This window comes from Megalobrama amblycephala, linkage group LG21 (assembly GCF_018812025.1).
Source record: "Megalobrama amblycephala isolate DHTTF-2021 linkage group LG21, ASM1881202v1, whole genome shotgun sequence".
NCBI classification, from domain to species: Eukaryota; Metazoa; Chordata; class Actinopteri; order Cypriniformes; family Xenocyprididae; genus Megalobrama; species Megalobrama amblycephala.
In genome coordinates, this window is record NC_063064.1 from 23,298,167 (window position 1) to 23,586,524 (window position 288,358).

General features: G+C 37.1%; 17 protein-coding genes, 2 long non-coding RNA genes and 1 pseudogene across 48 annotated transcripts in view; 11 read left to right on the forward strand and 9 right to left on the reverse strand.

Moving 5' to 3' along the window:
• Window positions 1-1,416: 1,416 nt before the first annotated feature.
• LOC125256827 (muscarinic toxin 38-like) lies at window positions 1,417-6,298 on the reverse strand. 2 transcript variants are annotated; one of them, XM_048173053.1, is made up of 4 exons: window positions 5,987-6,274; window positions 5,790-5,912; window positions 5,507-5,614; window positions 1,417-1,653 (listed from the first exon to the last, which is right to left on the reverse strand). In XM_048173053.1, exons 1-4 carry the CDS (start codon window positions 6,033-6,035, stop codon window positions 1,586-1,588), a joined length of 348 nt encoding a protein of 115 aa, XP_048029010.1. In that variant the 5' UTR covers window positions 6,036-6,274; the 3' UTR covers window positions 1,417-1,585. The 2 variants fall into 2 exon arrangements, with proteins under 2 accessions (XP_048029010.1, XP_048029011.1); XM_048173054.1 differs by lacking the exon at window positions 5,507-5,614 and having other exon boundaries at window positions 5,987-6,298.
• An 8,021-nt stretch (window positions 6,299-14,319) lies between these two features.
• Window positions 14,320-16,765, reverse strand: LOC125257008 (protein Z-dependent protease inhibitor-like). The gene is made up of 3 exons (XM_048173412.1): window positions 16,425-16,765; window positions 15,176-15,323; window positions 14,320-14,736 (listed from the first exon to the last, which is right to left on the reverse strand). The coding sequence occupies exons 1-3, from the start codon at window positions 16,748-16,750 to the stop codon at window positions 14,545-14,547; spliced, it is 666 nt and encodes a 221-aa protein (XP_048029369.1). The 5' UTR covers window positions 16,751-16,765; the 3' UTR covers window positions 14,320-14,544.
• A 10,036-nt stretch (window positions 16,766-26,801) lies between these two features.
• Window positions 26,802-27,925, forward strand: LOC125257129 (UDP-glucuronosyltransferase 1-6-like). The gene has a single exon (XM_048173586.1). The coding sequence runs from the start codon at window positions 27,009-27,011 to the stop codon at window positions 27,900-27,902; it is 894 nt and encodes a 297-aa protein (XP_048029543.1). The 5' UTR covers window positions 26,802-27,008; the 3' UTR covers window positions 27,903-27,925.
• A 933-nt stretch (window positions 27,926-28,858) lies between these two features.
• On the forward strand, window positions 28,859-32,383 carry LOC125257128 (UDP-glucuronosyltransferase 1A1-like). The gene has a single exon (XM_048173585.1). It carries the CDS (start codon window positions 28,866-28,868, stop codon window positions 29,775-29,777), a length of 912 nt encoding a protein of 303 aa, XP_048029542.1. The 5' UTR covers window positions 28,859-28,865; the 3' UTR covers window positions 29,778-32,383.
• Window positions 32,384-34,532: 2,149 nt separating this feature from the next.
• Window positions 34,533-37,350, forward strand: LOC125256688 (UDP-glucuronosyltransferase 1A1-like). The gene has a single exon (XM_048172880.1). It carries the CDS (start codon window positions 36,287-36,289, stop codon window positions 37,175-37,177), a length of 891 nt encoding a protein of 296 aa, XP_048028837.1. The 5' UTR covers window positions 34,533-36,286; the 3' UTR covers window positions 37,178-37,350.
• Window positions 37,351-38,600: 1,250 nt separating this feature from the next.
• On the forward strand, window positions 38,601-40,317 carry LOC125257043 (UDP-glucuronosyltransferase 1-2-like). The gene has a single exon (XM_048173459.1). The coding sequence runs from the start codon at window positions 39,351-39,353 to the stop codon at window positions 39,909-39,911; it is 561 nt and encodes a 186-aa protein (XP_048029416.1). The 5' UTR covers window positions 38,601-39,350; the 3' UTR covers window positions 39,912-40,317.
• Window positions 40,318-46,467: 6,150 nt separating this feature from the next.
• Window positions 46,468-71,182, forward strand: LOC125257038 (UDP-glucuronosyltransferase-like). Of its 3 annotated transcripts, XM_048173450.1 has the most exons (6): window positions 58,404-59,085; window positions 59,187-60,227; window positions 65,356-65,487; window positions 66,324-66,411; window positions 69,884-70,103; window positions 70,182-71,182. In XM_048173450.1, the coding sequence occupies exons 1-6, from the start codon at window positions 59,038-59,040 to the stop codon at window positions 70,459-70,461; spliced, it is 1,809 nt and encodes a 602-aa protein (XP_048029407.1). In that variant the 5' UTR covers window positions 58,404-59,037; the 3' UTR covers window positions 70,462-71,182. The 3 variants fall into 3 exon arrangements, with proteins under 3 accessions (XP_048029408.1, XP_048029407.1, XP_048029409.1); XM_048173451.1 differs by lacking the exons at window positions 58,404-59,085; window positions 59,187-60,227 and adding an exon at window positions 46,468-47,352; XM_048173452.1 differs by lacking the exons at window positions 58,404-59,085; window positions 59,187-60,227 and adding an exon at window positions 63,136-64,655.
• On the forward strand, window positions 49,802-53,816 carry LOC125257041 (annotated as a pseudogene).
• Window positions 71,183-73,295: 2,113 nt separating the features above from the next.
• On the reverse strand, window positions 73,296-79,109 carry cflara (CASP8 and FADD-like apoptosis regulator a). Of its 3 annotated transcripts, XM_048173455.1 has the most exons (12): window positions 78,863-79,109; window positions 78,005-78,078; window positions 77,862-77,916; window positions 77,330-77,717; window positions 77,020-77,125; window positions 76,722-76,857; window positions 75,260-75,306; window positions 75,090-75,153; window positions 74,948-75,000; window positions 74,750-74,828; window positions 73,918-74,413; window positions 73,296-73,704 (listed from the first exon to the last, which is right to left on the reverse strand). In XM_048173455.1, exons 4-12 carry the CDS (start codon window positions 77,683-77,685, stop codon window positions 73,578-73,580), a joined length of 1,464 nt encoding a protein of 487 aa, XP_048029412.1. In that variant the 5' UTR covers window positions 77,686-77,717; window positions 77,862-77,916; window positions 78,005-78,078; window positions 78,863-79,109; the 3' UTR covers window positions 73,296-73,577. The 3 variants fall into 3 exon arrangements, with proteins under 3 accessions (XP_048029412.1, XP_048029410.1, XP_048029411.1); XM_048173453.1 differs by having other exon boundaries at window positions 77,330-77,916; window positions 78,863-79,108; XM_048173454.1 differs by lacking the exon at window positions 78,863-79,109 and adding an exon at window positions 78,410-78,805 and having other exon boundaries at window positions 77,330-77,916.
• Window positions 79,110-81,891: 2,782 nt separating this feature from the next.
• Window positions 81,892-85,015, reverse strand: tmem169a (transmembrane protein 169a). Of its 2 annotated transcripts, none has more exons than XM_048173457.1 (3): window positions 84,793-85,015; window positions 84,283-84,612; window positions 81,892-83,220 (listed from the first exon to the last, which is right to left on the reverse strand). In XM_048173457.1, the coding sequence occupies exons 2-3, from the start codon at window positions 84,521-84,523 to the stop codon at window positions 82,586-82,588; spliced, it is 876 nt and encodes a 291-aa protein (XP_048029414.1). In that variant the 5' UTR covers window positions 84,524-84,612; window positions 84,793-85,015; the 3' UTR covers window positions 81,892-82,585. The 2 variants fall into 2 exon arrangements, with proteins under 2 accessions (XP_048029414.1, XP_048029413.1); XM_048173456.1 differs by having other exon boundaries at window positions 84,283-84,615; window positions 84,793-85,013.
• A 2,107-nt stretch (window positions 85,016-87,122) lies between these two features.
• On the reverse strand, window positions 87,123-92,422 carry pecr (peroxisomal trans-2-enoyl-CoA reductase). The gene is made up of 8 exons (XM_048173134.1): window positions 92,269-92,422; window positions 91,244-91,377; window positions 89,191-89,356; window positions 88,947-89,028; window positions 88,706-88,802; window positions 88,008-88,118; window positions 87,676-87,787; window positions 87,123-87,546 (listed from the first exon to the last, which is right to left on the reverse strand). The coding sequence occupies exons 1-8, from the start codon at window positions 92,378-92,380 to the stop codon at window positions 87,461-87,463; spliced, it is 900 nt and encodes a 299-aa protein (XP_048029091.1). The 5' UTR covers window positions 92,381-92,422; the 3' UTR covers window positions 87,123-87,460.
• Window positions 92,423-92,609: 187 nt separating this feature from the next.
• Window positions 92,610-174,380, reverse strand: map4k3a (mitogen-activated protein kinase kinase kinase kinase 3a). Of its 8 annotated transcripts, none has more exons than XM_048173128.1 (35): window positions 174,046-174,380; window positions 158,894-158,951; window positions 136,169-136,259; window positions 134,394-134,458; window positions 129,856-129,911; window positions 129,614-129,661; window positions 128,242-128,284; window positions 127,880-127,952; window positions 127,494-127,625; window positions 126,127-126,189; window positions 125,660-125,741; window positions 125,200-125,316; window positions 124,600-124,674; window positions 121,420-121,498; window positions 120,971-121,029; window positions 117,494-117,556; window positions 110,583-110,641; window positions 106,986-107,024; window positions 104,544-104,618; window positions 103,297-103,348; window positions 102,354-102,519; window positions 101,607-101,704; window positions 99,695-99,733; window positions 99,268-99,352; window positions 99,024-99,103; window positions 98,768-98,828; window positions 98,384-98,501; window positions 98,243-98,301; window positions 97,935-98,038; window positions 97,497-97,665; window positions 97,145-97,213; window positions 96,955-97,047; window positions 96,669-96,739; window positions 94,994-95,049; window positions 92,610-93,963 (listed from the first exon to the last, which is right to left on the reverse strand). In XM_048173128.1, exons 1-35 carry the CDS (start codon window positions 174,139-174,141, stop codon window positions 93,876-93,878), a joined length of 2,781 nt encoding a protein of 926 aa, XP_048029085.1. In that variant the 5' UTR covers window positions 174,142-174,380; the 3' UTR covers window positions 92,610-93,875. The 8 variants fall into 8 exon arrangements, with proteins under 8 accessions (XP_048029085.1, XP_048029084.1, XP_048029083.1 ...); XM_048173127.1 differs by having other exon boundaries at window positions 99,695-99,736; window positions 174,046-174,379; XM_048173126.1 differs by lacking the exon at window positions 124,600-124,674 and having other exon boundaries at window positions 99,695-99,736; window positions 102,225-102,519.
• Window positions 174,381-180,032: 5,652 nt separating this feature from the next.
• Window positions 180,033-189,800, forward strand: tmem178a (transmembrane protein 178a). 3 transcript variants are annotated; one of them, XM_048173217.1, is made up of 4 exons: window positions 180,033-181,039; window positions 184,316-184,429; window positions 186,435-186,572; window positions 188,469-189,800. In XM_048173217.1, exons 1-4 carry the CDS (start codon window positions 180,628-180,630, stop codon window positions 188,708-188,710), a joined length of 906 nt encoding a protein of 301 aa, XP_048029174.1. In that variant the 5' UTR covers window positions 180,033-180,627; the 3' UTR covers window positions 188,711-189,800. The 3 variants fall into 3 exon arrangements, with proteins under 3 accessions (XP_048029174.1, XP_048029176.1, XP_048029175.1); XM_048173219.1 differs by having other exon boundaries at window positions 180,038-180,438; XM_048173218.1 differs by lacking the exon at window positions 180,033-181,039 and adding an exon at window positions 183,499-184,246.
• A 1,281-nt stretch (window positions 189,801-191,081) lies between these two features.
• On the forward strand, window positions 191,082-226,870 carry LOC125256378. Its single transcript, XR_007182102.1, has 3 exons — window positions 191,082-191,122; window positions 205,723-205,810; window positions 226,484-226,870. It is a non-coding gene; the product is annotated as an uncharacterized LOC125256378 (long non-coding RNA).
• Window positions 191,567-251,244, reverse strand: slc8a1a (solute carrier family 8 member 1a). Of its 12 annotated transcripts, none has more exons than XM_048172324.1 (11): window positions 250,799-251,244; window positions 242,519-244,376; window positions 212,569-212,675; window positions 210,268-210,288; window positions 209,779-209,796; window positions 209,631-209,645; window positions 206,993-207,061; window positions 205,619-205,746; window positions 201,293-201,392; window positions 195,076-195,348; window positions 191,567-193,848 (listed from the first exon to the last, which is right to left on the reverse strand). In XM_048172324.1, exons 2-11 carry the CDS (start codon window positions 244,336-244,338, stop codon window positions 193,472-193,474), a joined length of 2,928 nt encoding a protein of 975 aa, XP_048028281.1. In that variant the 5' UTR covers window positions 244,339-244,376; window positions 250,799-251,244; the 3' UTR covers window positions 191,567-193,471. The 12 variants fall into 12 exon arrangements, with proteins under 12 accessions (XP_048028281.1, XP_048028280.1, XP_048028276.1 ...); XM_048172323.1 differs by lacking the exon at window positions 250,799-251,244 and adding an exon at window positions 245,770-247,254; XM_048172319.1 differs by lacking the exons at window positions 212,569-212,675; window positions 250,799-251,244 and adding exons at window positions 211,893-211,996; window positions 244,517-245,744.
• A 2,356-nt stretch (window positions 251,245-253,600) lies between these two features.
• Window positions 253,601-256,755, reverse strand: LOC125256377. The gene is made up of 2 exons (XR_007182101.1): window positions 256,540-256,755; window positions 253,601-256,404 (listed from the first exon to the last, which is right to left on the reverse strand). It is a non-coding gene; the product is annotated as an uncharacterized LOC125256377 (long non-coding RNA).
• Window positions 256,756-265,240: 8,485 nt separating this feature from the next.
• Window positions 265,241-269,386, reverse strand: mala.2 (mal, T cell differentiation protein a, tandem duplicate 2). The gene is made up of 5 exons (XM_048173587.1): window positions 269,368-269,386; window positions 266,943-267,068; window positions 266,138-266,305; window positions 265,900-266,025; window positions 265,241-265,574 (listed from the first exon to the last, which is right to left on the reverse strand). Exons 2-5 carry the CDS (start codon window positions 267,030-267,032, stop codon window positions 265,500-265,502), a joined length of 459 nt encoding a protein of 152 aa, XP_048029544.1. The 5' UTR covers window positions 267,033-267,068; window positions 269,368-269,386; the 3' UTR covers window positions 265,241-265,499.
• A 330-nt stretch (window positions 269,387-269,716) lies between these two features.
• Window positions 269,717-273,029, forward strand: pgap4 (post-GPI attachment to proteins GalNAc transferase 4). Of its 3 annotated transcripts, none has more exons than XM_048171925.1 (2): window positions 269,717-270,045; window positions 270,532-273,029. In XM_048171925.1, exon 2 carries the CDS (start codon window positions 270,707-270,709, stop codon window positions 271,892-271,894), a length of 1,188 nt encoding a protein of 395 aa, XP_048027882.1. In that variant the 5' UTR covers window positions 269,717-270,045; window positions 270,532-270,706; the 3' UTR covers window positions 271,895-273,029. The 3 variants fall into 3 exon arrangements, with proteins under 3 accessions (XP_048027882.1, XP_048027881.1, XP_048027883.1); XM_048171924.1 differs by having other exon boundaries at window positions 269,717-269,965; XM_048171926.1 differs by having other exon boundaries at window positions 270,035-270,151.
• Window positions 273,030-273,602: 573 nt separating this feature from the next.
• Window positions 273,603-288,178, forward strand: tpcn3 (two pore segment channel 3). The gene is made up of 19 exons (XM_048171922.1): window positions 273,603-273,884; window positions 274,615-274,697; window positions 274,783-274,897; window positions 276,061-276,189; window positions 276,552-276,668; window positions 277,134-277,252; window positions 277,387-277,488; window positions 277,676-277,802; window positions 278,584-278,791; window positions 278,886-279,030; window positions 283,347-283,532; window positions 283,634-283,698; window positions 283,898-283,985; window positions 284,092-284,161; window positions 286,212-286,431; window positions 286,550-286,640; window positions 286,726-286,839; window positions 286,973-287,085; window positions 287,710-288,178. The coding sequence occupies exons 1-19, from the start codon at window positions 273,780-273,782 to the stop codon at window positions 287,832-287,834; spliced, it is 2,322 nt and encodes a 773-aa protein (XP_048027879.1). The 5' UTR covers window positions 273,603-273,779; the 3' UTR covers window positions 287,835-288,178.
• A 116-nt stretch (window positions 288,179-288,294) lies between these two features.
• Window positions 288,295-288,358, forward strand: part of ttbk1a (tau tubulin kinase 1a) — a 35,910-nt gene continuing 35,846 nt past the window's right edge. For both annotated transcript variants that reach the window (XM_048171918.1, XM_048171921.1), the window contains exon 1: window positions 288,295-288,358. This exon is cut by the window's right edge and continues 115 nt beyond it. The gene's annotated coding sequence lies outside the window, so the exon portion shown is untranslated.

Genomic DNA, 288,358 nt, shown 5'->3' on the forward strand with positions numbered 1-288,358 from the left:
TCTATGGTAAGCCTATACTAATTATTTGTTATTTAAAGCTGTCTGGAATGATTTCCCAGGAATCTGCACTTTCATCATTAGTCTGTTTACATCAAATTCATAATTAAACGAAAGGTCAGGCTACTACTTGGTGATATGCAGTAACTTTTACGAAAGGCCTCTTTTAGGCTCAGCTTGGGCAGTTGGCCGTAGGGAATGCTGTCACTGACAGCCTTGGAGAGTTGCTCCCGGTTTTTCCCTGGAACTGCCGGACGTTTGTCCAGACATTTTGGGCATGCACTCTCCTCTGGCATGGCGGTGTGGGTATATCGTTCCCCATAACGCAATCAGCGCAGAGTTGAGTTCCCTTTCGAAAGGGAACGTCTCAGGTTACGTATGTAACCATGGTTCCCTGAGAACAGGGAACGAGACTCTGCGCTTTCCTGCCATGCTTCGGGATGCCTGCGGAACAGTCCCTCAAAGACGAGAAAGTGTTGACTGCTTCCTCAGGCTCCCTTTATACGTCATGGTTCACACCATTCGACGTCATAGGCTGTCGCCGGCCAATAGGATTGTAGTGTTGTGATTCTTGGCATTTCGAACACCTGTCACAAGTGACGGTTCCCCATAGCGCAGTCAGCGCAGAGTCTCGTTCCCTGTTCTCAGGGAACCATGGTTACATACGTAACCGGAGACGTTTTGTAATGCCATGAACTGTTAATATTTTGACAGTCATTGCACTATGATTGACTATGTGTTCATGTTGGATAGAAAACTAGTGCTATGTTTTGACAGAACGACTCTATTTTGAATGTGTAGAAAAAGGTTTTTTAGCATTTTGAAATGTAGGGTTTGTTTATTTTACAAAATATGGTTTTGGGCAGAAAATGGACTATTTGGCTAATTGTGTGATGTAGGTGTGTTGCTTTCTTAAGAGTTTAGAAAAAGTACTTTAAGTATTGGTAAAGGCTTGTTAGCAATTGTAAAAAAAAAACTGTAATTGTGATTTGTTGTTTCAGATGGACTTAAACTGGAGTCTGTGGACTGATTATCTGATTGCTTCAATTTTGATCATGATCACTTGAAGATTTGTAGTGCATTTTCTATATTATTATTGAGAGTGAGTGAAATTGTTACACTGACGAAGGCGAAGAGTCAAAACATTTGTCATCTTATCTCCTGTGTACCATGATTGAAGTCTGAAGTGCTTCAGACCTTTTTTGTATTCTTATATTGATATATAGGTCTCAGCACCTAATTAGCTGGAAGAGCGTGGTGAATGCTTTGATTGATACATGTTTCCAAATGGAAAAACACATCTTACATACTCTTACTCATCATAAAGTATTTGTTTTTCTGTGTATGAAAGAAATGTTTGTATTTTGATTCTTGTATGGAGAATTATTTGGCTATAAAGACAATAATGTTGATGCAGTATTGTTTCATATTTGTTTATTAAAATGCATATTTTTGAGTTCTTCGATTCATGATACAAAGAACAGCAGAGCAACAAACAAGCTTTATTCAGTAAAGATATAGTAATGCATCAGAATGTGTCTCATATTCACTGGTTTTTGCTGTAGAATCTGAAGTCTTGAATCTGGACTCACTGAAACAGGAAGTAGAAGAGCAGAGGAGAGAAGAGCAGGAGGAAGCTTCCCTTATACACTCCATCTAATCAAGAAGATAAAGAAATTAGTATTATACTAATAATAATAATAATAATAGTGAATTAAAATGGCATGTTCATTGTTGATCAATTTTGTCTCAATTTTCTAAAACAATAAAAACTCTCAGAAAGCACTAGAATTCAATATATTCAATAGCAATACTAATTCAAAAACTCTTTTTCACACTATTCTGCTTTACACTATTCTTGACTACACTTGAAATTTGAATTCATTCTTCTGCTGCCATTGCCTTGAACCGAGCCTGAGCGCGATTGTCCCTCCTCCCCACTCCCCCAATGGCCTGCACTCATATTGCACTTCTTTTTTTTTTTTAATTTACATTTACATTTAGCAGATGCTTTTATCCAAAGCGACTTACAAATGAGAATAGTAGAATCAATCAAATCAACATGAGAACAACAGTATGTAAGTGCTGTGTGAAGTCACAGTTATGACAGTAACGTGCTCGTAGCAAGTAAAATATTTTACTTTTTTTTAAGTAAAATACACGAATAGATGGAAGGAAAATAGAAATCAAGGTAAGTGCTACTATTACTGGGTCAAGTGCTGGCAAAAAAGATACGTCTTTAGCATTTTTTTGAAAGTGGCTAAAGATTCAGCTGCTCGGATAGAGCGTGGCAGGTCATTCCACCAGCCAGGAACAGACCTGGAGAAGGTCCGTGAGAGCGATTTTGTGCCTCTTTGTGATGGCACCACAAGGCGCCATTCACTTGCAGAACGCAAGTTTCTGGAGGGCGCATAAGTCTGAAGTAGTGAGTTAAGATATAGCGGGGCAGAGCCAGCGGTCGTTCTGTAGGCAAACATCAGAGCCTTGAATTGGATGCGAGCAGCTACTGGCAGCCAATGCAGACTGATGAAGAGAGGAGTGACATGCGCTCTCTTCGGTTCGTTGAAGACCAGTCTTGCTGCAGCGTTCTGGATCAGTTGTAGAGTCTTGACAGTGCATGCTGGAAGTCCAGCCAAGAGAGCATTACAGTAGTCCAGTCTGGATAGAACAAGAGCTTGGACAAGAATTTGTGTGGAATGCTCCGATAGGAAGGGTCTAATCATCCTGATGTTGTACAAGGCAAATCTGCAGGACCGGGCCGTTGTCGCAACATGATCTGTGAAGCTTAAAGAATCATCCATCACCACTCCAAGGTTCCTGGCTGTCCTGGAAGGAGTTATGGTTGATGACCCAAGTTGAATTGAAAGGTTATGATGAAGTGTTGAGTTGGCACCGACCACAAGCAGTTCTGTTTTTGCTAGGTTGAGTTGAAGGTGGTGGTCCTTCATCCAGGCAGAAATGGCTGTCAGGCAACCTGCAATACGACCAGCAACCGTTGAATCATCTGGTTGGAATGAGAGGTAGAGTTGTGTGTCATCAGCGTAACCATGATAGGCGAAACCATGCTCCTGAATGACAGATCCTAATGATGACATGTAGATGGAGAAGAGAAGTGGTCCAAGCACTGAGCCCTGAGGTACCCCAGTAGCAAGATGATGTGACTTGGACACCTCACCTCTCCAAGATACCTTGATGGACCTACCTGAGAGGTAAGATTCAAACCACTGGAGTGCGGTTCCCGAGATGCCCTTCGACATGAGTGTTGACAGGAGGATCTGGTGGTTGACTGTGTCAAAAGCAGCAGACAGATCCAGCAAGATGAGTACTGATGATTTTGAAGTCGCTCGTGCCAGTCTCAGGGCTTCAGTGACAGTCTCAGTTGAGTGGCTACTCTTGAAGCCAGATTGGTTGTTGTCAAGGAGGTTGTTCTGTGTGAGATAAGTAGACAGTTGGTTGAATACAACTCTCTCAAGTGTCTTAGCAATGAAAGGAAGAAGGGATACTGGTCTGTAGTTTTCCAAAAGTGCTGGACTCAGAGTGGGTTTTTTAAGCAGTGGGGTAATCCTAGCCTGCTTAAAAGCTGTGGGAAATGTTCCAGTGTGAAGGGAAGAATTGATAATGTGAGTGAGTGCAGGTAGAATTGAGGAGGAGTTGGCCTGAAGAAGATGAGTGGGGATAGGGTCTAGCGGACAGGTAGTGGGGTGATTGGAAAGGATGAGTTTTGAATTTAATTGAATGAATTTGAATTTAATTAATATTACACATTTGCTTACAAAGTACGAAAGTGAGAAATAGCCAAGAGAAAAGAGCCAGGGGTTCAGGGACGGGCAAACATGACAGCACATTGAAAATGAGAAAGGAAAATAAATAATTAATAATAATAAATTAAATAAATAAATAAATGGGGAAATATCAGTTAAACAGATCACATAAACATAATCCTCCCCACACAACAAAATAAAGATTATACGAAGACACCAAAAAGTGAGCATACATTCAGAGTTTTAGTAGCCTTTTTGTTACAGGAGGTAGATAAGGATTTAATATAGATCTTAAAATCTTCTTGAAAGTGACAAAAATGGGGGGTCACTTTCATAGTTTTACATTTGTGGATAAAGTATTTTGCAAGTAATATAGTTACGCTGGAAACAAAAAAGACATTTTCGTGCTGCTTCTCAAAAATAACAAATCCAAACAAAACATCCTTGAAATAAAACTCAAAGTCTTTATATATATAGTCTACAATGAACTGGCAAATGTCTTGCCAAAGTTTTCTTGTATAATCACAATGCTAGAAAAGATGCAAGAGAGTTTCTGGTTGTGAATCACAGAAAGTACAGTTCACGCCTCCATGTCAGTAGCCAATTCTTTCTTCTTTGTCGCAAAATTCTTCTGTTTCTTATCAGTTGACATTTTTTCTTAAACGTGAGCAGACCGTAGCAGACGATTATCACTTAAAATCTTGCGCGCTCCTGTTAGTTCTCCTCATATTGCACTCAATATTCCGGGCCGGAGCATGCTTAAGTCATATACGATGCAACTTTTTGAATGGAAGAAAACAGGAAGAAATGCACTTTCGCTAAGATATCGTAGATATCTAAGATAGATTTATCATTTATGTTGCACAGCGATTTTCACTTGCACGTATCAGAGGATTATTATGAAGGCAGCTGACGTTCATGGAGGAATTTGCAGCTTTACTCGCAAACTACAATTCCTGTTCATCAATAAGGTGAAAATCAGACCTGTTATAAACCCAAATACACTCAGATTAATTACATAAATTGATAAGTGTACTAGTAATAGCCTAAAGATGTCTGATGTCGTAATGATGACAGTAGAACCAAAGTCCCTTTAAGACAAGTAATTTCACTCGGTGACCATCTTTAAAAATGCCTCTCGGGCATCCAAGGGCAGCTCCTATCTCTTTGCATGGGGAAACATCAAATTCTCCAAAGCTGTTCGCCAAGCTTTCGATTAAATTTCACATTTGAAATCGCCAATAAAATCTGACATGAATCTGAATCTACATGTTCACTTTTCATAATCAAGTAAATGAATTTAAAACATAACATAGGACTATTTAAACATAAATATGAAACTACATTTTCTTTAATGGCTACCAACACGTATTGTACAGTACAGAGAAATTTCATAAGCAAGAGCGGATCATGAGTCACGAGTCGGATCAAGAATAATTTATTCTTAGACTTATATTTAATATTGGGGGCATTCAAGTTATTTGAAATATTAAAAAAAAAAAATTAAGTAACGCAATAGTTACTTTCCCTGGTAATTAGTTACTTTTATAATGATGTAACTCAGTTACTAACTCCGTTACTATTTGTGAGAAGTAACTAGTAACTATAACTAATTACTTTTTTAAAGTAACGTGCCCAACACTGCCTATGAACAATCACTTTGAAGAATTATAATAGTGGTTATAGAAAAAGGCAACTGCTAGATGAATAAATAATGTAAATTAGCACAGTCAAATAAAGGCCAATACCTGCTGCATTGCAGAGATCAGTGTCACAGCAGTGGACAACAGTCACTCCTGGCGCCTTGTTACATTGAGCTACACACGATTTAGTTGTATAGGTACTCTTAGAGCAATCTGCAAAAGGACAAACTTCCTATATAATAGGCTAAAGAAGCAATTTCAGAAATCATGTTCCTCTTGCAATAGACAAATAATTGCAATTATGTGATGAGATTAACATATATTTCTACTTCATATTATCACTTTCAGTAAACTACGACAGTAAATTTCCACATCACACTGAACTTACCAGTTGTACATATTTCCGCTGTACGGGTTTCACATTTAGAAAATCCATCTGAACATGTTTTCTCATTTGCGTTACAGTGACCCATTGAATCAGAGTGGCACGTGTAACACCTCAGAGAATATCCTTAAAGACAGAGAGAGATATTCAGTGACATCTGTGGACTAAATAATACATTCAATACTTGCTGTTTTTTGTACCTCCAGTGAGAAAAATGAAAAGAACGACAGAGACTCGCAGATCCATCATGTGTCAGGAAGAGAATGAAATCACAATGTTTCTGTTCCATTTATGTCTGTTCATAAAGGGGTGGGTTCAACGAGGAAACTTTGTGAAGTCCTACACACACTTGACACATTCAGACAACCATGTTTTCTCCTCCAAAATACCTAATGATCAGTTTTAATTAATGTATTATAGTAATGTATTGTAAGTTAATGATTTTAAATGAAAACTAGAAAAGCTCCTCATGACAAAAGTTGCCTGTTGCTATGCTGTTCTAGCTGGTTGCTACCCCAGCCAGCACAGCTATGTGGGGCCCAGCCGGTTTTGTCCACAGTTTCCATGGAGGCCCCACATGGGTTAGCCCAGTTGAAATGAACACTGCTCGGTGTGCACACTACAGGCACTTAAATGTAACACAGAAATGTGTTACATTTATATGTAAAAAAGGAACAAATGTGTAACACAGAAATTTGTGCACTTAAATGTAACACAGAAACATGCTGGAGTTAATGAGATAATTAGGTGATGATCAGTCCCTCCAGGATTTCGCGATATTTTTTTGTGATTTTTGCGATCAAAATGACTGATTTTGTGGTGGTAATTTCCAGAAATTTGCGAAAAAAGTTGCAATGTTTTTTTAATTAGAATACAACATTTACCATGTATTATGTTAGATGCTCAGTGGTCATACGTGTCAATAGAACAAACAAAATGCACAAATCGTGTTTATTGTGGTGTCTTGCTAAAAAAAAAAAAAAGTACACCACTGGCTAGTCCAGTGGTGTACTAGGCTATCTAGCTTTAATAACATGATCACTTACGGTCGGAAATGTGACCCAAATCTTACAGGTAAGCCACAGCAATAAGCAAATGAAAAAATAAGCTAATTATAAAAAGTTCTCAAGTAATTAAGAATCAAGTAAACAGTCAGCAATGAAATAAGAATAAACAACTACAATAGGGCAAATAAATACAACATAAAGATACAGGTAAAAACAGAGCTATAAGTTTTAGCACTGTTTGTTTTCCCCTGTTGTTATTGTTTGATTAATATTAACGACACAGACAGGAGCGGGTGGGATTAGGTTTCTTTCACTTTAAAACCTACTGTAATGAGCGGATCCAACACTGGCACACGTCCCAGATTTGTTCACTCAAGACACAAGCACCAAGATGAAAAAATATGTGCGTATTTTACCGTTTAAGGCCAATAAGCCAAGAAATATAACACATTTCGGTATATATGCGCGAGCACTGACAGGCGGCAAACGCATGCACAGAATCCGCAGCCGGTCGGTCAGTATGTCAGAGCCGAACTGAGTTTGTGTAGCCTATACAGCGCTTTTAACAAATCTTTTCTAGTGTTATCAGGCATACAATACTTTTTATTTGTCATTCATCCATGTCGCGTAATCGCTTCACTCGCTTCTTGGCACGGATGTGAGACGACAGATGAGAAATATTCGCTTTCACAGACTACGCACAGACCTATGCCTACTGTGCATGCACATTGCACAACGCTCTCTAGGCTATCTTCGTGAAAATAATGTTATCAAAATGAGATGATTTGAGGAAAAAAATGTGTTATTGTTCGTGATCCTTATTATTAATCAAACCATGTGTTAATGAAAATAATACGAGAACAATATAAAAAAAATGCATTTTTTTGAAAAATATGAAAGTTGTAATATTACAGTAATATATTTTTAATGACTGTTAATCATTGCTGTTTGAGCTGCGCACGCTTAAGCTGAAGAAATCAAAACCCGTAAACTAAAGGTTAAAGGGATAGTTCACCCAAAAATGAAAATTCTGTCAGTAATTACTCACCCTCATGTTGATACAACCATGTAAGTCTTTCTTTCATCTTCGGATCACAAATTAATATTTTTGTGATTAAATATGAGCGGTGGAATACTCCTCCATTGGCTTTAAGGGGGCCCAAACTTGTCCGTCCAGAAAGTCAGTGAAGAAAATGTTTAAATAGTCCATGCCACTACAGTGGCTCAACCGTACGTTTCTCAAGCGACGATAATACTTTTCGTGCGAAAAAAACAAACAAAAGAACGACTTTATTCAACTATTCATTTTCTCTCTTGTAGGCCTCTGACGTTAGTTCAGGAGAGCTCCATGACGCATGCGCGAGAACTAAACTGACGACGGTCTTCTTCTACTACTACTTGTTACTGGCTGCTCACTCCTTAGGAGTATTACCGCCACCTAGTGTTCAAGATGAAGTGCTGGCATAGCCGGAAGCGCTAAACTTTGTTTACAAGCAAGTGAACGCGCGCGCTGTATGTAAGCTATTGAATTCGACATTGATCGTGCTTTTGGTCTCGCTCTAAGTAATTGTTTACAATGGTTAGAAAGTGTGCATTTCCTGGATGTCCGAATCGTGAAAAACTAACGAGTAAACGTAAAGGTGCCTCAACATTGCCACAAAATGAACGGCTTACCTTTCACAGTTTCCCATCAAATGATCGTGAGCGACTGAATCTATGGCTGCTGGCTGTTCAACGGGATGTTAATTTACCGATTAATTTCGTCAAGCACATGAAGTTGTGCAGTGAACATTTCTCTCCAGACGACTTCAAATCAGTTCAACAAAAAAAGATTACTGAAATCAACAGCTGTGCCCAACTTGTTTATACAGACCAACAAGGTAAGTGGAAGCAGTATGTGGTAATTGTTAAAGTCATGATACACTCATTTAGTTTTGTCTTTATTTGTATATGGCTATATATTAAATAAAAAAAAAACATAATACATGATACAGTGAATTAAAGCCAAAGAATTTCAATGTCTGTGTATTCAGGTTCGAATAAGTAAGGTTGGTTAAAAAAATTCAAGTCTTCATCTACGTCAAAATCTGCCGACATATTTACACATAATGGTTTTTACATACAGCGCGTACGTTCACCTGCTTGTAAACAAAGTTTAGCGCTTCCGGCTATGCCAGCACTTCATCTTGAACACTAGGTGGCGGTAATACTCCTAAGGAGTGAGCAGCCAGTAACAAGTAGTAGTAGAAGAAGACCGTCGTCAGTTTAGTTCTCGCGCATGCGTCATGGAGCTCTCCTGAACTAACGTCAGAGGCCTACAAGAGAGAAAATGAATAGTTGAATAAAGTCGTTCTTTTGTTTGTTTTTTTCGCACAAAAAGTATTATCGTCGCTTGAGAAACGTACGGTTGAGCCACTGTAGTGGCATGGACTATTTAAACATTTTCTTCACTGACTTTCTGGACGGACAAGTTTGGGCCCCCTTAAAGCCAATGGAGGAGTATTCCACCGCTCATATTTAATCACAAAAATATTAATTTGTGATCCGAAGATGAAAGAAAGACTTACATGGTTGTATCAACATGAGGGTGAGTAATTACTGACAGAATTTTCATTTTTGGGTGAACTATCCCTTTAATTGACTCGGAACACATCCTATATAAGATAATTCAGATATTTATACAAAATAAAAATATTACAACTAGTATTTGCACACTCACGCACAGATGAACTTGAATAAGTAACGTAGTCAATAATGCAGCTCCTGTTGTGGATGCGTTCTTCCTGTAACTCCGAAACACAGCAACTAAGCCCAAGGAATACACAACCTTAAATTACAAGTATATGATTATAATATCACAAAGTTGCCATCTGGGTAATGCTTGTGTAGGTGTTCAATTTCAACTAATTGTTTTGATAGTATTTGATTTTTTTGATTCAGAATATAATTCATTAAAATATTACTGTAGAAAATCAACATATTTCTGTCTTATTCAGTTTCGTATTATGTTATTGTTTTGAAATGAAGTTTAACAGTTTTGTACAATATGTAAGCATGTGCAAATTGGCCTGTAGATATACAGAGTTTTGGTAGTGGTTGTGTCGAAGTGAGAAAATAATTCATGTAATTTGAAAGATGTAGTTATTGAATGCATTTTGTGCCAAAGCAATGATAAATGATCCACAGTTTAGCCCACATATATTTCTGTTGTGCTCACTGTGTGAAGAGTTTTGAAAAAGTGACCCAAGTGTTGAGAAATGTATCAGCGATTATAAAAAAAAACTGTACACACATTTCTTGAAATTGTGCCTCCTTTTCTCGTAAACTCTAAACACAAATCCACAACTTCTTACCCCATTGCCCATATTTCCTATTTTCAGGTCAAAGGTCTCCACTCAAACTTGCAGAAAAACCAAACTCTGCCCTCAAAAACACACACTTCAACATAGTCATACACAATAGTGAGATCAATGCAAAACACTGTTACAAAAACCTCCTTTTGGCAATCAAGTGTCATTTTACAGCTCAATGTCTATTACAGTATACATAAATAGAGATGTGCAAGATAATTCAACAATAAGCTATAAGAAATGTTTATATTCATCATTACACTAGTGTAAAGAGATTTTGCAGATACTAGAAAAGAAAAGTTGAAATACCAAAGAATTGACCATGAATTTGCAGTATAATACAGTATACTGTCACAGAGTACAGTAAAATAAATAAATTCAGCATCCTCGGCCAAATTGCATTACAGTCTTCTGACAAAAGACTTTCTCACCCTCCCCTAAGCAGTTCGTTGTCTCTCAGTTCTACAAACATACAAAATGTAAGGAGGACTTATGGCTACAAATCAATTTGACAATTAAGTTAATCACATTTTGCTCATATAAAGCTCAGTCATTAAATCAGTGAATTAAGCCACTAAATTATGATTACGTTCTTATCATCTAGCAGCTGACCACATGTCTCTTGTTTTTCTTGTCATAACAAACAGCTAAAGCAGCCAGAGAAACACTACCACTAAAGCAGTCAAGAGTCAAACTGCCTAACTGAAGTAAGCACTGACCTCGAGCACGGTGACATCAAACCAAACTTATTTTCAACAAATCATCAACATCTAAACCTCTGGTAATTCTCAATAACAACTTCTGTAGATGTATGTCAGAAATAAAGTCAGTCTGGTTAGTAATAAGTGAAGCTGGTAATGCTGTTTGTGGAGATGTTTAATCAGATCTTCAGAGATTTAATGTCTTTTATCTTCAGTTGATTTCATTGAAGGCTGTGGCTGAAGTTGTAGTTCTTGTTGTTTCTCTGTCCTTTGGTGATTCTGCTCGTTATCATCTTATTATCTCATTAACTCCAGCATATTTCTGTGTTACATTTAACAGCCTGTAGTGTGCACACTGAGCAGTGTTCAGTTCATCTGGGCTAACCCATGTGGGGCCTCCATGGAAACCGTGGACAAAAATGTCCGGGCCCCAGTTAGACAGCCCAGGTGACACCCATCTGGGCCCCACATAGCTGTGCTGGCTGGGATGTTGAAGTGTGTGTTTTTGAGGGCTTGTGTGTCATGTCTGAGGGCATAGTTTATTTTTTGAATGGTTTTGGACTGAATGGTTTTGAGTGGAGACCTTTGACCTGAAAATAGGAAATATGGGGAATGGGGTAAGAAGTTGTGGATTTGTATTTAGAGTTTATTAGTGTTAACAAATAAAAATAAAAAAGTGTATTTTAACTAATGTTAACAAAGACTAATATATAATGTAACAAATTCAGATTTTTGACTTGATATTTCAATACCGGTATATAATATTGAATCATTACTCATCAGATCCTCAGTACTGTTATGATGATCTCAGGCACAAAGTTGCAACTTTAATTTTACTGAGATAAAAACCAGCTCACTCAGATCATTATTTCAAGTCATTTTGATTCAACTGGGCTCAAGGAGGCATTAGAGATGATGTCGCTCCCTGAAACAGTATCTAAACAATATTTATCACACCTCACACGCATGTGCGATTTCTCAGGACACATATTTCTGTCATGACAGGTTTGGTCTATATGTGAGATGTGTGTCTGTGGTTGTGTGAGTGTCACTGAGTAAGAAAATGAATGTGTTAATCTGGCAAGTCTCTCTGGACAAATGTATGTTTAAAGGCTTACAGTTTTTCTCGATTGCTTAAACACTATAACTAAGCTTTTGAACTAAATCAAAACCATAACGCCTTTTATCAAAAAGCACACCCATTTGCCTGTTTTGACACATGAATCAGATTTGTTGAACTGTCACTGCAAATCTCTTCATTTCTCATTGCCTACACCATGTGGTCATTTAGAAAGCACTAGCATTCAATATTGTTCACTCAAATCAGCATAGCTTGAGCTCAATTAGCACACAGTTATCCACATGGAAAACACTAAAAGTCAAAATTTATCACACACCAATCAGAACCTTCAACAGAGAGATAAAATTGCCCGAGTCACTTCATTCAGTTTTGGAACAATGGATCCAGAGAGACGTGATTAAAAAGGTTGAAGACACCAGAGAGGAGGAAGAGGGGGAAGAGGATGAGTAAGAACAGTAAAGAGTGGAGGAAGAGGATGAGGGACAAGGAGTCTCAGATGAAATTCATGCCACTAGTTGACCATGGCCCATGCTATGACTATGAGGGAGGCTGGGCAATGAGTTCAGCCCAACTTAAGTTGCTTCACCATCACCTCGATCATAAGAACCTTCAGGGAGGAAAACAGGTAGGTGCTTGAAGCCACAATAGCTGAACCTCGAACCGAAAAGAGTTTGTAAACAAAGAGGGAAAGCAAAAGGTTCCACAATAAAACACAAATCAACATGGTGTGCATGGCGTCACATTTGCTGTGCAATCGAGTGGGTTCTGCTTTACGCCAACTCCATTTTCAGCGCAGATGAATCACATTGGAAAATGTGATTCGTCCGACTCGTATCTGGTTTTTTTTCTTTTTCTTCATAACAGTGTGAACAGCACAAACCACATGGAATGAGGAGGCCTCATTTATAAAATGTTGCCCAGAAACCATCCTAAATGTGATCTTACGATCATTTCTCAGATGTGCGTACGTGTGATTCATAGAATGAACGTACACAGAAAACGAGCATTCGCCTCTCTTTCAGATGTGAAATCTGTAAAACACAAATGATCCTGAACTTGTGCGCAGCTGAATGGTTTCAGTTCTCTGCGTTTTAAACAACACCCAATGGACTATATGCACGGAGTGTTCTTAAGAACTTCCGCAATAATCAAAGCCAGCTCGAAAACTTCCGGTGAGAGTCATTTGCTGGTGTGTTGAGCATCAGTAGTGTAATACTGAGTTTATAATCAGATTATAGTCGCTTAAATAGTCAGGCATAGCATTAATTTAGTTATTCAAACGTAAGACAGCATAGAAAAAAATAAAGAAGTACCTCATTGTTCGTTCTCAGCTAAATTTAATTTGACCATCAATTTTCACACATTTATGTGAAAAAAAGCTTCAAAAATTAAATATGTATTGTGCACCTTAGATTAATTGAATAAAATGTGTGTTTTCACAAGTGTGCTGAAATCATGATCTTGCCCTGCACTGACTGACATCTGCTGTGATTATAAAGGGAGAGTGCGGCGCTCGCTTTCTGTGTCATTCATTCACAAGAAAAGTTATTGTTTTTCATGAGATTTTTTGAGTACTGCATACTTAACATTGACAAAATGTATGTTTAAACCTAGTTATTTTATAATGTTTAATATTTAGTCAAAAACGAAGTGAAAAACGATTAGAGGAAATGGCTGATATATGCTCATAATCTCAGAAGGATGAACAATAATGTTTGTGGTCATCACATTAAAAATAACATTTGAAGTGCTGGAAAATAATGCGTGTGTCTAATTACAGACACTGTGTTTTTAAACAGTCCCAATAGCTTCGTCTTTATTGCAATCAATAAAACTGGTTTATTGGCGAATTAGGTAAATGTGTAACTGCATTAAAATATTAATACAACATTAAAAAGTAATTTGTGTCGATGTACAGCGAGTACCGAATGAACAGCTAACAGTTCACCGGAAATTAACAACAACCAGGAAGTAACCGTGCATATAACCCATTAATGTCATTTACATATAAAAGATCAACAGTCATCGTCCACATCCTTGGCGAGCTGCACGAATAGCTTAGATTTCCAAAAACCTGCAGTAATCTGACCAGAAAAAGTGTATGTCTGTTCAGACCCTGACGTGGCTCTAAGCACTTTTCCATGTCAAAGACCGTTTTTATAAATATGAGCGTTAGCGTGGATTTAAGCGTACTCTCTCACTTCGGGCCACTTTTGCCAGCAGTCTGAATGCAGAGGTGATTGTTCAGTTTGCTGATGACGGCGCTGTCGGAAGGTTTCTGTTCTTACACTACACTGCTGTTGAATCTCAAACACTAAAGAGTTGAATGAACTTTAGTAAAGGTGTGTGAACCTGTGACCGTCAGTGGAAAGGAAGTAGAGAGGGAAAACTGCACAATTTTCTCACTTTATTTCTCAGAATATGTTCACTGTGTTCATCCACACACTGTTCATCTGCTCTGTCAGTCTGACATGATTATAGACGAGTGCAATATTTGTGCGATTTTAATTTGATAATGTTTATATGTGAAGTATTGCTTCATTAGAAACAACTTCCAAAGGTCAAACACACACTATGTTTAAGAGGGAACATCTCCAGTGGCAGCCAGTGTTTGATTTCTCAGTTCTTTGTGGGGTTGATCACTCTCCCCATGAACAACAGGCTAGAAGTGGCTTCATGGTACAGAAAGAAGAAGAAGGGCCTGTTGACAATGAAAGTGGCTGGCAGAGAATAAGCCGTGATTCCCACTGATGTGGCGGAGGCTGCGGTGGTGCCTTTCTCGTCAACCTCGATGACGGCTTTATGCAGCACCTGCACAACACAAACACACGGAATAAAGTGATATTAGCTGTTTCCATCCAAAGTTGCAAATTTAACTTAACTACACAAAATTGGAATAAGGCATAAAACATTTGAGAATAAAGCAGCGTTTCCATCACGTGTTCAAAATCATCACTTTCTGGGAAACTGGTGTTGCAATCTTTCTTTTCTTTTCTCCATCATAAATGAGTCTCAGAGCGGCAGACGAAATGCAATCAATGGGATTTATTTGGTAAATGTGCTTCCATCATAGTTTGTGCCCTTGTCTTATTATTGAATAAAAAATAAAATTACCGTATAAGCTTTTATGCACATTTTTAGGATATCTGCATATCTTGGCATTTCTATCCAGCATTATTTATGCAATTACCCAAAATTCACATAAAAATAAGTAGACCGCTAATGTCAGTATGTGTGAGGCTACAGTAACCTGTGAGATTTTCAGATGCCCCTCTTTGCTTAAACCCGTCAGGTTGGCTGAATCGAGGAAAACGCTGTCGATGCCCAGATGTGGAAGAATTTCATGCATGTTGTAAGACTGCTCCATCTTGAACTTGGGCAGATGAACCTCCAGTCTCCTAAACGAGAGTCAGAGAGGTATAAAAGTCAATTATGATGGTTAAAATAGCTTAAATAAAGAGTTCCACCAAATATGAGAATTCATTTACACTCCTGTATGGCTTTTCCACACAGATATTGATAGTGATCATGTTTTGTCAGTCATGCACTACAGTCTTACTATGCTTTGAGAAGATCTTATTTCATGAATTTAATTTACTGTTATGATGAAAAGGGTCTTTGTTTTGTGTTTATCAGGGATGTGGAAGAGCACAAGGCAGTGTTATTTTCCTATTTTTGAGATGCTGTAATAGTTTTCATTAATATTTTGAATTACTTACATTTTTATATTTTCTGTTTTCATTTTGAATTTAAAGTTTTAGTGTATACACTCATACAGTAGTGGCGTGTCTAGTGGTGTCTAGAAAAGGTAAATTGACATCACACTTTATTCAAATATTACTAAAAATGTGTTTTTAGGATTCATATGCGTAGTTGTGATTGTTTTATTTGTGATAATGCCATGAAACATGCCAAATTAGTTTGAAATGTAGTTTCACTGCAGTTTGCCTGTTTTTGCCAAATAATTTTGTCAGATAAATACCTTAACCAATTTTAGTGTTTTGTTCTTTCCTTATATTTAAAGTATTTTAAAAATGTTTAAAAATATTTTCCTGATATATTGATGGTTTAATCAAACTTGAGTCATCAATATTTCAAATATTATTTCATTATTTTACATTAAGTAACAATTTTTTTATTTTTTTTTCAGTTAAATATAATTTTTTTTTTGTTAAATATAATTAACCCTGATAAATGGTGACACGCTAATAGTGCACAAAGTGAAAAGCAGCTCTGCACTGTAAAAGGTGTCATTCAAACAGAATGCATTTTTTGTGGTCAAAACTGAAAAAAAGGCAAGGTCTTGAGACGTTTTTTTTAAAAAGTACTTTTAACATGAGCAGCAGATTTTTGTAGTATTGTGCAAGATGCTCAAAAAACATGAGTGCAACAGTCAAACACAACCATCTAGCACATTTACATAGAAAAACAATGGAAAAGTAGTGCAGTGGAATGCAAAAACACATTCTGTGTGAACAGCCCCCAATTCTGCCCCTTACGTTCGCCTCATGTTTTTGATCCAGCCGAAGAATCGCTTGGCGTTGATCTCGTCATCTATGACGGTGTAATCAGCAGTGGCGTCGGGCAGGACAATGAGCAGTGCCGCTCCGCCGCGGTATGGAAGACGCAGCACTCGAGCGCGCAGCTCACTGTCTTCAGCCGTAGAGAATTTATCCTCCTTAAACATCATGGGAACTTGAACGATGTTGTACTTGTCAATATAAAAGCGACTCATTTGCGTGCTGTTGGGGTCGAACGGATGGTCCCATTCACCTTGAAAACAAAGAGTTTTAGATGAAATGGCAATTGTTTTAAAGAAGTTCATTGCTGTTTCCACACTGCAAGAAATGATTTCCTTCCTCAGTATTTTTGTCTTGTTTTCCAGTACAAATATCTAAACAATCTTAAATCAAGAGAATCAAAATTACTTGAGATATTAAGTCTTGTTTTCTGAAAAAATATATAAAAAAAATGAACTGAAGGAATTTTCCGGCAATCCATGTTTTCACTGTTATATGGTAGGGGGCATTATTACGCATGTTCTTGAAAGTGAACAGAATCGCCAGATCAAAACACAGGCGATGAAGCAGAAACAAGCGATAGAAGCATTGCTGATGCACATGTAAAATAATGTGATCATCGAATATCAAACCGCACATAAATAAAAATTCCTTAACGTTACTGAATGAAATGTCGAACCCATTAAGAGGAAACATCTGTGAAGCTTTGGAGGTGTTGATGGACTCGATCTACTCCATCTATGTTTTAATCATCGTTCTGAATCCCATCCGGACAAAGTCTTTGACAAAAATGTGATTTTCTCAACTTTTTGTTGAAAATGTCAAATTTTTTTAATGAAACTTACCCACATTCAAATGTTGATAAAAAAGAATGCATGAAGCTAGAATAAAGTTTTAATTTAATTTTTTTAAAGCAGAGGCTCTCTTTTGATATACTGCATATTCACATATTAATAAAACAAAATATTCTGGAGGACATGAAAGTTTTGAGAAGATCAAAAATGCTGGCATCTTAATAAAAGCAAAGAAAAAGTTAAGTGTGTTTTTGCTTAAAATAAGAACAAATATCTGCAGCCCACCTCTGCCACGTGGATGGATAAACTAAATGGGGTCCGGATCCTGAGTCCTTTAGGAAATTTCACGAGTTCACACTTAAAATAATTAGAATACAAGAGTATGCGTATTTGGCGTGCTCTCCGGGGGAGGGCTCCGAATGTGGCCCGAACCCAGAGTAATCCCCAAAAAAGCCAAAGAACTTGGGGCAGTAGCCAAGAATTTATTGACCCCCAAAAATGTGTGCTATGAAGTTGGCAGAGTGGAATTTGCGGGGAGGAGCCTGGTCGCTTGACTAGGAGGGCTCACTCAGCATCCGACGGGAGCCTGCAGCTCACGGTATCAAACAGGCTAACCCTGCCTGTGGCCTGATGGGCATACAGGATTTTAACCACCTGGCAGACAGGGTCCGTGCAGTATCCGCGGGGAAACTGCAGCTCACAGCAATCGGACAGATGAGCCCTGTCGGACAGTTGAAACTTGGGTGCGAGCAATTTCAACCGCCCGACTGGGAGGGTTCACACAGCATCCAATGGGAGCCTGCAGCTCACAGGATTGGATGGGTAAGTCTCACTAGCTGAATGGGGAAGAGAGGGATTCCAGCCGCCAAACCAGGAGGGCCCACACAGCATTTGAATGGAGCCTGCAGCTCGCAGCGTCAGACGGGTGATCTCCACCATCCAGTCAAACGGGGGTGAAAGCAATCACAATCTCTCAACCAGGAAATCCCATATGGCAACCGATGGGAGCCTGCAGCTCACGGCATTGGATGGGTGGGTTTGCCAGCAGTCGGTAGGTGTTACACAGGTAAGCCCTGCCATTCAGTCGAACAGGTTGTATGTGATCCCAACGCCTGAACGGGAAGGTCCAGCACATCCAACAGGAGCCTGCAGCTCATGGAATCGGATGGGTAAGCCCCAATGGCAGGAAAACTGGATGAATGTGATTCTAACCATCTGTCCGGGAGGGCCTGTACAGCATTCAACGCAAGCCTGCAGCTCACAGCATTGGATGGTCAAGCCCTACCGGCCATCCAAATGGGCATAACCAAGTTTGTTTCCCGACCAGGAGGGCCCACACAGCTACCAACGGGAGCCTGCAGCTCACAGCATCGGATGGGTGAGCCCCGCCGCCAGGTGAACAGAGTGTGCATCGATCCATCCGTTGCTGTAAGCTGCAAGCTGCAGGCTCCCGTTGGTAGCTGTGTGGGCTCTCCCGGTCAGGAATCAAACTTGCTTATTCCTGTTCAGATGGCCAGTAGGGCTCGGCCGTCCTGCTGTGCCAGCCGAATGGGAGTGAAAGTGTTTCCGACCACGCAGCCGGGAGAGCCTAAGCAGCATCCGATGTGAGTATGCAGCTCTCAGCATCGAATGGACTGGCCCCACCAGCGGCCGGAAGATCACGAGACTCCAACTACCCTACTGAAAGGCCTACACATATTTGATGGGAGCCTGCATCTCACAGCACTGGATAAGAGAGCCACGCTGGCCAAAAGGCGAGAATTCTCATGTCCTCCCAAATTGGAGGGCCCACACAGTATCCAATGGGAGCCTGCAGCTCACAGCATTGAATGGGTGAGCCCCACCATTGGGAAAACAGTGTGTATGAGGTTGCTGGCTGAAGGGGCACAAATATGCTTTTCCCCTGATCAAGATCATGCCAGAGTTAATAGATCTCCTGGTAGCTCCCCGTGGCCAATTCCATTACACATGGACCTGCTCTCTCAGGCGATGGGCACAATATGGCACCCCAGCATATGTCTGGCAGGTCAGTGTGATGGCCAGACTCTGACCATATCACAGTGAGTTTTGAACATGAGCACAAGAGCACCTTCGTCCAGGCATCTCTATGGTTTAATGTGGAAGGTTTTCATGTCTTGGGATGAAAGATGAAGACACGGAGAGTTTTCTGTGTCTGTCATTTTATCTTTTGACTGTCTGGATAAAGGGTGTACACCAGGTGTTTGTGGCTGCCATTTCAGCTTTCCATTCATACGTTGATCATTGCTCAGTGGGGAGGCATGTATTAGTGTTGAGATTTCTTTGGGGAGCGGGGCGGCCTCATCCTTCTCGCCCTAACTGGATTCCTGTCTGGGATTTGTCTCTAGTGCTTAGTGCAGTTTCCGAGCCACCTTTTGAACCACTGCAGTTAAAGGTGCTCTCTCTCAAGGTGCTACTTTTACTCGCTTTGGTGTGTAGTAAAAGAGTAGGAGACCTGCAAGCACTGTCTATGAGCACTGCGTGTTTGGAGTTTAGTAGGAATGACTGTATGGTCAGGCTGACGCCCAGACGTGGTTATGTGCCCAAAGTGCTGTCTATGTCATTCAGGGCACAAGTTATAACACTGTAGGCGTTTGCCCCTCTGGAGGTTGCATCTTTCATGCAACCTGTTCATGCCCTTTTCGAGTTTATGTGGTCACCGTAAAGGGCTGCTGGTCTCGAAGCAGCATTTTTTTTCATTGGATTGTAGAAGCTATAGCTTTAGCATCCTTCTAACAACTCCTTTTGGAATCCATGCATTCTACTAGGAGGATGGCTTCTTTGTGGGCTTGGGCAAAAGGAATGTCGATTCAGGACATCTGTCTGATTGCAGGTTGGTCTGGTCAGAACACCTAAATTTTACTACCTTGAGATTTCCTCTATTGCAACACGTGTTGTCTGTGCAAAGAACGTAACGGAGACGTTTTCCCTTTAAGTTTTTATTTCTGACATTGACTGATATTTAGGGCCCAAGCGAAAATTCGCGCAGGGCCCTCTTGTTCTTCTAAGGATTATTAGGGCCCAAGCGAAAATTCGCGCAGGGCCCTCTTGTTCTTCTAAGGATTATTATTAGGGCCCAAGCGAAAATTCGCGCAGGGCCCTCTTGTTTTTCTAAGGATTATTAGGGCCCAAGCGAAAATTCGCGCAGGGCCCTCTTGTTTTTCTAAGGATTATTATTATTATTTTTTAGGGCCCAAGCGAAAATTCGCGCAGGGCCCTCTTGTTCTTCTAAGGATTATTATTATTTTTTTTTTTTTTTTTTTTTTTATTTTTTTTCCGTCTTCCGGGGCTTTTTGGGGGCCTTAACATGCTCAAAAACTCTTGAAAATTGGCACACACATTGGAATCCGCGGCCATTAGGACGCCGGAGAGGCTGGTACCCGGGCGTGGCAGGGGGGCTCGACAGCGCCCCCTTGAAAAAAGTCTGAAAATTTGGTCCATATATTAAACACGCTTGCACGTATTAGTATGAAACTCAGTACACATATAGACCTCATCGGGCCGAACAACTTTCGTGCTCTAAGTTAAACACCACGCCAACAGGAAGTCAGCTATTAAGGGTTGTTTGAAAAACGCATGCTCTGGAATTTGATATACTCCTCCTAGACGATTAATCCGATCGCCACCAAACTCGGTCAGCATGAAGTCAAGACACTGATGATTAAAAATTGCCAGGGGATTTTTGATATCTCGAACGGTTTGGCCGTGGCGAGGCAACGAATTTATGGCGAGAAAAAGGAAACAGGAAATGTGTTATAACGTCTGCATACATATATTGATCTTTATGAAACTTCACGAGTGTGTTCGTTATAGGAGTCTGATCACATGGATGTGACTATTGTGAGTCAAAGTTATAGCGCCACCAACTGGCAGCAGGAAGTGTATCACTTTTTGAAATGTTTTGAGATCACCCTCTTATTTTTACCTGATTTGCTTCAAACTTCATCAGTGTAATGTCAATACACAGCAGATGTAGACCTATGACAGGATTTTTGATATTTGAAATATTGTTGCCATGGCAACAGGTCAAACTGTAATAATATTCTTGAGTGTTTTTGAGGCTCTTAACATGCTTCAAATTGCATGAAACTCGACACACACATCAATATTGTCAACCAGTAGACATGGACAAAGCCATAGAAATGGGCGTGGTGGAGGGGCTCAGTAGCGCCACCTTTTGACAAAAGTGGGGGGGTTAGTTTTTCCTACAATCACCAAACTCGGTACACATATTGTTCTCATCAAGCCGGACAATTTTCTAATTTACATTCATTAGCTCCGACCAACAGGAAGTCAGCTATTTTGGTTTGAATGTTAATTTTTTGAAAAAACAGGCTATGAATTTTATACTACTGCTCCTACAGGGTTTATCCAATTTACACCAAACTTTTTTTAACTTGTTGCTAACACATTGAAGTTGTTTAATTGCAAACGGATTTTGGATATCTCAAACGGTTTGGCCGTGGCGAGGCAACGAATTTATGGCAAGAAAAGGGAAACAAAGTGTTATAACTTCTGCATACATTAATTGATTTTGATGAAACTTCGGCTTAGTCTTCGTTGTACAAGGCTGATCACATGGATGTGACTATTGTGATTCAAAGTAATAGCGCCACCAACTGGAAGCAGAAAATGTGTCACTTTCAGCATACATTGAGATCACCCTCTTATTTTTACCTGATTTGCTTCAAAATTCATCAGAATAATGTTAAAACTTGGCACATGTAATCCTTTGAAAATGGGCAGGGAGGAGGGGCTCTATAGTGGCACCTTGTAGTGCAGTAAATGTGGAGTGAATTTGACATAGTCCTTTGATGTTTAACCGTTTTAAGTGCCTATTGCCCGCTGTGCACAGTTGCCCTGAAGCCACCGGGGTGGCGGTGCCACCGGGCTTGGGCCCGCCATCGCTGCTCGCAGCTATATTTTTATTTTTTTTTTTTTATTTTTATTTTTTTTTTCCGTCTTCCGGGGCTTTTTGGGGGCCTTAACATGCTCAAAAACTCTTGAAAATTGGCACACACATTGGAATCCGCGCCAACAGGGCCGGGCAGAAGCTGGTACCCGGGCGTGGCAGGGGGGCTCAACAGCGCCCCTTGAAAAAGGTCTGAAAATTTGGTCCATATATTAAACACGCTTGCACGTATTAGTCTGAAACTCGGTACACATATAGACCTCATCGGGCCGAACAACTTTCGTGCTCTAAGTTAAACGTCACGCCAACAGGAAGTCAGCTATTAAGGGTTGTTTGAAAAACGCATGCTCTGGAATTTGATATACTCCTCCTAGACGATTAATCCGATCGCCACCAAACTCGGTCAGCATGAAGTCAAGACACTGATGATTAAAAATTGCCAGGGGATTTTTGATATCTCGAACGGTTTGTCCGTGGCGAGGCAACGAATTTATGGCGAGAAAAAGGAAACAGGAAATGTGTTATAACGTCTGCATACATATATTGATCTTTATGAAACTTCACAAGTGTGTTCGTTATAGGAGTCTGATCACATGTATGTGACTATTGTGAGTCAAAGTTATAGCGCCACCAACTGGCAGCAGGAAGTGTATCACTTTTTGAAATGTTTTGAGATCACCCTCTTATTTTTACCTGATTTGCTTCAAACTTCATCAGTGTAATGTCAATACACAGCAGATGTAGACCTATGACAGGATTTTTGATATTTGAAATATTGTTGCCATGGCAACAGGTCAAACTGTAATAATATTCTTGAGTGTTTTTGAGGCTCTTAACATGCTTCAAATTGCATGAAACTCGACACACACATCAATATTGTCAACCAGTAGACATGGACAAAGCCATAGAAATGGGCGTGGTGGAGGGGCTCAGTAGCGCCACCTTTTGACAAAAGTGGGGGGGTTTGTTTTTCCTACAGTCACCAAAACTTGGTACACATATTGTTCTCATCAAGCCGGACAATTTTCTAATTTACATTCATTAGCTCCGACCAACAGGAAGTCAGCTATTTTGGTTTGAATGTTAATTTTTTGAAAAAACAGGCTATGAATTTTATACTACTACTCCTACAGGGTTTATCCAATTTACACCAAGCTTTTTTTTAACTTGTTGCTAAACACATTGAAGTTGTTTAATTGCAAACGGATTTTGGATATCTCAAACGGTTTGGCCGTGGCGAGGCAACGAATTTATGGCAAGAAAAGGGAAACAAAGTGTTATAACTTCTGCATACATTAATTGATTTTGATGAAACTTCGGCTTAGTCTTCGTTGTACAAGGCTGATCACATGGATGTGACTATTGTGATTCAAAGTCATAGCGCCACCAACTGGAAGCAGAAAATGTGTCACTTTCAGCATACATTGAGATGACCCTCTTATTAGGGCCCAAGCGAATTAAGCGCGCAGGGCCCTCTTGTTCTTCTAAGGATTATTAGGGCCCAAGCGAAAATTCGCGCAGGGCCCTCTTGTTCTTCTAAGGATTATTAGGGCCCAAGCGAAAATTCGCGCAGGGCCCTCTTGTTTTTCTAAGGATTATTAGGGCCCAAGCGAAAATTCGCGCAGGCCCTCTTGTTTTTCTAAGGATTATTATTATTATTTTTTTTTTTTTATTTATTTTTTTTTTTTTTTTTCCGTCTTCCGGGGCTTTTGGGGGCCTTAACATGCTCAAAAACTCTTGAAAATTGGCACACACATTGGAATCCGCGGCCAACAGGGCCGGGCAGAAGCTGGTACCCGGGCGTGGCAGGGGGGCTCAACAGCGCCCCCTTGAAAAAGGTCTGAAAATTTGGTCCATATATTAAACACGCTTGCACGTATTAGTCTGAAACTCGGTACACATATAGACCTCATCGGGCCCGAACAACTTTCGTGCTCTAAGTTAAACGTCACGCCAACAGGAAGTCAGCTATTAAGGGTTGTTTGAAAAACGCATGCTCTGGAATTTGATATACTCCTCCTAGACGATTAATCCGATCGCCACCAAACTCGGTCAGCATGAAGTCAAGACACTGATGATTAAAAATTGCCAGGGGATTTTTGATATCTCGAACGGTTTGTCCGTGGCGAGGCAACGAATTTATGGCGAGAAAAAGGAAACAGGAAATGTGTTATAACGTCTGCATACATATATTGATCTTTATGAAACTTCACAAGTGTGTTCGTTATAGGAGTCTGATCACATGTATGTGACTATTGTGAGTCAAAGTTATAGCGCCACCAACTGGCAGCAGGAAGTGTATCACTTTTTTGAAATGTTTTGAGATCACCCTCTTATTTTTACCTGATTTGCTTCAAACTTCATCAGTGTAATGTCAATACACAGCAGATGTAGACCTATGACAGGATTTTTGATATTTGAAATATTGTTGCCATGGCAACAGGTCAAACTGTAATAATATTCTTGAGTGTTTTTGAGGCTCTTAACATGCTTCAAATTGCATGAAACTCGACACACACATCAATATTGTCAACCAGTAGACATGGACAAAGCCATAGAAATGGGCGTGGTGGAGGGGCTCAGTAGCGCCACCTTTTGACAAAAGTGGGGGGGTTTGTTTTTCCTACAGTCACCAAACTTGGTACACATATTGTTCTCATCAAGCCGGACAATTTTCTAATTTACATTCATTAGCTCCGACCAACAGGAAGTCAGCTATTTTGGTTTGAATGTTAATTTTTTGAAAAAACAGGCTATGAATTTTATACTACTACTCCTACAGGGTTTATCCAATTTACACCAAGCTTTTTTTAACTTGTTGCTAACACATTGAAGTTGTTTAATTGCAAACGGATTTTGGATATCTCAAACGGTTTGGCCGTGGCGAGGCAACGAATTTATGGCAAGAAAAGGGAAACAAAGTGTTATAACTTCTACATACATTAATTGATTTTGATGAAACTTTGGCTTAGTCTTCGTTGTACAAGGCTGATCACATGGATGTGACTATTGTGATTCAAAGTCATAGCGCCACCAACTGGAAGCAGAAAATGTGTCACTTTCAGCATACATTGAGATCACCCTCTTATTTTTACATGATTTGCTTCAAAATTCATCAGAATAATGTTAAAACTTGGCACATGTAATCCTTTGAAAATGGGCAGGGAGGAGGGGCTCTATAGCGGCACCTTGTAGTGCAGTAAATGTGGAGTGAATTTGACATAGTCCTTTGATGTTTAGCCGTTTTAAATGCCTATTGCCCGCTGTGCACAGTTGCCCTGAAGCCACCGGGGTGGCGGTGCCACCGGGCTTGGGCCCGCCATCGCTGCTCGCAGCTATATTTTATCATCTTATTGTTCCACAGAAGAAAAAAGGTCGTACAGTTCTGAAAAAAACATGAAAGTGAGTAAATGATGACAGAAGTTTCAGTTTTAGGTGAACTGTCCCTTTAAGGGTTGCTTTTAAGATTCAATTTAAGGTTTTGATGTTAACATTGAGGTGCTCTTTGGGCTTAATCAGAGGGAACAAAGAGTATCCTTTGGATTGAGAAGCTTTTGAATGCTTAGAATGACAAACAGGCTCTATAAGAGATAGGTTTTAATTAACTTTCTTATACATACTGTTTGTTATTCTGTACAATGACAAGATAACTGATGCATCATGATGTGTGGAGGTTTGGTTGTAACTTTGTTCAGGTAATCAACAGTTTAGCACTGTCAATAATGAAGTTTATAATGGCATTATAGTAATCATTTACCCAGAAACTGTGTGCAATGGGCAGACTCGGTAAGATATTAAGTTAAGCTTTCTGGGTTTTGTTGCATAAAGACACTTGTTTTTTTTCTTGTGCTTACTTGTCAGTGGATTTTGTTGTGTATAAATACCATAAAGACACTAACAAGCTAAAATGCAATCTACTTGTGCTCTTTGAATTATTGTAAATACGAGTTTCCCAAGTGAAATATTAGACATGAACACCCTCCCATTTCAAAACTTGAATGCGATGAGTTAGCAATCACGACTTCAGAAGTGTGAATCATCAAATTTCCTATAGTACGCGAAGGCAGCGTTAATATCTAGCTGATAGTCGACTAGCACACAGTTACAACAAACCATTTGCATGAGTGGAGGTGTGTGCGCGTCTGTGATTATGCCTCTGCGTACCAGAAGGTTGCTGATTACTGCATTATTCTCATTGTTAGGTGAAACCATTTTGACTAGAAAGATGCATTGCACTATAGAGTAATTAATTAAATGTCTATATATGTATCTTAGCAACTTCCTTGTTGGTTGTGGAACAACATTTCTGTCAACCAGTCAGATTTTAGGCTTTGGTTTAGGTCTAATGGTATTTTTAAGACTGGATTGTACACCATTTTTATCAAATGATAATTTCCCTGTAGTTTAAGGCTTATATTATGTTTAGGGATTGAAGTAATGGTTAGAAGGTTTTATTTTATTATTATTTTATTTTATTATTTTACAGAATTGTTGTTCTATGACCAATATTAAAGTCAACCACTACAGCCTGTCATAGTATTATTGTAATCATTAACCAGCAAAGTCTGTGAGCAACTGGCAAACACTGTAAAATATTAACTTAGGCTTTCTGTTTTTTTGAACAAAGACAATTATCTTGTCTTATGCTAGCTTTTCAACAGATTTTGTGGTGTAAAAATATCATAAATGTTTTTTACAATTTAAAAAAGTCCCCTCCCACATGTGTCTATAGCCACTAAAAAGCTGGAAAGCAATCTACTTGCTGTCTATCTGATAGTAAACAGACACACGGAGGTAAAGGTTCACAACGTCAGTCTTTAAATCTTTTTGGTTAGAAAGATGCACTGCAGAGCAATTTCATGTCTAGTGATCAGTATAGTCTGTTGTGCAGCGCTGGAACAGAGTCCGTCTGGGAAGAGCGGTTGGACTGGGAAGCTGTTAGTGGTACCAATGGATGGAAGTCACTGGACGGGAGTGAAGGCCGTGGCAGAAGAGATGGGACGCAGAGGTCACACAGTGATTGTGGTGATTCCAGAGATCAGCATACGTTTGGGTCCAGGCAAACACTACATCACAAAGACGTTTCCGGTCCCATATGGGCAAGATTTTATCAACCAAATGATGATGGAACATAAATTGACAGCACCAGGGCCGTCCCTACTGAAGAGTGTGACTTCAAGGGTGGACCATATGAGAAAGATTATTAAATATTTGTCCTCCACCACTGAGAGTCTGTTCAAGAACCAGGAGCTTATAGAGTTTCTGAAAGAGCAAAACTTTGATGCTGTTTTAACTGATCCTGCCCTACCAATGGGGGCCATATTGGCATATAATCTATCCGTGCCTGCAGTGTACATGTTAAGGGGAATGCCATGTGATGCTTCAGCCACAGCCTGTCCAAACCCTCCTTCATATGTCCCACGTTTCTTTACAAAAAACTCAGACCGGATGTCTTTTGATCAGCGTGTATTGAACCTTCTTGTGAGCGTGCTGGAACCACTGGTGTGTAAATTTGTGTACTGGCCATTTGAGGAAGCGACATCCAACTTCCTGCAGAGAGATGTGAGCCTGACTGAGATCCTGAGGACTGGAGCTGTCTGGTTGATGCGGTATGATTTTAGCCTGGAGTTCCCCAAACCCCTGATGCCCAACATGATTCTGATAGGAGGTATTAACTGTGAAAGTAGAAACCCACTGACAAAGGTGAGCATCGTCTTTATACTCATCACATGATACACTAATGCTACATGACAAGAAACGGACTAAATGAGGTGATGAAAAGCTCAACTTTTCACGCCAGGATAAATGTTTTAGAATGAAGAATGGTCATGACTTTCAGGACTCATACTGTGCGATTTTAAACTAAGGCATTTACAAAGTCAATACATTATCTGCAGGTGAACCCAGGCTGGAAAGAGTGACAAAGATCCTGGGATCTCAGCCATATTATTAACAAAAAATGAATTGGACTCTGTATCTATGTAATTCATTGCCAGGTTCATTTTGGGTGAACCTAATTTTGCCAAATTCCACATGTTCTTGTAGCAACATCAACATCCTTGTTAATCCTGGAACAACATGCCTGACAAAAAGTCAGATTTTAGGCTTTGGCTTAGGCCTAATGGTATTTTTAGGACTGGTTTGAAGGATTGTACACCATTTTTAGCAACTGATAACTTCCCTGGTTTAAGGGTTATGTTATGTTTAAGAATAGAAGTAATGGTTATAAGTTTTTATTTTATTATTATTTTATTTATTTCTTTTACAGAATTGTTGTTCCATGACCAATAAAACATGTTGCCCAGGGACATGCCTTACTCTGCAAAATAATATCTCGTTTTGAAACTCAACCACCACAGCCTGTCCTAGTATTACTGTAATCATTAACCCACAAACTCTGTAAAATATTAATATCTGTTTTTTTTTTTTTTAACAAAGCCACTTATTTTTTCTTATGTTAGCTTTTTAACAGATTTTGTGCTGTAAAAATACCATAAATATGTTTTACAATTTAAAAAAGTCCCCTCCCACATGTGTCTATAGCCACTAAAAAGCTGGAAAGCAATCTACTTGCTGTCTATCAGATAGTAAATTGCAGAAGCAACCAGTTGATATATTTGCACATATAGTGAGACAAACAGACACACGGAGGTAAAGGTTCACAACGTCAGTCTTTAAGTCTTTTTGGTTAGAAAGATGCACTGCAGAGCAATTTCATGTCTAGTGATCAGTATAGTCTGTTGTGCAGCGCTGGAACAGCGTCCATCTGGGAAGAGTGGTTGGACTGGGAAGCTGTTAGTGGTACCAATGGATGGAAGTCACTGGACGGGAGTAAAGGCCGTGGCAGAAGAGATGGGACGCAGAGGTCACACAGTGATTGTCGTGATACCAGAGATCAGCATGTATTTGGGTCCAGGCAAACACTACATCACAAAGACGTTTCCGGTCCCATATGGGCAAGATTTAATCAACCAAATGATGGTGGAACATGTTCGTGAATTGACAGCACCAGGGCAGTCCCTACTGAAGAGTGTGACTTCAAAGGTGGTCCATTTGAGAAAGGTTTTTAACTGTATGGACTCTACAACTGAAAGTCTGTTCAAGAACCATGAGCTTATAGAGTTTCTGAAAGAGCAAAACTTTGATGCTGTTTTAACTGATCCTGCCCATCCAATGGGGGCCATATTGGCATATAATCTTTCCGTACCTGCGGTGTACATGTTAAGGGGAATGCCGTGTGGTCTCGATGCTGCGGCCACAGCCTGTCCGAGCCCTCCTTCATATATCCCACGTTTCTTGACACAAAACTCAGACCGCATGTCTTTTGGTCAGCGCACATTGAACCTTCTTAAGAGCATGCTGGAACCACTGGAGTCTAAATTTATTTACTGCCCATTTGAGAAGTTGACATCCAACTTCCTGCAGAGAGATGTGAGCCTGACTGAGATCCTGAGCACTGGAGCTGTCTGGTTGATGCGGTATGATTTTAGCATGGAGTTCCCCAAACCCCTGATGCCCAACATGATTCTGATAGGAGGTATTAACTGTGAAAGTAGAAAACCCACTGACAATGGTGAGCACAGTGGCGGAGCCAGGATTTTTTCATAGGGGTGGCCAGGCAGGGGCCAGCAACCAGTCCGGGGTGGCACAGAAGTATTCATTATTTCAACATAAAAATGAGTCTGACTATAATGTACTTGACTTTGCAATTTAGATAGTGAATTAGATCATGGAATGCTGAGTGAATTTGACATTTTTTTTCTTTTCTTTTTTTTTTAGTTTTTAATCATTCCTCACTTGCAGCCATATTAATAAAGGGGCTCACACTATAGCTAAATCTCAACTTGTTCAGTCAGTTCTGGTACTCAAAACTCCCAATAGCTTGTTCTCCATTGTTGCATCTCCATGGATGAGACATGCAGATAACTACATACTGTACTTCAAAGATTATTCAACCTTCATTGAATTTTATGTATAATCAATGAACTTAAACAATTCTCAGTTTGTCTGTTTCAAAAAGTAACCAAAAAAGTAAACACTAAATGTTTAACTTTCTATATTGTCAAAATAAATAACTGCAACAGTTCTATCATACCCAAATTAAACTCAGTACAAAGAAGAAGAAAAAAGTGTTCTCTTCTGAATTCCCATTTGCTGATGAGGAAGCGGAAATCAACAGCACATATGCCAAAATTTAAAATTATTAGTCTATGCATTTAAATGTGATACATTTTTGTTTGTACTTTATAAATTAACAAAATTAGCATCTTCTAGTACAAATGCACAGTTCTCACATTTATTTATGCATTAAAAAATTACATATCAGCTTGTGCCTATTGTGATCTCACATAGCAGAATATTTTAGTCCAGAGACATTTGGCATTTTATATATAATAGGCCTACATACATGCATGCACAGTTTTAACGCAGCTTTAATCGCCTTTTTGGTTATTTCATGACTTAATAGACGACAGAACTACGACGTTGCATGCTCGTAGTTTCTTTTGCGCTTTATTTATAGTGAGTAATATACAGCGCGCCATATTTGCGCGTGATTGAAAAGTGCGCGGTCTTGCGACCCACCAGTTGAGAAACATTTATGTAAGTTATATATAATGTTCGCTGTTCACTGTTGTTCTTCTGAAGCTTATTCGGTACCTGAATCATTTCCGCGCGCGTTTGACTTGCGCCTGGCGCTGAGGCGAAGTGTGCGCGTCTGAAAAGTCTCCCGTTTTTTATGGTCTTAACGAGACGGTTCTGCGTTTAGTCCTTGTCAACAAAAAAGTAGACAGAAACAGCAGTTTTGAGCGGGGTGGCCAAAGGGGTGGCCAAGCTTAGGCCAAGGGTGGCCACGGCCACCCCTGGCCACCCCCTGGCTCCGCCCCTGGGTGAGCATCGTCTTTATGCTCCTCACATGATACACTAATGCTACGACAAGAAACGGACTAAATGAGGTAAAAAGGTCAACTTTTCAGACCAGGATAAATGTTTTAGAATGAAGAATGGTCATGACTTTCAGGACTCATATTGTGTGATTTTAAACTAAGTCAAAGTCAATACATTATCTGCAGGTGAACCCAGGCTGGAAAGAGTGACAAAGTAGAGCCCTGTGCGGGACTGATTTCCTTAACCCGCACCCGCCCGCTCCCGCAACCCGCGTGTTCCACTCCCGCCCGCGCCCGCAATGTTTGTGTCCACTCCCGCCCGCTCCCGCGGACTTTCTCTCAGAGCTTGTGAAAACAGGCCTAAACAAATACTCTCAGACTAAATTCGTTCAAGTTAACATCCAGAATAACAGACTTTAAACATGATTGCGTTTATAAGAAAGTAGCCGCAAAAACAAAGCACCACACGTGATAAAAACATTGGGTATTTTTCTTTATTAGCGTTATAAAACGTTAACCGTTAAAACAAAGCCACAACTAGCGGCACCTCAGTTTTTGAACGCAGGCTAGGCTACTGCATACACACTCACCGAACGATTAACTAAACAAGCAGTTTAAATAACAGTTTAAGTAAATAAGCCAAAGCACAAAACGAAATAACTTTAACTTATTAAATAAACACCTGTACATAGGACTTACAAAGTAGACTAGATGTAGCCTACTTTAAACAAATTAAATATAAAACGAAATAAATAAAATAAATAGAATGCCTTAACAGGCTATTGCAAAAAAGAAAATAAATTAATACTAATAAATAAATAAAAATAACGTAGCCTACTTAAACTAATGATCACTGGGCCTTGCATTAGGCTACTTAGTCCAGGAAAAGTATATTGCAGACTGACTGCGGTCGCAGACTTGTGCGTCTTTCTTCCATGATCCGCCCACACATACTGAATGCCCTCTCTGATGGTGCACTAGATCATGCGAGAATGCTCAAAATAAAACGCGCGAATTTTAAGAATTGTTTCCAAGTGTCTGAATTGTCTTGCTTTGCTTTTGTCATTAAAGAGCCGCTTTAATTTTCCTCTCAACTTCATTTGTTGACCGCTTCTATTACTCGCCAAATTCCACCATTCCCCGCGGGTCTCCCGCAAAGTTTTCTGACCGCCCACTCCCGCCCGCAGCAAAGGTAAAACCGCCCGCTCCCGCGAGATTTGCGTTGGGTCCCGCGGGAGCCTAAACCCAATGCAGCCCTCTATGACAAAGGTCCTGGGATCTCAGCCATATTATTAACAAAAAATGAATTGGACTCTGTATCTACGTAATTCATTGCCAGGGTCATTTTGGGTAAACCTAATTTTGCCAAATTCCACATGTTCTTGTATCAACATCAACATCCTTGTTAGTCCTGGAACAACATGCCTGACAAAAAGTCAGATTTTAGGCTTTGGCTTAGGCCTAATGGTATTTTTAGGACTGATTTAGGGGGCTGGTTTAGGATCTTTTCAAACCTATAGTATAGTTTCCCTGTAGGGTTTGTTTTCTTTCTTTCTTTCTTACAAAACCTGTTGACCCTATACTCTGCAAAATCAAGACATGACTCATTGTGATACTTATTGGACTAAACTCGACCACCACAGCCTGCTTGGACACTCATCTTACATCCTATGATTCTTCACACAAAACTCAAGACTGTATGTATTTCCATCAATGTCTGCTAAACATTCTAGTGAGAATCTTGAATCTCTGCTGACTGATATATTGGTCACAGGGTTTCTGTGGGTTTTTAAAAAGTCTTAAAATTTCTTATCTTATAACAAAACTAATAATTTCCATTTTAAGAGGTCTTAAATTTGGGCACTAAAAAACAGGAATCGCCATACGGCCTAATCTGATTATTAAACTTCAAAAGGTGATTATTAAATTAATGTGAGCACCGCATGTTCACCATATGGTTTCCAAGCTGTCAATCATCGCATTTTCGAGAGTGAGTCGTGTTCCGTACACGCATGTAACAATAATTTAGGGGATTCATTGCTCAATGTTCTGGCATCTCTCGTGTTCGCTATCCATTATTGTAACCAAAGTAATATTACAGTGACAAAACACTCGTTATTTTCAGCAATTTAACTAAACATAGTCGACGGAGGCATCGTGTTTTGTTTATGGTTGTACAGCCTGTTTCACAGCGAGCGCGCTGTTTCTGTGTTGCCATGATCACTCATTAAAGTTTGCATACCTGCAAACTCCAAAGTGGTGAAAAAGGTGACATGTTTACAAAGTAAACAGTAGTAGGGGGGTCTGTGGGCATCCTCCCCCAGGAGAAAATTTTCATGATTTTAACATGTAAACTAAGCATTCTGGTGCACTCCTACAAGAAAACAAATGGAAAAAACAACATTTGCTATAATTAAAAATATAAAATAATAATAATGAAAAAAAAACATTTGAAAAAACACAGTTGGATTTGATTTTGATTCAGAAGCTTGCAATTTGATTTTGATTTGATTACCTTCAATTCAATATTGATTAATTTGGGGCCCATAAGGTGGTACAGTACATGGCAAATTTCCTCAAAGAAAAAAATCTCTCTCAACTAATGCTGTAAACTATACAGGGAACCACAGCTAGTACATCATTATAATTTTAAAGGGTTTTTTTTTAATGACATAATTATGTTTCTACTCGTTTTTAACGTCTTCAGCTCTGCAGCATATTTTGAATTTTTTACAGAATTAGGCATACCAGAATTTAAAAGAGAGCCCTACTCGCATACTTTGGAATAAATAGATAAAAATGGTCTCATTTTACAGAAAACTCTCTGAATTTTAAAACATGGGTAAAATATTGAATATTTTGGATTTTATATGTTTACAATACTGTGATAAACACTAACAAAAAGTCAGATTTTTTTTTTTTTTTTATTAAGTTTTTATTTAAGAGTCTGTAATTTAGGACATGTTTGGTCTATGTCGCTTCAGACAATCTCTTTTGATTCCACTAGGTGGCAATAAACAGGAGAAAAAAGATTTTTTTTGAGAACATCTTCTAAGCAAAAGTTATTTAGCTTTAATTTAAAGGAGGCGTTAGACTCTCCAAGTGTACTTTTACAGTCACCATTTTTGATTTCTGAAACCAGTAGGCATACCTGAACTTAAAAGACAGCCCTACCCACATACTTTGGAATAAATTGATAAAAATGGTCTTATTTTACAGAAAACTCTCAGAAGTTTAACACAAGTGCAAGATAATAAAAGCACGCAATAATTCGCTAAAAACGCCATCCAAAATCACAAACCAACTTCCAATCAAATATTTTTGTCAGGAGTAACAACTGCAGATTATGAGTTACCTGCGGTGAGTCCGACATAATGAATCCACTAACACAACACAGTGAATGCCGGTGGTAAACAAACACTCGTGTTCCAATACTCATGCACGAGTTTTGGGAGGCGTTCCCTTGAAATGAGTTGTGAAGGAGGGGGGTTGTTCTTACGCATGCGCTCATTTCAAAAACTCACTAACAGTCTTTGGTTTCTCAGTCGTCAAAAACATCCTCTATAACACCTTTAAGTACATGAATATGCAATGGCCTATAGTCACGGTGGATATATATCAAAATGCTCCTCTCTACATACATTTTTGTAGCTGACTAATGAGTTTTTGACATTGAAAGGCTTTTCTGAGGTAAATGTGACATTTTTACAGGCTATTTTATTGGCGCTTTTCTGCGACTGAAACAATGATTGATCGATTAACGTTACACATGACATGATATGGATTTCAGTAAGTTGTACTGGATCTTTCAACATACATTCGGTATTCATTCATCCTACATCCATTCATGCTTATTTTGTGTTGTAAAGCGAAAGAGATTATCAGTTCACGTGCGCTCTGCCTCTGTTTGAACTGAAGCGCTTCAGCGATGTGTCAGTCGCACCACAGAGCGCCAAAAAATATCAGGACAGCTCGAGAGACGTTTATGTTCTCACTCTAGTCTATGGGGAAAGTATTTTCGATTTATTGTGCCTGCAAACCCACCCTGACACCCCCCACCCCCAGAAAGAAAGAAAAACTCTTCGGATCTACAAGCTTCACATAAATGGTATATTTTGATTCACAACTGCGAATTTCGCCGAAAAGCGACTAGTTTGCAGGTATGTTTTTGGGCTTGTTGTTTAAGTTCGTCTCATAAATCAAACAGGTTTATGGGGTTATTAAAGTGAGCACACGTGAATCTGGATATTTTGGTCTTATTTTCAGCATTAAGCATTTGAATTTATTTTGGTTTATTAAGGGCTTGTTCTTGTTCGCAACATGAAAGAGTAAGGTTTGTGCTTTCCCTCAGATTCGTTCACCGCACATACAGAAGAGAGACAGATCTCTGATGCACGTTAACATCAATGTTTATTTTATGGTTTTTATTTTGTAATATGTTGTGGATCTGTGTTTTTCAACTTCATTCTGGGCATCCTGAATGTTTACAGGAGACACATCTCCGATGCACATTAACGTCATTAACAACTAGTTCAGTTCGGTTCTGTACACACTGCATAGAATTTCTGTAAATGCGGTTGTCACTACCTGTATTTTACTGAACTGTGTGTGTACAGAACGTGATTAAACACTAAAATGTGAACTGACTACCGAATCTAGCTGCAGTGTGTACGGGTATCCCCAGGTCTGGATTTGAGAAACACTGTTGTAGAAATGTTGTAGAAACTTATTTTGAAATTATATGGGTTTAGATACTTTGTTCAACTCAGAGACCAGGAGGAACAGTTCCTCCTCTCCAGGAGTAACAAAGTGTATATTTTGGCTTGAGTGACCACTGCTTGCTTATGATAACAAATAAGGATCAAGTTTAAGATTAATTCATCCTCTAAACTGCTACACTTCCAGTGAATGACAAATTATTAACCGGTCATGACTGCTTGCAACTGGACAAAGTAAATATTAAGTTAAACTTTCTAACTTCTGTTGTAAAAAGACACCAGAGACCGTTCTTTATACCATAAATGTGCTTAATGTTTTATTTTTTTTTATCATTTTTTAAAAATAAAGGTTTCTCCCACATTATATCTAGCCACTAGCCAGCTGGAAAGTGCTCTGCTTGCTATCTATCTGATAGTAAATTGCAAAAGCAGTCAGGTGATATATTTGCACACAGAGAGACAAACAGACACTCAGAGGCTTTCAATATCAGGAGAAGACTTTTTGTCTGGAAACATGCACTTAGCAGAAATTTCATGTCTAGTGATCAGTATAGTCTGTTGTGCAGCGCTGGAACAGAGTCCGTCTGGGAAAAGCGGTTGGACTGGGAAGCTGTTAGTGGTACCGATGGATGGAAGTCACTGGACGGGAGTGAAGGCCGTGGCAGAGGAGATGGGACGCAAAGGTCACACAGTGATTGTGGTGATTCCAGAGATCAGCATGCGTTTGGGTCCAGGCAAACACTACATCACAAAGACGTTTCCGGTCCCATCTGAGCTGGAGTTGTTTAACAAGGTATTGACCAAGCATGCTCATAAATTGACAGATCAATCCCTACTGGAGAGTGTGACTTCAGAGTTTAACAATATGAAGATGTTGTTTAACATGATGGCCTCTACAAGTGAAAGTCTGTTCAAGAACCAGGAGCTTATAGAGTTTCTGAGAGCGCAAAACTTTGATGCTGTTTTAACTGATCCTGCCCTACCAATGGGGGCCATATTGGCATATAATCTTTCTGTACCTGCGGTGTACATGTTAAGGGGAATGCTGTGTGGCCTCGATGCTGCGGCCACAGCCTGTCCGGACCCTCTTTCATATGTCCCACGTTTCTTTACACAAAACTCAGACCGCATGTCTTTTGGTCAGCGTGTGTGGAACGTTCTTGTGAGCGTGCTGGAACCACTGGGGTGTAAAATTATTTACTTGTCCCATGAGGATGTGATGTCCAACTTCCTGCAGAGAGATGTGAGTCTGACTGAGATCCTGAGCACTGGAGCTGTCTGGTTGATGCGGTATGATTTCAGCCTGGAGTTCCCCAAACCCCTGATGCCCAACATGCAGCTCATAGGAGGAATTAACTGTGAAATAAAGAACCCACTGACAAAGGTGAGCATCACTTTCACTTAATAGTCATCACATGATGAGTTTCAAAGCACGTACTATCAAGTATAGGCCTACTAGATATTCACAATCAAATCAAAGTTCAAATCTGTATATGCTACATGACTAGAAATGGACTAAATGAGGTGATGAAAAGGTCAACTTTTCAAAAAGGCCTGATAAATGTATTAGAATGTAGAATATTCACGACTCTCAGGACTCACGATTAAAGCATTTTTAAAGTCATTACAGTATCTGCAAAGCTGTAAACCCTGGCCGCTCTGCAGGGGCTTTCTAGGACCTTTCTAGCACATTCACACGGTCAGTTTTTGGGATTGACAACCGCGTTTACTTACAGGTGTGAGTCTTGAAATGTCTCGTTCACACAGCAACTTACAGTAGCGTCTGGAACACTGTCTGTATGAACGTGCAACAGGAGTCAAGCCCATATTCTCTTACTAGTATCCATAACGACAGTGACCAACGTAATATTAAAGATGGTGACGTCCATAAAACTGAAAAGTCTCATAATTTTTGACATGACAAGAGACCAGTTGAACCTTCGCAAAGACCCGCCCCCCTTAGTTACTGTTGCTTTGTCCGACAAGCCATGGCGCTGTCACTCCACATGCAGTGAAAAATACATCGCGGAGAAAAGAGGATAGCTGACAACACGTCGACAGACAAGACAGAGCAGGTTACTTATGATATTAAACAAAGTCCCTGCTTTCAAATTGTGTATTTTTTTTTTTTTTTTTTTTAAGAAATTCGAACATTAAAAACCGTTTTGTGGCTCTTTAATGTATCATGACAGATTGCTGTAGCTCCTCAGCTCAAGCGGCTCGTGAACCAATCATCTCTTCCTACTAGTTAATTTATAGCATCAAATAAAAATGAATGAACATGAGAATGAATGTTGTTTTAAACGCAGAAAGATGTAAATACACACCATTTTTCAAGTTCAAGTCCACTGAGGTTCGCTTTGGCAAACCGTTTCGAACTTCCAAAAAGAACACAAAACGAACTTCGTTTTGGCCTGATTTTGTTCGAAATTACGTCACATCAGTTCTTGAGGGACTGTCTTTAGTCAGTGCGCTCTCGACCAAAGCGCACACACATAGCTGCCTCTCGCAAGTGTAAAATTTTTGCGGTATATTATTACACATAAACGTTCAAATACACACACATTTACATCAAAATGCCCGTCTTGGCGTATATTCGCGTTGGTTATGTGAATGTGAACATCATGTGCATGCAGCATGTGTAACATCATATTGTCTCCATCCATTAGGTCTTAGTGACAAAAGCCTTTAAAACATGTAGTCTACTACTAATATGAAAGATAATTAGCAAAAGAAATGTATAATTTCATTCTTTTTATCTTCATTATCTTAAAGGGAAAAACAGCTGAACAGAGCAGAGCAGTAATGTGATTTGCGCTGTGCTGTTTTAATTGGTCAGCGCCGCGCTGGTGAGATTAGTTCGCGCCACGCTGTCCGTTCAGTGGCGCAAGCAAGCACATCCGTGCTATGCTGATGAGTCGGTCGTGCGGCTCTGTCCATTGAACCACGCAGATGACATGTCAGCGCGGCGTGAGCTCTGTAAAACCGCACTGTCTTGTCCTACTTTTGGTTTGTTTGGCTTCCGATACACACCCTGTCCGCGTGCAGCCCAAATTTCGAGACCGCACGGACGGTGCGCGTGCAACAGCGCATGCGCAACACGACAGAAAAGTTCACTAGGTGTCAATACGCACAATGTGCAGTCGTCGAAGAAGAGTGTGTAAAGAGAAGATGAGTAAAAAAACAAGACGAGTAAACTCAGAAGCATGCTTTCTCCATTTTTGCTCTTGGTGTATCTTCTGAACTATGTTGCAATGGTGGATGCGCTATTTTTCTTCTCTGATCCTGCACAGCGAATGTCCGGTTGATGACACGATGTCTGGTAAAAGTATAGAAAAAGTTGTACTGGGCATGTGTTGAACTCGGTCATCCGCACGCATCTGTGGAGTATACTTTGAAAGATGCGTGGACGCAACTGTGAAAGTGAAGTACACCCGGGGCTTAAGTCTTTTTGGTTAGAAAGATGCACTGCAGAGCAATTTCATGTCTAGTGATCAGTATAGTCTGTTGTGCAGCGCTGGAACAGAGTCCGTCTGGGAAGAGCGGTTGGACTGGGAAGCTGTTAGTGGTATCAATGGATGGAAGTCCATTTGAGAAAGATTTTTAACTGTATGGACTCTACAACTGAAAGTCTGTTCAAGAACCAGGAGCTTACAGAGTTTCTAAAAGAGCAAAACTTTGATGCTGTTTTAACTGATCCTGCCCATCCAATGGGGGCCATATTGGCATATAATCTTTCCATACCTGCGGTGTACATGTTAAGGGGAATGCCGTGTGGTCTCGATGCTGCGGCCACAGCCTGTCCGAGCCCTCCTTCATATATCCCACGTTTCTTGACACAAAACTCAGACCGCATGTCTTTTGGTCAGCGCACATTAAACCTTCTTAAGAGCATGCTGGAACCACTGGAGTCTAAATTTATTTACTGCCCATTTGAGAAGTTGACATCCAACTTCCTGCAGAGAGATGTGAGCCTGACTGAGATCCTGAGCACTGGAGCTGTCTGGTTGATGTGGTATGATTTTAGCCTGGAGTTCCCCAAACCCCTGATGCCCAACATGATTCTGATAGGAGGTATTAACTGTGAAAGTAGAAACCCACTGACAAAGGTGAGCATCGTCTTTATACTCATCACATGATACACTAATGCAACATGACAAGAAACGGACTAAATGAGGTAAAAAGCTCAACTTTTCAACTTTGAACCCAGGCTGGAAAGAGTGACAAAGGTCCTGGGATCTCAGCCATATTATTAACAAAAAATGAATTGGACTCTGTGTCTATGTAATTCATTGCCAGGGTCATTTTGGGTGAACCTAATTTTGCCAAATTCCACATGTTCTTGTATCAACATCAACATCCTTGTTAGTCCTGGAACAACATGCCTGACAACCTATCAGATTTTAGGCTTTGGCTTAGGCCTAATGGTATTTTTAGGACTGATTTAGGTGGTTGGTTTAGGATCTTTTCAAACCCACAGTATTGTTTCCCTGTAGGGTTTTGGTTCTTTCTTTCTTTCTTTCTTTCTTGCTTTCTTTGTGGAAAGGATTGGTGTACAAAACCTGTTGACCCTATACTCTGCAAAATCCAGACATGACTTATTGTGATACTTATTGGACTAAACTCAACCACCACAGCCTGCCAGGCCCCTTCATCTTACATCCTATGATTCTTCACACAAAACTCAAGACTGTATGTATTTCCATCAATGTCTGCTAAACATTCTGGTGAGAATCTTGAAGCCTTTGCTCTGCTGACTGATATATTGGTCACAGGGTTTCTGTGGGTTTTTAAAAAGTCTTAAAATTTCTTAAATTCAGTTTGTTCGAATGTAATACCATAAAGTGTTAAATATCTTATAACAAAACTATTAATTTCCATTTTAAGAGGTCTTAAATTTGGGCACTAAAAAACAGGAATCACCATACGGCCTGATCTGATTATTAAACTTCAAAAGGCGATTATTAAATTAATGTGAGCACCGCATGTTCACCATATGGTTTCCAAGCTGTCAGTCATCGCATTTTCAAGAGAGAGTCGTGTTCCGTACACACATGTAACAATAATTTAGGGGATTCATTGCTCAATGTTCTAGTATCTCTCGTGTTCGCTATCCGTTATTGGTGGATCCGAAATGGTCGATATTCATATTCATGCATTTTATTAATATTTATGTTAATTGTTTATGGCTTATGATTTATCAGTTTTACTTTTGATTTCATATATTTATGTACTTCTACTTTATATATTAATTCTCATATTTTCAAGTATTTACACTTTATTGTACTCTTATGGTCATTAATCTTTATGTATGCTTGCTATGTTCAATTGTTCTTCAAGTGTTCCAGTGTGAGAGGTCACACTGACACATTTGAGGTTAGATATTGGACGCCTGCCAAGTACTGCAGAAGTGATGTTTTCCAGAATTAGTTGCTCATTTGATTATTTTCTGCTGACATTTGGTAGTGTAAGATTTGCAAAATTCCCTTAAGTGGGTCAAAACATCTATTTTTTACACTGGACCAGTCTATGACGTAATGGGTAAAATCATGTAACCTTTTCTTATTTTAACAAAAACATCAGTTTGAGTGGGTTGGGAATTTCCCTATATGCTTATCTGTAATATGGACTGAGTCATTGATAATTTAGCTTTTCCCTCCTTTGCTCTCCTTGGCTTCTGCTTCCTCTCTCTTATCTGCAAATGTTTTAATTATTGTCTTTGATCTTCATCTATTAGATACAATACTCTGGATTTTACAAAACTCAAAAATTGTATTATTAACTATTAATTACTTCTTTCTGATTGTTATCTTACCTTTTGGTTTTATTAAGTATTTTCATTATCGATCAAAGTTTGCGTGTGAGGCTAAATTTAATTGTAATGAATAAATCATTTTTCATCAACGTCATCACAGCCTGGATCTCTCAAGTTTTTGCATCAGTTATTGTAACCAAAGTAATATTACAGTGACAAAACACTCGTTATTTTCAGCAATTTAACTAAACATAGTCGATGGAGGCGTTGTGTTTATGGTTGTACAGCCTGTTTCACACCGAGCGCGCATTGACACAAATTTCACAATTGGATTCGATTTTGATTCAGAAGCTTGCAATTTGATTTCGATTTGATTACCTTCAATTCAATATTGATTAATTTGGGGCCCATAAGGTGGTACAGTACATGGCAAATTTCCTCAAAGAAAAAAATCTCTCTCAACTAATGCTGTAAACTATACAGGGAACCACAGCTGGTACATCATTATAATTTTAAAGGTTAAAATTAATTGATTTGTTAGCTACTTACATATAAATTACACATAAAGAAGTTTTTATAATAACGTTATAATTTTTTAATGACATAATTCATAATGTTTCTACTCATTTTTAATATCGGCCTAAACATTTAAATGGTGGCCGTCATAAAACAGTTTTATACATTCAGTAGCTTATTGAAGCACATTTTAAGTACATGAATATGCAATGGCCTATAGTCACAGTGGATATATATCAAAATGCTCCTCTCTACGTTCATTTTTGTAGCTCACTAACGAGTTTTTGACATTGAACGGCTTTTCTGAGGGAACTGTGACATTTTTACAGGCTATTTTATTGGCGCTTTTCTGCGGTTGAAACAATGATTGATCGATTAACGTTAACGATACGACATGGGTCCGTGTACCTTCGTATAATTTGTTTTTTTGTTTTTGTCTTCTAAACAGAAAAACGAAGAAAGCATTCATTTATCACATATTCAACCCTCCTCGTGAGCATAAATAAACAAATCTCGAGTCGTTTTGTTCATATTTTTATTTTTGTTTTAATCACACTTTGTTCTAATCCACCAAAAGGAAAAACAATAAAACCAAAATGGATAAACGGCTTGAATATTCGATTTCTACATGGGCGGGAATAAAACGCCCCTTTCCGCTGATTGGTCAACCAAAGATCAAGCCGCGCCATCAGTTCTCAGCTCCAGAATCAGCTCCGCGCAACAGTAGACTATATATCCGATACATTTGTACGGATTATTACAGAGTTTTTTGCAACTACATTTCATCTAGTTCTCATCAAACAGCCAGACTAATAAATAGCTAATAAATAAACACAACCCGTGCCGGGGCAGAGCCTAGACAGAGCTTTCTTATAAGCTATTCATTCGCGTGCTGTGAAATACTAATTTATCGTAATAAATATTAGCTAATTTACGTGGCATCTGCTCTCACAACTTTGGCACACTTATTAGCCTCAATCTGTGTCCCGAAGCGCAGAGCAGAATTGATTCAAGGGTCAAGTCATCTTCATTTATATAGCGCTTCTTACAATACAGATTGTTTCAAAGCAGCTTCACAGTGATAATAGGAAATTAATAGACAGCGTTTGTTTTGGCTTTACAGCAGCTATTAAGTCTATCGAGCTAAAGTTTTTGATTGAATCACTTTCGTTGTAAGAATCAATAATTATTAACTTAAATGACGCTTAAATGACACATTTTTAACTGAAAACAGAACAGAAACAGAAACTTTTAATGCGTCTTGCCATTCATTACGTGTTTAAGGGTAGACTATAACATTTTGAACAATAAAGCCAGAGATGAATATATATTTTTATATTTATTGCCATCTATTACCATCAAAAAATTAATTAGTAAAATAAGCTATATTTAAAATAGCTATCTTATTAAAGGCATGCCATTTTTAATTTTAAATCTTAAATTTAGTCAATACATTTATATTTTTACATTATTTTGTTTCAACCAAAGGAATCTTGTGCTGCAGAGGTGGCAATGAAGTTGCTTTTAGATGTAGCCTATTTACACAATTAATGCTGCTTAGAGAGGTCTGTAAATACATTCACACAGCAGAGCAAATACATAATGTAATTACATAATTTTATGTTTTTATAAAAATGATTTACAAAAATAAATAAATTACAAGATGAAACGAATATAAAATATCGCCAGTAGGTGGCAGCAAGTCACTGTGTTAATGAACGAGTGATTTTATTCAATCGATTCGCTCGAAACGCTGATTCATTCAGTAATGAAAGGCTGTATGGCTGGTGAATCACTCAACCGATTTGTTCAAAGACTCGGATTCATTCACGAATTTACTACTATAGGCTACTCTGTGCACCTAATGTTGCGAGTCGCACAATGATCTGTGACTTTGCTTTAGAAATTTAGCTGGCAGAAAAAATAAAACATTGTTTTGAGGGACATACTCAGTGTTAATGAAATAAACTCGGTGTATTGCTCAAAACAACAGTCAGGACCGCTGATCTGCACTTCACTACAATGTAACATTCCCTCTGCGCTGTTTGTCGTGCATTTTTGGTGCACAGATTTCAAGAGTTGATCAGCTAAATAAAACAGGCGGTGTGCCAATTAGGGGTAGTTGTGACAGCAGATGCAATGTAAATAAATTAATATTTAATATGATAAACTAACTCCACCGCACGCAAATGTATGCGCAGGCAGAAGAAAGCTATGTCTAGTCTGTAGGGTTTGTGTCGAGCCATTCATTAATCTGGTTGTTTGAGGAGAAATAGACCTAGATTAAATGTCCGATACATTCTCTCCGAGCTGTCCAGCGCGCCGCGTTGCTCCAGCAGAGATTTTTAGAGTTGGTCAGCTAAATAAAACAGCGGTGTGCCAAATACATAGGCTAGGAGTAGTTGTGAGAGCAGATGCCACGTAAATTAATATTTAATATGATAAATCTGCCAAATATTAATATTTAAATTCACGCGAATGAATAGCTTATAAGAAAGCTCTGTCTAGGCTCTGCCCCGGCACGGGTTGTGTTTATTTATTAGCTATTTATTAGTCTGGCTGTTTGATGAGAACTAGATGAAATGTAGTTGCAATAAACTCTGTAATAATCCGTACAAATGTATCGGATATATAGTCTACTGTTGCGCGGAGCTGATTCTGGAGCTGAGAACTAATGGCGCGGCTTGATCTTTGGTTGACCAATCAGCGGAAAGGGGCGTTTTATTCCCGCCCATGTAGAAATCGAATATTCAAGCCGTTTATCCATTTTGGTTTTATTGTTTTTCCTTTTGGTGGATTAGAACAAAGTGTGATTAAAACGAAAATAAAAATATGAAAAAAACGACTCGAGATTTGTTTATTTATGCTCACGAGGAGGGTCGAATATGTGATAAATGAATGCTTTCTTTGTTTTTCCGTTTAGAAGACAAAAACGAAAAAACAAATTATACGAAGGTACACGGACCGACATGATACGGGTTTCAGTAAGTTGTACTGGATCTTTCAACATACCTTTGGTATTCATTCATCCTATATCCATTCATGTTTATTTCGTGTTGTAAAGCAGAAGAAATGATTGGTACACTTGCGCTCTGCCTCTGTTTGAACTGAAGCGCTACAGCGATGTGTCAGTCACACCACAGAGCGCCAAAAAAGAACACGACAGCTCGAGAGACGTTTATGGTCTCACTCCAGTCTATGGGGAAAGGTAGCCCATTTTCAATTTATTGTGCTTGCAAACTCACCCTGACACCCTCTACCCCCAGAAAAAAAAAAAAAAAAAAACTCTTCGGATCTAGACGAATCACATAAATGACATATTTTGATTCAAAACGGCGAATTTCGCCGAAAAGCGAGTAGTTTGCAGGTATGTTTTTGGGCTTGTTGTTTAAGTTTGTTTCATAAAGCAAACAGGTTTATGGGGTTATTAAGGTGAGCACACATGAATCATGATATTTTGGTCTTATTTTCAACATTAAGCATTTGAATTTATTTCGGTTTATTATGGGCTTGTTCTTGTTCGCTGGTTTTTCTAGCAAGATCTGGCAACATGAAAGAGTCAAGGTTTGTGTTTTCCCTGAAATTCACTACGCATACAGAAGAGAGACAAATCTCCGATGCACATTAACGTCAATGTTTATTTTATGGTTTTTATTTTGTAATATGTTGTGGATTGGTGTTTCTGGGGAAGGTTCCTGAATGTTTACAGAAGAGAGACACATGTTAACGTCATTAACAACTAGTTGTTCAGTTCGGTTCTGTACACACTGCATAGAATTTCTGTAAATGCGTTTGTCACTACCTGTATTTTACTGAACTGTGTGTGTACAGAACTTGATTAAACACTAAAAGGTGAACTGACTACCGAATCTAGCTGCAGTGTGTACGGGGTGGATCCCCAGGTCTGGATTTGAGAAACACTTGTAGAAATGCATGACTTATTTTGAAATTATATGGGTTTAGATAATTTATGTTTAACTCGGAGGGCAAAGCTGATGAGATCTGCAGTCGTCTTCAGGAGTAAAAAATTGTATCTTTTGGCTTGAATGGCCACTGTTTGCTTATGATAACAAATCAAGTTTAAGATGAATTCATCCTCTAAACTGCTACACTGCCAGTGAATGGCAAATTTTTAACCAATCATGACTGCTTGTAATTGGACAAATTAAATATTAAGTTAAGCTTTCTATCTTCTGTTGTAAAAGGACACCAGAGACCGTTTATACCATAAATGTGTTTAATGTTTTATTTTTGTTTTGTTTTTTTAAATAAAGGTTCCTCCCACATCAAAAATCTAGCCACTAGCCAGTTGTAAAGTGCTCTGCTTGCTATCCATCTGATAGTCAATTGCAAAAGCAGTCAATTGATATATTTGCACACAGAGACAAACAGACACTCAGAGGCTTTCAATATCAGGAGAAGACTTTTTGTCTGGAAACATGCACTTAGCAGAAATTTTATGTCTAGTGATCAGTATAGTCTGTTGTGCAGCACTGGAACAGAGTCCGTCTGGGAAAAGCAGTTGGACTGGGAAGCTGTTAGTGGTACCGATGGATGGAAGTCACTGGACGGGAGTGAAGGCCGTGGCAGAAGAGATGGGACGCAGAGGTCACACAGTGATTGTGGTGATTCCAGAGATCAGCATGTATTTGGGTCCAGGCAAACACTACATCACAAAGACGTTTCCGGTCCCATCTGAGCTGGAGTTGTTTAACAAGGTATTGACCAAGCATGTTCATGAATTGACAAATCAATCCCTACTGGAGAGTGTGACTTCAGAGTTTAGCAATGTAAAGAGGATCTTAAACTTGATGGCCTCTACTAGCGAAAGTCTGTTCAAGAACCAGGAGCTTATAGAGTTTCTGAGAGCGCAAAACTTTGATGCTGTTTTAACTGATCCTGCCCATCCAATGGGGGCCATATTGGCATATAATCTTTCCGTACCTACGGTGTACATGTTAAGGGGAATGCCGTGTGGCCTCGATGCTGTGGCCACAGCCTGTCCGGACCCTCTTTCATATGTCCCACGTTTCTTTACACAAAACTCAGACCGGATGTCTTTTGGTCAGCGTGTGTGGAACGTTCTTGTGAGCGTGCTGGAACCACTGGGGTGTAAAATTATTTACTTGTCCCATGAGGATGTGATGTCCAACTTCCTGCAGAGAGATGTGAGCCTGATTGAGATCCTGAGCACTGGAGCTGTCTGGTTGATGCGGTATGATTTCAGCCTGGAGTTCCCCAAACCCCTGATGCCCAACATGCAGCTCATAGGAGGAATTAACTGTGAAATAAAGAACCCACTGACAAAGGTGAGCATCACTTTCACTTAATAATCACGTAATAGGTTACTTATGATATTAAACAAAGTCCCTGCTTTCAAATTGTGTTTTTTTTTTTTAAAGAAATTCGAACATTAAAAACCGTTTTGTGACTCTTTAATGTATCATGACAGATTGCTGTAGCTCCTCAGCTCAAGCGGCTCGTGAACCAATCATCTCTTCCTACTAGTTAATTTATAGCATCAAATAAAAATGAATGAACATGAGAACGAATGTTGTTTAAAACACGGAAAAATGTAAATACACACCATTTTTCAAGTTCAAGTCCACTGAGGTTAATCTTCTAACTCCTGACTGCTTTGTCGGACAAAATGGCGGATTCGGCGTTATGATTGGTTAGATCGCTTGTCAATCAAACTCCCAGCGAAGGGTGCATGACACGGTAGTTGAATTTGTAAAAGAAACAACTGAAGGGAGCCGCTCCGGTGAAAAACAGTGATTGGATCTACACCTTAAGATGACGCACAGCTCATATCTCTGTCGTTGTAAGTTACCGAAAGCGACACACAACACATCCAGGGGAACTGCTCTCTCACACTGTATGACGTGACAGACAACTAGTTGTCCAGTACACAGCGCAAGAATGCGGTTGAAAATTTACGGGTGTGAGTTCGGTTATGTTCACACACAGTATGGTTATTTACAGTAGTGACAAGTTGTCACTACTGTAAATAACCATACTGTGTGTGAACATAACCGTAGCCTATTAAGGACTCAAATACAGAACTGACAAGTGTATTCTGCTGCTGTGTTAACGTGGCCATAGAATCAGCCTAGAATCGATTTTTCTCAGGACATCAAAGACCAACGTCAGACACGCCACTCAAAACTAACGGAAAGTCGATGCAGATTGCTTACCTTATGCTGAAACGATGTTGTTATCAGTTGAGTGAAACAACGCTACAGGATAAACAGGTATTCAACATGAAATCGATCTGGTTTGATTACCTCATGTTGAAACAATGTTGATTTCAGTTGGGTTAAAGTTTTATACAGTTAACACATTTTTAAAAATCTCAAACACTTAATACTAATAGATAAATTAGCATGTTTATGTAATAATCACACATCACATTCAGTTAACATTGTTTTAATATAATTTACAAAATACAGTTACAGAGAGCCTACATGTTTAGAGCATACAACCTTACAAATCTTCAGTATGACTCATATAAAAGGCATTTACATTCAAATACACACAAGGGTATACAAGTAAATTACAGGCTAAACAGTCTCAAGTTAAAAAATTAAAAGCAATATTTACTCAAGAACAAAACTGGTCATGTTCTTTTGTACCAAACATGTTATTTTTATTGGAGCACAAAAGGAGATGTAAGGCAGAACATCAAGAGACTGACAGCCTGAGTCACAATTCACTATCACAGTTTCTTTTCTAATGGTGACCGAGACTAAGTGACTCTCTCCTTTTGTGTTCCACAAAAATAAAAAGACATATGGGTGAGTTGATGATTTATAAAGAAATCTTACCCTTGAAAATGGAGAACAGAAGAATATAGCAGATGAATTGGTTTTCCTTTGCAACTAAAATGGAAGTTCCTCACTCTTGTATTATTAGGAATGTAAACTCCTTGGGTGAAAAAGGTGACAAAGATGTAACCCACAATTTCAATACATAGACAAAACTATTTTTAATTAGTTTAAAAAAAATAGATATTATTTTATGGCCTAAAAAAAGATGTTTAACCCACACTGAAAAGTCATTAAACGCCCATGAGAAGGATGCAATACAGAAACCGGAAAATTAAAGTATGACCATTGGACGAGAAATACTGATTGGGTCAGCAGGGTCCAGCCAATCCTTCGTTAACAATTAAATATCACTTGTTTATATATTGATTATACGCAAAATGAATAGTAGTTAATAAGATAGACATGGTTTGTCATTGGTAAAATGAGACTGGAAATGTAATCAGAATATTGTCTCAAATTATGCATGCGCTGTATAATATACTGTGTTTATACACAGTTGGCTGCGTAGTCGCTGTCTAAAGATGTCGGCAGAAGCGATGGCTGTTTTGCAGAATGGAAATATTCCAATTACTTCACTTTACGTTACATTACGGAACATTACTGTAAAATGTAAACTATGTCCTAGGGAGAAAAAACTGTGCACGCTCTCTGAAGGCCCCGATATACTTCAAACAAAGTTCTTTTTTGCTCTTCGTTTAGGAGTAAAATGAAGTTCGAAATGCGTGAGCAGCGATATACTGAAATCGAACATCTGACACCTTCCACACTGCTGAGAGCGACTGTTAGATGAATATGTAAATACATGCTGTACACTTTCTTCTCAGTAACAAAATAAACAACAAAAATTAGAAAACTGCAAGCATTTTTATAGAAAGCATAAGAAAAAGACTTTATTCAATATATTGCTTAAACGCAAGCAGCTTTACAGCATCAAACATGAAAAACAGTGTCAGTGCTTCATTTCATCAGAAGCACAACTTTATTTTGTACTATAAAGCGACTATCCAGTGTGTTCATGTTTTCACCCGCGGAGCTCTTACCTCAACAAACTCAACAGATCAAATGATTCAGAGAAGACTTCCACGCGAGTGAAGGTGGAGCCTCAGTGCACACCTCCTGTTACGTTATCGTCACGGACCAATGGTAGTACGAAGATGTTTTGCAGCTGGAGCGAACTTTTCCTTAAAGTTCGCTTTGGCAAACCGTTTCAAACTTCCAAAAAGAACACAAAACGAACTTCATTTTGGCCTGATTTTGTTCGAAATTACGTCACATCAGTTCTTGAGGGACTGTCTTTAGTCAGTGCGCTCTCGACCAAAGCGCACACACATAGCCGCCTCTCGCAAGTGTCAAATTTCTGCGGTTTATTACACATAAACGTTCAAATACACACACAGTTACATCAAAATGCCCTTCTTGGCATATATTCAGGTTGGTTATGTGAATGTGAACATCATGTGCATGCAGCATGTGTAACATCATATTGTCTCCATCCATTAGGTCTTAGTGACAAAAGCCTTTAAAACATGTAGTCTACTACTAATATGAAAGATAATTAGCAAAAGAAATGTATAATTTCATTCTTTTTATCTTCATTATCTTAAAAGGAAAAACAGCTGAACAGAGCAGAGCAGTAATGTGATTCACGCTGCGCTGTTTTAATTGGTCAGCGGCGCCCTGGTGAGATTAGTTCGCGCCACGCTGTCCATTCAGTGGCGCAAGCAAGCACATCCGTGCTATGCTGATGAGTCGGTCGTGCGGCTCTGTCCATTGAACCACGCAGATGACATGTCAGCGGGGTGTGAGCTCTGTAAAACCGCACTGTCTTGTCCTACTTTTGGTTTGTTTGGCTTCCGATACACACCCCGTCCGTGTGCAACCCAAATTTCGAGACAGCGCAGATGGTACGCGTGCAACAGCGCATGCGCAACAGGACAGAAAAGTCTACTAGGTGGCAATAAGCACAATGTGCAGTCATCAAAGAAGAGTGTGTAAAGAGCGATTCAAAAACAAGAAGAGTAAACTCAGAAGCATGCTTTCTCCATTGTTTTTGACTCCTGTTCTCTTGATGTATCTTCTGAACTATGTTGCAATGGTGGATGATTTTTCTTCTCCGATCCTGCCCAGTGACTGTCCGGTTGATGACACGATGTCTGGTAAAAGTATAGAAAAAGTTGTACTGCACATGTGTCGAACTCGGTCATCCGCGCGCATCCGTGGAGTGTACTTTGAAAAATGCGTGGACGCAACTGCGCACAAGACGTGACCGGGCTTGGAAAGTGAAGTACACCTGGGGCTTAAGACTTTTTGGTTAGAAAGATGCACTGCAGAGCAATTTCATGTCTAGTGATGAGTATAGTCTGTTGTGCAGCGCTAGAACAGAGTCCGTCTGGGAAGAGCGGTTGGACTGGGAAGCTGTTAGTGGTACCAATGGATGGAAGTCACTGGACGGGAGTGAAGACCGTGGCAGAAGAGATGGGACGCAGAGGTCACACAGTGATTGTGGTGATACCAGAGATCAGCATGTATTTGGGTCCAGGCAAACACTACATCACAAAGACGTTTCCGGTCCCATATGGGCAAGATTTAATCAACCAAATGATGGTAAAACATGTTTGTGAATTGACAGCACCAGGGCAGTCCCTACTGAAGAGTGTGACTTCAAAGGTGGTCCATTTGAGAAAGGTTTTTAACTGTATGGACTCTACAACTGAAAGTCTGTTAAAGAACCATGAGCTTATAGAGTTTCTGAAAGAGCAAAACTTTGATGCTGTTTTAACTTATCCTGCCCATCCAATGGGGGCCATATTGGCATATAATCTTTCCGTACCTGCGGTGTACATGTTAAGGGGAATGCCATGTGGTCTCGATGCTATGGCCACAGCTTATCCAAGCCCTCCTTCATATATCCCACGTTTCTTGACACGAAACTTGGTCAGCGCACATTGAACCTTCTTAAGAGCATGCTGGAACCACTGGAGTCTAAATTTATTTACTGCCCATTTGAGAAGTTGACATCCAACTTCCTGCAGAGAGATGTGAGCCTGACTGAGATCCTGAGCACTGGAGCTGTCTGGTTGATGCGGTATGATTTTATCCTGGAGTTCCCCAAACCCCTGATGTCCAACATGATTCTGATAGGAGGTATTAACTGTGAAAGTAGAAACCCACTGACAAAGGTGAGCATCGTCTTTATACTCATCACATGATACACTAATGCTACATGACAAGAAACGGACTAAATGAGGTAAAAAGGTCAACTTTTCAGACCAGGATAAATGTTTTAGAATGAAGAATGGTCATGACTTTCAGGACTCATACTGTGTGATTTTAAACTAAGTCAAAGTCAATACATTATCTGCAGGTGAACCCAGGCTGGAAAGTGTGACAAAGATCCTGGGATCTCAGCCATATTATTAACAAAAAATTAATTGGACTCTGTATCTACGTAATTTATTGCCAGGGTCATTTTGGGTGAACCTAATTTTGCCAAATTCCACATGTTCTTGTATCAACATCAACATCCTTGTTAGTCCTGGAGCAACATGCCTGACAACCAATCACCAGATTTTAGGATTTGGTATTATGTTAAAGGTAGTTTTAGGACTGGTTTAGGTGGCTGGTTTAGGTTCTTTGCAAACCTACAGTATCGTTTCCCTGTAGGGTTTTGGGTTAGGAGTAGGGATAAGAGTTACAACTTTTCTTTCTTTTTTTCCCTTTTTTGGAAAGGATTGTTGTACAAAACCTGTTGACCCTATACTCTGCAAAATCAAGACATGTCACACCACAGAGCGCCAAAAAAGATCAGGACAGCTCGAGAGACGTTTATGTTCTCACTATAGTCTATGGGGAAAGTAGCCTATTTTCGATTTATTGTGCTTGCAAACCCACCCTGACACCCCCCACCCCCCGAAAGAAAAAAAAAAACTTCTGATCTACACGCTTCACATAAATTACATATTTTGATTCAAAACGGCGAATTTCGCCTAAAAGCAACTAGTTTGCAGGTATGTTTTTGGGCTTGTTGTTTAAGTTCGTCTCATAAAGCGAACAGGTTGATGGTGTTATTAAAGTGAGCACACATGAATCTGGATATTTTGGTCTTATTTTCAACATTAAGCATTTGAATTTATTTCGGTTTATTATGGGCTTGTTCTTGTACGCTGACTTTTCTAGCAAGATCTGGCAACATGAAAGAGTAAGGCTTGTGCTTTCCCTCAGATTCGTTCACCGCACATACAGAAGAGAGACAGATCTCTGATGCACGTTAACGTCAATGTTTATTTTATGGTTTTTAATTTGTAATATGTTGTGGATCTGTGTTTTTCAACTTCATTCTGGGGAAGGTTCCTGAATGTTTACAGGAGACACATCTCCGATGCACATTAACGTCATTAACAACTAGTTCAGTTCGGTTCTGTACACACTGCATAGAATTTCTGTAAATGCGTTTGTCACTACCTGTATTTTACTGAACTGTGTGTGTACAGAACGTGATTAAACACTAAAATGTGAACTGACTACCGAATCTAGCTGCAGTGTGTACGGGGATCCCCAGGTCTGGATTTGAGAAACACTATTGTAGAAATGCATAACTTATTTTGAAATTAAATGGGTTTAGATACATTATGTTCAACTCAGAGACCAGGAGGAACAGTTCCTCCTTTTGGCTTGAGTGACCACTGCTTGCTTATGATCACAAATTAGGATCAAGTTTAAGATTAATTCATCCTCTAAACTGCTACACTGCCAGTGAATGACAAATTATTAACCGGTCATGAATGCTTACAACTGGACAAAGTAAATATTAAGTTAAGTTTTCTAACTTCTGTTGTAAAAAGACACCAGAGACCGTTGTTTATACCATAAATGTGCTTAATGTTTTATTTTTTATTTTTTTAAAGGTGCCCTAGAATCAGAATTTGAATTTACCTCGGCATAGTTGAATAACAAGAGTTCAGTACATGGAAAAGACATACATTGAGTTTCAAACCCCATTGTTTCCTCCTCCTTATGTAAATCTCATTTGTTGAAAAGACTTACGGAAAACACTCGGATCTCAACATAACACTGACTGTTACGTAACAGTCGGGATCATTAATATGTATGACCCCAAAATTTGCATAATGCCAGCCCATTCGACGCATTAGACAAGGAAAGGCAGTATTAACGACTGGATCTGTGCACAGACAAGGTAAGCAAGCCAGAACAACAGCGAAAAATGGCAGATGGAGCAATAATAACTGACATGATCCATGATAACATGATATTTTTAGTGATATTTGTAAATTGTCTTTCTAAATGTTTCATTAGCATGTTGCTAATATACTGTTAAATGTGGTTAAAGTTACCATCGTTTATTACTGTATTCACGGAGACAAGAGTCGTTGCTATTTTCATTTTTAAACACGTGCAGTCTGTATAATGCATAAACACAACTTCATTCTTTATAAATCTCTCCAACAGTGTGTAATGTTAGCTTTAGCCACAGAGCATAGCCTCAAACTCACACATAATCAAACGTAACCATCTAAATAAATATTTTACTCACATAATTCGAAGCATGCATACAGCATGCATGACGAACATCTTGTAAAGATCCATTTGAGGGTTATATTAGCTGTGTGAACTTTGTAAATGCACTGTAATATAGTCGAGAGCTCATGTGGCAGATAGAGCGCATCTCTTAAAGGGGCCGTGCTGAAAAAATCAGTGCATAGTTAATGATGCCCCAAAATAGGCAGCTAAAAAAATTAATTAAAAAAAATCTATGGGGTATTTTGAGCTGAAACTTCACAGACACATTCAGGGGACACCTAGGACTTATATTACATCTTGTAAAAAAACAATCTAGGGCACCTTTAAATAAAGGTTCCTCCCACATTATATCTAGTCACTAGCCAGCTGGAAAGTGCTCTGCTTGCTATCTCTCTGATAGTCAATTGCAAACGCAGTCAACTGATATATTTGCACACAGAGAGACAGACACTTTTTTGTCTGGAAACATACCCAGGGCTTAAGACTTTTTGGTTAGAAAGATGCACTGCAGAGCAATTTTATGTCTAGTGATCAGTATAGTCTGTTGTGCAGCGCTGGAACAGAGTCCGTCTGGGAAGAGCGGTTGGACTGGGAAGCTGTTAGTGGTACCAATGGATGGAAGTCACGGGACGGGAGTGAAGGCCGTGGCAGAAGAGATGGGATGCAGAGGTCACACAGTGATTGTGGTGATTCCAGAGATCAGCATGTATTTGGGTCCAGGCAAACACTACATCACAAAGACGTTTCCGGTCCCATATGAGCTGGAGTTGTTTAACAAGATATTGACCAAGCATGTTCGTGAATTGACAGATCAATCCCTACTGGAGAGTGTGACTTCAACGTTTAACAATACAAAGATTTAACTTGATGGCCTCTACTAGCAAAAGTCTGTTCAAGAACCAGGAGCTTATAGAGTTTCTGAGAGCGCAAAACTTTGATGCTGTTTTAAAGGTGCCATCGAACGTTTTTTTTTTTACAAGATGTAGGCTAATATCAGTCTAAGGTGTCCCCTGAATGTGTCTGTGAAGTTGCAGCTCAAAATACCCCATAGATTTTTTTTTATTAATTTTTTTAACTGCCTATTTTGAGGCACAATTAGAAATGCGCCGATTCATGCTGCGGCCCCTTTAAATCGCGCACTCTCCGCCCCCTCCCGAGCTCTCGATTCTATCACTGCACAAACAGAGACACCAGTTCACACAGCTAATATAACCCTCAAAATGGATCTTTACAAAGTGTTCGTCATGCAGCATGTCTAATCGTGTAAGTATGGTATTTATTTGGATGTTTAACATTTGATTCTGAATGAGTTTGATAGTGCTCCGTGGCTAACGGCTAATGCTACACTGTTGGAGAGATTTATAAAGAATGAAGTTGTGTTTATGAATTATACAGACTGCAAGTGTTTAAAAATGAAAATAGCGACGGCTCTCTTGTCTCCGTGAATACAGTAAGAAACGATGGTAACTTTAACCACATTTAACAGTACATTAGCAGCATGCAAAACATTTAGAAAGACAATTTACAAATATCACTAAAAATATCATGTTATCATGGATCGTGTCAGTTATTATTGCTCCATCTGCCATTTTTCGCTGTTGTCCTTGCTTGCTTACCTAGTCTGATGATTCAGCTGTGCACATCCAGACGTTAATACTGGCTGTCCTTGTGTAATGCCTCGATCATGTGCTGGCATATGCAAATATTGGGGGCGTACATATTAATGATCCCGACTGTTACGTAACAGTCTGTGTTATGTTGAGATTCGCCTGTTCTTCGGAGGTCTTTTAAACAAATGAGATTTATATAAGAAGGAGGAAACAATGGAGTTTGAGACTCACTGTATGTCATTTCCATGTACTGAACTCTTGTTATTTAACTATGCCGAGATAAATTAAATTTTCAATTCGATGGCACCTTTAACCGATCCTGCCCTACCAATGGGGTCCATATTGGCATATAATCTTTCCGTACCTGCGGTGTACATGTTAAGGGGAATGCTGTGTGGCCTCGATGCTGCGGCCACAGCCTGTCCGGACCCTCTTTCATATGTCCCACGTTTCTATACGCAAAACTCAGACCGGCTGTCTTTTGGTCAGCGTGTGTGGAACGTTCCTGTGAGCGTGCTGGAACCACTGGTGTGTAAATTTTTTTACTTGTCCCATGAGGATGTGACATACAACTTCCTGCAGAGAGATGTGAGTCTGAGATCCTGAGCACTGGAGCTGTCTGGTTGATGCGGTATGATTTCAGCCTGGAGTTCCCCAAACCTCTGATGCCCAACATGCAGCTCATAGGAGGAATTAACTGTGAAATTAAGAACCCACTGACAAAGGTGAGCATCACCTTCACATAATAGTCATCACATGATGAGTTTCAAAGCACGTACTATCAAGTATACTAGATATTCACAATCAAATCAAAGTTTGTATCTGTATATGCTACATGACTAGAAATAGACTAAATAAGGTGATGAAAAGGTCAACTTTTCAAAAAGGCCAGATAAATGTTAGAATGTAGAATATTCACGACTCTCAGGACTCAAATTGTGTGATTAATCTAAACTGATTATTCTACGTGGGTGAACCTAATTTTGCCAAATTCCACATGTATAGCAACATCAACATCCTTGTTAGTCCTGGAACAACATGCCTGGCAACCTATCAGATTTTAGGATTTGGTATTATGTTAAAGGTAGTTTTAAGACTAGCTTCAGGGGCTGGTTTAGGTTCTTTGCAAATCTACAGTATCATTTCCCTGTAGGGTTTTGCGTTAGGGTTTTTTTTTTTTTTTTTTTTTTGTGGAAAGGATTGTTGTACAAAACCTGTTAACCCTATAATCTGCAAAATCAAGACATGACTCATTGTGATACTAATCGGACTAAACTCGACCACCACAGCCTGCTTGGACACTTCATCTTACATCCTATGATTCTTCACTCAAAACTCAAGACTGTATGTATTTCCATCAATGTCTGCTAAACATTCTAGTGAGAATCTTGAAGCCTTTGCTCTGCTGACTGATATATTGGTCACAGATTTTCTATGGGTTTTTAAAAAGTCTTAATTTCTTAAATTCAGTTTGTTCGAATGTAATGCCATAAAAAATCTGAAATATCATAACAAAACTAATAATTTCCATTTTAAGAGGTCTTAAATTTGGGCACTAAAAAACAGGAATCACCATACAGCCTAATCTGATTATTAAACTTAAATAGGCGATTATTAAATTAATGTAAGCACCGCATGTTCTCGCAGTTTCAGAGCAATTCATAGTCAATGAATACTGTGCATTCATGCCAAGCCATTGCTTATGATCTATTGTTAATAAATTATGACAATGTTTGTTTATTTTATGGTTTTTATTTTGTAATAAGGTCTATGTTGTAGATCAGTGTCTTTCATTCTAGGGAAGGTTCCTGAATGTTTTGGATGTCTCACTAATTAAAACACATGATAACTCATAAGCTTGTTAGTGTATTAAATAGGGAGGCATCTAAAACATTCCATGTACACACTAAGTTTCAGGAGTTACAACCGCATTTAAATATCGTTACATGTGTGTACGGAACACAACTCACTCTCGAAAATGCATGATTGTTCTGGTGTCTCTCGTGTTCGTGTTATTGTAACCAAAGTAATATTAGAGTGACAAAACACTCGTTATTTTCAGCAATTTAACTAAACATAGTCGACGGAGGCGTCGTGTTTATGCTTGTACAGCCTGTTACACACAGAGTGCGCTGTTTCTGTGTTGCCATGATCACTCATTATAAACGTTTTTGGGCTTGTTGTTTAAGTTCGTCTCATAAAACGAACAGGTTTATGGGGTTATTAAAGTGAGCACACTTGAATCATGATATTTTGGTCTTATTTTCAGCATAAAGCATTTGAATTTATTTCGGTTTATTATGGGCTTGTTCTTGTTCGCTGGTTTTTCTAGCAAGATCTGGCAACATGAAAGAGTAAGGTTTGTGCTTTACCTCAGATTCGTTCACTGCGCATACAGAAGAGAGACAGATCTCTGATGCACGTTAACGTCAATGTTTATTTTATGGTTTTTATCTTGTAATATGTTGTGGATCGGTGTTCAACTTCCTTTTGAGGAAGTTTCCTGAATGTTTACAGGAGACACATCTCCGATGCACCTTAACGTCATTAACAACTAGTTCAGTTCAGTTCGGTTCTGTAAACACTGCATAGAATTTCTGTAAATGCGTTTGTCACTACCTGTATTTTTCTGGAGTTAACTTTGTTATAGAATGCGGTTGTCCCTCCCATATTTTACTGAACTGTGTGTGTACAAACACTAAAGGTGAACTGACAACCGAATTTAGCTGCAGTGTACGGGGTGGGTTAGGACTGGATGTGAGAATCACTGTTGTAGAAATGCATGGCTTATTTTGAAATTATATGGGTTTTAGATAAGTAGTTCAACTCAGAGGCCAAAGCTGATGAGATCCCGCAGTCCTCTTCAGGAGGAACAAAGAGTGGCTTGAGTGGCCGCTGCTTGCTTATGATAACAAATTAGGATAAAGGTTCAGATTACTTCATCTGCTAAACTGCTACTACATGAATATGGCTTGGTTGCATTTATTTGACAGTTCAAATATCAACAACACTGCCAATGAATGACAAATTATTAACCGGTCATGACTGCTTGCAACTGGACAAAGTAAATATTAAGTTTAGCTTTCTAACTTCTGTTGTAAAAAGACATTAGAGACCGTTGTTTATACCATAAATGTGCTTTATGTTTGTTTTTTTTTAATTAAGGTTCCTCCCACATTATATCTAGCCACTAGCCAGCTGGAAAGTGCTCTGCTTGCTATCTATCTGATAGTAAATTGCAAAAGCAGTCAGGTGATATATTTGCACATTGAGAGACGAACAGACACTCAGAGGCTTTCAATATCAGGAGAAGACTTTTTGTCTGGAAACATGCACTTAGCAGTAATCTTATGTCTAGTGATCAGTATAGTCTGTTGTGCAGCGCTGGAACAGAATCCGTCTGGGAAAAGCGGTTGGACTGGGAAGCTGTTAGTGGTACCAATGGATGGAAGTCACTGGACGGGAGTGAAGGCCGTGGCAGAAGAGATGGGACGCAGAGGTCACACAGTGATTGTGGTGATTCCAGAGATCAGCATGCGTTTGGGTCCAGGCAAACACTACATCACAAAGACGTTTCCGGTCCCTTATGAGCTGGAGTTGATTAACAAGATATTAACCAAGCATGTTCGTGAATTGACAGCACCAGATCAATCCCTACTGGAGAGTGTGACTTCAACGTTTAGCAATATGAAGATGATGTTTAACTTGATGGCCTCTACAAGCGAAAGTCTGTTCAAGAACCAGGAGCTTATAGAGTTTCTGAGAGCGCAAAACTTTGATGCTGTTTTAACCGATCCAGCCCTACCAATGGGGGCCATATTGGCATATAATCTTTCCGTACCTGCGGTGTACATGTTAAGGGGAATGCCGTGTGGTCTCGATGCTGCGGCAACAGCCTGTCCGGACCCTCTTTCATATGTCCCACGTTTCTTGACACAAAACTCAGACCGGATGTCTTTTGGTCAGCGTGTGTGGAACGTTCTTGTGAGCGTGCTGGAACCACTGGTGTGTAAAGTTTTTTACTTGTCCTATAAGGATGTGACATACAACTTCCTGCAGAGAGATGTGAGTCTGATTGAGATCCTGAGCACTGGAGCTGTCTGGTTGATGCGGTATGATTTCAGCCTGGAGTTCCCCAAACCTCTGATGCCCAACATGCAGCTCATAGGAGGAATTAACTGTGAAATTAAGAACCCACTGACGAAGGTGAGCATCACTTTTTCACATAATAGTCATCACATGATGAGTTTCAAAGCACGTACTATCAAGTATACTAGATATTATAGATATCTGTATATGCTACATGACTAAAGAGACTAAATGAGGTGATGAAAAGGTTGACTTTTCAAAAAGGCCAGATAAATGTATTAGAATGTAGAATATTCACGATTCTCAGGACTCATATTGTGTGATTAAACTAAAGCATTTTCAAAGTCATTACAGTATCTGCAGGTGAACCCAGACTGGAAAGGGTGACAAAAGTTTCTGGGATCTCAAAAATAAAAAGTCAAGTGGGATTCTGAATCTGCGCAATTAATTGCCAGGGTCATTTTGGGTGAATGTAGTTTTGTCAAGTTCCACATGTTCTTGTAGCAACATCCTTGTTGGTCCTGGAACAACATTTCTGACAACCAATCAGATTTTAGGATTTGGTATTAATGTATGCCCTGCGGACTAGACTCAACCACAGCAGCCTGCCCAGTTTCTCTGTCGTACATCCCAATATTCTTCATACAAAACGCATACAGTATGTATTTTTATCAATGTGTACTGGGCTGCTTCTCATTTCTTATTTCTGCATCCTTGTTCCCTTTCTTCGCTTCATTTCCTCGCGTCTTAGCTCCACCTCCTTAGGATACGAGGGAAGGCTATACCTGTGTATCCTCGCTCATGACTCCTCAGGAAGCTTCCTCGCTCCTTGCCTCCTCGCGGTGCAGTCGGAAAATTGAGATGCCCTTCAAGATGGCGGAGTTTGATTGGTTTCCAGGTCATGGGCTGGAGAAAGTAGGATCAAGAAAACAAGGAAGCATCAATTTGAGTATTGAGAAGCACCCATGACATTCTAGTAAGCCTCTTGAAGCCTTTGCTCTGTAGGCTGATATTTTGGTCAGCTTAGAGGTCAAAGCTAAGGTGATCCTCTGTCTTTTTTATGTGGTACACAGAGGATCCTTTGCTTTGAGAAGCCACTGCTTGCCTTGGATGACAAACTAGAAAATACGCTCTTTTGGAAATGCATAAATCAGCTAATACGTGAATGTGTTGCAGCTTGCATCTTTGAACATAGTTCAAGTATCAACGTTAAGCTCTGCCAGTTATTAAGTTCTTGTTAGACTGATATTATTGTAATTATTACCCAGCAAGGACATGCGCAACTGGGAAAACTATGAAATATTACAGGGATAGTTCACCTAAACATGAAAATTCTGTCATTTATTCACTCTCAAGTTGTTCCAAACCTGTATAAATTTCTTTGTTCTGCTGAGGACAAAGGAAAATATTAGGAAGAATGTTTGTAATCAAGTAGCATTTAAGTCTCACATTATGTGATTTAAACCAATGTAAAACTAATGCATTTTCAAAGACATTTTATTATTTGAGGGTGAACCCAGGCTGGAAAGGGTGACAAAGGTCCCAGGATCTCAGCCAGTTAAAAGGCGGCAAAAGAAGAGTGGGACTTTGTACCAAAGTAATTCATTGCCAGATTCTTTGATACATATCTGTGCATTTGGCTCTTGTTTCATCTCCGTCTTAGTTAGTGATGGAGATAATACCTTTTTTTCTCTTTCTGGTTGTTACTCACATTTGCGAATAGTCACTAAACAAACAAAGCAGAGAAACAGAAGGAGAGAGACTCAAAGAGAACATTGCATTACACACAAAATGTTATATTTTGGCAGCTGTTTTACTTTTTTTAATTGCAAAGGTGTTTTTGCAGTGTGCCACACAGGTCAATTAATATATAAAGTCCATGTGTTAAACTATTTATTTTATAACTATAAAATATTAGGTATAAAATTACACAACACTGTATAAACAGGTAAAGGAGCATGACAGCAAACTAGGCCATGTCTGTGTTGTAAACATTATTTCAGTGACAAAGCATATTTTAATAGTAGGCTATGGGTTACTTCCAGATTGCCCTTCAGACAGATTAGGTGATAAGTCAAGTTAAGACTATGTAATAATATGCAACAGATACTATATTTCTTCTTTGGCCTTCAGGGGCAAATGCATATATACACACATACATACAATAGACTAGAGTTGCATGATCATCAGGCGCTCTTTTGGTACAACAAGTGTTTCTCTGCCTAAATACCAGAATTATGCCAGAATTTTCTTGTTTCATAAAGTTACAGCAGGTGTCACTGTTCTCTCTGTCATATTTGCAGTCCTAAAGAGATAAACATCAGTTCAGTTACTAGTTTTGTGTTCCCGCAGCGCAGCTGGGTGGGGATGGTTAAAATTGAGACATTGTAACTCACAATGGCCTTTGAAGGACCTTGCATGTGGCTGTGACTGGGTCAGTGGATCTTACTGGGTTACTTTGTTGTAGTTTGGCAGTACTTCAGGTGCTTGGAATTTGTGCGTGTTAGTTGCTCAGATTGCAGCTAGTGTCATTTGTGCAGGCAGTAAGGTTATAAAATATTTCACCAGGACATGTATGAGGTCAAAACTACTAATGGCAACAAAACTGCAGCGACTAATAGAAAAGTGGTGGTCTTTTTTGACCAATGAATCCCTCAACTGAGAGAGCTGCTAATATAATAATAATGATATCATTAGTAGTAGTATTTTAGGATTTATTTGTTCATTTAAGAACCGTGCTACTGCTATTTGAAAAAAATAACCTGATTACTGATGGTTTATATTAAATCAGTCAATGGATTAACATAGTCTCTTAAACAAGAACTATACCGTAGTATACCTTACTCCTCTACATGTCTTTCTTGAAACAAATATATAGTTCATTTCTCTTCATTGGCAAAATATCCTATGTGGATATTAATGTTATGAAATGCAATTTAAAAAACCATGTGGGGGTGTATAGCTAGTCACGCTATCTCTTGAACATGGGGAGATGGAAAGGAAAGGAGTGGCGAGCTTCTCACGCGAGCTGGGTTTGAGAGGAAGGGGGAGGTGCTGGTGGGAGTTACATTTCTTCCTCCTTGTGCTCTTGAGTTTATTCAGCTGGTTGTAAATTAGACTTTGAGTTGTTTGTCTTTACTTAGGAATGGTGTCAGACACTAAATGCTAAATCCATAGTTATCCCATTCCCTGTCAAAGAACTGTGATGTATTTGGATGTGTACAAAGTGGATCTGCTTTTAATTTTGTATTTAAGTGTTTAAAGACCTCAGTGTCTTAACTGTAATGACTAATATTGGCATTTGGTTACGGGATATAAAATTCACAGATTTGTAAAAGACTAGTTGACAGTTTATGACTGTGTAATAGTGCTGTCTTTCTTTGATTTGTCTAAATTCATGTTATTTAATGAAATGTTGTCTAGCACTCTGCCGGCCCCCAAAAGCACTTTTTTCCTTTCAGGAAATGTTTTTTTGTGAAACTGCCATCCTGACAGGAAAATTTGCATGATCTGCAACCCAAAACACAGACAACTGGCGTCCCCTCTTGTTCCTCCTTTCACTCTCTTGTTTCTCAGTCACACATGAGAGAGTCTAAACACAGCCCCTTTTTCTGGAGGAGGAGTTTAGTCCACTCCTTTTCTTTCAGTGCTTGTGTCTGGTCTTAGGCAGACCCAGTTATGCTAAAGGAAGGCTGGCTGTGGGGGCTGGGTTCAGGGCTGCTGCTGCTCTGGCTGGGTTCCTGGCTGAGGCCTGCGCAGGGTGGTCGGGTGCTGGTCATGCCTGTTGAAGGCAGCCACTGGCTTAGCATGAAGGTGTTGGCGACGGAACTGGCCCAGAGAGGCCATGACATCCTAGTCCTGGTGCCTGAGACCAACATCTTGATCCAGAGTTCAGAGCTGTTCCGCACCGAAACCTTTTCAGTGAGCTTCTCCAAGGAGGATCTGTCCACCAGTTTGAAAGGATTTCAGCAAGGGGTGTTCGAGCGTAGTCCTGCAATGATGGACATCATTGTCCAATTGAAGCGGCTGATGAACTTCACGGGATCGCAGGTGCAAGGATGCGAGTCGCTGCTTTACAATGAACCTTTGATGCAGAAGCTGAAGAAGGAGAACTTTGAATTGGTTCTCACAGATCCCTTCCTGCCCTGTGGACCTATTATTGCTACCTCACTAGGTCTTCCTGCTGTCTTCTTCCTGCGTGGCATGCCTTGCGGCATTGACATGTTGGCTTCACAGTGTCCTTTTCCTCCATCTTACGTACCTCGGTTTCAGTCTGGCAGCACTGACAAAATGACCTTTGTAGAGCGCATTCAGAATTTTGTCATGAGTGGAGTGGAGCTGCTACTGTGTCGAATAATGTACGCCAGTTTTGATGAACTTGCTGCAAGATACCTGGATGCGGATGTGACGTACCGGGAGATCCTAGGCCGCGGAGCTGTCTGGTTGTTTAGATATGATTTTACATTTGAGTACCCCAGACCTCTCATGCCAAATATGTTTTTCATCGGGGGCATCAACTGTAGGAAGAATGCCATACTTTCTGCAGTAAGTCACCAGAGATGCCTTTTTGATCATCTTTTGGATTTGGTCAAGATAAGTAAATATACTAAAAAAAAAAAAATGCAGTTGTACAATGAGGTCTTTGCTTTTTATAAATTTGTTGTTAATAAAAGTTTTTAAACATGTTCAGTAGTGAGAAACTACTAGTCCTAAGCTATGATGTACTAAGGAGGAAAGAGGTTAGGTCACCTCTATGGGTTGGTTTGGGGTCAGTTGGTGTCGGTTCTGGGAATATGGGCTCCATTTCTGAGTTTTGACATTGGTGCTTTGCCCTAACATGCATTATGTTTAACCTAATACAAACATAACCCATGGTAATATGACTCCCCTCTCCAGGGCATTGGTAACCTAAGGCAACACGATGTGCTCACTGTATTCTTTGGCATGCAACCTCCTCCTTTGCTTTCCCTCTTTGTTATTTTCTTTGTCAGCCTCCCTTCCTTCCGTGGGGACAGAAACAAGAATGCTACATGGTTTTTTTTTTCTTGTTAAACTTAAAGTGGAACATAGGTATGGTTTGGTGTTAACATAACATGGGCCTTGCTTATGAAGTTGTGTGAATACATAATGAAAACATGCTTTTTCTCTGCTCTTTGTCTAGTTTACAATATTAAGTTATGCATGTCACATGGACATTATTTAATTTTGGCTTCTTATTCTCTGACTTCTTGTCTGTCTTTTGCAGGAGGTTGAGGAATTTGTCCAGGGTTCTGGAGAGCATGGTATTGTGGTGTTCACTCTGGGTTCTCTGGTCTCTTCCATGCCAAAAGAAAAAGCTGCCATCTTCTTCAAGGCCTTCAGTATGATTCCACAGAGGGTAAGAAAGAATTTGGAAAGAAAGAAAGAAGGTGGAACGGCATACATTTAAGAAAAAACATACTGGGGGAAATGGGTCTTGGCAGTGGTGCAAGTGTTCAAACAAGGTGTAAAATAATCCTTTGAACTTCACACATTTACTAATGCCAGGCTTGTAGAGCTACACCTCCTCTGCAAACAATGTGGTGCGTGACCTGAGCCTATTCTGTTCAGCGTCCCAGATGTTCAGTCATCTCTCAGTTAAGGATTGTAGGGTTTATGAGAGCGCTTACCCACTTGTTTTCCCTGCGTGTTTAAGTGTAAAACTAAGTGGAGGCTGCACGCAGAGCTTTAGCTATAGCTGGGGAGGAGGTCCAGGATAACATCTTGTTCTCATTAAAGTTATCATGTGTGCTGAAACTGGGATTTGGCACTCTGCAGGATGGGGAATTACTGGAATGGATAGTATTACTATTAGACCAAACACAAATCTGTTGTCAGCAAGAGCTTACCATTACTTTTTAAAGATCTTTACCTGGTAATGAATCATGTTTCAACTGTTTAGCAACTCTAAAAGTGCATGAGTATTCCCTAAGACTATACTAAGTTAGTATGTGACCCCATAGGTGTCCACATAAATGCATTTTAAATTATTACAGACAAAAGGTACTTCTAAGGTAGTCGTTAAAGATCTAGTCTGGTAAGCTGGTTCAGATGTGAGTAGAGGTGTCCATAAACTGCATTAAGATTATTTTACTGTTATATAACTTGTGTTCATAAGTTATCATAAGTCATCTTTTGAGTCATTGTACTGCAAGTTGTACTGCAAAATTACCTGCGGAATGTCACGTTTTCTAGGTTCTGTGGCGGTATGCAGGCGAGATCCCTGATAATGTCCCTGAAAACGTGAAGCTGATGAAGTGGCTTCCGCAGAATGACTTGCTTGGTGAGTTCCTCTAATCTGTTTTTTTTTTGGCTAAGCTTACATATATTGTCCATCCGGGTATGGGTTCATCTTCTTTTAGCTGTGCAATGAGTACCTTAAGGCACTTTTCCCATAGCATACAACATTTAATTGGCAAATTTAATGCTTTGTATATATAATGTTGAAATTCCTCTGCAGCCAAAAGTATGACTCTGTTTTAACCCATTTGTGCCCAAATTTTTCTGAATGGTTTCATGCATATAGTCCTGTTAATAGTGTCCTATGTGAACATGTTCTGCATTTATTTTCCCCAGGTTTTTGGTTTTTTTCTTAAAAAACGTGTTTGAATGTGCGGCAACTATAGTTGCCGGTGGGCAAATATGTTGTATGCACCCCTCAATGTAAAATTTGAATAGGAGGAGAACATTTATGCATCTAACTCAAAATAACTGCTTTCAACAGATCAACAGATCAATCAAAGTTGAAGATCATTCGAAGTGAACACAAAAAAGCTGCATCTAACTTATAATCTCTTGAATTTGAAAACAAAACAAACAACAAATCCGTTTGTTTTAAAGTGGTGGAACAAAGTGCAGAACAAAGTGCAGCCATTAAGTTGCTCCAACAGAGCATTGTGAATTAAAAAGTTAAATTACATTGTTCATTAGAAAAAATTACATCTATATGTGACCCTGGACCACAAACCCAGTCATAAGTTGCATGGATATATTTGTAGCAATAGCAAACAATACATTGTATAGGTCAAAATTATTGATTTTTTTTCTTTAATACCAAAAATCATTAAACATGATCTTTACTTAATATCCTAATTAAGATATTTTGTAAATTTTCTACTGTAAATATATAAAAAATTCTTTTTGTGAGTGGATATACATTGTTAAGGACTTCATTTGGTCAACTTTAAGGCAATTTTCTCAATATTTTGATTTTTTTTGCACCTTCAGATTCCAGATTTTCAAATAGTTGTATCTCGGCCAAATGTCATATCATAACAAACCATACATCAATGGAAATCTTATATATATTCAGCTTTCAGATGATGTATAAATCCTAATTTCAAAAAATTGACCATTATTACTGGTTTTGTAGTCCAGGGTCACATACAACAAACAAACAAAAAATAAATAAATTAAAAAATAAATAAGTTAACAAATAACAATATATAATATATAACAATAAACATTATGAAAGCAAAAAGCACTAAACAAGACAAATAACCTTGATTTATTAACCCATTAAACACAGTATACCCCATTTCCCCATGATATATGTACTTACAAGTCATTTGCCCATCGGCAACTATAGTTGCCGCTTGGACTTTTGACTAAGTATACAAAAAACTATAGATCTCTTGTAAGATTTGTTTTGTTTGGATGATTCTAGAGACCCTCGTGATTACGTAGATATATATGTCAACAAAAAATTCAGAATATTAACATGAAAATTACTTTTATTTGGGAGGGTTTGCCTTCGCTATGCTTCCTGGAAGTAGGGGTTGGAAGTTGACAGCCTCATGTCACAGGAAAGAAGTCAATACCTTTTTTTTTTGTTCTTGAAATCCTTTATTTGGATGTTTTCTTGCATGTCATTGAGAAATAAAACATGGAAAACATCTAGAAAAAAACTTACAAAAGGAAAATGACAACCATACACTGCGGCAACTATAGTTGCCGGTGGGCTAATCAATAGGGAAGTACAGATCTAGAAACCTAATTGTAGATCTATGAAATCAAAGAATTTGTGTAATAATTGTATTTGTTTCTCAAACGCTGTTTTTCCAGGCTGGAACTATTTATTTGGTAACAATGTATTGTGATGGTCCCCCAACAGACATTCTGCTGACTATAAGTAACTTTGCAACTACGTATCAACTTGTTCTACTAACCCTAACCTAACAGTCTACTAGGTTTGATATACAGTTTTCTAATGAGAGTTATCTGACATGTAATTGCAAAGTTACTTATAGTAAGTAGAGTGTCTAAAGTAGACCACTGAAATAAAGTGTAACCATTTATTTGAAGTTAAGCACTCATTTTGGTTAGAAATCTGTTTGTCTTTCCAGAAGTGTGTGAGGACCAGTGTGAGGGGGTAAATTTATTATTGTGAAATCTAGGGATTCACTCGGCTTATCCCTTGTGTGATTAGTTAAGGATCAGCCAACCACAGATCCCAGCTACAACATGGATCATTAAACCGAGAAACAGAAACAGCTTTGTTAAACAAACTGTGTAAAGTCTGTAATTTGTCTGGCATGTCAGGTATGATTGCAATGACTGGAGAGCAGAACCCATTCAGACTCATAATGTTAGCTAATCCTATTAACTGTGGTTATATTGGCACTGATGCTGGAACAATGAGCAGTCTGGTCAGCTATGTAAAAACTGTACACCGATTGCTCTCGTGAAATTCAATTTAAATACCTGCAAAGATCAATAAATGACGTATGAGGATCTTAAAACATTTTTTAATAAATCAAACCGAAGCATTATACAATAGGATCCAAAGGTCTAAGGCTGCCATCAGAAAAGAAGATATTTTGAATAATGTCAGTATCCAAACAGTTGATGGGCCCCACTGACTTCCATTTTTCCATACTATGAACTGTATACCATGAACACATTTGGCTACCCATATTCTTCAAAATATCTTCTTTTGTGTTCAGGGTGAGTAGAGGGTGAGTAAATTAATTTTCATTTTTGGATGAACTATCCCTTTTAAAGGGTTAGTTCACCCAAAAATGAACATTTTGTCATTAATTACTCACCCTCATGACGTTCCACACCCGTAAGACCTTCGTTCATCTTCGGAACACAAAGCAAGATGTTTTTGATTAAATCTGAGAGGTGTGTATGATTCGTGGACAGCAATTTAACCACATCTTTCAAGGTCCGGAAAGGTAATAAAGACATTGCTAAAATAGTCGACGTGACTGCAGTGGTTCAACCTTTATTTTATGAAGCGACGAGAATGCTTTTTGTGCGCAAAAAAACCCAAAACAACTCTTCTGTTTCATTCTCATATGCTGTTTACGTTCACCGCTTCCAGGTTCTATGTCAGAATGCCGACTCATTATTGGCCGGCTTCTGCATCAGCATCACATGAATGCATCGTGGTGCTCATGTGAGCACACAAAAAGAATTTTCGTCGCTTCATAAAATTAAGGTTGAACCACTGCAGTCCGATTGACCACTTTAACGATGTCTTTAGTACCTTTCTGGACCTTGAAAGTGATGGTTATATTGCTGTTTATGAACAAGTCATATACCTCTTGGATTTCATCAAAAATATCTTAATTTGTGTTCCTAAGATGAATGAAGGTCTTACGGGTGTAGAACGACATGAGGGTGAACAATTAATGACAGAATTTTCATTTTGGTGTGAACTTCAGACTTAAACACTGCCTTTATCATCACCATGTGTGCCAGACCTGTCAAAAGCAATTAGTGACTTTAATTCTCGTCATTTATTAAAGGTCACCCCAAAGCAAGAGCCTTTATCACTCATGGTGGGACGCATGGAATCTATGAGGGCATCTGTCATGGTGTGCCCATGGTGATGATTCCCCTGTTTGGTGACCAGGGTGACAACGTGCACCGCATGGCAACTCGAGGGGTGGGAGTGATCCTCAGCATCCATGACATCACTGCACAAACACTGTTCGATGCTCTCAACACAGTTATTAATGACACCAGGTGAGAGTTTGACTGTTTTTAACATCTTTTTTTCTAATATATTTTTTCTCAATGCATCTCTCGTGCCGTCTCCTGTAGCTATAAGCAAAGAATGGAGAAGCTGTCGGCCATACACAATGACCGTCCCGTGCAGCCCCTGGATCTCGCAGTCTTCTGGACAGAGTTTGTTATGAGACACAAGGGGGCAGACCATCTGAGACCTGCTGCCCATGACCTCAACTGGCTTCAGTACCACAGTCTGGATGTGATTGGCTTCCTGCTTTTTATTGTACTGATAGTAACTCTAGCAACATTTAAATGTTGTGCACTGTGCTGGAGACGCTGCTGTAGAAAAACACAGAAGAGGAAGGAAGACTGATCGTAAAGAAAATAAAAAGCGGCATTGCTTATAAAAGCATACCATATCTACATCTACCATTTTGGTTTCAGAATAATAAAGTCGTGAGAAGTCTGAATTCCATCAGCTGACAACTGAGCCAAAGTTTTTTTAAAGCCGCAGTTTTGTAAACAGGGATCATCAATATTTTGAAGCAGTTCCATCTGTAAAGATTTTGTTTCTTAAGATATTAGTTTCACATTCTTTTATTTTGATATTACCAACCACTACTTACCTATAATTATAGTCACTCGCATATATATATATTATCCAGAATGCAAAAAAAAATAATAATAATATTATATATATATATATATATATATAATATTCTTTTTTTTTTTTTGCATTCTGGATAATGGAATTCTCTTACGTTAATTAGGAAGGATAGATACTGTGTTGAATATGACACAAATGAAATGCTGTGAAACAAACGTATAAGCTTGTCTAATTTTAACAACCAATGTTTTCTGGGGGGATTTTCCCAGCTGAAATATGTATCTGTTTCATGAACTGAATTGCTTGAAGTCTTTTCAATAATCTTTTTTTTCCCTTAGATTTTTCTTTTAATTTTTCTTCTAATGTTCAATTAAATTACCACCTCAAATCAAGTTTGTATAAAAGGAAGTTTTTTTGTTGTGCACTTGTATGATTTGAAAAATCACACTCTGAACTGGAAAAAATAAAATCCTAAAATATAAATGTAGCAATGTTTTTTTTTTTTTTTTTAATGAAGTACAAAAACCGCCTCTTTTCTCACACGGTATATGAAATTGGCTATGATCTAATATTAGTGCAAAACTGGTTGTGTAAGTATTATTTCATTTATTGGCTGAATTGTGGAGAAAGATTTTAATTTCACTTTTCTGCAAACTGGAAAAAAGCCTGTCATAAGTTTCATTTCTGCCAAAATGATTAAGTTTCAAGTTTAGTTTATTTATATAGCACCATTAAAACAGCAGCAGTGGAATGTACTTTACAACATAAGATAAAATAAATGCAAGCAAAAATTATAAATATCAATCACAAATAAAATAAACAATATAAAATTAAGTGTTTCATATGCAAAAAGGTGTTGCAAGAGGTGAAACTGTTGAACAAAGTCTAGTTTTAAAACATACGAGTCACTGTGCTGTAAATGTAGTTTCTAAAACACTGAAAGCAATGTAAAATTCAAAACCTACTTTCTTAAATTTACTTTTAGCGCCCCCTGCTGGAGGGGAAAAAATAAGCTAGTGGTTAGGCCTACTAAACATTTCAGTTCACGCACCCTTTTCTCGTCCTCTCACCTAAATATTTTCAGTAGGCTAGGCAAGATCTCATTTGGAACTGACAAGAAAATAAAATTTGCTTATACACGTTAGTAGACTACTTAGGCTATAACTTAAATTTGGCAAATCAAAGATAAGCCTTCATGTTCATCAAAGCAGTTTTAAATTTTTCAATGTCTTTTTGTTGGCAACTCAACAAATCTAAAATGGTTTAACGTCAGCTGTAAAAGACAAGAAATCAAACCTCTAATTCCAAGTGTATATATAACCAAACCTAGTATTTTATTTGTAGTATCAAGTAAAACAAAAGATAGCATATTCTTACATTGAGGTCATGACATTTATCATAATACTCCTACTACACATTTTCCCTGCCTTTACGCACTTAATCGCATTCTGTTGATCATCTGCAAATACAAATCAAGTTCCTTCACTGAAATTCTACAAGACCAGTTAGTAAGCTACCTATCTCTGAAGCAATGAAAAAGGGTTATGAATTACATAGACTTAAGTGATTTAATTACAAGTAGATATATGTTTAAATAATCTAATATTAAATTTATGACTGGTTTAAGTGGATATATTATAAAATTACAAATGATACATAAACAATTGTGGATAAAAAGATAACATAATATAAAACAGCAGCTACGCTCAACTATTGTTAGAGACTAGCAGCTAGTAGCAGTAGCTTGAGCTCTTACCAGATACAGAAAATCAACTCAAATTTAAAGCCCTAAAATAATGGTTTATCTACTTAGTATTTGAGTCATCTATCATGCTACAATCTGTCACTGCAATCTTTTGCTCATTAAGGTCACAAAACTCCAGCTTACTGATTACCTAGAATATTAAAATTAGGATACAATAAGGATCAAAGATTATTCAGAGGATATTATTCAAGGATACTATTATACACGTGTATACAATTGTGAAAAAGATGGACATTTTAAGAGGATGCAATGTAAGATACTCTAAACTTAGCTTACATTTAACAAATGTATTCAGCGAACATTACTACAAAATATGATGTAACTATATATTTAATCATGTACATTCATTGTCATGTCAGGTCTAGTTCCTCACAAAGCTCTTCATCTAAACATCTCCTAGAGTTGCTTTCCCTGTCACAGCCAACTTTGCTTTTGCCATGGTTTTCTTTTAAGCTGCTCTGACACTAAATATTTTGAGAAGTACTATAGACCTTATTTTCCAGAGAAACAAGCGCGCCGCCATCTTTAGAATATTGTCTTTGAACTTCCGGTTTTGCGGTAGCCCTGTATATTTCTATGTAAATAAGAATAAGAATAATTAACTGGTGAAGTGGATTTACCTGTTGTAGAGTCAAAGAAAGTTATCATGAGCATTGTTATGTTTAAAGCAGCTGTCTTAACAAATGTCAGTAGACCTGGAAGATTTTAAAATGAGCAGTTCATTCATAAATACAAGATCGCTGTGGAAATACAAGCCGGAAGTCAAAAGACAACGAGCGCAGCGCTGAAAAGGGGCGGGGCTACATAAGGTCTATAGAAATAAACTTCATTTAGCTTGACTAATGACTTTAGGTTTATTGAGAAACTAGCACTGTGACTGCAGCACAGTAGCTGCCACAGAGGATAAAGACTCACAAATAAATAAAATACAAATATATAATAAAATATACAATAATGAGAACATGATGGCAGTATCTAGCTATGTGTACTTATTCACTATATGGAGAGTTTTGTGCGCAAACAATTCTATTTTAAAACAAGTAGAGTGCCTGGGCAAGAAAGACAGACAAAGAAAAAAGAAGTTTGTGTTGTGTTGCACAACACAAGTAAATTGTTGTTACAAGTAAATATTCTTCCGTAGTGTGTGAGAGTGTTGAAGCTGATACTTCTTCTCAGGATTCTGCTGATTGTGACTAAACACGTTTCTGTTCACCTCCGTCATGATATCCAATATAGGCGTCTTTCTGCAAATTTAAGGGGGACAAAAAACAGAAAAAGGGGATTTTAATTATAGAATTGTTTCTTTTGAGTGAAACTTCCAACTACAAAAGCGAAAGTGAAAAGGATTTAGCATGTATGGTGTTTTTTACGGTTATTGCAGTGTTAAATGTCTGCTCACGAGCAATAATGGACTGATTCATAGAGAACAGTGGCTGATAAAAAAGTTCATAAAGTACCTCTCATGTCCCCTCAGTAAGGCAGAGTTTAATGCATGCAGGTAAACCGACTGGTGGCCAGAACCTTCCAGCAGTTTTGCCTCTGCTGTGCACACGCTCCAAAGGACATCCGCTGACTGTGGGACAGTCCTAGAATAATGGCATTTCGGTCCATCTGTCTCAAGGAATTCATCATCCATTGAGGCTGTTAGAGGGGCTTCTGTGGTACTGTAGATCTGGGTGAAGAAGAGTTTGGGTTTACCACCCAGAGAGGGACACTGATTTGGGTTGAAAAGCTGCCTGAGATCCTCCAGCCTGAAGCCAAGGCTGTTAGAGTCTGTAGCCAACAGATGAGTGTCTGTTCCCCTGCTAATGAGGCAGCAGACAAAGAAGTTGACCCTCCGAAGGGTCCTGTGGCGAGTCAGGTCCTCCAAGACCTTCTGTGTTTCTTTCAGACCCAGGAGAGAGTGGAAAATGACCATGAAACCCAGACGCTCAAATGTCTGATTCAGCATCTCTGAAAGGACACAAACAAATGTAGGCGATTGAACGCAGATGTTTTGTACAAGAGCGCATTATAACGCAAATACTGACATTTCCTCATTTGTAATTAAAGAGAAAATGGCAATTTCTTTAGAAAATCGTTGGTGGAAAATGGGATTTTTTAAAAAAAAATTTTTTAACAGCCTTCCCCTCTGGGCATGATGACATTTTGTGGTTTTTCTGAGAACAAGTTTACGTAACAAACCAACGTGCCAAAAACAGATGAGGTAAATGACACAATAATGATTATAACATTTAAAAATGGTAAAAGGACAAAACCTATATCACACACTTTATGATACACACTTACGTCCATCAAAGCCAACACAGTCAATTATCACACACAGGCCTCTCTGCTCAGGATTTATCGGATACTCCTCCACAAAAGCCTAGCAGATATACAGACAGTGGAAGGAATATCTTATAACCTACTCAAAAATAAAATAACCATCAGAAAAATTGCTAGGCTTTGCCATTATGAATAGTTAATAAGAAGCTGATTTCTTACCTGTTGATATTGTGTTCCTGTTTCAGGCACTGAAAGCTTCAAATTTTTAAACTCTAAAAGAAAAAAAGACCATAGGCAAGTCTGTTAGGTTATCCATATGATCTAAAGCAAAAAGTTAACACCGCGAAATGATCAAAATCACCTTGAGAACAGCATTGTTGTCGTCTCCCTTGATTAACTGGTGACTGAACCTTCACAGGGCTGAACTGAAATGAAAAAATATAGAGAAACAGTGAGTAAAATTTAACCATTTAACATACTGTATCTATCTATTGAGAATTTATAAGAAAATAATTTCTAAAAATGTCTTACCTTAAAGGTATTTTGAACTTTAGTTTCTGCACATGGTATTTTCTGACCTGAGTAAAATAATTTTGTTGATTTAATTATGTATTCTTTTTAATTATTTACTTATGATATTTTTAAAAAAAAAACATCTACTAAATAACAAAGTCCCTTTAAGACAAGTCATTTCGCGGCCATCTTTGAAACGCCACTCGGGCATCCTGGGCATCATGCCCTATCTCTGGGGAAACACCAAATTCTCCAACCTTGCGATTACATTTCATATTTGAAATCACCAATGAAATCTGACAACAGCGGTCTTATAAATGTTTTATCCAAACGCTCGAATCATGACAAAAAAAAAAAACTGTATTTTTTAGGCTGGATCAAGCTAATGCGCATGCGCAGACCTAAATGCGCGTCTCTCCTGCCATGTTTCAGAGGCGCGAGTCTGACTGTTTCTATAGAAACCGGTGCTTCTAACGGCTGCTGCAGTGACGCGATGACTTTACCAGTCGGCGATTGGCTCTTATTTAGAAGGCGGGACTTATTCCGCCATAATGCGCGCGATTGCGCGTTACACTTTCTCCCATTCAAAACAATACGAGTGACACGTCTTGTGTTATTCTATAGTCTTTGATAATAAGAACTATTTTTTTTTTATTGTTGTTTTTTTTTTAAAATAAACTTTGGTTAAGACAGTGAGGTACTTTTGCATGTAAAATGAAGCATAGTACAGTTATAATGTATAAAATGTTCTAGGTTCTTACTTAAAGGATTAGTTCACTGTAAATTGAAAATTACCCCAAGCTTTACTCACCCTCAAGCCATCCTATATGACTTTCTTCTTTCTGATGAACACAATCAGAGTTATATTAATAAATATCCTGAGGCAACCAAGCTTTATAATGGCAGTGAACAGGACCAATGAGTTTGAAGCTCAAGAAGACCAGATCACCTTCCATATTCAGCTAACAAAAAAACTTCCTTAAGTTGAATACTGAAGGCGTAGGACGTAGCATAAGCATTTTGAACTGTGAGAGGCATTACTTTTTCTTCCTATGTTTAATTCGGTGAAGGCGGTCTGGCAAAAGCTAGATATTTTACTTTATAATTTGTTAAATACGGATATTTTTCTTACGCAAACACATCAGAAAGTCTTTATTAACCCCCTGGAGCTGTGTGGAGGATGTATATAATGGATGTTCACTGCCATTATAAAGCTTGGACACCTCAGGATATTTATTAATATAACTCAGATTGTGTTCATCAGGAAGAAGAAAGTCATATACATCTTGGATGGCTTGAGGGTGAGTAAATCTTGGGGTCATTTTCATTTTAAAGGGAACTAATCCTTTAAAGGGCTACATGTTTTGTTTTTTTAATGCTTGTTTCAATAGCAGAATTAAGTTTTGCATAATCAAATCAGCATATTTTTATCTGCTGACAAGCAGCTGACCAAATAAGAGTGATCTCAGAAATGACTGACCTCTATTCTTGTAGGCCTGAATCCTTTTGACAAGGTCAAATCTCTTAATGTTCCCCAAACACTGTTCAAGCAGGTCTACTTTATCACAAGATACTTCATCTAACTTCTCCAACTCCACCACCACATCTAGAAAGCTCTATTAGAAATGCAATGAAACAATCATGAGATAAACATGCACATAACATCACAGAAAAGTAGCAGATTTTGGATCAAGCCATATGCATATGTATGTTCAGTGTATTATAATTATTTTAGTACAAACATTGTGAAGGTTAAACATGTAATTCTCCAGTCTTACAGTAGCTCTAGCCATTCTTTCCTTGGGCAGGATACTGCTCAGGAGAAATATAAGAGATTGTAACTCCTCCTTTTCCAGGTTTTCGTTCACATCTGCCATCAGAACCCTGTGTAAATAAATGCGATCAACTTTCAGGTAGGTGAAAACAACCCTCAAGGGTATTTCTGCATGGGTTTTTCCCAAGAGGGTGTTCTAATAACCCCAAAAACAAATGTCAGGCTCTTAAATAAGACTTCGTTACCATACATATTTTCACCACATGGGTTTTTTTTCCATTTTCAGACATGCAAGAATTAATATGATAAATTACCTGTAATCTGAGAGGACGCCTCCCCTCTGCAGAATTACTTCTACCTGTTGTCTGTTGGTGCCGAAAACTTTCTTTAGGATATCAAAGCGCTTCATTCGGAACATGAGCTCCATCAGCAAGGCATCACCAGCCTGAGACTGACCCGCTTGATTCTGTTTCTGTTTGGCAAAGGCCAGCAAAGCTCCTCTCAGATCTTCCACACAGCTGTTGGTGAACAAATCCGTACAAAGGTACAGAAGTGTCCGACACTCATCGTTGTTAAGAGATGTGGTCACACTGTTAACCATAATTGAAAATCCATCTGCCATTTTACTGTATGATCCTGTATAGATGCTGCAGGTGTTAGTTTGGGTCATTTTAAAAGCTGGGAGTAGGAAATTTGATGCATCTTTTTGTCAAGTCCGGGAAAAAGTAGAAAAAGGACAGAGGTATTTGTATTATTATTATTTTAATTTTTTTTTTTTTTTTTTTTTTTTTTTAGAAATTCTTGAATGAAAATTGCATTTATCTTGACAGTGAGGAAAAAACCCACTGTAGCCTCATTCATCACATTCTTGTAGAAATCAATAGCCACTTTGGATTTAGACCTGTAAATGACAAAGCACACATGACATAAAGGAATTTATCCACAATGAATGAGAACAAATGGAAGACAACTGTAAGAGCCTTACTCACCTTCAGTATCCTTAGTTTAGAAGGACAAAAGCTTTGCTGGTGATGCCTGCAGAGAGGCTTATCTCCTGGGGACACTATAAGAAAAAGAAAGAAGAAAGAAAGATGATAGTTTAAAATGAAACCACGCCTTTCATAGAAAGTACCTGGGTATCCCCAATAAATACGTCGCATTTAAAAAAATCTACATAAAGAAGCAGTGGTAATATAAGGGTTGACCACTTGGGTTTTTTTTTTTCCCCGGACAACATAATTCACGATTTTCTGTACAGAATCTAGCAGGCCCATCAATTTCAAAAGCGAAATGTGCCTCACTAATTAATTGGAAGGGGATTCCCGTGAAACAAGGAGACCGGATTACGTTTCCACAGTAACTCACATTACCTAATTCACTTTCAGGAAACTCACCCACGCAGACATTCCTGGAATGTTTAAAGCACTGATCATTAGATCTTTGGAACTGTTCTGATCTTACATCATCACTTTAAGGTTCAATTGATTCGTTCGAAAGATTCGACTCAAAGAACGGGTTAATATATGAACAAAGCGTACACGTGTACATTTAATGTTAGCCTATAGGGAGGAGCTAATATTTAAATACCAACATCTGTTACCACATTTAAAATAAGATATAGCTAAGTTACATTCTAAAAGCACAATATATAGCGACAAACTAGCGTTATTTACCAGTGTTGATCTCTACGTCATGCGCGAGCTCAATTTGCTTTTGACTGATACGTGTGCAAATATGCACATAATGCGAAGGACTTTATACTATAAACAAACTAAGTTAAAAGTATGAAGTATTATTTAAAATCATTCCGTTATAACGAACTGAAAGAAAGACATAGTGTATTTTACCGTTGACGCTGTGTGGCTTCATCTTGTCGTCTACGAAGAGCAAAACGAAAGTAAGTGACCCGCTTAGATACATAACTGCCAAGCCACTCCTTCCCTCAAAAGAGTATCTCTAGTCTAGAGTTTCGTTTAAGGTCATTCATTCACTGTCTGCTCCGACAGAATTCTGATGAGTAGGCGATTTAGGCTAACTTTCCTCACATTACACTTCATTAGTGCTGATTCTGTAGCAGACCGGTTGAATCTGGCTAAAGGGAGGGTCAGCCAGGAGGAGAGACTTGTTGACAGGCAACAATGAGAACATTTTCAAAAATGTTTGGTAGTTAAATATCACTGAGGCACACCTTTAACACTGTGTGAGAGCTGCAAAAACTGAAAGGAAAACTATTGAAACAACAAATGAGATAAAAATTCTTTATTAAAAATTGGTGAAAATTAAATAACTGTGGTATACACCCAGTGAATAAGTGTGAAAACAAAACTTTTATCAGGTTCATGCTATAAAAAAAAAAGTTTGTGCTTTGAAACCATGTTTACAGAAAAACAGGCTACTTTGTGCCAGAAGACAATATATAATGTCATTCAAGTGTTCTTTGTAGACCAGTTTAAGGCTGACCTAACTGCCAAAAAAGAAAGAAAAAAAGGGTCAAGGTCTTGTATTATGAGCGGCATGATGAGTGTTTATTGTAGCCTACAGCATAGCAGTTGGAAAAGTTCCCAAAGATAAACGAAAAGCACAAAGAATATCTTGTGCAACAGGTTGAATCTTTTGATAATTACTCCTAATTACTCCTTTAAAAAGGCGGTTTACATCAAACCTGCTTTTTTTTGCAGATTTGATAAAGTATAATTGAAGAGCTTCTAATACTTGCATATTTTAAAGCAAACTGATTTATTTCAGATATAAATGTTCAACTTTTTAGCAATATTGCCATATTTCACATTTCTTTTAACATACCGACTTCAAATTATGCAGATCGGATGCATAGATCTCTGGCAATTTACAGGGTTCCCTCAGTTTTTATAGGATAAGACTTCACTACAGAAATTTGCATTAATTCTCATGAATTTTCTAACAATTTTAATATTCCCTGACATTTCCAGGTTTTCCATGACCGTGGGAACCCTTCATTTAATTATTTTACAATACAACAGCATGCCACCATAAATAACAGATAAAGTTATAAATGATGATTGTATACTAAGAGGAGATGAGTACTATAATTCATATCTCCTTGTCAGACCAGAACTATCTATAGGAGTTGAGTTTTTGACCAGACACCGCCCCATATGTGCCCAATAATCTGTGAATTTCCTGTTAAAAGGTTTTTAAATTGTAATATGATATTCTGGGACAACAGAACCATTATCCTTAATGTGTGTGGTCTTTAATGGCTGATATCCTTGGTGAACACTATTATAGCACCATTGTTGTTACATCTGTGAAAATACAAAGAACCACACTTTCAAACACTAACACAACAGTTCAGTGATTTGGGACATACAAACAGAATATTAAAAATAATAATAATAAAAGTATAGAAAGTGTAAAATCACAAAGTGTAAAAGTTCTTTTGTCTGTTTAGAGTGTAAAATGTTGCTGTTGTTTAGTGTCGGGTTCAAGTGCAAGTATCGATCAGATAGCTTGAGAACATCATACGAGAGGAAACAGATGTTTATCAGATGTGTGAAATGTGTGAAATGTGTATAATGCATGACAAAGGTAAATACGTGTCATACTTCTAATTACTGAAAGGTAACATGATATCCTGTCATGACGATTTCTTTTTAAGGATGTTCGTAGCTACAACTATTTGAACTAACTAGTTTCAGTCTCAGATTCTTTAGGGTAACTTCTGTACATAAAAATCTCTTTAAAGGTACACAATGGCTCTCTATTGATATCTGTGGTTGAAAACGAAAACAATGTTCCTCTGCATGTAACTTGCAATTGTATTTTTTTTTTCATCAGTTGTGCTCCGCTCTTCTACTCTGATGAATCTGATGGTTTGATATATAGCTATAGCTGCTTCTGATCACCATATCAGAGCAGAACTGACTGATTAAGATCACTGACAGTAAGACTATCCTAACAAGGCATCTATCTGGAAAATATGTAGTTTGAGTATGTAGCCTAAGTAGTATAACTGCCAAACATTCTTTTCTCTGTAAACATGCAAGGATACAATCTGGAAGCCTGGAATTTTCAGCCAAATCAAACTTGAGAGCTCTGAACTTACTATAGTGACCATTTTGGGCACATTTATGCAGTTTTATGTATGTACTATGTAAACGTCAATGAGAAAACCTCCCTACTGCACCTTTTAATTAATTAAAGGGTTAGTTCACCCAAAAATGAAAATTCTGTCATTAATTATTCACCCTCATGTCATTCCACACCCATAAAACCTCAACACAAATTAAGATATTTTTGATAAAATCTTATGGATCAGTGAGACCTGCATTGCCAGCAATTACACTCCCTTTTTCAATGCACAGAAAAACATTTAAAACAGTTCATGTGACTACAGTGGTTTAACCTTAATATTATAAAGCGACGAGAATACTTTTTGTGCGCCAAATATCTACTGACGGGCGATTCCAAAACACTGCTTCATGAAGCTTCGAAGCTTTAAAAATCATTTGTTTCAAATCAGTGGTTTAGAGCGCCAAAATCACATGATTTCAGTAAACGAGGTTTTCTTACGTCACAAGTGTTATGAAACTTCAATAGTTCACGTGACTCTGGAAGTTTGATATGCACTCCGAACCACTGAATTGAAACAAAAGATATGTAAAGCTTCGAAGCTAGATACTGTGATACTGCTATTTTGTTATTTTTGGCACACAAATTTTCTCATCACTTTATAATATTAAGGTTGAACAACTGTAGTAACATGAATATATTTTTAGTAGCTTTCTGGGCATTGAAAAAGGGAGTGTTATTGTTGTCGATGCAGGCCTTACTGAACCATCAAAAATCTCAAAAATATCTTAATTTGTATCAAAAATATCTTAATTTGTGTTCCGAAGATGAACGAAGGACTTACGGGTGTGGAACGACATGAGGGTGAGTCATTAATGACATTATTTTCATTTTTGGGTGAACTAACCCTTTAAAAATAGTTTGATTTATGTTCTGCATCAGCAAAATTTGTTTTTGGCATTAATTTGTATAGCATTAAAACCTCAAAATCCATCATTCCTTACATTTGATATGGAAAGATAATGTGCTGAATTCTTAAGAGTAACTTTGCCCTGTATTTCATTGATTTTGTAAAATCAATGAAACGTACAAATCAATAAAAATGTGCAAAATGAAGACTTGTCTTAAAGCTCATTCCAAAATGAAAACTGTCATCATTTTATCACCCTCATGCTGTTCCAAAATTGTATGACTTTCTTCTGTGCAACATAAAACATTTATTTCTGTCAATAGGAACAAAATGGTTTGGTTCTTTCAAAATATCTTCTTTTATATTCCACAGAAGAAAGAAAAGTCATACAGTTTTGTAACATTATGTGGGTGAGAAAATAATAAATGAATTTTAATTTTGGGATGAACTATCCCTTAAAATGAATGCTCAGGATCGAAAATTATTTTGACTTATTCTTCAGTTTACATTTTCTGATCGACAAGTCAACATAATCTTTGTGGAAATCGACAGCATGCTACAGATGCTGTTGAAACACCTAAACCCAGAACGTTATTCCATGTTTTTGCGTTCACAAAGTAGAAGTGTGTTCAACATCATCCATCCTCTTCCCCTGGAGGGTCCCGGAGAGTGTGTCAGAGTCCAGAAGCTCAACCACATTGTACGGGGCACAGTCCTCCAACCCCAGCTTCCCACACATCCACCCACAGAAGCCCTTCTCCAGGTCCCTCACCGCCAGCCACCATTCTCCAAACACCCAGGAGAGCTGGGTCACGGCGACGTACACCCCCATACAAACACACAACGCCATGATCAGAACCGGATATAACAGAATGAGCAAGGGACACACGGTGATCTTGTGCAGAAAGCTGCGCTCCTCATTGTAAACCAGGAAGACGTTGTACCAGGTGAGCGTTCCGTAGTAAAACGACGTGATGAAGGAGAGAAGGAAAATGAACGGGGAGCAGGAAAGGCTCCAGAGAAGAACATGAGGGCCCTGGCTGACCCCCAGCGCACAGGGTTTTTGCTTGGCTTCCGCGATCCCATCGCATTCTGCATCTAGACGCTCTTTGGAGCGTGCCATGTCTCTCAGCTCTTTGTCGGTAAGGGTCATATAGATGTCCACCATTTGGCCTTTCCGCTTTCCTCGCGTGATGGTGCCAGTCAGGGTCACGAAACGGCTGTCAGGAGGGATATCCTCTTCTTCTGTGAATGAAAGAGAGGAGAATATTGGACTAACAACACTTTTTTAAATAAATCTGTCAATTGTGTGGGAAAGAAAGTGGAAAAGCAATACAAGAAAAACACTGGGATGTATACAGTCCATGCCAGCGGACACGAAAACCCTGCCTTGAATTAAATTACACTCACTAATTACTAATTACAGAAATCAAGCATTTATTACATTTGTATTTTGTGAACAAAATGTACTTTAAATAGTAATTTGCAAATAATTATACACTGTTGTTCAAAAGTTTTTTTTTAACATTTTCTGAAAAATGTCTCACTAAGGTTGCATGTGTTTGATCAAAAATACAATAAAACAGTAATATTGTGAAATAATTAAAATAATTGTTTTCTATTTTACTATATTTTAAAATGTAATTTATTCCTGTGATTGTGAAAATGAATTTTCAGAATCATTACTCCAGTCTTCAGTGTCACATGATCCTTCATTTGCTGCTCAAGAAACATTTCTTATTATTATCAATGTTGAAAACAGTTAATATTTAGTATTGCTTAATATTTTTGTGAAAACTGAACAGAAAATTCAAAAGTACAGCATTATTTGAAACATTTTTGTAAAATTACAAATGTATTTACTGTATTTTTTGGTCAATTTAATGCATCCTGAATAAATCTATCTGTCTATCTATCTATCTAGATGTCAATTTAATGTATCCTGAATAAATTAATCTATCTCAAAACTATTGAATGGTAGTATATAAAATGTACAAATGTTTCTACCTTTCCCAGGATGGAAATCACAAATATATAATTCCCTGATATTGCAAGGTTTTCTGATTTGTCTGGGGAAAAAATGTAAATGTAGATAATTGACATAAAATGAGGATAAAATCATGTCAAATTTAATATGAGAACAATTACTCATGGTCTCAATCTGGTGTTTTCTGGATAGAAAGCACACGTGATTTAGAGCTGGTGCCATCATCTATTTGAACCCATTACAGTAAACAAATGACGAATTTCCCTGCAGTTACACAAACACCACAATACAGTTCACCCCATATGATATCATATTTTCACCTTCATCATGTGGAGGACTGAAGGTTCCATCCACATTCGCAGAGGTCCCCTCCCCAGCATCATCATCATCATCCAGGTCAGAGCGGTAGATGATCTCTTTCTTTTTCTTCTTCTTCTTCCTCCGAGTGGTGGTTCCCTCTTCCTCTGCTGATCTCTGAAGGGTGTTCACTGGGGTCTCCTCTGTCCCAATCACTCCCTCCAGCTCCAAGCCAGTGATGTCTCCAGATGCTCCTTCACTCATGACTATGGACTCAGCAAGATTCCTGTATGATGTCAGTGTGCAGCTGGACACACCTGCTTGCTGTGTCAATCAGCCTTTTAAGATCCTGCCTTCTAGTATGAGAGGAAAAATCCCAACAGTCTGCTGTTATATATTATGTTACTTTGTTTTGCGTTGCATTGCATTACATCGTATTTTAGGACCTGGCAATGTTTATATCAAGTCACACCCCACGCTTACTATCTGTTCATGATTTACACAATACTGATGTGATAATACACGGTTCTTACCTTGAATAAATTCCCAAACAAATGCATGCTCAGGTCGCTTGCTTAACGTGTTCAGTTTATCATTCCCAAGTGCTCACCACGTGTAACTGTGGTTTATTTTTTTCGGACAGTGCCACACCAACCGAGGACAACGCATCCCCCCTCACGCAGATAATGCCATTGTTTAGCCAATCAGCGGCGTGCGCGCAGCGCTCAGTGCGCATGCTCGCGTTATGCCGCGCTCTGCCTAGCAACCTGCACTCTGTAGGGAGCCTCAATTTTTAAATATGTTCCGAGTAAGATGCCAACAAAACCGATTAATCATTCATTCCCCCTGACAATGAACTTAAAAAAAGATTTTAATAATAAATGCGTGATTTTATATTGAAACACGAGCAAAAACTACCATGTTTGGATATCACTCAATCACACCCATGTGAAAAAATGAAGTGTTTTTGAACCATAGTAAATTGTAGTAGCCTATATTGTATGTATTATAGTATTTACAACACTTTGTTAATGAATGCTACAGCATACTGTAACTATGAACTGATAAACTGTAATAAATACTGTAATATACTTTAGTTTTTACTACAGTAAACTGTAGTGTATGTTGTAGTATAATATACTCTATAGTTGTAGAAAACTTAGTACAGTATTGGGTAATTTGTCTATATTACTATAGTTGTACAACAAATTAATTCAAGTACTTTACTATAGTATTTACTATAAATTACTATAGTATTTTTTTCACCGATTTCACCACTTTGGTTTTAGATGAAGATCAAATTTTTGTCTTGTCCTTGAGTACTGTGATTTAGCTGCTAACTTGGCCGTTTATTAAGAAATATTCTAGATTTTACATAATTTTTTCCCTTTCACTAATAAAAATATTTCAACCTAAATGTTATCTTGGGAACATTGCTTCAGTTGGTAATGTTTTTATTTTTCATGTGTCCTAATTAAATGTAACCTTTATTACTGTTTTTTTGTAATATCACTTTAACCCTCTACAGCACAGCGTTGCCCTCAGGCAACAGAAAGTTTTCTTAAGCCCTATGTTTAGTAAAGTTCTCTTCAAATGATTACAACCAACTAAAAAGGTAGTACCAAAGAAAGTACCAAAGAACAGTCCAGTAAGGTGTGGGAGTCACTATCAAGCACCATTTAAAGGTGGGACGTCCTGTTCTGACACATGGTCACAGGAGCACATGGTGTGAGAAGGCGACAAGATTATTTGCTTTAGTAATCTTATTTAAAAAGACATGAACTATACATAAAAAATGTGTGTGTGTGTGTGTGTGTGTGTTTATTTCGCATGTTCAGAAATTCAGTTTTTCTTTTCGTTGCCTCAGGGCAACGTTATGTGGGTACTTTTTGAGGATGTTTTGGAAAATACCTCACATTGACCATAATGTGTTATAAGTAGGGAAGATGCAGGGTTCCTGTGTGCACAGGAACACCCAAAGTGATGTGCAAAAATTGTAACATACACCACAATTTCACAGCAGAGAAGAAGTGCTTTTTGAAGTTTCATACGGAGTGAAATCTTATTACATGTAGTACATTATATGGCATTACACACTACATGATACAAACCGTCTCAGGTTATGACTATAACCATAGTTCCCTGAGAGAGGGAACAAGACACTGCGTCCCGAAGGGGGCGCTATGGGAACGCCCCCTTCGGGATGCAGTGCGAGTTCCCTCGAAAGGGAACGTCTCAGGTTATGACTATAACCATAGTTCCCTGAGAGAGGGAACGAGACACTGCGTCCCGAAGGGGGCATTCCCATAGCGCCCCCTTCGGGACGCAGTGCGAGTTCCCTCGAAAGGGAACTATGCATGTATCAAATTCAATAAATCAATTTCTTTGTGTTTTTTTCCCTTTTTACTTGATTTCTTGACATTTTTAAAAAAAAATGTGATTTTGATGATAATTTTCTTTATAATTCTGTACCATTGTTGCATAACGTTGCCCTGAGGAAACGAAAAAAAAAATATATATATATATCAATAAAATGTTCCTAAATTAACCAAAAAATTATGTGGAATATTTTTTTTTCATGTGGCATCAACGTGTGCAGTAGAGGGTTAATTAACAAAAGTCAACATAATCCTCAAGGATGGTGGGTATTTCTGTGAAAATAACAAAATGGTTAAAACAACCTGTTCATTTTCTTAATATAGTGTAAATATTCAAACTATATTTACTAAAATTGAAGTGTGTAGAGCATATTTTTGAAAATTTGGTAGACCCTTTCACAGGCATATTCTTTTTTTTATGTTACTGAGATAAAAAGCTACTTCAAAACAGAAATGACCCAGCAAACTAATGCAAATGCTTAAAAGTCGTTACAACAGAAAATATATATTTTTTAAAACAATGCATTACATATTTGTAATCTCATGGTGACAGTTGATACATGTTATTTTTTAGAAATCTCACAATTACAAATGTCATATTCACATACTATTACACATATATATACACATTGATTAAACAGTTCCTCAAGAACTATTAGAGTTTAATTATGCAATGATGAAATTCAGAGAGCATCACTCAAAGGCCACAGTCGAGACATGCTGCAATTCCTAGCAAAAAAAAAAAAAAAAAAACACATTTGTGCTCCACCCACGCTATGATAAAGAGCAGCTGTTTGACAGTCTAGACTTGTTTTGTTATGATTCACAGCTTGGATTTGGTCATGTTCATGATTTCTCTCAATGTGTCTGTGTTTTCTCCTTCAGGGGCTGCAGGCCAGGAACTGTGATCTGATCAGAGAGACACAAACAGAAACTGAAAGCATTTGCATACTTATAGTAAGACTCAACATCCGCCCTTCATTTCAAAACAAATACATCATTTATTATTATGCCCTCATCTGGCTCGAACGTGGGTACCTGGGATTTCCCACACAGAGTGGTACAGACTCTGTCCTGCGTCGACCTTCAGCGTTGCTCCAGTAATGTAGCTGGCTGCCGGAGACAGCAAGAAACATACAGCAGGTGATATCTGATAGAAATATTAAATATATAATTATTATACATATTATTATCTATATTAAATATTAAGGATTTGAGCAGAACAGACATTTATTTCAATCTCATATTATTTAAACATACACATATATTTATTTTCACACATACAGCTATATAGCTGCAGTAGTTATGTTCTGATCTTTGATTAGTTTCTGTATTTCACAATGTCAGCATTATGATAGGTTATAAGATACCTCCTCAGGAACGCCAAGTCTTTTAGCCGGACTAAATGGCACTGACATGCTAAACAGAGTAGGGCCATATTCTTTGTAGTTTTCCATTGCAGTTTTGGATATGATAGTTCCCTACAGTCAAGAAACACAAAAACAAAAATGCACACACAGCTTCTGTAATAAAACACAAGTAGGTAAATTAGAACTGCATTATATATATATATATAATAAAACACGTCATTTAGTAAAAACTCATGAGGTTATAATACTATGGATATGGTCATAAAACTTTTTCAGGCAAGACAAAGCTATTTTTCCAGATTTAATTAACTTATATTTACATTTTAATTTTGCAGTAGACTTGTCACAATCGTGAATTTTGTACTGATGATTAATTGCCATACAAATAATTGCGATAATGATTTAATTCTGTTTTGTTCATGTTACGTACAGTGTAAAGGAACGATAACTATATTTGCGTCCACACCAACAAACGATAACGATTTGTTTATTCTAAGCTCATGCACTGCGGCTTTAAAGTGTGTACAACATGTTTTTGTTGCATTTACATGGCTTTAACCAGCAGATGTCCTCAGCATGCTAATCCATCTCCAACGGCGAGTTTAGCTAATGAAGTAAATATTGTGGAATGAAACAATTCAACCTCATTTTGGACAACACTATGCAAATACAGTAGATGCTTTCAAATTGACACTAACCGGCGCCACAGAGTTGACCCGGACCCCACTATCAGCCCACTCAATGGCCAGGCTCTTGGTCAGGTTGTCCACTGCAGCTCTGGCGGCTCCTGTGTGCCTGCCATAAAAAAAGTCTGCCAATTTAAATATAGATTTGAAAGGAAGCCAAAATGCATTACCATAAGTGGATGAATATTTAACAAGCCATTAAATGTAAAGTAATACACAATATTTTTATTAACCAATATTTTTACCAACTCACGCCATTCCAGGGAAACCCTTCCACATGTCCGCAATGATGTTCACAATCACGCCTCCATTATCTTTCATCCATGCATTGAATGCTACGAATCAAGAGCACAAGTTGTCTGAGAGTAGCTCTTGTAGTAGTATCCGGAATTGTCAACATGTCAATTTATTACTTAGTTAAAAAAATAAGGCTTACAATTTACACATACATTCACAACAAAAGCCGATAGCTAAACCTCTCTCGTTTCATGCCGAACCTTCTTTGCAGCATAAGAACGTTCCGTTGAGGTTGGTGTCAATCACAGCATTCCAGCCTTTTGCACTCATCATGTTCGCTGGGCTGGAAAACTGCCCACCTCCATTATTCACTAAAAAGTCGATCCTCCCATGGAGCTTCAGGGTGGAGGCCATCAGGTTCTTCACCTGTCAAAAATGAGAGCTAAATAATATATTTTCTCTGTAGCGTCACACCACTTTATAATCCGATCCTAAAGGTTCATTCAATGTAGAGCTGCACGATTAATCGCTAAAAGATTGCGATCTCCATTCTAATACTCATGCAATCTAAATGACAATGATTTGCCTGTGCCTATTAAACCTTTGACAAAATCACATTCAAATCTGCATTGGCATTGCCGCTGAGCCAGAGAGAGCAGTTGTCATGAATAGGTAAGCAACTTTAAACAGACTGCAGCAATTATATTGTGTCAGAACCCCTAGTTAATTACATGTTATTTTATTTAGTTGTCTGTTCAGAATCGGAGATTTGTGATCTATTTTAAACAACAAAAAAAAACTGTGATTATCAGTTTATCCAGAATGGTGCAGCTCTAATTCCGTGTCAACTCAACCAGATGTCCCCAGCTAAAAATGTTAAAGGTGCCCTAGAACCAGTTTTTACAAGATGTAATATAAGTCTAAGGTGTACCCTGAATGTGTCTGTGAAGTTTCAGCTCAAATCACCCCATAGATTTTTTTAAATTAATTTTTTTAACTGCCTATTTTGGGGCATCATTAACTATGCACCGATTCAGCGCGTGGCCCCTTTAATTCTCATGCTCCCTGCCCCCCGAGCTCTCGACTATAATACAGTGCATTTACAAAGTTCACACAGCTAATATAACCCTCAAATGGATCTTTACAAGATGTTCGTCATGCATGCATACATCAGATCATGTGAGTATAGTATTTATTTGGATGTTTACAATTGATTCTGAATGAGTCTGATAGTGCTCCGTGGCTAAAGCTAACATTACACACTGTTGGAGAGATTTATAAAGAATAAAGTTGTGTTTATGCATTATACAGACTGCAAGTGTTTAAAAATGAAAATAGCGACGGCTCTCTTGTCTCTGTGAATACAGTAAGAAACGATGGTAACTTTAACCACATTTAACAGTACATTAGCAACATGCTAACGAAACATTTAGAAAGACAATTCACAAATATCACTAAAAATATCATGTAATCATGGATCATGTCAGTTATTATTGCTCCATCTGCCATTTTTCACTATTGTTCTTGCTTGCTTACCTAGTCTGATGATTCAGCTGTGCACAGCTCCAGACGTTAATACTGCCTGCCCTTGTCTAATGCCTTGAACATGAGCTGGCATATGCAAATATTGGGGGCGTACATATTAATGAGCCCGACTGTTACGTAACAGTCGGTGTTATGTTGAGATTCGCCTGTTTTTCGGAGGTCTTTTAAACAAATTAGATTTATATAAGAAGGAGGAAGCAATGGAGTTTGAGACTCACTGTATGTCATTTCCATGTACTGAACTCTTGTTATTCAACTATGCCGAGGTAAATTCAATTTTTGATTCTAGGGCACCTTTAATTATTTCTTTCTTTTCTGGTGAAAGACATACATAAATAAAGAAGAAAGCCAAAATATTAAATGCCATGGATGAACATTTACTGATTAATCTACTATTTTGTAGAGGGGGATGAAAATTGCCATTTACCAAATCTCAGGTGAAAATTGGCATTTTGACACCCCTACACAAAATAGTGGATTACTCAATAAATATTCATTCATGACTCTTAATATTTTGGCTTTCATCACCATTTATGTTTGTCTTTCTTCAGAAAAAATATGAACAAAATCAAAAATGTAATAAAAATTTGGTTGATTCTGACACACAATGACTCTATACTGCTGTTATATAAACAGGAATTGCCAGTTGGAGAAACCGGAATTTGTTCTATATACCTTCCTAAATTCACATTCTAAAAACAAAGATATTTTACACATGCTTCTCTGACATTAAGGCAATGTACAAATACAGGTTCATGAGATTGTCACCTCTTCTTCATTCCGGATGTTGCACTGTATAGGGGTCACTTTAGCCGGGCTGGATGGGGGGATTTTCTGTGTCAGCTCTTCTGCTGCTGACTCCAGACGCTCAAGCTTTCTGGATGATATGACCACATTGCATCCTACAACATGAGTGATATTTGAGACATTATATATATATCATTATTAATACTGTTCATTAAGTTTATTTTTAAATAATTAAGTGCAAGATATTTAATAGTTAAAGGGTTAGTTCACCCAAAAATGAAAATAATGTCATTAATTATTCACCCTCATGTCGTTCTATACCCGTAAGACCTTTCTTCATCTTTGGAACACAAATTAAATTTCATAACACTGCTTCTTGAAGCTTCGGAGCTTTACGAATCGAATCGGAGCGCCAAAGTCACATGATTTCAGCAGTTTGGCGGTTTGATACGCGATCCGAATCACTGATTCGAAAGATTCATAACGCTCTGAAGGAGTGTTTTGAAAGCAAAGCCATTGTTTTTTCAAGCGCTGGTCAATTTTGAGATGTTGGGCTAGTTTTCTTCAATGTCTTTGAGAGGGGAAAAAAAAAATTTCAATATACACTTTTCAGTACTACACTTTAATTATTTGTGTCTGCAGATTCCATATATTTAAATGCTCAAAACAATGCACTGAGCCAGAAATTCCCACTTTAGTAGCACTTATACCATAATTTCGACGTTTATTATCTGTATTTGTTCCTATATCATTTAACATTCAATTGCATTTATTATTAAAAGACATTTAAACATACATAAACATTATCTATTTCAACGCATGTTACCCTATTCACCTGCCTTAAATAGACATTATGATCTAAAAACATAAAAACATTGCATTTGGTAATAGTTAAATTGGTGATTGATGAACAGGAAAAAAAATAATTTGTAAATTATTGGCTGATTGCTGTGTTGCTCAATATCTGGACCAAAGTTCATTGTTATCCAACGTTATTGTACGCAAAGACAAGGACAAATCCATCCGTAAAACCAGTAAATGCATACCTAACTGTAAGAGTTCAGACGTAATAGCTTTTCCTATCCCAGTCCCGCCTCCCGTCACGATTGCAACTTTGTGATTGAAAAGACCTGCTTTAAAAACACTGGACGCAGCCATAGTATCTGTGACGAGACGGACTGTGAAGCAAGAGTCTTTACAAATGTTTTCAAAATAAAAGTCACCTTCCGGGTGTGTTGATCTAGCTTCCTGTGTTTTGTGCACGACTTTTTAAACTTTAATAATAATTATTATCGTTATTAGATTTTGTACATTTCAAAAAATACTAAGCGAAATGTATAAAAGTAAGCAAATTACTTTTATTATTAAAACACGAAAGACATCTCAGTATGTAAAACCATGTGATTTTATTTTACACTATGTACATTGACACAAAACGAAAGAAAAAATTAATTCCATAATCGTACTAACTTGTCAATTACAGATAAACAAACAAGATAACTCAAGGAATATGTTTTTCTTTTCTTATGGTGGAATTTCCTTTACTTTCAATGACAGTTCTGACAGTGAAAGTCCATGTTGCAGAATGTTTACAGCAACTCACAAACTCCATCATCATCTTGTAAATAGTGTGTACAGCACTCAAATTACAGACAAACACAACCGGATGCAGACAGTGATGCCATCCATATAACAAGCTTGAGAATTCAGTCTTACAGATTTGTTTAAAAGAATGTATAAACATCCTTATGATTTATTGCTTATTAGGGTTATACATGTACACATTTACAAAAAAATACATGTGTATATATCTATATATGTTATTATCTGTATGGTTTTAAACATATACACATCAACATTTTAATAACATTGTGCAAATTTGAAGTGAGTGCATACCACAGAGTTAAAAACAATTACGAGGGCCATTAATTAAAAGTTGCTCAATAAAACACCATTTGGCTTTATATAAAAAAGATTAGGTTTTACAATAAAAACAAAAGATAAAAATTAAAACTAAAACAAAGACATTAAGAAGGCAAGTCTTGGAAAGTGTGGCACTTCAGCTTTGTGATTCTTAAACCATTGCATATAACAAATTATCTGGCCCTAGAGGTCATTTTAAGTAGTACCCAACATCTCACAGTCCTTTACAACAGCCAACGCTGCCACAAACCTGTACAACATAAATGTACTGATATCTACATAACCAATGCAAAGAGTACAACTCAACAATACTATGACTGTATGTACATGAATTAAATACGTGTCTTCAAGCACTTGTGTGGTTAGCGTCAAGTGAGAGTAGTGGCTTAAAACAAAAGAAATCTTGCTTATTTTTGAAAAAAGAAAAAAAAAAAAGTGTGTGTTTCAGTTACAAAATAAATTAAAACTGCTAGAAACCAAACCAAAGCGAGGCATCTAAAACAGTTAAGGGTGAAAGTGCATACTGTAGTACATCATGCAGTTACGGCCTATCTGTTCTCTGAAATCTTTATATCCATTCAAGTCTTCCTCTGTGCTCTCAGTGGTCCAACAGCAGCATATCTGGGGTTCTTCTGAGATGTGGCCAGTTGTCATTGGGCCACGTGAAATCAAAGGCTTTTGTAACGCTGCATTCCGGCATGTAGTGTTTTTGCCCCAAGATGCATTGCGGTCAGTAGCTGTTTTCGTGGCCTGCGAGGATGTAGAGATTGCTCTGTGCTGTTGGATTGTCTGTTGGCCGGCTCTCCAAAACCACCACTCTATAAAGAATAATATAAAAATAAATACCTTTGACCTGATGCCCTTTCTGCAAACATATGCCCTACTTTATAAATCATGGTTTGGCACACCAGTAATGAAGTGTAAAATATTAATTAAATTATGACTTAAAGGTGCAGTGTGTAAATTTTAGCGGCATCTAGTGGGACAAAATGTAATTGTCTGAGACAGCAGAGAGAAGCCAGTCAAGCAAATGCACTCTCTGTAGAACAGTTTGTCCGTTTAGGGCTACTGTAGAAACATGCCGACGCAAAATGGCGATTTTAAAGGGATAGTTCACCCAAAAATGAAAATTTGATGTTTATCTGCTTACCCCCAGCGCATCCAAGATGGAGGTGACTTTGTTTCTTCAGTAGAACACAAATGATGATTTTTAACTGCAACCGTTGCCGTCTGTCATGTCAAATAACGGGAGTGAATGGGAACTCTATCAATAAGAGTTGAAAAACTTGCATAGACAAATCCAATTAAACCCTGCGGCTCGTGACGACACATTGATGTCCTAAGACACGAAACGATCGGTTTGTATGAGAAACCGAACAGTATTTATATCATTTTTTACCTCTAATACAACACTATGTCCAACTGCGTTCAGCACTCGCTTAGTGAGGTCTAATTGCGCTAATTTAATTTAGATTTGTCTATGCAAGTTTTTCAATTCTTATTGATAGAGTTCACATTCACTCCCATTATTTGACTGACAGATGGCAACGGCTGCAATTAAAAATCATCGTTTGCGTTCTACTGAAGAAACAAAGTCACCTACATTTTGGATGCGCTGGGGGTAAGCAGATAAACATCAAATTTTCATTTTTGGGTGAACTATCCCTTTAACATTCAAGGGGACCCGCGGTGTATGAAATGGCTCATTATAAGGTAATAAAAACATAACGGTTCATTATGTAAGGTCTTTATACACCACTGAAAACAGTTATGTATACTATATTGCATTTCTGTCAATAGATCCTCCTAAAATTAATAATTTGTAATAATTAGATTGCTGCTTCTCACCTGTCTGAACCCAGCAGTCTAAATATCCTTGAGTTGTCAGAAATCTCCTGTGTAATCTGGAATATAAGCAGAATCATGTGATTGCAAAAAATGTATGTCATATATTTTAACACAAATCTTTTTTTCTTTTTCTTACACTACTCTCTGAAATACGTTCTGATCCTGATTGGTCTTTTGCTGCAATAAACATTCAAATTTTTGCATAATAACTACCAAACTGTATGCTTCACCATAATAACCATTTTGTGACTTAAATTAGTTACTGTGTGGCTGCTTATTGTATAAAACAAAATTGAGAACAAGAGACATATATATATATATATATATATATAAGTAAACTTTATTGCAAATTAATCACACACACACACACACACACACACACACACACACACACACACACACACACACACACACACACACACACACACACTTTAACATATTTAATTTTTATACATATTTTATTTATTTAATACATAATTTATATATTTATATATATATTGTAATAATATGCTTATTAATTTATAACATATTAATTTATATATACACACACACTATATATATATATATATATATATATATATATATATATATATATATATATATATATATATATATAGTACAGTCCAAAAGTTTGGAACCACTAAGATTTTTAATGTTTTTAAAAGAAGTTTCGTCTGCTCACCAAGGCTACATTTATTTAATTAAAAATACAGTAAAAAACAGTAATATTGTGAAATATTATTACAATTTAAAATAAATTGTTTTCTATTTGAATATATTTGACAAAGTAATTTATTCCTGTGATGCAAAGCTGAATTTTCAGCATCGTTACTCCAGTCTTCAGTGTCACATGATCCTTCAGAAATCATTCTAATATGCTGATTTGCTGCTCAATAAACATTTATGATTATTTTCAATGTTGAAAACAGTTGTGTACTTTTTTTTCAGGATTCCTTGATGAATAGAAAGTTCAAAAGAACAGCATTTATCTGAAATACAAAGCTTCTGTAGCATTATACACTACCGTTCAAAAGTTTGGGGTCAGTAAGAATTTTTATTTTTATTTTTTTGAAAAGAAATGAAAGAAATGAATACTTTTATTCAGCAAGGATGCATTAAATCAATCAAAAGTGGCAGTAAAGACATTTATAATGTTACAAAAGATTAGATTTCAGATAAACACTGTTCTTTTGAACTTTCTATTCATCAAATAATCCTGAAAAAAATATATTGTACACAAATATTTTGTACAATTGTACACATTAAATGTTTCTTGAGCAGCAGATCAGCATATTAGAATGATTTCTGAAGGATCATGTGACACTGAAGACTGGATTAACGATGCTGAAAATTCAGCTTTGCATCACAGGAATAAATTACTTTGTGAAATATATTCAAATAGAAAACAGTTATTTTAAATTGTAATAATATTTCACAATATTACTGTTTTTTACTGTATTTTTAATTAAATAAATGTAGCCTTGGTGAGCAGACGAAACTTCTTTTAAAAACTTTTGGACTGTACTGTATATATATATAAAAATTAATAAATATAATTAATTAATCTTTTCTTCTTCATGACGGGGTCTTAATCACTCCATCAGGGTTTTTTTCTGGATATTATTGACAGGCCGTCTGTACATTATCTCTCACATATAAATAAACTCAGACTTGCCTCATTGGACTTGAAGCTGCGTCCTTGCATGCCATGTCTCCAGAAGGCCAACACACTGTCTTGAAGGCAAACTAAGAGGGATAGATAGATACATAAAGAGAGAGAGTTACTAAAACAGATTTAAATGAATTTTTAACTAAATACTAAAAAAAAAAAAATCCCACAGAAAAGTGTGTTTAGATATACCTAAAGGGTAACTGTTAAATTCAGTGAGCTTAGAGAGGAGTTATGCTAATATGGAGGAACATTTACTTCAAGCCACCCTTAATGTACCAAGGACCCATACCTATTGATTCAATCTGGAAGTTAAAAGTCAGTTCTGCTGAGAGTTTTCGACTGGACTTTAACCGACCTTGCAAATTCACAATCTTAATGCACCCTGGAGAGGAAGAAGAGAGGCAATTAATCACTATATCTGATTTTTTTGATATGCATGCATCTCTTAATAATCTATTAATGGCATTTTCTGTACTTACGATCCAAGCAGACTAAAATTGTATCTCTCTCCAGCTGGGTCACATGCATCACACAACTCTGAGGGGTATCTGAAACAACAACGACAATTTTCTAGAAGTATGCTTTTCTAAAATTCTATAAGTCAAACCCAAAATTTACACATACACATACATGCACATATGAACAAATGCATAAACAGGCAATTTTTGGTAAAAATAAATAAATAAAAAATTTAATTATTTATAAATTATTGTAATTAATTATTAAAATTATTTTAAAAATTAACATTAATACAATTAATAATGTAAAGCAATTAAAGGACTCATAAATCTTAATCAGTGTGATAATGATGTCATGTTTTGAAGTGCCCACCAGAGTCGAACCAGTTGGAGGTAGAGTTGGGATTGAGTGTCTCAAACCGCACCACCTGATTAAGCTCCATCCCTTTGCTCACAGCTATGCAGATGAGAGGATACTGATGCTCTGGAACCACCAGCATCTCAAACACCTCCAGCGGACACGGCAGGGGGAAGTCTATGCTCTGCGGGGAATGAGTCAATGCTTAATTTGGAACAGCCTGCTTTTGAAAATGCCAAGTAAAGCAATTTGAACCCTCAAGTCCTAAGTAGAAGATCAGCAAATTTTAAAAGCTTAAAGGAAACATGAATAGCTAATAATGTGGCCTACATTATATCTCTTTCCACCACCTGTAGTTGTCAAACCTTTTCCCCATGGATTTTAGTGTGATGCTAATGTGCAGGTCACCCTGTAACATTGTTTTGGTGATGGAACCAGTGACACTGGGCTCACCTTGACCAACATGAATTTCTGCATGGACTCCACCCACTCAAAAAGGACAACACTGGACTGAAAGGCACCGCACAGGTACTTGTGACCGGTATAAGGATTCCTCACTGAGAATAAACAAGACAACATATGGAAACAATATACCATATAATACCTTTATTTGTCTTTGAAACTTTGCCTTTCACAGCTACATTACACACCACATGAAAGGATAACAGGGGCACTTTAATTCTATGCTTGACATCATCCAAAGTATATATGTTACTGAATTCAGAAATACAGAAAGGAATAAAAGTACGGGATCTGCTCACCTACACAGCACTTCTGACACCCTTTTGTTTCAGGGATCTTATTGGACACTGAGAATTTCCTGAAATTCAAATAAAAACGTAGAATGAAAAATGTACATTTTGGTCACATCCTTACGCACACACAGAGATCTGAACATTTACCTGGGGATCATTTTGTCAGGAAATCTGTGTGTTGGTATGGCAACAGGGAGTTTCTGCATTTGTCGAGCATGCTCAAACAGGCCAGACAGACTGTGAGAGTAAAGATGACATGCTTTTCCTGAGGAAACACCAATTTTATTATTCAAAACAGAGAAACAGGACAATGTCAGGTAACACTTGACATATATGACATGTTACTAAAGTTACTATTCTATAATACTATATATAGTATTCACATTATAAGCAGTTCCACACTATCATGTAAAGTGTGATAAAAAAATAAACATAATTCTAAAATTGTATCAATCTTAAAAAAAAGAAACTAATTCTGACTCATTTGTAATCTGAAAAGCTAAACCTGATATTTTTTAAAGCACAGCTTACCGGATATTGATAGCAGGCTGTTGCTCATGACATACAGCCAAGTACATCTCCTGGGGAAAAGCTGAGAATGACACAAAAATAGCTTTAGTACAAAACAAAAACGACTGACTGAAGAAGCACGCCACACTCAGATAATATAAGGATATACATCACACAAATGAGTTTTTCCCAAAACATTTTTAATCATTTCGTTTTTAAATAAAACAACTTTGTTTTTTAGAAAATTAAACATTTGTTTGAAAAAATAGCATCACACCTGCTCCATGGACGTCTCGTGCAGCTCATTAAGGTTTAAGGTGTAGATACCTTCCTCTGCTCCAAATATCAGATACTGGTCTGAAATGCATAAACAGGGAGGAAGAAAAACATTCGATATTCAGAGGAGATATTAGAATACGCTTATGTAGGCAATATTAATAGATACAATAACAAACCATGAAATATTAACATTAGCACAAATATTAGCCAGATTCAAACTGAGACACATTAACTGAGCTCACCTCGTGTGTCTGGATTGATCCATGAGGTAGCGCAGTGTATTTTTAATGGACAGCCATTAAAGACTTTAGAGAAACATGCTCCCATCTGAACATGAAAATACAACACAATGAATAACTCAGAAGCGGCCAAATTAATCACCGTTCAAAAGGTTTACATCTAAAGCCGCGCACACACTTAACGACTGTAAGGCCGATTATGAATGTAAATTGATACAAACGCGTCCAGCCAGAGCCAGTTGCGTTCAGTCGGCGATTGCAGTCGGTGTTTAAATTCCATGTGTAAGTATCTGATTCAGTCGAAGAAAACCGTCTTTGTGTGTTGAGCTCAATCTTAGAATATTTCAGCTGGTCATTAAGTGTGTCCCCGGCTTAAGAAAACAAACACCACCGTCAAAAAGGTGACATGCACACTATGAAGTACACTTACATGAACTTTTGGAGTTGGAGGGAGACCATTGCTGATGGGCTTCTGTGGGAAAAAAACATATGCATATAAATATAATTGAAGAAAAATAAGAGAATGCAAGTAGATTTAATATATACACCAAGGCTGCATTTATTTTATCGAAAATACAATAAAACAGTAATATTGTGAAATATTATTAAACTTTAAAATAATTGTTTTCTATTTAATACATTTAAAAATGTAATTTAGTCCTGTGATAAGCTGAATTTTCAGCATCATTACTCCAGTCTTCAGTGTCACATGATGCTACAAAAATCATTCTAATATGCTGATCTGCTGCTCAAGGAACATTTCTTATTATCAATGTTGAAAACACAAAACATCAATATTTTGATGCTTTATTTGTGGAAACAATGATACCATTAAAACATTTGTGGTAAGATGAAAAAAAAGAGAGAGAGAGAAATTAATACTTTTAATATTGTATTTAATGTATAATTGCAGACTTGGTGAGCATTAGAGACTTCTTTCAAAAACATTGAAAGATTGTAATGTTTGCAAACTTTTGACGGGTATTGTAATATATATATATACATACAGTACAGTCCAAAAGTTTGGAACCACTAAGATTTTTAATGTTTTTAAAAGAAGTTTCGTCTGCTCACCAAGGCTACATTTATTTAATTAAAAATACAGTAAAAAACAGTAATATTGTAAAATATTATTACAATTTAAAATAACTGTGTACTATTTAAATATATTTGACAAAGTAATTTATTCCTGTGATGCAAAGCTGAATTTTCAGCATCGTTACTCCAGTCTTCAGTGTCACATGATCCTCCAGAAATTATTCTAATATGCTGATTTGCTGCTCAATAAACATTTATGATTATTTTCAATGTTGAAAACAGATTCCTTAATGAATAGAAAGTTCAAAAGAACAGCATTTATCTGAAATACAAAGCTTCTGTAGCATTATACACTACCGTTCAAAAGTTTGGGGTCAGTAAGAATTTTTATTTTTATTTTTTTGAAAAGAAATGAAAGAAATGAATACTTTTATTCAGCAAGGATGCATTAAATCAATCAAAAGTGGCAGTAAAGACATTTATAATGTTACAAAAGATTAGATTTCAGATAAAAACTGTTCTTTTGAACTTTCTATTCATCAAATAATCCTGAAAAAAAATATTGTACACAAATATTTTGTACAATTGTACACATTAAATGTTTCTTGAGCAGCAGATCAGCATATTAGAATGATTTCTGAAGGATCATGTGACACTGAAGACTGGAGTAATGATGCTGAAAATTCAGCTTTGCAATCACAGGAATAAATTACTTTGTGAAATATATTCAAATAGAAAACAGTTATTTTAAATTGTAATAATATTTCACAATATTATTGTTTTTACTGTATTTTTAATTAAATAAATGTAGCCTTGGTGAGCAGACGAAACTTCTTTTAAAAACATTAAAAATCTTAGTGGTTCCAAACTTTTGGACTGTACTGTGTATATATAATGATATAAATATATATATATATATATATATATATATATATATATATATAAAAACCAAAAATATTCATTTTTGATATTTATTTTACTAGTGGGTACAGTGGACTATCAGTAAAACTGATAAAAATTTGGAGCCAAAAATTATTCAGACACTTTGATCTGACCATGTTTTGCTAGTTTTTGCAAGTGTTATCTCACATAATTAAGATTATTTTTTTCTGACACAGTTTAACTCTGAGATCTTCTTTTAAACTATAGTGAATAAACTGTATTAATAAATGTAATCTTCAAGGTGTCTGAATAAATTTTGGTTTGACTGCGTATATATATTGCAAACATGTCAAAGATTCATTACCCAGAAACCATAAGTGTTAGAAGAATCACTATTTAAATGCAAAGAAACAGAGCCATACTAGAAAATCTTTCTTGTCCTTTGGTATAGGAACAGCAGGGGGCATTGTGGACTGTCTCTCCGTTGAGGGCGAATGTTCAGATGGGCTAATTCCATTGCCTGTGGGTAAGAAAAGATATAGTACGCAGTTTAGTTTCTGTTTATAAATCCTAAAAGCTATGTTTCTTAAAATTGGTATCCAAAAAGAGACGCACACAGAGCACACACATTAAGAAAGTGTGCTTTAAATGTACATTCACATAAGAAGTTTGGCATTACGATCTAATGTTTTGCATTTACTAAGCTATTGTTGCGATTTGCAGCTACCATACTATGACACAATACAAACTAGACAAGTGTAATGACTCAAAAAGGATGATTGCAACAATGACTGACAGGAGAACAATACTTTGACAAGGAAAAGATTACAAGGGTGGAGTGGGTGATTCATGATGTCTTCTAGTGGGTGTGTGACATTTTCACATGCCAACACCATTGACGCCATTTCTCTTAGAGAGGGAAAGGGGAAAGAATGACATGTAATCTCACTACTGGCTGACTAAAGGGACTAATAATGGGTTTAGTGACTGGGGTTGAACTAAGGGAGAGTTGAATTCAATACAGGAGGGGCCTGTCTTACTGTCTCCTTCCTCATTATGATCTTCCTCGTCGTCAAACGAGACCTGCAGCCTTTCGTCGAACTGACTACACATCCCAGCATCCCCCTGGACTTCCCACGGGTCATTTTCTTCCCGACTGGTCTCATTACCTAAACTGCTGAGCTTGGTTGCAGGCAGTCGAGGAGGCGGAGGTCGAGGGGGTACGTTGGTGGATGATCGAGCCGGGCTTTCAGGCCCCGGGCAGCGCTTTATTGTGCCCTGGTTACCGTCATGATCACCAGATGGGCTTTGATGAGGTCCAGGACTGGGCTTTGGCTGGAAACAGCAGAACAAAATTAGCAGCATGCTACCGGCTTCTGTGGGATCAATAGTGTGATTGCTAAAAAAAAAAGTGGATGTAAAAAAAAACTGTTGAAGCTGTTCACTGATTTCCGATAAGCTTGCTTCAAGGCAAAAGAACGACTTGGTTGCTCAAAATAAAACTGCTAAATCAAAATAACACCTGAACATACACTACCTTTCAAAGGTTTGGGGTGGGTATGATTTTTTTAAATGTTTAAAAAAAAAAAATCTCTTATGCTCACCAAGGCTGCATTTATTTGATACAGTATGAATAGTAATATTGTGATTTAAAATAACTGTTTTATATTTTAATATATTTTAAAATATGAAGTATTCCTGTGATGGCAAAGCTGAATTTTCAGTAGCCATTACTGCAGTCTTGAATGTCACATGATCCTTCACAGATCCTCCTTCTAATATGCTGATTTGGCACTCAAGAACAATTTTGAATTATTATCAATGTTATAAACAATTGTGCGTGCTTCATATTTTTTTGTAGAAACTGTGATACATTTTTTACAAGATTTTTTGATGAATAGAAAGTTCAAAAGAACAGCATTTATTTGAAATATAAATATTTTGTAACAATGTAAAAAGTCTTTACTGTCACTTTTCATTGATTTAATGCTGAAAAGTAATGATTTCTTTCAAAAAAGTAAAAATCCCCAAACCTTTGAATGGTAGTGTAACTTTTAAACAAAAAGGGTTACTAAAAACATTTTATACCATATTACTTGTTTGGATAGTTACCTTGGGAGGAAGCGGTGGGGGGACCTTAGGCCTCATGGTAGAGTTTTTCGTGCTGAGACAAATCAGATATCCAATTAGTTGAGTTACAATGCTACTACAACTAACAAACATAATATGAGGCCATTAACAGGATGTTAATCGACCTCTGTGCTTGGTTTCATCTGACACTGGACCAACAGGGGTACAATAAAGGACAGGAAACAAACAACAAATAAGCATGCAATCAAATGCACCAGGAATAATTCACCCTATAATGGAAATTCTGTTATTATTTACTCACCCTCATTACATTTCAAACCTCTATGCTGTTATTTTTTTGGTTTCACTTAATTTTGATGGTCCTTTTAACACATTCTGTTGACTAAAAGTAATGTTGCACCTACGTGTCTATTAACTCTCATTAGAGTGTTAGTAGAGTATTAGTAGACTGGTAGAATTAGGGTTAGAATAAGTTGACATGTACTTGCAAAGTTACTTATAGTAATGTCTGTTGGGTGATAATCACAATAAAGAGTCAGCAGATAGTCTATTAATACTCTAATGACAGTTAGGTGACATGTAGTACTTATAGTTAACAGAATGTTCAAAAGGGACCATCAACATAAAGTGTTACCATTTTTTACAGTGAAACATGAAAGGAGAATTTTTGAATTCCAGAATGAAATACAGTGCATACATGATTTTGACTACTTGCTTGGTGCTTTTTGGAATTTTTTTGGTGGTCACTAATAACAGCAATTATGTTTGGAACATGACGATGAATAAATAATGATAACATTAGTATTTTTGCATGAACTATTCCTTTAAATGAATAAGAAATCACTAAGAGAGCATGCTATAAGTGTCATGGTAGTAGTTAACTCGCATTTGAACTTGGGAAAATATGACTAAAGTGGCAGTTGGATGAACCACAACATTCTAAAACGCCTGCTAGCCATTGCATTGCTAAATAGAGGGAAAAAGAGACAGTCTGTCCAGTAAGAAAAGAAAACAGATATAAGAATAATTCCCATGGAACTAACACGGCCATGATACACTGGCAACATTTTCAGGGGACATTGAAAAACAGTATTTGATTTAAAAGAACAGAAGTACAAATTTAAAAATACTCATATGAGTCACAAAGGATTACAAAAAAAAATGTCACAGGCACTTGCATCAATAAGTTGCCAGTGCATCATGATCATGAGGAGTTTTATCCTCTTGAGCGTCATGGAGAAATTGGCTATAGAATTAAAGGAACTTACTGTTGCAATTCATCATCATGATCATCACCATCATCTTCAACCTCATCATCATCCTCCAAATGAGCCTCATGCCCCCTAATGAGGATTGAGAAGGTTGCGGTGCTCAATCATTGAAGATTATCAATTTGAAGCAACACCATTCGACTTCCCATGGGTAAGATTGAACGTTAATGGGCCATTCACATAGGGCATCCTGTGTAGTTTGTAATTGTTAGTGAACAACCCGAATTCCGGAAACGTTGGACCGTTTTTTTTTTTTTTTATTTGAATTAAATGAAAACTAAAAGACTTTCAAATCACATGAGCCAATATTTTTTCACAATAGAACATAGATAACATAACAAATGTTTAAACTGAGAAATTTTATAATTTTATGCACAAAATGAGCTCATTTCAAATTTGATGCCTGCTATAGGTCTAAAAATAGTTGGGACGGGGGTATGTTTACTATGGTGTAGCATCTCCTCTTCTTTTCAAAACAGTTTGAAGACATCTGAGCATCGAGGTTATGAGTTTCTGGAGTTTTGGTGTTGGAATTTGGTCCCCAATATGGGTTTCCAGCTGCTCAAGAGTTCGTGGTCGTCTTTGATGTATTTTTCTCGATAGGTGAAAGATTTGGACTGCAGGTAGGCCAATTCAGCACCTGAACTCTTCTACGATGAAGCCATGCTGTTGTAATAGTTGCAGTATGTGGTTTTGCATTGTCCTTCTGAAATACACAAGGTCTTCCCTATAGACATCATCCGTTGCTCTAAAACCTTTATATACCTTTCAGCATTCATAGTGCCTTCCAAAACATGCAAGCTGCCCATACCGTATGCACTTATGCACCCCCATACCATCAGAGATGCTGGCTTTTGAACTGAACGCTGATGACACACTGGAAGGTCTCCCTCCTCTATAGCCCGGAGGACACGACGTCCGTGATTTCCAACAAGAATGTCAAATTTGGACTCGTCTGACCATAGAACACTTTTCCACTTTGAAACAGTCCATTTTAAACGAGCCTTGGCCCACAGGACACGACGGCACTTCTGGACCATGTTCACATATGGCTTCCTTTTTGCATGATAGAGCTTTAGTTGGCATCTGCAGATGGCACGGCGGATTGTGTTTACCGATAGTGGTTTCTGGAAGTATTCCTGGGTCCATTTAGTAATGTCATTGACACAATCATGCCGATGAGTGATGCAGTGTCGTCTGAGGTACCGAAGACCACAGGCATCCAATAAAGGTCTTCGGTCTTGTCCCTTACAGACAGAGATTTCTCCAATTTCTCTGAATCTTTTGATGATGTTATGCACTGTAGATGATGAGATTTGCAAAGCTTTTGCAATATGACATGGAGGAACACGGTTTTTAAAGTATTCTACAGTATTTTTACGCACTCTTTCACAGCTCTGCCCACTTTACTTCTGAGAGACTCTGCCTCTCTAAGACATCCCTTTTATAGCTAATCATGTTACATACCTGATATCAATTAACTTAATTAGTTGTTAGATGTTCTCCCAGCTGAATCTTTTCAAAATGTCTTGCTTTTTCAGCCATTTGTTGCCCCCATGCCAACTTTTTTGAGACCTGTAGCAGGCATCAAATTTGAAATGAGCTCATTTAGTGTATAAAAGTGTAAAATTTCTCTGTTTAAACATTTATGTTTTCTATGTTCTATTGTGAATAAAATATTGGCTCATGTGATTTGAAAGTCTTTTAGTTTTCATTTTATTCAAATTTGGAAAAACGTCCCAAAATTTCCGGAATTCGGTTTGTATGTAAATATGCACTAAACAGACTCTTTATGTGACCTTTGTGATCCATCTCACTGTTTTTTCAGCATCTCATGCTATGAGCGCCATGTTTTTAAGACACCATACAAAGAAAGTTTTCTTGTCTCAAGATGTTCCATTGTTTTTGAACACAAGAATGCATCCTATGTGAATGAGCCCTTATACATCAAAAGAAATCGCAACATTTTGGTAGAATAACTACATAATCAGTCTGATGATTCAGTGACATTCCCTTTAAAGATGGACTCTAAAACCAAAGTGTGACTAATAACAATCCCAAAGATCAATCTAGACATGCATCTGGAGAAAATTTCATTTAGAGGGACTAACTGGTTAATTTCCCCCTGAGGAATGGAAAACTAATACTGTGGCAAAAATAACAGATCTCCAACATAGCATTGCCAAGCAAATCAGCCTTTGGTTCCACTCGGACAAGCACAAAAGGGCAAGGTTAGGTCACATCAAATATTGATCAGATGAAAAACCAGCTATGCAGAGAGAGGGGGAGAGAGAGAGAGAGAGAAAGAGATGTACGGGTAGAGTTTGACAGAGCAGCAAAAAGATGGAAAGATAGAGAGAGCGAGAGGAAGCCAAAGAAAAGAGAGCTATGAGAGAGCACAGGAGTGAAGGACAAAAAAACAAAGCAACGGCATCATACCTCTGTTGCAGCTCCTCTTCAACAGATTTCAAGAGGCTCCTGTAAAGAGAGAATTTAGCAAACGAAAGATGGTAAGTAATAGGTGATTTTTTCAGTGCAAAGAGCATGTGGAAACACACGATTAAACAGTTTTATAACACATCAAGGGATCCATTAGCTTTCATTGATTTAAGACTAAATAAACAGACATTTACTGATAATTTGTCTCTGATGACACTGGGAAACTGTCCAATGCTTGGTTGTTAAATTTTAAGAGAATGTCTGCTTCCGACTGTCTAGAAGTTGTTTATCTACACTGCACTTCAATTATTGAACAGTAAGGTTTTCTGGACTAAAAGGGATTTAAAATAACAGAAAAAATCAGTAGAAAAAAAACTAGCTTCGCATTTTCTCAAGAAAACACCAGTTCCCGCAAGGCGGTGTGGTAGAAATTCCTCTACGCACCTGACTTAAGCTAAACGGCATGTCTACACTTCGTCACCCTAGGCGTCTCCGCTTTGACACCTGCTTCGAGTCGGACGACGTCTCATCCCTTATAAACACTAACACTTGGTATTAAGATCTTTAGTGTTCCACTAACCTGCTGCACAGCAGTAAAAAGAGACTCCTGACAATGCTTCTGACCAACTGATCTCAGACCAATTTCAGAGAAAATCCCAGTTTTTATAAGAAAGGAACATGGTAAAGGTGACACAATTAATTACATCATTTTCCTCCAACTTGATTGGTTCTATATACGTATAATTCTTTGTTACTAGGTAGGGGCAAATCTGGATACCTCAATCACGAAGCTGGACATACATAACAAAACTGGAAACCTGTCTAGTTTTATTTCTCCTTTTGTTATTTTTAGACACACAGTCATTCTGGCATTCAGTATCAAAATTTTATCCCTATAAGGAAAGAAATGTTAGTTATGATTAATTAAAATTAAAGTTAAAATTAAAATTTCTTCCACAGCGGCAAAAGAAGTTTTAGGTTTTATCAGGGGCGGTTTCTTCATTAGGGCAATCGGGGCAACGCACCACCAAAGTGAGAAAGGGACGGATTTTTCAATCACATTCAACCACAGAGTTACGCTAGCTGTCACTGCTAGGCTGTTTGTTCTGCCTCTGGATATAGTCCAATCAGCGTCGAGTCACGCTCTGTGGAGTACCGCCTCTTTTTGGGCATTTCAGTCTGGCGGAGATTTGCCCCGACTTCTCTCATAGACTTCCATTCAAAGAACTTTCTTTCAAACTGCAGGCGCTGCAATGCATTCTCTATGGGTTCCGGGAGGGCTCGCACTAACGTGCTTTCGTCATCATATGTAACCTTAACTTGTGCAGCGATTGGTGGAAACAAACATACCTCTATTAATATTTTTTTTTTAAGCTGAAGTGACATTTAATAATTTCCTCAGTGCATAATTTACATTTCACAGACATATTCTCCATCTGTAAAAGTTAGAAAGTCGAGAAAATATCTCCATTTTGCAGTCAGGCGTGGACGAGCCTTCAGCAAGCACAAACTTCTGTGAACGAGCGCCGCCGCGCGCCGAACAGACGGAGTTCAACTTCAATCTGAGTAAAATACATTTTGCTCAAAATATTTGTTGAAAATTTGTTTTGGTTGGCGAACATAATTATGTCATATTTAGAATTTAGAACCAACAACTAAGTGTATTTGTACGATAGCAGTAACTGTGTAAAGTGACTATTGTAGGGTAGCCTAATCAAAGTAATAATAATTATTAGTCTGTTCTTTTGTCTTTATTTATTTTCATTTTTAGTTTAGTGTATTTAATTTCTGCTTCAAAAAACATTTTGTTTTTAGATTGTAAAGGTACAGTTTTAGAATGTAGCCTTATAGCTTTCAATATGAACATTGTTTCTAGGACAATATTGGGCAGGTTCTTTAATAATTTTTTTTTTAATTAAATACAGATTTTTTTTTTAGATCTCAGCCCTATGGCATGCTTTAAATACTGAATTTTCCATGTTTTAGATAGATACATTATTATATCACTTGTTAAATGGTAAGCCTATTCATTCCTGCATTTCTACATTTTTTTTTTTTTTTGCGCCCCCCCCCAAATATTTTTTGCACCAGCCGCCACTGGGTTTTATGCATCAATAAAATGCTGCATCAGAGAAACACACTGCATGTCTTAGTATTCATTCTGTTGCCACAAAGAACAACCGACTAATCACAATTCAGCATTTAAATAAATTTTAAAATCAACTCCAGTCATATCAGAACCTAGAAAAATCTGTTTTATTCTACATAAGGTGGGTCCACCCTCATGGTGGTGGCCATTTTGAAATTGAATGACCAACTGTATACTACACACTTTAATCTCAGTACTGCCCTATTCTCAGGCACTTTTTGAATAAAAAAAATGAACATTTGGTAGACAAATATATCTGTGAATGCAGTATTTCTACTACAATTTTTTACTAGTTACCCAAAAACTTTTGCATGATTTCTCCTCCACACCAATAGGTGGCAGTATAACGGATCAATGGCGTATCTGTCATTAAAAAACTGTTCCAGAATTAGATGCTGCAGCAGTGTTGCCAATTGGGCTACATTAACACTATTGCCGCAGGTTGTTTTTCATGTCCGCGGGTTGATGCGACCCCAAATAACATGATATTTAGCTACTGGAATGTGAATTTTACCAAGAGAGACACACCAAAAACGTGGATTTTACCCGATTTTTGAGTAGCAATTGGGCGGGATTTGTTGTGCTGTAGTACTGCAGCATAGGGATGGCACTTAATATCCTTAATAAAATAATTTTAATAAATTTCTGTACTTTATATTTACGATTATTACACTTTTGCCATATTTAAAATACAGCACAACTACTTGCATCTTAAAAACATTAAGAACATTTAAAATAAATTAATATGGCAACATGTATTATTTATGCCTATTTATTTCTCCCTACCTCAGAGCCAAGAGTTGCCTTCTCATTTAATTGTATTCAATAACCAAGGGAGCAGTGGCCCTGGACCATTCATCCTGACAATACTATTCTAGTTAGAGTTTCCATCATTAAGCAAACAGAGGCCGATTACTGCAGCTGCACATGGAGCTGACTAACCGAGAGCGGATGAGAGCTCATATACGGTGAATTGTGACACTGAGGGGGTGTCTCTCAAAGTGCTCGGGACCCATCTGTTGACAAGAGCTGAGAGCAACACCTCCGAGCACATGCAAAGGCACTCACACAAACACAGAGGGAATGGTTTCACTGCCACTCCATCTGGTGTACTCGACCTTCTGTTCACTATATGGCGAAGACAGTCAACAATGCACAGGGTGTGTGTATTTTAAAAGAACGACAGTAATACAGATCATACATAAGCAACCTGAAACATAAAGTGTCACACTAATGAGACAGCAATGTCAGGTGTGAGATAAATGGATGTACAGACAAACACACATGCACCATGAACAAACCATGCATGTGTCTTTGAAATCTTATGAATACAGTACAGAGATATACATATATATGTAATTGGTACATATTATTTTTTTTTTGTTGCAGCAATAAAGCCAATTTTTTATTGTTTAATGTGAAACAGTGTGATATGTTCAGAAACTTACTTATTTCCTCCCATGATGGAGCCTTTAGGGGATCCTTGCCCATAATCCATCTGTAAATCCTGGAAAAAAAAAGAAAAAAGAAGTCATATAGAGTATATCTTCATCTTATGCTTCAAAACATGGGGAATGCAGGTATGTTTACACAGAGCTTCAAAAAGATGCATGAAAAGAGAACATGAATAATAAGACCTGCATGACATGGCGATGACACATCAGAATCAGGAATTATGAACTCTAGTTAATTCTTTGTTCGTAATTAGTGTTGTTTACTATTATTAATCCAAACATGCAGTTTCATAATGTTTTTTTTGCACTTTCAAGGTATATTAGTGAGTGAAAACGATGGAAGAGATGACGATTAGCTCTACACTATTAGCAAGCAAGCACACATCTTGCCACAATCATCTTTGTTTTATTAGATGTTTTCCTTTTTGGGCTTTGGTATCACAAAAGATAATCTGAAGAATGTTTTCATAATTCATTGAAAGTCAATGGGGTCTAAACAACATTGACTACCATTGTATGCACAAATAACACAGGCATTTTTTAAAATGTCATCTTTTGTGTTCCACAGAGATAAAAGAGGCATACAGGTTTTAAATGATGCAATACATTTTTGTGTGAACTATTGCTTTCGGGTTTAAAATAATTTTAGTTCCAATTTAGCAAACATTAATCACATTTTTACAGTACAAAGAGAAAACGTGCAGCTTTATTCACATGCAAGATTAACAGGTTGGATACACCTAGACAGAACACCTGTCTTTTTAATACTGAAAAACTTTAGTTCTTGCTTTTTGTGATGAAGTACAATTAGAAATGTTAATTTAACTAGATATGGAAAGGAATGAATTCATAACGCTCACAATGTACTCCTAATTAGAGCATTGTGGGTGGACTGGGCCATGTGCTATCTCTCCTCCCACTCGCCAATATGATCATTCAAGCAGGCAATGACTTGAAATAACTTCATGAATTAATATAATTATAAAACAGAGGGAGTATCTATTAAATACAGCACCTTAGGCATTGAAAAAGTGGAACGTGAGGAATATTTCAGGAATAAGATGTTGTTTTAACCTAATGTCTCTCTGTGGCATACTCTCGATTACCACAACAATTTCAGCTCACCCCTACATGGAGGAAACGTGTTTACAGTAAATAATGTAATCTTATAATGGAAGCTAGCTGGGAAACTAATGTAATTTTAACACATCATGAACAGCTGAAAAAGTAAACAAGGTTAATTTAGCCTGGTGTCCAGGAAAGGACATTGAAGGGATCTGTAACAAATAACCAAATGTTATTCAAGACAAGTAGTTCCAACTAAAATAGACAATTTTAAATAAGTCCCCCTGTGGTGAATATCAAGTTTTTAATGTTGTTTATATGTCTATGTGGTGTTTTTAATGTGCTTTAAAACAAACCATGTGCAAATTCATAGGTCAACACCACTGCTGAGTATTTTCTCCTTAAAACTGCAGTGAACCAAAGACAGTCTCAAAACCACGGTTTGAAATCGCTGGTGTTTCTGACGTCACAAACTACCCTGTAACCAGTCACATCAATGTGTGATCGTCAATGAGTGGATCTCTGAGCTGCTGTGAGTGGGGGTGGGGCTATTTTGCATATTCATATAACCGCATATGGTAAATAAGGCAAGGGTGTAGAGTTACATTCAAGCCATTTTAAGGCATGAAGAAATTTTTTCCAAGAATTTTTTTTTTTAAATATGTCATTTTGGTGATCAAAGATGAGTTTAAAGGGATAAAACTATTGACTACAGGGGGACTTTAAAAATATAATATACTATTTAAATTATTATTATTATTATTATTAAATTAAAATAAATATATAATATTGTATTTATTTTCAAGTTTTGCATAAATTTCAATGCCAATTCAGTTAAATTGTTATTCTGATAATATCATTTGTAAAAATGGTAAGAATAAAACAGCGAAATAGAACCATTCTGACTAAGTGGTCTCAGACTTGTACAAACCCAATTCCAAAAAAGTTGGGACACTGTACAAATTGTGAATAAAAAAGGAATGCAATAATTTACAAATCTCATAAACTTATATTTTATTCACAATAGAATATAGATAACATATCAAATGTTGAAAGTGAGACATTTTGAAATGTCATGCCAAATATTGGCTCATTTTGGATTTCATGAGAGCTACACATTCCAAAAAAGTTGGGACAGGTAGCAATAAGAGGCCGGAAAAGTTAAATGTACATATAAGGAACAGCTGGAGGACCAATTTGCAACTTATTAGGTCAATTGGCAACATGTTTGGGTATAAAAAGAGCCTCTCAGAGAGGCAGTGTCTCTCAGAAGTCAAGATGGGCAGAGGATCACCAATTCCCCCAATGCTGCGGCGAAAAATAGTGGAGCAATATCAGAAAGGAGTTTCTCAGAGAAAAATTGCAAAGAGTTTGAAGTTATCATCATCTACAGTGCATAATATCATCCAAAGATTCAGAGAATCTGGAACAATCTCTGTACGTAAGGGTCAAGGCCGGAAAACCATACTGGATGCCTGTGATTTTCAGGCCCTCAGACGGCACTGCATCACATACAGGAATGCTACTGTAATTGGAAATCACAACATGGGCTCAGGAATACTTCCAGAAAACATTTTCGGTGAACACAATCCACCGTGCCATTCGCCGTTGCCGGCTAAAACTCTATATGTCAAAAAAGAAGCTATATCTAAACATGATCCAGAAGCGTAGGCATTTTCTCTGGGCCAAGGCTCATTTAAAATAGACTGTGGCAAAGTGAAAAACTGTTCTGTGGTCAGACAAATCAAAATTTGAAGTTCTTTTTGGAAAACTGGGACGCCACGTCATCCGGACTAAAGAGGACAAGGACAACCCAAGTTGTTATCAGCACTCAGTTCAGAAGCCTGCATCTCTGATGGTATGGGGTTGCTTGAGTGCATGTGGCATGGGCAGCTTACACCTCTGGAAAGGCACCATCAATGCTGAAAGGTATATCCAAGTTCTAGAACAACATATGCTCCCATCCAGACGTCGTCTCTTTTAGGGAAGACCTTGCATTTTCCAACATGACAATGCCAGACCACATACTGCATCAATTACAACATCATGGCTGCGTAGAAGAAGGATCTGGGTACTGAAATGGCCAGCCTGCAGTCCAGATCTTTCACCCATAGAAAACATTTGGCGCATCATAAAGAGGAAGATGCGACAAAGAAGACCTAAGACAGTTGAGCAACTAGAAGCCTGTATTAGACAAGAATGGGACAACATTCCTATTCCTAAACTTGAGCAACTTGTCTCCTCAGTCCCCAGACGTTTGCACGTTTTATAAAAAGAAGAGGGGATGCCACACAGTGGTAAACATGGCCTTGTCCCAACTTTTTTGAGATGTGTTGATGCCATGAAATTTAAAATCAACTTATTTTTACCTTAAAATGATACATTTTCTCAGTTTAAACATTTGATATGTCATCTATGTTGTATTCTGAATAAAATATTGAAATTTGAAACTTCCACATCATTGCATTCTGTTTTTATCCACAATTTGTACAGTGTCCCAACTTTTTTGGAATCGGGTTTTTATACCCAAATATATGCACTGAAGTAGTTACAATGGATCCCTCCAAAAGCTGAAAAATGCCTTCAGAGGAAAGCATCAAGACACATCCAAATCCAATGTTAGCTTCACTTCCTGTCTCCTGAGATATCTTCATCTAATCAATTTTTGATCGATCCTTTGACATCCCTCAATCCTGTGCATTTCTTTCTATGACAGTTAAGCTAAAAAAGAAAGACGGCATCTGAAAGTTGCGGTTGGTGGTCAGTTTGTCTGTAAATGTAAATTTTTGACCAATGTTTTCTACTTTTGATGTCATTAGTATTGTGGTAATTAAATATTTGCATGGTTATCACCAAAGCTTGCTCTGTTTTGTTGTAGATCATGAAACCGTTACACTGCCTCAGAATACTGAAATCAGTTTTGTGAGGTACCTTTGTAAACGTTTCCTGCAAAGTCACTGCCTGACAGGGCAGCGAGGCAACAAGTCAGCTGTCTAAGCTTTCGAATGCAGCCAATATTTCACAAATGTGGTAAATGGACATCCAAAAAAAGATCCAGAATATTCCTTTAAGGGAAACGCTATGTCTTATTTTTTGAGGGAAGTTGGCTACAGTGCTTCATCCATAACATTCTGGCAGAAGATTTGCTATAAAAATCAGGTCACTGATTAAACCCGAGAACATTCTCTCCCTCAATCTTTTTCTTTAATTTTTTCTTTCCTTTTGCCTCTCTCTCTCTCTCTCTTTGGAATACAGCTTTCAGCCATGCAAAACCTCATTGATTTTGCCCTGCAGATTACCAAACCAAATTTCCTTTACGCAGCAAACTGTCATATCCTTATTCGCTGGTTGCCTTTCTGCTGATGGGAGACTTTTCAGTAAGAGTGATGGAGAGAGACAGGATGGAAGAGTAAAAGCTAACAGAACATTCCCAGACTATCCGCTTCACTGCTTCTGTCACCGCCTTCTTTCATCTCTCTCCCTTTGGTTTCTTCATATGCAGTCAAACACAACGATTCCAAGCATGTGATTCGCTGTGCCACCTCAGTGCGTGGGCTTCAGACCAGATGGATGAGGTGTCACTCAAGAAAGCCTCAAAAATTCAAAAAGTTGAAAAAGGGAAAAACGTTCCTTTGCACAAGCATAACCATGTGATGCTTTTTAAAACTTGGCTAACTATGCAACATCACTCTCCAATACTTCCCGGTCACTAATAAAATAAATAGCCAAAAAGGACAGAAGTAGTATCCACAACCCTAAGAAGGATGTGTAAGAACATTTAGGCCAACTTTTCAATCCCTACTAAATCTATTCAGTGTCATAAGTATCTTGTCATCTAGTTTGAGAAGCCAAATGAATTTTGTTTTAATAGGTCATATTAAAAAATATGCTATTTTATATATATTAAATTTACAAAATTGATTTGGCATTTATAAAAATTCTTTTATATATAAATAATATACATAAATAAGAATATATTATATATACTTATACAACAGTTCATTCTGGTTGTCGAATCACTGATCAGATTCGTAAAACTCTGAAGCACTGTTTTGAAATCGGCCCATCACTATATTGCTGAAAAGTCGTAATTTTGTTTTTTTGCCGCACAAAAAGTATTCTCGTCGCTTTATAATATTAAGGTAGAACCACTGAAGTCACATTAACTGTTTTAAATATGTTTTTATTACCTTTATGGATCTTGAGAGTTACAATGGCTTTGCTGTCTATTGAGGCCTCACTGAGCCATCGGATTTAATCAAAATACCAGTATCGCCACAGGAACCGTTTCACTGCTGTCAGCCTTCTCACAGCGAGTGTCATGGCGGACAAGCAAACCCACCATATTTTTATAGATACTACTGTTATTTTGTAACGGAATGTAGTTTTAAGAGTTTTTTAGGTGAGAATACAGTTGTTTACCTCAGTTTACCTCATATACCTCAGATATGCGATTTATTTTAGCTCCTATTTGAAAATTTGTTTTTGGAGATGTGAGCTCCAGGCCGTCAGCGACCGTTCAGCGCTCATATACCCGCAGAGAACAGCTTCATCTCAGCCGGTCCTTTGGGAATTTGCCGCTGGCTCTTATGAAGATAGTGTTTAAACATGAGGTATAATTCATTTTGGGTATATCAAATGGGAAATCTTTGATCTTATTAATCTATTACTTGTTTCAGAGCTAATAGATTTGGCTTAAGGACTACATTAAGTTTCATAACTTTATATTTACATTGAAATTAAATCCTGTACTAACTACAGCGCTGCTTTTGTACGTTTGACTGTACTGTTTGCTTGTGTTTATTTTTTATTTTACTTATTATACTGTTATAATTGCTATTGTTGTTCATTTAAATATTATTGTTCATTAAATAACATGCCGTATTTTACAGTATTGAGAAAGAGTCTGTTAGTGATTTCAAAGTTATTAATTAATACGCCATGAGATGACGGCAAAGACTGTCTTTATGAGCGAGTCTAAAGGAAGCTAAATAGATGCATACAAAGACGAATTCAGTATGCAAACAGTGATAAAACAGAGGGCCAATTAGAATTCAGTATGCAAATATTGTTCAGCATGTTAGGCGTTGACAATAAATTGGTGTTGAAAGGGAGCGGAAAGGTTGTGTCCCTGCTGCAGAATTAGCTGATACCCCAAACAGACCATGTGAGCTGGGTTTGTTGCGCAAAGCGTTGCTTGCTGAGGCAATGTTTTCCCCCCTCACTCACAGACCTGCAGAGCACTTTGGTTTAACCGTCCCTGTGGGACACACACAGGCACTTCAGACTCTTTATTTTCCCTCTCTCTCTTTTCTTGTTTTTACCCCCATTTGTTCACCTTCTCTGCCCCACTCAACATCCATTCCATCTGTCTAACCCTCTCTCCATTCCTTCTCCTTCACTCTTGCTCGCTTTCAAGATGTCTCTGATTGTGACAAGCCCTAAAAATAAAGCCCCTCAGAGGCTTCGACTACATAAAATGCTTTGCTTTGCAATTTCAAAGTGCTTTTGATTACTAAAAAGTGCAGCAATGTATCGACTTTGAGGGATGTGTCTTTAAATGAAGCTAGAGGCTGAAATACCTAAATAAAATGGATGGCATGACAGACAGAGGCAATTATATACAGGCAAGCTGAAAAGACACAGACTGCCATGATCTAAATACGATAAGGCAGCAGAGTGAATGGCGTTGAAATGAACAAAAGATATGAAAGTCACATATGGGAGGATGAGTACACTACACAAGCGCTGCGAAGCGGACAAGATGCTATGAAAAAGACAATAAAAAAAAAGATAGGGGACGCGAAGACAAAGATAACAGAGTAAAATACAAAAAATACCAGATTAGATCTTGCAGTGTAGTATATTTCTTCGGCACAGTCCAAAAAATCGTCAGTGTCGGGCTGTTTAGTAGAAGGACCAAGAAACTTCAGTTAATCACACACACGTGATGCCCATGTGGTTTCACAGAAACAATAATTGATGGGTTATGGGAGGTTGGGGTGGTTACTGGATGAAGATGTGCTTGCAAAGACCATGTCCACCAGAATCAATAGACATATAAACAGGTCTGTGGATGAAATGGACAGTCCATAACTGCTGAAATGTGGTGTTATGGTATTATGTTATGTTATAATTCTGCTCTTTTACTATTTCAGCAAGGATGCATTAGGGTTAGATCACTCAAAAAAATTCTGTCATTAATTACTCACCCTCATGTCATTCCACACCCGTAAGACCTTTGTTCATCTTCTGAACACAAATTAAGATATTTTTGATGAAATCCGAGAGGTATCTGACTCGTCCATAGACAGCATTATAAGGTCCAAAAAGGTACTGAAGACATTGTTAAAACAGTCGACGTGAACACGGTGGTTCAACCTTAATTTGAATTATTTTTGTACGCAAAAACAAAACAAAAATAACGACTTTATTCAACAACATATTCTCTTCCCTATCATTATCCTTATGCAGTTGCCGCAGTAAGCACAATGAAGGCTTCCGTGTTTATGTCCGAATGCTGGCTCAGTATTGGCCAAAGCCGATCATGTGACGAATGAGTGTGATACTGACGCAGGAGCCGGCCAATTCTGACGTAGAACCTGGAGGTGCTGGATGTAAACAGCATAGGAAAATGACACAGAACAGAAGATAATGTTAAATAAAGTCGCTATTTTTGTTTTGTTTTTGCACACAAAAAGTATTCTCGTCGCTTCATAAAATTAAGGTTAAACCACTGCAGTCGCGTCTACGCTTTTAACGATGTCTTTAGTACTTTTCTGGACCTTGAAAGTGTTGATTATATTGCTGTCTATGGACGAGTCATATACCTCTCAGATTTCATCAAAAATATCTTAATTTTTGTTCCGAAGATGAATGAAGGTCTTACGGGTTTGGAAAGACATGAGGGTGAGTAACTAATGACAGAATTTTCATTTTTGGGCAAACTAACCCTTTAAGTTGATCAAGAGTGGCAGTAAAGACTTTTTCTGTTCATTGTTACAAAAGATTTCTCTTTCAAATAAATGCTGTTCTTTTGAGAATCCACAAATCAGCACGATTTCCATAAAAATATTAAGCAGCACAACTGTTTTTTCAACACTGATAATAATAAGAAATGTTTGTTGAGCACCAAATAAGTAATATTATAATGATTTCTGAAGAATCATGTGACACTGAAGACTGGAGTAATGGCTGCTATTCAGCGTTGCATCACAGATAGACACATATATATACATATATAGACACATATATAGACACACACACATATATATATATATATATATATATATATATATATATATATATATATATATATATATATATATATATATATATATATATATATATATATATATAGTGACATTATAGAAATGGTATCGAAAATGTTTTACATTTTAAAGGCCTTAACAACCCGCCAGTTGCAGCAATTATGTACTGCTTCTTCAGAAAGGAAAGGAAATAAAAAGAAAATTAAAGCGTGGGGGGAAGTGAGGTTTTATTCAGAAGATGACATCATAAGCATGAAGCTACAATGGGAATCGACATTAATTTGATGTCCTGCTGTTAAAAATGATCTGGTTTATGAAAGGATGACAAATCCAGTTACAGATGAGAAACACTGAGTGCTCAAATGAGACAGAGATGAGTCAACGCTGCATTTTTCTGCAGCGCTTAAAGGAAGTCTTATTGATCAGATGCCACGGAAAGCTGCATCTAACCTTTCAATTATCGCGGTGGTGAGAGTGCGAGACAGACGTCTCAAATGCACAACAGTCAAACATGGTGTGAGAGAAAACAAGCCACTGTCAGTAGACGAGCTGGGATTGAGGTGTATGTGAGGAAAATATTACATAATAGGAAGTGTCAGCTTATAGGAAAAATCATCTGGAAGTGTTCGCTATACTTGGTTATAAGCTTTGTGAACAGCTATACAGGCAGTGTGATTTCAAATTAAGCTTGACATGACTGGGTGGTTTCACAGTTGCTCTGTTTCAAAACCTAGTTAGCTTCCTATGGAGGGATCATGGGCACGCTTCCACCGGCATCGCATATATTCTTCATTAAGAAGCCAATCCAAGAACTTAAGTTGTGTTCCAAATTTGAAGTTGATACCACAATAATTGAGCCCTTTAAAAGGTTTTAAGGCAGTGTTTCCATTGTAACACAATGTCCAATTTCAAAATAGTTTTCACAGGATGAATTTTGAGTGTTTAAAGCTGCAGTCCGCACTTTTTTGGTGTTAAAAATGTACAAAAATGATATAATGAGAATATAAACCGTGTTTTTGTCTTATCCTGAATCATTATGGTAAACTTACAATAAGTGTTTATATTCAGACTATTTCAGACCGGACTGGTAGGACCCGCCGCAGAGTATCACAGAAACTGCGTGGCTCGCCATAGACATACACGGAGAAAAGTAGCTCCGGCTACAATGTTCCTCCGCAAGATGCGTGCAGTTCTGTTTATTAACCGCTAGAGGGCCAAAAATCATGGACAGCAGCTTTAAGCTTTTGAATAATACCTAATGTATGATGATTATAAAAATATGTGATAGGGAAAAAGGCAATACATTTTTTTTTTTTTTGCCTTTTCCCCATCACATATTTTAGTAATCATTATAAATTCGGTATCATACAATACTGACAGTTAAAGGGTTAGTTCACCCAAAAATGAAAATAATGTAATTTATTACTCACCCTCATGTCATTCCACACCCGTAAGACCTTTGTTCATTTTCGGAACACAAATTAAGATATTTTTGTTGAAATCCGATGGCTCCGTGAAGCCTTCATAGCCAGCAATGACAGTTCCACTCTTAAGATCCAATAATGTACTAAAAACATACATTAATGGATCTTGAGAGAGAATCGTTAATCGGAACACGTTCCGAAGATTAAAGGTCTTACAGGTGTGGAACAGCATGAGGGTGAGTAATAAATGACAGAATTTTCATTTTTGGGTGAACTAACCCTTTAACAGACTAAAGGATCATCACATTTTTTATTATTTAATGAGTGTGCATATTTTTATGCTTAACAGAGCAACACGGTGTTAGCTTAGTAACATGCTAATGACAAACCCTATTGAAATCAATTTTGAGTTGAGCTGTTTGTGTTGCTACCTATGTAGAACTTTCTAATTAATGAGTTTACTTATAAGGAAGCTGCCTATGGAAGCAGTAGGCAGCTCGTTAGTTTTTGGAACAGAGCTAGTACGATATATAAAGTGTTTTCTGATTGGTTGAATTGTTTGCCATCACAGGAAATCCCAAAGCGAACCCAAACGAAAAGGAGTTCATGATGTGGTACTCACCGGTTCATGATGCGGTTTCGTCTCTGTTGTTATAGGAGGGTCAAACTCCACCTGACCGACTGTCAGAAAACAAAACCATTATTAAAGCAACAGTCCTACTTTTTCTGTACTGTACAGAAATATACAGTATCAGCATATGTGTTTGGAATGACACAAGGGTGAGTAAATACTGACAATCTGTCAGTTCACTGATATAACTAATTGAAGTCTGAACATAAATAATCATATCATGTTGATATGAACACTCAAAACCACACAAGTCAGTATAGATGTCTGGTAGGTATGTCACAGAAATCCCCCAGCAGATACTGACAGACAGATCATGAGAGAGAATTTCTGGTATACTCCTGCAGACAGAGAACTGAGGCTGAGAAATTCACTCAGCCACGCTCAGGAGAGCAGGAGCACCTGTCAGGTCTGCCCAGGGGAGAAATCCAACAAACACTCACAGTTAATCTCTGACAGAGTCTTCCCCTCCCTACTGGTACGGCTTGTTGAGCGAATCCGATGTGGAACAGACACTGGGGGCTAAGGAGAAAAAGAAACACACAAACACATACACAAGAACAAATAAATACACAGCAGCACATTCTAAAAAGTAGAGTTTATCTCTACAGGTTATTTAGAGTACTAATGGCAATGGTTTTGAGGTCATTTGAATGTTTATGTGGCTAAATGAAGTCCAATATAGGGTGAATCTCACATCATGAAATGTTTGGGTGATATTTCAGGAAAATAAAATAAAATAAAATAAAATAAAATAAAATAAAATAAAATAAAATAAAATAAAATAAAATAAAATAAAATAAAATAAAATAAAATAAAATAAAATAAAAAATATTGATTATTATACTAAACCTGATTTATTTAAAGGACTGACATTTATTTCCATTATTTTACAACAGTGAACAATAATCATGGTGAGGGTTTGATGGTTTGGTTTAGGGTTTATTGCATGTAATTATTCATAATTTATAGTTATTACAACAGTAACTACGTGTAACGTGTAACAATGACTAAACTTTTTTTACCAATGATTTTTTAAAAATAGACAATTACAAAAAGTGTGTAGCTGTCATGAAAATGACCAAATGTGACAATGCAAAACTTGATCAAAACTGATACTTAAAATATGAATATAAAAATATATAAATAAAAAAAATTATCATTTTTTTCTTTTGATTCTGAATGAAAAAATAACCCAGACATTTCTTGATGATTTTCACTCAGTTCATGAGTTTGTGAATTTTGGTTGAATATTTTGCAAAATTTATTACATAAAAGTGTTTTAATTTCAGCAATTTTTGGTATGCCTCAATTGCCATCATTTCATTCCATTATGTATATATCAGCAATATCCTGCCATCATTTAATCAGCATCGTCCATTGAGAAACCCATATCAGTCGATCACTATTAAAGCAATCTGATTTGACATGGCTTTTATACATAAACATCATCAAACCAAAAAAGTCGAGATTGTAGCTGCTCTCAATCGATAGCTTGCATATTAGTGCGCCATTCTTAGCAGATCAGAAGCCCAGTTAAGATAAAAACACCCAGTAAGCAAAATCTGCACACATCAATACATTTAAGACAAGAGCGGCTTAAATGCTTTCACTTCAGATATCACTTAGTGCCATCGCCAGAGACTCAGTGGAGGGCAAACTCCACAAGCTAAAAATACATGCCAGGCATCACTCTCTGATAACAGTAGGGGTCATGATGCTGACCCTCTGAATCCCTATCCGTCTGACGCTGCTGTCCTGTCTCACTGCAGCCCAAGAGAAAATCATTACGGCCTACTGGCCGTCCGAGTCCCTGATGACTATCCAGAAAAGTTTGCTGTCATTCATGAATCAGAGAACACCTTCCATCAGCAGCACACAGATGCACACACGCATGTCGATATGGAAACACATGCATAAGCACCACACGTAAAAGCACGCTGACATCCTAAACAGGTCCAGGAAACTAAATGGTCACTGAAGGACATCCTTCTCTTCAGTTTCACACCAGCAGGGCTGAAGTAGATGTGATGAGGAGAGATAAGACAGAGGAACAGACGCACGACCTTCAGACAACAAGGACACAGCAGGGCTCTGAAATAGAAATAGACAGCGTGCCAAACACTGCGCCCTTCCCTCAGCGGACGCCTGTGAATATTCTATCACACCTCTTAGCACTTGAGCCACATGGTACAGTGACTAAGAAAGATATTATCTAGCTTTCTAAAAATCTATACAGTATATACATTGCAAATAAATCCAGACTGTTAATTTTATTGAAATAAAATTTAACCAATGGGTAAAAGTAAAAAAAAAGAGCATGTCTAGCTCATATTTCACTCCAAAATAAAAAAAAATACAATTAACAATTAAAAAATTAACATGCAAAATAAATGAAAATTAAAATAAAACATAATTATATAAAGATTACTATTTATGTGACTTATAGGCCTACATTTTCAAAGTATTTATTTATTTGTTTTGTCTTTAAGAAGATTTTAAATTTGTGATTTTATATATATATATATATATATATATATATATATATATATATATATATATATATAGTGCCTGTACATGATTCTCATTAATATATTACAAAATGAGAATCATCTATGAAAATAATGAGAATTATAAACAAACTCAAAAGTGGTCCTAAAAATAGTGCTAAAAATAAACTTAATTTTATTATTTTCTTTATATTTAGGGGTTAAGTATGACCTTGATAGGTTTATTTTTATTTTATTTTTTTTAATTTAAATTTAAAAATTAACATCTAAATTAAAAAAAAAATGATCAGCTAAAACTAGCATTTATATAATAAATAATATATATATAAAACTAATATTTCAATATATAAAATTATTTATATTAAATTTATTTTTGTTGTATTGTCTTTAACTTTAGCTGATTTTACAAAATTAGAGTCAATGAAAATAATGAGAACTACAACCAAACTCAAAAATAAAATAATAAAAATAATAAAATGGTAATCTTAATGGTCCTAAAATAAAAATAATTGTTATAAAATGTTTAATTTATATATTTTTTTTTAATTTAGGAGTTAAATATGACCTTGACATGCTCTTGACATTTTTCACGAGATTCACCCCAATATTGAACGTTATTTGCATTCCATGATGCAAGAAATTTCTCTAAAAGCTCTTTGATGTTGATGTTCTGTTAAACCCTTAAAGTAAACCTCAGCACAAAGAGGCCAGACAAAAATCTAATGTCAACGGATCCAAATCTAGCTTTTGAACTGAGCTTCCGTTTCCGAAACCGACCCCTTGAGGGATCAACACTCCGTTCAAAATTCCGACAAGAGTGCAAAACCTCCTAAAACATCCTTGGGCATACCTGTGTAACTCACGCACATATACACACACACATACATTTTAACACACAGCTATTTGAGCAAACAAGAAAACACACATCATGCACAAATGTTTGTCTAGGTTAAAAACACTTTTAATGAAAACAAAAATGATAAATTAGTCTCTTATGAGAAAATAAATGAACAACACGCACAAAGTCATTATAGTCATCAACACTAAATTAACACTTATTAATCAAAACATTTCCAGATGTTCACATACACACACACAAACCACCCCTGATACCTTTCTGCGAGCTGCAAAGCGAAGGACTCGCCGGGAGAGAGGAGAGACTGGTAAAAACAACCCCCTGTATTTAAACTTCAAGAGCAGGAGAGGGGAAAAAATGAATAAGAGAGGAAGTGAGCATGAATGGACGCTTGGGGAAATGGTAGAACAGGGAAAGATGAAATGAAGGAAAACTATGTCCTTAAAAAAGTCTTCATTCTCACAGGGGGACTGTAGAAGAGGCCAAATGATTTCACAAATCTTTATCAGCAGAAGTAGCCCTGTAGCACAACTGGAAGAGACGCCAGCATATAAACCTTACTTTAGAGACAACTGAAACGAATGACTGCCATTAAAACAACCATTACAGGCTAATAATAAAGAAAGTACGCCAATGAAAAATATCACCGCAATAAAACGGTTGACGTATCAAAGATATAAGCTCACAGGGCTCATCAAAATGACATCCCCGCTCTTGGGATTGAGAGGCTAACGTAGTCAGTTCGATCAGCTGGCATTTTCTGGGCTCTGGTTGTGAATAATAGTCCCGATGGGGCCTTCGTTCTTGAAGTGATAGTTGTGATAACACTGAGAATCACACAGAGAGATTTACTGTACCTCTGGCTCGGGGTCGTCATCATCCAGGTCTGTGAAGGACGAGTGGTCGGGGTTGTTCGCTTTATCCAGCAGCTCAATCGCCAAAATACGACTCAACGGTTGGGACACAAAGGGATGCTGGGTAGAGATGATTGAAATGGCAATGATAGATGTTCTTTAAAGATTTATGTCATTTGTGTTTTGTTAGTAAAGAGCATTTAAAGTTATATAATTTAAAATGTATAAAATATTAATTATACAATAAACTGAATGAATGTAATTCAAAAGAATTTCAACAAAAAATGGATATAAAAAATAAAATAAATAACTGATAAAATATTATTAGTTGTATAAATAATTATAATTAAATAAATTTATATTATACAATTTTAAAATATAATTAATTATAAAGTACATTTAACAAAAGCAATTCAAAATTAAAATAATGCAAACATTATGAATACAAAAAAGCCCCTCATACCTGCAATAACTTGTCAGCTGGTGGCCGTTTCTTTGGATTTTTCGTCAACGCCAATTTCACAAAATTGTGGAAATTATTGGTCCTCCAGAACATAAAGAAGAGTCTCCATAAATCTTACACGTAACAAGCATTTCGACCAAGAGGCCAAGCAGTTTGTTAGCTCTAAATGCAATTAAGCTAATTTGATTTAACAGAGCTGCAAGGTAATGGAGAACTATTCGGCAGACGACCTGACCAGAGTCATAATTAGCCAAGATAAGAGAATGTCAAGTCCAACCTTATCAAAATTCATAAAACTAACTGTTTAGGGCAAATGAGAGTGCTTGGCCCAAATTTCAGGGGTGATTAATGATATTCAAGAATAGGGCATATAAAACACAGACTGAAACTCACTGAAATGCCTCTTGGTTTCAAGTGTTTTACACAGCTATGTAGCATAATTGCCTGCAAATGTAAATACCACTTACCATTTAACTTTGTCTTTTAATTTGGGAGGTTGAAAGTTGCTTTTCGTCATCAAAAACAGAGCTCTGGAGAGAGAGGGAAAAAAAATGGGAAAAATGCAGAAAAATGACATGACTTAGAAAGAAAATATGGGTAAATTAAAGCATCTCAACTCATCAAAACATTGAGTGTGAGAATTCGACAATTACAAAATATGCTCAAAATATAATAGAACAACTATTTACACTAACAAAGAAGTATCAAGAGTATTAAAGGGATAGTTCACCCAAAAATGAAAATTTGATGTTTATCTCCTTCCCCATAGCGCATCCAAGATGTAGGTGACTTTGTTTCTTCAGTAGAACACAAATGATGATTTTTAACTCCAACCGTTGTGTCTGTCAGTCAAATAATGCGAGCGAATGGGAACTTCTACTGTAAGAGTAAATAAAACTTCCATAGACAAGTCCAAATTAAACCCTGCGGATCGTGACGACATATTGATGTCCTAAGACACGAAACAATCGGTTTGTGCGAGAAACCGAACAGTATTTATATCATTTTTACCTCTAATACACCACTATGTCCAACTGCGTTCAGCATTCGCTTAGTGTGGTCTGATCGTGCTCTGACAACAGCAGTGATGTCTCGCGTGTATACTGTTCAGTTTCTCACACAAACTGATCGTTTCGTGTCTTAGGACATCAATGTGTCGTCACGAGCCGCAGGGTTTAATTTGGATTTGTCTAAGCAAGTTTTATTTACTCTTATAGTAGAAGTTCCCATCCACTAGCATTATTTGACTGACAGATGGCAACGGTTGGAGTTAAAAATCATCATTTGTGTTCTACTGAAGAAACAAAGTCACCTCCATCTTGGATGCGCTGGGGGTAAGCAGATAAACATCAAATTTTCATTTTTAGGTGAACTATCCCTTTAACATGTTTTCTGGACATGGTATTATTATAATTATTTATTTATTTGGTTAAAGTAGCTAGAGTCGAAAATAGAGAAGTTCTTATTTATGTCCATTTCGACCAAGAGAATGCTTTTCATGACATTTTAGTTATTGAAGTTCTTGAACATCTACTTTCAAACTGGTTTCCCAAACACTCTTTTTACTGGTTGAACAAACCATGTCACTGCTTGAGCTAATTGAAAAAGCAAAAATAAGAGAAAGTTGTTTAACATTGAAAAACACCTTAAAGTGGAATCTTTATCTGAACAACAACTGTGAAATCTGTAAAATAGTATGGCAATCTTTCAGTATTGTGGTATACCATCATACCTAATACCATCATGGTACTGCCACAGTACTTTTTTAGGGTACAGCTAAAAATTCAGCACTTTTTGAATTGGAACAGATCCATAGTGTTGTTTAATCCCTCACCTCATTGGATGAAGATCAAACATGGGAGGTTGCAGTTCAGCTAGTTCAATAGCAGTGATGCCCACAGCCCAGATGTCACACAGATGATTGTAGCCTCCTTTCCTCTCCACAGCGGCCACTTCTGGGGCCATCCTGTCAGCATGGGTTACAGACCACATCATCATTCACAGTATATTCATGAACATTTGATGGTTACATAAGCTGTGGAAAGTCTGTGGCCTACTGAATTATAAAAGTTTAAATTTTTTTAAAACTCAACTCTGATTTTTACAAATCATTTCAGGTAGTACTGTATATATATATATAATTTATTGCAAACATGTATGATTGTAAGATGTGTGTGTGCAGCACAACAAAGCTAGAAAAAAAAAAAAAATGCGGTATACCAATAAGGAGTCCCAATGAAGGATTTTCTTTTAGCTAGTGTGGCTGTGATCTGTGCAGATACACCAAAATCAGCTGCAGAAAAAAAGAAACAAAAGATCCTCTTTACTACATTGCCACAAACAACTCTCATGTGAGTTGTGTGCAGCTCACACAACCATGCGTCTAATTCTGTCTTATGAATTATGAAATTTGAGAGCTGTGTAATGCCACAGCAGATCAAACGTGACAACATGAGGTGATGCTGATGCTCAACACTGAGCTATTTACACTTTTTTAATGATTTGAGCTGGTAACATCATAAATAGATTCATTTAGAGTACCCCACATTTATCACAATGGAAAGATCATATTGTTTTCTTACCTAGCTTGACATAACCATTGTCCGTCAATAAAATATTGGCACCCTATTTCAAATGGAAAAACACTCAATGAAATAAATGACACTGTAATATAAGAGAATTACACATCTGCTATTAGACATTATTAGATGTTTTACTTGTCGATTTGTGAGATGAAATGAAAAATGAATCTGGCAGACTTCAGAATCTCATCTTTTTTTCAATAAAATCACTCTTTCAACACCTGCTTTCATCTATGATCAGAGACGTGAAAGCATCATCTGAATCATACTAATTACACTCCCTCTGGCCAGGTGACACATTTTCTCTTTCTTTCCCAGTGATTGCACATCTGGCTTCACCAGATCACCATTAAAAGGCACTAAGGGCTTTACTTTAAGGGCATTTTTGTAAACAGCCATGGTAAACCAATGAAATGCACAAATTTTAGATGTAATGAGCACTGCCAGCCTATGGTGCAATAATAATAATTTGTTGATTTTAACAGCCAACATACATGACCGTTCAGTTTTGGGAAAGTATTTTTATTAATTAATACTTTTATTCAGCAAAGGATGTATTAAATTGATCAAAAGTGACAGTAAAGACATTTATGTTACAAAGGATTTTTATTTAAACAAAATGCTGCTTTTTTAAAATTTCTATTCATCAAAGAATCCTGAAAAACCACGGTTTCTAAAAAAAAAATTTAAGCAGTACAACTGTTTTCAACATTGATAATTATAAGAAATCCCAAAAATCAGCATGTTAGAATGAAGACTGGCAGCTGAAAATTCATCTTTGCCATTACAGGAATAAATTACACTTTAAAATGTATTAAAATTGTAATAATACTTCATAATATTACAGTTAAAATGCAGCCTTGGTGAGCATAAGAGACTTCTTTTAAAGACATTAAAACCTTATACCAACCCTAAACTTTTGAACAGTAGCATATTTCAAATTTATTGCAAAATATTCCTTATTTAGAAGCATTTAGAAGTATGCTTTATTAAAACTATGAAATACAATCTTTGAAGCAACTAAATGTGAAGTGTGTAATTTCTCCACCACTAGCAGCACCATACATAATTGCAAAATAATGGCAAAATTGATAAAGGAATTTCCTAGAAATAACGATGAATCGTTAGTCATTAAAGCTTAATTTCTGCGCCATCAGCGACACCAAACAGATTTACAAAAATAATGATTGATCTGCTTTGTGAAAAACAACATTTTTTTCATTGCAAGGTAAAACCTGGTGCTTTTATGTGCTGTCACTTAACTTTTTCTTGCCATTTGAGTACAATTAAATCAATCAATTCCTTGCCACTGAAAAGCGCCATTCATTTAGACATACAAAAGCTAAGATCAATCAGAAATAAATGACAGTACCTTTATGTCTCGATGCATCTTTCCTTTGTTGTGTAGGTAATATAAACCCTGAAAGGAAAGCCATGATTAAAACTCATTTTAAATCCATAATTATTTCAAAAACACATTTACAATGTGCCTTTTTAGAGACACAGGGCATGAAATATCGGTCAACATGCCTACCATTAAAAATTCAAAAGTAGCTTTTATAGTCACAGCAGATTGCTTTGGTTGTCAAAACAGAGTCCGGTAAAATGGCTTACCTGAAGGGTTTCTCTTGTTACATATGCTATCTGTGATTCTGTTAGCGGCCCAGTAACTGTGGAGACATATTTAGTGTGCATTAGCACTAATATAATCTAAAAACATCTTAAAAATCCCATCCACAATATTAAACAGCTTGAATGTAATGATTTGAACAATATAAAAGTGTGTAAAAGTGCAAACACATGAGTTGAAAATGAGGCATGCGGAGTAGTTCTCTTAAGATTGTTTAAACTTGTCTAAACCAAGAGAACATATATAACACTGATCCTTCCCATACCACACTGGAATGAGAGTTTAACAAAAGCACCACTAACGGGTTTCATCCAGCAGACCGAGGACGAGATTGTCAAGAACGCAATGAAACTGATTACAAGTTTCCAACCTAACAAAATATAGAGTTATAGAATTACTCTACAACTCTAAATGGACTATTGATGAAAATAACAAGAAAATTCTAAGAGCGTCTGAGAGGGTCTGTCTGTTCCCAAAACCATGTAGGATGTTTGACAGTTTGAAGCCTCTGACACTTCAGCAGAACAGTTAATCTTCTTCAAGTCAATAGAGACTTTTATTGCTGATTAAAATGTCACAAAAACAGGAAATGTGCTAATGGGATGAAGTGAATACTAAATGGGCTGGAGGAGGAGAGAGAAAAAGACAGCAGAAGGGTCTTAAATGTATGAGATGGTGTTCACAACCCATTTTACTTATGTAATTTAATGCTTTCTAAATGTGAAACCAGATATTCAGTGAAAAAAAATGCCAGGATTTGACTGGACTGTAACAAAATGTTACTCTATATGACAGGTAACGTGATAGGTTGAAAAATAAGAGGGCATGGTGATTTGGTATAAGTTACCTAGTGATGAAAGATTACAAAAGCTGTTTCTCGACCATTGTTCGATGAATAGAAAGTTCAAAACAATAGCTTTAATTTTAAACTTTTTAGGGCTGCCCTAAAACTTTTGCCTATCATTCATCAACCTTAAAGGATTAGTCCACTTTTAAATACACTTTTCCTGATAAATTTACTCACCCCCATGTCATCCAAGATGTTCATGTCTTTCTCTCTTCAGTCGAAAAGAAATGAAGGTTTCTGAGGAAAACATTCCAGGATTATTCTCCTTACAGTGGATTTCAATGGCTAAATTGAAGGTCAACATTACAGTTTCAGTTACCAGATGAGTAATAAGGGTCTTATCTAGCGAATCGATCGGTCATTTTCGAAAAAAATACAACCGTTTATGCTTTATAAACAAAATATCGCCTTGAACGTACTTTCCGCTTCCGCATTCTTCATAACGCTTACGCTGAATGTCCTACGCCTTCCCTATTCAAGTTACGGAAAAAAACGAAACTGCCGCCGCGTTCGTTCCGTAAGTAGATATAGAACATTCAGCGTAAGCGTTATGAAGAATGCGGAAACGGAAAGTACGTTCAAGGCGATATTTTGTTTATAAAGCATAAACGGTTATATTTTTTTCGCAAATGACCGATCGATTCGCTAGATAAGACCCTTATTACTCATCTGGTATCGTTAAAAGCCCTTGAAGCTGCACTGAAACTGTAATTTTGACCTTCAATCTGTTGGTAGCCATTGAAATCCACTGTAAGGAGAAAAATCCTGGAATGTTTTCCTCAAAAATCTTCATTTCTTTTCGACTGACGAAAGAAAGACATGAACATCTTGGATGACATGGGGGTGAGTAAATTTATCAGGAAAAGTGTATTTAAAAGTGGACTAATCCTTTAAATATGGCTTATCACTTAAAACAAGTCCACTTGCTCTAACGTTAACCTACGTAAATGTGCGCTATTATTTGCCGCATATCCAAGTGTTTGTGTAGTGAGTGTGTTCACTGCATGACATGCTACTCCAACAATTTTGGTTGGAGTAGCAGTAAATAAGAATAATACAACATTCGAAACTGTAAATGTTTTGTTTTTATTTCTATAAACTCACAATAACAACAAAATGTTGCGCTTTTGTAAAATAATGAAAAAACAGGATGCCCTTTCTGCCATCTCGGTCTCAAGTAAACTGTAGCGTCATTAAATGAACTGAATTTTATATAGGTGATTAAAGGCTCATTATTATGATTTATATGTTAGTCAACTAATCGCTTAAAGCTGCAGTCCGCAACTTTTTTTGTGTTAAAAATGTACAAAAATTATATAATAAGAATATACAACATGAATCCATTTTCCAAACCGTGTTTTTGTCTTATCCTGAATCATGGTACACTTATAATAAGTGTTTATATTCGGACTATTTCAGACCGGACTGGTAGGACCCGCCGCAGAGTATCACAGTAACTGCGTGACTCGCCATAGACATACACGGAGAAAAGTAGCTCCGGCTACAATGTTCTTCCGCAAGACATGTGCAGTTCTGTTTATTAACCTCTAGAGGGCCAAAAATTGTGGACAGCAGCTTAAAATGAACTACTACTAGTCAACTATTGAAATCTTTAGTCAAAGACAGCCCTACATTTTTTTAACCCTTTGAGCGGTACGGTCCCACATATGGGATTTTTATTTCAGTGCCCCTGGGCGTACGGTCCCACATATGGGATTTCGAACGTTCAGCGACGTCACATAACTGCCAGATTCAAACTGCGCTTTCGCGCTCTGGTTGCGAGACGGACGCGCGCAGCTCTTGTCACATATCACAACTATGCAGTGTTTTCAGCCACATAACGTTTCTTTTAAGGATTCAGACATTTAAATACACATAAGCACCATTAAAACAATATATTTAGAGTTTATAAAATACACACTGATGTCAGACATCAGTGGAAGGAGCAATAACAATCCATTAAAATACAATTTGCCGACATTTATTCATATCAGACACACATAATGGGCCTAAGTAACTACAAAGTTTACTCTATTATTCTTCCAGTTCACCAGCCACTTACTTGCATATATTTCGGGAGAAAATGATGAATTCACCTGCTGTAAATCCGACTGACAGGACTCTGTGAACTGCTGCGCAAACTAAGATGGCGGCGCCCATCTCGCGTTATAGATCAAGATAAAGATCATTTATAAAGGCTTTTAAACGACAAAACACACTCACTTACACATATTTGAGGATCGGAATATCAGATAGTTGATAACATGGTAAGCAAGTTTGTGAATATTTTAAATAAACAAGGAAAAACAAAATAATAGCGATCCACCTGTCATACAGTGTTATTGTGGCTGCGTTCAGCGCTCGTGACACGCATGACGCGTCGCTATGGAAACATTAAAGGCAAACGTTCTAAAATAACGGTCGCCTTAAAAAAACTCACTCTGGGGGGACAGTTAGAATATTTTAAACTCACGCTCGAAAGGGTTAAAAACATTATAAATCTGACTTTTCATTAATTTAATGCATTCTTGCTAAATATTCAGTATGTATTCTTAAACAATAGTGTATATTCCATTAAATATGTGTTAGACATATGTAAAGGATAAAGAGTGCATTAAAGACAAATTTGTATAAGGTTTGTTCTCTAAAATTACGTCCAAACAGCAGAAATATCCACTTTTTTACCTCACATTTCTTTTCTTGATCATTTACTAGTTCAGAAAGTAACTTAAAAACATGTTTGGCCGAGCAGAACTTGATTCATGTGTTATATGTGCCTTTATCTGTGTAGGAAGAATGGAAGCCAGTCGGCCTCGGCTCTAATCAGGCCCATGACCCTGCAGTCGAGTGCAGCCGTGGCAGCAGGGGGGAGATAACGTGGGATGTGGGGCTGGGCACGAAGCTAACACGTTAGTGGCATAACACCATCTCCCCCCCACGCAGAGGCTCAAAGAGAAACGGAGAACTGCCGACAGCTGCCGTGAAAATGAGCTCTAATGATCTGACAGGCCACTCTACTGAGCTCTGCTAAATTTATCCCCTGGGTACATACAGAGGGACACTTTCCAACAACATAAGAAAAGATTTGTATATTTAGGCCATCTGTCAAGAATCAAATTGTTAATTGGAGGACAAGAATGTCTATTTATGTAGAAATTGGCATCGGAAATGAGAAGAACCTTCAAACCATGGCAGGCCTCGTGTCAACATTGTTTACGCTAGGCCTTTTAGAGTAATAGTTCATCCAAAAATGAAAATGATATGATTATTTACTCACTCTCATGTCATTTCAAGACTTCATTTCTCACGTGGAATGCAAAAAGAGGCATTCTGAACAACGTACAGGTCGCTCTTTGACTTCAAAATCATATGGATCACTTTTTTGCATCCTCTTGGAAGCTCGAAAGCCTCATGGAAAAGAATTGCACGGCAAGAAAACCGACCAAGAAAATTCTTCTAAATGAATCATGTTGTGTTTTACAGTAGAAATAAAATCATATGGGTTTGGAACTAGATGATGATGAATAAATGATGACAGAATTTTCATTTCTGGGTGAACTATTCCTTTAAATAATGAATGGAAAGGAGATATTGCACAGCATTGAAATACTGACCACTGAGTGAGTCTGAGTTAGCGTTGCAGTTGATTGTTTACCTTTATATGGTGTATCTTACCGTGATATATGTCTTGCAATGAGCCTCCCCCACAGTATTCCATACATATCCATAATTTATCTCTCCTGAAAAGACAGAGAAAGAAAAACACCAACAAATTATATTTCAATCGATGGATCTCGAAATAGTCCCCTGGCAGCCCCATAGGGAGAGTGAAAGGATGCACACTTTTCTGGGTCATGACACAGCAAGCAAGAGACAGAGTCATAACTCACATGCAACCTGCTTTTATCAAAAACACCCTCCTCCACTTCTCTAAAGGTGTGTAATGTCTAGACTAATATTTAAGAGATATACTATCTTCCAAAGATAAACCACTCGAGTCGCCTACAGCTATGAGAAAGACCAGAATAACATTATTTGGTAATGGTTAATTTAATTCATTAAACTGTAACTTTATCCAGTTTGTCCCAACTTCAGAATTAATATATATACGGTTCAAAAGTTTGGGGTCAGTAAGATATTTTTTTTAAGTGCCTTATGCTCAAGGCTGCATTAATTTAATCAAAATGACAGTAAAAACAGCAATATTATGAAATATCATTAAAATTTAATTTTAACTTTTCTATTGTAAAATATTTTAAAATGTAATTTATTCCAGTGATGACCAAGCTGAATTCTCAGCATCATTACTCATATACATAAGAAATCGTTCTAATATGATGGTTCGGTGCACAAGAAACATTTCATATTATTGTCAATGTTGATAAAAATTGTGCTACTTAAAATCTCTTTGGAAGCTGTGTTAAATTTCCTTCAGGATTCTGAAGAATCTGAATTAAATATAAAGTTCAAAAGATCAGCATTTATTTGAAATAGAAATCTTTTCATATGTCTTTTCTGCCACTTTTGATCCAAAATCAATTTTTTATCAAAATAAATAAATATTTTTTTTTGTAATCTTACTGAGACCAAACATTTGAATGGTAGTCTATATATAAACGGAAAAAGTAAAATAGAAGCTGTATTGATATATGGTATCTATTACATGCTGGGTACATGCTATTTCCCTCAGTTTGTAAAAATTAGTATGAGATATTGAACCAGGATAAATGTTAAAATGCACTATTTCATAGCCATAGTATGACCAGTAGACATTAACATTAGGTTCTACATGTTTACATGAAACTAATATAATAAAACGATATCAAAAACTGTTCACAGAGAAAATACATCTACAGGAATTAAGTTGCTAATTAATAAGAAGAAATTACAACCTTCATATTTCTGCTTTTAAATCTCCCAGAATGTCTTGCCCCACAGACCACCATTGTTAGTAAACAATTTTCGGTTGTTCTACAAACTGAGGGATGCGTTAAAATGATTTTTATGTTTTTTGTTTAATCTTCTACTGAACTAAAGTGATTCTTATTTCTAATCTTGAAACTAAAAGATTGTAGATCCCCGGTGGCCGATGACGGTGTCATGTAACACCAAACATTATACTGTCAATGTTAAAGTCCTGCTTGTTGCCATCAAGATCAAATGCGATCTACATCCTTGCTTAAAATCCTATTCTTAGAATATCAAGTTAGGTTTAAGCCTTGCCGTGAGGCACAGGTTGTACAATTAGCAGAAACAGAGGTGCTGCAGCCACTGTGGCTGTTCCTGCAGTGCAGCTGAGAGACCCAAGCCAACAGAGCACAGTGTCAACTCAACGGCCTTACAGGAATAGGAACTGACAGAGCAGGAGGGGAGAGAGTGAAAGAAGTGGTAAGTAAAGGAGAGAGCAGAGAACTGTAAAAGTGTGGTCAGGAAAGTGGTCATTACTATACCTTAAGTAACTACCAAAATAGGCCACAATGTTAGAGTGCTTGCAGTCTTTCATCATGATTATTTCCTGCTGAACCACTGCGAAGTCCTCGCCTGTCGAGAGAAAACGCAGAGAGATGGGAACAAGGTGAGCGTATGAACATGACAGAGAAATACACGTTATTCAGCTAATTCATTCATGTTGATGAAAAAGTGTTGCACAAAATTTGTACAACATTTTGGAATCTACCATGATTTCATTATTTCTTTGAGTAACATGTAAAAACTCTGGTATGCAAATGGAAAATATACAATACCATGGTATATATGAAAGTACCATGGCATTACCATCTGATACCATCACAGTAAGTTTTACTGTAAATGTAAACTTTGATTACTTTAAGTAATTTCTGCAGTAAAATTGAGTTGTCTTTTTAAAAATGGGTTAAAATTACACACATCATCTTTAAATTGTAGGAATTTATATATAAAATTTATATAATATAGTATAATATAATATTTGAACTATTATCAAAATAATAAAATACACATTTAAATAAATAAAATAAAATTCTTCAGTGAAAATGATATAATATAAACTATTATCAAAATAAAAATAAAATAATAATACATAAATACATATTTAAATGATAAATAAAAATTAATAAAAAATTCTATAACAAAATAATAAATTCTGAAAAAAAAAAATGATAGTTGTCTTTATAAAAACAGGTTAAAATTACACACCACCTTTAAATTGTAGGAATTTATATATTATATTATATAATTATATTTAATATTATATTAAATTATATTCTTTAGTGAAAATGATATAACAAACTATTATCAAAATAAAAATAAAATAATAAAATACATATTTAAACGATAAATAAATAAATAATAAATTCTATAATAAAAAAATTCGGAGAAAAAAATAATGACAGTTGTCTTTTTAAAAACAGGTTAAAATTACACATATAACCATTAAATTGTAGGAATTTATATAATATAATATATATAACACATTGCAAGTATGCACAATGGAACCATGACCTTGCAGAAGTAATAGTGACACATGTCTCCATATAAAAATTCATTCCAATTCCTCATGAAAGCTACATATCAAAGCATTGGATGCTTGTTTAATCATGCATAAGACGAAAGGGGACGGTCAGGCACTTATGTATATAGTGTCTATACAGCACTGAGCTCTATTTGGCATTCAGAAAGCATCAGACCCCTGATGCATCGCTGTGGTTTTCTCCCCCCAACTGCTGATGAAGAGATTTACGCCCCTCATCTAAACTTCCTTTCTCTCTCAAACCGGTAATGTTCAGTTGTTATTTTAGCTCAGCTCATTTGAAAGCCAAGAGGTATTGAGCAAGGGCCTTCTTCCTTCAGATACATTTATTTGTTGTTGTAAAAGAAAAAGGAGGAGATGGAAAAACAAATAGGGGGAAGACAAAGTAACAGACAGAGATTGAATATCTGAAATTATGGTAACTTATTGGAAGTGATGTGATCTCAGCTGATGGGTGACACGAGAAGGCAATCACCCATAATGCTTGTGTGGGGGCTTCTGGCCTGACTCCATCTGAGCTGACCTTGATCTCTGGCTTTGCTCTATAAATGTGTGTGTGAGTGGAGAGCGAGACGAGAAGGGAGAGAGAGGGAGAGACTGATTATGAGAGATGGAGGAGAGAGCGGAAGAGAACAAAGTCACTTTGTTGTGACTGCTTGCTTAATGATGGAAGCTGCAGGCTCATTAAATTTTTTTTTTTAACGGTTTTTCCTTGTTCTCTCCTACTGACACTAGCAACACACTCCTTTTACTCCCACATAGAGAGGCAGAGATAAATATTTTAACTTGTGTAATTCACCATTAAGCTGAACAGCCCAAGCTGGGTGCAGGCACCAGTGATCGCATTTACAAGATGAAAGGTCACTTATTAGTGCATTTACTCTTACAAAATAGTACAAAGTGGAACATTTTGGAATCAACCATAATTTCATTATGGTATACTTTGATGTAAAAACCTTGATATATAAATGTAAGACATACACTACCATGGTATTATCATCTGATAACTTCACAGTAAATCCCAAACTTTACTTTGTACACGCAGATAGCACATGCACACTGAATTTGTTTTGCACTAATCAGCTGATCCACAAGGTGGCAACACTGGCCCAGGCCGTTGTTTCACAATAGAAAACGAAACTAAAGAGACGGAACAACAACAATAAAATCGGACATACTATGTTCGCCATGTTGTTACTGATACGTGACCTACCAGCGTCAGCCGCGTCTCGCTTAGGGCTGGGCGATATATCGCATGAGATTGTCACGCGCATTTTGTCAGTAAAGCCAGTTCCCCGATTACCGCGAAATCGCCATCACCTGCTTTCAAATGGAGCGGCATTTAATATACAGAGCCGTAGTTCACTGACAAGCTGCGCAATATCGCGTTCATTATCGCAGATGAATCGCCTTCGATAATGAACGTGATATTGCGTAGCTTGTCAGTGAACTACGGCTCTGTCTATTCCATTTGAAAGCAGGTGATGGCGATTTAGCGGTAATCAGGGAACCGGCTTTACTGACGAAATGCGCGTGACAATAGCATGAAATATATCGCCCAGCCCTAGTCTCGCTTCGCTTCCATTCATAAATCCCCTCTTGTGGCCTCACGGTAGGGATGGGAAAATATATCAATGCATTGCGAATCAAGAATTGATTCCGGATTGATTCTGAGATTTTTTCGAATGCATCGCGATTCTCTCTCGAAACGATTGAGCATAGTTTTCATCAGCAGATGGCACTGCGTGACATACTACAGACATACTCTGCTTGCTTCTAATTCCTTACACTACCACTTGAACCTTCTATAAAATAATCATTCATAAAGTTCGAAAAGGTTGAAACGAATTACAAGGATGTTTGCAGTGGGCTGTTTACATTAATCTTGCAATATAAAAGCATTCTGAGGTGCAAGTACATTCTCAGACTCAGCCGAATGCACGAGCGCTCCTCTTCGTGAGCATTTGAGTGTGCGGTTAAAAACTAGCCTAGAGCACCATCTGCTGTTAAAAACTAAAGAATTGATTCAAGAAAAAAAATCGCGATGCATTCGGAAAATCTCAGAATCGATCCACGAATCGAGAAGCATCAATTTATTGTCGCAACCCTACCTCACGGGATAGTAAAGTGTCCATCAAATGCGCAATTCAGAATCTCGGCGGAAGTAGTAGGTCATCAGGGGACATTTTGACAACTGTTTTTCGAAAATTATGTATTCAGACGTACTACTCTTTTGGCGTACTGTTTTTTTGCATGGCGTACTGTTTTTCTCTGTAGTAGGGAAGTATTTGATTTCAGATGCAATGAAAGACATTTTTATCAGTCATAACTTCTGGAGAAAAACAGCACAGACTCTGGACAAAGATGAAAGTTTCTAGAGCGCTATTAAATGGAGTACACTTTGAAAGGCTACGCGTTCACCTGTGCGCAGTTTTACTGTATCTGTAAACTATTCTGAAATTAATAAAAACTATTTTTGAGTACTTAAAGTAATTGTACCACTATAGCATAACCAAACAGAATTGCAAAAATAATGTGCAACCAATAAAATATCACCCATAATTTGAGGGAATTTATTATATATTTAATATATATGAACTATTATCTAAATAAAATAAATAAAGGTTTTGTCCTAACCAGTCATAAATGTGATAAACGAAAATAAAATAAACTGAAATAAAATAGAATTAAAAATAAAAATGCAATGCAATTATATAAAAGAGCAACACCACAAGCATCCTTCAGCACTGAAATAAAATTATACATCAGTTGATTCTGATCCAAAGACATCTGAGCAAAGTGTATGTCTAAGCTCAACGAAGTTAAAAAATCATTAAACATCATGGTATATAAGATGCTTTTAAATGCAATGCAATAAAATGGAATAAGTTAGGAAAATGCAATGCAATAAAAAAAAATCATAGAGACTGTAAAGTTAGCTTGTTTAAATTCAGGCCAGTTCCAAGGAATGTTTTCATTCCAAACCCACGGACTAAAGTTTTGCATAATGTCCTTTAAGTGTAGGTCTGTGCAAAAGACATTCGCTCCCTGAGGGAAGTGTGAAGTCGCAGCAGTGGGGTCAGGTGACACGTACTTCCTGCCGGGGCAAGTGATCCAGTGAGCGTTCCGCAGAGGCAGTGACATTTCCCTGCACATATGGGGCAGATAGCTGTGAGAGACAGCGGGAGGTATTGCCTCCTTTGGGGGAAACGGAAGCAGCTAGCCTACTATTCACAGCATAGGCTGTAGCGATGCATATCTCTGAGTAGGACACATGCTAATTGAAGCAAACTTCAGGGTCTGATGAGCAGAACGCCTAGCTTCAAGGCAAAATGGGTCCTGCTGAGCAGCAGTTACAAGAATATCACTGGTATATGCTATGTTTAAAGGTTTTCCACCCAAAATGAAAATTCTGCCATCAAGTACTCACTCTCATGTCATTACAAATCCTTTACAACGACTCTTTGAAACGCAAGTGAAGATATTTTTTATGAAATTAATATTAGTAATTTCTGAACCTCCATTGAAAGTATTCACCCAAAACTCTCATGCTTCAAAATGTTCATAAAGGAATCGAGTGATTTAATCCAAGTCTTCTAAAGAGACACGATTGCTTTATATATTGAACAGATTTAATTTAGGCTTACATATAAACTTTGATTAGTGAACGTACATAGAGCACTCAAATATACTAAACAAAAGCTCAAATGTGCTGGCATGACACACAAAAATGAACTTTATTGATTCTTATGCGTCAAGCAAGCATGCTTGAGCTTCTGTTTATCATATTTGGACTTTCAATTGAGGGACAGAAATCTCTCAGATTTCATAAAAAAAACATTTGTGTTCCAAAGATGAACAGAAGTCTTATAAGTTTGGATTCTGGAAAGACATGAGGGTGAGTAACTGATGACACAATTTTCATTTTTGGGTGAACTATCCCTTCAAGTGAAGTGTGGGATGTACTTTACTGTATTTATGAGTGTCTACCTTTGGCCAGACAAGGGGGGGAAGTGTGCATTGATTTGAGAATGGACAGTTAAGAGCCACACTAAAAAAAAAAAATAAAAAAAAATCTTGGCTGCCTTTCTATGTGAAGTGCTAAAGCCCATCTAGAGGTCTGGTAAATTTCCCAACGAAATTCCATTACTGTACATGGACACGAGCAGGCAAGGCTGCAGATAACACATACCGTAGAAAAGGAATGGTGATCAGTGGAATTTTTCTCTGTGTACCACCAGCGAATTAAAAAACAAAGGAAAGACGTGGGCTTAAATTAAAACTAATTAGAGAGAAATTAGATAATAAACAGACTCCAAACTCACAGTAACAAGCAATCATGAACACTGAAATTATACAATCAATTGATTCTGATCCAAAGGCATTTGAACAAACTGTTTGCCCAGTTCAAGACTATAAATCAATTAATATTATATTTATATATATATATATATATATATATATATATATATATATATATATATATATATATATATATATATATATATATATATATATATATATATAGTTGCAAGAAGAAGTATGTGAACCACTTGCAGAAATGTGAATAATTTTAACAAAATGAGAGATCATACAAAATGCATGTTATTTTTTGTTTAGTACTGTCCTCAGTGAGATATTTTACTTAAACGATGTTTATATATAGTCGACAAGAAATAAAAATAGCTGAATTTATTAAAATGACCCCGTTCAAAAGTATGTGAACCGTTGATTCTTAATACCTGGATTACCTACAACTGTTTTTTTGTTTTGTGATGGTTGTTCATGAGTCTCTTGTTTGTCCTGAGCAGTTAAACTGAGCTCCGTTCTTCAGAAAAATCCTCCAGGTCCTGCAAATTCTTCAGTTTTCAAGAATTTTGCATTTTTGAACCCTATGATTTTGAGATCCAGCTTTTCACACTGAGGACAATTGAGGGACGCAAACACAACTATTAAAAAAGGTTTAAACATTCACTGATGCTCCAGAAGGAAACACGATGCATTAAGAGCCGGGGAACTTTTGAACAGGATGAAGATTTCCCAATTTTTCTTATTTTGTTTAAAGGTGCCCTAGATTCAAAAATTTAATTTACCTCGGCATAGTTAAATAACAAGAGTTCAGTACATGGAAAAGACATACAATGAGTCTCAAACCCCATTGTTTCCTCCTTCTTACTGATATTTGTAAATTGTCTTTCTAAATGTTTCGTTAGCATGTTGCTAATGTACTGTTAAATGAGGTTAAAGTCACCATCGTTTCTTACTGTATTCACGGAGACAAGAGCCGTCACTATTTTCATTTTTTAAACACTTGCAGTCTGTATAATGCATAAACACAACTTCATTCTTTATAAATCTCTCCAACAGTGTAGCATTAGCCGTTAGCCACGGAGGACAGCCTCAAATTCACTCAGAATAAAACTTTAACATCCAAATAAATACTTTACTCACATAATTCGAAGCATGCATACAGCATGCATGACGAACATCTTGTAAAGATCCATTTGAGGGTTATATTAGCTGTGTGAACTTTGTAAATGCACTGTAATATAGTCGACAGCTCATGTGGCAGGGAGCACGCGATTTAAGGGGGCGGCGCCGAGTGTAAATCAGTGCATTGTTAATGATGCCCCAAAATAGGCAGTTAAAAAAATTAATTTAAAAAAATCTATGGGGTATTTTGAGCTGAAACTTCACAGACACATTCAGGGGACACCTTAGACTTATATTACATCTTGTGAAAAAGCATTCTTGGGCACCTTTAAATAAGGAATTTTGTTTTTTCTTTATTTCTTTTTTTCATTTAGTACTGCCCTTCGGAAGCAACAGAAGATACTTGCATGTTTCCCAGAAGACAAATTAAGTACAATTTACCTTGATATTCGAATTCAAAAGAAACTGACCTGCAAAGATACAGTACTGTAAAAATGCTGTAAAAGTGAGGATGCTTTCAAAAATACTGTCATAAATAGATTTTATTTATCAATTAACTTCTATTAACTAAATAAATATTATCAATATCAATATTTGGTGTGACCACCTTTTGCATTTAAAACAGCTTTTGTCCAGGTACACTTGGGCATCATTTTTCAGGTATCTTTGCAGGTCGTTTTCTTCAAGTGTCTTGGAGACCCGGCCACAGTTCTTTTGAATTTAGTCTGTCTCAGTTTCATCTGTTTCTTCATGTAATCACAGACACATTAGATGATGGTGAGATCAGATCTCCGTGTGGAGCACCGGCTGTTGTCAGACTCCTTGTGTATTCAAAAATCTCACTGGATTATTAAAATTAATGGCAAAATGAATGTCTGAAAATGTGAATTGATATTTCCTACTGACACATCACAGCAAAAGATAAGACTAAGACTATTGCACAGTACTATATATATACAGTACAGTCCAAAAGTTTGGAACCACTAAGATTTTTAATGTTTTTAAAAGAAGTTTCGTCTGCTCACCAAGGCTACATTTATTTAATTAAAAATACAGTAAAAAACAGTAATATTGTGAAATATTATTACAATTTAAAATAACTGTTTTCTATTTGAATATATTTCACAAAGTAATTTATTCCTGTGATGCAAAGCTGAATTTTCAGCATCATTACTCCAGTCTTCAGTGTCACATGATCCTTCAGAAATCATTCTAATATGCTGATCTGCTGCTCAAGAAACATTTAATGTGTACAATTGTACAAAATATTTGTGTACAATATTTTTTTTCAGGATTATTTGATGAATAGAAAGTTCAAAAGAACAGTGTTTATCTGAAATCTAATCTTTTGTAACATTATAAATGTCTTTACTGCCACTTTTGATTGATTTAATGCATCCTTGCTGAATAAAAGTATTCATTTCTTTCATTTCTTTTCAAAAAAATAAAAATAAAAATTCTTACTGACCCCAAACTTTTGAACGGTAGTGTATAATGCTACAGAAGCTTTGTATTTCAGATAAATGCTGTTCTTTTGAACTTTCTATTCATCAAGGAATCCTGAAAAAAAAGTACACAACTGTTTTCAACATTGAAAATAATCATAAATGTTTATTGAGCAGCAAATCAGCATATTAGAATGATTTCTGAAGGATCATGTGACACTGAAGACTGGAGTAACGATGCTGAAAATTCAGCTTTGCATCACAGGAATAAATTACTTTGTCAAATATATTTAAATAGTACACAGTTATTTTAAATTGTAATAATATTTCACAATATTACTGTTTTTTACTGTATTTTTAATTAAATAAATGTAGCTTTGGTGAGCAGACGAAACTTCTTTTAAAAACATTAAAAATCTTAGTGGTTCCAAACTTTTGGACTGTACTGTATATATATATATATATATATATATATATATATATATATATATATATATATATATATATATATATATATGAGAAAAACACTCCTATTCAGATTTCAAAGGGTATTTAAATTTAGACTGTAGCCTCACCAGGGGATGATTTCAAGAAAATGGGCCTTTCAATATTTCAACATCTCACCATTTGAAACGGCACCATGAATCTGATCTGAAGCACGCTATACAGTAGATATCTTCAACCAGACCCAAGCTGCATAGGACACAACAAACTTTCAAGTTGGTTTCTGGTCAGATTTTTTACATATAATATCAGAAAGCACCTATTGACTTGAATCTCCATTTGAATAACATTTTACACCAGCAGTACAATCTGACATAAAATGGTATCATAAATCTGGTTTCTCCATCTTAAATCACACTACAATAAAGGTTATAGATTAATAAAACATATATATTTATTCAGACGTGCCCATTTAATGTGTGATATATAATAAAGCTACTGTACCAGAAAGAAACCTTCAACGTTTCCAGCTATTGTTTTCCAATTATTGTGAACCAGAATTTGCAATGAGCACTGTCATGGTTTTGTTCAAAAGAAAAAAAAAATTGGAATAACAATAAACAATTCTGAATAAATTTCAATAAAGCATGTCATCGCACACAGAAATGGGACAAGTTTGCGCTCTTGGGCATGTTTGTAGGTGTTGGATAGCAACAGAGACTGTCAGGGAGAGGCGCTCAACTGTCACTCCATTAGACATGCGTGTCAGTGCGCATATGTGTGTGCAGAGCCAACAGCTCCGCTGACGTGACAGAATGTGTTGTAAGTGTTAAAGTGCGAGACTGTGTGTGTTTTAGGGTGGGGATTAAAAGAGCTTGATTGGTATGACTGGAATTTAACAGAGATTCTGTCTCCATTAGCGCTTGTGTCCCCAAACGGGTGTGTTTTCAGTCCCACTTTGCCACAGATTTCCAAAGCTTATTAAAACACTCGATGTCAAGTGTTATATGAAGAAGAAAGAGATCATTAGACAGTAACAAGCATCTACTTTACATTTATAGAAGTCTGACAAATTTTGAGTGTGATTTCAAATTATGTGTTCTGTATGAACAGAATCATGGTCCAAAAGTTTAGCAAAGGTTGGTAAGATTTTATGTTTTTGAAAGAATACTGTTACGTTCATCATTGCTGCATTTATTGAATGCGGTAAAAACAGCAATATTGTGAAATATTATTGCAATTTAAAAACTATTTTACTAGTTTTAATATATTATAAAGTGTAATTTATTACTGTGATGGCAAAGCTGAATTTTTAGCATAATTTCTCCAGTCTTCAGTGTCACATAATCCTTCAGAAATCATTCTGATATGCTGATTTGCTGTTGTTCTGCCTAATATTTTTGTTCAGGATTTTTTGATGAATAGAAAGTTCAAAAGAACAATTTATTACAGGGTTAATTTACCCAAAAATTAAAATTCTGTCATTAATTACTCACCCTCATGTCGTTCCACACCCGTAAGACCTTTGTTCATCTTCGGAACACAAATTAAGATATTTTTGATAAAATCTAATGGCTCAGTAAAGCCTGCATCACCAGCAATTACACTCCCTTTTTCAATGCACAGAAAAACATATTTAAAACAGTTCATGTGACTGCAGTGGTTCAACCTTAATATTATAAAGTGACGAGAATACTTTTTGTGCGCCAAAAAAACAAAATAACGACTTTATTCAACAATATCTAGTGATGGGCGATTTCAAAACACTGCTACATGAAGCTTCGAAGCTTAACGAATCAGTTGTTTCGAATCAGTGGTTCGGAGTGCATATCAAACTCCCAGAGTCATGTGAACTATTGAAGTTTCAAAACATTTGTGACGTAACGAAGCCTTGTTTACTAAAATATGTGATTTTGGCACTCTGAACCACTGATTTGAAACAAAAGATTCAGAAAGCTTCATGAAGCAGTGTTTTTGAAATCGCCCATCACTAGATATTGTGGAATAAAGTCCCTATTTTGTCATTTCTGGCGCACAAAAAGTATTCTCGTCACTTTATAATATTAAGGTTGAACCACTGCAGTCACATGAACTGTTTTAAATATGTTTTAGTAGCTTTCTGATCATTGAAAAAGGGAGTGTTATTGCTGGCGATGCAGGCCTCACTGATCAATCAGATTTTATCAACAATATCTTAATTTGTGTTCCGAAGATGAACGAAGGTCTTACAGGTGTGGAACGACATTAAAATATAATTTCTTTAAAAAAGAATAATAAATAAATCAGATAAAATCACATGGAAACAATGTGAATATTTCAAAACGCCCAACAGATTAGAATGAAAATTAAATCCTTAAAGTACTGATATTTACTATGATTATCTTTCACAATGGTCAAATGGTATTACTGAAATCTACCAGGAATGAGAGGAAAAACACTGAATCAGTTGTGTGTGCTCCCATTTGCTATTCTGTCCACAATTTGAGAGTCACATCTGTTAGTAAATACAGTTGACAGCTGACAACTGCAACGACTGACTGTATGAACGAAGCCTTTGGCAATTCTTTCAATCCTAATTAAATTTTAATCTCAAAATATTGGCCAATTAATCTACCTTGCCAATATAATGGACTATCAATCATTTTTTTCATGGGAAAATGTAAGAATACATTATTGTCCTGATCATTTACTCTTGATTTTTCAATCACCGGGTCTAAATGCTTTATTAAAGCTGACAAGCCACGAAAACACATTACCTTATGCCTGAATAAAGCTTCCTGGAGGAAATTTTTTACATATTACATATCTCACATCAATCACACTTTGGAACATCGATTTGTTCGTAGGTCTGTAAATCTAGCCCATGTTTTCCCACAGTAGGACTTTGGACCTACTTTTCCCTAATATTGTGCTTCCATCAGCAGTATAATTTTCTAAAGCTCTTTGTTGACAGAGAACCAGCTGCACCTGCCATGATGCAAGCAAGTCTCCATACTGCACAAACACACACACACAGCATCCAACACATGCATTAAACACACACACACGCATCTGTCTCTGTAGGGACACTGGGCTCTGGCACTCTCCCCTCCCATTACAGCGAGTGACATTTCTGAGGGCCGTCGACCTCCGAGCCCATGCATTTTAAATGATTGCCCTGCACGCCCGCAGTGCCTCAGTGCTCCCAGCCAGCTAATACCAGACCCACCTCCACTCTTGCACTTTCTCTTCCCTTTACATGTCTTACGGGAATCAGAGCCAACAAAGACACAGCATGCAAATGCACACACACCTAATGTCACTCTGAATAGTGGCGGAACATTGTCCTGTCTTTTTAATATCAGGTTGGAAGATGAAATACAGGCTGTGTCTCAAAATCTAGTAAGATGACTTGTGTCTACTGAATCTATCTGAGCATCTACAATGCCCAAACATGATGTCTAGATAGGTAGCTCACTAGACTTTGAGACACAGCCATATACAATGGACATCTTTTGCCTGGAGGGCAATAAAATGGGAGAAAAGTCCTACAGACTTGCTCTGAAAGAGGGACTTGAATCACTAGCACTATATGCCAAAAGAAATGAGCTTTGAATATGAGTTTACAGTCTGAATTGAATGTGATGAGATAATGACTATGAGAAAAATAATGGCAAGAAAACATCTTTTGACTGAGTTGTCCTCGCCAGCTGCACACAAAAACATACAGCATGGGTGGTGTAGTCCAATTCACAAGCAAATGACTCTTATAGGCCACGTGTCCACCAAAGTGTTTTGGGCCAGCGCTCTTCTGAAAACACCTTGCTGAGAGCGCTTTGACAGTGCAGCTTTTTTTTTCAGTTGAGACACTATAAACGAAATATCTGCGGAAGTGTTACTAGTAGCTGATTTCCCAGATAGTTTGTTTCTGAATATAAAAATGTCAATACATTGTAAAGTATTTGCTCTGGCACATTTTCAATGATTTTGTTTTATTGTTGTGATTGTTCTTGTCGTCTCTTGTCGTTGTCCCAGCAGAATGTGGCAGTTGGTCGCTGTGGTATTTTTCTCATCCCTTCTACACTGTGATTGGCCAGCTGGTAACGTGACGAGCGTATTACCCGTATTACTCTGCATTACCCAAAGTTAAACATTAACTCTAGGCAACCGGAAAAAACGCAGAGCACTCAGCGTGAAATAGATGCTCAGCACCTTGTCACGTTGTTGGCATTTTAAAAACGTGGCCGTCTCATTGAGAACAACTGAAAAAATATGCTAGCCTTGGACACGGCCTTAGGAACTACTTCTTTTAATGAATCAGACAAACAGTCTCAACCTCAAGTTACTGGTCTGACTAAGGATGCTGTCACAGTTTCGATTGAATGGTCCGAACCAGTGTTTGATTGCAGACCACCTTTTTTTTTTTTTTTAATACTTATTTTTTATTAGTTTTTTGTTGTTGTTGAAAACAGAAGAACACAAAGGATAGAATGTACACACAGCACCCCATATTGACAGAAAAACACAGAATTGTTGACATTTTTGCAGATTTATTAAAAAAGAAAAACTGAAATATCACATGGTCCTAAGTATTCAGACCCTTTGCTCAGTATTTAGTAGAAGCACCCTTTTGATCTAATACAGCCATGAGTCTTTTTGGGAAAGATGCAACAAGTTTTTCACACCTGGATTTGGGGATCCTTTGCCATTCCTCCTTGCAGATCCTCTTCAGTTCTGTCAGGTTGGATGGTAAACGTTGGTGGACAGCCATTTTTAGGTCTCTCCAGAGATGCTCGATTGGGTTTAAGTCAGGGCTCTGGATGGGCCATTCAAGAACAGTCACGGAGTTGTTGTGAAGCCACTCCTTCGTTATTTAGCTGTGTGCTTAGGGTCATTGTCTTGTTGGAAGGTAAACCTTCGGCCCAGTCTGAGGTCCTGAGCATTCTGGAGAAGGTTTTCATCCAGGATATCCCTGTACTTGACCATCTTTCCCTCGATTGCAACCTGTCCCTGCAGCTGAAAAACACCCCCACAGCATGATGCTGCCACCACCATGCTTCACTGTGTATTGGACAGGTGATGAGCAGTGCCTGGTTTTCTCCACACATAACGCTTAGAATTAAGGCCAAAAAGTTCTATCTTGGTCTCATCAGACCAGAGAATCTTATTTCTCACCATCTTGGAGTCCTTCAGGTGTTTTTTAGCAAACTCTTCTTTACAACTTTCTCCCATCTCCCAACTGCATCTCTGGAGCTCAGCCACAGTGATCTTTGGGTTCTTTTTACCTCTCTCACCAAGGCTCTTCTCCACCGATAGCTCAGTTTGGCCAGACGGCCAGCTCTAGGAAGGGTTCTGGTCATCCCAAACGTTTTCCATTTAAGGATTATGGAGGCCACTGTGCTCTTAGGAACCTTAAGTGCAGCAGACATTTTTTTGTAACCTTGGCCAGATCTGTGCCTTGCCACAATTCTGTCTCTGAGCTCTTCAGGCAGTTCCTTTGACCTCATGATTCTCATTTGCTCTGACATGCACTGTGAGCTGTAAGGTCTTATATAGACAGGTGTGTGGCTTTCCTAATCAAGTCCAATCAGTATAATCAAACACAGCTGGACTCAAATGAAGATGTAGAACCATCTCAAGGATGACCAGAAGAAATGGACAGCACCTGAGTTAAATATATGAGTGTCACAGCAAAGGGTCTGAATACTTAGGACCATGTGATATTTCAGTTTTTCTTTTTTAATAAATCTGCAAAAATGTCAACAATTCTGTGTTTTTCTGTCAATATGGGGTGCTGTGTGTACATTAATGAGGAAAAAAAAAATGAACAAATGATTTTAGCAAATGGCTGCAATATAACAAAAACTGAAAAATTTAAGGGGGTCTGAATACTTTCCATACCCACTGTATGTGATGCACATTACCTACGTTCACACTGTCAGTTTTTGGGATTGAAAACCGCATTTACTTACAGGTGTGAGTCTCGAAATGTCCCATTCACACAGCAACTTACAGCAGCGTCTCGAATAATGTCTGTATGGACATGCAACAGGAGTCAAGCCCATATTCTCTTACTAGTAATCATAGTGACCCAAGTAATATCAAAGATGGCGAAGTCCATAAAACTGAAAAGTCTCATCACTTTTGACACAACAGAGTCCAAATGAACCTCGGGTTCATCCATCAGATCTTCATTAACCGACAGAAGCTTCAATGTAAACTCTCACTAGCCGGACACCTTTAACTGTTGCACTCGTGTCTCATATCCTTTGCAGCGTCTCGTGCATGACACGGCATTTGAGTCACCAATAGAACACAAAACTGATGGGAGCGGCTCTGGTGGAGAACAGTGACTGAATCTAAAACATTCAGATGACACAGCGCATATCTCCCTCACTGTAAGTTACAGAAAGTGAAACCACGCACACGAAACCCATTAGCATAGCGGCTCTCTCGCACTGTGTGACATGACAAATAGTTGTCCAGTCCTGTTCCGTTCACACAGCGCAAATTTTCTGAGAATGCGGTTGTGATCCCTGAAAATTTACAGGTGTGAGTACGGATATAGAATGCGGTTGTCACTCTAGTAAATAACCGTACTGTGTTTGAACGTAACCGTATTACGGACTCAAATACAGGTCTGACAACTGTATTCCTGTGCTATGTGAACGTGGCCTATGAACTGCAAACTGCGTAACTGCAAAAGTGTCCATCGGAAAATAAAGCAAGTGTACTTGTTAGTGTACTTATTGTATTTAAGGTTTGTGTAATCATTATCATTACTGGCTGATTGTTCATATGAGAATGTATGGTTAAAGACAAATCAGCTATAATAATACATTGATGGGTTATAAATAATAATATTACTGTGATAAGGATATTTTAAAAACAAAACAAAAAAACAACAACATTATATTATATACTGTATACTTATATACTGTATAATATGCCATATATATATATATATATATATATATATATATATATATATATATATATATATATATATATATATATATATATATATATATTGTGTCTGTCTGTCTATCTGTTTATCTATGCTTTGAAAAGAAATTAATACTTTTATTTTGCAAGAATGCATTAAATGGACCAAAAATGACAATAAAGACATTTACAATATTACAAAAGTTTTTTATTTCAAATAAATGCTGTTCTTTTTTTAACTTTCTATTCATGACAAGTGAATTTTCATAGAGAATAAGATCATGTGCATCTTCAGTAAATATTCTAGCATCCTTATTATGTTCCATATCAAGATTTACTTATATCAAAATCATTCAAAATAAACTGGTAAAGAAAGTCAGAAGAAAAACAAGAAATAACAGGGCATCAAAATTTTCCACCTATCCTTCTACATCCAAGAAGTACAAATCTGAAACAGAGAGGTGAAACAGTAGATTTTAAGTGTCCACGCTTCATTGGTAGAGAACATTTTGCCTCACCACACTTCCAACAGTAGGCAGCTTGTCACTGTGAATATGCTACACAACAAGCTGACATTAAGAGGGAAGGAAAGGCAGGGTAAGTGCTTGCTCATGAGGTCGCCCTTCTTTTTATGGTAAGAATAGCCTTTGCTGTTCAGCAATACACCGACGCAGGTGCACAAACTCACACACATGGTGGCCAGTGTTTGCTTATACACACAAGCATCCGAGTACACAATCGGATGTGTGAGCCCGCATACACACAAGAAGGCGGCTGAAAAAGACACCCAAAACTGATTCCCTCAACAGGCCTGTTTTCAAAGTGGCAAATCGCTGCTTTCTGAAGTCCAATATCATAGATTCATCAATTTTGAATGAAATGCATGAGACCAACATACCTCTAGCCAACCAATCCACACACACACAGAAATAAGAGCACATCCAGTTGAAGCTTGGTCACTGCGCTTCTCATCTCAGGCCAAGAACGAATCTCATCGCACATCAACACGTCCCCAAACGCCCCCACGCAAACTCTCCCCAGGTCTTGATGTTTGTGTTGGCATGTCTGTTTGCAAACACATTCATTGGGTCTTTTCAGACGATCCCCTGTTGATTATGTGAAACTAATGAGCCAAAACTCAAAGCCATGTCCTGATCCCCACAGTGCCGGAGAGGGAGGAGACCTATCCCGAAAGCGTGTGATGTCCTCCCCCAGCATGATTCGTAAAGGCCAGCTCAGAGACATTAATGAGTTACAACGGCAAAAACGGCTATACGGTCCAATGCGCCAGGAAGAAACTCCGCACGTTAATCAGAATTGTAAATTGATGTCAAAGAAGAACAAAGACATCACCATAAAAACAAATGCATTGGACATCCATGTTAATATCCTTATCTAATTAGGCTGACTTCATACTGACTCGCCAGAGAGGTGAAGGTAAATACGGGACTAATAACTGATAGTTTGTTTATCTTGGTAGCACGTTTCTTGCAAACCAACATAATTAACGAGACATAATAAAGGACGCCCCTTGGGTGACATGACTACTATACATGTATGAGTAGTTAGCGGCCTTCATTTGCCCATTGTGACGACAATGTGCCACTGACAGCTAACGACACGCCACAAATCCGAGGACATGTAGCTTCCTGCAAATAATCAGAGGTTTAAACATTTGCTTAGACAATAATTTAATTTGATTCAAATTTGGTCACAATTCAATCTGATTTGACTTTGTTGTAAATGGATAGTGATTTTTAGGGCTGCACAATGATTAATCGTGATTAATCGTTTGCAAAATAAAAGTCTGTGTTACGTAATATATGTGTGTGTTCTGTGTATAATAATAATGTATATATAAATACATGCACATGTACATATTTAAGAAAAAAATTATATTTATATGTAAAATATTTATATTTATATGTAATATAAAATATATATAAATATGCATATTTATTTATACATGTATATATTTTTAAAATTTATACATGTATGTGCGTGTATTTATATATACATAATTATTATACACAGAACACACACATATATTACGTAAACACAGACTTTTATTTTGCAAACGATTAATCGCGATTAATCGTTGTGCGGCCCTAGTGTTTTTTTAGGAAATACTGTAGAAAATGTCAGCACTTTTGTCTCTTTTAGGTAGAGAGAGAGAGAGACAGAGAGAGAGAGAGATTGTTTAAAATGGAGATCACCATTCTGAACAGACAACTAAACAAAATGTTTAAATACACTGTATTTAATTCATTTGAATTTTTTTCTTTATTTTTTTTTTACAAATGATGTATAAATGATTCAATGAAAACTGAACTCATAAAGACTTGTTTTACTACTTGATGAATTAGCATTTTTGAACTAACCTAGTGAATGAATATAAATATATGTATATTAAGCAGTATATTATAAATATATTTTTTAACAGTCACATATTGCCACCTACTGGTGTAATTATGTAATTGATACAATCTTTATTTGAAGTGTCACATTTCAAATGGTGATTTAGGTCACATCCACATGAAGCCAGAGCTTTCCCCATCCAATCTTTTTTTCCCCCCTCGTTCTAAAAAAAAAATTCCTTAAACACAAGGTCTTCAAGAAATATCTGCGTACTCGAAACCACTGAAACCAACTCAAAACAATGTAGTATACATGTCAGACCAGTATGTGGCACTGTAATTCTGCCACAGAGATGCACTAAAAACAGAGAAGAAGACTTGGAGCATGCAATATGAGGGGTTGAGACATGGGGTGATGACATCATCGTTTCACAAAATATATACGGATTGGCTGTACACACGAAAGTGCAAGGGTGTCATTTTCAGATTTATCCACTCTGGGACACAGTTTCAAAAAAATTGCGGTTTCACACTCCCAAAACACCGGATCCGTCTGGACGAAGTACAATACAAAATTTTTACGTATACAGCTAAACGTGTTTCCATGTGGACGGGCTCTTGATGGATTGATGGATGGATGGATGGATGCTCATATTAGATCACTACTGATTGTCATGGCAAGGCATCAAAGCATTTTTCCATCCCATAAAGAACTAACATTTCCTTTGACACAAATATGCTGTTGTTCTGATCAAAGTTTGTAATATATTTCATCTGCAGCAATGGTTAGAATAATGCACCATCAAGATCAAATGTATAGTTTTCTAACCAAGCATGACAAACTGATCCAGAATGTATCAGTCATCTTTGAAAAGGTTATGTTTCTTCAATAATAAAGACCCTGATTACAGCAAGGCACTGAAAGAAATTTGTGTATACTATATTCTCCGCCCCTTCAAAATGAACAGCTTGGACACAAGCCTGAGCAGGTGTTTCTATAACACTCTAAATCTAGCTCTTACATCTGAAACCCAGCTAAACAGATATATGGCACGGCAACGCGTCCTATTACAAAAGAGACATCGAGAAGCCACACACATGCAAACCCTCGCTTATCTCTAACTACAGCTGAGAAAGCAAAGAGCACAGCCTCCAGAAACCCCCATTCCCCTCTCATTCTCTCTTGTCTCTGGTATGAGAGGCATGTAGTAATTATCGAGGCCCTGACTAATGCGCGGTGTACATCTGCATCTATGAATGTGAGTGGCTACTGAATTCTTGGTCAATGTTTAAACCAAGCAGCCTAATCGTTCCCAGTACAAAACAGGTTTAGTGTCATAAAAAGTGAGGTGAACAACCATTACCTACCAACCAACCAAGGTATGGACACAAAAATATACCATGGTAACCATAGTTTCTGCCAAAATATCAGTTACTTCAGATATTGTTAATAATATAGTATCTCCTTCAAACAGAATAAGTTTACAGACTCTTCAAATGCTCAAAATAGGGGTGTGACAATATACAGGTATTGGCGATAACCACAATATTTAAAATGAATAGGACGCTTATGATATCATGACATGTAAATACTCCAGCGCCAGTACCTGGTTGAGCTCTCAGGTGGCGGCATTGCATCCTAACAATGACACCTGTCAAACAAGAAGACGACGCAGCGCGCAGCTATTCCGACCGGGAGAATGAGAGGCTGTCTCCACACCCGAAAAAAGTAAAGTACGTTTTCGGCACCTTAGACAGCCCAATCCGCAGGATTTGCCTAGCTACAGTCAGTGCGAAGGGTGGCAACACCACCAACCTTTTTACCCACCTCTGTGTCCATCACCCTGCAGATTATGCCATTTTACAGAGACTAAATTGTGATTATTATAATGGGAAATGTTATATTAACCTGTTAACAGCGATTTTCTGTGTTCATATATTTAAATAAAGCGTGATTCTTTTAATAAGCCTACCACATTTTCTTTACTCATCTTATTCAGCGTGATGTAGCTAAGCATGCAGTTATATGCCCTCAAAATTCAAGATACACAGGCATTTTTTGCCCTGACGATTTTTTGTCATTATATCATATTATTAGATGTAGTTGTTTTACAATATCACATGAGCAAGAGTTTTCCCCAAATCAGCACAAATGCAATGTAACTTCAACTTATTGTTAAATGAACAAAGTGAGTTACATTTTAGACACAGTATTGTTATTATAGTTTTTTTCGTTTATTTCGCTAACGAAAATTTCTAACTTATGAACAGCAGAACAGAGCCCCTGTGCAACAGAAATGTTTTTGTTATACTAATTGAATCCGCGTTTAGAACGAATGAATCAGTCATTTGAACAAATCGACTCACTCTCTCATTAACCGTGCGTTCACACCGCCGCCGGTGAGAGCGTCAACAGTCGCCTTGGCCGCCCTGCCAACAACGCTGTACTGTTCGTTCAAACCGCCGCCGACGGGAGGGTCAAAGTAAATGACAAGTCGCGTCAACCAATCGGAAGCCTCTCTAGCGAGGACCTCTACATTCCAATTGGTTGCCGCCGAACCGCGTCATAGCTCATTACCATAAAGTTAACCTGATTTCAACTCTCCTCGACGCTCTCACCGTCCAAGACGCGCCGCGCCGCTCTCGCTGGAGCTCGCCGCCGGCTCTCATTGAAAATGAATGATTAGCGTCACTTTGACGCTCTCGCCGCCGGCGGTGTGAACACACAGTAAGACAGTGACTTGCTGCCACCTACTGGCAGTTTAGTTTAGTTTATATTTAAGGGACATTTTAATTAAAAAGTTAAAATGAGAAAAAAATCCATATTTAAATATTGAATTAAATTTATGTAGACAAATTGTAAATGCTGTGTAAATATGTTAATGCCACTTCTCATTCTGTGTCACCTCTGTATTGCAAAGATGTATTTTGTTGATAATGATTTCATTTGATTGGTAATCGCCATAGGCTACTATGCTAGTATTAATTTTTATTTCTTCAGGTCTTAAAAAGCCTTAAATTTGACTTTAAAAAATGTGCAGCAAACCTGAAAGAGAAAAGCTAAATAAACAAAGTAAAAATTATTTAGACTAATAAATATAGCTAATATTTAGACGCACTCCAATAATCCGTTTTACTTACAACTTTGAAAAATATTTTTTTTCATCTTGCACTGTTTTACTACTATGGTAAGCCAATTATAAGTATTTATATTTTAGACCTGACAGGATCGTTTCCACGGGAAATCAAAGTCAGTGCGTGTCTCATCATATCCGAAAATAGAGAAAAATTTCTCCAGCTACTTTGACGTGTGTATGGTGTGAGAGTTGCATAGGTTAGTTATCACAACAAGAGAGAAAGGTTTACATGAAGCATGCTAAATCTCGAACCTGCGGAGAATCACCCATTTTAAACAAACACCGAACAGATGAGAGTCTACTGGCAAAAAGAGAATGCGACAGAGCTCGTAATAAAACAAGAATCAACATTGACTTGGCTTTTCGGAGATGGCGAGAACTGAGGGATTTGAAATGTTGTAAAAGCAATGGTTTTAAAAGATTCATACAGTACCTTTAAGTGCCCGAGAACATTCCAAATTATCTGTATTTTCTCAAAGGCTCAAATACACATATTTTCCAGCTTTTGTGCTATTTTAACAAAAACTATGGTTACCAGTTGTAATTTGTTCTTGTAGTAATTTGTTCTTGTTCACAAAGTGAAACTGTATTGGACATCAAAAAAAAAAAATGCTGGTTAGGTTAAGCCGTCGGAAAGAGAAGGCTGTGGGTTTAATCTCAAAACAGCAAAAAAGGTTTGAGGTCTGCTATTGTTCCTGCAGTTACTGCTGGCACAGCAAAACAGAACACAAAGAGAATCACTATAAAATCAAAATGAAAGTCGCACTTCACTGGTTTCCTTCAGGCAAGAAGATGTCATTTATCAATCCAGGTGGCTGGTGGATAAAACGGGTACATCCTTTACTGTGACAGTGATATTCAATATTGTCAAACCGTATCAAACCCCAAACCCCATTTGATGTCATGTCCTGCTTTGGTCTAGGTTTTATATCAAAAGCTTTTTCACTGACACAAATAATCTGAGTTTGCCTTGATCAGAGCGTGAATCCTCCATTGTGCATCTGGACACAATGGATGGTATCCCAACTTTGAAACATGATGGGTCTAAAGCACTTTTGTATTAAATAAATTTAAAACCTGCTCAAATATTTGATTTGCATGAAAATAGTAAACAATTACCTAATACCAACATGAACAAGGATGAAACATAGAATGTATTATCCAAAGGACTTTATTGCCTGAGTGCAAAGTTCTTGGTTTTTCCCCTCATTTAGTAAGGAAGTAAAGGGTCATTTAGCAAATGCTTTTATCCAAAGTGTCTTATAGTACATTTACTACAGGTAAAGTCACACTAGAATAACCTGAGGTTAAGTGCCCTTGGTGAAAGCTCATGGTTCACTCCAGTTAAGGCTCAAATGTACAAATTTCTGCTTACTAATCCTGAGCTTTAGCCACTTCACAATACCAGCTTCTAGATTAATGTTTCCCAACCTCTTTTGCTTACGTACCTCCACAGCCTCATCAGTAACTGGAAATGTCTAATAAAAGAACTCATATTAACAAGTATGACTCCTCCTCCACTAGTTAAACTTTTCATTTACACAACATTAATGAGAAGACCAACAATGGACTTTAAAGGTATACTCAGTCATTTTTTGTTTATGTTGGCATTTGTCTTGGTCTAATCATCCAAAAGCTAAAAGACATTTGTAATGAGGACAAAAATATCCAGTACAAAAACATGCTTAGTTACTTTAATAAAATGTAATACAAATCAATTTCTGTTCTAAACAGCAAAATTAAAATCTTCCCAAGAAGTACACCATGGGAATCTGCTTGAAGACCCCAGATTTGGAATAACTGCCCTAAATGAATTAAAACAGTCTGCCTATGAGTGTATGGAGAGAGAGAATATGATAATAGATCACAGAACAGACACCACATGAGAACAAAATCGGTTTGGTCTGAAAGGGATGAAATTTCTTACCTGGCTCCAGTTTAATGACCTTGATAGCAGCCAGCTCTCCTGTAGTGACATTACGAGCCTGAAAGAGAACAACAACAGCACTTATTCAACAGACGTCTCAATGTTAATAACTATCATTATGTCTGAAAGACTTCAGATGTGATCAGAGCAATCAGCAGGCCCTGATTTTTCAGACTTCTTTTGGGGGGAAAATCTTCAAAATTCTGTGGAATGAATTTAAACATGGAAAAATAAGTAGAATACTCTTATTGGTTGCTAAAAGAATCATAAAATTATGATTTTCCGCTAATCAGGAATTGAGTAAGAATTAGCTTAAAGCCTTAAATTAACATTGATTTTCAATAGTTTCATTGTCAATAATGCCTACAACTCAATAGGGTAATCACGCAATCAAATGGATGCATACTGCATTAGCATTGTGTTGATACAGACTGTGCATACTTATGCGTTTTCTTGCTGTTTCAAAAAGACCGCTGATCAGTGCTTGTAGAGCAGAATGTTAATTTATCTGCCTGCCGCAAATCTGAATAGTCACATGGGCAGAGGCCCAGATATTTCATGATTCAAGAGAGAGTTTCATCACCTTTAAAAACTAAATACAAACAATGACTGCTATACTGATCAAGAGGGGGAGAATTATGACATCTTCAATACCCACACCAATGGATTTAGGCTACAAAACACTGTTGTTCAGTGACAGTCCATCACGACATTATTCAATCATGATGTGGCAGCAGGAAAAACATTAGACAAAATTAGCCCAGATTCAATTAAGATGTCATCGGCGAAGTGGTCAAAGTATTTCTTTTTCCCTCTCTTAGCAACAGCGTGAGATCTGACAGCTAGGCATTGGCAGCAGTGAAAACAGGGGGTGGGGATAGACCGAGCCGAGCATTACCGGGCACAACACGACTGACGACGTCCCATAGGAACAAAACACTGATGAAATGCACTTTGATAGAAAAATCTGTGTGAAAAAAGCATCAGGAATGACAAAATGTCAAATTAAAGAGTCTACATTTTCACTGACAGTTTGTTTGGGCTGCAGGGAGTAGAAGTTTTCAATCACTGACAATAAACACATCCAAAAAAAGTCCATTCAGGTTTTTTAATATGCATTAATTGGTATTTTAAGCATTCTGTGATTTAGCCTTTTTTGGCAGTTTTCACTGTAAAACCCTTTAGGAAACACATCTTTGAATGGAAAGTAGCGACAGATCTTTTCTTCCATATTGTGACGTACATCATACAAAATGAAACAAATGCATGGATGCATAGTTCAAAATACACTCTAAAAAAAATGCTGATTTAAAAACAACCCAAGTTGGGTTGAAAATGGACAAACCCAGCAACTGGGTTGTTTTAACCTAGCGGTTGGGTTAAATGTTTGACCCAACCATTTTAAAGGGTTAGTTCACCCAAAAATGAAAATTATGTCATTAATGACTCACCCTCATGTCGTTCCAAACCCGTAAGACCTCCGTTCATCTTCGGAACATAGTTTAAGATATTTTAGATTTAGTCCGAGAGCTTTCTGTCCCTCCATTGAAAATGTATGTACGGTATACTGCCCATGTCCAGAAAGGTAATAAAAACATTATCAAAGTAGTCCATGTGACATCAGTGGGTTAGTTAGAAGTTTTTGAAGCATCGAAAATACATTTTGGTCCAAAAATAACAAAAATCTACGACTTTATTCAGCATTGTTTTCTCTTCCGGAATCCTTTCCATTGAATTGATTCCATTGAATTGATTCTATTAAATCCTTTCATCTGTCTGCGTTGGTAATGCACTTTTACGTCGTTGTTTTTGGCGATTAGGACATCCGCGACATGCACGCTTACGCACCATTTTAAAAAATATAGCAATACCAAAATACAAACAATGTAGAATAGCTTGAATACAGCATGCGTCTCCCTCAGACTGTAAACGAAGCTCGGGCGCACCAGACTACACGTCAACAGCGTCTTACGTCAGCAGCGTCACTGCGGAGTCGTGAACCCGGATTGACAACAGACCCGGAAGAGAATACAATGCTGAATAAAGTCGTAGTTTTTGTTATGTTTGGACCAAAATGTATTTTCGATGCTTCAAAAAATTCTAACTAACCCACTGATGTCACATGGACTACTTTGATGATGTTTTTATTACCTTTCTGGACATGGACAGTATACCGTACATACACATCTTATGGGTTTGGAACGACATGAGTCATTATTGACATAATTTTAATTTTTGGGTGAACTAACCCTTTAAGCCTTGAAAGAAACACTGTTCCCCAGACTGCTTTGTTCTATTGTACTTATTTTTCCTTCTGTTTGTAATTACTTTTTTTTTTTGTTCTTATTGTATTCTTTATTAACTGTTTGAGGACTTTTTACCTACATTAGTTACCTAGATTTAGTTTTTGCTGAAGAATCGAAATTGGTATTGATAATTGTGAAATTCCAAAAATTATTATTATTAACTAAAATTACTCATGGTAAAATAAGATCTTAGTCATATCACCCACAACTAATTGTGTTAAATTTTTGTGATTTATAATATAGACCAAAATAATCATGCATATAAGTTTTGCCATAATCAAGCAGCCATAGAATAAATTGTAAAAGCTGAATTTTGTATTTGGCATGGCATGGCAAAAACAGTATTATTGGTGAAAATGCTGAAAAACAGAGACAGTTGCCCTGGTCAAAGATGTCCATTTAATGCATGTTCATAATGAAACACACACACAAAAAAAGCTAAACACAACACTTTTTTGAACATCCATTGTTACAAGCATTGTTTGTTTAAAAAAAAAAAAAAAAAAAAAAAAAAAAAAAACCTGTGTAGAGTCAAAAATAGTCCAACTTTTAAAAAATACATCTCAAGACACTTCCATTGAGGAAGCTGTTTGAACGCAAGAGCACAACTTAATGTTATGCATATTTAGAAACATTTAGGTCAGGCAAACCCAAACCCAGCCTAATTATGCAGGACCTCTTAAAGACGGATTAGTCAACTAATCATTCTTGAAACCCATGACTAGATGACTTTGAAAACAAGTTGTTTAGCACATCCTTATTGATCAACATAATTTTTCATATAACCTTCTTCCATTACTTTTAATTAAACACATTTATTTAGGTCTTAACTAGAGAGTTGCAGTCAACAAATGAAACGAGTGAAGAAATCTAATGCATGATTAATAATCAGTATCAAAGACATTTTGCTTATCGAAAACAAGTCGGAAAAACATCAGCATCAGAGTGATATGATCTGCAAAGGATGCTGCAAAACACAGAGACATCCCGGGTAACTAATGCGAAGATGTCAAGAGCGATACAGCTTTGCCGGGATCGTGTAAGAATTCACTCTGAGGTGCATGTCAAAAATGTTAAAACACAACTGAAAGCTCCCCTCCAGAAGGCTGATGATTCTCCGCCATATATTCAAATTCCTGTTGCGAACTGCTTTGAATGAGGCCCACATGCTGAATCCTTTCAGCTCAAAGATATTCTGCGCTGAAATCGAACCTAGACTATAAACATATCGAGTCGATGGTATGTCACATTTATATGTACGAGAACAGAAGTATGAAATTTTGGGCAATATCAACACATTACATCACATCCCTGACTTGAATCATTAGTGCAAAACAACACAGCAAAATGCATAATTAAAGAATTAGTTATGCAGAAACAAACAACTTTCATCCTTTGGTGGACGACAAAATGAAAAATTTTGAGGGTTGCACTTTTCATTGCAGTTACAATAAATGGAGACTTTGATAACACCCAAAAAATTCCATAAAGATGTCCACCATGTCGTTCCAAACCTGTAAGACTTTCGTTCATCTTTGAAACACAAATGAAGATCTTTCTGTCTGAGAGCTACGCAACTGAAATTTGACACTTCAAAAGAGATCGTAAAACTAATCCACATAAATTGAGTGGTTTAGTCCAAATTTTCTTAAAAGATACGATCGCTTTAAATGATGAACAGACTTAATTTCAGCTTAAATTCACATATACACGTTCAACTCACATCAGTTGTGGTAAACTGAAGCTCAAGCAAGCACGTTTGAGCTTCTGGAAGAGGTTCGATTGCGCTTCTGTTCGCTGATCAATGTTTTTATGTGAATAAAAGCCTAAATTAAATCTGTTCATCACATAAAGCGATCGAGTCAGAAACTTTGGACTAAACCACTCAATTCACATGGATTCGTTTTATGAAAGTCTTACAGGTTTGGAACTACATGAAGGTGACTAATTAATGACAGAAGTTTTATTTTTGGGTGAAATAACCCTTTCGTGATCCCATGTTTCAAACTTTAGTTAGTGTGTAATGTTGTTGTTAGAGTATAAATAAAATCTGTAAAATTTTAAAGCTCAAAGTTCAATGCCAAGCGAGATATTTTATTTAACAGAAGTCGCCTACATCGAACGACCAGTTTGGACTACATCCCTCTACTTCCTTCTTTAATGACGTCACTAAAACAGTTTTTTGACTAACATCCGCCCACAGGAATACACAAAAAAAGGGGGCGTGCTCTTGTTGCGCTCCCACGGAGAAGAGCAAGAGTTGCGTTTGTAGAGTGTGTTTGTCGCCATGTCGTCGAAACGCTGTTATTTTCATCCCGCAGTCCAATCACCTTTGTTTGGCCTTCCCAGGGACGCTGTACTTAGAGATCAATGGTTACAATTTATGTTTAACTCGGTTCCCGAAAATTATAATCCACATGTAAAACTATGTGCAGCACATTTTGCTGAGGACAGCTTCCTCAATCTCAATCAGTTTAATGCCGGATTCGCACAAAGATTATTCTTGAAAGATGGAGCAGAAGCTGCTGTCGAATCACAACACAGGAACCGCTGGCACAATCAGAACTCGTTACGTATTTCTGAAGGAGGGACTTCATAGAACAAGGAAGTCATCAGCCCGTTTTTATGACAGTGGAAACAGCGGTATACAGATAAGTAAATTATGTGAAAAATATTTACACGTATTTACACATTTTTTTTTACACGTGAAACATGAACACATGTTATATTGCACACTATAAACACAATCAAAGCTTCAAAAAAACCACGAAAAACGGGACCTTTAATCATGCACAATATACAATAGTTTTGTGTATGAAACAGATCAAAATTTTGGTTGAATGGAAAAGAATTACCAACTGATAAGGAAAAAAATCTACAATAACAAAAGGGTGATAAAATAATGACATAATATATCTTTTTGGTTTATTACATATCACAACTCACAAGCTGGACATTTTTTTTTTTTTAATTAGACCAAATCATAATTAATAAGATAAAAATCTGTGTGAAATGCAAAGTATAATTCCTTTCCAGGATAATCTGCTTGTGTCTACGTGGTGGAGGGATGCAGATTAATGCTGATCAATAGCTTCATCAAGCATCCAGGCCCAGCGGTCAATACCTCGCCTTGCAATCAGGCAAATCATATTGTCTGGTGTGGTTTAAAATGATGTGTTAATGATCCTTTATAATGAGCCCACCACCGGCCCAAGAAAGGTGAAAGTCAAGGATCGTGGGAACCAACCAACAATAACATGACCGGATCTGATGACATTGTGGGATAAAAAAAATTGTGACTCATCCTGACCGCTTTGACTTTTTACACCTCTTTATGCTTTCAGAAAAGTTTAAGATTGAGATAATGGGTTGGAGTACAACCCATCGGGATAAAGGAATATTCTGGGTTCAGTACAAGTTAAGCTCAATCGACAGCACTCGTGGCATTTTATTGATTACAATAACAAATATTTTTGACTCAATCCTGCTTTTCTTTAAATAAAGCAAAATGTTAAAATGCTCAGTTTCAAAAGTACAGCCACAAAACGTAAACAATATGTATGCTGACATGATTTAAAGGGGATATATTATCCAAAATTCACTTTTATATTGTTTTTGAACAAAATTATGTCTGTAGTGTGTGTACACAACCACCCTGTTGTGGTAAAATCCATCCACTCCATTTATTTTTTTCCCATAAATGAAACAGTCTCAAAATGAGCCAGTTAGGAATGTACACCAATGTAACGTCACATTGGAACAGGCCCCGCCCACAACTGGCGACAGAATCTGCACAATTAGCTTAGCTCCTCAATAAAAATCACTGATGTTTTGGCAGAGTATCTGAGGCGCAAGCTGTAAAGGCACGACGGTATTTGGATAGGGGACGGGGAAAAGCAGCTCATTTGAATTTAAAGATACATGCACGAAAACAGCATGCTTTCGCTTTCACTCAAACATGGGCATTTACAACATGGTATAATAAAAGATATGTGGGGTATTTTGAGCTGCAACTTCAAAGACACATTCTGGGGACACCTGAGACTTATATTACATCTTGTAAAAAGGGGCATAATAGGTTACCTTTAAGGGAACGTTTACATGACAACAATATGCTTTTTTCCACGTACAGACGACACCATTGTCAAAACGATCCTCATTAATACTGTGAAAATGACTAAAAATGCTGTATTCTGCAGGCAGGCCATTAGATGGTCATGAAACACTAAAGACTGAACATGTGATGCGCTTGTGCATGACGGCATCGTTTTCACAGATATGCAATTTTGTTGTTTACACGGAGACCATTTTTAAAAACTTGCACTTTGAAACCTGTTTTCAAAAGTTTGCGTTTTCAGGCCACCAAAATGCCACTGTCACCTAAATGAACGGCCAAAACGCATAAAAAGTTTTCAGTTTTTAGTTGAAAATGGTGTCGTGTAAACAGCCCCTAAGGGAAAAAAAAATGCTTATTAACTTTTTCTGTGCCATTATATCCAACCATGATTTTTGTTGTTGAGTGATGATAATTAGCGATCGACCGATAATCGGTTTAACCGATATTTTCTATAATCAGGTATCAGTTTTGTCATATCAGATTCACTGGTAAATGGAGTTCAAGCAAGCTTATGTTTACCATATTTGAGTGCTATGCATGCTGTTTATGACAGAATTTTCACTTTTGGGTGAACTATCACTTTAACAAAGGCACACAACCATTGCATAAATTTGAATTAAAACTCTGCCTCCCAGCGCGTAACCCTTTGACTTCAAACACGCGCACACACTCTCCTATGCCCTTTTCCCCCAGCAGCGCTAAGGTGCGGAGCAACAGCCAAGCGCTCCACCTGCACAGGTGCAGCACACAGTGGGGCTGCGAGCTGCTGCCATGTCAGGTAATTACAGAGAGGTGGATAAATCACTGCAAGCTTGGCCCCCGACCAGCCGAATCTAGGCCAATCATTTTCTGCAATGCCTGGCAAATTTGATGCCTTGTATTAACAATTTACTGTGGCAATGCGGCACTGACCTCCGATAAACAACTCGTTTTCCTCTCTAATGTCTTTCCTGCGCTGGTGTTATCAAACATTTCATGGGATTCATTATTCATGCTGTATTGCAGTTAAACGCAGAGTACATAATGCATCAAGAATTCTAGTGCGCGTTGACAGGAGCGTGCCTGGGCTTGCAAAAACATGATTATGAAACTACAGTACAACTGAGATGACCACCTTCTCCGAGTCTCCCACCAACAACACGGTTTATGAATCGTTACTACAACAAGGTCGATTAACTGTCTAATAAGTCTAACTCTAATTCCGCTACCAAACACCAAACATAATTAAGTAAATCACGTTGTTGTCCAAACAAAGGTAGAATGTCAGTCGCTCACACTCACAAAGGGAGAATACAATTTCTCTCCTCGGCCGCATTTGTAGGACAGTAGATCACTCTGTCATGCAGATCTGTATTTCTGCTTACTCATTGAAAGGCTGCGTCGAGGTTAAAACTGCTTTAGTCTCCAGAATGTGGAGAGATCTTGAGGCTGCTCAAAAGTAGGCTAGATGGCAAGGACGTTCTATTAAAAGAGACCGTGTAATCCAGTCTGTTGTGAACTTCTAAAAGGCGTGAAGGCATAAAACACATGAGAGTAAGCAAAGGTGTTGACAGTTGCTTCCTGCAAAAAGTGATGAAAGAAAGAATGTGTGATGGCTGGAGTACGTTGACCTCAGCTTTGTGAGACTCCATTGAGGTGTTTCAAGGTTTCCTCAGGGAGAAGGTTAGTGGACTGTGACTTTCTTCAACTAGTAACGAGTCCTGGTCGCCCACCTAGCCATTATGGTCTGTACCTCTCTGAATACAGTGAAAAAACAAGGGAGAAAAGGTACAAAAAATTCTCAAACAACCAAAATAAAATCAACTTGAGCAAGAGGAACTGACCAAAGCAAAGCACTTCCAAAATCGTACCTGTTGCTGCTTTGATTACTATTGAAAAAAAAAAAAAAAAAATGTATTAAGGTTTCCATAAGATATTAAGCTGATAATTATAATAATAATCATTTATATTACATTACATTACATTACATAATAATATATTATATTATATTATATTATATTATATTATATTATATTATATTATATTATATTATATTATATTATATTATATTATATTATATTATATTATATACAGTCCAAAAGTTTGGAACCACTAAGATTTTTAATGTTTTTAAAAGAAGTTTCGTCTGCTCACCAAGGCTACATTTATTTAATTAAAAATACAGTAAAAAACAGTAATATTGTGAAATATTATTACAATTTAAAATAACTGTGTACTATTTAAATATATTTGACAAAGTAATTTATTCCTGTGATGCAAAGCTGAATTTTCAGCATCGTTACTCCAGTCTTCAGTGTCACATGATCCTTCAGAAATCATTCTAATATGCTGATTTGCTGCTCAATAAACATTTATGATTATTTTCAATGTTTAAAACAGTTTTTTTTTTCAGGATTCCTTGATGAATAGAAAGTTCAAAAGAACAGCATTTATCTGAAATACAAAGCTTCTGTAGCATTATACACTACCGTTCAAAAGTTTTGGGTCAGTAAGAATTTTTATTTTTATTTTTTTGAAAAGAAATTAAAGAAATGAATACTTTTATTCAGCAAGGATGCATTAAATCAATCAAAAATGGCAGTAAAGACATTTATAATGTTACAAAAGATTAGATTTCAGATAAACACTGTTCTTTTGAACTTTCTATTCATCAAATAATCCTGAAAAAAAAATTGTACACAAATATTTTGTACAATTGTACACATTAAATGTTTCTTGAGCAGCAGAGTAATGATGCTGAAAATTCAGCTTTGCCATTACAGGAATAAATTACTTTGTGAAATATATTCAAATAGAAAACAGTTATTTTAAATTGTAATAATATTTCACAATATTACTGTTTTTACTGTATTTTTAATTAAATAAATGTAGCCTTGGTGAGCAAACGAAACTTCTTTTAAAAACATTAAAAATCTTAGTGGTTCCAAACTTTTGGACTGTACTGTATATATATATATATATATATATATATATATATATATATATATATATATATATATATATATATATATATATATATATAAAAGTTTCTTAGGCACCAAATCAGCATATTAGAATGATTTCTGAAGGATCATGTGACACTGAAGACTGAAGTAAAAGCTGCTCAAAATTCAGCTTTTTCAGGAACAAATTACATGTTTTTAATGTATTTTTGATCAAATAAATGCTGCTTGGATGAGCATAAGAGACTTTTTCAAAACCATTACAAATCTTACCTACCCAAAGCTCCAGTAAATCCTTTAGATTTTCATTCATAAGTTTATAAAAACAAGAAATGGATGTCTATAGAATAATTGTAGCAATAACATACACTGTAAACCCAAATAAGTTGGGCTAACTCAAAAAAATTGAGGTAATCAGTTATACAATTTTTTTTTAGTTATGATGTTCCCAATTTTAAGTAAGCAGAACTATCAAGTTTTGAGTTCATAGTACTCATGCATGTTAATTCCTCCTAACTTGAAGTACTGAGTTAGCTAACTCATACACTTTGATAGCAATTAACATAAAATATTTAGTTAATTCACTTTTTTATTTTGAGTTCTTCCAAATCAAATGAGTTGTTTACTTCACTGTAAACCCTATAAGAAAATTCAGAAAATGCCAACTTGCTAATTAGGTAACATGTTAACAATAGCATAGAATAACACATACTGAGTGTACAGTAACTTAAAACATGTAACTCACCTGCTCTCAAACCAAGCCGCATACGCCACTTGTCACCATGATGGTAACGCTCAAAAAACCCACATTAACAGAAACTCTTCTAAATTAGCATAACAAAACATTAATCACTACTAAATCTCCCTTACCATTAATCTTGCACAAAAAACACCCCCCCGCCACCCCGCTGCTGAGAAATAGAAATCCCAACGCAGTTTCAATTAAACTTAAGTTAGCCTAAATTAAAAGAAATGAGTTCATACCATTCAAAACAATAAAACAGTTCAGTTTACTTGAAATATTTATTGCTAAATATGCTAAATATTGTTAGCATGTTGGCTGGCACAATGCCAAATGATTTTGTGTCATTATAACAGTGGAAACAACTTTAAATCCTCCGTCATTTATGTTCATACAGAAAAGAGTAAGACATCATTCGAAACTGTAAAGGGTATTATTTGCGCACACTCGCAATAAAAACAAAACATTCTGCTTTTGTAACATAAAGAAAAAAAACACAATGCCTTTTCCTGTTGTGGCAGTTATCAAACAGTGTTGCATTATGCACCAAACCTTGACATCCGTACCATGATGGTTCGGGACGAATACATGTACCGTTACGCCCCTATTACATTTTGAGAAAACCTATGACAAATGTATGAAAAAGACTCAACATCTCAATTGGAGAGAGTGAACCGGCAGTATCAGCAAGGTAAGTAAAAAATTGTTCGATTTAGGTATTCTGTTAGTCCACATGGTTCAATTCATTTTCATGCGATAATCAATATTACAGCTGATTGTTCCAGTTAATTCCAGATATATCTTATTTATCAGAGTATATTTAAATAGTCAGGACTATTGAAAGTCAGGGGCTGCAAGTATGTCCCTAAACTAGCCGATACCAATCTCAGAAGCATGATAGTATTACAGGATGGAGCAGTGCCCAGTTGTTGAAACAGGTGAATAATTAATGATCATTTTTTCCCGACAAAGTCAATTCAGAAATGCCCTCACATCAGCTGCACAGCGGGTCTGCACACATAGGGTACACATATCACAGTAACTCTATCATCTTGAATTTCATCCTGTCAGAATGTTTTCACAAATGCACGATGCAGGACACTTGGAGAACCATCTTCCTGTGTAATCTGTGTGATTGAAGGTGACTACTGCAATCAGGAGTGACAGGATGAGTGGATTTCGTCTTTAAGAGGAACATGAGACTTCCTGGGTGTAAAGAATGAAAGAGATTATCTGAATGCAGGTGGAATTGTGACTTTAATCCAGTCAGGTCAAGCCAAGGCCTGGAATGGATGTTCCAAGAAACACTCCACAAACTCTGAGATGGAAAACTATTAGCTAATATGGCTGGATTCACCAAACGATGTACGTGCAGGAGTTGTTTGTTCTTCAAAACGTAAGTGAAATCAAACCTCTCGGGCCAGAAATAAACAGATTTTGTTCTGCTGACAAGAACTAACATCTCCCTTTTTGTTGTATCCGATGCATTTTAGTGGCTGGACTGAAATCAACTTGCATTCAGCTCTGCAGATCTACTGTTTAGACTGACCTGGCCTTTTCAAGCAAACTCATGCAGTGAGAAGCCAAACTTCCTGCAAGAGAAAGAAATTTGTGTCTCTACAGGAGGCCAAGAAAAAGAATCAACACATACAAAGTCACAAACACACACGAAGAGATTTGCTCACATAATCGTCTTTCCACAGCAACCTACTGAAAGAGAAGCAATGAATTCTGCCTTAAAGCACTACACCTCAAGCCACAGTTTAGACTCGCACTTACTCTTTTACCGATGAGTTTCTCACATATGCATCCCTTTGCTTTCTTTCCGTCGCTTGCTGCCGATTCCTCAGGCCGTAGACATAAAAATGGAATCGATACAAAACCACTCGAATTCAGGGAAGCCACAGAACTATCAAAATAGCCCCAGCAAGGCTTGACACAAAGCCAATATATGCTGATCAAACTGGGTAATTAGTCATATCCTTACCCTTGACGCAGTAGGCTTTTTGTTCAATGCTTACTTTTGCTCAATCAATACTTTACATCTCTGTATGCTTTCAGGCCCTTAAAAATCCATCAGGTGCACGCTGGCATCACATTTACTTCAAACTGTTAAGAAAAACAAGCAGACCCAGTAGACAAACAAACCTGGAGAAACACCTGTTGACAACAGTATGGTATTTAAATCAGCAAACATTGCTAAAGCTAATGTCCTGGTCTGTTTTGAATAAAATGGGTTTGTGTAAAAGATTAAAGAGATAGTTCACCCAAGTATTTAAATTCTGTTATCTTTTACTCACCAAACCTGTATGACAGACAACAAAATATGTTTTTTTTATACAATGAAAGTCAATGGGGTCCAAAGTTGTTTTATATTCCTCAAAATGGCTTCTTTTTTGTTCCACTGATGTTCGTACCTGATCGTTCAGGTTTGGAATGACATGAGGGTGATTTTGGGGTAAACTATCCTTTTTAGGTACACAAAAGTCAGGATGAAGCAAAAGTAGATCTATTCTTCCATATTGTGACATACATCTGAGTGAAATGGATTGAAAAAGAAAAAGAAAACAATGGCGGGTGGGGATTTGGCTCTATCAACTTGTTGATTGTTGATTGGATGGAAGCAGATATGAACACATCAAGCTTGAGGTCGATTGTAAGAAAGATGAAATGATTAGAGAAATACATCATCAAAAAGAGGTGTGATATTTTGATTGAAAATTACGAGGTGAAAAAAAATTAAACATATGCAAGAACTTTTGTCATCACGATCATCAGAAGTCTTAAACATTTGGACATTATATGGTAATTTACCACCCTTTTTCACCATCATTATCTGAAGTGTGGACATTTATATACTCGCATGTTCTCATCCCACTAAAGGCACCAAGAGTTAAAGACTATTGAAAGCATTATCACTCAAATTCTGATCACAACTTTCTATACATTAAGTACTACATGATTGACTCAATGAAAAACAATAATTACAGTCAACTACCATAGACACTGAAGAGGCCACATCCCCACCAATATTCAGAATAGTGGTCAATCAATATGGGTTTCTCAATGACTGTCTCTTCCAATCCAGAATATTCGTTTACCTTCTTGATTACAGTTGCTTGTCAATTGAAGGAAAAACACCAAAGGACTGTAAATAACTTCATATCTGTAGATGCACTGCACTCAATGCTGTTAAACCAGACAGTAGCCGACATAATCCGTTATCTGTTATCTAAAATCCATCCAATGAGTATAAACAGAGTTTTACTTATCTTTTACATAATCCTATAACACGCTCTGTCAGATAAAATAGTTATTCTTCTGACAAATGAAGACTGACATGCTGCTCTTGAAGGTGGGTGAAAGCAGACTAAATGCAATAATTATGACTATTAATATGTAAAAAGTTGGCCATGTGCATCCCTTCACACTGAAAAATAAAGGTTCTAAAAGGGGGTTTCGAAGTGATGCCATGGAAAAACTATTCTAGCCTCCTAAAAAAAGAACAGTTCTTAAAAGAACCATTTTTAGTAAGTGTGAAGAACATTTTTAAAATCTAAAGAACCTTTTTGTGCAGTGGAAATGTTCCATGGATGTTAAAGGTTCTTCATGGATTCATTAACGCCAGTGAAGAACCTTTATTTTTAAGAGTGTTGACTGACAGGTAAAAGTCTTGCAGGGTGACACTGACCTACTGCTTAAGCCCCACTCGGATAAAGCCGCAGATAATCCAGCACATTTCACACCACTTGTAAACATCTTCCAAGTTAACCAGTCTAAAGACAACAGCCTCAGTGATCAACTGGCCAGCTGTCACCAAACTGATCTTTCTACAATGCTTGAGTTAGATTCAATGACAAGTTGACAACCACAGACTTAAGCGGTGATATCACAAGGCCTTCCTCAAATATTTGTCATCTCTTGCACAATTTTGCAACAACCCATGGGAGTGACACTGCAACAAAACCACACAATAATGTTATTCAGTCGCACTAACTCTGAGGTGCACGAAACTGGGAATAAACTCAATAAGTTGACATGAAATAATGTCAAATTTGTAAACAGTAGTTAATGTGCTAAACCGCATAATGTTTCCAGAGTTTGACAGATCAGTGTTTTGATGCTCCTGATCTATTTCTTAAAAGGAAATTAATAATTAATAATGACGGAGACTGCAAAACGTCACTTTTTCCGTTTTAAGGAAGAAAGAAAGCCATACAGTTTTAGAACAAAATGACAGTCAGTAAATGATGAAAAAACTTCCATTTTTGAATGAACGGTCTAAGTAGGGAAAAAGTTTAGATGGTTTGGATTAAAGGTGCATTCAGTAAAGCTGTACTTTTCTACTATATAGTAGGGAAGTATGCATATTTCAGATGCAGCCTAAGTTTTTGCTCTTATTCGTGTCAATACTACCAGTGATATAGTACTTTTACACTTATTGGTCTGGATGCAAGTTCGTTTGCTAACTGCTGCCGCTTCATAGAAAACTTCACATATTGATTTTTTTGTATATTGATGATATATCAGACTGCGTTGGTACTTTATACTGCTTGTTTATACATTGTATTTTCCACTCAGCACTCTTGCTAAAACACTTTATAAAGTAAATATATTATCGTTATTTTTAATTTATACTAGTAGTAGTCCAAAAACAGCATGACAGGTCCGGTCATGTGATGTCAACATGGCGGTACCCATGAGAGACCCGCTCCGAGTAGAATAAATCGGCTTTTACTAGAAGACTGATAGGTCTTATAGTCTTCATTATCATATAAATGTACAACATTTTAAATATATTTCTCCATAGTTCCATTCATTTTATTAAATGTAATTGTTTTTAATTCTCAAAAAAAATACGGAGTGCACCTTTAAGTGATCAGTGTCCCAGTCCAGTTCAGAGAAGTACAATCTTCAAGACTGTAAACCTACAACATTTAAACTCCCATATGCCTCACATTGGTTTTACTCTAAAGAACGGGCCCTTTAAATATGGACTGAACTGTCCAGAAGACGAGCCTTGTTTGTAGAAAACACATTTTTACCTTGTAAACATCCCCGTAGGTCCCGCTGCCTATCCTCTGGATAAGCTCGAAATCCTCTTGCGGATTTCGCCTGGACAGATCGAAACTAGAGTTCATCGTGGGGACTCCGGCCTCTAACTATCAATGTTAATTGCTGGGGGCCCTGACACGGACGAAAGGAGAAAAACGGAAAAAAATAAACATACGGCGTCAGAAGGGAATCTCAGTCTCAGTACTTGACTAACTTTAACATGGCTTCCCGTGAGCTCCACTGCGCATGCGCTGCGCTCGTATAGTGGAGAATGCCTGGAATGGGAGGATGAAGACAGGAGGAGGAGGAGGAGGATGGGTTGGGTCAGATGACCAAAGGCGCATAGACACCAGCAGATAACCTTCTTCTGACGAACATTTGAAACAATTCGTGTCCTAAACACTCTATTAAATTAGCGTTTTCTTTATTTCATTTTCTTCTTTTAGTTTAAATAGGCCTATGGCGCATGAGTGACTTGTATTGATAGCTACTTATTATCTTTTATATAAGGCTAGTGCACAAAGAACTTTTAATTAAAAGATACACTCTTCTTGATCCAGTAAAGAAGTAAAGAAAAAATAATGAAACCCAGAAAAAAAATGAATAATCCAAATTATATGTAGGCTACATTAAATATTAAATATGGCAATAAAACATAACAATATATTCATCGTTTATAACAATATTTTAACTTAACATATGAGAAATATATGAAAGCAGAAGTTTGGCTCTGTCACTGACTAACCTTTTTTGCGAGAAGTCCGACTCAAGATGACTTCACAGTGAAGTCAAAATTCTATTACAAAAGTCTAGGACACCAAAAATAGAAACCGAGTATTCAGTGTAGAACAGAACAGAATAGAATAGAATTTATTTATTTATTTATGAGTAACAGAGCACAATAGTGACAAAAATGATGGGGTGACTGATTTTAATGACTTTATTAAGTGTGATTTTGTACCCTTTCACTGTTAGATCTTTGGTTGTAGTAGTAACATTTCGTAATTTACTGTTATTTTCTGATTTGTATGTAATGATAACAGTGATGGGTTGTGGTTTTCTACATGGATTTTCATCATTTCACGAGTAACACAAGGCAGTTTGAGCTCTGTTTTCTCACATATATCTCTGCAAATATGTGACAAATCACTGACAGCTGACAAATTAACAGTTGTCAGGATTCTCCATGTGGTTGTGACTTACAAAACAGTCTCATACTTCTTCCTCCATCTTCTTCTCTTTCAGCTCAGACAGGATTGTGATTCAGCGCTATTTATTTCCGAATCACAGAGGAGTGTGTGCCAAGAGTGAGCTTCTGAACACATTTGTACTTACACCATGTGGTTGTTATGAAGGTTTTATGAGCCAGTACGATTCAGTCTAATTTATTTCTCAAATGCCAGGCACACATCCAGGATGCAATTTATTGACTGATTATTAAAGCATGCACTGGCACAGATCAAGGTCTCAGCATGACGGCAGTTATCAAACAACCAACGCACATAAGAGTTGGCCTGTATAGCTTATAGAGAGGTGTTCTTTCCTGGCTGTTCTAGATTTGTGTTCCAACCTATTGTTCAGGTTTTTATGCATGCGCATTGTTTTATTCATTTTCAGTTCCTCTCTATCTTTTGTGGGTCTGTTTAATGCAGTCATAGTCTGGTGAGGGCTGTTTTAATTATTTTTCTAATCAATCAGTTCTCAATTTCTTAATATTTCTTAAAAATATTATTGGTTTTAGATATGTAATATATTTTAATAAATCTAATTTATTATATATATATATATATATATATATATATATATATATATATATATATATATATATATATATTTTTTTTTTTTTTTTTTATATTTATGCTATTTATTAAATGCTACATTCATTAACCAGTGTAGAATGACCAAATATTGACCTGGTTCATATGGTCACTGTGATTTTGGCAAGTTTCAACATGATCAACACATTTTATTGATCCTGGAACAACATTCCTGTCTGATTTAGTCTTAACCCTAATTTACTCTTAACCCCTAATTTAGTCTCTTTCTGGTTTAACGTAAAAAAGTAAGTTACCTGGTTGCCTTAAAATTTTGAGTTCATTGAAATGCCAAAATCGGAGTGTCTATTTAGACTACGTCCACACGAAGCCGGAGCTTACCCTAACCGATCTTTTTTCCCCCTCGTCTCAAAAAATATCTGCGTCCACACCAAGCGGCAACCTCCCCTAGTTTCTCGTGAAGCCAATACGGAAGTGACTTAAACTGCGATTCATCGACTGGCCACTAGGGACAGGCTGCAAAAGGGAGCAGAATCTCATTGAGACCCATGTTAAAATACCTAATTTTTCAGCAGAAAAAAAAACATGTTTACAGCCTGGTGCAAATTGTGGTTTTGGTATATACAGCGAATTTTGCCCTTCAAGACAACTCTGAGGGGGTGAATTTTTTTATAACTCATCCGTTTAAATTATATTAAAGGCGCTCTAAGCGATTCTGAGCGGAATAACTTCCTGTTGACGTTCGAAGTGTTGTCAAACAAAACAGGCTAGCTAGACTCTCCCTCCTACTCCTCCTGGCCCTCCCCTCCGTGCTTCCTGAAACAGTCATGAACGCGCATTTAAAATGTAAGTAGCTTGCGTATTGACGCTGCTTGTCGGTTATTGGCTGGAGCATGTTTATTATGTTAAGTGGTCCAGGCTGCACCAGTTTGATTTTATTGCAGTTTTCGGAGCTTGTGGCGACTACAGAGACCGCGTTTTTTTACAGTGTGTTCAGGGGACAGGCAGCTAGCGCATAGTGAGGAGATGTTTGCGGTATGTGACAAAAAAAAAATTGGGCCTAAAAACGCGCCAAATCGCTTAGAGCGCCTTTAAGCCTTAAAGTTCTGCATAATTAAGGGCGTGGTCACTTGAGTGACAGGTGGATTGCTGCTGCTGTCTTTGAGCCGTCATGTTACCTCAGCAGCTCATTTCAGCCGTTAAATTTGGCATCTCAGCCGTATTTGTACTTTTTTTCTCTATTATTTTATACAATTATAAAATATGGCTTGGTGCATAGTCGAGACTGATGTGCGTCTGTACATGTGCTCGCATGCGAAAGATAAACAGAACACACGTTGCTGGATCGTCTTGAGATTTACGACAATGACAGTATAAAACTCTGACAGCACTGCTTGGATATTAAAACTAAAACTGCTGCACTTTTTTTAAGATATATAGGTACGTATACAGTTTTACATCATAAAAGTTGCTCAGATTGCATAATTTCTTGAAGAACGATGTTGTAGAGCGAATCATTCCGAAAAAAATGTGATGCAAACAATGGATAATATATCAATATTTCATGGATTTAACACTTTCGTGGACAAAAAGTACGGACATTTTACTCAAGTGTCACAGACTGGATTCATCTCGCGATCGCTATTTCATTAAAGTCCCGTTTGATTTTCCATGTTATTTGCACACCCCACACAAATTAATTACTTGTGTTGGAGCATCTATATCTTAAAAAACACCATAGATTGACAGGAAACCTTTATAACTTTCTAATGATATAACTTATCTTTATATGTTATCTTTATTAATATTTTAGATAGCTCATTTGCCTGCTAACATGGTCACGTCGAGCTAGGCGGGCGTGGTTTCAGCAACCAGTCACATCATGGGCTCCAACTACGTCCCGCCTCTTTGCCCATTTTCAGTTATCCGGGAGTGACGTGCGGTGACGCGCTGCTAAGATGGCAGCGGCCTCATTTGCGCTTCAAAACTGCTCTTCAGAACTCTATGGGTGACGTCACGGACACTACTTCCATATTTTTTTACAGTCTATGGTCAACAGGAAACCACTGAAATGACTAAAAATGATGTAGTATACATGCCAGACCAGTATGTGACGCTGTAATTCTGCCACAAAGATGCACTTAAAGCAGCGAATAAGACTTGGAGCATGCGCATAAACCTTGCGTGCTGTTTACAAACTATAGTAAAGCACAGAAATAACGCTTTATTTTGGCTCAGTAGCTTCTGCAGCACGAACACAAGCATCTAGAGTCTGCTATTGTTGTTGTTGTTGCTGTTTTGTGCTGTTAGCGGCATCTGACTAGGGTTGACATGTGGGGTGATGACATCATCGTTTCAGAAAATATACGGAGAGGCTGTCCACACGAAAATGCAAAGACGGCGTCGGATCCGTGTGGACGAAATGCCTATCCGATACAAAACTTGTGCATATTCACAAAAACGCGTCTCCGTGTGGACAGGGCCTAAGTGCAAATAGCATTCCTTGCCCACCAATGTATGGTCAGTTTTAAAGGTGCTCTAAGTGATGTCACACGTTTTTAGGCCAAAACATTTTTTGTCACATACAGCAAACATCTCCTCACTATCCGCTAGCTGCCTGTCCCCTGAACACACTGTAAAAAAACGCGGTCTCTGTAGTCGCCACAAGCTCCGAAAACGGCAACAAAAACAAACTGGTGCAGCCTGGACCATAAAACATAATAAACATATAACTGTTTCAGGAAGCACTGAGGGGAGGGGGAGGAGGAGGAGGGAGGGTCTAGCTAGCCTCTGTTTTGTTTGACAACACTTTGAACGTCAACAGGAAGTTACTCCACCCAGGATCACTTAGAGCACCTTTAAAAAAGACGCGTGGAATTCAACGTCTTCAGTGGAGCAGCAATAGCAAGCAGTGTTGCCAAGTCTGCGGTTTTCCGTGGAATTGGGCTTCTTTAACACTGTTGCCGCTGGTTGTTTTTCATGTCCATGATTTGAAGCAACCCCAAATAATATGATATTTAGCCCCTGGAATATGAATTTTACCAGGGGAACCCTGCCAAAAAAGCGGATATTTACCCCCCGGAATGCAATTTTTTATCGATATTTATCTGTAAAAAAAATCGTTAAAAAATCCCCCTCCCCCTTGTTTTGAGTAGCAATTGGGTAGGTTTTGTTTTGAAAACCTGGCAACCGTGGTAGAGAGTAACGGTAGGTGTCCACAGGCGCGGGGCGGGCGGAGCAGAGCGAGCGTTTTCAATTCATTCCTATGGAAGTCGAGCTTCACAATCCCACAATGCACCTTGCGAGTGTGAAGCTCGACTTCCAAAGGAATTAATTGAAAACGCTCGCTCTGCTCCGCCCGCCCCGCGCCTGTGGGCACCTACCGTAAGGTTTGCACACCTGGCTTTTAATGCAATCGACGCGGGCTCGAATCTGCCTTTTGCCGAGCTCGCTTTTATTTTCAATAAAAATGAAAATAATGTTCTAAAAGTGGAAATAAACTGCGAACGAGTGTTTAATAATATTGAAAGTGTTTTTGGGTAGGGGGAAGATATAAGCTCACAATAAGGCAGCATCCATTTAATAATTTTAATAAATATAATCATTTAACTCTATGATATTATTGCATTAATATAGAAAATATTGAGGTGCAAATAGTATCTGTCAATATAAAGTATAGATAGCATCTAAGTACTTACTCTTATTACAAAGAACTGCTTTTACATGGTGTAAATAGAATCTATCACTATTTTCACCTATAGTGTAAATAGCATATTGCTAAGAATGCTGCTATTGTCACTTAGCGTAATAGAATATATTGCTATTTTCACTTAGTGTAAATAGCATCTAGTGTCAATAAGCATCTTAACTCCAAATATGTTATCTGGACCACACTAATTATGTTGATTTGACAAAAGAAAAAATGTTGTGTGGCATCATTGTAACTCCAACCAACCCTTTTGGAAGTTTTATTTTTAAGAGCTTGACCTTGTTATGAAATAATGAAGCAACTAAATAAAAACCTCTTAAAATATTGTGTACACTCACATGTATTCGAGGTACAAGGGAAGTATTTTTCATTCAATGTATAAAATATATAAATAATGTAAAAAAAAGTAAATAAATCAAACTTCTTGTGGAAGATGGTTGGCTAAAAATGTTAAAATACATGGACGCAAGTATTGCATTAAAATATTTATCATTATATCATAATAAACATTGTATTTGTTACTAGACCACTGGAAAACATTTCTTCAGAATATTTTGCAGTCTAATCAAGTTCTTGAGTTGTTTTTCCCCTTTGAATAATAGTCTTCTGCTGCACTGATGTTTGCCTGGTCAAACTGCACTCATCATCACCATCATCATCACCATCATAACAGTTCAGTCGCGCGCTCGCAGGAAACCGCCTCGCCTGTCTCCTTGACACACCCATAGCTATTGTTGGCACAGTCGGCGCGCGACAACCTTGACATTCCCACACGCGCGTTCAGTTGCACGGTGAAATCTTGTTCTACGAGGATGCATCATCGTTATCAGGAAAAAGGAAAGTAAGACTAGCGACTACTGCGGATAAAGGAAGATGCACAAACGCCGAGCGGAGTGCAGGTAAACACACACGCACGGCCATCGCGCATCCCCATACAGATGCCCACAGTACCGCACGCGCAGACACACTCCGCTCATTCACCTGTAATGACAGATCGCAGCTCAAAGCGGTGCATTGTCCCGGGAAAAGGCGAGGAAAGTACGCTTCATGTGAGAGATGACTGAGTGAGTTGCGCGGATGTTGGAGACATGGAGAAACGGGCTCTTGTAACGGCGATCAGCTTGTCCATGAGCCTGCTCGCGCTCATGCTGCTGGTCACGGCGATCTTTACCGACCACTGGTACGAAACCGACACCAGGAGACACAAGGAGAACTGCGACCAGTACGGCTCGGAGTCCAACGACCAGAAGAACAGGGAGATGCCCATATATCACCTGCCTTTGGTGGACAGTGGGAATGCGAAGCGCAACCTGGCTCTCATGAAGCCCATTCATGTAGGGAGTCGAGAGGAGGAACTGTTGGAGAACTGGAGGGCGATTTTGGGCATGGGCATTTTGGAGACGGAGTGCGGACGCCCGCTCTTCTCCACTTACTCCGGACTTTGGAGGAAATGCTACTTCCAGGGAATGGACAGGGATATTGACAACCTCATTTCGAAGGGTAAGACCTGGGTGGAAAGTTCATTATAACGCAGAAAAAATCCAATGTTTGCTTAGTTCTGGTAGATTCTCTTTTTAGTAGGCTATCCTACCAGAACCGAAGGATGTTCATAAAGTTCAGTTCTGTTAGGCTTCTCAAACGTGTATCCTTTCTTTAAGAACCTGACAGTGTAACCTGACAGTGTTTTCTGCATTGAATCTATACGCGAACAAACACGCGCGACTAGTGTTATCCGATTCCCGAACACATGACTCTTATGAGTCGGCTCTTTTTAGTTTACTCAAAACACACAGCGACACTGGTGTAGTTCGATTCTCGAAAAAAATGATTCTAATGAGTCGTCTCTTTTCAGAGTATGAAACAGACAGCGCGACCACAGCAGTCAGATTACCGAACAAATGATTCTAATGAGCTGGTTCGTTTCAGTGAATCAAAAGAGTAGCTATTAATCAATCGTAGAGCTTTTAACACCATATTGTTACTCAAGGATCGTGACACGTCAGTGCAGTCAGCTTCTGACTGGTTGTGCATTTAAAGATGTAGCCTACATTGAATCTTGTGGTGACAATGAATAAATTAATATTTTTGATTGTTTAGTTAAATAAATAAATAAAGAAATATATATATATATATATGTATATATATATATATATATATATATATATATATATATATATATATTTTTTTTTTTTTTTTTTTTTTTTTTTAATGAATCGTTAATCGATCGATTCTTTAGCATTTCCATCGTTAGTTCTGGCTGTGTGATAAGTGTGCAGGCTTTGTAATTGTGAGTGATGATGATGATGGTATGCATGGTGTGTTGCGTCAAAAACATAGGTGAGTATGGATGAATATTTAGCTTATGCATACTCGTTTCCCGGAAGAAATATCGATTTAATCCTTTTTGTTCTGACACTTATCCGAACTTAAGCTTAATGGACTTTTTGCTGACACTAGTGCCTGACATTTTTGTCTCTCTTGACCTGTTTATTTTACTGCAAAGGCACTTTCTGCAAATCAATTTCATGCATGATTGAGCTCAACAGAACAAAACTTTATGAAATTGCCAACCAAGCTAGCTGTTTCCCAAAAGTTTCCTTTGAAAGAGATGAAAGTCTCAAGGTGAAAAAAAGCACAGGAAATGAGTGATGATTCATAGTCAATACAGATTACAGAGATCTGATCATGTCAAGATTAAAAGCGGAAGCCGTGTGCCACCTTGCATTTAAATCAAGCTCAAAGTCACACAGATCACTTGACCTTCAGCACCCAGGGCATTGATTTGTGACACAGCCTATTACCATGAGTCCCCGAATCAGCCCATCAAAGACGAGGCACTCTAAAGAACTTCTCATCAGATCACAATGGAATTAGCTCAGGTTGAGTATGCCATGACAACCGGAAGATCAAAATTCTTTTCATTTTTGTTCATCATTTGTGACTTGATGCTTGCTAGTGATATATGTATCAGTAGGAGTACACTATATTATTAAACAACTTATATTCCATTCCATGGCATACTATATAATTACGACTCTCATATTTACACATCAACAAGTCAAAATGTGTATAGACTTTACATTTATGCAATTGGCAGAAACGTTTATTCAAAGCAAGTTGCATTGCATTCATACAAATTGATCCCAAGACCTTGTCTCTAGCACCATTTTTTAAATATTAATAGGTATATATCTATATGTAATATTAAATATATATATATATATATATACACACCGATCAGACATAACATTATGACCACCTTCCTAATATTATGTTGGCCCCCCTTTTGGTGGTACGTGTCAAAGTATCATCCACATGGATGGCAGGACCCAAGGTTTCCCAGAAGAACATTGCCCAGAGCATCACACTACCTCCGTTGGCTTGCCTTCTTCCCATAGTGCATCCTGGTGCCATGTGTCCCCCAGGTAAGCAACACACACGCACCCGGCCATCCATGTGATGTAAAAGAAATCATTCATCAGACCAGGCCAGCATGGGCACCCTGACTGGTCTGTGGCTATGCAGCCCCCATACGCAACAAACTGTGTATTCTGAAACCTTTCTATCAGAACCAGCATTAACTTCTTGAGCAATCTGAGCTACAGTAGCTCGTCTGTTGGATCGGACAACACGGGCCAGCCTTCGCTCCCCACGTGCATCAATGAGCCTTGGCCGCCCATGACCCTGTCGCCGGTTCACCACTGTTCCTTCCTTGGACCACTTTTGATAGATACTGACCACTGCAGACCGGGAACACCCCACAAGAGCTGCAGTTTTGGAGATGCTCTGACCCAGTCGTCTAGCCATCACAATTTGGCCCTCGTCAAACTCGCTCAAATCCTTACGCTTGCCCATTTTTCCTGCTTCTAACACAGAAACTTTGAGGACAAAATGTTCACTTGCTGCCTAATATATCCCACCCACTAACAGGTGCTGTGATGAAGAGATGTTATTCACTTCACTTTCACTTTAATGGCAATTAATAGGACCTTTTCATTGCCATTAAAGTGAAATAACTGAACATAAACATACAAGCTTGATAAAAAAGCTCATTTTAGAAGAAAATTTCAGATTGCACTTCGTGTAGTCTTCAAATACTAGTTTTAGTATTCATTAAGTACATGGCTGCAACTTAATATCACTGTGAGAAAACGTACAGAGTTGAATTCATTATCATTGAAAACAGAAGTGCACATCTAGCCTTTTTTCGAGGTTTCTCACTGGAGTAAATGTAGTCAATTCAGAAAAGGCACATTGCAATTTCACCCACACATTTTTAAGAAACTGATAGGAACAAGCCACACTGAATTCATTTTTCAGAGTCAATGAAGTGTCATAGCTGACCGTAGACAGTGTCTTTTTACTTAACTATACATCTCAGGCTTGCTGCATGATTACTGCAGTGTCTACTCAGCTCTTAGAATCGTCTCACAACGCCTGCCAAATCTGTGTGGTATGGTGTGAACCCAGGCGGAAATAATGACAGAAGGTCACTCTGTCGGGGAGGCGGGTGTTTCAGCAGTGCTTGGCTCTATACTTGTTCTTGGCTCAGTGCTGGAACGTCCAGGGAAAGACAAACAAAACAAATGAAGTAGCAGAGATTAGTGCAAACAGAAATGCATTATAACAAAAAAACAACACTGCGAGGATTTTAAGATGAAGCAAGAAGGTGTTTTTATGCCAGAAGATTTGAGAGGGATTTCATCGGTAAGACCTTTACAAAGCTGCATTTGAAGGGCAGAATTTGTCCTAAACGAGTGTGTGATCCCTGTGCAGGTATTGCGGAGCGATGCACATCTGTCAAGTACCATTTCTCCCAACCCATCAGACTCAGGAACATCCCCCTCAACCTGACAAGGACCATACAGCAGGACGAGTGGCACCTCTTACGTAAGTCGCCCAAAGCTTCCACACTGCCTTGTGCAGCTCTTAATATGCGTTGAATATTAAGCAGTGCATGCAAGCTGAAGTTAAGTGTGCTTTGCATAGTGAAAACTGTGCAGTGTAAAAATACTGAAGACCAACAGGAACGACGCCTGCTGTGTAAATATTTGCTCTGACAATGTTTTGATTGTGATTTTTCTACTAAATTCAGTTCATTTTTTTGTATCCTGCTTATTGACAATACACAGAAGGACAAGTAAAAATAGATCAAAAATTGTATTTTGGATAGGAAATGAACATGTTATTTGGTATTAGCAAATATAACGGATTATTAACTCAATATAATCAATGCATTTAATTTTCAATGATTGATATTTATGGAGTGAAAAATAAAAATATTATAAATACTTGTGTTAACATTATCTGAAATATGTGCTTCGTACACTCTTAGAAAAAAAGGTTCAATGGGGGTTCTGTATATGCCAAAAAGGTTCTATATAAGGAGACCCTGTGACCCTGGACCACAAAACCAGTCATAAGTTGCATGGGTGTATTTGTAGCAATAGCCAATAATACGTTGTATGGGTCAAAATTATTGATTTATATGCCAAAAATCATTAGGATATTAAGTAAAGATATTTTGTAAATTTCCTATCGTAAATATATCAAAAATCTATTTTTGTGAGTGGATATGCATTGCTAAGGACTTCATTTGGACAACTTTAAAGACGATTTTCTTTTTTCACCCTCAGATTCTAGATTTTTAAATAGTTGTATCATCTTGTCCTATCCTAACAAACCATACATGAATGGAAATCTTATTTATTCAGCTTTCAAATGATGAATAAATCTCAATTTAAAAAAATTCACCCTTTTTGTGGCTGGTTTTGTATTCGCAAATGTCTTAAATGATTACATTATACTTTCATGCAATTCTGAAAAAAAAAACTTTTTTTCCCTCAGAATTGGACTTCATAACTCACAATTGCGAGTTTATATCTCATAGTTCTGAGAATATATGAGTCATAATTGTGAGATATAAACTCGAATTGAATTGAACTCAATTTATATAGTTCATATGGAGTTTATATCTCGCAATTGTGACTTTATATCTCACAATTCTGACTTCATAACTCGCAATTGCGACTTTATATAAAGAAATTCTGGGAAAAAAAGTCAGAATTGCGAGATAAAAAAGTTGCAATTATATATATATATATATTTTTTAATTCCGTGGCGGAAACAAGCTTCCATAGTTAGATATAAAAAGCTGAAGAGAAACATAAAACAATGGCTTTCAAAAGTGTATTAATTTAAATGTACAAGTGTTTCTCTTCTGGAAAAACTGCTCAAAAATATCAACAATTCAACCATCAAATGCTCTCTAGAATGCTAACAATTAGGAATTGCAATTAAGGGTTCACAATGTGACTTTAACTAAAGGCTACTGGCTAAAAAATCCAATTTCCGGTTTAAATTCTAAGATAGACAGCCATTGGGTTCTATTGTCCATTCTGTAATAAGAATACAGCTGATGTGTTTTGTTCTAATGCGGTTATTGCATGTGCTGTCATGAATATGTAATCACAACCTTTTCTTGCATCTCCATGATATGATTATGTGCCCCACGGTACACAAACTTGGTCAAATGTCATTTTCTGTTGGAAGGAATCTTATTAGCTCTTATGATGTTGTAACTTAGCAAGTCTCGAGGGAGTCTACAAGCCTTAATTACAGCCCTCGTTAAAATGCCTCCTAATTAAGCTTTTCTTCCTCCATGCATGTGTCTCAATCAGATTCTATAATGTGATATACCTCCAAATTAAACTTACTGAATCAATAACTGCAATCAGCAGCTCCAAAACTTTGCATAGAATCAGAAGCGATTATTGAGCCCACACAGCTCAGTGAAAGTTCCTAAAGATAAGGTGTTACCCATAGCTATATAGTGTGAGTTGTTGGATAAGTGGGTGGTAGTCATGGAAACAGTGTGTTTTTCTGTGGTGTTCAGATCTGCGGCGCATCACGGCGGGGTTCTTGGGCATGGCTGCTGCCGTAATGCTGTGTGGAAGCATTGTGGCCGCCGTGGGATTTTTCTGGGAGGAAAGCCTCACCCAGCATGTGTCTGGACTCCTGTTCCTTATGGCAGGTACATAATTCTGCTTATTTGGCCTTATTATCTAACTTTCTCCTCTTTTTTTCTTGGCTACTTGTTACTCGTTTCGCCCAGTCGCACGCTTTCTCGTAGGTGGTTCTCTTTCCTTTCCAAGTTGTTGTCTACCTTGTTCATTCTCCCACGTCTTGTCTATTTATCTCCTTCTGTCTTATATATATGTGAACATGATGAGAAATATAATTATATATATATATATATATATATATATATATATATATATATATATATTTATTAGTAGTGGGGATTTTTCAGTGATTCTTTCTGCAGGTTACATCATTGCACCAGTAGGTGGCAGCAAATTAATTTGTAATTGAATCATTCTTTCAAATCATTCTTTCAAATGATTCGTTCAAAAACATGGATTCATTCAGAAATGAAACAAGGGTCTGGTTGCGTCCAAAACAGGAATATGGTCTTCTTTTGAATATGTAATTACTTTGTGACACATTCGATGAACACTTTATTATCCCATGAGACCACAGAATAGGATCTATGAATTACGCAACTGACGCTGGAATGCAGTAACAACATGGTGGATGTATTACGTCTGACCCTGCGTTCCATTCGGAAGGGCTCATCCCTATGCCCTAATCCCTTCAAAGGGTTTACCCTCCGGAGTGAGAGCTTCAAAGTGATGAAGGGTGTAGGGGTCAAAAAAACCCTCTTTTTTTGGAACGCACTTTAGCGTCATCTTAATGAGACAATCAAGGAGGAGTACATTGTGCAAGCTGCGCCTTTTGTTTAACGTATTTAAAGTATTACGTGTTTAAAGTATTTTTGTTGAAGTACATGAATGTCGTTTTGACATAATAATGTACCAAATCTAACTCGTATAAATATTACAGTAGTATAGAAAAATACTATACATAGATTATAGGTAAAATCGAACTCCGAGCCTCCTGTACCCATTCTGTGACGACAAACAACTTCACTGTGCAAAGGGTCATGGGGTCCGAAGTGTCCATCAGTTGTACCCTTCGAAATCCTTAAAGGATTAGTCCAGTTTCAAATAAAATTTAAAATAAAATAAATAAAATAAACTTTGTAAGTGCTTCCGCCAAAACCGCATTTCCGTATTCTTCAAAAAGCTTACGCTGTATGTCCTACGCCTTCCCTATTCTACTTACGGAACGAATGCAGCGCCAGTTACATTTTTTCCATGCAATTGAAAGTATGCAATTGACCTTTCGCTGGGAGATTGATTGACAAGCGATCTAACCAATCATAACGCTGAATCTGCCATTTTGTCCGACGAAGCAGTCAGGAGTTAGAAGATTAACCTCGGTGGACTTGAACTTGAAAAAAGGTGTGTACTGATGTCTTTCCGCGTTTGAAACAACATTCCTTCTCATGTTCATTCATTTTTATTTGATGCTATAAATTAACTAGGAAGAGATGATCATTTCACGAGCCGCTTGAGCTGAGGAGCTACAGCAATCTGTCACGACACATTAAAGAGCCACAAAACAGTTTTTATTGTTCGAATTTCTTTAAAAAATTACACAGTTTGAAAGCTGGGACTTTGTTTAATATCATATGTAACCTGCTCTGTCTTGTTTGTCGACGTGTGGTCAGTGTCCTCTTTGCTCCGCGATGTATTTTTCAATCTGTGTGGCGCCATGGCTTGTCGGACAAAGCAACAATCAATTTCGAACACATTCTATATAGTATGAATGTGTGTAGAATGAATGAAATCTGGACATAATACATTGTCATGTGACCTAGAGCGTCAATTGCATCGCTTCACTGCCATTCACAACTTCTCTCCTGTGGCCTCATGGTATATAGTGTTGATCAGATGCACTCTTTTTCTTTTTTTTTTTTCTTATGTGTTGGATCAGTAACCTCAAAGCTTCTTCTTTCCCACAGGAATCTTTTGCACAATCTCACTGTGCACCTACGCAGCCAGTGTCTCATACGACCTATCCAGGAACCCTCCTTTCATCTACGGTCTGCCCGGTGATGTAGACCACGGTTACGGATGGTCCATCTTCTGTGCATGGGTCAGTCTGGGCCTAACAGTGGCGTCAGGTTGTATCTGCACAACTTATCCCTTCTTGAGCCGCACAAAGGCGCTTCGCTCCAAAACGGCAAGGGAGTCATCTGTATGAGCGCCCCCTGTGGCCTGGAGGACTCAGCAAAACATTAATCAGCACTTGGCGCTTTAGTAAAACGGATTCAAGTGGGACTTCATGGTGTATGGAGCAATTTGGAATGTCTTGTAGATTTCTGATACCTTTGTGGGGCTCTTTTGAGATGTGTTGATGTTATACAGAATGAAAGACAAAGACTGTTGCATTTCCTGTGTGTCTTCTACACACATTTGCTTACAAATCACACACATAAAAAAGAAAATACACACAAATATACAGTATGTGTGAATATAATGAACAAAACCTTTGATTTGAACCTTTGATGGATATGTGTATGTTTTGGGGTTGTTGTGATGCAATCATTCTCCGGATCAGGTGACACTTAGGATCTGAGCCACAATTTTTTATGCAAACCATCTGAAATTCAAATGATTGCTCTGATCATGGTCAGTATTATTTTTTTATTGTGATTAAAGCATATGTTTTGATTTCCCAACCACGTGCAAATGGATACAAGTTCACTAACCATTGGCTCCAGAGCTGATATTTCAAATGAAAAACAGCTAAAGAATTCAATCAGGGATGAACAGGACGCTTCATGTCACCACATCAGACAAATGTATAAAGGCATGATTGCATATATATCACCTTTGGGTAACAGCTGGTGGCTGTTCAAAAAGATTGAAAAATCAAAGGGACATGAGAAGTCTTGAGATCTAAGACGTGGATATGCAATTTCGTGATTGGATGAAATGTCTCTGAAGATTCAGAACTTGAACGTGGCTGTCACTGGAAGTGCAGTCATAATATGGCAGCATGCTTAAAGTGGATGCTCTCTCATCTCAATCTACCAGCCTCGCTCATGAAAGGCCCCTCATGATGTCACGTCATTGCTGAAAATACCAATCCTTCCGTTCCACAAGAAGCAACGCTAATATAAAGCGACGAGGATTATATTAACTGCAGGATGTTGTTTTCCAAACTGAGCCAAAACAGTAACATATCCCTGAAACTGTACTGTTTGCCTCAAAACTTCTACTGTGTTTCTGAAAGTGTATCGTAAATAAAATATTATAATGATGAAATAAAGGACTATGAAGAAACCAAACTGTTTCGTGTGAACTTAGGCAGTATTTCAGTTTAGGGGTTTTTTGTCAAGCATATGGTGACTTGTTTTAAGCAGAGCCAGCATGTTTTCTGCTTTCTCTTTTTCATGGAGAATATACTGTAGGCTACCTGTGCAGAAATATTAAACAATGGCATTCATTTCACCTCACATAGTGGCTAGAAAAGCAGTTTATAATGAGCAAAAATAAAGCTCAAATGATTAGTGTAGCTGATTTGTTGATGCTTTATTATGAATAATATTAGGAAAAAAAGAATCAATTTTGACATCCAATTTTCCCCATATTAACTTTTATATGGAGTTCCATGGTCCATTACAACAAGGTACAAGTGTTAGGCCTACTATTATAGTTATTATGATTTTGAAATTATGTTTATTTTCAGATTTTCAGTTTTTTAGTAATTGTATGTGTTTTTGTCGTTTTTATTATATATTTCTATTTAACGTTATTTTTATTAGATTTTTAGTCATTTTAGTATTTCATTTCAAGGAAATATTTCCATTTTTGCTTATGTTTTTCATCTAATAGCCTATTTGTATTTTATTTTATTACAGCTTTTTTTTTTTTTATAAATAGGGTTAAAGGGTAAGTTTACCCAAAAATGAAAATAATGTCATTTATTACTCACCCTCGTGTCGTTCTACACCCGTAAGACCTTCGTTCATCTTCGGAACACAAATGAAGATATTTTTGATTAAATCCAATGGCTCAGCGAGGCCTGCAATGCCACTGTAAATCTCAAGATCCATAAAGGTACTAAAAATATATTTAAATCAGTTCATGTGAGTTCAGTGGTTCTATCTTAATATTATAAAGTGACGAGAATATTTTTTGTGCGCCAAAAAAACCCAAAAACGACTTTTTAACAATATCTAGTGATGGCCGATTTCAAAACACTTCTTCAGAGCGATATGAATCTTTTGAGCCGAATCAGTGAAACGGATCGCGTATCAAACCGCCAAATCACATGACTTTGGCGCTGCGATCCACTGAATCGATTCGTAAAGCTCCGAAGCTTCAAGAAGCAGTGTTTTGAAATCGCCCATCACTAGATATTGTTAAAAAGTCGTTATTTTGGTTTTTTGGCACACAAAAATATTCTCGTCGGTTTATAATATTAAGGTAGAACCAATGTATTCACATGAACTGATTTAAATATGTTTTAGTACCTTTATGGATCTTGAAAGAAGAAATACCATTGCTGTCTATGCAGGCCTCACTGAGCCATCGGATTTAATCAAAAATATCTTAATTTGTGCTCTGAAGATGAACGAAGGTCTTACGGGTGTAGAACGACACGAGGGTGAGTAATAAATGACATTATTTTCATTTTTGGGTGAACTAACCCTTTAACAGTATCACTGACCTGGAAATATCAGGGAAGTTTAAACTTGTCATTGTCTATTTATTTAAGCTATTTAAAATCCCAGTAATCACAAATGACGGGAAAAGTAATGGAAATTGACCGGTCAAAAGGTGTGGCAGCTGTTTATGAGTGAAATAAACCATTAGCAAAGAATAATTTGCATTATAAAAAGATGGATATGCTGGATTTTGCCACAAGAGGGCGCAATATTATCATCAATATACTCACAAACCCTCGTCTAAAGTCTGAAAACGTGTGCGTATGTATTGTTGTGATGGGGAAGAGGGGGCAACATGGCGGTAACATATTGTGCATTACAATTCTTGTCGAGTGTGCCACAGAAAACAAAAAGGACAAAACTCAAATTGTTGAAACAACAAACAATGTTCCAAATAAAAAGATTGTATTATCATACAGATGACATTAATCAGAATGAAACTTACAGGTACTGAGCACTCGCACAAGCGAGGGAAAACTACTTCAACATATCTGCGAAATGTAGGCCTACTGTAAATGAGGCTGAGAGTCGAGTGACTCGTGCTGGAGTAGATAAATAGTGCCACCCGTGTGTGTTTGTGTGTAATATGTCCTGACCAAAAAAAAAAAAAGTGAAAAAGAAAAAAGCTTTTACCAGTGGCTTGTGTCCTCAAATGGGTAAAAATAGTCATATATCCTGAATTAGGCCTGCCTATTTGAAGACTGGACGCTATTTACAATAAGATCATATTCCCAGTGTCTCAGTTCACTTTCTATCATACATGTGGTGTTGTACTGTGAATTACAAAAATACAGCCTTTTCTTCATAAAGGGAGAAGTCACACAAACACAGGAGATATAACATGCATTCCTCATATAGTAGTATTAAAAAGAATAAAAACAACAGCTTCTAAATTTGCTTTTGTACAAAGTCAAAATAACTTCTCACAGATTTTCTTGACTAAATACTCAGACAGACATAGGATTTGATTTGATTGTATGCACTAAAACTACTGATACCTGCACTAGAAACGTATGGAAACGTCTCAGAGTTCATGAAAAACACATAATATACAAGTTCGGACACACAAAATATTGCAATACATTTAATAATATTTTCGACTGTCCTCAGTAACTGTCTCCTATGAAGTCTGTGGAGTTCAGCTGAGAGACATTGTCCCGTGTAACGAGGCTGGAAGGTGGCACAGTGTTTTTCTCTAAATCATTTTTTAGGTTACTTGGAAACATTGAACACACTGAATTATGTAAATCTCAAATAAAGTCAAGTCAAAAGCTTATAATTACTCACAAATCCACACGTTTATGTCTTAAAATCTGAAAAAAAAAAAAGGTCTCTTGATATCGTTCATTGTTTAAAACACCCGTTTGTAGGTCCAAAAAGTGTTCGTTGCAGATATCTTCATCTTTAAACACAGATTTTGAGTTCGTTTACTCTATGATTTCTGCTCACTGAACATTCCTCTCCTGCAAAATGTTTCAAGTATATGAATGAGATTTAAAATGACAGTGATTGCTTGACCACTGAAGGTTCAAAGGTCATTCGTTTTTGTACCATTTGACATTTTTGATGCCACTGGAATTTTAGATGTCATTTGAATTAAATTGAATCTGCTGTTGTCATATTACAGATTTCAAAAGGCTAAAGGCCCGTTCACACCAAGGATGATAACTGTAAAAGTAATGATAAAAATATAGTTATAGTCCACAGTTAATGGCACAGATAAACAGTATTGTTGGAATCACTTTCGCAACGATTTTTTCCAACTGATGAACGATAAAAACATTGACAGCCAATCAGAATTCAGCCTACTTTAAATAGCTCGAGCATTTAAAGCGGCAGACAACAAAACTGCAGCATGTGCTTATAATAAACAGAACGATATCGTCCGCTGGTGTGAAAGCTAATATAGTTATCATTCTTTGTGTGAACGGGCCGTAAAGCTTAATCAGTCAACCAAATCAATAACATTCCAATATTATATTTTTCCTGAAATCTTTACAGCTTTGTCAAAAAAAAAAAAACAATGTAAATTTTTAAAAAGCTTTAGACCACCCCTTTAGTCCCTCTTCCTTTCTTCTTTGAAGACTAGAATCATCTCAACAGCAGAAACACACGTGTATTCACACACATACGAAACATACAGTGGATAACACAACAACGCACAATAAAACATCTGCAATCCTCCATGGCTGCTTTGAACTCCTCTTTTGAACCCTTTCCTCCTTTCAGTCCTGTTTACGAGGATTTTAACGATGACATCCTGTCTGCGGCATCAACCCATGCCTGATTTAGAAACCCTTGATGATGCAATATGCCTCCATGGAGGATAAGATGATGTACATCAGCCAGAGACTGAAAAACAACGTTGTGGTCAGGATTTTGGGAGTCCGCGGACCACCCAGTTCACCCCCGATCTCGGGCCTGCGGCGGTACATGAGGACGGCGACACAGATGAAGGCAAAGATGGTGAAAAGGGTAACGGAGAACGCCAGCGTGCCGGGGTCCACGCGGAAGTACTGGCCTTTTGCCTGGTGATAGACGGCAGCAATGGACCAGGCCACTCCGATGCCCAGAAAGACGTTCACAGCATTGCTGCCCGTCACATTGCCGATGGAGGCGTCAGCGTACTGATCCTGGATGGCTGCCACCTTACTAGCGAATGTGTCTGATTATGAAGAGGTGGTGAGAGAAAGACAGAAAGGAATAAATATTGTCAAGCTGCAAAAATAGCTGCATCAATAAATGGGTGAACTTTATGAAATCTGTAAAGAACATGTTCGGTTTATATTTTGCCTGAAAATCCAAATATGAAAATAAGAAATTTGAGTTTGTGTACATGAAATGGAGGCTTATTTTTAGGACCAATAAGCATTTGCATTGTGACAATCTTTTCAAGACATTTAAGCACATTTCCCTCCAAATTGTCATTGTAATAAAAAATGTAAAAATGTGAATTATATATAATTTTATATAAAATTATATATAATTTATTACTACAAAATTCATGATTTAATTGAATAATTATTATTTCAAAGTACTTTTCTTTTCTGTTTTTGAAATAAGTCTCTACTGCTCAACAAGGATGAATTTTATGATCAAAAATACAGTTCAAACATACAATTTAAAATAACTTTTATATTTTAATATATTTTAAAATGGAATTTATTACTGTGATGGCAATGCTGAATTTTCAGTGTCACATGATCTTTCAGAAATCATTCTAATATGCTGATTTGGTGCTCAAGTAACATTTCTTATTATTATTATTAATGTTGAAAAGAGTTGTGCTGCTTATATTTATATTATTATAATATTGTCTTATTATAGTTATTTTTTTGTCATTATTTTCTGAATATTTTTAATTCCAAAAGAAAAGCAAAAGAACAATATATATATATATATATATATATATATATATATATATATATATATATATATATATATACAGTAGATCTATACAGGTGGAGCTGGGGAAGGTGGAGGGTTTTAGAGGAACGATGAATCACGCTGCAAACTGCTATAGTGAGTGTATTCAGCCATTATAGTATAGTATAGTATAGTATAGTATAGTAAATGTAACCAGCCATTTAAATGTGTGAGCAACAAGCTCATTGGCTGCAAAAGTAACATGGACCAATCAGCTTTTACCAAGTAGTTGTAATTATCATCAGCTTGCGTTAAGGACCCATCAGCCTGCGCCATCTAGAGTCTCATGACTGAACCATGTATACCTGCTGTTCTTTTGCTTTATATATATTTTACAATATACTGTATATACATATATAATGAAATTCAGGTGAAATTTGCTTAGTTGTAAATAAATCTTATAATTCATTTGAATTTGGAGTGAAATGTGACTTGAACATGTTTTTAAAGGGAAAATCTGCAGTACCTGGCACAGAGGTTCCCAACGCCACAAACACAACCGCAGTTACAGAGTCTTTCAGGCCAATAGTGCATCCAAAATGGGAAGCAATGTCTCCAATGAATGCAGTGAGGACGCCAATCATGATGATGGACACGATGAAACACGCCCAGCCGTTCCAGTAATCAGTGGGCGGCACGAACGCAAACAGAACCTTCCAGAACACTGTCAGGAAGTGCATGACGTAGTCAAAGCAAGATGGCATCTTTTCTTCACCACACTCTTCATCATCATCGTCCCCTTAGGATGAGAAAAGGGAGAGGAGATTTAAATTATGGATTGGTTTGTTTGTTTCCTGTGAAGAGACAGGCTGTCCCCTTCATCTAGGGAACATCAGTGTGTGATAAGCATATCGCTGTTACACCAAATAGCCGACACCAATCAAATCTCTTAAATCAGAGGAGGCAGAACCACAGAATGAAGCTCAGAGGACCAGAAGTCCAACACCATCTGTGTTAAGCCAAATAAGCACACCTAAAAATCTTAAAGTCACCATGAAATCTAGATTGACAATTCTTATTTTTCATGGAATATTGCAGTATTTATTACAAAGGATTTATTTAGGATTTATTTTTTTTAAATTCACGTGCCCTCATAATCTTTAATCAAAAGAACTTCCCCTCCCTCCTGCAGTGACATCACTTCTCTTCTCTGATGATGTGCTCACCAGCACAAGGGTGGGACAAGCTGTCAAACATTTTCATTTATTTTACATATATAAATTAGTGCTGTCGATCGATTAAGAAAATAACTAATTAACTGCAACCGCACCTAACATTAAAGTTTTAAGAAATTTTTATATTGTAATAATTTTAACAATTTTAATCTCCTAATTAATGTAGAAACAACAGAAAGACAGTATATTTTAAATATCTGAATAGTTATCAAACACTTCACAGTCTTCACTGCATAAATTATAAATTAAATATAGATTAATCCTTATTAAAGCTATAAAAGTTGTTCAGTCAAGAGCAGTGAGTGATTTTCTCTTTGTCTTTTGTTCTTTGATTAACAATAACAACAGACATCACAGAAGCAGGTTTATTAGGCTGCTGTCACTTTAAGATCTGACGCACATGATGCGGATCTGATACACATCCGATGTCCTCACAACTCTTTACGGTCATTTAAGACTTTAACTCATTTAAGACAAAGCGGGCATTTTGGCATACTTCTGTATATTTTTGTCTGTTTAAGCGTGAAAGAGAACTCAATGCGGCCGGCGTGCTGTCTGAAGCAGCTTTCTGTGCGCACGAGTCATGTATGTCGGTCACACAGACAGGAGATTCACAGACAGTACGCCGGTTCAGATTTAAAGGTGCCCAAGAATGCTTTTTCACAAGATGTAATATAAGTCTAAGGTGTCCCCTGAATGTGTCTGTGAAGTTTCAGCTCAAAATACCCCATAGATTTTTTTTAATTAATTTTTTTAACTGCCTATTTTGGGGCATCATTAACTATGCACTGATTTCTTCAGCGCACCACCCCTTTAATTCGCGTGCTCCCTGCCACACGAGCTCTCGATTATATTACAGCACATTTACAAAGTTCACACAGCTAATATAACCCTCAAATGGATCTTTACAAGATGTTCGTCATGCATGCTGTATGCATGCTTCGAATTATGTGAGTAAAGTATTTATTTTGATGTTTATATTTGATTCTCTATGAGTTTGAGGCTGTGCTCCGTGGCTAACGGCTAATGCTACACTGTTGGAGAGATTTATAAAGAATGAAGTTGTGTTTATGAATTATACAGACTGCAAGTGTTTAAAAATGAAAATAGCGACGGCTCTTGTCTCCGTGAATTAAGTAAGAAACGATGGTAACTTTAACCTCATTTAACAGTACATTAGCAACATGCTAACGAAACATTTAGAAAGACAATTTACAAATATCACTAAAAATATCATGCTATCATGGATCATGTCAGTTATTATCGCTCCATCTGCCATTTTCGCTGTTGTTCTTGCTTACCTAGTCTGTTGATTCACCTGTGCAGATCCAGACGTTACTGGCTGCCCTTGTCTAATGCCTTTCATAATGTTGGGAACATGAGCTGGCATATGCAAATATTGGGGCGTACACCCCGACTGTTACGTAACAGTCGGTGTTATGTTGAGATCTGCGTGTTTTCCGGAAGTATTTTAAACAAATGAGATTTACATAAGAAAGAGAAAGCAATGGAGTTTGAAACTCAATGTATGTCTTTTCCATGTACTGAACTCTTGTTATTCAACTATGCCGAGGTAAATTCAAATTTTGAATCTAGGGCACCTTTAAGTTATTTTTTGTGTCTTATCGTGCTTGAATGGTTTAATAGCATTTGAATGAATTATAGCGTGATCAGGTAATGTAACGCTAGCTAAAGGATGACGGATGCTGGGTTTATTGCGTTAAATATTTTTAACGCGTTAAACTGAAAAATATTAATTGCATGCGTTAACTTGTTCATTTTGACAGCACTAATTTATTTTTCTATATTTACATTTATAAAAATGCATTTATTATTAATTTTTTAATTAAGACAATTACTTTCATTATTTACATTTTTTTTTAGTTATTTTTGACTAAAATTTACTATTATAGATTTTTCACTCCATATACATTTAATTTTTACTATTACTATTGTAATTTGTAATTATATATTTTTTTACATTTAATTTTTAAATTTTACATTTAAAAATGTTACGTTTAGGTGTGCAAGAATTTAGGTGTAAGAGCAACTCCCTCCATTGACAGCTTACGCAACCTACGTGAGTGCTTTGTTTGCACAAAAAAACCCATAATTTACCACTTTATTTACCAAATATTAATCTCCGACGCGCAACACGTCAACACAAAATGCATGCCTCGTGGTGCTCTCGTGAACGCACGTTGGATATTAATATTTTATAAATAAAGTGGTAAATTATGTTTTTTGCACAAACAAAGCACTCGCGTCACTTCATAAATTTAAGGTTACACCACTGGAGTCACATGGATTACTTTTATAATGCCGTTACTACCTTTCTGGGGCTTGAAAGTGGTAGTTGCATAGGCTGTCAATGGAGGGAAATAAAACTCTCAGATTTCATTAAAAAGATCTTCATTTGTGTTGTGGGTTTGGAATGAGTGATTAATGACAGAATTGTAATTTTTGGGTGAACTAACCCTTTAATGAGAAAAATGATAAAAAATTATTTTACATAATACAGTGTCATTATGACAAAGAAGTTCATTTTGGTTCACAACTGGAGCACTGCAGTGCAGAGTGAGGCAGCCCTCTATAAATGCCTAATGCCTAATTATGAGAAATATTCCCCAGGAATTTCGATTATGATCTCCCTCCCTCTCTCTCCTCTTGGCTCAGGCTGCACTAACAAGCTCCGTCAGTATGGCGGCATTTTAATGCCATTAATGACCGAGCGCACAATTGATGCTTGCGCGTGCAGTAAATCACTTCCGCGAGAGGAAAACAGATCTGCACGCGAGGAAACGGGAGCCCGCAAGCTCATTTTAAACCCGCGCGCGCGCATGACATCTTCCTCTGCGCGCAGATCAAGCCCTCGCGTGCTCGGACAAGATTTGCAGCACGCGCGTCATCATTCCCCACACTCGCGCTCAATCTTCTATTTCGCTCGCGCGAACACTTTTGATTTTTGTCAGTCGTGGGGCGGGACTTTACTTATTTCAGTGTAACCTCAAATGTCATTGGTCAATTCAGTTTTTCCAGAAGTCTGTTTTGATTGGACGCCTGTTGTAAAATGATTAGACATGGCTTGGACCAGATGAAAAAAATACTATAGTAATTTATAGTAAATACTATAGTGTTTTTGAACCATAGTATAGTATAGTACTTTTATTTGCTGTGGTAATTCTATAGTTGTTGAGGGTAATATAAACAAATTACCCAAATACTATAGTTTTCTACAACTATAGGGTATATTACTACAATATACACTAGAGTTTACTGTAGTAAAAACTAAAGTAGCCTATACAGTATTTATTACAGTTTATCAGTTCATCATAGTTAATACACTGTATACTGAAGCATTCATTAACAAAGTGTTGTAAATAGTATAATGTATACAGTATACTACACTTTACTATAGTATGGTCCAAAACACTATAGTATTTACTAGTATTATGCAAGTGAGTTAAACTTTATTTATTGACTGATTGATTGCATTATTATTATTATTATATGTCCTTATTAGATACTATATTAACTTGATTTATTATTTTTATGGAGCTGTAGCTGCTGGGGAAAAATGAGAACACATAGTAGTTCACCGCTACATTATCATTATACTTCCACTAAACAGTATCTGCTTACCCATGATAGTATACAAAAACAACAACAAAAAAACGAAATATGTCTTAGATATAAAGATTTCTAAATTGGGTTTCGGGGGTATGATCATTCATACTGTGTACTGTATCTTAACTTTAACTGCAACCTTTCAACAGAGTGAAATGCTGAAACCATTTTATACTGTATTTAATGGAAAATATATTAACCTGATAATATATTAAACTGACAAAGAATGATAACAAAAAGCTTACACAACAACTCTTGCTGATATGAACAAGTGATGTATCTTTCATCCAAAGCCACATGAAGCAATTCTGGATTTAGAATCATAGTTACAACTATTTAATTGACACTTTTGACATTTCTGTAGTTCTCAGAACTGATATAATTTTGGCTGGGTAAACAGATACTGTTTAGTGGAAGTATAGTGGTAATGTAGCGGTGAACTACAGCAAATATAATATGTGTTCTCTTATTTCCCCAGCAGCTACAGCTCCATAAAAATAATAATAAATCAAGTTAATGTATATGGTAGGCCATATTATAATAATAATGCAATCAATCAGTTAATAAATAAAGTTTAACTCACTTGCATCTGGTCCATTGATGAAGCCATGTCTAATCGTTTTACAACAGACGTCCAATCAAAACAGACTTCTGGAAAAACTGAATTGACCAATGACATTTGAGCTTACACTGAAATAAGTAAAGTCCCGCCCCACGACTGACAAAAATCAAAAGTGTTCGCGCGAGCGAAATAGAAGATTGAGCGCGAGTGTGGGGAATGATGACGCGCGTGCTGCGAATATTGTCCGAGCACGCGAGGGCTTGATCTGCGCGCAGATGAGATGTCATGCGCGCGCGCGGGTTTAAAATGAGCTTGCAGGCTCCCGTTTCCTCGCGTGCAGATCTGTTATCCTCTCGCGGAAGTGATTTACTGCGCGCGCAAGCATCACTTGTGCGCTCAGTCATTAATGGCATTAAAATGCCGCCATACGTCAGCTTCAGTCAAGCCTGTCAGAATGAGTGTTTGAGTATTAATCTGACTGCATGTGCATGTGTGGACAAAAAACAGTCACAGAGCTTTGCGTCCACACATTCCTTATTAATACACTGTGCTACATGACAAAAGACACTTCAAAAACTGTGCAGACGGAGGGTGAAAGCAAAAAGCCTTGACATTTTAGAGGAAAGACTGGAGCTGGCTTGTGTTTGGTCATGATCACAATAAGCTTGACTGATGTTAGAAGAATTCTGGGTAAAAAACTAACCCTTATGAAACCCTTATGAGTTTTTCCTGGAGCTGTTCTCAAAAACACTTCACATCCCATTTTACTTTTATAATGTGACATATTTACGAATAAAATAAGATGCAAAAAGAAGATTACAGTTGGTGAGAATTGGTAAGATTACAATTAAAAGATTTTGAAGACAAACAGAAGTAATATTGAGAAATTATAATGGATGTTTGCTACTAAATATTAAGCTGCCAAACTGGTTCTTGGGAACTTAATAATGAGAGCTCAGGATGAGAAAGCAAATTATGATTATATCATCCCTCTCCAGCACCACTATGATTGACACTCTGGAGTGTCATTTTAATTGATGAAACACTCACATGCATTTCTCTCTGGCTACAGGCAGGTATTCAGCTCCAGGACAATTTAAATTGCAATAGTGTGCTAATTAAAGATATGTGGCAAAATTAGCGCAGTGATTGAGCAGCAATTAGAACAAGCCTTTCAGAGATGAAGCAGTAAAATAGCCTAGTTTTCTAGCATTCTGACTGTCAAATCCGTCAGGTCTGCAGGGGACTGTGTAATGGTTGTTTTTACAGTATGCAGAGACTTAATGGAAAAATGTGGCAGCGTTTTCTCAGTGGCTTACCTGAGCTGACAGTGATGGCTTCTACAAACTGGTCTCTCCAACTGTTGGTCCCAACCAAAAGGGCCAAGTTGGTTTTCTTTATGAGTTTGTCGACTGTGCTCTGGAAGGGGGTTAAAATCATTACAACTAGGTTAACAATGCTTAAAAGGTTTAATGGTTACTTACAGTTGACAACAATCTCTTATTTATTAACATGAAATAACAATGAAAAAAACATTACTTCTAAGGCATGTATTAATCTTAGTTGATGTTAATTTCAACATTAAAATTAAATGTTATATGTGTTTTTATGAATGTGCTGTGTACTAACATGAACAAACAAAGAACAATTGTTTAAAGCTGCAGTCCGTAACTTTTTTGGTTAAAAATGATCCAAAATCAATTATTGAGCAAGTATATAATCAGCCAATGTTCAAAACTATCTCCTTACCTTAGCCCGATTCACAACGGTAAGCTTGTAATAATGTTTTTTTTAATTTGAGTGGTACTGGTAGGTTTCCATGGGAAATACGAGTTTGCCTTTGCGTCATTATATCACGTCTGTATACATAAAGGACTCCCGGATGCTGCAGGTGGCGGATCATTTGAAGACTATTTTACAGCCGCTGTAATAATTAAGTTTGTCATTTTGATGGCTAATTGTAATCAAGAATGGTAAAGACGACCATCATCATTGACAACTGGTGAATCACCAGTAGTAAAAAAGACTTCAGACTGCAGAGTGGCTGACAGCAAAAAAGGGAATGCGACCTATAGTCTGTCGAAAACAAGAATTAAAAGTGGTTTGGAGCATGTATCAAACTGCCAAAGTCACTTGATTTCAGTAAACGAGGCTTAGTTACATCATAAGTGTTCCAAAATGTTTAGAAATTTCAATGGTTCACGTGACTTTGCCAGTTTGATACGCGCTCCGAACCACTTCGATTCGAAACAAAAGATTCGTAAAGCTTCGAAGCTTCATGAAGCAGTGTTTTGAAATCATTATTTTGTTTTTTTGGTGCACAAAAAGTATTCTCGTCACTTCATAACATTAAGGTTGAACCACTGTAGTCACATGAACTGTTTTAAATATGTCTTTAGTACCTTTCTGGGCATTGAAAGTCTTAATTATCTTGCTTTCAATGGAGGCCTCACTGAGCCATTTCATCAAAAATATCTTAATTTGTGTTCTGAAGATGAACGAAGGTCTTACGGGTGTGGAACGACATGAGGATGAGTAATAAATGACAGAATTGTCATTTTTGGGGCCCTGGAGAAGTTTTGACATGCCCTGACATTTGTGCTTTTTTCAGTTGTTCATAAACATATTAATGGAAAAAGTGTCATTACACTGTATTCAGCACAAACTAGGCTACAATAATATGTGAGGAACATGTATGTACATGTTTGTGTTTTTGAAGGAATAACGTTTATGCATGGTTATTGAAAAAAACTTAAGTCACTGAAATAAAGCCAAAAAATATATATTAAATCTTTGTAGACTAGAGTTTTTGCTTCAAAATGAGGTAAAAATTATGCTGCCTGCTTGTTCATATAAAACAATAGAGAGATTTAAATTTTCTAAAACATCTTTGGTCAAGAAACACAGTATGCGTGGAGGCGTGAATCATCATGAATAATGGGTGATTCTCACCTGAGAAGACAAAAGAATCGCATAAAGAGCTCTAATGACCTGCATAAATACTGAGGCCTTTCAGTCAGGTAGGCTGTGAAAAAACCCTCTGTTGATCATGTCTCAAATCTCATCATGGTGTAAATCAAACATACAGAAAAAACACCAATACTGTGAAATATTATTAAAAATTAAAATAATGGTATTCTATTATATTCTTTAAAATATAATGCATTTCTGTGATGCAAAGTGTCTGAACAATTATGTTACCTCTATGGCATTTCATATAGGCTTTTAGCTTAAAAGCATACACATTTGGAGAAATATTGATGTATTCTCATATGTTTGTCAATTTTCTACAGAGGAGTAATATTTATTCAGGATTTACTGTCATTACTATGAGCGCTGGATACTGTGTTTTCAATTCATACTTGCAGCCGGAGGGCGCTCTGCCCCTTCTGTCCACAAATGCCTGCTAAAGAAGAATAGGCAATCCAGGAACTAACCGAACTAACAGAGGCCAGAGATCGCTAACTATGGCTATTCAAAACACTTTTCAAGACAATAAATACACGATTGAGACGATGAATGCATGCATTGCCTCAGAATTTGCGTCTGAATAGCGCTGGCTCCGTGGGCGTGGCCGCATTAGCCGATAATGAGCTGAATCACGGACTTCTGACATGGCTCTCTTTTCATACAGATTACATAAACACAGAATATTTGTTTTCGATTTGACTTACACGATTCAAAACCTGACATTTCAACGTTTGTTTAGACATAAGTCTAATTTTTTTGTGATTAGTATTCACTAAGTTACAGTTAATTTTCTGAGAACTATCAGATTGGACTTTGTTCAGAGGGAGACGAGAGATCACGCATCATGTTAGTTTTCTTTATTTTACAAAAAGCACAACATTTTGTTTTTACTCTGAGTGTACACAAATAAAAGAAGATATTCCACAGATTAAAATGGTGTATAACTCTTAATTGTATGTGCAACATTGACAGAGTATTTTGAGTCTCTTTCACACTGGTTAGAAAAAAACCGCGGTGATCACGCCGGCGTGACCACCGACCAAAGGGAGTTAACATTAACAATTTGAGAACAAAGTATAACAACAATAATTCACACTGTTTGACGTGATGAGCTAACTTTGCGATCATTAGATTTAATCACCATTAGATTTATTGTAGAACTCTTTTTTTTTAGTCGGTCAGAACAAAATTGGCAGACATGTTACTTACTTGTTCAGATAACACTTTCCAGTGAAACTTATTATTTTGGTCATACTTCCAAGACATAATATCTGTAATTCCGAAGTACAATATCCACACCGGTGCGGTGACTGACAGCCTACACATACTCCTCAAAACATTAGATTCATCTGGACTGAGGAGCCATGCCAATGCACAACCTGTGTAAAATGATAATTCCACAACTAACTGCAATTGCAGGTTTCAAACAGAGATGGCGACAAAGAGGCGAAACTTACGGACTGCAGCTTTAATAAATGTTGAAAAAATATTTCTCATTGCTAGTTAATTTTAGCTTACACATTAACTAATGTAAACAAAGGATAGTAAAGTGTTAATTAATTAGCCCCAAACTGAAAAGTCCATCACTCTCATGTCCCAAAACTGTATGACATTCTTTCTTCCATGAAACGCAAAAGCAGACACTTTGAAGAATGACACTACTGCTTTTTTTTTATACATACAATGAAAGCAGATCAGGGACTCCAAAAGGTACATAAAAGCATCTTAAAAGTGGTAAAAGACCTGAAATATATACTGCTTTAGTCATATTGACTACTTTTATTATATTTTTATAGTGCTTTTGTATAATTTTTGGTGCTTGACAGCGTTCTCCTCATTCACTTTAATTTTTTTGGAAAAAAGAAGTGTGAACATTCTGCCTAACATCTCCTTTTGTGTTTCACATAAGGTTGAGTAAATGATGACAGACTTTTCATTTGTGGTTATTCCTTTCAGATATTTCTTTAAGACATCAAAAACTAAGTAAAAACTTAGAGTGCATTCAAAGAAATAGATCCCTCAATCTATAATTCAGCAGATCTCTCATATTAGAAAAAAGATTTCCAATAAAGGTTTTCCTGTAGTGCAGCCAGCAAAAAGCCTGCCAGCCTGAATTCAAAATCTTATCCATTCCAGCAAAGCAAAACCGATTTGTCAGGGCAGCATCGCCATTCAATTATGAAGGTTATAGTCACTATCACACCAGCAGAATGTAAAAATGTTTGCGCAATTCAATCAAATCTTCAGGATACAAGGAGATCATTTTGCCTCAAGTCCAAGCAAATTAATCCCACGGACAGGATGAAAACGAATAAACCCTCTGACGCACACAGGAGGGGAGAACTGGAGAGGTGAATTAAAGCTGGAAAACGGACACTGTTAACATGTATAAAGTGACAGGCACTCTGAAAGGTTGCGATAATAGCCCTGCCCATGTCTGCTGAATCTGAAGAGCAATTATAGGCTGAATTGTCTCCAGCTGGGGCTGCTTCAGCAGGGCAGGATACTATCGCTCATGTCCAGATGCTCTGTCATCCTCTCATTCACCTTTAAGGGCCTCTAAACCCTCATTCATGCTTAAAATGTCATCATTTGACCTTAAAGTAAGTGTGTGTGTGTGAGTGTCTGAACATTGATGGGTGTCTGAATGCATTTTTCAAGACCAGAAAAGGTACCTTAAACTCATAGGACTCCTCAATGATTACTTCAACTTTTACATGTTCACCCAGTGATGGGCGACCCATCTCAGCAATACGCCTCTCGTCCTTCTCTTTTTTAGTCATGGCCTCCTCTTCCCCATCCTCTGAGAGAGATAGACAGAGCAAAAGAGGTACAGGAAATTTGATGGAAAGGAACAAAACAAAATGGTGAGTCTTTCATGAAATGCATAAATCCATAAAGTTGGTGAGTTAATGGGTCTGCTCACATGTGCACTCTTAAAAAAAAAACCCACACATTTACAGTGAAAAAAGATGCAGACTTGTACGATTACATCATTTGCAGGGTTTAAATAAAGTCATAACATCTGCAACGTGAGCTATGCTATGTTTGGTTAGAAGCGTGAGAATGCAATGCTGTCAATCTGGATTATACTATAAAAAATATTCTCGAAGGTGTAGGACTTTTGGATGGTTTAAAAATATAACAAACAACATTACTAATCTAAAATAATGAATTTATAACTGATAAAACATATTTAAAGGAACAGTTTGCACAAAAAATAAAACGTTGTCACTCCCATGTTACTCCAACCCACTATTATTTTCTTTCTTCTGTGAAACCCAGAAGGATTTTTTGGCGGAACGTCCGAGTTTCTGTTTTCCATACAAGGAAAGTGAATGGGGGAAAAAAGGCACGGTTGGGATGAAAAAAAAAATGTATTAAGATGGCATTTTTTAATTTTGGGGTAAACTATTCCTTTTAAAGGGAGTGTTTCCTCAAAAATGAAAATTCTGTTATCATTTTCTCACCCTCGTATTAAGGTAAATAAACTCACCCTCGCCCTAAATTAAATTTGTTCATCATATAAAGCAATTGTACCTCTTTACAAGACATGGATTAAATCGCTTAATTCATATGGATTCATTTTTTACAACTCTTTGGATCTTCTAAATTTTGGTTAGGAGGGACAGAGATATTATAAATAGCTTAATTTGTGTTTTGAATATTAACCAAAGTTTTATGGGTTTGGAACGACACAAGACTGAGTAAATGATGACAGAATTGTCATTTTTGGGTGAACCATCCCTTTAAGATAACACAATAAGACCATTCCACTAAAGTCAATCAGTGTATTGCATTGCTTCAAAACACTAAGCATGTGACTAAAAGCATGCATTTAGTTTTAATCACCTTATTCCAAACCTGTAAATACTATAGCTCTTGCAAGTTACACTTATGAGGAAATGACACATCCCCATCATCGCTTTATGAAACAGGATTGTGGCTCAAACATGCACACGCAATTATGAGATCACACATTTATAGTGACACAAGGAAGAATTAATTAAAAGGAAGAGAAAGGGATGCACAGGAGAGGAAATGGATACCTGTGATGCTGATAATGGTGGAGGGAATTGGCTTGTCTCTACCCTGCACTTTCCGGTACACATCCCTGCCTGATGATCCCAAACACATTGACTGAAGAGTGTTAGCACAGATGCTAACAGATCTACAGAGCTTTATCTATGATGGTGCACAACTAATTAAAGCTTTATAAAGCAGTTTATGAAAATTTCAATTATCACTTGAGAGAACAGAGCAAACATGTACTGTCTGTATATTATGTGTGTAATGTAAAAATGATTCAGACATGTTTTATATATTTTTACTAGTGAGTGCAGGACACTATAGTTAATTTATGTAAGTGAGGATAGCAAAATAAAGTAAACTGTGACATATTATACCCAAAAATTATTCAGACACTTTGACCTGACCATGTTTTGCTTAAAGGTCCCGTTCTTCGTGATCCCATGTTTCAAACTTTAGTTAGTGTGTAATGTTGTTGTTAGAGTATAAATAAAATCTGTTAAATTTTAAAACTCAAAGTTCAATGCCAAGCGAGATATTTTATTTAACAGAAGTCGCCTACATCGAACGGCCAGTTTGGACTACATCCCTCTACTTCCTTCTTTAATGACGTCACTAAAACAGTTTTTTGACTAACCTCCGCCCACAGGAATACACAAGAGTTGCGTATGTAGAGTGTGTTTGTCGCCATGTCGTCGAAACGCTGTTATTTTCATCCCGCAGTCCAATCACCGGGTCTGATTCCGGCTCAAATTGATAGGGTAAAATTAAAGACATGTTTACAATAACACTGAGCGCGTGCATCTCCACGTTATGGTAAGAGGCGTGACCTTTCCGGGCAAGGTGCGCTAAGCTGCTGTCGAACGCTGTCGAATCACAACCTATGATCACAACACAGGAACCGCTGGCACAATCAGAACTCATTACGTATTTCTGAAGGAGGGACTTCATAGAACAAGTAAGTCATCAGCCCGTTTTTATGACAGTGGAAACAGCGGTATGCAGATAAGTAAATTATGTGAAAAATACTGTGTTTTTTTACACGCGAAACATGAACACATGTTATATTGCACACTATAAACACAATCAAAGCTTCAAAAAACCACGAAAAACGGGACCTTTAAGTGTTATCTGACATAATTAAGATTAATAACAGTTTAACTCTGAGATCTTGTCATATTTTATAACCATTTTTTTTAAACTATAGTGAATAAGCTGTATTAATGAATGAAATGTTCAGGGTGTCTGAATACATTTTGGTTTGACTGTATATATTAAAAAATATTACAGAATTAACAAAAAATGTAGTGTAGGTTTATGATGCTAAATGGGGTTTATTCAATAATATTTAATGAAATATAATTGTGTATAATATTTAAATATATTCTATATACATCTATATAAAATAAATAATATAAAATGATAAATTACATTTTTAAAGTACATTTTTAAAATTACAAATAATTCATAAAATCTCAATGAATTATTGTCAAAGATAGTCAAATATAGGTGAAATTGGTCATGAAGTCTACAATAATTAAGATAATTATCACTATGATTACATAATTATTAGAGAACTGTTGTTTAAAACTATTTTAGATGGTGTAAAACTTGTCATGACACATCAACATGATGTCAACTTCCAATATATGTAAAATCAACCACACCCTCACCTGAATAGCATTCATTAAATTCTTCTGACGGGCATACAGTATGCTAAGTTTAGGATGCACTGTTCTCTCGATGATGACATTTTTCATTAACAGACACTCCTTGGACACAATACTCCAAGTGTAAATGGTGTTTGAAGAATCAATGTGCGTGCTGTCACAGTTGAGCGAGTTTGACAAGACTGTTACGAAAGCAGACACGTCAGCTTAGGGCAGACTAGCTACGCATTCTCATCAGGAACCAGACCGTTTGCCTTTGGGATTAATGACAATATGGGTTACTGAATAGGTGACAGTGGGTGGTGTCGTTGCCCATCAGACAGTATCTTTGTGAAACTTTTTGACATGCAGCAATTGTGGCATTTCACAAGTAAAACAATTCAAGCAGGTTCAGAGCACTAAATAAATCTTAACTTTATAAAATAGTGCTGTGTACACAACTTAAAAATGAGACGGTAATAATGTTTCAATTGAGTACCCAGGTAAGTTAGTTTCAGAAAATGAAGTAAACATGTTTTTATTAGAGACATAGACTGTGTTTGAAAAAAGAAATAATTTGGCAGTTGGTTGTAAGAATAAATGTCTGGTGGAGTGGTTAAAGTAAATTAGAAATTTTTATTTATCAAATAAAATTACATAATTTTTAATAATTTAGTTTTCTTTTTTAATTTGGCTTCAATATCATTTTTTGCCCACTTATAATTCAGTTTCTACAGAGAAATAAGCATGGACACAGCCACAAAATATAAATTTTAAAATAAGTACAAATAAGGTTAGTCAACATGAAAGAAAGCAAAGCAAATTAGACACTTAGTATCTGTCTCTGGTCCTATTTGAGCCTATGAAGCGAACAGCACACACTTAACTACTAGTTTAAGCAGTGCGACAAACAAAGGCTCTGGCTCAATGTCAAGCAAACCAGTTACCAAACACACCCAATGTTATATTTTGCTCTCGGCTTGGTGAAAAGTAAAATTTAATCTCTTACCATAAAGCTGCTTATCTATCAAAGAAAAGATTATCATAGAAAAGATTAAATCTATGACTGCGAATTCATTCGCATGGTTAGCGAAGCAAGTTAGCTTAAGTAGCTGGTAAAGAGTTAGCTAAGCATTTCCAGAGATATATTACCATACCTGTCTTCACGAATCCACCTAAAATCATAAAACACAGCAAAAATGAACTCACTCTTTGTTCATTTCATTGGTTGTTCATTGGTCTGGTTTTAGTAAGGATAGGAAATGATGTTGCTATTGGCCAAAATTAATGCATAAATAAGCTTTAGTGTAATTTGATTATTTGGTGACCAGAATTGATAAAGACAATGAGACAATGAGAAATGAGTCCAAATATATCACAAAATATGGCATGTTCTTGCTGTAAAGACCAGCATATGTTAAAATTGTGCTTAACCAGTGACAAAACAGCATTAATCAGCATATAATTCCAACTAGCATGGAAAATGATGCTGGTCTTTGCAGTATAGATAGTGAAAAAATGTCTAAATTTGAACAAAGAGCTTATGCATAGTAATAAATAAACATTTGCATGATTGTTTGATGAGATTAACATTTTTAAAGTGGTTTACATATATAAAGAGCATGGGGAAAAAAGAGACAGCTTACCACATTCATGCAGCAACATAGCTGATGTAGACAAATGAAAGAGACAGGACAAAACAGAAAAGAAAAATGGAGATAAAGAAAGAACAAAATGATTATGAATGAACTAACAGTAACAGACAGGGATAGTGTGCAATAAGATTGTGTTGCTTAATTTTGGTGAATCCAGGTGGGACTGGGGCTTAGAATATGTTTATGAAACTGACTGTTATTTCAACAAAAACCGATGGAAGTCATCAAACATTGATAAATGGGGGAGTTTTTGAATTTTGGACATCTAAATACAGACTACATTGTACTCCATTATAATCTATATACACTACCATTGAAAAGTTTGCAGTTGGTAAGATTTTTTAAATGATTTTGTAAAGAAGTCTCACCAAGGCTGCATTTATGTGCCGTCAAATCGATTAAACGCGATTAATCACGTTAGATTCGATTAATCGATTTGACAGCACTCATTTTAATTTGCTCCTTTGATGACAAAGCTGAATTTTCAGCATCATTACTCCAGTCTTCAGAGTCAAATGAAGCATGAATTTGATGATCAAGAAACATTCATTATTATTATCAATATTGAAAACAGATGTGTTGCTTATTTTTGTGGAAGTTTTTATATTTTTTTCAGTATTCTTCGATGAATAAAATGTTCAAAAGAACAGCATTTATTTGAAATAGAAATCTTGATAATGTTATTGTAATAATATAAAGTATAAACTGCCAATTTTGATCAATTTAATGTGTCCTTGCTGAAAAAAAGTATTCATTTCTTTTAAAAATATCATATTAAAGAGCTTTCAATTTAACATTATTCAGTGTGATTGATTAAAATAATGATAATAATGCAATAAATGTCTCGGACAAAATAAGGACATTTCCTACCATTACAGCAATTCATAAAGTATTACTTTAATGTTTTAAAGCAACACTTCAATAGATACTGACAACTGATTGATGATCAAACAAAAATATATTGACTCCTAATTTCTTTTATAATGTTTTTGTCTGTCATAACAAGTACATAATATGTTAAATTATCTTAATTTGGGGGATTAATTGTGATTAATTACATGAATTATTGAGCATATCATGTAATTAATTCTATTGTATTTTCAATTCAACTGACAGCCCTAAAACAAAGTGATATTAACAACATGAAATCTGAAAAATGCGTATGACGTCAAGAAAAATCTAACATCTTTTTGCTGAATCACTATCGTTCCATTAGCACAGAGGCCATGAAATCTTACAGGCTTTGGAATTTGGCAGGAATCCCATGTATCTGCAGCTCATTATGGTTTCAATTGTCCTTGTCTCATCCTGGCCTGAAGGAGCGGTCCCGACAGCTTTAGTCTTGGACAGAATCCTCACATTAAAGGTCTAGTCGGAGCCAATTATGCCTATTCTCTGAGAGAGCTCTTAACCTTCGGCCAGGAGGGAATATGGGGGATATATCCATTGAAATTGATCAGTAAGCGGGAGGTAAACTGCATTACTGCAAAAGTAGAACGAAAGTAGAGGATCAGCTTTGAAGGAGGAGCGGAGGAAGTGAGAGACAGAAGCCAGAATAAAGGGCAGCTGCAGAAAAGAAAAAGGCTTGTTTCAATAATTTCTTTGCTATCTTTCACCTGTCCATCCCCTCCTCCTCCATTCTGGTTCCTGCAGCTCTATGAAGAAGTTTGCATGCTTGTCATACTCCTCATGGTCATGAATTTTAACCTTTATGGTCTTCCTGTGGGGGGAACATAAAATCACATTTTTTGAGGTATAAAGTGTGCTTGTGTGTTCATTTTTAGGCACATCAGATGCCTCTAAACAAAAAGTTAATGAGCCAGTCAAATCCCTGAATAATTATGACACAAGATTTTCCATTTCTATTTGATTCATCTATCAGTTTCACTATAGAATGTAATGGAGAAATTATGTATCCTCCTCTTCAGAACTCAAAAATCTTTTCGAGACAAAGAGGCCATTCAGAGAAATTTGTCCAGCAGAGTTTAGCTCCAACCCTAATCAAACACAACTGAACCAGCTAATCAAGCTCTTCAGAAACGCTTGAAAATCACAAGCTGAAGCAGGTTGGAAATAAACTTTGCAGGGCAGTGGGTATCCAGGAGCACGGTTGAATACCTCTTATTTAATGACAAGATAGGTCTAGAGAGGTTGTGGGCGGACTATGAGCCAACTAACAGTGACTTTTAGCTCTGCAGGCTTTGCATATTAACACTTCCAGTTCAGCCCAGAAGATGGCAGCACACCAGGGCTGTTACAGGGAAGTGGGACCAGGGGAAGATGACATCCCACCTTTTCTCTCACTCATTTCCACCATTTGTGGCTCTCCAATCTCCAGGAAGAAGTTCTTATTCTTTTCATACTCCTCGTCATCGATTATATTGATCTGAATAGTTTTGCTGAAAGAGAAAGAGAGAAAGAAAAAGAGCAAAAAAGTTTGCAGACATGAGAGAGGCACAAGGAAAAGAGCTAGAAGTATGCTGGAGAAATAACCGAAAGCAAAGAAAAGCAGAATGAAAGAATATGGATAATGACTAAGCTGTAAGCAAAATAAAAAGTTAATAAAAAGTGAACATCAAAGGAATAGTTCACTCAAAAACTAAAATCGTCTTTCTTTTGTTGAACACAACAGGAGCTGCTATGCAGGATATCCATGATGTTATGATATTTGGAAAAACATTTTACATTTTAGGGTGAACTACCCCTATTTTTTGTTTATAAAATTGCAATTTTATGAGCTATAGAGAGAAAAAAAAAGATTAATTCCCTGAAGGAAATGGAAAATTTATTTGAAATATTGTGGTCAGTCTGAATGAATTGTTTAACTGCACATGCTGTGCATGTTTACTATCTATCCATTGTCTGCTTTACATGCTCACACTCAAACAGAGCAGCATATATATCATCATATAATGTGAGACAGTCAGGGGCAATGGAAACCATTTGAAAAATTATCTGCAATCACAGATGTGTTTACTGGAATATACTGGCCTAAAAGCCCTTTAAGTGCTTCTGTCTGGTTTTGTGAATAATACAACAACAGGCTCTCCCTCCATCTCCCTTTATCATTACTTCTGGTAAAAATAGTATCAATTTACTTAGACCATTAGACAAGTCATTTTAACAATCCACTACACAAAAATAATCTATAATGTTTAAACCTAACCCTCTATGCAATGTTAGGCCAAGAACCCACTTAGATAGGATAGGTTAGTATGATGGACCAACACAATACGATTTTGCGAATTGGCTTCTAATTCGTATGAATTCATACAATCTCATTTGTTATTTTTGTACGTTTCACACCATACAAATTTATACGAAATCGCCACTTCGCAAAATAGTTACATTTTTATGTGAGAGTGGGTTGTATGGACATATTTATGATCTATTTCTCAAGCAAAACACACAGTAAATTTAAAGGTGCCCTAGAACCAGTTTTTACAAGATGTAATATAAGTCTAAGGTGTCACCTGAAAGTGTCTGTGAAGTTTCAGCTCAAAACAGCATACCCCATAGATTTTTTTAAATTAATTTTGTTAACTGCCTATTTTGGGGCATCATTAATTATGCACTGATTCATGCTGCGGCCCCTTTAAATCGCACGCTCCCTGCCCACGGAGCTCTCGACTATAAAACAGTACATTTACAAAGTTCACAAAGCTAATATAACCCTCAAATGGATCTTTACAAGATGTTCGTCATGCACACTGCATGCATGCATCGGATCATGTGAGTATAGTATTTATTTGGATGTTTACATTTGATTCTGAATGAGTTTGATAGTGCTCCGTGGCTAAAGCTAACATTACACACTGTTGGAGAGATTTATAAAGAATGAAGTTGTGTTTATGCATTATACAGACTGCAAGTGTTTAAAAATGAAAATAACGACGGCTCTTGTCTCCGTGAATACAGTAATAAATAATGGTAACTTTAACCACATTTAACAGTATATTAGCAACATGCTAACGAAACATTTAGAAAGACAATTCACAAACATCACTAAAAATATCATGATATCATGGATCATGTCAGTTATTATCGCTCCACCTGCCATTTTTTGCTATTGTTCTTGCTTGCTTACCTAGTCTGATGATTCAGCTGTGCAGATCCAGATGTTAATACTGGCTGCCCTTGTGTAATGCCTTGAACATGGGCTGGCATATGCAAATATTGGGGGCGTACATATTAATGATCCCGACTGTTACGTAACAGTCGGTGTTATGTTTAGATTCGCCTGTTCTTCGGAGGTCTTTTAAACAAATGAGATTTACACAAGAAGGAGGAAACAATGGAGTTTGAGACTCACTGTATGTCATTTCCATGTACTGAACTCTTGTTATTCAACTATGCCAAGGTAAATTCAACTTTTTATTCTAGGGCACCTTTAATTTGTACAAAAACTCAGCCAATCAGCAACTGCAGTTTTCAGCCATCTCTTGCTATTTGTGTACGCAACGTGCATCAGATGATCAGCGAACAGCCTGTGGGCGTGTCATCTTAGGCTGAGACTAAGAAAGACCAGACAGTAAGCTAAAACACATCCCTTGAAATAATCTCTACCTTCATCCAGGCTCAAAATAAACCATTCCTAAGCTTCGCTTGTCACAAAATCTTGAATATTTCTGCCACCAGCACACCTCTGCTATAGGGAAACAGAGAATAAAAAAGCGTAGTGAGCGTAGCGTAGTGATTATATGACACAGAAGCATTTTTTGGCATTTTTTTGTGATAAGGTGATTTTTAAAGAACATCAAGATAATAAACATTGTACCAACCATCTCAAGCTAAATACAAATATTAGTTGGAATTTAATTCAGAAAGGTAACAAGGTTGATATTGTCGCTGTCGGGTGGAAACCTTGTATCTCCTTATTTTGTCATTTTTATTTTTGTCCATAAATCATTACTATTGGTCACCCTTTACATCTGTCTGTGGGTTTTGCAAATATTCAACCAAGCCTCAATCTTAAATAAAGTGCTGTGCACAGTTTCGAATGTCTTTGCATGCTTGCATGTGTCATTAGATAATTAACATTTTACCAAAATCAAGCTCAAATGGAGTTATAGAGATATGAGGTTTTACTGACAGTAACCAAAACCTAGCACACATTCAAGGATATTTAATTTTATTAGGCACATAATTATAATTTTGTAAAGAGAAGGCAGTTTGCTCTTTTCCACTCTCATGCTCTTAAGATTGTCCACCTGTCATTCTGTGATGATTTAAAACCACAGACCGATAAACTGTGACAAGAACAAAAAGGACAAATAGAGACAAAGGCCTGCGGATGGAAAAGTGCAGAGTGCCATTGTCTGCGTACATACTATAGATTTATGTAACAGTGTAAGCTCCCAGCACACTCAGGGTTTACAGGGCCCATCCCCAGACATACACTGTGTTGTGTTACGTCTTGTTAAATGGGAAGGCCTGTACAACAATGCCAGACAGCCTGTTTACATAATTTACTAAGCCCTAACACTTTCTTTCTCTCAGGGGCTGTTAACACAAAATGCTACTTAAGTTTAAAATAAGATGTGGAGATGGAGCAACATGTTTTTAAAGGAATAATTTGCCCAAAAAATAGTTGTATTAAATTAAAAATAGCTTTGATGGGTTTGAGAATGTGTCCTTTTTTACCTCCCCACCCCCCATTCACCCTCTGCCAGTATAGAAAACAACACAAGCAGTCTATCAATTCATTTTATGGGCCAATCCACAGCACACCATTCCCATGTTTGATGATATCCAGAGACGATTCATCTACCGCAGCAATGCTTACCAAATATGGAGAGTAAACTAATGTGAAGAGTGGTGGATTTTTTCCTTATACACAATTTATTCTTATTTCCAGCTCTGTCATTTTGCACACAACACCAAACAATTATTCTTGACTAAACGAACAGAGAATAAAAATCGCAGGTTTTCCACTAATTTAAAAAAAAGGAATAAAAAATGGAAATTTAAAAGAAGCCTAAAAGGAATTAATTAAAAAAAATAAAATAAAAAACATCATTTACTCTTTTGAGACCCGTATGATTCACTTACTTCAGCTGAGCTCAAAAGATGTTATTTACAGTACTGTTATTGTTACCTAAGGGTACGTTCACACTTGTCATGTTTGGTTCGATTAAAACGAACCCTGGTGCGATTGCTCGGTTAGTGCGGTTCATTTGAACATATGTGAACGCTGCCATCCGAACCCTGGTGCGCACCAAACAAGCGGACCGAGACCGCTGAAAAGATGGGTCTCGGTCCGCTTCCAAACGAACTCTGGTGCGGTTCGAATGATATATGAACGCAACACGGACCAAAGACATGTAAACGAACAGGAAGACGAGACCCTAAAAAGGACAGAATCCTCACGCATGTCCGTTTTTCTTGTCATAGTCGCGAGTTTGCCCATGACAGGCATCAGACGCGCGTCTCCACGCAGCAGATCGTTTGTGTGTGACGGAGGGATTCCCGCCGTTGTTTTGACTACTTTACACATTTTATAAGCACTTCACGAGTTCCCAGCTGGCCAAAATATCATCACATGCAGGCTACGCACCGCTACGCAAGTGCATTTACCTCAGCTCACAGCATTGTTTTGGATGTTCAGTAAGTTACGTCTCAAAATAGGCAATACATCATAAAATCCGACCAATCACGTTGTGAATGTATCCCTATGCCTTAAGGTTCGGTCTCTTTTGGTTCGGTGATAAAATTGCCAATCTGAACGCTAATCGGACCAGGACTAAATGTTTTTTTTCTTCTTTGCTCCGGACCAAATGTACCAAACGAACCAAACTACAAGTGGGAACGCACCCTAAACCTATTTTAAATCATTTTCATTAATTGAAATAAAGTTTAAATCAAACTATATATAAATATTAGATGAAAAACGTTCCCCCTCAGAAAGTCCCTGCTCACGCAGTTGTACTCTTTCAAAGTTCAGGAACCTTTGGGGGTGGGGCTTGGGTGCTGAACATGCTGATTGATTGAGTTCACGCAGCATTTTGAATAGTTGACTCCACGCAGCATTTTATTTCAACCACCATTTTTAAAAGTTGTGGTGTAAGAGTTCATTCGAATCAGTAATAGAGTTTAAAAAATACGACCGATGGACTGACGACGAGGTTTAGGCTTTATTAAGCTTATTTGCGGAGGACGAAATGTAGCGGGAACTGGACAGTTGCACGCAGTCCTACGTCGCCGGACTAATTTGCCTAATCTTCATGGTACTTTAGACTGCGATGGAAATACAGACAGCAACAGGTCTGGGGGAAAAAAGTTCATGGGACAAATTGTTCCAGGTAATTTAGGTGGAAACGCGTCTAAAGTAAATAGTGACCAAGCAAGATTTCAAAGGCAAGATTTTCATTGAATATAGACTAAGATGTATATAATATCACACAATGTCATAATATTACGGTGGCCCAGTAGTGCACAACACAACGAAATTTAAAAAGCAAACATAAGTTCACAACACAACGGAATCGAGCCACAACACAACGGAATCGAGCCACAACACAATGAAATCAAGCCACAACACAACGGAATAAAGCCACAACACAACGTAATCGAGCCACAACACAACGGAATAAAGCCACAACACAACGAAATAAAGCCACAACACAACGAAATCAAGCCACAACACAACGGAATAAAGCCACAACACAACGAAATAAAGCCACAACACAACGAAATCAAGCCACAACACAACGAAATCAAGCCACAACACAATGGAATCGAGCCACAACACAACGGAATAAAGCCACAACACAACGAAATAAAGCCACAACACAACGAAATCAAGCCACAACACAACGAAATCAAGTCACAACACAACGAAAGCCACAACACAACGGAATAAAGCCACAACACAACGGAAACAAGCCACAACACAACGAAATCAAGCCACAACACAACGGAATCGAGCCACAACACAATGGAATAAAGCCACAACACAATGGAATAAAGCCACAACACAACGAAATAAAGCCACAACACAACGAAATCAAGCCACAACACAACGAAATCAAGTCACAACACAACGAAAGCCACAACACAACGGAAACAAGCCACAACACAACGGAAACAAGCCACAACACAACGAAATCAAGCCACAACACAACGGAATCGAGCCATAACACAACGAAATAAAGCCACAACACAACGAAATCAAGCCACAACACAACGAAATCAAGTCACAACACAACGGAATAAAGCCACAACACAACGGAATAAAGCCACAACACAACGGAAACAAGCCACAACACAACGAAATCAAGCCACAACACAACGGAATCGAGCCACAACACAACGAAATCAAGCCACAACACAACGAAATCAAGCCACAACACAACGAAATCAAGTCACAACACAACGAAAGCCACAACACAATGGAATAAAGCCACAACACAACGGAAACAAGCCACAACACAACGAAATCAAGCCACAACACAACGGAATCGAGCCACAACACAACGAAATAAAGCCACAACACAATGGAATAAAGCCACAACACAACGAAATAAAGCCACAACACAACGAAATCAAGTCACAACACAATGAAATAAAGCCACAACACAACGAAATAAAGCCACAACACAACGGAACAAAACCACAACACAACGAAATCAAGCCACAACACAACGGAAATGCTCCCGACCACTAGGGGGCTCTCCGAGCTCGGTAAAGTTAGTTTTCCTTGCCACTGTTCTATAGAGTCGGCAGTAATATCAATACCACTATTAGTTTTAACAGTGTGTAACCACAGTATATTGACATTAAATATTAATTCAAAATCATCTAAGTGCAAACTAGCTTCATATTTATACCTGTGAATGATATGACGTGCTACCACGGTGCATGATGAAGGGAATGTCTGCCAATTCCACCAAGTGGTTAAAACGTATAATTAGTATTCAATAAATTACTTGTAACATTTAAAAACAGACATATTCAAATTCCAAAGCTTGTCAGTCTTACCAACAGGAACTAACAAGCTTTGGAATTTGAACATGTCTGTTTTTAAATGTTAAACAAAGTCATTGTAATGAATACAAATGATACGTTTTAACCACTTGGTGGAATTGGTGGATGTTCTCTTCATCATGCGCCGTGGTATCGCGTCAAATCATTCACAAGTATAAATATGAAGCTATTGTGGACATAGTTGATTTTTAATTAATATTTCATGTCGATATACAATGTCTACATACTTAAAACTAATCATGGTATTGATATCTTTGTAAGACTGTCGACTTTATAGAACAGTGGGAAGGAATACTAATATTACCAAGCTCTAAGAGCCCCCAAGTGGTCGGGAGCATTTCCGTTGTGTTGTGGCTTTATTCCGTTGTGTTGTGGCTTTATTTCGTTGTGTTGTGGCTTGTTTCCGTTGTGTTGTGGCTTGTTTCCGTTGTGTTGTGGCCTGATTTCGTTGTGTTGTGAACCTATGTTTGCTTTTTTGATTTCGTTGTGTTGTGCACTACTGGGCCACCGTATAATATGGCTTCAGAAGAATTTGAATATAGTGCACTACTTGGTTACTTTATTTCAATGAGGTTGAGTAATCAAATTTTCATTGATCTTTTGACATACAGTAAGACGTCATTATACTATAAAAATATCCCGTTTCAGAAGTTTGCTTGCTTGCAAAGTTTCAGAACTCACAACTTCCACATTAGTCTATCAACAGCTTTTATTGAAACCAAGCTGCCAAAATGTTTCGGATTTTGTCACATTATTACGCCATAGTGCGTCGAAAGACTGCCTCTGCAGAAGATCAATGCCTACTTCTACATCATTGCATCTTTAGCCCCGCCCACTGATTTGCGCATGTAAATACGAGACAGACGCAAACACAGGATTACTTCAGCAACAAAACCATAGAGATGCCTCTGAGGATTACAAGATGTTTTGCAGTGCCAAGTTGTGCATTGCCTTCCTTGTGATCCTAACATTAAGAAAGCATGGATGAGCTTTATTTTTTAACAAAGTTACAGATTGCATCCCTTCATTTTACTCCGGATTTGGTTGCACCATTCGTGCAGACCTTTCAGAGAGAAAATAAAAGATGATGCTGTGCTGACTGACTATACTGAAGCTGACAGCAATGTCGCAAGCAACTCATAAGTGTGAGTAACAGTGTTTTTACCATGTGTCACTATTGCTTTGTCTTATACAGATCGTTTGATATGTACCGAGTATTTAGACTGTAGTGCCACAATCAAACTTTGAATAGTTCTGATAGTTGTGATTTGCTGTTCTTTCCCTTGATTCAGCATTTAAGGGGTTAAGGCATTGGATTACAGGATACGGAAGAAAGCATAGTACGCCGCTTTTGTTGTTGTTTTGATCAAAGCCATTAGAAGCTGTAATCCTGAATAAAAGCTTCAGTGAGCAACATCTTCAGTTTTGTCATCAATAAGACATTACAACACATTTCATTTTATTTAAAACAAGTCACTGACTTTCACTTTATCGAAAAGGATAAACGATGAATAGCCTAGAACGACAAACAATTGTGCATTCAATCATAATTCCAATAACTGTGTAACTATAAGTACGTATTTATTTACCACAACCAAGAAGACTCATAAAGTATATGTAATTTGCATAAATGTTTCACATTGTTGGCAAATAACCTATTACTTCTAAATTATGATGTGTATGTCATTATGTTTTATGTCATTATAAGTGGACCTCAGAAAATATATAATTAAAAAAAATGCAGTTTATGACCCCTTGTTACAGTGTAATTATACAGTTAAGTATTGAGTAATATTAATGTACTTACCATTGCTTTACTATGCATAATTTGCTGTTAATTTCTATGTTACATATGTAACAAGGACACTGTAAAATATAGTGTTACCCACTATATTTAATGATGCTTTTTGTTCTTTTTGGAGCTTGACAGCCCCTGGTCCCCATCCATTTTCATTGTATGGAAGACTGCAGCTCTAACATTCTGCAAAATGTATCCTTTAGATTTCCACAGAAGAAAGAAAGTCATACCCGGTTGGAACAACATGAGGGTGAATATATGGTGAAAATTGATTAAATGTTCCTTAAATAGCTTATGTTTGTTGCTGCTTATGCCGTTAGCTTCTCATTTTAATTGAGCTGTTATGTGCTTTTGAATCATATTGGTTTGGAGGCATAAATTATATGATGTGAGCAACAAATATGGCTTTAAATGCTAAAGTCATAATAAAGGCCTTTGGCCGTAGCCGTTGCTTTAATCAACAGTGTCCTTCACTAGTGTGTGTGCAATTCACATGAATGCTTCTATACAGTATCATGACCAGTGAAGATGTAGGGTTAACTTCAGACCACAAGAATATGTTCAAGCAACTGTGTGTGTTTGTGTGTGTGTGTGTGCATGTGTGTGTTAATAATTCAAGCTTGAGTAAAAGAGATGCCAGCTGGTTTTAAACAAGGAGGGCAAGGACAGAACTAACCTGCAGCACAGAGCGCCATTTGAAAATCACTGTGACACCAGCTTGCAAAAGCCAAAGACACATTTTTGCAGGTTATAAACAGTGCATGATGTTATTTGGTACCACCACAAATTGGTAAATAGATCTTACACAACATGCATAAATGACATAGCATGCATACATTTGAACTGTCAGTGCATGCAGAAAGCCAATTATATTTATTCTGATAACTAGGCATCAGTATGTCAGATGAAGCATAGATGCATTGCTTATATTTACTCCAGTTATTCTGTTGAAAAGAAACTCCAAACAAGACAGCAGCGAGCGGATAAATTATACAGAAATTCCAAGGTTATTGTATATAAATATTTAAGGACAAATGCAGATTTATGTAATGCATGTTTAGAATTTATGTATAATGCCTTTAAATGTATCACTAGTTTTATTGTGATAACTTACATCAAAGTCTGATGAAATATTGGCTTATAATGAAAGATCTGATATCAAGAGTCTTCTTAATACTTTAATTCTCTCTGGATTGTTTTAGATTAACATGAAATATTTACACCTCCACAGAGAAACTGTCATGCTGTCTCAGAGCCCTGCCGAGAATTTACCACCACAGTTTATTTGAATCCGCAAACAATGCATGTGATTTCTTGCAAATGTTTCTTTTAGTGGATAAAGTCAATATAGCGCAGGTAATTAAAGGTTAGTTTAAGTCTTAGTGCTTTAACTTGGTTGAGTAAATGTATCCATATGGAAGCATAAAAGTGTGCTTTAAAAATTAAGCACAATGACATGATACATAGAATTATGAAAATACAGCATAAATGCTCTGTTCCAAAAAGAAAAACCAAGACTGCGGCGAAACACATTTCATTCAGTATTGCGAAAATTAGTATTATTATAGTGTCTAGTTTTGTTAACTCCAAAACAGGGTTATTATTGTAACTAAAATTAAAAACTAAATTACTTGAAATAAAGTAAACATTAACTGAAATAAAATAATATTATTTTTTGTGCGCAAAAACAAAACAAAAATAATGACTTTATTCAACAATATCTTCTCATCTGTGTCATTCTCATACGTTGTTTATGTTCTTCCAGGTTATATGTCAGAACGCTGACTCATTATTGGCCGGCTCCTGTGTCAGAATCACACGCATGCGTTGTGCTGCTCACATGATCAGCTTTTGCCAATACTGAGCCAGCATTCGGACGTAAACACGGAAGCCTTCACTGTACTTACTGCGGCAACTAAAATTAAGGTTGAACCATTGCAGTCAGGTTGACTGTGTTAACGATGTCTTTAGTACCTTTCTGGACCTTGTAAGTGTTGATTATATTGCTGTCTATGGACGAGTTATATACCTCTCGGATTTCATCAAAAATATCTTAATTTGTGTTCTGAAGATGAATGAAGGTTTTACAGGTGTGGAACGACATGAGGGCGAGTAATTGATGACAGAATTTTCATTTTTGGGTAAACTAACCCTTTAAAGTAGGCCAACTAAAATAACTAAAACAAAAAACTTGATAAAAACTATATCGATATATTAAAGGTGCCATCGAATGTTTTTTTACAAGATGTAATATAAGTCTAAGGTGTCCCTTGAATGTGCCTGTGAAGTTTCAGCTCAAAATACCCCATAGATTTTTTTAAATTAATTTTTTTAACTGTCTATTTTGGGGCATAATTAGAAATGCGCCGATTCAGGGCTGCTGGCCCTTTAATAGCTCATGCTCTCCGCCCACAGAGCTCGCGCTTGCCTTAAACAGTGCATAAACAAAGTTTACACAGCTAATATAACCCTCAAAATGGATCTTTACAAAGTGTTCGTCATGCATGCTGCATGCATGCGTCGGATTATGTGAGTATTGTATACTGTTATATTGTTTACATTTGATTCTGAATGAATTTGAGGCTGTGCTCCGTGGCTAACGGCTAATGCTACACTGTTGGAGAGATTTATAAAGAATGAAGTTGTGTTTATGAATTATACAGACTGCAAGTGTTTAATAATGAAAATAACGACAGTCTTGTCTCTTTGAATACAGTAAGAAACGATGGTAACTTTAACCACATTTAACAGTACATTAGCAACATGCTAACGAAACATTTACAAATATCACTAAAAATATCATGTTATCATGGATCATGTCAGTTATTATTGCTCCATCTGCCATTTTTCGCTGTTTTGCTTGCTTGCTTACCTAGTCTGATGATTCAGCTGTGCACATCCAGACTTTACTGGCTGCCCTTGTCTAATGCCTTTCATAATGTTGGGAACAAGGGCTGGCATATGCAAATATTGGGGGCGGACACCCCGACTGTTACGTAACAGTCGGTGTTATGTTGAGATTCGCCTGTTCTTCAGAGGTCTTTTAAACAAATGAGATTTATATAAGAAGGAGGAAACAATGGAGTTTGAGACTCACTGTATGTCATTTCCATGTACTGAACTCTTGTTATTCAACTATGCCAAGATAAATTCAATTTTTAATTCTAGGGCACCTTTAAAAAACTAATAAAAATGACAAAAAACAAAAATTCATAAAAAATAGCTAAAATTATAATGAACATTGGAAATATAAAAATAAAATCTAATAACAAAATCTATTTGAGCCAAATGCATGTTCTTTGTGCACTATATTATGTACTGTATGTCGTGAGGACACAAAGAAGCTTCCTCATAGAAGAAAGCATAAAGAGCTAAAATGATCAACTACGACTACTTTTAGTGCCCCTTCTCTTATCTGGTTTGTGACCCATTTAAACCAATTTAATGCCATTAAGGCTTTCTCCACTCAAAAAGCTAATCAGCGCCAGCTCTTTTCAAATCAGAAAGCCCTGGATCTTGACTCTCAGATGTTGACTGGGAGCTAGAATATTCATTAGCTGTTTTTCTCCAGTCCATGGCTGAAGCCATGCTACGAAGACCCATGGCTTAGTAAGCCTATTGAACCAATGTGATGGGTAAAGCCAGGACTCCTATGGAGAGTCCTGCTGTGTATTGCTACCATAGCCAGGAACAGACTGTTACTTTCCCTTCCAAGAGCTGTAATGGGATGGGATCCATTTTACTGGCTGCCTTAAAGTTTCTAGCTCTCTCCCTCTCTTTTCCTGTCGGTGATTACAATAGAATGCCATCTGATCAACGTTCATTCAAAGGCTGAAAGAACTGATTGAAAAATGATCAGGCGTTTTATAACCCAGACGTTAGACGCGATTACACAAGCGTGAAGGCTGCTTGTCAGACACGGATCCGGATCTACAGCACTGTGAAAGACACGAGACAGGGTGAAAGATGAGAAAGAGACTGAGGGAATAAAAGAGGGATAGCAACGCTGGATACACCATAAATGGACCACACAGTTTTACAGAGGCAGGATGAATCTTGGCAAATGCTTTCTAAGAGACTTCATGTAATATATAATAAGGCATATATTATTAAACTTCATATTATTAAAGCTACATAGTCTTAAAAATTATTTTCATTAAAAAAATAAACAAAACTAGAATTAGAATTGCCTTAGCAAATCAGTTTAAATTGAAGTAAAATTATTACTAAAACTGAAAAAAAGTAAAGCTAAATGGAAATATAAAATCTATATTTTTTTATAGAAAATAAAATATAATAATACAAATTCAGAAGATTTATTAATAATGTAATAGTATATAAATAATACCAAAATAACACAATACACTGATAACATTTATACTTTAAACACTGCTTTGGATAACAACGTCTGGAAGATGAATTCATGTAAATGTAATATTTTAATATTATTCAAATTTAATGTTTTTACTGTAATGTTTACTCATTGAAAAAAACACAAAGCACAAATATAGAATTTCAAAGTATTAAAAAACGTATTTATAGAGTGCTGAAGCCCAAAATATTGTAAGATTTAAAGGAACGGTTAACATAAAAATAAAACTTTTATCATTATTTTCGTTCTGCTATGACATTCCAATACAATATGACTTTTTTATATCAATGAAAAGAAGATCTTAGGCAAAATGTGCATAATTCTGGGCAATATGAACTACTTTTATGGTACATTTTATGCCAGTATATACATTTACACAGCTACTATCCCAAGTGACTTAAAAATGAGAAAAAGCGCAAGTAATTTATCATAATTGAGCATAAATCACAATCTATGTTATTTGCATGGAAGCAGCTTGGACATTATGCTTAACATCTCATTTGTGTTTCACAGAAGAAAGAAAAGTAAAAGAAAAAGCTTCAGAACAAAATGAGGTTGAATAAATTATGACAATGTTATTTACAGTATGATAAACTACTCCTTTACAGGCTGTAAAAAATAGGCAGACTTTTGTAAGCTGTGGGGTGAGAGAAGATAAAATCATCTGCACTTTAATGACACACATTCTGCTTAAGGCTTGCAGATCAGCTGTCCTGTAACTGAGTGACACGCCACTAAAGATTGAGATTAGAGATTAGAGTGTTCTTTGCAACACAAGCTATACGCACTCAAATACACACATGCTAAAATGTACACTCTTGATATTCAACTCACTTATCCCAATAAAAGTACAGTATATAAGATATCGGACAACATTCAGCCAGTATTAGCTATATAGAAATCACAACTCATCCACTAACATTCAAAATATGACCTTAAATGTCAGTTTTATTTAATTTACTGCCTTCTTTGTCATCAAAGCAACAGAAATAGATCATTTTCTGTTGACCTGACATCGTCTGTCTGTTCTCCCTCCTGGGGCAACTATACAGACGGAGATTCAGAACCATGGGAGCAGCTGAGTTTGGGTCAGCTTCCCTTGGCAACAGAACTATCTGCCCTGGGAATCACTGCGGGCCCATGTAGGACCTCCACTGGAGCAAAATCCCAGCAGAGAATCTCTCAAGAACAGCATCTGATGGCAAGTAAACTGCAATGTCTGTCTCTCACCATTCAAGGTGAATCTTGAGTTGTTTATGCATTGAATTAAAATCAGATTAACAAACTCAACATGTTGTTTACTTAATGAATAAGCTTTTTGTCCAAAGTATGTAAGGTAAGATCTTTTTTATAAAATCCAAAAGGTTTTAATTATATTTTGCTATGTATATAAAGGTATTTTAAAGATTTTGAAGTGTCAAAAGGTCATTCAGTTTAACCGTCCAAAGGCCAATACAGCCATTTCATTTGTGATAAAAATATATTAAAATTTAATAAATGTATTTTTTATTCTGGCATGATTTTATAGCATCATATATCAACATAGTGTAAAATGATATTAAAATTATGTGTAGAAGTCTTTGCTTTGTTATGAGAAAGAATGTCTGGAAAAATTTCAAAAAGATTTAATTCGGAGTAACCAATATAAAGGGACCATTTTGGATCAAGTCATGCGGTCAGTATCATGTGATAGGATGTGACATCATTCAGACACCTGCAAAGGACCACATGGTCATGAAGCAAAGTAATTAATCCTCTTGTAACTATTTAAAAAATTCATGTTTTCACTTGCTCATATCCCGAAACATCAGGTCATTTGGTACAACCGCTATAAAACATGGAATATGTTGTTTAAAGACTTGTACTAAATATAAAATGTTTGATTGTACTTTTGCTAGCTAGATATCACCCTGTTAGCAAAAGTGTCATTCGGTAAAACCGAAATTTTGGTTAAACCAAATGACTTTTTTGGTGTCAAATTTTGTCCATCTTGTAAAAAAATTATAACAGCAGAGTTAATTGATTAAAAAACAACACATAATGTCATTGTTAACACTTAATAAAACTTCAAAATGAATTATATCTCCATTATGTTTTGTTACACCTTTAAAAACCTTATTCGTCAATGACCCATATGCTAAAGATTATGTGTTATTAAATCAGGTTTTTAAAGATGGTTAATAATTTAAATGAGCATTAAATGATGATAGGTAATGCAAATGAAAATCTATATCAACTGAAACCAATAAATAAAAAAAATAAAAAATTAAATTAAAATGCAAATATAATAAAGTCAAATAAAAATATGACTGCCACAACAAACAAAGCAACAACAACAACAACAACAAAAAACTTGAACATCAACATTCCAAGAAGTCCACATGCAACATTCTTGACAACATCAAACTTACACAGACTCAAAAGACTGAGACTCAAAAGTACTCAAATATAAATGTGATGCACTGAACAAGCGGCTCCCCAAATCACATACTTTTGTCAAACCCTTTTATATCCATTCTGTCTGTGAAAGAAAGAAATCAGTATGTGCACAAGTTTTGGAGTCTATAATCTTCTCCAGGCAGATTTTTTTCAGCAGGTTTATACAGTGCACTTGACAGCTGTGAAATGTCTAGCGTGCTTCAGAAAGAACTTCTGCCTTTGCTTGCTTGGGGACAAAAAGACAGCAGGAAAAGAGTGTCAGACGAAATGTCATGCTCATAATCAACTGATGGAGATGATGGAGCATCAAACTGTGAAAATGGACCTCAGTTTTGATGAACCACGCACCTGCACAAATCCTTTGGACAAGATAAATTATTTGGTTAAATAGCATAAACACAACACCAATCTAACTAGATCTCTCTTGCAACTTAAAAAAATGTAAACACAAAAATACTCTGTAGGAGCATCATAAACAAGGGTTTCCACACTTTTTGATCAATTCATTTCCATGGCTTTTCCCGTCGTTCATAATTACTGGATAAGAATTTCAAGTTGAGAATTAGTCTTGAGAATTAATAGATTTAAATGATTATACTAGTGCACAGATGCCAATTAAACTGTCTCAGCAGACAGTTTAGTGTTTCTCATTGGCTTGCAGCCATGTTTTACTCTATAAACATTCACAAAAAGCAATATCCAGCCAATGACATATTTCTGAGCTGAGCAGAACTAGAAAAATGTATATTCACTATAAAAGTCTTCAGTGATCAGTTTTTCACATTTTCAGCTTTCTTTAGTGTGTATTATGTTGCTGTTTGAGCATGAACAAGGTCTGCAAAGCACAAAGTTACTCTAAAGAGTCATATAACTACCTGAAAACGCCTTCATTGGAGTCTTGAGTTTTCTTCCGTATTGAATATTTGAATGTATGTGTCAAATATTCCTCATTTTTCAATTTAAATAATTCCCACCCAAGGCATTTACAAAAAAAAGGGGGCAAGGCCTTTGAGTTGCATTAGTTGTGTGTTGAAAATGCGAGATTATGATAAGAGGTGTGATATTATTAAAACACACTCAAAGCAGTTGATCAAACACTATCCAGCTGACCAATCGGAGCACATTGCTATTTTGGAAGGAGGGGCTTCATAGAGACTGGAACTAAACAGAGCATTATAGACAGTCTTGGAAGAGAGAAGCTGCAATAAATGTAAAATATGTGGAAAAAAAAAATGTTTTTTGAACATCCAAAAATGAAAACCTATTCTAGTAGACCGCAGAAACAACATCAAGACTTTTAAAAAGGGCATAATAGGTCCCCCTTTAAGACATTTTAAAGAAGTTATGGTACATTTTAATTTAATTTTAACACATTTTTAAACTTAAAAAAGTTAAAAAAATATATTGATATTTTAAGGTTTTCCATAACCATGGGAATCTTGCTAAGCAAAGAAAACAGTGTGGGTGTCCAATCCAGTCAATATTTGAGATACTGAACCATTTAGGACGTCTAGTTACTGTTTATTTACTGGCGTCTTAACATGCTCAATTTCCTGTGACACAATCTTTCCATCTTTCCTACTTGTATCCTAACAGCTAAAATGGGAACTAAGTAGTGACTGATGTAGTTTGTTGTATTACGATAAAAGGTCACACTCTACACACAATCCAGTGTCTCGTGTGAACTCTGCTATAGCACATCACAGATGAATCAGCGGTGACACTAATCTTTATGTGATTACTCCTGGCATGAATGCTACAGAAACATGTAAGACTCATGTAATGTTGTCATTTCCAGGCAGTTTAACATTTCTGAGGTGTGCAAAAGTGCCATGACCTCGCTACCTAATTTAACCTGTGGAGTCCCAATGGGTTTTGTAATCGGACCACTGTCATTTTGTAAATACTGAACTCTTGATCTGTATTCTTTGAGCTGTGTGCAGTGATTATTTATTTTAAAAATCACATGTTTTTCTAAATCACATGATGTACATCTTCAGATATGCCAGAAACACAAATACCCAACCCAATGTGACCAAGACAGGTGGACAGATGGCTTATTTCGAAACCAGGTTACATTACTAATCCTCTTCTTTTTGTCTACCACGTTCACCCTAATCTGTACGATGGCTTAAGAAATGCAAAATATTGTTATTTCTCGCTAACAAATCCAGGCCTGACATTGGAACTAAACCAAAGCATTTGGAAAGATACAAAAAAATTAAATGAAGCACAGATATCAACTACTTTTTTCAGGGAACAGGTGGTAGGGGAAAGCTCATGAACAGCCAAGTCGATTTATGAGGGCAAAGGGTGAACATTTTCTTTGTAAGGAAAAACCTTTCAAAACTACAATGGAATAAAAAGAAGATGGATGAAAAGCCAGCATACATTTCAACCAAGCCTGGCATTAATGTCATCCATCCATGAACCAGTGGAGAATATAATTCCATCTCCATTCTGTCACTGCTTCTGATGGAATGTTGTCATTCCCGGGCAGAAAATATGGAAAAGTTCCTTAACAACTTATTGCATTAAAAAGTCCCCTGTCACATACATCACATCCTGACAACAGTCAGCCTTTGGATTTAGTCAGAAGTAATTTCTTTTTCGGCCTGAGTAACACTGCAAAGCAGCCGCTGCACTGCCTTCTAATAGGAATTCACAAATGTGATTATTTTTGCCAGATTATTTTTTTTTTTTTTTGTAAGAGGGAAAGACATAAGCATACTTCTCTAAATTGTTCTGGCTGACACCAGGAAAAGTATTTCTGTCAGAGTGTCCACTATGGTTGATACTATTTATAGACCCATGGACCTTCAACTAATATTCTCAAAGACTACATGTGTACAATTTTATATATAAGCCTATTTCCTTTGAAAAGCCTTTGAAAAGGAGATTTCAGTTTTAATGCAAGGGATTTTAAAGGGGTGGTTCATTGCGATTTCAATTTTTCTTTAACTTTAGTTAGTGTGCAATGTTGCTGCTTGAGCATAAACAGTATCTGCAAAGTTATAGCGCTGAAAGTTCAATGCAAATAGAGATATATGTCTTTTAAAGAATTCTCTGTTTAAGGACTACAACAAACGGCTGGTAGGGACTACAATGAGCTTCTTCGTGGGTTGGTGACATCACTAACCCTAGAATTTACATAAACTCCGCCCCCGAGAACACGCAACAAAGGGGGTGAGGCCATGTTATTGCAATACAGGACATAACACAAATAGCATGTCATAAAAGCAAGATGACAAAATGACAAGTTATAACCGTAATTAAACGTAATTATATTTTCTGCGTCTGTAGGCATCTTACAACAGTTCCCACAGGAGCGATTTATAGATTATCATGACAGAATATGCTAATCAATGACTTTAAGATAGTTAAAGGGGCTATATGTAAGATTTTTACTTGAATAAAGCATAAAAATACCCCAATATGTTTGCAGATATTTAGGAAACATGCTAAGTTCACCTACTTGTTCCTCAGAAAAACAATGCTACTGCCAGATATTCTACTTTGAAATGTGCGTTCCGTGTCGGAATGTCTGTCTTTGTTTTGGTCTGTGCGAAACTGCATGTTGCCAGTTTATCCAATAGTATTTCGACATCGCAGGTTGCCAATTGGTGGTAAACGCCGCGTATTACACCCATGGAAACCAGCAAACAAACTGGGTCAGAGAATCGCGCTCCCTCTTGTTGTGTTTCCTCAAGCTGGCCACCTGCGTCTTTGAACGAGGGGGCGGGGCAAACAATATTTTGAATTTGGACTGCAATACCTATTTCGACCAGTGGGTGTCATTCCTACATAGAGCCCCTTTAACTCCACATCAGCTACATAAATTCATCAACTAACCATTCAGAAATGTCTTGTTGCATTCTACATGTTGTCACTTCTTCTCGTGTCTCTCCATCATTGTCCGACTCCGTTTTGATCATAAAAGTCTGAACAGTTTCTGACATTTTCAGTGAGTCTGCGTGAGGTAATATGAGGTGCTGCTAAGTGCTAACATGAGCTCCTGAAACTCCACCCTCTTCTTGAGAGCAGCAGCTCATTTGCATTTAAAGGGACACACACAAAAACAGAGCGTTTTTGCTCACCCTCAAAAAGTGACAAATTTAACATGCTATAAAAAATTAGGGTAGGGTATTTTGAGCTAAAACTTCGCATACACACTCTGGGGACATCAGAGATTTTACATCTTGTAAAAGTGGCATATACCACCCCTTTAACTAAGAATTTTAACTAACTTTTTAGAAAAGTATAAGAGCTAAAGCACAATAAAATTCTAGTTAATCAAGGTAAAATAAAATTAAATAATACAATAAAATTCTGTTCATCACACTATGTCACAAAAAAATCCATAAAGAAAAATGATACATTTAATTTGCAAATTTGGAGCAACATAATAACACATAGTAAGTGTTAAAATATTTACCTAAACTACTGCTTAAAGTTAAGTTTTTTTTTAAAGAAATTAATACATTTATTCAGCAAGAAAGCATTAAATTGTTCAAAATGAGAGTAAAAGGCATTTATAATATTACAAAACATTTCCTTTTCAAATAAATGCTGTTCTTTTGAACTTCCTAGTCACCAATGAATCCATAAAAAACTGTTGAATGTTCGTATACAAATACTGATCATGCAGTTAAACTTAATAATCTCAATAAAAAATGATTGCAAATATTATGAATATTTGACATATTGCCAAACCCTATACTGCAGTATTTGCCTCCATTTTATGGTACTTAATTTTTACTAAAGTGCACAATAGATTTGAACCAGCCATGAGAAAACTTTGCATCCCAAATGGAGGTAAGCAGCTTGTGCCATTAAAAGGGAGATTTGTCTGGAAAAATCCATTTCCCTCTAGAATTCTTACTGCTGAGTTGACGTTGTCCATGGACAAAACTGGCCTAGAACAGATCAGGAGAGACATCGAGGAAGTGCAATGGAAATAACAGCACTTCAGAAAACAAGACCTATTCCTGGATACACTTGAGAGGGTATTATTTTGGACTACTTAAATGCAATCTGCGCTCCTCCACAACAAACTGGCAAGGTCTGTGACGAAGATGGCGACAGTGACAATAATGAGAGATGATAATTAAAGCCACACATCTTCCCCCACCCCTCCGAGAAATGCGTTAAAAGAATATCGGGCAGGAAGCCTGACAGCCGCTGAGCGAATGAGCATGAAAACACAATCTGTCATAGAGAGCTGATGAGAGGATGATAAAGGTACGTGTACCACGGTTATTTCCCCAGTAAGCCTCATTGCAGGATGGTTTTCAGGTTTTGAAGTTAAAAGAGTGAAGCAGAGAAAAGGGTGAGCCATTATATTATGTAATGGGAGTCAACGAAATTAACAGAATTTGAAGTGGCAGATCTGCTGCTGTGCGTGCAGCATTGGGAAAGCTACTTCAAAATCTTACAAAGCTACAAGCTACTTACTGTATAAGTAATTAGACTATAATTTTTCAAGTTTATGTCACTTATACATATTTACAGATATAGTGAAATGTGCAGGTCCTTAGGCTGGTTTCTTTTTCTATTAAAAAAAAGTAAAATAAAAATAATGTATATTGTATATATTTGATATTTATATGATTCAAAGTATAGTTCTGATAAGGAAAAAAGGCTGATAAGCAAAAAAAAAAAAGATTTGAAAACCTTAAAGAAAAACTGAGTAGAAAACAGTGAGTTGCTATGCAGGGACTTAAAGGATTAGTTCCCTTTAAAATGAAAATTACCCCAAGCTTTACTCACCCTCAAGCCATCCTAGGTGTATATGACTTTATTTTTTCTGATGAACACAATTGGAGTTATATTAATAAATGTCTTGAGGCATCCAAGCTTTATAATGGCAGTGAACAGGACCAATGAGTATGAAACTCAAGAAAGTGCATCCATCCATCATAAACATCCTCCACACGGCTCTGATGGGTTAATAAAGGCTTTCTGAAGCAAAGCAATGCGTTTGTGTAAGAAAAATATCCATATTTAACAAGTTATGAAATAAAATATCTAGCTTCCGCCAGACCGCCTTCCGTATTCAACCGTATTCGTAATTTGAATATGGAAGGCGTAGGATGTAGTTTTGAACTGCGAGAGTTTTATACTTTCTTCCAAAGTTTAATACGGAAGGCGGTCTGGCGGAAGCTAGATATTTTACTTTATAACTTGTTAAATATGGATATTTTTCTTACACAAGCTTCAGAAGATTTACTTCAGAAGGCCTTTATTAACCCCCCCGGAGCCACGTGGAGTACGTTTATGATGGATGGATGCACTTTCTTGAGCTTCAAACTCATTGGTCCCGTTCACTGCCATTATAAAGCTTGGATTCTTCTTTCTCGGATGTGTTCATCTGAAAGAAGAAAGTCATATACACCTAGGATGGCTTGAGGGTGAGTAAAGCTTGGGGTAATTTTCATTAGTTAGTTCACCCAAAAATGAAAATTCTGTCATTAATTACTCACCCTCATGTCGTTCCAAACCTGTGAGACTTTAGTTCATCATTTGAACACAAATGAAGATATTTTTAGTTCTTTACATGGACAGCTACGCAATGTTTATGTGAATAAAAGCATATAAAGCATGTCTTCAGAAAATTTGGACTAAACCACTCAATTGATATGGATTATTTTTACGATCTCTTTATGAATTTTTTAAAGTGCCAAAGTGTCAGTTGAGTAGCTGTCAATGGAGAGTACAGAACTGGCTCAGACTTTATTAAAATATCTTAATTTGTGTTCCAAAGATGAAAAAAAGTCTTACAGGTTTGGAAGAACACGAGGGTGAGTAATTAATGACAGAATTTTCATTTTTTGGGTGAACTAACTCTTTAAATTAAATGAGCTTTTTTAAACAGTTCTCTCAAATGAATGAACTTGAATATATTTGCATTAAATAAAACTAGAACATTTTGAAAAACTAAAGAAAAAATGAGTAGAAAACTAAAGAAAAGCAGCATTAGAACAAAAATGAATTAGTGAATCTCTTTAAACAAATAATTAATTTACAGAACATAATATCCTGAAAGGAACGCTACATGAGAGGGATGCATTTGCCTCAGTTCACTTGGCTATAAATCTGTGCGCAATACAATGTGACATTAAAACCAATGATGTTGCACCACTACACCACTAACTGGAAAAAGGAGCTTGTTACTGGCAAAGCTACAATGATTTAAAAACAGCTGAGCTACTGTCACACACTAATGAAAACGTAGTTCGCTACATTAGCATCGCTACTTTTAGTACGTTACTCCCCAACACTGTGTGGGTGCCGTCTGATTTGCTGCATGAAGCTTCTAGGACATATCTCAGAGCCAGAGAGCAGATCCCGGCCTCTGCACGCAACGCAATAAAGGTTACGGCAGATCGGAGTTCTCCTCTCCTTCCACATATATTTAATTTTAGACAGTTTCTCCTCTCTACAGTAAAACAAGCAAGAAAAACATAGCTGTCTGTCATTGTGATCCATTTTTCCATGGTTTGTAGGAGGATATTTCCCATCTTCCTGCCTGCCCTCGTGTTGCCGTTACACTGAAGTCATGGAAAATACATCATGGAGTTTATGCAAGTGTTCAAAATAAGCATGGGGCAAAAAGAGGAGAACCTTACAGTAAGAGAAGAGACTGAAGGAAGAGAGAGAGGGAGGGAGAGCAGGTTGAAAGCATGTATGGAACTTCTTGCAGTCATTTTTCAAGTTGAAAGCTGGTCTGACTAAGAATAATTGAACCATAACCTGTCAGGAAAATCATTTTCAGACCCAAAGCTTTTTCTATGTCGACAACAACAAAGCTGAATGAATGTGGGCCAAATAACTGTTCACATTCTCTTCCACTCCTCAGCATGAAATTTTGCAGAGATTTTCCACAGTTCTAATTTTAAGCACCATATTTGTTATTTTACGTGAAGGGGAACAGTGATAGAGTGATATATATCGGCTTGGCTGCAATCCGTCTGCTGTTAATTACAAATTGTATATGAATTGTGTGTATTTTTGTAGTGAATTCTGGGTAAATATTGCAGAAAAATGTATAAAATAAGCAGAAATAAAATGAAATAAAATTCCCACTTTTCAAAGACAGGGTCATACTTTCTCTGTCCTCTAAACAATCTCCATCACTCAATGTGTACAGTTTTCATCATGAATGAATAAACTAAACTAAACAGGCAGAAGTAATGCTAAGAGATTCACCAAGATTCTTTAAGAACAAACTCGCCTTTAAGGGACACCGAGGGTTATTCTGACGGTGGCTGGCTCTCTGTGAGCCAACTGCTGATTCATGTCATCAAACCGAGAAAAAAAAGCACATTTTCCATATTTAATCAAATTTTCATGACCTCCCTTAAGAGGAAGAACATTCTCGCCAGTATGGTGTCTTAAACAATTAATGCATTAATGCCATGAATATCACGTTATGTAAAGCTACACAACCTGACCTCTACTGTACATCCCCACAGACATATTTAAAAGACCTTATTGTAAACCTATCATCAAGATATTTCAGAAAAAAAGGCTGATCTCCTAATGAAAAAATTGGGAAACACATGTACAACACAAAGCCACAAGCGTTTGGCAGGCACGGAAATCTCTGGAAATAATCTGAATTAGTCATAGATGATCATAAGATAATAACTGGCCAAGAGGGGCTACCTAATGTGATTAATATTCCCAGCAGAGATGGGAGCAGTGATTTAATGGTGCACTGCTGCTGACTCTATCTAAGCCTTGTGCAACGAGTCACATGAAATCAACTGACAGCCTGTTTGTCTGGGCAGCTCTGAGCTGGCAGAAGACTCTAGCGACAGAAGTGTGCCTTCTCCTCCTCGACTAGGGGGGAAAAACACGCTCCAAAAACACAACGATAAACCCTGGAGCTTCTTTCCTTCTCTTGCAGAATCAGGACATAGTTCTTGACCAATAAACAGAGAGAAACCAAGTCTAAAAAAAAGGATTCTGCCCGTTGTTCAGTTTAGTTAACAAAAAAATGAGTTAATGCAACACAATTGCAATGACATGCAATCAATTTGAATAATGGTACCAAGATGAATAATGATATTATCAGAGAAGCATGATCTGATCTTGTCCTTTTCATTGCATCTAGCTAATTATTTATATAAAATAATAAAGTAAAGTACTAAAATGAATTATGATATTATGCAATAAAATATATAAATTTTAATTCTTTGTTGAAGTAGAGTAACTTCATCAGATGAGCATTATAGGTAATTTTCATTGCATCTAGTCAGCAAAATTAATTTAAATTTGTACAAGACTAGAAAATCTATAATAAGTAATTAGTAAAAAAAAAATATTGTCTTAATTTAAGGCTTAATTTAATTGCATGAAAAAGTTCTTCTCAATTAATTAAATTAATTAAACTATTTTTTTCTGTGTAATAGATCTGAAACAACAACAACCTCTTTCTACTTCCGTTTTCCTCAACTCATCAGTTGCACCCACATGTCTTCGTTTTTTTAAGTGCTCATATGAGATGCACTGCCCAAGGGTCACTGTCTGTCACATGACCACTGAACAAGTCATCTAATTAGCCGTAGGCAGAGGCAAGAACTCTGGCAACTGTGCATGTGGACATAGTGTGTCCTTATAACAAAGGTCATGTCGCAGTGTCTTATTGAAGACCCTAACTACGCATTTGACTGTTGAATTAATTAGACTAAAGATGCTGGAAGCGTTTTCAGTGAAGGCCACATTTAAAAAATCCTTATTACCTGACAGATATCACAGAAATATCATACTCGTCTAGATATAACAAAAATAACATGTATAACATGATGTAACAAAATAATTGTAGTGTTTTTCTGACTATTTCGAGAGACTACCCAAATGTACATACTATATGGAATTTTCCAACAAATATTGATGGAAATTCCCTCCCCCCTAGAGACTTTGTCCCCTCCATGTATGCTACAGTGTTTATGTGAAGTCCAGTCTTGCATAAGCCAAGATAAACATGCCTAACATACTATTTCTGTGTTCTTTGTCTGCCCTTTTTTTTCCCATGTCTGAATTTCATTCTTTCTTTTTTAACAAGATCATTGGCAATACCCTTATTCATGCTGTTACTCTGCGTATTGAGGAAAATGTAAAAAAAAAAAATCCTCACTGCTAATAAATAAGGATATAGCCCTAAAGTGCAGCAAGATTAACATTTAAAACTTGCTAATGATAAACATTATATTCATTACTCTGCATGACAAAACCCTAAGAGGACGCAGATGGATTGCTCGTGTCTTTGACAGCCCCCCATCAGGATGAAACACTCAATGCTAACACATCAATAACAGGGATCCAAATTCAAACTAGTGTTTATAGTGCTAAATTCTAGGGTTTTTAAGACCAGTTTGTGCCCATGTGATTAGAGGCCAGTTATAGGTTTACTCTAATAATAATCAAAGCATGTAAGAGAAGATAAGGCTACTTCAGTGTACACACTACCACCACTGAGATATCTTAGGGTCCTCATTCATCTCACTTTTTTATTGACATCCTTAGTGCCAAATGTATAATAATCGTTTTTCATCTGACCTGTTTTAAAGGATTAGTACACTTCAGAATTAAAATTTCCTGATAATTTACTCACCCCCATGTCATCCAAGATGTTTATGTATTTCTTTCTTCATGTTAGGGCTGACCGATATATTGTCACGCGCATTTCGTCAGTAAAGCCGGTTCCCTGATTACCGCTAAATCGCGATCACCTGCTTTCAAATGGAGCGGCATTTAATAGACAGCGCCGTAGTTCACTGACAAGCCACGCAATATCGATTCAGGCGATTCATCTGCGATGTGAACGCGATATAGAGGGTATTCGTCGACGTCACTTTCCCGCCGAAAACGCGCTCCCTCAGCTGGACTGAGTGGCAAAAGAACCTGCTGCGTGACTGGATTTAGTAGAGGAAACTGCGAAAACGCGAGTAAAACTAACGAATTACACTAAAAGTTGGAATTGAATGTGTTCCTTACAACTTGTCAAATAAAACTAATCCATGGATATTGACATGCAGCCAGGAGTCGTGTTTCATGAAATTTATATGTGCCTGATTTCGACGGTAGGGAAATACATAAAGCAAATCTGCCTGTGAATATTTTATATAACTACAATATAGGTAGGTTTAAATCCGCGTAATCACTTATATCAATGTTATATCGTCATATTGACCAGCCCTAAAACATATATATAGTTTTATAGTCTAGTTTTTACCAGTGTTGTTTATTTAAAAACACAGTTATGCAGAATATAAGATCGAAAATATTTAATTGATGAGTTGTCAACATAATATATAACAATACAATACGGTATGATTTTACCTCAAAATCCAACATTTTGACACAAAATGATAACTGAAAATCCATGTTTCTCTGCCTGGAGTTCAGATGTTTCTGTGAATTGCAGTGATCCATTTGCCTTTTCTGTTGCTTTCTGATTTTTTTTTTTAAATATATGCCTCAGGTTTTGTGTCAAAGCTATTTGTACAGTCAATCACAAAGCACTTTCCCGTTTTGGATGTGTTTTGTGTGTTTTTCGCGACATTCACGCTAAAAACCAATGCTTTTGGTTTTTTCAGACTTTTGCCTCTCAGTGGACGTGACCGCAGCCGTAACGGTCGACGGTGACGTCACTTGCATACCCTCTATTGCGTGGCTTGTCAGTGATCTACGGCTCTGTCTATTAAATGCCGCTCCATTTGAAAGCAGAGGTGCGTCCCAATTCGCGTATTTGTGCACTATTCTATGACGTTTTTAAGTACAAATAGTGCAGTAGTGCGTTCACACTGAAAATTCCAAAAAGAAAAAGTGCACTTTAAATACCCGGATGGTGCACTAAATTAACGGAAAAAACGAAGTGTGGAATGTTGGACACTTCGTGCACTCAACTGTCGCAGCTTTAATTACGTAGCGGAGGGGAAAGGAGGATCGGACTCCGTTGTTAAATGACAAAATAACCTTATACAATTCACGCACAACATGTATGAGTGCATAGTGCACAAGTACATAGTGTATAAGTGCATAGTGTATAGTGCATCATTTGGGACGCAACTAATGTGATGGCGATTTAGCGGCAATCAGGGAACCGGCTTTACTGACGAAATGCACGTGACAATCGCATGCAATATATCGGTCAGCCCTACTTCATGTCGAAAAGAAATTAAGATTTTTCTTCAACAGTTACCAACAGGTTGAAAGTCCAAATTGCAGTTTCAGTGCAGCTTCAAAGGGCTCTATATGATCCCAGCTGAGGAATAAGGGTCTTATCTAGCGAAACGATCGGTCATTTTCTAGAAAAAAAAAAAACATTAAAAATATATACTTTTTAACCACAAATGCTCATCTTGCACTAGCTCTGTGATGCGCCACGCGTTACGTAATCACGGTGGAAAGGTCATGCGTGACGTAGGCGGTAGTGCCGAGCAAGTATTTACAAAGTGAACATGCAAAGACTAAGTCAAACTGTCTTTATACAAAATGGTAAAACAACAATGTCGGACGATTTTGAAGTTGGAGGAGAAATTGAGATGGAGTTTTTCGCCCTACCGCGGAACTTCATCCTACCTCTCGTGACCTTTCCGATGTGATTACGTAATGCGTGGTGCATCACAGAGCTAGTGCAAGATGAGCATTTGTAGTTCAAAACTATACAATTTATTTATTTTTTTAGAAAATGACCTATCGTTTTGCTAGATAAGGCCCTGCATTGAAACTGCAATTTGGACCTTCAACCCGTTGGTAACTGTTTTCCTCAAAAACCTTAATTTCTTTTCGACTGAAGAAAGAAAGACATAAACATCTTGGATGACATGGGGATGAGTAAATTATCAGAAAATTTTCATTCTGAAGTGAACTAATCCTTTAACCACTAAAAACAAATCACCTATTTTATTGCCAGACTTCCAAACGACTGATTCCATCTAAATTACGAGTAAAGGACACTGATTTGAACTAGGACCATATAAAATCATCCAGTTGTCTCCAAATAGGATCCAGTGTCCAGAGTCGAGATGCCCATATATGGAGTTTAATCTGTAGACATAGCCAGATCAGCGTGGTGTAGGTTGCTTACTTCAAAGCAATGCGTTTACCTCTGTTTACATTTGTGCATGTCTTCCCATTAATCAGCTTAAAATAAGCACAAGTAAGGGAGCTTTTCCATTTCAAGATCTTGGAGCAAATTCAGAGCTGTTTATCTTTGACTGAGTAAATCTGTTATCATTATATCCTCCCTGTCATGGAAAATATCTGGGGTTCAGGCCACCTTGTCAAGTATGTGATCATACCAATAAATGATCTGAGGATGAGTGCCAGAAGTGTCAGAAGAGGAGGAGATTGGTGAGGAGAGCCTGTTCTCTGCCAGAAACCCTAGCGATGGAGCTCAAGCTCAAGTTGAGCATTGCAACAGTTATGGAAATGTAATTAGTCACCCAAATGAGCAGTTCTGGAACTCCAGGACATTCTGTGGCATGTCTCTACACAGATTAAGCAGATCCGACTTGTGGAAAGCTTCTACTTAGCTCATTCACTCCAAACCAGATGCTTTTTCATTCAGTTCAGACTTCAAGGACCACATTTGTCAAAGCCTTTATTGTGTGTCAAAGGAACTTAATCACCTCTAGCAATAAAAGTATCTCTTACTCTCTTCTGATCCAGCTAAATAGTTTTCATGCCACTTTAAGGACATTAGGTCCAAATTTGAGGTGGAAATGCATGCTACTGCAATGACTTAACAATAAAATAATGATATACAGTAAATCCGACCATTTCACTGCACTTCCTTAAATCACACTTTTGTCATATACAGTGGTACAACAATGTCAAAGCCACAGTTTAAGGAGTACTAAGAGATCTGGGAGCAGCCGCTATATAAAAAACTATTTATAAATGTGAGATTCTGAAATAAACTGAGCAAAATGGAAACATAAGAGTGAGCAAAGCTAGTGGGGAAATGAGAGGGTGAAAAGAAAGCACCAGGAGGGCTGCAAAGGAAAATGAGCCAGAAAAAAACCTTACAGCAAACAGATACATCAAAGGGGGAAACATATTGTGGGAAATAAAGAAGAAAGACTGAGGAGATAAAATCATCTGGATGGCTTGGAGACTGATGAATTTATCATTTTTGATTACACTATTTAGGGCTCAACAGTAAAGATTTTTTTCAGCATGCCTGGACAGGCCAAAAATTTTTACATTTTCTTTACAAAGGAAATTTTTTAATAATAGCCTGAAATTCTACAATAACACAGGAAACGCCAAGGCAGCAAATGACCATCAGCCAGCTAGATAATTTAGCTAACTGACACGTTTAAAAATCTGACAAGCAGATTTTACAACCATATCGTCACAGAAAACCAAGTGGGAATAATAACCCAAACTTGGGAATAAAATGTAATGCAATAGGACAAATGACAGTTCAGTCACCTGGCCCAAAACTGACTCAAGGCAAGTGGGCCATACTTATTGTTGAACACTAACTAGGGTTTTCAACTATACAAGATTATGTTGCTTCCCCTTTGAATTGTGAAATAAGAATCTGACATCCATGATATAGTTTGTCATTTTGCACCACAATGCAACACATTCTAAAACTGAATAGTTAAAAGGAAAAAAAAAGCACTTACGAAATTTCATCGTTCTGGAACTCCAAGACACCATGGGTATCTTCAAAGTCCTCTCCTCCACCTTTTGCTGTGCCTTCAATTGTTTTATAGGGGATTACCACTACTCCACGGGCTCCAGAGGTACGTGCCACCTTCACCTCCATCATGCCAATGCTTTCACTGACATGAACCATTGGTTCCTCAAATGTGAAGATGCCAGCATGGTCATCATCAAAGATAGTCACAGTAGCTGTTGAAGGAAGGCCAAGGCCAGCTAATGTGTCCACATGATTGGCGCCTGGGTTCCCATTGTCGGTTCCTTCAGATATGACCTTGACGTTGCTGAGATGAACCAGGAAGTGTTCGTCTTCTTCAAAAATGTCATCGTCAATGATGTCCACTCTTATCTCCTTTTCGGTTTCACCTGGTTTGAAGACTATAACACCCTCTGTGAACTGGTAATCAGAGCCTGCATTGGCAGTGCCGTCCTCAGTGCGGTACTCCACCGACACAGTGCTAGTTAAGTCGCCGCCGCGTCGTACCACATTCAAAGCCACCGTTCCGCAGTTCTCAAGACACTGATATGTGCCAGGGTCAAAGAAGATCTTGGAGGAAAGATCATTATCTGATACTTCCGAGCGAAGTTCATGGATGCCAAGTGCTTTTCTGGCCTGGTCTGCTGCATGTTTTTTTAGTATATTACCCGCACCGGTCATGAGCCTAGTGGCCTGGCAGCGATAGAACGCACGACTCTTCTGCTGCTGGCTGAGGACGTGGTAGTTTGCGAGCTCAACCAGCTGCTCCATCTCTTTTTCCGGATGTTTCTGTTTCAGCTCCTTCAATATCCTAGCCATTTCTCTCCTGGCCTCATCCTCATCCATGTCTTTATCTTCAACATCCACCGTTCCATCTAAGAACTCCTCGCCGTGAGAGTTAAGCATCCCGCCGTCCATTTCGATATCCGCCTTTGACTGGAGCTCCGGCTCACCTTCGGTCTCGATGATCATCCCCCTTTGTTTTCCGACTCTGTAACGTTTGTACACATACTTGTAGAATAGAAGCCTGCGGTCTGCAACCCAAGCAAAAAGAACACAAATTGGAAAGAAGAAGAGAGTAAGCAGTCCCTCCCAGACTTCCACGATACCTGGGGAAATCACCGCCAAGATCAGATAAAGCCACGTATATGCAAAGATACTCCAAGTGGCAGTGACAAAAAACACCCGCAGGTGCTTGACCTTCCGATGCTCTCCATCTGGTATCACAGAAACACAGAGACCGATGATGACAAACATATTAAAAGCTGCACTTCCAACAATGGTGTTTGGGCCCAGCTCGCCTGCGTCAAAGTTGTGTCCACACACTTCAACCACGGAAAGCAGAATCTCTGGGGCTGACGAACCCAGAGCCATGAGAGTTAGATTCGAGACTGTTTCATTCCAAATACGAACAGTAGTGGTTGTGGTTTCTCCATTTGGCTTCTTGATGGTGATCTCTTTCTCCTGGGATGTGATGACCTCAATGGAAGCCATAAAGCGGTCTGCAATGATGGATACCCCCAGGAACATGTAGAACAAACCAACAAAGTACACAGTGGCTCTGGCCAATTTATCCCCAAAAGACGGGTTCTCCGGCATCCACATTGGCAAGATCACGCCCTCTTTGCACTCAAAACTACCACCACATGTCTCATGTGAAGAGGTTTCGTTTGGAGATGTATCTACATCTAAGCTCGATTTAGAGCTGCCTGCTGTGGCTGGCATAAGCTCATAGGAGAAAACTAAGAGGAAGATGCTGAGGTTTAGAGCAAGAGAAAAATAGAATGAAGTCCCAGATTGGCCCATGTTCCTAGTGAGGTATTTTGTTCCTGCTCTCCCGTAGCCTGTGAGGGAAGAAAAAGTGCGGAGTTAAGAATGATACAACAGCAAGATAGTTGACCAGCATTCAAGATACTAAACAACAGTTAGTTCTGATGCTCAAATTTGATTGGCCGAGCAATGATCCGAGAGAGCTGATATTTACAGTTTACAGTAACAGCACTGGGAAGTTTCACCATTTGTAAACATGCTTCACGACATCCCAGACCTGAGTATGTGAGCGTTGCTGAGTGTAAGCGGAGTTTGCCTGAAGCAAGTTTTAAAGTCAGAACATCAGTGTTTTCTCTCACTTCATGTTCTCTCAGAACGGGGAAAACACAGCGAGGAAATGGAGCGGAGTTGGAAAAGAGTGATTGCAGAAAGTGTTGAGTGGTGGAGTGTAACCTTTGTCACTCCACTCCACTTATGTTTCAGGCCAGTTTTTAGACTGCGAGCTGCTTGGTGGCACCAAAGTTTGATCTAACCATTTCCTTTGGTGGAGAAGAAATATGCAAAATAATTGGTACATTTTTGTCTGAAAAATTGAAGTACTCAATATACAAGTACACACCACACTTTATAAAACCAAATAACATGTTCACAGTGGTGCTTTATTACTAAATCAGTGCAGCTGAGATTACCTGTGGCCTGTGATATTCAATACTCTTCCTTGTGTTTAATTTAAAATAGAGTAGTGAGAAAAAAAGTGTCTGTTAATTAATTAATTTATTTATTTTATAGGTGATGACATGGTTTAAGCTTTGATGATGGTGACGGTGTAGACAAGCAGATATGATCATGTACAACAGAATCATTCAAACAATACACACATTTATACAACAGCTGTTTTGCATCAAATAGAAACACATAAAAACACATTAATCAATTTAAGTTTTAATTTTATGCAAATTAATCTTTATTTTATAATAACCCTACTGAAAAAAACAGCTTAATCCAGCTTAAGATGATATGTTGGTCTTAAACTTAGTCACCCAGCATGGTCAAGATGGTCTGTTGGCTAAGTTTTAGCTGGTCAGACTGGTAGACCAGCTTGCTGACCAGATAAACCAGCAAAACACCAGCTTGGCCAGGATGTGGGACCATCTCAAACCAGTATACCATTTTAGGCTGGTTGTTTTTTCAGTAAGAAAATAACAAAAAAGGTAACTTACATGTCATAAATGAACGACAGACTGCAGAAAGAGCTTTAATTAATAGAGAAGAAAGATGTGAAAAGCATCTAACTAACTGCGTTTGAACTTAGGCATGCAATAGGCATTTACATCTCAAAGATGATTATTCTAAAGAAAAAACGAATTACTGTGAATTTACATTCTCCCTTTTCACCAATATAACATATGGCAAAGAAACACATATTTACATACACCTGCAGACAGTCTGAAATATAGTAAAGTCTACCTTTTAAAGCGAAATGCTGTGGTGATGTGAAAGCCGCCACATGTAGATACAGCTGTAGTAGTGACGCTCGGAGATTCCGGCAAAACAACCTTAGTCAACCGGACCGTTTACCGGCAGCGCTTATTTGCAAAGTACCGCGACCGTTCACTCTCATCCTCCAGCAGTTGAATCATTCCGTTAACGAGAGCTGTGTGAGAGACACGCGATTCATTTGGAGTTGCACACGGAGAGTGCGCGGCGGAGAGTTGTAGGCTACTTTTCCTAAGTGCTGCAAGCATATTTTCCGATTTCCGTACGGATTCGCATTTCTGACCGGAGGAGGGGAGACTGTGTTCGGATGGCTGGATAGTGCGGTGGCTTCGTGCCAGACCCCCACGAGCTGATAACACTGAACTGAGAGAACACACAACTCAATACTCTTGATAAAAGATAAGTCAGAAATTACATTTTCCATTAGGCTAAGCAACATCTGTCCCCTAGATGTGATTTTCAGAGGCATATTTACCTTTGGCATATTTTAACATTGGTTGATTATCATAAATTATATAGGCCTATTTAAATATTAAATATTATACTGATAATTCAGTACATATCAAATTGAATAAACGTTACATAAAAGAAAAAAGTTAAATAATAATTAAAAAAAAACATTTAAAAGTCATCATTTTATGTAATTCACTTTTTTTTTTAGATCAACAGTGCAAAGGTGGTTGACAAGGCAAAGGCGTTGCCATCCGGTTGCTAAAGTATGATAGGTGGTCGCTAAGGCGTCGAAGGCGGTTGCTAAGGCGTTCTGGGTAGTTGTTAGGCAATTGCTAAGGTGTTTTGTATGTACTTTTTGGCGAATAATTCCTCGTGTCTCACACAAAGCTTTCTGTAATCGATTGGCTCCTCATTTTACATTTCCCGCTCCCTGAATGAAAGCCCACCCCGAGCGATGGAGAATGAGAACACTCAAACGCGGCTACTTTCAGGTGCAAAGGTGGTTGACAAGGCAAAGGCGTTGCCATCCGGTTGCTAAGGTATGATAGGTGGTCGCTAAGGCGTTCTGGGTAGTTGTTAGGCAGTTGCTAAGGTGTTTTGTATGTACTTTTTGGCGAATAATTCCCCGTGTCTCACACAAAGCTTTCTGTAATCGATTGGCTCCTCATTTTACATTTCCCGCTCCCTGAATGAAAGCCCACACCGAGCGATGGAGAATGAGAACACTCAAACGCGGTTACTTTCAGGTAAATTAAACAAATCTCTGCGTCAATTCACTAGAGAAACCGTGGACGTACTGATTTTCCAAAAGCCGCTACGTGCTGCAAACAAAATCCCATTCCGTTCTTGAGAGAAAACACCGATGTTTCGACTTTAAAAAACAACAGTTTCCTCGCTCCACCTAATTCCACTCTCTGCTCCGCGTTCACTCCAATTTGGCTCCGAAGCCATGAACGTCATGTAGTGATACAACAAACTTGGAACGTCACAGTGTTATTGTACTCATCTATTCCATACAGCAACATAGTGTCGGCCCACATCTGGTCCACGTGTAATCCACATGTACCGGATGTGGGCCAGATCTGGGCCATACTATGTTGCTGTCTGGGATGGTTGTATCTACTATCAGCACTTTCAGCACTTGTGGATAGGCCTATCAGGGTTAACTAAACTACAACCATAAAACGTTTTTATTACATGAAATATAATAAATGTTTATTGAAATTAATACTACTACTAATATTTAAATATATTAACATATATTTAAAAATCAGCTAGCTGCCAAGGCAACTTCTCAGTTTAATTTAGTTTAGCTTGATGTAGGCTACTAAAACATAGCCTATTTGCTACCACAATACAAAGAAACATCAGCAATTGATAGATTGTAGCTCTCTCAGCTCACTTTACAATGTTTTAATTCATTCAGCAGGCCCATTCATTTTTTTCTCAAAAAATAAAATAAAAATAAGTATAGAAAATGGAGCAGAACAAACATAGGTCTAAAGATTATCTTAAAAATCAAGTAAAGTTTAACATCCAATCACAAAGTGACAAATTCTTTAAATATATTAGGTTATAGTATTATAATTTTAGTATATAAATCATTTGATTATTATATATAAATAATACAATATGCATTTGGCTGATCATTTATCATCAGCAATTTTGTAAGATTTTCTATGCTACAGTATTTCTTTACGATGCATGTGCCGTTAACATTCAACATAAATCTATCAGTTTTGAGCCGCACTATGCAGCTCCCTGTCTGTGTTCGTCACTTAACTGCTACTGCGGAAAAGACACTTTTGTGCCCTATCTTGAGTCAGTGTTATGCCATGCCAGGTCACATTTGCCAGTGACGTGATCCCTGTCGTGATGTGTCTCCCTGCGTTAGACCAATATGACCTGAAGGGCCTCCATTAATTTGAATCATGTTTCTTATTGTGCCTTGCCGATGGCTCCCTTGATGGAAACAATGCAGACGCAAATATATGCATGTATACACTATAGAGGTTGTCTTGCATACTCGTACACGGTGCAATCTGTGTGCAATTGGTTTTGTGGTTTATGATTAAGTATTGGGTAAATGCACACATGCAAGAGATGAGAAAGAAAAAAAAGTCACATTCTGCATCATCCAAAGTGTCTAAGCGAAAGAGAATTGATGTGTATCAGCTGGATCAGAATACATTATGAATTTGAACCTCTATGCAGAACAATGTTTGTGACTAAAAGCCTCAATTCATATGAGTTAGTTTTACAATCTCTTTATGAACTTTTTGAAGCGTCAAAGCTTCAGGTGCGTATGTCTGTCTATGGAGGGACAGAAAGTTCTCAGATTTCATTAAAAAAAAAGGTCTTCATTTGTGTTCTGAAGATGAACGAAAGTCTTATGGGTTTGCAACAATACAAGGGTGAGTAATTAATGACAGAATTTTCATTTTTGGGTGAACTAACCCTTTAAAAAGAAGTACATAGAACAATTCATTACATGTATTGGCTACAGAAAGATGCCAATAAAATGATTACTCTGCATTTCACATGGTCTTTCAGCCTTAGCACATCTCAAAATGTGTCCTTATGCAGAAGCAAACACAAAATGTCCGAATGCAGCTTGCCGTGAACTTTACATCTTGAGGCTTTTGCTGTTGTGGCCAGCTTTCACCTCGCATTGCTCCACAGCTGTGCTGTGAGACGAGGAGGGGAGGCCTTGAGATGGAGTGAGCTCACCGTTGACTCAGTGAGGTGTGTTATTCTCTCTGTAAGATGACTATTTGTGCTTGCAGTTCCACAGATATGCAAGTCTCTTATGCCTGACCTGGCAAACAAAACCTTTCCACCGTAAAACAGTAAATAAATAAATAAGCAACAGCATGTTGTCACTTGCTCATGGGCAGTCAGTCAATGTACTGTAGTTATGTCATGGAAGAGCTAGACTGTTCCCAGTTCTCTCACCTCATTGACATGAGGTCAGAACTGGCATGCATGAGCTGTAGCAATTTACTGGGCTGCAAGTCTGAGAGTAAGTTTTGGTAGAAATTCCTTGAATCTATACATCAGCTTGGATGATGATGCATCTTGCTGTTTTTTCCTTTCTCACTCAATTTTCCTCTGTTTGCCTTGGCTAAGCAACTCGTAGGCCCTTAAATGCAAAGTCGTCTCGAATGAAGTCCGAATCACACCGTAAAAACATCGTCACCACTAAATTAATATAACTTCCAAGCAGATTAAAAAAGGAATGATGAATGTTTTTTGCCACAATGTTGCCAATTATGAGAAAATGTATCAGCTGTATGTATATATATATATATATATATATATATATATATATATATATATATTTATTAGACCACCACCCAATGTAAGGTTTATGCAACATCTGCCCTAAACTAACAGTACTGGTGATTACGAAAATTATTTTTATGTTTAATGTAATGGTTAATCCACACCAGTATGTGTAAGCTCTTTAGTCACAGTAGTGTTTCTAATGCTAAAATATAATCATTGTTGGGATTTAATAGATTCAAAGATAGATCACACAAAAGTATCATCAAAAGCAAGTCTTTGCAAACAACTAGAAACTATTTGGAAGTCAATAACAACAGAGACTGTGGAAAAGCAGATGCCAGCAAGAATGCAACCTGTTATCAAGGCCAAAGGAGGCCATACAAAAAAAAAAAAAAAAAAAAAATATATATATATATATATATATATATATATATATATATATATATATATATATATATATATATAACTTTTTTTAAAAGACAACTGGTTACAATTTCCATTTCTTGGTAAAACTATACTATCTTTCTTCAGATTCTAGTCCTCATATTTTCGTTTTTGAATGTTAATGTGAGGAATAATCAACATGTGTCGCATGTGTCGTTCAACATGTGTCGCATGTGTCGTTCTGGAGAAATAACTTTTCTTTAGGCATCTTTGATAAACCTCTGACGGTAAATTTTCCACTGAACTAAAACTTGTTAAAAGACACCTGATTTACATTAGCGAGCATCAGATTATCATCTTATAATTCGATTCAAACCATGCATTATATTTCAGTTCTAAATAAAGTTATCAGCCAGCTGGCAAGTAACATTTTATTTACAAAAAGCCAGATTTTACTCTCATTTAGCACTTGGCGACCATTAAATTGAACTCTGCTTCCAAGTAATAAGTGAAAATTTATGTTGCTTAATTTTTTTTTTCAAATAATTATTTCTTTCTACAATAAAATAATATTAATAGCTTAAGAAAATGCGTGTTTCCTTTTTTGTTGTTAAAACAGTTGTTTACTTAATGACATAGCATTAGCAGTCAGAAATTTGCTTGTTTAGCACATTTCACACAGCAACAATCAAAAACCATTATGATCCCACTGCGACTGATGCCAAAATAGAGAAAGCTATTAATTAATGCAAATGATGTCACCTTAACAGTCGTTAAGCCATCTAATAAGTCATTCATCCAATAAAATAATGGCTTTTAATGCAACTCTGCCTACTAAGAGATCACTGAAGCAATAAATCCTATATGGACTTACCTCTGTATTCCCTGTGGTGTTGTGAGAGACTGTCTAGGGAGAGGAGCGGTGGCCGATAACCTGTCTAAATTTAACAGAAACAGGCATTGTTTCTGGCCTGGTGGGCCCAGTGAGCGCCTCTAAACATGGACAGCATAGTTAGGTTGTTGCTTATCGTTCTCCTCTCCCTCAGCCACTTCCATACAAGGCTGTGCTCGGAGCCTGTCACTTGTTACCCTGTCTGTGAAGCTCTCCTATCTGCCAGCTTCTTGTCGTTAACAGACACGTGCAAGATAAAGGGGCTCCGCTGGCAGGTAGCTTTCTTCTCCTCCTGTGCGTGTGGGCATACTGTATGTGTCTGTGAGCGAGTGTGTGTGTGTTTGCAAGGAAGGCAGCCGAGGACGTAAAAAGCACTCCTGGTGATTTTCCACAGTTCCCAGGGCCCCAGTCGTGACATGTTCTGATCCCATAGACATCCTGAAAGGTTTAGAGAAGCTGGCTTACATCCAGTGTCATTTTAGTATCATTGAGATACTATTTTAGTTTTTTATTAATATTTTTGATTAGTTTTTATATATATATATATATATATATTTTTTTTTTTTTCATTTTAGTTTTAGTAATTTTTTTTGTAATTTTTAGTTTTGTTTTTAAAATGTCGAGTTTTTATTGATTTTTATTTCAGTTTGGTTCAAGTTAAACTAAATAAAAATGAGAAATGTTGCCTTGTCAACTATAAGTAATTAAAGTTTTTGTGTGTGTGTGTGGTTTTAGTTCGTTAACTATAATAACACTGCTTACATCCTAGACCAGATTAAGCTCACATATTAGAGGCGAGAAGCAAATATGCTATGATATGAGACAGAGCTGGGCTTCCTGCAAAAGTCATTACCATCGCTACATTTGGTATCAGTATATACATCCTGCCTCCAAATCAGTGCATTTACATTCAGCATACTGATGCATGAGTTTAGTTATATGAGGGCAAAGTGATATAACACTTTTGGCCACTTTAGACGTGTTGCGTTTTGACATTCTGTCTAACTGGGCTCCATGAGAAGGGCAAATAAAAAGCACATGGACTTGCAAGCACATGAATCATGACCGTGTTTGGCTAAAATGCAACATCATATAAACATCAACAGAGCAATAGCTACATTTCTGTATGCGACAAATACAGGAAAAGCATCTATTCGACTTCATACTTTATTGTTTTGAATTTGTTAAGGGATTTTGTCAGTGTCTTTAAAGGTGCCCTTGATTCAAAAATTGAATTTACCTTGGCATAGTTAAATAACAAGAGTTCAGTACATGGAAAAGACATACAGTGAGTCTCAAACCCCATTGTTTCCTCCTTCTTATATAAATCTCATTTGTTTAAAAGACCTCCGAAGAACAGGCGAATCTCAACATAACACAGACTGTTACATAACAGTCGGGGTGTACGCCCCAATATTTGCATAATGCCAGCCCATGATGTTCCCAACATTATAAAAGGCATTAGACAAGGGCAGCCAGTTAACGTCTGGAGCTGCACACAGCCGAATCATCAGACTAGGTAAGCAAGAACAACAGCGAAAAATGGCAGATGGAGCAATAATAACTGACATAATCCATGATAGCATGATATTTTTACTGATATTTGTAAATTGTCTTTCTAAAAGTTTCGTTAGCATGTTGCTAATGTACTGTTAAATGAGGTTAAAGTTACCATCGTTTCTTACTGTATTCACGGAGACAAGAGAGCCGTCGCTATTTTCATTTTTTAAACACTTGCAGTCTGTATAATGCATAAACACAACTTCATTCTTTATAAATCTCTCCAACAGTGTAGCATTAGCCGTTAGCCACGGAGGACAGCCTCAAATTCACTCAGAATAAAACTTTAACATCCAAATAAATACTTTACTCACATAATTCGAAGCATGCATGCAGCATGCATGACGAACATCTTGTAAAGATCCATTTGAGGGTTATATTAGCTGTGTGAACTTTGTAAATGCGCTGTAATATAGTCGACAGCTGGTGTGGCAGGGAGCACGCGATTTAAGGAGGCGGCGCCGAGTGTAAATCAGTGCATTGTTAATGATGCCCCAAAATAGGCAGTTAAAACAATTAATTAAAAAAAAAATCTATGGGGTATTTTGAGCTGAAACTTCACAGACACATTCAGGAGACACCTTAGACTTATATTACATCTTGTGAAAGAACGTTCTTGGGCACCTTTAATTCTATTCTTGCTCTTTATCACAATCAAGTGATAAAGTGCACTAGGCAAGTACTGTGTTGACAATTTTATCACGACTTGCTAATTCTTTGAATTCAATGCATTTTTCGTATTTGTATTTATTATTATTTTATTTATTAGTATTTATTTGCATTTTGACTTTAAGGACAACATGACTTGTAATACTAATGACATGTTTAAAAAAAAAATGCAATTCTTTGCAACTTTAGTAATTAACTTTTATTTGACATTTTGGAAAAACATTAAACCATTTACTCTGAACATTGACCTTATTTGAATCAGATTTGTATTAAATTTTGTATAAAATACATGTTTTTTAGTTTTTTTGGTATAAATACATGTTTTATAACACCAGTCTTTCGCTAATGATGGCTGATTAAAATAAATAAATAAATGTAAATATAATAGGTGTGAAGGGGACAAGCGGGTTTTAGACACCTGTCAAATTTGAGACATATTTTTATATTGACCCAAAACACCAGTGCCTTGTCCCTATATCAACAAAGACTACGTGTTCAATGAAACGCATTACAATTGAGCTGTCACCATTGCTTGCAGCAGAGGAGGAAACCGGATCTAAGTGCAACAGTCCTTTATTAAACAAACTCAAAATCTTTACAATTACAGAAACAGTGAACAGGAACTTGGCTCAGGAACAGATCAACCAACATAATGCAATGGAGAACTGACCAAAAACAGACTGAAACACATGGCTTAAAAAGACAGCAAACAGAGGAACTAATGGGATGATTAACAAGACGCAGGGATAACAGAATCAAACATGATAACTAATGAGACAGCAGGTAAAACGGATCGATCAACACTGGGGAAACTGGGTCAAAGTAACGTGAATACAGGCAAACATGAACTGAACACAATGAAAACTAATTACAAGACTCAAACTTGAATAGAAAAACACAAAATGTGACAGTACCCCGCCCTCCCGAAAGGTGTGTCCTCTCGCCGTAATACATCAACGGGTGGGAGGGTGTGTGACCTGGAGGCTGACAAGGGGCCACCACAGCGGCATCGGCAGTACAGGGGACCATGGTGGCACCAGCAATTCAGATGGCCATGGCAGTGCAGGCAGCTCAGGGGGCCAGAACGGAGCCGGCAGTTCAGGGGGCCCGGGCGGAGCTGGCAGTTCAGGGGTCCTGGAAGGATCGGCCTCCGTGGCCTTGACCCAGGGGCTTGGCTTGGCCTCTACGGCCGAGGACATATAGCACCCCCTCAAGATTTTCTTGGGAGGTTGTGAACTGGAGCGGGCTCTTGTGTTGGAGCAGACTCTGGAATGGGCTTTTGGGCTTGAGCCATCTCTGGACACTGGACAAGGGACTTAAGTCCTCTCTGGACTGGGAATGGAGCCCTCTCTGGACTCAGGATGGGGACTGGAGACCTCTCTGGGACAAAAGCCTTCATGGGACGATAATCAGGGGCTGGAGCCTTCATGGGATGATAGTCAGGGGCTGGAGCCCATGTGTGTGTAGCCCCCACACACAACACAGCTGTGGCCATAATGGTCAGCGCTTCATTTACCGACTCAAGGGCAGGAACAGGCTCTGGGATTTCATTCACAGGAACGCGCTTGGAAACTTCTTTCACGGGAATGGATTTAGGAAATTCTCTCATGGAAAGAGGCTTAGGAAATTCTCACAGAAACAGGCTCAGGAAATCCTCTCACAAAAACAGGCTCAGGCATGGCGGCCATGATGGGACATGACTCTGGAATAGCGGCCATGATGTGAACAGGTTCTGGCTTGTCAGGCAGGACGTGAAGAGACTCAGACTTGGCAGACATGCTGGTTTCCTTCTCGCTCTCGCTGATGGTAAAAGGGGAACCATTGCAGAGGAGTACCCAGACCACGCGCTCTGGTCTCTATGTTGAGGCCTGCCTAGAAAAACACACACAGGCTGACGTCATCATAATGGACAAGATGTTGCAAAACTATAACGGCCTGTGTGTGTGTCTCTCGAGGGACTGGTTCCCCTGCGAGAGGAGGAGGATTCTTACTGCTGCTAGATCCATGGTTCTTGGTCAGTTCTTCTGTCACCGTTAGTTGCAGACACAGGCAGTGTTGCCAATTGCTTTTAGATGAAAGTAGCTAAAACTGGTTGCTAAATGTCGCTAGATGATGTCATACTGGCGAGTCCACTGATCTATATTAATATAAATGTTGATCAGTGGGCGAGTCACAGAATCTAGATAAGGTTTGTCCAAGAAATTGCTAGATTTGTCACTAGGCTTCTGAAAAAAGCCTCAAAAGGGGGCAGGGAAGTCGCTAAATCTAGCCGCAAATTGCTAAATTGGCAGCACTGGACACAGGTAACACGATCAAACACATGAGAACTAACAAGGAGACAGCAGGTGAAATGGATCAATCAATGAAACACACTGGGTCAAAGTAATGGGAACATAGGCAAACAAGAGCTGAACACAATGAAATCTAATTACAAGACTCAAACATGAATAGAAAAACACAAAACGTGACAGAGCTGTATGTGCCAGGAAGAACTTACCAACGCTCATATTACATACTACAAAAAACGAGAAGATGACTTGTAAGTTACAAGATGTCTTCTGTTTGTTTGTAGGATGTAAAATGAGCTATGATAAGTTCATCCTTGTTGTAAGTATAGTCTTTATTCTCCTCAAACATCTTTTACCACATAATCAGATTATGCACTGCCAGCAGATGACACATTCTCCTTGTCATTTGTGTTTTTGTTTGACGTGATTTTTCTTTAGATCTGTAGTCATGTGAGATATATGACTGTTTTCCAGTAGAGTAGCCCAGTCCGAGGTCCATTTCAAACTGCCTGAAGTTACCCAGTGCTTTTTTTTCTGCATATCATGATGATTCATGATGCCCAGTCCTGCTATGCCATATCCTACACATTCTCAAGTATAAGAACATATGAAGTGACTAGCTTGCAAAGTCATATGATTTATGACACCAGCAACCATAGACCCTAATCTGAGATTAACTCAGCTGTCAGCACCCTTAAAAATGTTGATATGGGATCTTTCTTCAAGTTTGCTGGAAACAGCAGAAATGAATCATCCTCTTATGAGTCATTAAATAACTTTGAAGTTTGTTAAGTATTATCCTTCCTGTAGTCAGCGGCAGACACGATCATTACTGGAATATAGGACGGCAGTGATTGTCGCAAACACGTGCTCCATTTTTTTGTATCTCTCATCCGAACGTCTTCTGTTCCAGTAAAAGTGTCCTTATATGACGTTTGTGTTACATAAGTGAACTTCCATCCTGAAACTTGTATTGAAGTGTAGATAAAATCCTGTTACATATGAGCCAGATCTGTGGCAAATATGGCGCCATTTTTTCTTTTGTCTCCGAGATGAAAGAGGGGCCTAGAGCTTCAAAAAGGAAAAGATTGGTTAAAAACAGAAGGAAAATAGACAAGAAGTATTGTAATATTTCTAAATGGTGGCTGGTCTAATGTTAGGTAATGGGTCACTTATTTGTGATAATCTCTTTTATGTCCCTCTTACTTCTCACAAGACGAGCATAGAAGATTTCAGTTCTTCACCAGTGCTGGCTTGTGGTGGCAGAAGTCAATCTTAGTCTCTGAAGAAATTCAGGACTTCCAGGTGTCAAAAGAATAGACTTAATTGTTTCAAGCAACAAAGCCGAGATGCCAGCTGATCATTTAATAATCTCGCTCAAAATTGATTCAATCTCTTTAAACTTGTTTGCACTTTCGTTGGGTTATCTTTCACTATTATTAGCCAATCCTCTTCCTGCTCTTAAAGCAGAGGAAAGGTGAACATTTTAATCTTTCTGGCATGAACACTCCTCCATTTACACATGAACTCTCCTACACTTACATATCTCAACATCAAAAGTATCTCCTTAGTCCTTACCACTCATCATTGCATTTGGTGCTCAGAGCTGTAGAGGGAGACACAGTGCACTCTGAGGTCCTTTTGAGTTTTACATTGTAGACTCATGTTTAATAAAAATACACTTTAAGAAAATTACTAAACCATCTCTTCAATAAATGGCATTTTAAAATATATTACAACAGAAAACAGTTTTTCAGTTTGTACTAATGTTTCACAATATTACTGTTTTTACTGTAATTTTGATCAAATAATGCAGCCTTGGTGGGCATTTCAATATACAGTGGTTTGGTTTCAGAGCCTTTAAGTATCCAGTATACTGTACAAAATGGACTTGGAGTCCATGAAACACAAACAGACATGTTATATCAGAATTAGATGCTTTGTTTGAACAGAACATAGAACAGAAATGTAATTTTTTTCATTAAAAAATGGGATGTTTTCATCCTCAGGTCAGACCACATACAATATAATGACCTGAAGGTCATAATAATCACTTTTACCAACAAACAACAACACAAACCCCATCCATAATCAGCATTTTATTTACATCTAAAGTCTTCTTCCAAAAGATATAATTAAAAAGTCCTGTACTGCCGCTAGATTGTGTTTTTTAATAAAACCGGAATGACTCTTGTAGAGATAGAAGGGCCCCTAAGGCTGAAAAACACATGAGTTTCTTGCCAACCAATACTGAGGTGAGTCAGAGACAGTTTGTTACCTCTCGATTTCTTTCGTATGAACACACTAAAAAAAAATTTCTGAGGAAAACATGAATGTGGTTTTTGACATCCAGCATTGCATTCTTTCCTGTTAGTGTTGATGTAAAATGCAACAGACAGTGTTCCTCTGATTAAAAATATTCCCACATTCTACACAGCAAAATCTCCAGAGTTGAATCAACTCTGCACAGAGTACATATGGTCCCTCTCTAAATAGTGTTAAAATAACACTAAAGCAGAGTTAAAGTTCATGAGATAATTGAGCAATTAATTAAGTGATGATTGTGCATTAGTGATGAACACCTGCTGTTAACAAGCAGAATCACTGAAGAAAAGAGAAACACAAGAACTACAACTGACTTCAGTCACAGCCTTATTAATTGCTTAGTTATCTTATTAACTTTAACTCTGCTTCAGTGTTACTTTAACACTATTTAGAGAGGGACCATATGTACTCTGAGCAGAGTTGATTTAACTCTGGGGATTTTACTGTGTACTAATGTACCAGCCAGAAAATGTCCACATGTCTGATTAAAGCTGGGGACACATCTTGAGTCTTATCCTAGTTGAAGCTCCACTAGATCAACTATTTTTAACCACAGTTTCAAAACGTCAAGGGCTGGGTGACTGAGAATCAGGCTCTGAAGTATCCATGATATTACAGGGACACTCACGCCTTCCAAAGCTATTTTTTTCTTTGTTCATTTACTTTCCCAGTGAGATATGCTCTTGTGCAATGATGGCATCAACATCACCATTGCATAAGAGCTGAAAGTGATGAGAGAACACTGAGTTAAAGGGATAGTTCACCCAAAAATGAAAACTTGATGTTTATCTGCTTACCCCCAGAGCATCCAAGATGTAGGTGTCTTTGTTTCTTCAGTAGAACACAAATGCTGATTTTTAACTCCAACCGTTGCCGTCTGTCAGTGGTATAATGCAAGTCAGCGGGAACTTGGACTATAAGAGTAAATAAAACACGACAGACAAATCCAAATTAAACCCTGCGGCTCGTGACGACACATTGATGTCTTAAGACACGAAACCGAACAGTATTTATATCATTTTTTACCTCTAAATTACCTATTTCTTACCACTATGTCCAACGGCATTCATCACTCGATTAGTTTGGTCTGATCGCGCTCTGACAGCGGCAGTGATGTCTCGCGCATATACTTCAATGAGAGCGAGACATCACTGTCGTTGTCAGAGCGCGATCAGACCAAACGAATCGAGTGATGAATGCCGTTGGACATAGTGGTGTATTAGAGGTAAAAAATGATATAAATACTGTTCGGTTTCTCGCACAAACCGATCGTTTCTTGTCTTAGGACATCAATGTGTCGTCACGAGCTGCAGGGTTTAATTTGGACTTGTCTATGCAAGTTTTATTTACTCTTATAGTAGAAGTTCCCATCCACTAGCATTATTTGACTGACAGACGGCAGCGGTTGCAGTTAAAAATCATCATTTGTGTTCTACTGAAGAAACAAAGACACCTACATCTTGGATGCTCTGGGGGTAAGCAGATAAACATCAAATTTTCATTTTTGGGTGAACTATCCCTTTAAGGTGCAGTCACATTTACTGTTGTTCTGCAAATTTTCACAGGTGAATTTCCGTAATTTCAAAAAGAATCCATACAATAAGGAATTTTGTGTGAGGTCAAAAAAATTCTGTATGGGTCACTCAAACTCGCCGCATTGACCAACGGAAAGCTGCTTGAAAGTGACTTCTGTGTGAGCTGTGCTTCATTACGTTGCTTCAATGGAAAACAGACCCACAGAATTTCACTGAAATTTCACAAATGTCACCGCACCTTTACTCCGTTGCAACATAAATGTAAAAGGGTGCAGCAGTTTTGGTTTTTTGCCAGGCTTCTTTTTTCCTCTTTCTTGGTAAATGGTCCTGGCACTTGATTTTCAGCAAGTTTTTATTCCTGTTAAAACTTGTTTCAGCATACTATGCCAAGATCCCTGCAAAGTACAAAATATACTGTTAGTAATGTTAGTAAAATGATATGTTAGTTGTGAAAATAAAAACCATTTCCTCATCCTTGTGACATTTCAAACCTGTTTGTCTTTCTGTCTGTGGAACTAGGGGTGTAACGATTTATCGTAGTACGATATTTCGCGATGCAAACATGTTACGATCATAGACTGTAAAAAAATATGGACGTAGCGTCCGTGACGTCACCCATAGAGTTCTGAACAGCAGTTTTGAAGCGTAAATGAGGCCGCGGCCATCTTAGCTGCGCGTCACCGCACGTCACTCCCGGATAACTGAAAATGGGCAAAGAGACGGGGAGGTGGTTTGAGCTGATATGACTGGTTGCTGAAACCACGCCCGCCTAGCTCGACGTGACCATGTTAGCAAGCAAAGGAGCTATAGATACTATCTAAAATATTAATGAAGATAAGTTTTATCATCAGAACGTTCTAAAATTTTACTGTCAATCTACGGCGTTTCTTTAAGATATAGATGCTCCAACACCAGTAGTGTTGGGTGTGCAAATAACAACATGGAAAATCAAATGGGACTTCATACCTTTATAATGAAATAGAGATCGCGAGATGAATCCAATCTGTGGCACTTGGGTAAAATATGAGTGTCCATTGCAAAAAAACATTTCACATTTCTTCTGAATGATCTGCTCTCTGTCATCATTCTTCAAAAAAGGATGCAATCTGAGCAGCGTTTGTGTTGTAAAACTGTATACGATCGTATCTAACAAACAAATGAGCCGTGTCCAAAGTATATATTTTTCAAAATAGTGCAGCAGTTTTAGTTATAATATCCAAGCAGTGCTGTCAGAGTTGTATATCCTCCTGGTATTGTCATTGTAGTAAATCTCACAACCAAAACTTTCAGACAATGCCACGATCCAACAACTTGTGTTCTGTTTCTTCCGCATGCATGCACATCTACACAGACACACATCAGTCTCGAATATTATGCAGCAAGCCATATTTTATAATTGTACAAAATAATCGAGAAAAAAAGCACAAAAACGGCTGAGATGCCAAATTCAGCGGCATCTGAGGTAACATGACGGCTCACAGACAGCAAGTGACCACGCCCTTAATTATGCAGAACTTTAAGGCTTAATATAATTCAAACGGATAAGTTATAAAAAAATTCACCCCCCTCAGAGTTGTCATGAAGGGCAAAAATAGCAGTATAGACCAAAACCACAATTTGAACCAACTTGTAAACATGTTTTTTTCTGCTATAAACTTGGCCAATTTAACATGGGACTCTATGAGATTCTGCTCTCTTTTGGAGCCTGTCCCTAGCGGCCAGTCAATGAATCGCAGTTTAAGTTACTTCCGTATTGGCTTCACGAGAGAAAGGGGGAGGTTGCCGCTTGGTTACGATATGCATCGTAGAGTGATGGCGATACTTATACTATATGACGGAAGTTTAATCTTATTGGTTGAGCTGCCGACGTGACCTACTCTGCAAGGTGGCAGTGAGAGAAGCCGGTTGTCACCGCATATAAATGGTGTGTCTCAATCAGCTCTCTAGTTCAGTAAGTGTTTCGGGCACACATTGAGTCTTGCAAGCAGGTTTAAACGTTTCTCATGTCAGTCTCTTGCATGGTCGCGTGAGAAAAGTCGTGGCTTTCTTTCACCGCAGTGCCACAGCAACAGCTGTGCTCACAGAAAAGCAAAAGATGCTTGCGATGCTTTGCTTTAAGAAGTTCTGTGGGGCCGTTCACATATTGCGTCTTTTCCGCGTGCAAGTCAGTTATTTTTTTCAAATGTAGCCGCGCGGCAAGCGCGCTCATAATGAGATCAACGCGGTCGCGACGCGCATGCAATTCTCAACTTTTCAGAATGCCGCAAGCGCACCGCAGGTCGTGTGACAAGAATCAACCGATCAGCTATGGCCTTTCCGTAACAAAACATCAAAAGCTCAGCCGAACAGCTGATCATAGCTGTACATGGTGGTTTTTATATCTTATCTCCATCAATATATCTCGTAGCTAGTAAAACTAATGCAAGGGCTAGAAATCATTTATCCTTTGCAGAAACATCCTGATTCTCTTGGAGAGCTCAGTTCATGGTTGCATAGCAACGACCGACGCCACGGGAGCGCAAGCGCTTTGGAAAGAAGGAGAAGCGGTGCGGCCGCGCCTTCCACGCGCTTTTAGACGCGATATGTGAACGGCCCCTATTCATAATTCTAAGTTCATGTTAAATTTAACATTTTTTTTCAGTGACAGACAGCCCTATTCAACTGTTAATTTGAATACAGAAGGTTTTTATTAAACCTTGAAATGTGATCTTGTATGTACAACAAAGAAAATTATTGAAATTTGTTCATGTTTTTTGAATAAATCTTGTTTGAATTTCAGTTTCATTTTGTTCAAAATATCGTGATACGTATCGTATCGTGAACTCCGTATCGAGATACGTACCGTATCGTGACCTGAGCGTATCGTTACACCCCTATGTGGAACCCAAACGCAGATCTCAGGAAACAAGCAGAAAAAGATTCTGTACTGTAAATCATTCATGAATTAATCCATTCTTATGTACGCTTGTCTAGCTCAAATCAGTGCAACAATTTAAGTAAAATGGCTTCTGTTGAGCTACAAAAATGACCCCAAAAAAAAAAAAAAAAGAGTAAGTCCACAACTCATGTGCTGTGTTATAAGTCTTCTTACATAAGTACACAGTCAAACAATACAATTTATACAAAAACACAGTTGTACAATATGCTGAATGACTAAAAAAGCATCAAGACTAATATAGTCATTAAGTTAAATTTGTAGCACAATGTTCATTATCTCGGCTAAAATGGCCAAATTCATACTTCATACTGTGCAATAAACATGTGGTAAACAACATAAAACATTGAATGCATAATAAATTACGCTTATGTATTTGTTTGAACATATAGCGACTGTGTATATTTTTCTTTGGCGAGATTACAAACCTTAAAACGGAGAGCGAAAGAAGAGGATGAGCCATTAATTTCAAATCCTATGAGCAGAGCTTTTTCCGCACGAGAATCAATAAGCAATGACATGGAGGTATACAGTAGCAGCAGTTTCGTGACCGCAAAACTTTTTTTTTTTATTGCTATTGTTAGGTTTTGAATTAGGCCTACTCTATAAATGTGATAGATGTATAACTGTAGTATACTTTACTGTAGTATACTTTAACTGTAGTAAGTATAATGATGACATTATTATTATTATTATTATTAATACTAGTAAATGTACAATGCTGTAGCCTACATCTTATTGTGGCATCAGAGAACTTTCAGGTTCCTCCAGCTGGCTTTCACAAAAGAAATCTTCCAAGAACCACTTAAATTTGTACAGATCTTACAATAGGCCTAACCCATAGATTCTGAGTTCCTCTAATTTCCTCCAAAGCACTTTGGGGCCTTATGGTAGGATTAAAAAACCTCATACAAAGTGCTTAAAGGATCCCATAAGTTCCTTCAAAAACTGCAAAGACTGTCAATGGTTCCACCAGAAACCCTATTATTGGAAAAAAGTGTTTTGAGGTACCTGACAGGATATTTGAGGCACCTTTAGTTTTTACAGTATGGTTAAAACTTTCCAGGGCAAAAATTAGCATATTTTTATAAAATAATAATAAAATGTGATTTACAATGAAAGATCAAGTTGTTAATAATTTGAGTTACTAACTCAATACTAATATTATATACGAACCATGTTGCTCCAAACCTTCTTTCTTTTTTCTTTTTCTTTCTTTCTTTCTTTCTTTCTTTCTTTCTTTCTTTCTTTCTTTCTTTCTTTCTTTCTTTCATACAGTCAGAGTAGACTAGACTAGACTATCATTTTTAACTAACGTCCTTTCACGGACAAATGAAAGTCATTTGAGTTTGGAACAACATGAGGGAAAACTGACCCTCATGTTGTTCCAAATTCAAATGACTTTCATTTTCAGACTATCCATTTGAGCCACTTAAAAAAATATGAAATATAACATAATTTATTAATATTATTATTACTTAAAAAAACTTTAGTTTTTGCTTGTGCTCTATCTTAAATGACACTTTGCTATTTTATTATCTAATGCAATGGCATTCATACATTTTTAAGTGTGGTTTTTGGGATCTCAGTATATAGAAGTAATCATGTCATAGTATAATACACCTTGACTCTTGGAGTCTTTTCCCCACCTGTCCTGCCCTCATGAATTAAATATTTTGATACAGTTCCCAGACATCACCTTACAGGGCCCAATTGTATAACTCACACTCCCTGTGTCTTCTTATACCGAACCCAATAAGAACAGGTTAAACCAGTTCTAGAAAAGCAAGATAGTCAGTTTAAAGACAAAAACAGACACACCACATGCTTTAAGGAACAGAAAGACACACCAAAATACACAGACTACAATTACACATTACTGAAATGCTGCGATTACATCTACACTTCATTACTCTGGTTACAGGGTTTGTTTACTGTCATAACTTATCCATGACCACATTATATGTGGTGCTTTGCTAAGGCAAACATAATTGAATAATACCTCAAATTGTGCAGTTTGTGTTCACCCAGTGGACATTAAAATGGGCATAAAATCTCTACATTTTTTGTGTCTTTTTGACCTGTAAGCATCCACGCATACACTAATACCGAACATTTAGAAACTTTTTTCCATGATGCCAATAAAGAAACTTTTTAAGAATGTAGGAACTGTATAGGAATTATGCGCCAGAGAAACAAGCGCTCAGCCATCTTTAGAATTTTGTGTTTGAACTTCCATTTTTGCGTTGCATCGCTGTCAAAGAGTAGGCTAATTAGCTTAAGTGTATTTACTTATTGTTGAGTTAACAAAAGTTATCATTAACATTGTTTATGATGAGTAAAGTTTTTAATGTTTAATAAGTGATAACAAATGTCAGTAGACTGGAAAGATTTCAAAACAAGCAGTTCATTCTGTAAGATCTTACCTTCATGCTGTGAAAATACAAACCGGAAGACACAACAAGCGCAGCGCTGAAAAGGGACATGGTAAAGGAAAAAAATATGAGATAGAGGAAAAATTATTTGTCAGTGCTTTTGCATTCTCTCTCACTTATGCATTCCTCTGAGAAAATTTGAGTTTGCTCGCAAAGAGCTCAAAAGGTGAATATAAAGTGACCGCAAAGGTCTTGCGAGCAAACATAAAGTTTCTTGTGAGAACAGAAATCGTTTGTGAGAGAATGTAAATGCATTGACTTATTATTTTTCCTCCCATCTCATATTTTTTTTTTCCACCACCATATTTTTTTCATATGTTTTCTTCTATAGGGCGGGGCTGCATAAGGTCTATAAAGAAGTTCAAAGAAAAAAATTCTAAAGATGGCTGTGTGCTTATTGCTCAGTTGCATAAGGTCTATGGGATCATGCTAAAGACCACTCCAAAAACCTTAGCAACTGCAAAGTCACTTGGTGACAAGGTTAAAGTTTGTTTTTTCAGAAAATGAAAAATCTAGTTTTATGGTATATTACACTGGCAGAATGCTGTAAAAGCAAGTGATTCATTCCAGAAGACCTTCCTATCCTTATATTTAAAAATAAAGGCCAATTATCTGTTTTATAATAAAACCCTAGGGACACATATCCAGTGGCACACCAAGAAAATATACTGCACATATTGTTTATAATCTCTTTTATTAGTTAAGTCATACAGTAATTACAATAATTTATACATAGACTAGTTTACAAAAAAATACCAGTGAAAAGTGTTTTTAAAAAAATAGTCTGTATAGTTATAGAACAACACAATAAGACTGGACAGTCAATCCATTATCACATGAATTATTACTTATGCACTATATGACATTTGTGTAATAACTTTGCGTAATGAGACAGTTCAACAAGCATATGAGTAAAACAGGTTGTGTGCAGATGTTTTAGAAGGATTTCCATCGGATGGCTGAGAAAATGGCGTGGATGACATACAGTAGAGTGGTGAGAAAGGAAAACACCTGAAATTAAAGAGACAAATAGTCACTATACACTTCAACAGGAAACATGTACAGTTGCTTTTTAAAAATTGCTTTGGAGTAATCTAATGTAGTCAGGTTGATTTCATATTAAATAAGTTATTTGTTACCACACAAAGCACATTTTAGGTTACCTGAATGAGGCAACATGTTTAGTAATCTAAATATACAAGATTATTCAGAACATCTGCTGAATGCTTTGTCATGTTTTTTTTCCCCCCACAGATTTCACCAATATCTTCTTATTATATTAGTGTTTAATGTTTTATAGATTTGGAACTTCATTTTTGTCTATAGAGGGACTCACCACAGCAGCTATATCCAGCTTGTAATTAAGACTGCCACTTGCCAAAGAATACAAAATGGTAATCCAAGCTAGAAGCACAGAAGCGCTGAGATAGAGGAGTGCTGCAAATGCATGGTATGCTACATCCTGTGGAGAGAAAATTAAGAAAACGTATATTAATATAGGAAAATGTCTTCATGTGGAGAGAGGAAGTAAAAGAGAGAAAGAGAAGATGGAAAGAGAGAGATTATGAACCTACCGCGCTCGCCCAAGAGCTTTTGTTACGATGAGATCCACAGGCAAAGACTATCAACCAGAGGAATGACACGATGAAACAGAAAATTGCCACAGAAATCACATAAGCCTGGGGATTGGGAGGATCGACTAATGTAGATGCTACCAGACTCAATACCAAACCGCCAAAGACCTGAGAGATAAACATAATGAAAGAGTGAGCTTCCAGATTGTTGTTTTTTTGTACATGAAAATATAGTAACACATATTCCAATAAATGAAAAATTAGAACTCTCTTTCCCCTGTAAACATAAGCAAATTATGAATTGTTTTAAAACTTTTCCTGAAATATTAAACGGATATCAAACTGTATACCTATAAACTGGATGTAAGAGAAAATAATGACTGAAATAAAGTAGAATAAAAATATTCCTGACATTTTAAAATGTTTGAAGATGACAGATTTGCTTACTTTTTATGTATGTGATCACTTACAACAAAGAATCAAATCACTTAATAGTATAAAATTTAGATAAACAGTATTTTTTATAATTATATACATTTTCTGTTATTTGTTTTCTTTTTTAAATGACTGATCAATAAAATAAATTTGAATAAATAAGGAAGCTAGACTCTCCAGGCTGAAATGTTACAGTAATTGTTGCTGATTATACCACTAATCAATAACTTGATTAATTAACAAAAATTATATAGCTAATGTTTAACATTTCAGTATTTGAATTTATATAAAATAAATAACAGCAGCCGTTTGTTTCAAAGTGCCTTTAATGAAAACATAACTTAAAGGTAATTCATTAAAATTAACTCACAAGCTCAGGTAGGTAGAGGATGTCAGGAATGGTGCAGAAAATGGCCCCTCCGCTGGGCAGGTAACCCATTTGCCCTGTATTGGATGCCATGTGTGCTCACCTAAATGTCCTCTCAGCACAGGTAAACTGAATGTGCAGAAATGGGGAAGATGTGCTTTATTAAAGAGGCTGAAATACACTGGACAGACCTGTTCATCTTGATGCATTCCATGAAGACCCACCCTGTGCACTCCGCTCTCCCTGCTTGTTTTCTTGCCAGACATTTGTGTGTCAAAGTCAACACTTGTTTACAAATGATTCTCAAAGCTACCAATGCACATTTATTTTTGACAGTGTTGTGGGTTGTTGTCTTTAAAACGACCATGACCACTTTCTTCAATTGTTTTATGATAGGCCTACAACAACAACAACAACATCTTACTGTATATTCTAATTCAACCAGTTAATCAATTCATGGTGGTGATTTATGTCAATGCAAAATATGGGAACAATAAACTGAGCAAAAGATTTTTATCTCAGCATTTGCCTTGTGATAGGCTATGTCGAAGACTATTAGCAAAAATTAAACATTGAAAAATATGTCCTTGAAACATGCTTTCTAATAAGAAGTCTATCTGGTTACATGGGCGGGTTAGATTTCCTCGTGTTTAATCACCAGAACACAGGTGAACAGTGTGTGTGTCAGAGCGTGACTCAGGATTCAGTTTCATACTTTTTGAGTGACGAATGAGATAATTATATTTTAATTGTTTGCAATTTCTCAGGAAAATTCCAGGTTTTAGTAGGCTGTTTTATTATGCTGTAGTATGGTAATACGTTCACATCATAACTTTCAAACTTTACCTGTAAATTTAAAGGGTTAGTTCACCCAAAAATGAAAATTCTGTCATTAATTATTCACCCTCATGCCGTTTCACACCCGTAAGACCTTCGTTCATCTTCAGAACACAAATTAAGATATTTTTGTTGAAATCCGATGGCTCCGTGAGGCCTCCATAGCCAGCAATGACATTTCCTCTATCAAGATCCATTAATGTACTAAAAACATATTTAAAATATTCTCGTCGCTTTATAATATTAATATTGAACCACTGTACTCATATGAACCGATTTAAAGGTGCCCTAGAATTAAAAATTGAATTTATATTGGCATAGTTAAATAACAAGAGTTCAGTACATGGAATATAAATCTAATTTGTTTAAAAGACCTCCGAAGAACAGGCGATTCTCAACATAACACCGACTGTTGGGGGCGTACAGTCGGGGTGTACGCCCCCAATATTTGCATATGCCAGCCCATGATCGAGGCATTACACAAGGGCAGCCAGTATTAACGTCTGGATGTGCACAGCTGAATCGTCAGACTAGGTAAGCAAGCAAGGACAATAGCGAAAAATGGCAGATGGAGCAATAATAACTGACATGATCCATGATAACATGATATGTTAAGTGATATTTGTGAATTGTCTTTCTAAATGTTTCGTTAGCATGCTGCTAATGTACTGTTAAATGTGGTTAAAGTTACCATCGTTTCTTACTGTATTCACGGAGACAAGAGCCGTCGCTATTTTCATTTTTAAACACTTGCAGTCTGTATAATGCACTAACACAACTTCATTCTTTATAAATCTCTCCAACAGTGTGTAATGTTAGCTTTAGCCACAGAGCAAAACCTCAAACTCATTCAGAATCAAATGTAAACATCCAAATAAATACAATACTCACATAATCCGATGCATGCATGCAGTATGCATGACGAACACTTTGTAAAGATCCATTTTGAGGGTTATATTAGCTGTGTAAACTTTGTTTATGCACTGTTTAAGGCAAGCGCAAGCTCCGGGGGCGGGGAGCGTGAGCATTTAAAGGGGCCGCAGCTTGAATCGGCGCATTTCTAATTATGCCCCAAAATAGGCCGTTAAAAAAATTAATTAAAAAACATCTATGGGGTATTTTGAGCTGAAACTTAACAGACACATTCAGGGGTCACCTTAGACTCATATTACATTTTGTAAAAAAACGTTCAATGGCACCTTTAAATATGTTTTTTAGTACCTTTATGGATCTTGAGAGAGGAAATGTCATTGCTGGCTATGCAGGCATCACTGAGTTATCGGATTTCAACAAAAATATCCTAATTTGTGTTCTGAAGATGAACAAAGGTCTTATGGGTGTAGAATGACATGAGGATGAGTAATAAATGACAGAATTTTCATTTTTGGGTGAACTAACCCTTTAAAAGTTCTGAGTAGGTGATTTCTATTCTTTATGTAGCCTACTTACTGAGATGATAATGTTGAAATCCACTGCGATGATGTTACACAAATTAAAACATTTTCAGACTGACAAACAGGACTGTAGGCCTAACTTACATTTGATGGTCTGATTATATTTAGGCTACTGGTGAATCAGTCACGAAACTTACTTGTTCCCCTTTACATATTGCACAGTTTACTTTCTTCCCACTTTTTTGTCAGCGTACTTTCACTAATCTCAATCTATCAAAAATCTTTCTTTTGAAAATCCCTGCCCTACGCATCGGATGGTTCACTTCAGACCGTCTTTTACCTCACACTACCATCTAGTGTCTGCTGTGGTAATTACAGCGCTTGAAGGTGTGGTTTCTGTTACTTTACTCAGCGGTGGGTACGATGAACCAATCACAGTAATGTTTGGAGCTCCAGCTACGATTTTTTTTTTTTAAATACTTACAAAAAAAAAAAAAAAAAAGTCCTGAAATTTGAATGCGATTTGAATCAGTGGAAGTTTCAGCTTTATGAGGCATCACTTGTGCCCTGGATGCATTCAATATTCTACCCCTTAAGAAGCGGTTAATATTGCTTCCTCGTTAATTGAATGCGCATTTTGTCCATGTGTTACAGTAATACGGATTCGGCGTAATCGATATGTCACGTAGCACGTTTGTACGTAGGTAGTCAAGAGTCAGACTGATGTTTGACGTGCTTTTTGGTTTCGGTTGCTGTCGTCAAGTCGCTGGGTGCTAAACATCCACATTCTGAGAGGTAGAAATGCTGAAATAGTTTTTTTTCTCTTTGTTTTACTTCATTGGCCATTTACAAACTGATGAACAAGATTCTTCCGGGTTTGTTTTCTTGTTATGATCAACTGATTCATATTGTTTATCGTGCTTTCTACAACACACACCGCCTTTACCTCTAACTTAGCTTTTTTTTTCCACAGAAAGAAAGGTATTTCATGAAAAGCGTCGCAATACTATATTCATATTAAAAACGGACATCAATAAACATTTTTCATAACATATAAAAAAGTCAAGTATATGAATGTTTTTTGTCCTATTATGCAAATTCAATTATATATACACATATTCGAAACAAATGCTTGTAATTTTTTTTTAAGTTTATTCTCAATATATAGCTACTGTACATAATATTTTGGACGTATTTATACATATTTTTATATTTATGTAGGGTTTACTTTAATTTACCTAATAAAATCTTCTTTTCAAAACTGAATGTATGGAATGACCCAAACATTTTTAAAATCACATTTAATGTTTTATTTACAAGAAAAATAAGAGTATGACTCAATATATCTCTATTGTCTACAGATACAAGTTGGAAATATCTCTGAAGTTCATAATCTCATATTTAAGTGACTTTTACTGCACATTGGCTTAAATCTGGATCCTCCCCATCCCTCCACTTGTGCAACATATCCGTCACCTCAGCACTGAAGGGAACTGTCACAGAAGTGAATTGTGACCTCAGTTTAAACAGACACAGATGCCTCGATGGGGGACTTGTGCCAGCAAGCACTTTCGTTGGTCAAGCCCAGTAGCTCAAGGGCTGATTTTGTGTGTTTTAACCTTTGGAGTGATATTGCCTATATTCTGCCATCGTGTACTCTACTCGCATTATTTTTTAAAGAATGTCTATCTTGACTCACTAAGCGATGCATCACTACAAAAAAGCTACAAGAGAGGTCAGGAGGCCCTGCATTTCTGGGAGAGTGCTGACTCTACGAAAAGCCTGAAGGACTCGTTGGAAACAGATGCTAAGGAACCAGATCTCCTGGTCACTATTGTGACAGCCAGGAGATCAGAGGGAAAGGACTACCACTACCTGTTACAGGTGGCACACCAGCTCAAATCGCTCCTTAAGGCGTGTGGTGATAAACCATGCGCTGAGGTCATGCTCTGTGATGTCGAAAGTGGTCCCGCTTTGAACGAGGATACTTTGCTTCTGGAGAAACAGTTTTTGGTTGTTAGACGTTCTCCAGATGAGAAATGGCATAGCAAAGATGTGGGCAACATCTTCGAGAAGGAGAAAAGAGATTACGTCTACTGCCTGCGGAAAGGATGGGACCTGATGAGGCCAAAAAACACCGTTGTCCTAGAGGATGATGCACTTCCCATGACCGATTTCTTTCCGTTGATTAAAAACTTACTCTCACGGAGATTTGCCCGCAACACTTTATACATAAAGCTCTACCATCCGGAACGTCTGCAGGGATACTGGAACCCGGAGCCGTATCGCATTCTTGAATGGCTGGGTCTCGGCCTGTTTGGGGCTACAATCCTCCTCTTGTTTTCTCACTGTACACCTCTTTCTTTTACCTTCTCACCTCTTCATCTTCTCTTTCTAACTCTCTACATAATGGCAGTGGCTGAGCTGGCAGGGAGGCACTATCTGCTGGAGATCAGACGGCTCTCACCCCAGCTGTATGCTGTGTCTCCTGCCACTGAATGCTGCACCCCTGCTATGCTGTACCCAGGTAATGCCTCCATCCGAGTTGCCGAATACCTGGACCATGCCGTCTGTGCTCAGGGTAATGCAAAAGACACGGTGCTGTACAAGATAGCCAGGTCGACGCCAGGTGAGAAGGCACACAGCGTTGAACCCAATATCATCAAGCATATCGGGGCTTACTCCTCCATCAGGATAAACCCTGTTCTACCAAAATTAATTTGACATCAGAATGTTTCTTTCTTACAGACGTTGAATATAAAGCCCATTTTAGGCACTGTTTTTAAATAGTAATTTACATTTTATGGCTGAAAGATGAATATCTTTTAAGAAATCACAGCTGGACGTTAGTCAAACTTTTTTGAAGTTGTGAAACCGTTTTCTGCTCACTTTGCCTGATGTATGGAAAAACTGTTATTAATCAACATTTGTCAGTTTACAATGCATAAAAATGGATTTTAGCTTCAGAAGGGAATTCATACACTTTAAAAATATTTTCATTATTTGTTAACACGTTTTTTCTTTTGTCATATCAACTTAGATGATTAATGTAAATTTCAAGTTTACAAAATTTTAAGGCAACTTATATTTTTAAGTTAAACCAACAATTCTCTTTTTTTCTTTCTTTCTTTTCTTTCTTTCTTTTTTTTTTTTTTTACAGTGATAGGGTTATGAAAATTATATCTATAACTACAAATTAAAGCCAAATTTGCACATTTAAACACTTTGAAATTAAGTGAAAAAATTGTCATAATTTCAAATCATATTTAAATTGTTCTTTATATTAAACATAAACAGTAAAGGATTATCCTAAGAAATATATTTTTTTAAAAGGAGATTGTTTACATTTGTATTGTTCTTTCACTCAATGGCATTTATAGGGATCACTTTTGGTAAAATGTAAAGTGTTACAGTCAAACAAGTTTTTCTTGTCATATCAACTTAGATAATTAATGTGGTTCAGAAAACACTTTTGAGTTTCTGTTGATTAAACCAATCACCTTCATTGTATTAACTCAAATTTTTCATTTCAATGAACTAAAAATTTTAAGGCAACTTACATTAAGTTAAACCAACATTTTTTTTACAGTGATAGGGTTATGAAAATGATTTTATATCTATAACTACAAATTAAAGCCAAATTTGCACATTCAAACACTTTGAAATTAAGTTAAAAAATTGTCATCATTTCAAATCATATTCATTTTTTTTTTTTATTATTATTTTTATATTCAACATGAACAGTAATGGATTATCCTAAGAAACAGGTTTTTTTTAAAAAAGGAGATTGTATACATTTGTATTGTTCTTTCACTCAATGGGATTTTGGTAAAATATAATAAAGTTTTACAGTTGTTTCTTTTTGTGGTCCATGCTCTTTCACTGTATATTTTATAAAGTTATTATATCTTACTGAAAAACGTTCAACAATAAATTATACGAATCTGTAATGTTCCTCTTGTGTTGAGGTAAGCAAAAGAGAACAATGGGTTAATCATAACAGTCGTCAGGGTGTTTTCTTCGAGTCGACGTCCCTATAAACCTGACTCTGTGGCTCTTCTCCGCTGTTTCCGCTGGATTCAGTCACATGACCGGTCAAAATACACAGCATTGCAAACTCTGTTTAAAGAAATAGTATAACAATATATACTCTTGATGTTCCATACAATTTATATAGTTTGCCCCAGAACTATTTATTTGGAGGTAACACACGTCCCCACCGTGCGTGTGTAATAAGCGGCATTTAACCCATCGAATCCTACTATGGCGATGCCTTATCTTATGAATATTAATTAGATAGGGCGTTCATCCTATCAACGCAAGGCTTCTTTCCAATGGAAGGCTGTGCTTCTTTATGTTAATTAGACTGTGCTCAGGTTGGTTGGTGAGATGGCTTGTCTACTAAATATTAATATGGCCACGCTGACGTTGCTCGGTCATTTTCCACATACGAAGGCGTGGATCATGAATTATTAATAGAGAGGCCTTCGCCATACTATGATTAGTAAAATCGCTTCGTTTTGCAAGATAAACTTTTTTGAGACGGGATTTCCTGCGAACTGGATGTATCTGCTGTGTAAGGACAGGGAAAAGTTGAGGGATAGAGAAAATGTCTGAGACCGAAAAACCAAAGTGCCATTCTTTAGCAAAGGATAAAGGTTTAACCAATGGAGGAAATATTGTTTCCAGTAACGTTTCAGATGAGATGACAGAGGTATGTGTCGTGGATATAGTGCTCTTGAAACCTGTAGTCATCAATATGCCGCAAAATGTAAAAATCTGAACAGATGGTTTTATAGATAAATAAGTTCAAGCTAATAGATGGCACTCTGATTCTAAGAGATGATTGTTTGGTTTATTAATTCGTATAGAAAGTCTCTTGAACCTTTTTAAAATCTGTATCGTTTTATGGAATAAGAGAAACATCTGGTGTCCTGTTTGTCAAGAAAGCACTGGAAAATGTTGCCTCCTTGTTTGTCAAGAAAGTGTCAACGGAAGCACTGGAAACATTTGACAAACATTTTAGAAGATCTTTACCTGTTAATGGTTTGAGAAATGAATTGTTATGCCATACAAATTCAATTTTGCATGGACTAAACTCTTTAGAGAATTAAACATTTCAAAGCGTTTTGAGGGAATAGTGTGGTGTGGGAGGGAGGTTAAAGCCTCAAATAGTTTTGGTAAGTCGTAGGCCTACTCTGTACTTTTTTTCACAGCTTTTGCAAAGTATTTGATTTGGTAATTTCTATTTATACAGGTTTTATGACGCCATATGTTAATTTAGAGACTGTATTAATTATTTGTACTTCAAGTCCATTTGTCACACCAAGTGCATCTCATTAAAAATGAGAAAGAAAAGGTGGAAAGTGATTAAAATTGACCTATCATACTGATTTTGATTATTCTATCTTCTTGGTCTCTGATATTCGCTGATGGGGCTTTAGAAATTCGACCTTGCCACTGTCTATGTGTCAGATGCCCAGTATAACAGGAACATCTTTTTTGACACTTCACCACAGGCTGTGAGGTAAGAGATCACTTTCCAGCAATCATTTATATAACTTTGACTATTACTAGGTTGTGTATTATAAAATCTGTGAAATATTCCACAGGCTGTACCTGCTGTACAATCACTGGTTCATGCAAACGCTGGTATATGTGTTCATTATCATAAATCTTGCTCTGGCTCTCTTTGAGGATCCTGCAGTTGTGCCACTTCCTATATGGGTATGTATGGAAATATAACTCGTATTTAAAAATTGTTAAGCAAAGCAGTGGTTTTAATCATTGATCACATTTGTAATGAGTTTCAGACCTTTGTGTAGATTTGTGAGTTGGTGGTTGAATATTTCCTAAATGCTCTCTGTATGATTATCTTACAAGTCCATAGATATCGCCATCAGTTCATGCTGCTGTTAACACTTTCTCCTACAAGTGGATGCATTGAGACCTGCTTTCCTGTTTGTTCATGTGAAAAAAGGCCTATTTAACCACAAAACATGTATATAATGCCTTAAACTCTATATTTTGAAATGACAACATTAGGGTTAAAATTACTTATATGGTTGTGTGAGCAGAGAAAACATCCCAGACAGTGATACTGTAACACTGATTGAATTTCCAACATGTTCTACAAATGCATAATTTGATTAGCAACAAACTACACTCTTAGAAGAAAAGGTTCTACAGGTATATAGAACCTTAAAGGGTCCATTTAAGACATTTCTCATTCTATAGAACCTTTTTGGTTTAAAGTGTTATTTAAAATTGAGTCAAGAACTCTAGGGTTCTATATAGAAAACCATTGAAACTTTTTTACTTGCTTTCTGCTTTTATGACATCCTGGAATCCAAGCCAACCCTTCATAAGACACAATGGGATATTTCCTGTAGACTCATGTTCATTGAAGAGCAGCTGTTTCATTGAAACACTTTCCAGTGAAGAATAATTAAGAAGAGATTTAGATGCAGTTTTTATGTGTCAATGTTCACGCCATTTATTTGTAGCCCATCTGATTGTGGTAAGGACAGATGTTCAGAGCCAAGCCATTTGGCAACTGGAGACCTGCGAAGTAACCTTAGATTTAAAATCTTAGTTAAGAAACAATTGTGTAGTCAAATGATATAACACACTGTGTGTGTGTGTGTGTGTGATTCAGGTATACCATGAGGACAAAATGTCCCCCCAAAAATGGTAATATCCAAAATCCTTGTCCTTGTAAGGACATTTTTTGGTCCTAATGAGGAAAACAGCTTATAAATCATACTAAATGATGTTTGAAAATCTAAAAATGCAAAACATGGAATGTCTATGGAATGTCCCCATAAAACACGAAAATCCAACGTGTGTGTGTGTGTGTGTGTGTGTGTGTGTGTGTGTGTGTTTTATAGGCAACTTCTACAATTGAAATTGTATGTCTCTCTGCATTTACTGTGCGGATAGTACACTATGCCAAAGTCATTCCAAAGGATAAATTCTGGAAGGATCCCAAAAATATCTGCATCATAATCATTGTCACGGTAGGTCTCTAATCCATAGTTTTGGATTGTAAATATGAAATGAATCAATTTCAGTCTTATTTACAGGTACATAATCACTTGTTAATTATGTAATATTCTAATACCAGTAAAGCATTCTGTCTATACAAACATGTGAAAGTGCTGAGAATGTGCTCGTAACAATGTTGTGAAATGAACTTTAGCCCGTGTTTTGTCGTTCTCAGCAGTTCTTCAGGATCACCAGGAAATGTGGCGTTCAATGACTATGAGTAGACATTTAGTGTCAGGCAGAGCAGTTTATGTGTGTGGTGAAACTGACTTGCATAACTGGACATTTTGAAAGTCACTGTATTCTTGTTTCATTATCTTTCTTTACCTCACAGCTCTCTTTCATAGATTTGACTTTATATGGGGCTCTGAAAACATCAGGCTACTTTGCTATCCGATGGTCGAGGGTCTTAAGACCACTTCTGTTAGTCAATGTTACAGAGGGACGACAAGTAAGAAAACCACAATCAAAACACAATAAACAAATAAATGTATATGTTTTTTCATAATTTATATTTTATGTATTTCTTGTATTTAATTATTTAAATCATTAATTCATTTTTTTTTTATGATTTGATGATGTTCATTCAGACAATTTTGCCATGAAATGTTGTCAGTGATTTTTAAGTTCCCTGTCAGTTACTCTAGTCCTTGATTTGGCAAAAGCATACACTACCATTCAAAAGTTTGGGGTCAGTATGATTTTAAATTGTAATAATATTTCACAATACTACAGTTTTTACTGTATTTTTGGATCAAATAAATGCAGCCTTGGTCAGCATGAGAGACTTTTAAATAACATTTCAATATTTTTACCGACCCCAGACTTTTGAATGGTAGTGTACAGTATGCCCATAGGGCACAAATGTCTCTCCTCCAGACTCATTTCCTTTTTATTCCTCTGTTTGTGTCTGTAGCTGCGGAGGGCGTTCAGGAGTATTCGGAATGCACTGCCTCAGATCTCCTATGTTTTTCTTTTATTCATGTTCAGCGTGTTGGTCTTTTCTCTCATGGCTCTTAAATTGTTTGGGAAAAGGTAAACCTAAATACAGTATCATCCATTTATACCTCTGTTTTCCATTCATCTCAATTGTGTCCATTGAAAAATAGTTAACCAGTAAAACTGGTTAAACTGCTTATCATATATTTTCCCCCCTTTCTTTTTCCCAGGGGCCTTTTTACCATTGATGGTTCTCCATATTTCACAGACTATTTGGATATTGTTTTCGATCTGTATGTTTTGGTGACCACTGCTAATAGCCCTGATGTCATGTAAGTCTTTAGCTATTTTTCTCTCTTTTTCTCCTTTTTAAGCTTCTTTTGTGAATCTTTCAATAGTGGGCAATTGTATATTCAGCCATATAAAAGATTTCAGTTACCTGTAATATGCTTTAAGCTTGCACTGTTCACAATGCAAATGCTTCTGTAATATTTGATATTTTTTATGCTTTCTTTGTAGGATGCCGGCATACAACTACAGTGTTTTCTTCACTATTTTCTTCATTCTATATATTGTTATCAACACCTATACCTTCATGTCCTTCTTTCTGGCTGTCGTTTACAATAACTACAAAAAGTACCTGAAGGTATTTGCATCTTTTTCATGTCAGCATGCACATTTTTACAGAAATTATGTATTTTAAAATAAAATAATCTTGATTTAAAATTAATATTATAATAAATAATATTAAAATTAATATTATTGATTAGTTAAAGGATTAGTTCACTTTTAAATAAACTTTTCCTGATAATTTACTCACCCCCATGTCATTCAAGATGTCCATGTCTTTCTTTCTTCAGTCGAAAAGAAATTAAAGTTTTTGATGAAAACATTCCAGGATTTTTCTCCATATAGTAGACTTGAATGGGCACCAAACGATTGAAGGTCAAAATTAGTTTCACTGCAGCTTCAAATTGTTCTACACGATCCCAGATGAGAAATAAGGGTCTTATCTAGTGAAATCATTGCTCATTTTCTGAAAAAAATTGAAAATTATATAAGTTTTAACCTTAAATGCTCATCTTGAACTAGCTCTCTTCTTCTCCTCTATTAGAATTCCAGCAGTGTAGAAACTGCTAAGTGTATTACTGCCCTCCACAGGTCAAAGTTTGAACTAATTTTTATATGCAATATGCTAGTTCAATAGTATATAACAATTAGTTCAAACTTTGACCTGTGGAGGGCAGTGTTATTTGAACATTTAAGCATGAGAACCTATTCTAGTAGACCCCAAAAACAAAATTAAGACTTTGTAAAAGGGCATTATATGTCCTCTTTAATATTATTGTTCAGTCCAGTGAAATACATCTAGCTATCTATCTAGCTGTAGTGGAACACTGACTTGATTTCTTTCATTTCTTTTCTAGGAGGAAGTGCGGCAGCTGGTGAAGGCCAGACGATATAAGATGTGCCGTGCCTTTTCTTTGCTTCAGGAGACCCAAGGTGAAGGTGGGGAGCCTGTGGTGACCCAGGCCAAATGGAACCATCTGGTTAAACTCGTCAAGCCGAATATCAGTATTGCTCACCGGGAACTGCTCTGGAGTGTTTTAGATGATCAGAATAAAGGACACATAGGTCAGACAGGTTTTTCTTTCATATTTCATATTTAACTTCAGTTTTATTGAATTTTTCTCTTTTTTCCCCTCTTAATTTTCTTTTTTCTGATCAGGAAAGTTTGCATTTGTCCAGCTCGCTGATCTTCTGAGTATCCAGGTGATCACAGTGAAGTCACAGGCGCACCCCATTCAAATCTGTTTCCCCTCTCTATATAATTCCTCAGCCAGCAGATTCATTCGCTACATGGTTCATCACAGGTATGTGGACACAAAGGGACAAATTTACTAACAGCTTGCATCAGCACAAACCGTCTTTTGGCATTAAAAAAACTACTGTCAGGATTTAATAAAGACACACAGTGAAAAATTAGCGATGAAAAGGCGTGGACTGTCATTCTTGCGGCTGAATTTATTGCATATGCATTTATAGGAGATTTCCTTTCAGAAGGCTTGTGGTAGTCAATTTAGTATTTGTGCCTTTATTTAAAGGATTAGATTAAAAGTTCCTGATAATTTACTCACCCCATGTCATCCAAGATGTTTGTGTTTCTTTCTTCAGTCGAAAAGAAATTAAGTTTTTTGAGGAAAACATTCCAGGATTTTTCTCCATATAGTGGACTTCAGCAAGGTCCAGACTGAAGCTTCAAAGTGCTCTACTTGATCCCAGACGAGGAATAAGGGTCTTATCTAGTGAAACAATTAGTCATTTTCTAAAAAAACAAAACAAATAAACAATTATATATTTTAAAACCACAAATGCTCGTCTTGCACTAGCTTTGCAATATTCCATGCATTACGTAATCATGTTGGAAAGGTCACGCCGAAGCACTGCGGTAGGGTGAAAAACTCCATCTCATTTTCTCTTCCAACTTCAAAATCATCCGACATCATTGTTTTTGCACGTTCAATTTGTAAACACTTGCTCGGTACTTCCGCCTACGTCACGCTTGACAACCTTAACTTGTTTTCGACAGAAGAAAGAAAGATATAAACATCCTGGATGACACTGGGGTGAGTAAATTATCAGGAAATTTTAATTCTGAAGTGAACTAATCCTTTAATACCCAAAAAAAGCATGTATTAACTAGGGGTGTGACGAGACAGGTATCTCACGAGACGAGACGAGACTCGAGATTGAGTTCACGAGACGAGACGAGACAAGATTTTTACACACTATTTTTAAGAAATCCTCAATGGCGAAATACATGACTAGAAAAAATATTCTGCAGGTGTCTTTAAAATGTTTTAACTAATCATCTTGTAATGAATGTAATTTCAGTTCTACTGAGTATAAATTATCATATGCAGTAAAAGACAACAACACTCAAGTACTGTAAAAGGTTTTGCCACTAACTCAACTGACTGGCTTCTCTTCTGTATGATTTCAGTCTCTTCAGACCTTACTGTACATGATTTATGAGCTTCTACAACTTTTGACCTCCTAACTGAAGTCCTTTCCTCAAACTGATCATAAAAACAGTATAAATAAAAATGGTAACACTTTACAATAAGGTCTCATTTATTAACATTAATTAACCAACATCAACTAACAATGAGCAATATATTTGCTACAGTATTTATTAATCTTTGTTTATGTTAGTTAATAGTCATTCATTGTTAGTTCATGATAGTTCACAGTGCATTAACTAATGTTAACAAATGAAACCTTATTGTTTGTGCTTAATAAGATTAAGAGAAAACTGTTATTCATTTTTTATGGTAATTACTTTACAATAAGTGCAACCAAAGTACAAATAAGACAATTTTTTTCTTTGATACAGAGCTCAGAGGTTACAACTACGCTGCCCAGCCTAAGATAGCTTTCATATTGACAGATATTTGCATTCATCAGGGAGCCGCTTTCAAAATGCGGGGTATTGAAATCGCGTTTGAATGCGCGCGCGCGTTTACTTTCACTTTTAGCGATCGCGCGTAACTCTGTAAATATGGAGCGGTGGCAACCGTTATCCAACTGAATTAAATGGTTTTTATTTAAATACAAAGCAAAATGACAGTGGAGGCGTAATGTAAACGAAGCGTGGCATATTCTTTCCTAATCATCCTAACACTCTGTCATGGCAACAACATCACGAGACTACTTTTCGCCTCGACGAGAAGTCTCGTCACATATTAGTCTCGCGAGATCTCGTGCCACGAGATCTCGTCACACCCCTAGTATTAACCCATTTTGCGCTTGACATTAGACATGACTGTGATAAGCCGCTGTTCCACTGTCGGGCCAAATAGTTCTAAGAACAGTAAGGAAAGGTTCCGGTTATCTTTCAACTTAGGCTTGGTTCGGCATGGCACGTTTGCCACTCAGGACTGGTCACTTGTCTGTTACCTGCCTACCAGTTTCTCTGTATCTGGCCAAGTGTCCTATTTGAGCAAAGTTAATAATAATATTAAAACAAGGCAACACCGGTTCACTCCTTTTGGTCTTCAGTAACTGACAAACTCTCCACTATCTTTGGCTGCAGAATCCCATTAAACCCATCACTGTGTCTTCTAGGGGATACTTCAGAAATCAAGCTCCCCCTCAAATACCATAACGCACTCCAGATTTCCTTAACCATTGCAAAGATAATAATTTTCCAAAACTGGAAAAGCAAAAACAACTGTAATATTACTCACTGGACTAATGCACTGACAGATCACATTACAGTAGAACAGGCTGCCCAAAAACAAAAGCATATATCAATCTTCAAAGAAACCTGGTCACATTTCTTGGATTTTCTACAATTATAACAATTTAAAATATCATAGGAAAAATAAATGACAAAATCTAAATTTAAAGCCACTTGTACAATTCTCAAACAATACACGTTTTATCTTTTTCTCAATTAAACACAACTGCTTACTGCATATCTTCTACAGTCACTCACGCATAGATGTAATATACAGTATATATATATATATATATATATATATATATATATATATATATATATAATTAGTGTATTTTTTGTTCTCTCTCTCTATTCTAGTGCTCCTTCTCCCTCTCTCTCTCCCCCACTTTTACCATTATCGTGATTAGTATTATCCACCCCTTTTTTATTATTATTATTTTTTATCTGTTTTTTCTTTATTATTATTATTATTATTTTCTTTAATCTGATTATTAATATTGATTTTTTTTTTTTTTTCCCCCTCTCCCTCTCTATCTGCTATTTCTTTGCATTTCTTATATTCCTCCAAACCTTTGCTGTAAATTATATTCATGGATTTACAAATTGAATTATAGTTATCAAAGTGGCCTTGTCTGTCACTTTCCTTCGGCTTAGAGTCATACCTCCCCTGGTACTGTCTCACACTTGCCCCGAACAATTTTAATGCAACACACAAATCTAGGTAAGTAATGAAGAATACAAATAAACAATTAGTATAGGGTAAGCAAAATGCTTATTTTAATGCACCTCACACAAGAGCAGGGAAAACGAACTGAACATATGCATTTGTAAAAGAAAGAGAATCAGACAGGGTTGAACAGGGCATGGACGTGTTGACAATCCAAGGAAGGGAGTGGTGTTTTTTTTTTCTTCCTTTCTTAGGTTATTGGGTGGTGGTAGGGGGGGTCCCTGACCTACATACCCAATGAGCCACAGATAAAGTATTTAAAGTTAACAAATCTCCATTATTTAGAAACTATTAGAATTTATTATTATTCTGTACTTATCTATTTTTCTCCCCTCCCTTTTTTTTTTTTTTTTATGTTATGTGTTGTTTATTTATTTTTCTCCTCCCAACCTCTCTTTTCCATTATTACCAGCATCTCTACCTCCCCATCCCCTTTTTGTCACTGTGTCTGTGTAACGTGTCTCTCCATGTATATGTGCCTATCTTGTTTGTGCATATGTTATATTGTCACCTGTTTCGTTGTCTAGTCTTGTTATTTGTACAGATTTGTATGATACTATACATCACCGTAAAAAAAAAGGCAACAACTGACGTATTTGTATTACATTCCAAATAGCTCTGTTATCAGCCCCACTGTGGAAAATGAAACCATATCCGTACCAGCTGGGCTGGATCGGCACGGAATAGAACAGTTAAGCAGTGAGAATGGTTTGGCCGGATGGTGGAAAAGCAGCTTTAGTTGCTGCTAAGAGGAAGCGCCACGGAGAACAGAAAGCATGGTAGAAGGACAAGAATTTTCTCCACTCCTGTTCATTTATTTGGAATGCCGGAGGAAGACGTTATCCAAACGTATCATTTGCCAAGGCGCAATATTTTTAATTTGCACTATCATCTTGGTAGATTGCATTGATCATTGTAGAAATTAGCTGGCTGTCTGTATTTTTAATATGTGCACATTGAGTAGATCACTCGCAGAACTTTCCTCTCCCATCGCGCTTTTATTTCATCACGTTCGCCCTATTTAGTAAATCTGGCCCAAAAGTTGAACTTGCATTGACACTGAGACATTCATGTATTTTTTTTTGAACAAACAAAGCTGTTTGAATTCCATGTGTGACCCTGTTGGATTTCTTGTCATCCTACAGATGTTATTTAACATGTTTGCACATGTGCATTCCATACGGTCATCTGTTATTGTCTTGTATTGTGTGTTTCAGGATGTTTGTGTATATCTATGACCTGATTATTCTGGTGAATGCTGTGTTCATTGGTCTGGATGAGGAGAACCCTGTGGTATCAAATGCTGAGTGGGGTTTTCTAGCTCTTTATATGTTGGAGATCATTCTCAAACTGTACTCTACTGAGCCTCGGGCCTTCTTCGCCAGACATCATTTCTGGAACTGGTGAGGAACACTTTGTGTTTTGTATGGCTCACAGAATTTGATCACATAACATCATCTGTCTGAGCTCACATGAAAGCAAATTCAATAAATATCTCTTACAGGTTTGACACTATCATTGTTGTGTGTGCACTCTTTGGCACCATCATTAACTCAGCACTCAAACACTGTAAGTGCACATCTGGATATAACTAAATTAAGCACTCTGAGGGTTATTATGTATATACTTAAGTATCACTGTTACACAGTGTATTGGACTTATTAGAAGAATTACTGATTTTTGCTTCCTCTAAGTGTTATATCAGAGCTGTTAAGTTTTATATACATACCTTTAAGAAATCTTGTTGACTTTATTTTGACATTTGCAGCTGGAGGTTACACAAGTCGTCAGATCTTGGACATTGTTTTTATCTTGCGAGTCCTCCGACTCATACGTTTGGTGGATTCCATAAAGAGGTGAGATATTTCCAACCAAATTCAAAACGAACAAGTGATTTCTGTGCTTGAAAATGCATTTTACTTATTTGCCATGTGAGATTAAACTAAAAACTTTCCTTTGTAGATTCCGAGCCATCATCAACACACTTATTAAAATTGGACCAACTATTCTTATCTTTGGCCAACTCATAGTGGTGAGTATTTAAAGATTGTTAAGGATTAGTTCATTGAAAATTTTAAATTGTCAAAATTGACTCTGCCTAATGTCATTCCAAACCTGTACTTCGTTCCTCTTTGTGGTTTTGTCTATACAATAAAAGTCAATGGGGTTATCTGTTGTTTTGGGTCCCATTTACTTTCATTGTAGGAACAAAAGTTGAAACATTCTTCAATATATATCTTTGTGTTCAGCAGAAGAAAGTCGACACAAGAGTAATAGGTAATAGGCATACTGAGAAATGTCAAAAACACCTTTCAGTATTTCAAATCCGTACATAATATTGCTGTTTTTTCTAACTTTCTATTCAAAGAATCCTGAAAATCATGATTTCTGAAGGATCATGTGATGGCTGCTAAAAATGTCAGCTTTGCTATCACAGAAATAAATTACATTTTAAAATATATTAAAATAGAAAACTATGGAAGATTGTTTCCGCCACTAAATAAAAAATAAAAAAAGATAATTGCGGCTTTTTTTTATCTCACAATTCTGACTTTTTTTCTCACAATTGCAAGATTGCAATTGCAGCCTTGGTGAGCTTAAGAGAATTATTATGTAATATTATATATAATATTAAAAGTGCCATTGAATGTAAAATTGAATTTACCTTGGCATAGTTGAATAACAAGAGTTCAGTACATGGAAATGACATACAGTGAGTCTCAAACTCCATTGTTTCCTCCTTGTGTAAATCTCATTTGTTTAAAAGACCTCCGAAGAACAGGTGAATCTCAACATAACACCGACTGTGACGCAACAGTCGGGATCATTAATATGTACGCCCCCAATATTTGCATATGCCAGCCCATGTTCAAGGCATTAGACAAGGGCAGGCAGTATTAACGTCTGGATCTGTGCACAGCAGAATCATCAGACTAGGTAAGCAAGCAAGAACAATAGCGAAAAATGGCAGATGGAGCAATAATAACTGACATGATCCATGATATCATGATATTTTTAGTGATATTTGTAAATTGTCTTTCTAAATGTTTCGTTAGCATGTTGCTAATGTACTGTTAAATGTGGTTAAAGTTACCATCGTTTATTACTCTATTCATGGAGACAAGAGCTGTCGCTATTTTCATTTTTAAACACTTGCAGTCTGTATAATGCATAAACACAACTTCATTCTTTTATAAATCTCTCCAACAGTGTAGCATTAGCCGTTAGCCACGGAGCACCATCAAACTCATTCAGAATCACATGTAAACATTCAAATAAATACTATACTCACATAATCTGATGTATGCATGCAGCATGCATGACGACCACTTTGTAAAGATCCATTTTGAGGATTATATTAGCCGTGTGAACTTTGTTTATGCAATGATAGAGTCGAGAGCTCGGGAGGGGGCGGAGAGCACGAGCAATTAAAGGGGCCGCAGCCTGAATCGGCGCATTTCTAATTATGCCCCAAAATAGGCAGTTAAAAAAATTAATTTAAAAAAATCTATGGGGTATTTTGAGCGGAAACTTCACAGACACATTCAGGGGACACCTTAGACTTATATTACATCTTGTAAAAAAAACGTTCGATGGCACCTTTAAAAAAAACTCTTACTGACCCCAGACTATATTGTATGCATTATACAGGTTATTGCTTTTAAATAAAAATACAATTTTTTTTAAAGTGTTCCTCTGGGGAAGCATGAAAACCAAAAGGGCCATCATGGCAGGAGTGCAGCGAGTGGTTGCTGTCACCATCTCACCTTCTATACTGCACCATACCTGGCCTCAAGGACACTTTGTACAAAAAGTGTGGGGGAGGATGCAGTGCTTGATTTATGGCAGCATTTAGATGACTGCACCTCAATATGCTGCCAACAGTATCCCATTGTTCCGCCCCCTTGCTCCCATTATGATCCTAGGACAGGGACCTCCTGTTATGATCCTAGGACAGGGACCTAATCATTGGAAGGGAAGCAGTCCCTTCTTGCCACATGTTAAACTGTGATTTGTGATGGGAAACATTATCATAATCAATACCTGTATTTTTATTATAAATCCACTGCTGTCCCCTACAGGTGGTCTATTACATATTTGCTATGGTTGGCATGGAATTATTTAAAGGAAAAATTCGTTTTTTTGAACCTAACTCTACAAGTCCTGATCAAGAGTACTGTGGAAACCCTCTCCTTAAAGGAACCACTTTTGCTAAACTCAACTACTGCAAGAACAACTTCAATAATGTGATCTCGTCCTTCATCGTCTTGCTGGAACTCACTGTGGTTAATCAGTGGCATGATATCCTTTACAACTACAGATCTAAATGTATTTTGCTCCGAGTATAATGCTTGATCAATTGTGTGAAACTCTAGTCACATAAGTTTCATGCATTGCTTTTCCCTTAACTCAGCTGCACTGTTGACCAGCGGTTTTACAGCAGTGACACACGTTTCAGCCAGAATTTTCTTTGTCCTTTTTCACATTGTGGTCGTCATTATTATAATCAAGTAAGAATGGAGTCTACTAGAATATTATTGTTGCGTTTTACTTTGAAAGAAATATGCATAATGTGAGATTTTTATTTTCCTCCAGTATTTTTATAGCATTTATTTTGGAAGCCTTCTTGGTGGAATACACATTTGACAAAAGTGACCTGCAGACTTCTCTGGAGAAAAAGATAGAGGAGCTGGAGCTTAATGTTCAACAGTATGTGCCATTTAGACCTGCTATCATGTTATTTGATGTATAAAAAATGTTTCACGTATGCTTGTCAAGGTAGTATCCTGTTGCTGTTGATTTTGGGTTTTAATGGAGGTTTATGTGGTTTTGTGTTTGTTAGGGATGGTATGGACACAGGTCTTGTAGATGCAATGGAAAGCAATGACAATGACCTGGGTTCTTCTGAAGCTGGCAAACAGAAGCCCTCCCTCATGTTCAAGATTGCTTCAAGAAGTATTTTATTTTATTTTTTATAATTTTTAAGAGTTTATTTTATTTATTTTTAGTTTAGTCTTGTCAAATGCATTTTTAGTTTTGTTAAAGGAGTATTTTTTAAAGAACGGCAATGAAATGTTTTGCTTTGCTTTTCTTTTTGCGTTTTGTTTTTTGCTTTGCTTTACTTTTTTTGTTTTGTTTTTTGCTTTGCTTTACTTTTTTTGTTTTGTTTTTTGCTTTGCTTTACTTTTTTTGTTTTGTTTTTTTGTTTTTTGCTTTGATTTACTTTGTTTTTTGTTTTGCTTTGCTTTTTTGCTTTTTGTTTTTTGCTTTTATTTATTTATTTATTTATTTATTTTTTGCATTTTTTTTTGCTTTGCTTTACTTTGTTTTATGTTTTGTTTTGCTTGGCTTTTTGTTTAGATTTTTTTTTTTTTTTTTTTTGCTTTGTTTTTTGTTTTGTTTTGCTTTTTTTTTCTCTTTGCTTTTTGTTTTGTTTTGGTTTGGTTTGGTTTTTGTTTTGTTTCTGTTTTGCGTTTTGTTTTGTTTCTTTGTTATTTTTCAAGTGCATTCTTAGTCTTGTAAAAGGAGTATTTTTTTATATATTAGTATTAAAGGGTGGATTTTGTTTTATTTTTCCAGGATCCAGAACTGTGGATGGACTTCTACAGCGGATGTTTGAAACAGATCTTCGTCCTGAAGACTTCAATGAGGAGGAAGAGCCAGAAAACATCAACTTCTCAAACCCTGTCTTTGACTCTGTATAACTGACATGAAACTATAAACTCCCCAAAACTTGTAAATATATAAATACACAGTTTGTATCAAAGTTTCTTTATATGTATGCAATATTTGATAAGATTTATTATATATACTTTGGTATGTGGACCACTAATATTGATTTTTCAGTCATCAACGAGTTTCATTTGTAATCATATTTGTTTGTACATAGGCCTATAATATTATAAATGTAATATCTTTGTGTTTCTTTTTTTAATAATTGTTTTGGGAAAATATACTACATGACCAACAGGAATTGACCCAGAGTAAAAGTATGCACACATACCAAATTTGTACACATACCAAATAATAATAAAAAAAGAATACCAGAGAGACTCGATGATTTCCTAACATGTCCCATAAGAACTAAAATACACTATTCATGACATATGATGTGATATCAAGAGCCCACCGGCAGGGAGCGGAATACCGTCTGTAGAGCATCAGCATCGCTGTGGTGGAGGTCGGAGAGGAAGACTGATGTGTGGTGCTGATGCTGGGATCCAGACGG

Bases quoted from the DNA above. Each gene is read 5' to 3' on its own strand.
- LOC125256827 (XM_048173053.1), bottom strand. From the start codon at position 6,035: ATGATGGATCTGCGAGTCTCTGTCGTTCTTTTCATTTTTCTCACTGGA. The intron at 5,913-5,986 runs GTACAAAAAACA...TCTGTCTTTAAG, and splicing joins TTTCATTTTTCTCACTGGAG to GATATTCTCTGAGGTGTTAC. The intron at 1,654-5,506 runs GTATTGGCCTTT...CTTCTTGATTAG, and splicing joins TGATCTCTGCAATGCAGCAG to ATGGAGTGTATAAGGGAAGC.
- LOC125257008 (XM_048173412.1), bottom strand. From the start codon at position 16,750: ATGAACTTCTTTAAAACAATTGCCATTTCATCTAAAACTCTTTGTTTT. The intron at 15,324-16,424 runs GTAAGGGGCAGA...ACTCTCGTTTAG, and splicing joins ATCAAAAACATGAGGCGAAC to GAGACTGGAGGTTCATCTGC. The intron at 14,737-15,175 runs GTTACTGTAGCC...TGTGTTGTGCAG, and splicing joins GGCATCTGAAAATCTCACAG to GTGCTGCATAAAGCCGTCAT.
- LOC125257129 (XM_048173586.1), top strand. From the start codon at position 27,009: ATGCACTGCAGAGCAATTTCATGTCTAGTGATCAGTATAGTCTGTTGT.
- LOC125257128 (XM_048173585.1), top strand. From the start codon at position 28,866: ATGCACTGCAGAGCAATTTCATGTCTAGTGATCAGTATAGTCTGTTGT.
- LOC125256688 (XM_048172880.1), top strand. From the start codon at position 36,287: ATGCACTTAGCAGAAATTTCATGTCTAGTGATCAGTATAGTCTGTTGT.
- LOC125257043 (XM_048173459.1), top strand. From the start codon at position 39,351: ATGGAAGTCCATTTGAGAAAGATTTTTAACTGTATGGACTCTACAACT.
- LOC125257038 (XM_048173450.1), top strand. From the start codon at position 59,038: ATGAATGACAAATTATTAACCGGTCATGACTGCTTGCAACTGGACAAA. The intron at 60,228-65,355 runs GTGAGCATCACT...TGTCTTTTGCAG, and splicing joins TTAAGAACCCACTGACGAAG to GAGGTTGAGGAATTTGTCCA. The intron at 66,412-69,883 runs GTGAGTTCCTCT...CATTTATTAAAG, and splicing joins TCCGCAGAATGACTTGCTTG to GTCACCCCAAAGCAAGAGCC.
- cflara (XM_048173455.1), bottom strand. From the start codon at position 77,685: ATGACCCAAACTAACACCTGCAGCATCTATACAGGATCATACAGTAAA. The intron at 75,001-75,089 runs GTGATTTTGATC...TTTTTCTTTTAG, and splicing joins ACAACAATGCTGTTCTCAAG to AGTTTAAAAATTTGAAGCTT. The intron at 74,414-74,749 runs GTAAGTGTGTAT...GTGTCCTTTCAG, and splicing joins CTGTGTTGGCTTTGATGGAC to AGATGCTGAATCAGACATTT.
- tmem169a (XM_048173457.1), bottom strand. From the start codon at position 84,523: ATGAGTGAAGGAGCATCTGGAGACATCACTGGCTTGGAGCTGGAGGGA. The intron at 83,221-84,282 runs GTGAAAATATGA...TTTCATTCACAG, and splicing joins CAGTCCTCCACATGATGAAG to AAGAAGAGGATATCCCTCCT.
- pecr (XM_048173134.1), bottom strand. From the start codon at position 92,380: ATGGCTGCGTCCAGTGTTTTTAAAGCAGGTCTTTTCAATCACAAAGTT. The intron at 91,378-92,268 runs GTATGCATTTAC...CTCATGTTGTAG, and splicing joins GTCTGAACTCTTACAGTTAG to GATGCAATGTGGTCATATCA. The intron at 88,803-88,946 runs GTGAGTTGGTAA...TTTTTATGGCAG, and splicing joins AAGGGTTTCCCTGGAATGGC to GCACACAGGAGCCGCCAGAG.
- map4k3a (XM_048173126.1), bottom strand. From the start codon at position 174,141: ATGAACTCTAGTTTCGATCTGTCCAGGCGAAATCCGCAAGAGGATTTC. The intron at 107,025-110,582 runs GTAAGTTTCTGA...CTCTCTTTACAG, and splicing joins TCCATCATGGGAGGAAATAA to GAGCCTCTTGAAATCTGTTG. The intron at 98,039-98,242 runs GTGAGCAGATCC...GTTTATTCTCAG, and splicing joins GTGTCAGAAGTGCTGTGTAG to TGAGGAATCCTTATACCGGT.
- tmem178a (XM_048173217.1), top strand. From the start codon at position 180,628: ATGGAGAAACGGGCTCTTGTAACGGCGATCAGCTTGTCCATGAGCCTG. The intron at 181,040-184,315 runs GTAAGACCTGGG...ATCCCTGTGCAG, and splicing joins TGACAACCTCATTTCGAAGG to GTATTGCGGAGCGATGCACA. The intron at 186,573-188,468 runs GTACATAATTCT...TCTTTCCCACAG, and splicing joins ACTCCTGTTCCTTATGGCAG to GAATCTTTTGCACAATCTCA.
- slc8a1a (XM_048172318.1), bottom strand. From the start codon at position 244,550: ATGGTGAAACTTCCCAGTGCTGTTACTGTAAACT. The intron at 244,377-244,516 runs GTAAATATCAGC...CTTCCCTCACAG, and splicing joins CAGTGCTGTTACTGTAAACT to GCTACGGGAGAGCAGGAACA. The intron at 195,349-201,292 runs GTAAGCCACTGA...TCTCATCCTAAG, and splicing joins AGCCATCACTGTCAGCTCAG to GGGACGATGATGATGAAGAG.
- mala.2 (XM_048173587.1), bottom strand. From the start codon at position 267,032: ATGGCATCCAATACAGGGCAAATGGGTTACCTGCCCAGCGGAGGGGCC. The intron at 266,026-266,137 runs GTAGGTTCATAA...TTCTCTCCACAG, and splicing joins AAAGCTCTTGGGCGAGCGCG to GATGTAGCATACCATGCATT. The intron at 265,575-265,899 runs GTGAGTCCCTCT...CTTTAATTTCAG, and splicing joins AGCTGGATATAGCTGCTGTG to GTGTTTTCCTTTCTCACCAC.
- pgap4 (XM_048171925.1), top strand. From the start codon at position 270,707: ATGCCTCGATGGGGGACTTGTGCCAGCAAGCACTTTCGTTGGTCAAGC.
- tpcn3 (XM_048171922.1), top strand. From the start codon at position 273,780: ATGTCTGAGACCGAAAAACCAAAGTGCCATTCTTTAGCAAAGGATAAA. The intron at 286,641-286,725 runs GTAAGAATGGAG...ATTTTCCTCCAG, and splicing joins GTCGTCATTATTATAATCAA to TATTTTTATAGCATTTATTT. The intron at 286,840-286,972 runs GTATGTGCCATT...TGTGTTTGTTAG, and splicing joins CTGGAGCTTAATGTTCAACA to GGATGGTATGGACACAGGTC.